This window comes from Oncorhynchus mykiss, chromosome 8 (assembly GCF_013265735.2).
Source record: "Oncorhynchus mykiss isolate Arlee chromosome 8, USDA_OmykA_1.1, whole genome shotgun sequence".
In the NCBI taxonomy this organism is placed as follows: Eukaryota; Metazoa; Chordata; class Actinopteri; order Salmoniformes; family Salmonidae; genus Oncorhynchus; species Oncorhynchus mykiss.
The window spans coordinates 30,449,559-30,729,828 of NC_048572.1; the positions used below are offsets into that span (position 1 = coordinate 30,449,559).

The 280,270-nt window shown below is 43.2% G+C and overlaps 1 protein-coding gene and 1 long non-coding RNA gene across 2 annotated transcripts; one reads left to right on the forward strand and one right to left on the reverse strand.

The window, feature by feature from the left end:
• Nucleotides 1-79,730: 79,730 nt before the first annotated feature.
• On the reverse strand, nucleotides 79,731-237,920 carry LOC110529771 (alpha-(1,6)-fucosyltransferase). The gene is made up of 10 exons (XM_036985273.1): nucleotides 237,311-237,920; nucleotides 138,151-138,761; nucleotides 128,524-128,645; nucleotides 126,849-127,011; nucleotides 110,667-110,781; nucleotides 105,012-105,249; nucleotides 97,483-97,729; nucleotides 94,053-94,229; nucleotides 90,650-90,800; nucleotides 79,731-81,149 (listed from the first exon to the last, which is right to left on the reverse strand). Exons 2-10 carry the CDS (start codon nucleotides 138,351-138,353, stop codon nucleotides 80,808-80,810), a joined length of 1,758 nt encoding a protein of 585 aa, XP_036841168.1. The 5' UTR covers nucleotides 138,354-138,761; nucleotides 237,311-237,920; the 3' UTR covers nucleotides 79,731-80,807.
• On the forward strand, nucleotides 206,063-215,900 carry LOC118965506. The gene is made up of 3 exons (XR_005052853.1): nucleotides 206,063-206,327; nucleotides 215,299-215,364; nucleotides 215,555-215,900. It is a non-coding gene; the product is annotated as an uncharacterized LOC118965506 (long non-coding RNA).
• Nucleotides 237,921-280,270: the final 42,350 nt, after the last annotated feature.

Consider the following 280,270-nt stretch of genomic DNA (forward strand, 5'->3'; position numbering starts at 1 on the left):
AATGACACACATAGACAACACAAGTTTAAAACACATGCAAGACATACATAATAATGTACAAATATGACATGTAACATCGATAAAACAAAAATAATAAAGTAAGTAACAATGAAAACAATGTAATAGATAAATAATAACCATGACAGCCTGATTAAAATATAAATTAAGAATGATTCCATTTGGCCTCTTGAGTGGCGCAGTGGTCTAAGGCACTGCATCGCAGTGCTAGCTGTGCCAGTAGAGATTCTGGCTTCGAGTCCAGGCTCTGTCGCAGCCGGCCGAGACTGGGAGACCCATGGGGTGGTGCACAATTGGCCCAGCATCGTCCGGGTTAGGGGAGGGTTTGGTTGGCCGGCAGGGATGTCCTTATCCCATCGTGCACTAGCGACTCCTGTGGCGGGCCAGGCGCAGTGCACTCTGACACGGTCGCCAGGTGTACAGTGTTTCCTCCGACACATTGGTGCGGCTGGCTTCTGGGTTAAGTGGGCATTGTGTCAAGAAGCAGTGCGGCTTGGTTGTGTTTCGGAGGACGGATGGCTCTCATCCTCCGCCTCTCCCAAGTCCATATGGGAGTTGCAGCAATGAGACAAGACTGGGGTAAAAAAAAGGGGTAAAATAAGAAATAAAAGGATTCCATTTATAATGTCATGTGCTACCCAAATCTGCCTCAAGATGCGCACAGAGTGAGCACGGTACCAGCCCCCTATCGCCACACAATTGAGCCCTAAGAGGTGGCACCCGAAGCAGGAGAACTCTGGTGGAGACGCCAGCTCTTTGAAGCGGTGGAACTGGTGCAATCAGAATAGGAGAGCAGATTTTACCAGGAAGGGCCAGGGATGTCAGCAAGACTGACACAGCAAAAGAAGCACATCTTGGATGTACAGTCCCTTGACTTCCCTCACTTCCCCATTCGAGTTCTCTTCGGGCCTGGAAACTCGAGCCCGATTCCGACCTAAGTCTGGTGAGCTGTGAACATTTGGATCAGTTATAGGTCTACTGTATATAGTTTACAAGGTCAGGCAAGGCACATTAGCAGGGCAGTCATAAGCTATGGTTACACCTTCCATTAATGTGGTTGTCTTCATCCGATCAAGACGATCCGATCCTTATCTGATAGAGATTTGTTGCATCTATGCATGGCAATGATATGTGTCTCTTATCTGCCCACTTCATCCATATTGTGATCAAGATTCCCTGGTCCCTCCCTGTATGCAAACTAATCCAACCTGCCCTTATGACACAATCTGTATAAATCAACACTTTTATAATCAATAGTTTTATGCTCTCATCATTAGAGTCTACTTTTGCTATCCAACTATGTAAGTCTGGGCGTAAGCCATACAAATAGATATTCGGAGAATCTCTCCCATCCCTAAAAATGTTACCACACAAACGAGCTGAGTATCTAGATGTGTGTACAAAATGCAATTATTGCACAGTATAAATAAAGATAACACGTATGAAGCCTTAATGCACACTGTAAAAACAGAAATCCTCTAGGCACACACTGTTTGAATCAACATTGTTTCTCATATCTGAAATTGCAACAGAAATAGACAAATTCACCACCCACCCACCGTTCGTTCTGGCTAGATCTAAAGGTAGGCTACAGTGTGAAAATTAGGCCTACACATTATACCTGCCACACACTGCAATCACTTGTCATGCACTGCAATCTTCTGCTGCGACTCCCTCATAGCCTGTCCCATGCATCCCCAATTAAACTGTGCTTCAGTTTAAATGCTGCTATTACAGTGCCTTCTGTAGCCTACATTGTTTTCAAAGGTTCTTTGGTTTTGCTCTGGCATTGGATGTGGGAACAGGATAACCCTTTTTCTCTCACTCGGGATGATATGTCTTCATAAATATCTTCATGCCCATTCTATATGCTCATTTTATACAGAGATGGACACGGTTTTGGAGTGTGGCATCCGACTACAGCGCCAGTAGGCTGGTTTTTAATGAAGATTATGATTTTAATTAAAATGGCCCGGAGTAATTTATTTTGAGAGGGTGGGACAACCGTGACATTGGCCAAACGTATAGGCTTTAGTTGACCGGATTCATTTACACTTTAAGGATATCTGTTCACGATGTGTACAAGAAGCAGGTGCAGTTGGTGAGTTTAAAATAATTGAACATGGCGAGATACAAAACAAGAGAAGCACCTGGACAAGAAAACAGAAACCAATACTGCCTGATGAGTTAGGCTACAGAGTTCTAGATAAGGGCGAAGTAATCAAGGTAGTGATGAAGTCCAGGTGAAGCATAAGGAGTGTGCGTAATGATGCTTGCCAGTTGTGCGTAATGATGGGTTGCCAGGACTGGTGGTTAGTAAACGGGCAATGTTGAGCACCTGAGCGGGAGAGCGTGAGTAGCCTTGACAGCCACTAGTGTCTGCAGCTGCTGTAGCTGAGAGAGTCGTAGCAGACACGCACAGTTCTTTTTTTCATACGACAGGACGGCAACCCCAAAGTCCAATTCACAGAATTTGAGGGCCAGCCGGGTATAAGACTGGGATTCGGACTGAGAATTAGAACTCTAGCTCGCAATAGTCTCCCACTTTTATTTTCTATTAGGTTACAATTCTAAACTTTGTTAAAAGGGATTGGGACCAATAACAAGGAACTCTCTAGCCCTAGTCTATGGGTGAAGTGAAAGTAGGTCAGGGTTAATGTTAGGGATAGGGTTAAAACAGAACAAATACACAATTAAAATGAGTGCCTAGCACTGTGATTGAACCCTCGATCCTCTGAGCAGTAGCGCTCCTAGTGCCATAGAGTAGCTTGCAGTTTAAGCTCTTCTTCTATCCCCATCAATAACGCCCTAGCGAGTTGCGAGCCTAGTAGATGGTAATAGAAGCTTGTACTGCCAATAGTTGACGGTATTGAAATGACATGCATGCATAAGGCATCTCCCGATGTCCTGGGGGCCTGGACAAAATGTTTAACACGGCAGTGGATCTGGTGTGACCTGGCTGGTGATACACTGCAGTTCTCCCTTTAACTTGTAGCCTAGTGGTTAGTGCGTTGGGCCAGTAACCGAAAGATTCCTAGATCAAATCCCTGAGCTCACAAGGTAAAAATCTGTTGCTCTACCCCTGAACAAGGCAGTTAACCCACTGTTCCTAGGCTGTCATTGAAAATAAGAATTTGTTCTTACCTGACTTGCCTAGTTATATAAAGGTTAAAATAAAATAAATAAAATTCTTTGGATTGAGTGGCAACAAGTGCTTGAGTGTGCAGCCAACTGTACAATGTGTTCCGTTTGTTGTTTTACTCCCTGTTGTTCTATTCTGTCCATTGTCCATTTTCTGCATGCCAAATGCCACCCTATTCCCTCTATAGCGCACCAATTAGCTAGTGCATTTACATTGGGAGTAGGGTTTCATTTGGGAGGCTTATTGTATCCATCATAGTGGATACTGGTGGTGCAGTCATGGACTGTACAGATCGCTCTTCTCACAAAATATGTGATAATCATCAAATGAGAATTGGATGAAGTTGCATTTGAAATTACAGCGGTTTTCTTTATCATGTAGTGCAACACATAATGAAATAATAAAGAAGGAGAAAAACCGAGGAATGACTACGTGGGTGAGGGAGATGGCAGAGAGAAAGTGAGCGAGGAAGGGAGGGAAAGGGAGAGAGAGAGAAAGAGAAAGTGAGAGCGAGAAGGAAAGAGAAATGGAAATAGAAACAGCGAGGGAGGGAGGGAGGGAGCAAGTGAGAGAACGAGTGTGCGAGCAGCAATTAGGTGGAGATAAAAGGCATGGCAGCAAGGGTGAGACAACCTCCAATTATTGCAATTAATCCAATTTACAAAAAAAGAATTTAGCACACAAAAAAAACGAAACAAGCAGATCCACCAATCCATTTTCCTGACAACAACAAGTGTTTGGGTGTCGTGAGTGGGCAGCGGGCAGCAGCGGGTGGCAGGGGGGGTCTCAGGGGGGTAGCATCGGGCGTGGGCCCCCTGCCAGGCAGAGCTAGAAAACAGCAAGCTGGCATTTGTGCTGGCTGAGGGGAACACGCGCCCTGTCAGCAGCCACATTAACGCTAATTCAACACAACGTATTGATATTTTTTCATGGAGGTAATGATGTTAATAGCTGGGTTTTAATGCCTGTGTGTGCATGGGGAGGCTCAGGGAATATTAATTGAGGCTGCTGGGTGGGGTGGCGGTTTGTGTGTGTGTGTGTGTGTGTGTGAGAGGGAGTGTAAGCGTGTGTCAGCACAGACTAAATTGGTCCTGAATTATTGTCTGTGTGCGTGTCGGTGTGTGTGTGTGATATTGTGCTTGTGTGCTCATATATTTCGGCATATTCAGAACATCATGTATCAACGATGGCTAGATTCAATACCATATTCCTACTAGCACTCAGAACTCCATTGTTAGATAGATGCTACCTTACTAATCCCCGAGAGGGAATTAATTTGTCACGGCAGCAACCAACCATAGAGCTTACCTTCACCACATGTGCATGATCACAAAAGACAAAAGAAACATCAGTGGCTATCACAGGTTGCTGGCACCTTAATTGGGGAGGACGGGCTCGTGTTAATGACTAGAGCGGAATAGGTGGAATGGTATCAAATACATCAAACACATGGTTTCCAGGTTGCCATTCCATTTGCGCCGTTGCAGACATTATTATGAGCCGGTCTCCCATCAGCAGCCTCCTGTGGTGCCTTTAGTCAAAAACGCGAGAAGAAAACCAACAGCTAAAAAGCTAGAGGGAGAGGGGGATAGAGGGTGAGATAGAGGAAATGTAAGAATGAAGGACAAGGTCTGTGCTGTAGTTCACAGGGGATAGAGGTGATGTACTGGCCTTGAGAGGAGCTTAGAGGGCCTAGAGACAGGTGTGTGGAAAAAGAAAAGTGAAGAGAGAGAGAGCGAGCGAGAGAGAGATGGGGAGCGAGAGTGGGACAGAGAGAGCGAGTGCGAGAGGGAGAGAGAGAGTGAGACAGAGGGAGAGAGATTGAGACAGAGAGAGAGAGAGATGGGGAGCTAGAGTGAGACAGAGAGAGAGAGAGAGAGCGAGGGAGAGAGAGAGAGAGAGTGAGACAGAGAGAGAGAGAGATGGGGAGCGAGAGAGAGAGAGAGAGAGAGAGATGGGGAGTGACAGAGAGACAGACAGAGATAGATAGAGAAATAGAAAGAGAGAGAGAGTGAGAGCTGCTAAGCACCTGGCTAACCACTTAATTAATACCTACCAGAAAATAAACAACTTTTCTTTACCCTCACCACATCATCTTCTTACATGCTGACCAAACCGCCTCCACCCGTGCGTCTGGTGCGCAATCGTATACATCCGGTTTGGTTAGCATGTTGTTCCAGGTGTAGCTCAATGACTGTTGCCGCTTGATGCAACAGAACAAGTGTTTTTGCGAATTGAAGCAGCAAATCCCACGGGTGTGGTTGACGCACTATGACAAACGCCTGAACACAGTGGAAGAGATTTTTTTAAATGCTGTCACAAATAATACTAGACAGAGAGATGGGTAGGGGGAGAGAGAGATAGAGAGAAGTGTGTGTGTGTGTGTGTGTGTGTGTGTGTGTGTGTGTGTGTGTGTGTGTGTGTGTGTGTGTGTGTGTGTGTGTGTGTGTGTGTGTGTGTGCAAATGACAGCAGAATAGGCAATGGGCTGCAAAGAGAACAGTCTTGTTGATCCCAACCCTATGAGCGTGTGTGAAAGTTGCACCCAGAAAGTATCAATCTCCCAGCTTATTGTACACACATCAGCTACATCAGCAGCACTTGAGGAAATGGGGTGACAGTGAACGTTATTACAACACCATCACATTTCATGAGCAGGATCAGAAGAGATACTGCTCAGGGCCCATATGTATTATCAGGACTCATACTATGAGACACTTTACGAATACGGCCCTGATATGCAACTTGGAATTTAATTTGAGTTGCTAAAATGTGTTGTTCAGATTACAGTTAAGATTGGGAGTGATTTGAATTGATGCACGTGTTTTCAAGGTGGCTAGAGGCTGTTGTTATTAAGTATAATCATCAAGTCTTGTAGCTAACAGTAAATACCTAGCTCTATAACATTTCTCCAGCAGGGTTAAACTTGCACTGTACTCACAGTGAATAAGAAATGACATGCTTAACTTGCTTGCTGGCATTTATCACAAAGCTAATGGGCCATGTCTGAATTATAGATGAGTGTTGATCAAGAAGAAAGGGGAAAAATAGGTTACCTATGAGGCTGATTAGCACCCAGTGTGTGTGTGTGTGTGTGTGTGTGTGAGAGAGAGAGAGAGAGAGAGAGAGAGAGTGTGTGTTAGTTTGTGTGTTAGGACAGACTAAATTAGTTCTGAATTATTGTGTGTGTGTGTGTGTGTGTGTGTGTGTGTGTGTGTGTGTGTGTGTGTGTGTGTGTGTGTGTGTGTGTGTGTGTGTGTGTGTGTGTTAGAGAGAGAGAGAGAGAGAGAGAGTGTGTGTGTTAGTTTGTGTGTTAGGACAGACTAAATTAGTTCTGAATTATTGTGTGTGTGTGTGTGTGTGTGTGTGTGTGTTTCTCAAGCGCAGTGGCATGCAATACTATGATAATATTCCAATATTCTGGCTTTGATCTGTAATTTATACGGAATGTATGAACACTGACAAAGATATTGACCTGCCTTCATCCATTTGTGCACAGGTGCATGCACAAACACAAACACCCATCACCCGGATACTAGATGGGGTGAATCAGAGTGATGTGTGTGACCTTGGCCTGATTGTTTGCTGGTTTATTTGGTTAGTTTCCAAATTATTTGTGGGTCTGTGTGATCTGTGGGAAAGCGCAGTTCAGTTTCCACCTCATTTTGTGGGCAGTGGGCACAAAGCCTGTCTTCTCTCAAGAGCCAGGTCTGTCTATGGCGGCCTCTCTCGATAGCAATGCTTTGCTCACTTAGTCTGTTCATAGTCAAGGCCTTTCCTAATTTTGTGTCAGTCAGAGTGGTCAGGTATTCTGCCACTAAATACTCTCTGTTTAGGGCCAAATAGCATTCAAATTGTGTGTGTTTTTGGTTAGTTCTTTCCAATTTGTCATAAAATAGTATTTTTATCCTGTCATAATTTGGTTGGGTCTCTTTTTGCCTCTCTGCCGCTTTCTCTCTCAGTGGTGCATTTCTCCTCACAAATCCTCATTAGCAAAAGGCAGCCAGCCGACCAGGGCAAAAGTGAAGTTCTAGCAGCAGTGATGCAGAAGAAAGGCAATAGTGGGTCAGCAATGGCCATTAAAAGCTGTAATTTTGCATCAAAGGGGGTTCGGCCCAGCAGGTAGACAGCAGCAGGGCCAGTAGCTTTAGTTAGCATCGTAGCCTATTACCATCGTAGTATATTAGCATCCACAAGACCAGCAGGTGGGCAGCTAGCAGGGTGCTAGATGTAGCTTGGCAGCATCCACAGGCCTCCCCACCGATCAGCTGCATAAACCCAGCTAACGGGTGACACAATGATGGGTTAGAGTAGAGCGGGCCACCGCTGGTAAATGTAGAGGAAGGGAGGGATGGAGGGCGCAATGGGGGAGAGAATGAGGAGAGGAGGGTCATGAAGGATAAATAGGCAGGGGGAAAGAACGGTGGGAGAGAGAATGAGGATACATCAGGACCTGGGAGGGGGGTGATGTCTTGACCCTCACACTACACCTCTGCCTGGGGTGTGAGGCTGAATGTATTAGGGCACACACACACCTTACCCCCCCCCCCCCCCCCCCCCCCACACACACACAGATGGGCTATGGCATTCACCTTCCCGATGTCCTTGGCACATAAGCCCCACAGATTCTCATCATCCTTATCCCCCTTCTCTGTAAATCTACTCTTACTCTCCTATATGGTTATTTCCTTTCAATTCAATTCAATTTCAAGGTGCTTCATTGGCATGACATAACACAAGGTTTGCCTTACAGACTTGGGGGAGCGTCTGTCTCTCTTTTTCTCTATCTCTCGTAAAACTATGTTTCTCTCTATTTACAGCTCTCTCTTTCTAGCTCTCACTCTCTCTCTCTCTCTCTCTCTCTGTCTCAGTTGTTCTTTCTCTACCACTCTACCACTCTCTCCCTCTCTCCGTTTTGCACTCCATACCTGTACCACCAGACACATACTGTAAGAGTAAACGACCCCTGAGTAATAATATTCTTTCATATTGGCAGAATAATATTGATTTAGAGCTTTTCAACACTTTCTGGGCCTGTCGTAAGACTGAGCTGGAGCATGCTAAGCATGAACGATGGATAGCTCCTAAAACTATACACAGACAGTCTATGTAAGGGTCCCTGAGAAGGACTGTTGAAACTTTGAATTTATAGACTGTCTGCTCCAGTGACAATTTTTCCCTGGGCACAGTTGCTTGCACGTGTATTCATAATCATAAAATCACTGTAATATGATGTATTTATTTTCCTATTCATCATCATTAACTGCAATAGACTCATTCCCTGTTTTTTTATCTGCAGCGTATGAACTCCACGCTATAACAGAGAGAGAGAGAGATGTCCGGGCAATGGCATGATGGTGAGTAATCACAATTGGATGAGCACAAATCAATTTTCTTCATTAAAATCAAACAGGAGAGAGACACTCAATTACATGATTACCACATGGAACTACAATAACAGCTAATGAGAAAAAGGAGCAAAGCAGCTGGTAGACGAGATGAGAGGTGGACACAGTTGAAGTTGGACGTTTACATACACTTAGGTTGGAGTCATTAAAACTCGTTTTTCAACCACTCCACAAATGTCTTGCTAATTAACAAACTACATGACACAAGTGATTATTCCAACAATTGTTTACAGATTGTTTCACTTTCACAATTCCAGTGGGTTTACATACACTTAGTTGACTGTGCCTTCGAAAAGCTTGGACAATTCCAGAAAATTATGGCTTTAGAAGCTTCTGATAGGCTAATTGACATAATTTGAGTCAATTGGAGGTGTACCTGTGGATGTACTTCAAGGCCTACCTTCAAACTCAGCGCCTCTTTGCTTGACATCATGGGAAAATCAAAAGAAATCAGCCAAGACCTCAGAAAACAAATTGTAGACCTCCACAAGCCTGGTTCATCATTGGGAGCAATTTCCAAACACCACTTTATTTTAAGAATGTGAAATGATAGAATAATAGTAGAGATAATGATTTCTTTCAGCTTTTGTTTCTTTCATCACATTCCCAGTGGGTCAGAAGTTTACATACATACATTCAATTAGTATTTGGTAGCATTGCTATAACGTGCGTACTATTGCTTGTATAGATGAACGTGGTACCTTCAGGCATTTGGAAATTGCTCCTCTCTCTCTCAAATTTTTTTCTGAGGTCTTAGCTGATTCCTTTGATTTTCCCTATGATATCAAGCAAAGAGGCACTGAGTTAGAAGGTAGGCCTTGAAATACATCCACAGATACACCTTCAATTGACTCAAATTATTTCAATTAGCTTCTAAAGCCATGCCATCATTTTCTGGAATTTTCCAAGCTGTTTAAAGGCACAGTCAACTTAGTGTATGTAAACTTCTGACCCACTGGAATTGTGATACAGTGAGTGAAATAATCTGTCTGCAAACAATTGTTGGGAAAATTACTTGTGTCATGCACAAAGTGAATGTCCTAACAGCCAAAAACTATAGTTTGTTTACAAGAAATTTGTGGAGTGATTCAAAAATGTGTTTTAATGACTCCAACCTAAGTGTTTTAATGACTCCAACCTAAGTGTTTTAATGACTCCAACCTAAGTGTTTTAATGACTCCAACCTAAGTGTTTTAATGACTCCAACCTAAGTGTTTTAATGGCTCCAACCTAAGTGTTTTAATGACTCCAACCTAAGTGTGGTTTCCATGTGTTTGATACCATTCAATTCACTCCATTCCATTTATGCGCTTTATCGTTACTTGTAAGTAAAAAATAGTCAGTTAGTGGTTTTACTATTTGATGGTTTTGTGAAGTTGTTGTGACAGTTTGGTGCATGTGCGGCAAGCCGCATTGCTTATCTAGAGGGGAAAAAAGGGAGGAATTCACTGACTTTTTGGTTTCCATTTTGTATGTATTTTGTAGCTCCTGTCACTTTTATTTAATATCTCTATGGCTCAATTTCATCATGCACAGTGCATTCGGGAAAGTATTCAGACCCCTTGACTTTTTCCACATTTTGTTACGTTACAGCCTTGTTCTAAAATGGACAAAAAAAATGTCTCTCAATCCATCTACTCATCAATCCCCATAATAGCAAAGGAAAATCAGGTTTTTAGAAAATTTTGCAAGTTTATAAAAATAATAAACCTGAAATATCACATTTATATAAGTATTCAAACCCTTTACTTAGTACTTTATTGAAGCTGGACAGTTGTTTTCAGGTCTCTCCAGAGATGTTCGATCAGGTTCAAGTCTGGGCTCTGGCTGGGCCACTCAAGGACATTCAGAGACTTGTCCCGAAGCCACTCTTGCATTGTCTTGGCTGTGCGCTTAAGGTTGTTGTCATGTTGGAAGATGAATCTTCACCCCAGTCTGGGGTCCTGAGCGTTCTGGAGCAGGTTTTCATCAAGGATCTCGCTGTACTATGCTCTGTTCATCTGTCCCTCGATCCTGACTAGTCTCCCAGTACCTGCCCGCTGAAAAACATCCCCACAGCAGGATGGTCCCACCACCATGCCTCACCTTAGGGATGGTGCCTGGTTTCCTCCAGATGCTTGGCATTCACGCCAAAGAGTTCAATCTTGGTTTCATCAGACCAGAGAATCTTGTTTCTCATGGTCTGAGAGTCCTTTAGGTGCCTTTTGGAAAACTCCAAGCAGGCTGTCATGTGCCTTTTACTGAAGAGTGGCTTCCGTCTGGCCACTCTACCATAAAGGCCTGATTGGTGGTGCTGCAAAGATGGTTGTCCTTCTGGAACGTTCTCCCATCTCCACAGAGGAACTCTGGAGCTCTGTCAGAGTGACCATCGGGTTCTTGGTCACCTCCCAGACCAAGGCCTTTCTCTCCCGATTGCTCAGTTTGGCAGGGTTGCCTGCTAATTTACCACAGGTGGACTCCTAACAAGTTGTAGAAACATCTCAAGGATGATCAATGGAAACCGGATGCACCTGAGCTCAATTTTGAGTCTCATAGCAAAGGGTCTGAATACTTATGTAAATAAGGTCTTTCTGTTTTTATAATTTTTTAACATATTCAAAAATGTCTAAACACCTGTTTTTGCTTTATTATTATGGGGTATTGTGTGTAGATTGATGAGAAAAATGAATAATTTCATCAATTTTAGAATGAGGCTGTAACGTAACAAAATCTGTAAAAAGTCAAGCGGTCTGAATACTTCCCAAATGCACTATATATGTGAGTGGCTTTTTTTGCATGAAATTATTATTTTTGATGCCAAAAGGGAAATACAAAATAAATATTTTGAAAATATGGTTAATAGATTCTGAAAGAATCAGTCCACGAACCGGTCATCTTATTTCCAGTCGCATCAATTCTCCTGTTTTACAGGATACTATTATCTGTTGACGTGGTCCTATGCCGGGACCTGCTACACGTACGATTGACAATGTTAAACTTCATCTTGAGAGGCCCTATCTGGCTAAATGGGGTGTCTGTTCAAAAGAGCTTCTGAGTAGCCATACTTACATTCTAAATAGTACGCATTTTGGTTTTGCGAAAATGTAACGTTTTATAGTATGTTCAATTTCCCAAATGTTGTGTGGTTTAAATGCCAGGATATCGTACTAATTTCGGCTTTCATCTAGAATTTGCTGCATACCCACGCTGATAATTAGATAAAAAAAACTAATGGCGGAAAACGACATTAGGTGACATTCTCAGTACGGTTGAGCCTAGTATCTTGATATTTGTTGCTTGCTGCAATCGTTTTTTATAAACAGAACATTCTAAATAGTATGTGGTACGATTAGTACACAGTATGTTGTTTTAGTAAGTTGTAGCCAAGACAGATTTCAGACTCTTCCAATCTCTGTGCTGACCTTGGGCCTTCCATTCAGCAGCCCCACTGTCTGTGACAGAGGTGACAGGGTCAGAGAGAAGGGGATACAGGGAGAAAGATGATGGTTTCTTTAGTCTACTTGGCACTGGGGTCTCACGTCTCAAACACCTACAACGTCATTGCACAAAACACTACCATTACTGTCAAGCCGCCTACGAGTACAATTTGATGCATGCATTTGATAAATCCAACGTATGCACCACACAGAACGCACTGCAATGCAGTGCTGCAAGGCAAACGCAGTGTTCCATTGGAAATGAATGAATTTCCATGTGTATCAAAACGCAATGACGCCTTAGGTGTGATTGAGGCATCAGGCACTTGCTGGTGAGAATGGACTCGAGTACTGTAGGCTATCATTAAGTTATTGGTTGGTATTTGTCATTCTACTGTCAGATCCAGGGTAATCACAGGCCACAGGGTACAGAGAGAAACGCACGAGCACACACAAACAATATATCTTATAGCAATAACTTTCCAGCAATGTCCTTGAAATTTATGGCACGCAACACCTAGTATGATATAAATCTAGCTTTGATCTAATCTTAAAGCTCAGTTCAAAGTTAACAACCTGCTATCCCCCATCAACTGCTCACCAATCAGAGCAATGGAAAGGGCTATATGAAGCTCGAAACCCCCACTAGTAAACTGTTTTACTGACCAATGCAAATCAAATCAAAGTTTATTGGTCGCTTACACAGATTTGCAGGTGTTATCCAAGTGCACCGAAATGCTTGTGTTTCTAGCTTCAATAACAGTGCAGTAATATTTAGCTAAAGGCTTGTGTTTCTAGCTCCAACAGTGCAGCTATGCCTAACAATAAAAACAAAAACAACAACACACACATAATCCCCCCAAATAATTACAACAAATTAAGAAATTAAGACCGAATATAAAAATACACTAAATGACCAAAGGTATGTGGATGAACATCTCATTCCAAAATCATGGGCAATAATATGGAGTTGGTCCCCCCTTTCCTGCTATATCAGCCTCCACTCTTCTGAGAAGGCTTTCCAGTAGATGTTGGAACATTGCTGTGGGGACTTGCTTCCATTCAGCCACGAACGCATTGGTGAGGTCGGGCACTGATGTTGGGCGATTAATTTGCCGTTCCAATTCATCCCAAAGGCGTTCGATGGGGTTGAGGTCAGGGCTCAATGCAGGCCGTTCAAGTTCTTCCACACTGACAAACCATTTCTGCATGGACCTTGCTTTGTGCACAGGGGAATTGTCATGCTGAAACAGGAAAGGGCCTTCCCCATACTGATACCACAATGTTGGAAGCACAGAATTATCGAGAATTTTAAGGGTTGTCCACCTACTTTTGTATATACTGTATAATGTATGTACACTTATAATGGTTTGTAAAGACAACATGGACAGTATATGATAGAAAAGGTGTGTAAGGCTGTAGTTGTATAGAATGAGCCATGACTAAAATACCGTATACAGTATACATATAAAGTGGGTAAAACAGTATGTAAACATTATTAAAGTGACCAGTAATCAATGACAACTGCATGTACATAAGGCTGCAGTCTCTAAGGTGCAGGGTAGAGTACCAGGTGGTAGCCGGCTAGAACAGTGACTAAGGTTCAGGGCGGGGTACAGTCTGATGGCCTAGAGATAGAAGCTGTTTCTCAGTCTCTCGGTCCCAGCTTTGATGCACCTGTATTGTCTCCGCCTTCTATATAGTAGCGTGGTGAACAGGACGTGGCCTTGATGATCTTCTTGGCCTTCCTGTGACACAGGGTGCTGTAGATGTCCTGGAGGGCAGGAAGTGTGTCACTGGTGATGCGTTGGGCTGACCGTACCACCCTCTGGAGAGCCCTGCGGTTGCGGATGGTGCAATTGCAATACCAGGCGACAATACAGCCCAACAGGATGCGCTCAAAGGTCCATATGTTCTTGAGGGTCTTAGGGGCCGAGACACATTTCTTCAGCCTCCTAAGTGGCGCTGTTGCGCTTTCTAACCATTTCTAACCAACACCACCCATGACTGCATCATTTGACTGCAGGAAAGGCTAATATGGTCATATTAATTTGATTGGTTAATCAGACATGGTATTCCTTCCTTCCTCTAATTCTGGGTACATTTGACTTTTCTTTAAGTAGTGTACAGGACAGAAATAAGTCAAGTGACATAGTCTACATATCAACAGAACACATCAGTGAGTGGAATCAAGTCTCGTCTCTCCAGGGACTTGGACGGCTTTCAGAGGCGCTGCTGCCACATCATTGGTACTTCCTACAACTTGTGCTCCTGCGCGATCACACAAGTGCTCTGCACAAATGTCTAACACGTGCACAGCAACAGTATGCTCTCACGAGTTCAAGGCAACAAGCCGCACTACCAGACACCGAAGATCAGTCTTGGCAAGAGCTCTCAAACTAGGCAAATGACATTCTACATCACTAAAGGCATTTGATAGGCTTATCTATTGATTTGTTGTGTACAACTTTTGATGATATATTTAGGCAGATTATATATTTTTTACCTGTTTTTGCATGACATCACATTTCATGTGTGTTTCTGCATATGTACCAATATCTTCAAATCAACCTAAACCTACCAAGGGCCCAACTGGACATTCAATGACAGTGTATGCACTGGGTTATAGAAGCAGCACATTTAACTTTGTTTGTAGCTAAAATGGGGATAGATGAATATGAAAAGAAGAAGAAATAGGTATGTCTGTGACTGCAACTAGTCCTTTTCTCGGTGGTTGTCCTTTAAGATGGGATCACTTCCATTTTCCTGAGGTTGAGCAGAGAGAGCGAGAGAAAGCGGCCATGGTCATGGGTTGTCTTTTCATTTTACCACGGCAATAGCATATGAACTATTCCATCTTTACTGTCTGCTGTAGAATGAATGGTCTGACATGTCTGATGTGTATGTTGTTGTTTTGTTCCCTGTATAGAAGAAGATGGCTCTGGTATTGAGCTTCAGGTCCTGGAGAAATGACCCCTTGTTCCTCACTCATTCTCCCTGAGCTGGACCAAGACGTTGATTTGTCTGTAGCTTTACTGTTTGAGTAAGAGAGGATTATAAATGTTTTACAGTGTTTTACAATGTTGATAATAGTGCCTAGGGCACTGGAAGATGTATTGATTCATGAGTATTCTCATCTTTTAGCAGAATCTTCTAGCATCTTATTACACACCTTTTTGTTTTGTTCCTGCATGCAGTAGGGGGGCAGACATCAATTAGTGTGAATGAGGTGTGAATGACACTGTCTGTTTTTCTTCGCTGTCCATTGTGAATGAAGTCAGCATTGATCATTTTTCTGGTTTTGTTTATCATAATTTTTGGGGGTGTTTTGTTTATCATAATTTTCTTTTGGCCTAATCAGATTTTAAAATTAGCACAATGATTTTCTAAACATTTTATAGAATTTCTGAAACTGTTTTTAAACCTATTAATCCAAATATAATATGACTCATTGTCAGTCACAGGTGTGTTTTTTCTCTCTTTTTTACTGTCAACCTACACTTCCACAATGTATGGTAAAGCATGATCCCTATTTTATTTCTTACAACCTAGTCTGCAGCACTTCTTAGTTTATACCATGCAAAGGCCTTTAGCCTACAACCGTCCTTCGTAATTATGTCACAGACTCCTACCTCTATCACCTTTACCTGCGGCTGAGTATCTCGTCGGGTGTGGTGGCATGTGCCTGTAATCCAAGTCACCGGGAGGCTGAGGTTGGTGGATCAAGTGAGCTGAGGAGCTCTGGGCTGCAGCACACTATGTCGAACAGGTGTCCACGCTAAATTCGGTATCAATATGGTGTTCCTGGGGACCCCGGGACCACCAGGTTGTCTAAGGAGGGGTGAACCAGCCCAGGTCGGAAACGAAGCAGGTCAAATCCCCCGTGCTGTCCAGTAGTGGGATAATACCTGTGAGTAGATGCTGCAGTGCAGCCTTGGCAAAACATAGAGACCTAACCTTTTTCTTTTTTTAAAACCTATTTTTATCTGCTACACGAATTGCCGCTTCGAAATGTTTATCAGACCATGAAAAGTCTACACTGTTTTGCAGCTTTCCAATAACAGTTACCGTTATACCTTCTGCTAATCGAGAATTATACTGACTACTACTGACGAAATGTGTGAATACCGGTAACAAAATGCAGCACGGACCGTTGAGGGAGGAGTAAGTGCTAGCCGATGCTTAGCATGAAACTGAGGCCAGCTCTCCCATCACCATCGACAGACAGACAGTTCGGATAGGTTCATTTACCTGTGTGAAATGAGCCACAATAATGATTAGCGACATCAGTGGAATTAGCGATTCACCATCAAATTAAAAGTCCCTCATTGAAGGTGATGCAAACGAATACAAATGATTTCAAATTCCTTATATTAAGCAAAACAGAGAGCACTATTTTCATTTGTTTATTATTCCCTTCCAGCTAGCCAGCTGCACACTCTAACAATCAGACATATCTAACTAATCATTTGTGTTTAGTGAGTCCGCCAGATCAGACGCAGTAGAGATGACCACAGAAGTTCTCTTGATAAGTGTGTGAATTGGACCATTTTCCTGTCCAGCTTAGCCTTCAAAATGTACTGAGAACTTTTTGGTGTCAGGGAAAATGTATGGAGTAAAAAGTACAGTATTTTCTTTAGTAATGTAGTGAAGAAAAAGTAAAAGTTGCGAAAACTACAAATAGTAAATAAAGTACAGATATCCCCAAAAACGACTTAATTAGTACTTTAAAAGATTTTATTTCAGTACTTTGCACCACTGCCCATTAAGAGTTTATAGTTCATTTGTAGTGATGTTGCCTTAACCTCTCTAGGGTACGTGGGACTGTAGCGTCCTACCAGGCTAACAATTCAAAAATACTCAATTAAAATATTTAACATTCTTGAAAATACATGTGTTATACAGCAAAATAAAGCTTAACTTCTTGTTAATCTAGCCACTGAGTCAGATTTCAAAAAGGATTTACAGCAAAAGCAAACCATGCAATTATCTGAGGACAGCACCCCGCTACAAAACCATGAAAATCATATTTCAACCAGGCAGGTGTGAAACAACAGTCAGAAATAGCGATATAAAAAATGCCGTACCTTTGATGATCTTCTGTTGGCACTCCAAAAGGTCCCAGTTACATCACAAATGGTCCTTTTGTTAGATAATGTCCTTCTTTATATCCATAAAAATCCAGTTTAGCCTGTTATGGCTAGACATTCGACAACATCCAGTGAAATTGCAGAGCGCGAAATTCAAAATAAATTATTAGAAATATTTCACTTTTATAAAATTACAAGTGCAATACACCAAAATAAAGCTTAACTTCTTGTTAATCCAGCCACCATGTCAGATTTCAAAAAGGCTTTACGGCGAAAGCAAACCATGCGATTATCTGAGGACAGCACCCCACCATACAAACACATGAAAATCATATTTCTACCAAGCAGGTGCGACACAAAAGTCAGAAATAACAATATAATTCATGCCTTACCTTTGAAGATCTTCTTCTGTTGTAACTCCAATATGTCCCAGAAACATCACAAATGGTCCTTTTTATATCCCCAAAATGTCAATTTATTTGGCGCGTTTGATTCAGAAAAACACCGGTTCCAACTCTCCTAGCATGACTACAAATGATCTAATAAGTTACCTGTAAACTCTCTTCAAACATTTCAAACAACTTTCCTAATCCATCCTTAGGTATCCTAAAATGTAAATAATTGATACAATTTAAGACGGAATATACTGTGTTCAATAGCAGATAAAATCAACGTGGTACGCGTGACCTGGAGTGTGCACCAAACAAAAGAGTACACATGGCTTGACACTCATTCTGAACAGCAGTACTTCTTAATTTCTCAAAGGAAAAATATCAACCAATTTCTAAAAACTGTTGACATCTAGTGGAAGCCATAGGATCTGCAAACAGGTGCCTCATAAATCTAGTTCCCCATTGAAAACAATAGAAAACACAGTGAACTCAACAAACAAAAAATTCCTGGATGGGTTGTCCTCGTGGTTTCGCCTGCCAAATAAGTTCTGTTATATTCACATACATTATCTTAACAGTTTTAGAAACTGTAGAGTGTTTTCTATCCACATCTACCGATTATATGCATATCCTAGCTTCTGGACCTGAGTAGCAGATAGTTTACTTTGGGCACGCTTTTCATCCGGATGTGAAAATACCGCCCCCTATCCCAAAGAGGTTTTAACAACCTTTTACTACAGTGAGCTAAATCAGGGTTACACAAAATGTATCTTGATAGTCTAACCATGCGGTCTGTGTGGATGGACCATTTCAGGTTGTCAGTGATGTGCACGCCAAGGAACTTGACGTTTTGACCCTCTCCACCGTGGCTCCGTTGATGTGGATGGGGGCATGCTCTCTCTGCTGTCTGCTGTTGTCCACGATCAGCTACTTAATTTTGTTGACGTTGAGGAAGAGGTTATTTTCCTGGCATTACTCTGCCAGGGCTTTCACCTCCTCCCTCTAGGCTATCTCATCGTTGTTGGTAATCAGGTCTACCACTGCAAACTCAGCAAACTTGATGACTGAGTTGGAAACATGCTTGGCCACACAGTCATGGGTGAAAAGGGAGTACAGGAGGGGGCTGAGCGCGCACCCCTGTGGGGTCCCCGTGTTGAGGATCAGTGTGGCAGAGGTGTTGTTGCCTACCTTCACCACTTGGGGTCGACCCAGTTGCACATAGAGAGGTTTAAACCCAGGGCCCTGAGCATAGTGATGAGCTTGGAGGGCACTATGGTGTTGGAGAATGAGCTGTAGTTGATGAACAGCATTCTTACATAGGTATTTCTCTTGTCCAGATGGGATAGGGCAGTGTGCAGTGCAATGGCGATTGTGTCGTCTATGGATCTGTTGGGGTGATATGTGAATCGTAATGGGTTATGTGAATCGTAATGGGTTATGTGAATCGTAATGGGTTATGTGAATCGTAATGAATCGTATGGCCCAGTACATCACTGGGGCTAAGCTGCCTGCCATTCAGGACCTCTACACCAGGCGGTGTCAGAGGAAGGCCCTAAAAAGACCTCAGTCATAGACTACTACCGCATGGCAAGCGGTACCGGAGTGCCAAGTCTAGGACAAAAAGGTTTCTCAACAGTTTTTACCTCCAAGCCCTGAACAGGTAATCAAATGGCTACCCGGACTATTTGCATTGTGTGCCCCCCAACCCCTATTTTACGCTGCTGCTGCTCTCTGTTTGTCATATATGCAGTCACTGTATCTATACATTCATGTACATGCTACCTCAAATGGCCCGACCAACCATTGCCCCCGCACATTGGCTAACCGGGCTATCTGCATTTTGTCCCGCCACCCACCACCCGCTATCCCCGCTTTTACGCTACTGCTACTCTCTGTTCATCATATATGCATAGTCACTTTAACCATACCTACATGTACATACTACTTCTACCTCAGCCTGACTAACAAGTGTCTGTATGTAGCCTCGCTACTGTTATAGCCTTGCTACTGTATATATTCTCGCTACTGTTATTTTTCACTGTCTTTTTACTCTTGTTTTTATTTCTTTACTTACCTATTGTTCACCTAATACCTTTTTTGCACCATTGGTTAGTAAGTAGGTAAGCATTTCACTGTAAGGTCTACCTACACCTGTTGAATCCGGTGCACGTGACAAATAAACTTTAATTTGATTTCTCACGTTGGCCACGGAGAATGAGAGCAAAGCGTCAAGGGCCAGCATCGGCTACTCAATGTTGTTTTCCTCGAAGCGGCGAACAAGGTGTTTAGCTCGTCCAGCAGCGAGGCATCGGTGTCCGTGATGTGGCTGGCTTTCCCTTGATAATCCATGATTGTCTGGAGTCCCTGCCACATACGTCTCGTATCTAAGCCATTGAATTGCGACTCCACTTTGTCCCTGTACTGTCATTTTGCCTCTTTGTTTGCCTTGCGCAGATTGTTGCTGGTCTGTTTGTAAACGTATATGTATCACCTTGCCATGATTTAAATGTGATGGTTTTGTGTGAATACTGCCATCTATCTATGGTGATTGGTTTGGATAAGTTCTAATAAGACCTGTACTATTTCCAAGTCTGCGTAATCAAAACAATCTTGAAGCATAGATTCCGATTGGTTAGACCAATGTTGAACAATCCTTACCATGGAAGCTTCCTGTATAAGTTTCTGCCCACAGGTGGGGAGGAGCAGAATGGAAGCGTGATCTGATTTGCCGAAGGGAGGGCAGGGGAGGGCCTTTTAGCCGTCCCGGAAGGAAGAGTAGCAATGATCCAGGGTCCGTGTTGCGTGTGTAGCACAGGAGATGTGTTGATAGAATTTTAGTAGTGTTTTGACAGATTTCCTTTATTAAAGTCCCAAGCTAAATAAATACATGTATTTTTCCAGGAGAGTTCTTTCTTCCTGTCGTCACGAAGGACAGAGAACCTCACTGGCTGAATGGATGTAAACAATACATCCGGAGAGAGCCATGATTCCAGAGTATATTACAGTCCCTGATGTCTCCCAGGAAGTAGTCACAAACCTTTATCTGGTCTCAAGGTTAGACTGATGGGCTGACAAAGGGATGTTAGTCATAACACACTGGGGGAAAAAACTGGTTAAATCAACATTGTTTCCACGATATTTCAACCTCAAAAGTTGATGTGATGGTGTTGAATCAATGTGGAAAACGTATTGGATTTGCAAAAAGTCATCAACATAAGAGCATTTTTTTTTTTACCCAACTTTTAAGCAAAAGCCAATGACATGTTGAAAGGTTTTGTTGAATTCAAGTGAGTTGACTACTCAACCAAATGTAAATCAAAACTAGACATTGAACTGACATCTGTGCCCAGTCAGGAGGCTTTTATTTCTGTGTGTATGTGTATATGTGTGTACGTGTATGTTTGTGTGTGTGTGTATGTCTGCGTGCACGTGTCTTTCCGTGCATGTATGTGCATGAGTACGTGCACACTATAGATTTATTTTAAAAATGTACTATACAGTAGATGACTACAATTATCTTGACATTATGATTGGATGGAAGTGCTTCTGCAGATTTTCTGACCAAGACTAATTTGTTAGAAAGTGTCACCCAGATCTGCACAGATGATTCAAACTCAAAGGTAAATAGTTTTTTTCTTGTCAAATTTAATCAAGATGACAAAAGAACAAAACAAAAACCTTCACTTGGATTTGGGAAATGGTTGACTTGCGAACCCAGTCAGCTTGACAGTTGTTAAAAATACCGGACTTTTACTTCAATGTTACCTAGGCTTTCAACATTCTAGACAAACCGACCTTGGAAGCACAACACTGTACAGATACACACCATGCAATTCAGTTCGACAGTTTTAATCATTTCTGAGTTTTATTTCAACGTTACCTCTGCTTTTGCCTCAACGATTCCAGATGACCCTGCTCTCAGGCTGTCACACCCTGATCTGTTTCACCTGTCTTGTGCTTGTCTCCTATTCCTCCCCATTATCCCCTGTGTATTTATACCTGCGTTTTCTGCTTGTCTGTTGCCAGTTCGTCTTTTTTTATTGTCAGGCCTTAACAGCGTGTTTCCCGTTTCTTAAGTTCTTGTTTTCTAGTCTTCCCGGTTCTGAACTTTCTGCCTGCCCCGACTCTGACCCTGAGCCTGCCTGCCATTCCCTGCCTTGGATTACGAATGTCTGCCTGCCCTCCATCTGCCCTTTATTCTAACCGAACCATCCGCCTCCTGTGTCTGCATCTTAGGGATATCCTGAGACAGACGCAACCGTATACACTTACACAGGGACAGACTGCGACCAGAAATCGGCCCACAAAACTCTAACACACTGGACCATTTCCCCCTCGAGGCCCCTGCACAACATGCAACCCTACAGAAAATGTTCAGCATAGTTATAACCCCACTCCCCTTCGAAGCCATTGAACCATCGCCACTCAACTGTATAGTTAGACCCCCACTGTGTTCCAACAAATTTGCAACCCACTAAACCTCTTAAACTAATCAACAGGGAAAGGGATATGAACTGCATCAATCAATCAATCAATCAATCAAATGTATTTATTTTTAACATAAGCCGATGTCGCAAAGTGCTGTACAGAAACCCAGCCTAAAACCCAAAACAGCAAGCAATGCAGATGTAGAAGCACGACTTAGCATGGGGCTAAGGGGACAGGAGAGTACGACCTGTAAGCGGGACTGAGGGGAATATTTAGTGTAATGATCCAATGTGTGTCTAATGAAGAGACCCGATGACTAAGGGGTCATGTTCCAGTTAATTCATTGGATCATTAATGAGTTTGTGTGTGTGTGTGTGTGTGTGTGTGTGTGTGTGTGTGTATGTGTGTGTGTGTGTGTGTGTGTGTGTGTGTGTGTGTGTGTGTGTGTGTGTACATGTGTGTGTGTGTGTGTGGGGTCTGTTTTTGCCTCAGAAGAGTCCCTTCTATCGCTCTTTGTTCTTTCCTCTCATTTCCCTCACTGCCCTCCCTCTTTCCCTCCATCGCTCTTACGCTCTTTCCATTCAGCCCTCCGTCGTTCCCTCCATCGCTCTTATGCTCTTTCCATTCAGCCCTCCGTCGTTCCCTCCATCGCTCTTACGCTCTTTCCATTCAGCCCTCCCTCGTTCCCTCCATCGCTCTTACGCTCTTTCCGTTCAGCCCTCCCTCTTGTTCTCCAGCTCCATATCTCCCTCCTTTCTCCTCTCACTCCATCTCTCCATCTCCGATACAGACACGCATTCAGAGGTAGTGTTTTTTCAATTAAAAACATGTTCGTCTGAGTGTAGGACTGTTGATCCGAACGATAATGTTACCACAAATCATAGTGTGAGCAGAATATGTTTTTCATACGTTTTTCTTTAATTTAATCTTCTTTTTAAAACAGAGATTTGTTTATTATTGAGACTGGAAAATTATTTGCATATCATATACTAATATAATAATAATTTGGTGGGTGGTTATATCGGTCTTACTTCCCACATGTAGAAGAGTGATTTATTATGCATTTGTGAATTGGAATTTTATGCATATCCCAACTCTCCCTGAGACATGGGGTCACGGCAAGGGTCTGCCACTCGTGGGAATTGGGCTATATGGATAGGGCTAAATTGAAATGATTCTTACAGAAGCACTATAAAATGCATTACCAGGTAGCAATTAACAGCGAGAACAGTTAGGAGATTATGGGAAAATGATTAGACCAAACTTGAGGACACCGGACACAAGACTGAATCATAACATTATGATTGGCAGATATGACTTTTATGACTTTAAGAAGATTCTTCAACTATAGGGTGGATTGTGAATCCATTTTAAATCTCATTCTGGGGCAGGGTGGGCATCATGTGAACGCTGACTAGCTAAATTCTAAAATGAGTTTTTACAGTGTGAGGATTTAACAAGGCGATACAGAGAAACTGATTTGCGATGTTGGTGCACGTAGAAAGGAGTCATGAGGAGCATTCAGGTGCGTGTTAAGCAGAACATTTTCTTCACAATAGACAAACATAGGTTCTGTTCAAGCTATGACGCCATGTCAAACATAGTGATCATAAACGTTGACATGGTATATGACATGAGTCTTATGATATGGAAATGTGAAGTGAACGTTTGGACTCATGGTTGTTTGGCTTGATTGTATGACATCAAAAGTGTTATTTATTATAATCCTCAACTTTTCATCTTCTCAGTCCTCTTAATTTACAGCTTTTCCTTCACTCAGACAACAAAAAATGTACGAAAGTTGCCCAATTAGCGGGAGGCAATGGGGGTAATTCCTTGTCGCGGGCTGAGCTCAAGTTCAGAACGGCTATCAGTCAAAACCCAAACACAGCTTTGTAGCGTAGACCCTGAGATCTGACATCATTTATAGCGTAGTAGTAGTAGTAGTAGTAGTAGTAGTGGTAGTAGTAGCAGTAGTAGTAGTAGTAGTAGTTGTCACGTTCTGACCTTAGTTCTTTTGTTATATCTTTGTTTTAGTATGGTCAGGGCGTGAGTTGGGTGGGTAGTCTATGTTCTTTTTTCTATGATTTGGTATTTCTGTGTTTGGCCTGGTATGGTTTTCAATCAGAGGCAGCTGTCAATCGTTGTCCCTGATTGAGAACCATACTTAGGCAGCCTGTTTTCACCCTTGAGTTGTGGGTGATTATTTTCTGTTCAGTGTTTTTTCAGCAACAGACATGACTTTTCGTTTGTCGTTTTATTTGTTTTGTTCAGTGTTCAATTACTTTATTAAATATATGAACACTTACCACGCTGCGCATTGGTCCTCCTCTTCTTCCACCTACGACGATCGTTACAGAATCACCCACCAAGAAAGGACCAAGCAACGTGGTGACGAGAGGCAGCGATACCTGGAGAACTGGACTTGGGAGGAGATATTAGACGGCAAGGGACCCTGGGCACAGTCTGGGGAATATCGCCGCCCCAAGGCAGAGCTGGAGGTAGCGAAAGCCGAGAGGCGGCATTGTAAGGAGCTAGCACGACAGCGTAACAGGGACAAGAGACAGCCCCAAAAATGTATTGGGGGTGGCACACGGGGAGTGTGGCGAAGTCAGGTAGGAGACCTGAGCCAACTCCCCGTGCTTACCGTGGAGAGAGGTGGACCGGGCAGGCACCTTGTTATGCTGTGAGGCGCACGGTGTCCCCAGTGCGCAGGCATAGCCCGGTGCGTTACATCGCAGCGCCTCGTATCAGCCAGGCTAGAGTGGGCATCGAGCCAGGTGCCATGAAGTCGGCTCAGCGCATCTGGTCTCCAGTGCGTCTCCTTGGGCCGGAGTACATGGCACCAGGCCTATGCACGGTGTCCCCGGGTTCGCCAGTACAACCCAGTGCGGTCTGTTCCACCTCGCCGCACTGGCCTGGCGACGGGGAGTATCCAGCCAGGTAGGGTTGTGCAGGTTCGGTGCTTGAGACCTCCAGTGCGCCTCCACGGTCCGGTCTATCCGGTGCCTCCTCCACACAGCAGGCCTCTGGTGGAAGCCCCACGCACCAGGCTGTCTCTCCGTCTCCTTCCTCCAGGTGTTCCCTCCTGTCCTGAGCTGCCAGAGTCTCCCTCCTGTCCTGAGCTGCCAGAGTCTCCCTCCTGTCCTGAGCTGCCAGAGTCTCCCTCCTGTCCTGAGCTGCCAGAGTCTCCCTCCTGTCCTGAGCTGCCAGAGTCTCCCTCCTGTCCTGAGCTGCCAGAGTCTCCCGTCCATTCGGGGCCCGCTGCTAGGGTCCCCAGTCCGAGGTCGGTGGCGAGGGTCTCCGCTCTAAAGGCGCCACTGAGGCGGGGAAAGAAGCGGGCAAAGACTATGGTGGAGTGGGGTCCACGTCCCACGCCAGAGCCGCCACCGCGGACAGACGCCCACCCAGACCCTCCCCTATAGGTTCAGGTTTTGGGGGGCGGGGGGGGGGGGGGGGGCGGGGGGGTACTGTCACGTTCTGACCTTAGTTATTTTGTTATGTCTTTGTTTTAGTATGGTCAGGGCGTGAGTTGGGTGGGTAGTCTATGTTCTTTTTTCTATGATTTGGTATTTCTGTTTGGCCTGGCATGGTTTTCAATCAGAGGCAGCTGTCAATCGTTGTCCCTGATTGAGAACCATTCTTAGGCAGCCTGTTTTCACCCTTGAGTTGTGGGTGATTATTTTCTGTTCAGTGTTTTTTCAGCAACATACAGGACTGTTCGTTTGTCGTTTTATTTGTTTTGTTCAGTGTTCAATTACTTTATTAAAAATATGAACACTTACCACGCTGCGCATTGGTCCTCTTCTTCCACCTACGACGATCGTTACATTAGTAGTAGTAGTAGCTTTTATTGGTTTCTCACAGACACAGACTGAATTTTACACAAATGTACAATCATAACTTAAATCATATACAATTATCCAATAGTAAAATCCTAAACTTGCAAATCACTTAATATAGTACAATGTTAAAATATGCAATATATACAAGACCACAACGATAAGGTTCGGGGTGGAGGTTTAAAAAAATACATATTTAGAGGTGTTAGGAAGGCATTTCTAAGGCCCCTGGGCTATATGGTGTCTGCGTTGATTAGTTTTAGTGTGGAATGGGAGAGTTTTGATAGCAGCCTGTTCGTGTCATGGGACTGTTCTGTTAATGGCTGTTACGTGTTGCCCATCCAGTAATCTGCTGTCTGGTTGGGGGAAGCCAGTCTTCAAACTAGGTGCTCTGCAGAGATTGAGCAAATGTCAGGCAGATCCACTCCCATCTGCTCTCCAAGGACATTATTCTGAGGGTTTCCCGGGATCTGGTGTACAACCCACCCAGAGTTTATCTGAACACGCTCCAGCTGAGTGGTCAGGGTTTGAGGGAGGCCAGGGTGCCAGGCAGGGACAGTATACTCCAGAAGTTATCTTATGTAGCCAATGGATAGTACTGTAGGTCTGCTGTGGTTACCAAGAAGTGCTTAATGCACTTGAGGAGGTCATGGTGTCAACCTGGCAGTTGCAGTAAGACCCTGCAACCGTTGATGAAATGATGGGTTTAGAGAATGTAACATGCATCAGTACACATTCATTTCCACTGGTAGCATGTTACAGTAGAGCCACTACATTCAAATTTAGGTGCTTATCAGTGCTCAAATCTGTCATTTTCAACCCACATACAGGTACCTTGCTCAAGGACACATTTCCAGACTTTTCACCTTGTCGGTTTTTGGATTCGAACAGGCGATCTTTCAGTTACCGGCCCAACACTCTAATTGCGAGGCTAATTGCTGTGCATGCTGTAGGCCTATCTTTCTTAACCTTCTCTTTGCTGCCTGTGTGATGTGTGCTCTGAAACGTGAAGCTCACACAAGCTTTTCTTTCTTTTCACAAGGTTTTCTAGCCAGCAGCATACCACCCTGAATACCACTTGCTTCTGAAGCTCAGCAGGGTTGGTCCGGGTCAGTTCCTGGATGGGAGACCAGATGCTGCTGGAAGTGGTGTTGGAGGGCCAGTAGGAGGCACTCTTTCCTCTGGTCTATAAATTGGGGACACTGCCCTGTGTAGGGTGCCGTCTTTCGGATGGGATGTTATAAAATGGGTGTCCTGACTCTCTAAGGTCATTAAAAAGATCCCATGGAACTTATTGTAAGAGTATCGGTGTTAACCCTGGTGTCCTGGCTAAATTCCCAATCTGGCCCTCAAACCATCACGGTCACCTAATAATCCCCAGTTTACAATTGGCTCATTCACCCCCCACCTCTCCCCTGTATCTATTCCCCAGGTTGTTGCTGCAAATGAGAAAGTGTTCTCAGTCAACTTACCTGGTAAAACAACGGATAAAATACAATTTATTTCTCTAAAGAAATAGACCATTTGCAAGAGGAAAGCTACACATTTTCCCGGTGTGAAAGAGTGCTAAAGGGGATTAGAAAGAGCCTCAAAGTTCACCTTTTTGTCAACCCCAGTAAAGACGCGCACACACAGACACGCACACACACACACGCACACACACACAGGAGATTGTATTAACAGTGTGTGGGGTGATACCCTGTGGGGAGGTCGCTCTGATAGAGGGGGTTACGTTCCTCCCTGAGGGCCGTGAGGAGCGATTCTCAGACACAGTAACAAATCACTACTCCAATACACCTGCCAGGATGTGATTAAACTCTCAGAGTCCCCCCCCCCCACACACCTTCCTGGAATTTGGCAGAGAGCAGGAACTGTGAGTGGAAGAGTCAAAGGCCCAAAGAAAGGTTATGACACAGTGTGAAGTCTACCCTAGGGTTTATTGGGCCACGGTAACATCAACCTCTAGAGAGACACTATTATCAGCATGAACAACCCCAGACTGTCCTTGTGCTATTTACTGTTGTCTCTAACCTTCTGTGCCCTACAGAAAATAGAATAGAAGAAGCCTACAGTACTTACAGTATTAATGTGCACCAAGGAATTATATTTCGCAGAATCATCATTGTCCATAGTATCTGTTGCCTACAGTTATGGCAAATGTCTCCATTGTGTTGGTATATACACTGAGTTTACAAAAAAATAGGAACACCTTCCTAATATTGAGTTGCACCCCCTTTTGCCCTCAGAACAGCCTCAATTCTTCGGGCATGGACTCTACAAGGTGTCAAAAGCGTTCCACAGGGATGTTGGTCCATGTTGACCCCAATGCTTGTTGGCTGGAGTCCAGTTGGCTGGATGTCCTTAGGGCGATGGACCATTCTTGAAGCACATGGGAAAATGTTGAGCATGAAAAACCCAGGAGGGTTGGAATTCTTGACTCACTCAAAATTCAAAAGGTACTCGCACATCTGAGCTGTCTTTGTTGCAGGTGCACGGTGACAATTTTAATAAGATGAGAAATAAGAAGAAACCCGCACACTGCTCTTGATAGTATCACTGCTCTTTAAAAAGCTTTATCGGCCTCAAGGCCTCGGTCTGAGTTTTCTAAATTAGCACCCTTTAGGTAGACATAGCCCCACCCACATCTGTTCCATGCATCGAATGGGGTTGGAGTCAAGGGAAAACAAATAAGTGCTACCAAAATAAACACAGAAATATTCAAATAAAGTGTGTACATAAAACCTATTAAACACGTCTGTAAAACCACAATGAGGACATAGACCTACCAAGGAAGTTTTCATAAATCATTGGGTACAGCGCAAGACAAATGTCAGAGTCATCTGAAATAGGGGGCATAATTCATATTCTCATTTACAACATAACATACAGAGGCATTTCATCATTAAGACCTTTAGGAAATAATGTCTGGAGGGTGAAAATCCATTATTTATATCACCTCCCCTGTCTGATATCTTAAGTTTCTCTATGCCACAAAATCTAAAAGGTAGAAATGTCATGTTTTAGGTCATTAAAATGTACTGCGACTGGATAATTCCTGTCCTTTCTCCCGATTGAACTTTTATGTTGACTGATTCTCTGTTTGAGAGAATGAGAGGTTTTACCTACATAACGCAGCCCACATGGACATTTAATAATGTAAATAACGTGGGTGGTGGAGCACGTAATAATGTCATTGATTTGGAACCGTTTTCCTGTATGTGGGTGGCAGAAATATTCACACTTCATCATATTGTTGCACTGTGCGCAACCTCTGCATTTATAGCTACCATTCGGAAGAGGGCGTAAAAGAGCCTGGCTGATTTTCTTTTGTGGCTGGCAGTTGGCATGGACACATTTATGGGGTAAATTGTGACCTCTCCTATAAACAATAAGTGGTGGATTCCTAAATTGAGCTGGCAAAGCTGGGTCCGATGTACTTGATACACTCACACCGGTACGCCTGGGCCTGGCACTAACTACCATCTCCCCTTCAAAGGCACTTAAATATTTTGTCTTGCTCATTCACCCTCTGAATGGCACATATACACAAACCATGTCTCAATTGTTTCAAGGTTTAAAAAACCTTCTTTAATTGAAGTGGATTTAACAAGTGACGTCAAGAATGGATCATAGCTTTCACCTGGTCAGTCTACATCATGGAAAGAGCAGGTGTCCTTAATGTTTTGTACACTCAGTGTACACTTGTGTCACACCCTGATCTGTTTCACCTGTCTTGTGCTTGTCTCCACCCCCCACCAGGTGTCTCCTATTTTTTCCCACTATCCCCTGTGTATTTATACCTGCGTTTTCTGTTTGTCTGTTGCCAGTTCGTCTTGTTTTGTCAGGTCTTACCAGCGTGTTTCCCGGGTTCGCCCGTGCTCTAGTTTTCCAGTCTTCCTGGTTCAGACCTTTCTGTTTGCCCTGACCCTGCCTGCCGTTCTGTTCCTTTTTGACTCTGCCTTGGAGTATGAACCTCTGCCTGCCCTCGACCTGCCGTTTTGCCTGCACCTTGGTTATAATAAATATTCTGAGAACCAAACCATTCGCCTCCTGTATCTGCATCTGGGTTATATTGGGCTCCCGAGTGGCGCATCAGTCTGAGACGCTGCATCTCAGAGCAAGGGGCGTCACTATAGTCCCTGGTTCAAATCCAAGCTGTATCACATCCGGCTGTGAATGGGAGTCCCATAGGGCAGTGCACAATTGGCCTAGCGTTGCTGGTGTAGGCTGTCATTGTAAATAAGAATTTGTTCTTAACTGACTTTCCTAGTCAGTCCTAAATAAATAAAATAAAAACATCCTTCGTTGTGATATTATGTGTGGTACTCAATGGGCTGAGAACACTATGGCAACTAAACACTCAATTGCAAGAAACGAATCAAAAAGCAATCAGCAGTGGCTTGCCGGTGACTGATCTAGCGTGGCTTGGCCATTCATTATGTAAATGTTACCAACCTGGTTTTAAGGCCCTAATTTCTTTACAAATTACCCCTTCAATTGGCCGTAAAAACAACAAGATTAATATTGGACAGTTGCCATGGAAACAGGTCATGTAAAATCCATTTTAGAGTGTGTGTGTGTGTGTGTGTGTGTGTGTGTGTGTGTGTGTCGAGTTCCTTGCTACAATCAACAGGTCTGTAGAGCTGAATCTGAGTTTTAGTTCCAAATGGAGCAGTAAATTAGATTTGTAAATAGTGTGACATCAGACAATATGTCATGGTTGTCTGGCAACGTCATGTTGTGTGTTTATAGTGCTAGATTGGGTATTGAAGCGGAAGTATTACACAGGGTATGATATTGCTGCTGCAGTTGATACTGCTGCTGCAGTTGGGAAGTAGGTGGTGCTGGAAATTTGCCATAACATATCATACCCTGCAAAAATGTAAATCTCCCCTGTTATTGTAATGGTGAGAGGTTAGCATGTCTTGGGGGTATGATATTTGTGCTTCTAACTTTCTCACTCATCATTATTCCCGATGAATTCAGGATTATACATAATCATGGTAGCTTCCACATTAATGTAGAAGTGTTTAGAGACATATTGTATTCTTATTAACAATAAAGTGACTCTGAAATGACACAATACATGATTCATCATTCATTTCTATTGGGGCATACAATAATCTGAAACACAACCAAAATGAGTCGTTGTATATTCAAATCCAAAGTGCTGGAGTACAGAGCCAAAAGAACAACAAATGAGTTTCTGTCCCGATCATTTTGGAGCTCACTGTAAATCTTCTTTCTAATGATGTCAACTTTATTTCTAAACTGCTAATATTGCTCAAATTACACTAATTCAAATCAAACCAAATGTTATTAGTCACATGCGCCGAATACAAGAGGTGTAGGAAGACCTTACAGTGAAATGCTTACTTACAAGCCCTAACCAACAAAAAGTATGAATAAGAATAAGAAATGAAAGAAACAAGTAATTAAAGAGCAGCAGTAAAATAACAATAGCGAGACTATATACAGGGGGTACCGGGACAGAGTCCATGTGCGGGGGCATCGGTTTGTCGAGGTAATTGAGGTAATATGTACATGTAGGTAGAGTTATTAAAGTGACTATGCATAGAGGATAACAGAGAGTAGCAGAGGTGTAAAAGAGGGGTGGGGAGGAGGGGTGGGCAATGATTAGATGTTCAGGAGTCTTATGGCTTTGGGGTAGAAGCTGTTTAGAAGCCTCTTGGACCTAGACTTGGATCTCTGGTACCGCTTGTCGTGTGGTAGCAGAGAGAACAGTCTATGACTAGGGTGGCTGGAGTCTTTGACAATTTTTAGGGCCTTCCTCTGACACCGCCTGGTATAGAGGTCCTGGATGGCAGGAAGCTTGGCCCCAGTGATGCACTAGGCTGTACCCTCTGTAGGGCCTTACAGTCGAAGGCCGAGCAGTTGCCATAGCAGGCAGTGATGCAACCAGTCAGGTAGGATGCTCTCGATGGTGCAACTGTAGAATCTTTTGAGGATCTGAGGACCCATGCCAAATATTTTCATTCTCCTGAGGGGAATAGGTTTTGTTGTGCCCTCTTCAAGACTGTCTTAGTGTGCTTGGACCATGTTAGTTTGTTGATGATGTGGACACCAAGGCACTTGAAGCTCTCAACCTGCTTCACTACAGCCTCGTCAATGAGAATGGGGGCTTGCCCGGTCCTCCTTTCCTGTAGTCCACAATCATCTCCTTTGTCTTGATCACATTGAGCGAGAGGTTACTGTCCTGGCACCACATGACCAGGTCTCTGATTTCTCCTATAGGCTGTCCCGTCATTGTCGTTGAGCAGGCCTACCACTGTTGTGTTATCATAAAACTTAATGATGATGTTGGAGTCGTGCCTGGCCATGCAGTCATGAGTGAACAGGGAGTACAGGAGGGGACTGAGCACGCATCCCTGGGGAGCTCCAGTGTTGAGGATCAGATTGGCAGATGTGTTGCTACCTACCCTCATCACCTGGGGGCGGCCCGTCAGGAAGTCCAGGATCCAGTTGCAGAGGGAGGTGTTTAGTCCCAGGGTCCTTAGCTTATTGATTAGCTTTTTCGGACACTATGGTGTTGAACACTGAGCTGTAGTCAATGAACAATATTCTCACATAGGTATTCCTTTTGTCTAGGTGGGAAAGGGCAGTGTGAAGTGCAATAGAGATGGCATCATCTGTTGGGCTTGGAGCTAATTGGAGCTAATTACACTTATTGGAGTAGGTAACATAAGCTTGGGAAAAGCCAGAAAGTGCTGCCGGCTGCTGGTAAGCTTTTTTGACTTGGACATAAAAAAAATATTTTTACTTGGCCATTCATTCCCCTGAAAATATTTCTGCTAACATATGATGTGGTCCCTGGGCAAGAAAAGGTGGAAGACCCTTGGCCTACATCAATAAAATCATAAAAAATATCAGAGCCGCAATTTGGTCAGCAATCCAGAACAGCTTGTTGTTTTGAGTCCATAGAAATATAATATTATCCATAGAAAGGCCTTGGAACCTCTAACCCTGGCAATTTCACTGGTAAGTTCATACACTTGCAATGGCTGCCAGTCCTGACTTGAATGGGCATGTGCGTTCTATGAATTCTATTTCTATGGTCAGTGAACATTAGCCATAATCGGCCTTTCGCAAATTTCTGAATACAATCGAGAAAAGCGTGATTTGGAAATGAAATGACTACTGAGAAGACTAATCTGTCTGTAGAAGCAACCAAAATGTTTCTCAAAATTCTAAATTTGAGCAAACAGCACTGTTTTTCAAAGTAGCTGATCTTGAGATAGGCTATTAGCACAAGAGCATTGGCCATCACCGGTGAGTAGCCTAGATGTAACAGTATTGCTTCCGTCCCTCTCCTCGGCCCTACCTGGGCTCAAACCAGGGACCCTCTGCACACATCAACAACAGCCACCCTCGAAGCATCGTTACCCATCACTCCACAAAAGCCACGGCCTTTGCAAAGCAAGGGAAACAACTACTTCAAGTTCTCAGAGCGAGTGACGTCACCGATTGAAACGCTATTAGCGCGCACCCCGCTAACTAGCTAGCCATTTCACACCGGTTACATAGACACATATTCATGCTATCTTTATCATTGGGTGAGTCAGTGCCACTGAAAATAAATATTTCCTCCTAATATTGTACAATCTATGTGTTTCCTCTCTTTTCATTGGCCTGTGCTGTTGGTTGCATTCACATTGAGTTTCTGTAAGGATCTGGTTGCAGCTGGTGCAGAGGAGTCAGGCGCAGGACAGCAGAGATGAGTAACACAAGGAACTTTACTCAAAATATCAAAATACATGAAGTAACACCAGGCCCACAAACATCAGACCGAACTGACAATAAACAAACACGCACAAAAACCATGGGGAAAACAAGGGGTAAATAATGAACATGTAATTGGGGAATTGAAACCAGGTATGTAAAACAAAGACAAAACAAATGGAAAATGAAAAGTGGATCGGCGATGGCTAGAAGGCCGGTGACGTCGACTGCCGAACGCCGCCCGAATAAGGAGAGGGACCGACTTCGGCAGAAGTCGTGACAGGTTCTGTTAATTGATCTCAGTTTTGTCCGAGTAGCTACTCATTTCGGTACTAAAAACGATTCAGCTAAAACGTCTCCAGTCACGTAAATTACATAGATTTGCATGAAATGCGTTTAGGAAAGGCCATTTTTTCCAGACCCTGCCCCCAAAAACGCACATATGTGCCAATCCTTCAAACACCTCTGGTCAACTATATGTCAGTCTCCAAGATGACGATCAACCACACGGAGCGGAGGAGATGGCATTTGGTTCACTAATAATTGAATGTGGGATTCCTAGAAAAAAACTATGCATAGGCCCTTAGATTAGTGCATAGGCCCATTTCTCCCAGACACTATACTACTCCAGTATGCAGGTAGGAAATAGTGGGGATGGGTTTGCACTATAAAGCGGGTCTTATTTTGTTCTGTATTTCAGACACAGATCTGCCTGTAAACTGACAATGGTGTGGAGGACATTGTTTGCTGTCAACCATTTGATAAGTTATTGCTAAAGTGTGAATAAAAAGCCCCCATAAATTGGGAGATGAAAAGGTTGGGCACCATCAGAGGTTCGATGCGTTCGGAAATGGAACTCTGTCCATGCACTGTGGTGCGTTTCATGGTGAGTAATGAAGATTGGGGATTCCTAACGTAGAAATGACCCAAAGATGAAAGATCACTTTTCCCTTCTCTCTTTCTGCTCTCTTTCATCACATCTGGGGATTATTGATTCATGAATGTAAATGATAGCAGAGGGACGTGTCCTTGAGGGTAGTCTCCTCAGAATCTTAGTCAGTTTTATCTGTATGTAGGCTAAAGTGTTATAAGGGAGGGTGGCTGTGAGTTGTGGAATGAACTCTTCTGAAGCATATCTATCTTATCTCTGTTTTTTCCTCTCTGGCCTTATATTGTTTTTGAGAAAAGGCGCTGTGCCTGGAATCAGGGTTCTTCAGCTGGCCCTGAAAGAGAACCCTTTTTAGGTCAAACAACAAAAATGCTTTACACCATGAAGAACCATCAAAGAAACATTTAATGCTGGGCTAGCACAAAAACCTGCACACCCAGCAGTTTTCTAATAACAGGATTAAAGAACACAAAAGCCTGAATCCTAACCATAGTTTTGGCAGTCAATGCATGATTTACGCAATCATCAAATTATGTAAGTGTGTGCAACTCAAGTTAGGATACCACTCTCCCACTCTGTTTTGTAACTACAAAGGCCCACTCTGCACGGTCGCAGTCTCAGCGGGCCTCTCCTCTTCTCCGCTGTTATCATCCAGGCAAGGACCCACCACTGGGAACACACACGAACACACACACCAGGTATTTCTTTAAGTATGTGTGTGCCCGTGTGTGTCCCTGTGTACGTGTATAAGTGTGTACCTGTGTGCATACTGTAAGTGTGTATGAGTTTATAGTATTTAAGTATTTTATTAGTATCCCCAGTTCTGCTAAAGCAGCAGCTACTTTTCCTGGAGTCCTGATAAAATGTGAAAGATGACATAATAAGGAACATTAATAGACAGGTACATCACAAGGACAAGAGTATATACATTTTAAATAAGTATACACACTTTCACACATTTATTCCTTTATAATCATGTGATTCATAGAACACACAGAAACGACAATGGAAATGCAATAACATGGAGTTGCATTGCAAATACTCTGACACTTTTTGCTAAATTCCCCTGATGTGAATGTAGCTACCTTGTTTCCCTTATTTTTATAGTTACAGACCATATCCTGGGGAAATTATAGACTTTTAACAGTGACCACCCACAATGGGTTTCATTAGGTAAAATGCAACATTCATGAACATGAAATAACCAGGCCTTGAATCTTGAGCCTTCTTACAGTATGTCACCCATAACAGGTTAACTGAGATATAGTGTAACGTGTTACAGTCTACCACCCATTAGGGGTTAGCTGAGCTATAGTGTAACTGGTTGCAGTCTAACACCCTTAAAGGGTTATCTGAGGTTTTACGCTAGGCTTTGGACCTGCTCTTATAATGAACAAGGTCCTGTTAATCAAATGGAGTTGTTACGCTCCTGCTCATATAAACTGCACCAGAATCAGATGGGAGTTTCACGTAAGGCAAATGGCTCTCGCCTTGGCTTTCACCTCAGCCACCTTGATCAGTGTTTTAAGAGATGTGAAATTAGCAACCTTGATTCATGTGTAGTTTCCCCACTCTAAAGTTTCAACTTAATGGTTTGCACCTCAACAACTTCCTACATTTCTAACTTCATTCCCCGACACCACATTCACACCCAGCAGCGTCCACCAGTCACACACAAACACACCAGTGGCGGTCAGTGCCGTTTAAGATGAGGGAGGACACATTTGTTTTAATGAGCACGGCTTTATTTCTATTACATCATATTGGATGACTGTCATTCATATCCCATTCCCCCAGTTCAATGTAACAGCAATAGATGTAGGCTGCTACATGATACTTAAAATTTCCCAATACCCATCATGAGGTTGATGCAAACTAGCCTATGAATGAAAGTTTACAAAATAGGTGCACACAGGTTGAGAGACAAATTTGACGTGACAGACAGTGACACATGGACAGACAGTAATATTCAATACCACCTTGCACACTCTTGCCTGCATTTAACCTCTAGCGTCGAGCAATCCCGTATCCGGGAGTGTAATCATAGCCTCAAGCTCATTACCATAACGCAACGTTTCCTATTCATGAAAATCGCAAATGAAATGAAATAAATATATTCAAACACAAGCTTAGCCTTTTGTTAACAACAGTGTCATCTCAGATTTTCAAAATATGCTTTTCAATCAAAGCTACACAAGCATTTGTGTAAGAGTATTGATAGCCTAGCATAGCATTAAGCCTAGCATTCATCAGGCAACATTTTCACAAAAACAAGAAAAGCATTCAAATAAAATAATTTACCTTTGAAGAACTTCGGATGTTTTCAATGACAAGACTCTTAGTTAGCAAATATTCATTTTTTCCAAAAATATTATTTGTGTAGACGAAATAGCTCCGTTTTGTTCATCATGTTTGGCTAAGAAAAACACTGGAAAATGCAGTCACTTACAACGCCAAACTTTTTTCCAAATTAGCTCCATAATATCGACAGAAACATGGAAAACGTTGTTTAGAATCAATCCTCAAGGTGTTTTTCACATATCTATTCGATAATCTATCAGTGGTGGCAGTTGCCTTCTCATCAGAAGAAAACGGAAAAATACTGCAGCTGGAGATTACCCAATAATTGCGACGGAGGACACCAAGCGACCACCTGGTAGATGTAGTCTCTTATGGTCAATCTTCCAATGATATGCCTACAAATACGTCACAATGCTGCAGACACGTTGGGGAAAACGTGGAAAACGTAAGCTGACTCCTAGCTCCTTCACAGCCATATAAGGAGTCATTGCCATGAGGCATTTTCAAAAAAGGCGGCACTTCCTGATTGGATTTTTATCTGGGTTTTTTCTGTAACATCAGTTCTGTGGCACTCACTGACAATATCTTTGCAGTTTTGGAAACGTCAGAGTGTTTTCTTTCCAAAGCTGTCAGTTATATGCATAGTCGAGCATCTTTTTGTGACAAAATATCTTGATTAAAACGGCAACGTTTTTCATCCAAAAATTAAAAGAGCGCCCCCTATATCCAAGAAGTTAACTGATATAGGGTGTAATCATTAGTCTATCAGTTGCAAACAAGAGTTAATATTGGACAAATTCAGGGATGTTTATCCCCATTTTGTTCCTGTTGCTTCCGTTTAAGAATTGTTTTTCAACAGAATCAGCGGAATGAATACACCCCTGATCACAGGTAAACACAGTTCACTTTCATAGCAGCCACGTTGTATTCCTTCTTGCATCTATGTGGTCTCCTCCTCTCACCTCTTCCCTTCGCTTGTGGACTTCAATGCACAACACATCAGCTGTATTTGACCAGGCAAAAAACCTTTCCAAGTCAAACCACTACACACAGCCTACATTGTTGTCACCATATTAGCAAAAAGTAACATCATAGTCATTATAGCTAATAGGACTAACGCATTAGTAAACCTGCTACAATCATGTAGTAACGTTACAGTGTACAGTCAGTAAGCAGTTACACCAGCGGGCCCCAGGTGGCAATAAATTTGTAAAACCAAAAGCTTACATTGACTTGGAACATTTCCAGTGTTGTGTTGGATAGTCATCGCCAGCTAGCTAACATAGCATCCCTCTGTTTGAGCATGTTGTTTCAGTAGGCTAAACTAGCTAGCTGCATTTTCTAAGTTTCTGAAACTGAAAGGGAAAAAAATTAATAAAAAATCTCAGTCTCTATTTCTCTCTTGCTTCTTCATTTTGGAAGAAATGAATTTTTTCATAATTGTTCAACTATTGTCTTTCTCTCTCTTTGAGTCATCTACTCACCACATTGTGCAGTATGCACTGCAGTGCTGGGTAGCTGTATCTTATGTTTTCACTACTAGATTCATTCTCTGATACTTTGATTGGGTGGACAACATGTCAGTTCATGCTGCAAGAGGTCTGATAGGTTGAAGGATGTCCTCTGGGAGTTGTCATAATTACTGTGTAAGGCTATGAAAGGGGGTGTGAAACATGAGCCTCCTAGTGAAGGAGTCAATATATCCAGACGAGGACGGAAGCTAGCTTTCCTCCGGCTACACCATGGTGCTACCCTACAGAGTGCTGTTGAGGCTACTGTAGATCTTCATTGCAAAATAATGTGATTTAACTTCTTCAGATTAGGGTCTATTTTTCTCAATTTCTGCCTGAATGACATGCCCAAAGTAAACTGCCTGTTGCTCAGGCTCTGAAGCCAGGATATGCATATAATTGGTACCATTGCTCTGACGTTTGGTACCATTGCTCTGACATTTGTAGAAATGTTAAAATGATGGAGGAGACTATAACACAATAGATATGGTAGGAGAAAATCCAGCCCATGCTATTCCAATGGAAGGTATAGGGAAAAATGTAATCTAGCTCCCAGTATGCAATTCCTATGGCTTCCACTGGGTGTCAGTAGTCTTTGTTCAAGGTTTCAGGCTTGTTTCTTCGAAAACGATGAAGAATAATGAGTTTTGATACAGGGACACAGACTTGCTAAAATCATTTTCCTATTGAGCATACTTCTTTCCGTATTAAATATTTTAAATATAAATATTACATTTTAGGGTATCTGAGGATTAAATAGAAACGTATTTTGACTTGTTTTAACAAAGTTTAGCAGTAGCTTTTTGCATACCTTTCTCTGCATGTTGAACGAGTGGATTACTCAAATCGATGGCGCCAACTAAACTGACTTTATGGGATATAAAGAAGGATTGTATTGACACTACATGTTGTAGCTGGGACCCTTTGGATGACAAATCAGAGGAAGATTTTAACTATTTGTGAGACAATGAAATGTGATATTAGCCTTGTAAATCAGATCATAGTTTTCCATGTGTGCTTAGGGTCATTGTCCTGTTGTAATGTGAACCTTCACCCCAGTCTGAGGTCCTGAGCGCTCTGGATCAGGTTTTCATCAAGGATCTCTCTGTACTTGCTCCGTTAATCTTTCCCTTGATCCTGACTTGTGTCCCAGTCCCTGCCGCTGAAAAAACATCCCCACAGCATGATGCTGCCACCACCATGCTTTACCGTAGGGATGGTGCCAGGTTTCCTCCAGACATGACACTTGGCCTTCAGGCCAAAGAGTTCAATCTTAGTTTCATCAGACCAGATAATCTTGTTTCTCATGTTCTGAGAGTCCTTTAGGTTCCTTTCGGCAAACTCCATGTGGGCTGTCACGTGCCTTTTACTGAGGAGTGGCTTCCGCCTGGCCACTCCAGCATAAAGGCCTGATTGGTGGAGTGCTGTAGAGATGGGTGTCCTTCTGAAAGGTTCTCCCATTTCCACAGTGGAACTATGGAGCTCTGTTGGAGTTACCATCGGGTTCTTGGTCACCTCTCTTCCCCCCCGATTGCTCAATTTGTCTGGGCGGAGTCTTGGTGGTTCCAAACTTTTTCCATTTAAGAATGATGGAAGCCACTGTGTTTTCAGGGACCTCCAATGTTTCAGACATTTTTCGTACCCTTCCCCAGATCTGTGCCTCGACACAATCATGTCTCGGAGCTCTAAGGACAATTCCTTTGACCTCATGTACACATTGTTACTCTGACATGCACTGTCAACTGTGGGACCTTATATAGACACGTTTGTTCCTTTCCGAATCATGTCCAATCAACAGGTAAATCAAGTTGTATGAACATCTCAAGGATGTTCAATGGAGACAGGATGCAGCTGAACTCAATTTCGAGTCTCATGTAAAAACATTGCAATAATTTAGATTGATGATGGAAAAAAACAATTTCATACATTTTAGAATAAGGCTGTAACGTAACAAAATGTGGAAAAATTCAAGGGTCCTGAATACTTTCCCGAATGAACTGTATATGCCTTACTCTAAGCAGGCCCTGCTATTCTAATGCCAAGGGCACAACTTATCTTTAGCTTTAACCCAAACACCAGATGTACTCGGGAAGGAGATGATACAAGCTGAGGCGTTGTCTATACGTGCGTGTGTGCCACCAATCCACCTCAACCCCAGCCCCAGCCCTATCTCTCCCATCCCATCCATCAGGGTTTTTACAGCCGGCCCCTCTCCCCCCACTCCATCGTAACCACCAGGCACAGATTATAGGATCACTGTAATGTGAAATTGCCTCTAGAATTGGCAGATTCCGTTGGAATACTATCCCTGATTTATGTGCCATAAATCTGCATCATTATTCCAAGCCACTCTTAATCCACCTGCCACCTGGGAGGAGGGGAGGGACAAGTGCCGGAGACGACGTTCCGAAACAGCGGGAGACGAGAACTCCAGCGGTATTCTGGCAGTATTCCGAGGAGTGGGGGATGAGGGGATGTACAATAGAGAGAGAGAGGAAGTGAGAGAGAGAAAAAGGAGAGAGAATAGCAGATGAGGGATTGATTGCATGTTGTCCTGGGCCGCAGCTCCAGTTATGACAGTGTTTATGATGTCCCTTGATGATGTCCTAATATTTCAAGAGCCGGGGAGAGCGGACCTGTCACAGGATAGATGGAAGGCAGTGTACCTGTGTGTTTACCTGGGAGATAGTGGTGGTGGTGGTGGACTGCACTGAAGATGACAGCATCTCAGGTAGAGTTAACATCTGCCTGTAACAGCTCACTTCCAGTCTACTGGAGCTGTCTGCTCCTATTCCCATCTAACAGGCAGGAAGAGAGGGGGAAGGCTTACCATATAAGGTGAGAGAGTTTAGATAATGCCCAAGGCTTACAGGAGATGAAAAGGTTCAGTACACATGGGCTACATCCCAAATGGCACCCTATTTCCTATATAGTGCACTTTTTTTGACCTAGGGGCCTTGGTCTAAAGTAGTGCACTACATAGGGAATAGGGTGTCATGTCAGATTGAGACGGAGGGGAGGTTTGCTTAGTGGAGAGAGGTAGTGGTGATGGCCAGCTATTTAATTTGGAACTACAAATGGCACTAGTTGTCATGACAACAGTTGAGAGGGGGGTACCGGTCATAGATAGAACCCTAGACAGGCTGATGTCATAGAGCCACAGTTTTATATCTATGGTACCGGTCAGATCAAATGTAACACTACCCAGATGACCCTTGCTAGTGTCTGTAGGTCTTGAGTTAGTCCTGTGTCCCGGTAAAACCGTTATTCTCTTCCATCAATCCAACAATCCATCCTTTCGTCTAACATTGTATTTCTGTGATTACATTTAGTGTGCCCTGCCCAAAGTCCAACAATCATCCTACATTGATTGATGTATCCATACACTTTGTGATCCCAAACCACCAATAGAGAATCTACTCACTATGCCTCAGTCAGCCAGTCAATCAGTCTGTGGGATCCAACCTGCAGCTCTCAGTTGAAGTCAGCACTTCTCCTCCATCAGATCAAATGATTGAATTCCCACTTGTCAGCATAATACACTGCTCTTCTTCCACACTCAGCAGATCGTGAGAGAGAGAGATAGAGAGAGCGAGGGCACCCTAAGAGTGTCCAAACATACGAGCAACATTTGACATGCCATTGCATCATATGCTTATGATCTGTCATAGATGCGGATTATGCTGCCCTTCTCCTCCAATGAGTTTTGAGAAGGAAGCACGGAGAGAGGAGGCAAGGAATCAAGGACATATAATTGAGATTCACCCCCTGCTCCTAGCTGCCCCCCCCCCCCCTCCAATCCTTTGAGCTTTGTGCTCAGAATGTCCCCTGGGGCTCTGAGAGGGAACAGCTTTTTGATTCTTATTTTGTCTGGGTGTAAATTATTCACAGTGCATCCTCTCCATTTATCTCTGATGGCGACTGGATATTCACTGGGTGTCTATTGTGTGTGTGTGTGTGTGTGTGTGTGTGTGTGTGTGTGTGTGTGTCCAGATAGGATCTGTCTCCGCTCCATCTCAGAGGAGCCTTCGGCTGGCCCTCTCTGGAATGTTGATCATGACACTGTGGTGTGTCGGCTGAGGTCTGAAGCTAGAGCCACATCAGACATACAAAGGGTGGACTAGGACCTCTTATGGGATGGTTAGACTGACTAGGAGTTCCAGCTTGCAGTCTGGAGTCTATACCTCCTGCAGATGCCCATGAGTGAGAATTGGGGAGAAACTCTGATGGTTGCATGTAAAAGAACCATCAATGCTAGTTTACCAGAGGTTTGTCCCTCTGAAACATACTGTAGGGAAAGGGAGGAGAAGGAACATACGGAAGGGTTTAGGTTGCATCATTTTACTGCACATAGAGTACAGTTGACACATTGGAAGAACACTCCCCTTTCCAGGCCCTTGTCCAGGTGTAGACAGCCAGTCAGTCAGAGGAGGGAACCAGAGTGAGGAAGACTACCATTATGCTGCAAATGTCACTTGTCACCGTCCATCTTCATCACCTTAGTCAAAAAATCCTATAGGAGTCCAACAGGACTGGTTCCAAAACCTGATAGGATTCTTCGATTGGATTATTGTATTGGAATCCTATAGGATCTTCTAGAACAAAATCCTATAGGATATAATCCCAAAGGAGTTCAATAGGACTGGTTCTAAAATCTGATAGGATTTGTCTATTGGATTATTGTATTGGAATCCTATAGGATCTTCTAGAACAAAATCCTATAGGATATAATCCCAAAGGAGTCCAATAGGACTGGTTCCAAAACCTGATAGGATTTTTCTATTGGTCACATTGCAAATTAACTTGGAGCCTTGAATCACTCCCATAGTGAGATTGGTTTTCATTTAGTCAGTGATTTACAATGACGGCCTACCCCGGACCAATTGTGCATGGCCCTATGGGACTCCCAATCACAGCCGGATGTGATATAGCCTGGAACTGAACCAGGGACTGTAGTGGCACCTCTTGCACTGAGATGCCTTAGACCACTGCGCCACTCAGGAGCACTTTGGTGTGTTGAAGAGGTTGAGAACCTCAGGGAATCATCACTGGCGTGAGTCGGCAACAATATGGAGATTTGCTCCGGGGACATGGGAGAGAGGCTGTTCCTCCGTTTACTGGTCGTTAATCTGGATTGCAGTTTTACATAAATGTTCATTTTTCTATGTGATATTTAGTTGTGAGATTGTCCAATAAACCTATATTTATCAAACTGTTATACCCATACACGTGGTCTGAAATAACAATGAATAGAATGGTATAAATAAATTGGCTTGATAGGTTATAATAAGTAGGCAGGGCGAATTAACGGGCTGCTGCAGAGTCACTATGGGAACGATTTCTAGAGCGGTCAGTTAAATGTTGCATAAGAGGAAGAAAAGAATACTCTGTAAATGGTTAAACTAGTGAGAAATATATGTGTACACAATCGGCTTAAATTAAAATTGACATATTTGATTTTATATTGCGCTCATTTCCTGTAAGTGGACAGTATACGTTACTACATTAAACCTGCACATACTTTTTACCTCAGGTTAGTGATGTTAGTATACAAGTTTATAGTGATCACAATGACACAAAATCGATTGCTTTAAAACAGATCAATATTCTTGGTTTTGTATCGTTGATTTCGTCCTTTGGCGGTCTTAAGGACTTAGAATTCTACTTTCATTTTCAAACTTAAATGGAAAGGAACATTTCGGGGTGCTCGCTGTATAAAAGTCGCTGACCTCACACCTATACATGCAAACTATCAATCAAGTAACAGCCAACCCTTGTCACTTTTGATATCCTATGGCGTGTCGTGACTCGTTGAAGTCAAATAACAAAGCAACTGATTTGTTTCCTTCCCCTTTACGGCAGACTCCCTAAACTTCCATCCAACGTTTTAGAATTTAGATGACTGCCTTCAGCAAATTATTCTCAGAGTCAGTTTGGCTTTTCAGTGTTAGTTTAAACAGTGTATACACCCCAAACGTTTGCCCCTGCTCTATTGATTTTAAATTGATATCGATATGAGTGATTAACAAAAGTGTTGCGTTTACCTTTCAGTATTGGCAACCCACTTGAAACAAAATGCATTAATCCAAAATGTGGCTGGCTGTCTTCTACAAGTTGTCCTTCAGGTTACTGGCCCAACGCTCTAACCACTAGGCTACCTGTCACATGACTATTGTGATAGAATAATGCTATATCATCCACGTCTGGTAAGTATCAGAAACTTGTTCTCAGGATAACTCTGAGCTATCTGTATGGATGTATTATCTCTGTGGTTACTTTTATTTGTACAGGGTGAACTTTGAATAATTATATCATGCAAATACTTTTTTATAGTCTTCTCAGGAATTCTGTCTTATTTACTTTGGTCTCATCCCCCACACAAGCCTTTAAATAATGACACCCAACCCTGTGGAGATTGGGCCTAGGAGTGTTTAATTTACTGTAAACTTGGTATTGTTTGATTGGTCACTAGTGGTCACTTTTGGTTCTGGGTTGAAAGGTTACACCTTCAGATATTATAAATGGAATTAAATGCCTCCTGTATCCAGTCCATGGAGGAAGGATGTATGATCAAGTATAATTTCCTTGGCTTGTAAGCCTATTAGGCATCTCTGTAACGGTCGTCGGTGGAAGAAGGTGAGGACCAAAGCGCAGCGTGGTACTTGTTCATATTATTTATTTAAACTGAACAAGATCAAACAAAGAAACCAAAAAAACCACAACCGAAAAAGCTCCGTCAGGTGCAACCCACACTAAACAGAAAGTATAATCACCCACAACTCAAGGGTGAAAACAGGCTGCCTAAGTATGGTTCTCAATCAGGGACAACGATTGACAGCTGCCTCTGATTGAGAACCATACCAGGCCAAACACAGAAATACCAAATCATAGAAAAAGGAACATAGACTGCCCACCCAACACACGCCCTGACCATAATAAAACAAAGACATCACAAAGGAACTAAGGTCAGAACGTGACAATCTCTTTGTTCATGATTAGAATAATGCTTTGTAATGCTTGTAACTTAAGCTTTATGTCTTGTATATGAATCCATTCATTTTACATAGTACTTAAATGATACTTGTATTCTCAGGCATTTCTTCATTGCTCATTGCTGTAACTCAACTATGGTCTCTTGTATATTGCTAATTATCTTTATGGAGCCAGATAAAGATTTTAATAGGCTAATTGTCTTATGAGTCGAATGTGAGGTATTTATAATATCATATATACTGTATATACACATATCATATTTACTGGTTTTTGAGTTGCTTTCGTTTCAACAGTGCATATAACCTGATATCCCCCCAATCAATATGATTAATTTATTGCCACTTGTCAAAACAACAAGGTTTTAGGAATATAAATGGAACTTTCAACAATCATTTCCAATAGTATTGTACTTCATTAGGTAAAATCTGCTTGAATGAGTCCAAAAATGTGATGTGATCGATTGATGATCTACTAGAAATCATGAAAACGGAATTGACCTGCCTATAATAAGGCACATATACTGTATTTAGCAACAACAAACAAGAAAAAAACATTTATCATCTGCTATAAATATTATAACAATACATTGACTCAAAAACGGCATACACATGGCTACAACATAGTTAGCCAGTCAGATGAAAGGCAACATGTGGCTAACATAAAAATGAGTGCATTAAATGCTGTACAGTTATGAAAATATGACTGAAACATTGACAACTTCATCAGGAAACATAAGGAAACAAATACTGTGGTCACAGTTGTTGCATTTCGGCACAGTGAGGGATAACAATTAGAATAATAATGTTAGAAAACCAGAGGCATCATTCCAAACACGTAAAAGACACACCCTCTCCCATCAGCCCTCTCCCCCTGTATTTAGATGTTTTTACCCACATTTTCTCCCCAACCTCGTGATATCCAATTGGTAGTTACAGTCTTGTCCCATCGCTGCAACCCTCTTACGTACTCGGGAGAGTCGAAGGTTGACAGGCATGGGAAACACGACACTGCCAAGCCGCAATGCTTCTTAACACACTGCTCGCTTAACACCGGAAGACAGCAGCACCAATGTGTTGGAGGAAACCGGTCACCGAAGTCAGTGTGAATGCGCCCGGCCCACCACAAGGAGTTGCTAGAGTGCGATGGGACAAGGACATCCCAGCCGGACCATTCCCTCTCCTAACCCGGACGACGCTGGGCCAATTGTGCGCCGCCTCATGGGTCGCGTATGATGATTTGACAATTGCATGGGGCGAGGAAAGAATGAATGAATTTTAAATATACCTCCCTCGCATGGATATTTGTCACTTGTTCCTCCCATTGTTGTGTTTTCAATCATCATGGAACCACCAGTAGCTGTTGTGTGTGCTTTATATAAGCTACAGTCAATTATGATTGCATTTCATATCTTGGCTAGAACACTACGCATCCGCAGACATCGAATGCTAGCCCTCCGACGATGTCAGGTAAATCGGAAATGATGTCAGGAAAAGTTGTGTGCACTAGCTAACGTTTTCAAAAGCGAACCAAACAAAAACATCATTACTCTTACATACGAGTTTGTGCCACCATGTGCATTAGTAACACAATTTCTAACTTGACTTCTCCATATTGATGTTGGTTGTAAGTTTTGGTTGACTTTTGTTAGCGGATGTACAATCATCATGATTGGGGCGTTCAGGCCCCGGAGTGAACAGAATTGTACACTCGCAAACTCAATCACAAACAAGGGCTGAGAGGCTTACGTTGCCAACTTCCCTTGCCTGGCTAATTGTTTGGACCGACGATAAAGATGGCCGCGGGGATTCCCCCAAGGGCATGAGGCGAGGGTAAGTGGAGGAGGGTGTGTCTTTTATGTGTTCGAAATGCAGCCAGAGATTCTCTGCACAGCCACAGGTGGCAAGCTGAACTTGGGAGTTAGGTTAATTAACATTGTCAGCTTGCGCTAGCTGTGAAGTCATCACTCACTCTTAAAGGGACAGGCCTTCTTACAGGTGAATGAAACAGAATTGAATGTAGAGCTGTTTTTTCCGATCAACAAGAATGCTGTAATTAATGTTGTTGTATTTTACTGGAACTAATGACAACAAACTAAAATTGAATGGAATAAATTAAGAAAAAAGTTCTAAAAGGATTCTGATTGGGGATATATCAAAACCTATAGGATCCAATCGGATTACATTTGATTTACAATCAGAAAAAAAGTAGTCCAATAGGATTCTGATAGAGGTGATGCAAAATCCTATAGGATTGTGAGAATCATGTAGGGCCCAAATAGGATTACTTTTGAATCACAATAGGAAAAATGTAGTCCAATAGAATTCAAATTGGATTCTGATACAGGTAACACAAAATTATATTGGAAAATCACTAATCCAATAGGATTGTTTTGACTAGGGCATTAAACAATCTTACAGTACAGTCTTTACAGTACAGCATCCTCTTTCCTTTTCTGGAGCTACCATGTCACTCTGGCTACCTGCATCCAAACCTGGGTCATGTTCATTAGGGCACACCTTTGTAACGGTAAACGAAAATGAACGTTTGTCATTGGACACGTTCAGACAGTATCTCCCTGTCTCAGTTAGTTTTTCTTCCAAATTGTACCTACTGAAAACAACCTTGGTAGTGGAAGTCTTGGAAATGTATTATCCCTTCTCATAATGACCTCTGCTTGGATGGGCTTTGCTTGGGTGTTATATTAAGTCAATCTGCAAACATGGTTGATATGAATAGGCTGAATTGGATCAACCTCGCCATGGAATAGTGGAATAAGGGAATATGAATCCCTGGGGTGTCGTTGATGAATGTCGTGACAAGACATCCCAATAAATACTTCCCATAATTAGTAACTATTTTCATTATAGGCAGCCAGGACAAGAGGTTTACCGTGTGGTGCGTGTGTGTGTGAGCATATACACAGAGAGCGGAGAAAGAGCATCGATCCCACTACTTGGGTAACGACATGCACTCTGAAATAAGAGCTAACATCTCAATGCTGGTTAGGCCAAGAATAGATAACTAAAGGGGGAAACAGTTGGTAAAATGCTGCTTTCAGCAAAAGACATTCTGCAAGTTTTACTTGTTCAGCACAATGAGAGGATAACAAAAGGAGAGGTCGTCCAAAACATAAACCAAAATAGATACCTCCTGATTCTCTGATGCTCTCTCTCTCTCTGACACACACACACGCACGCACGCACGCACGCACGCACACACACACACACACACACACACACACACACACACACACACACACGTTTGAGAAACATGGATGAACACACACACTACCTCACACACACACACTACCTTGCCCCAGCCCCTCACATACACCCACATACTACCCCCTCACACACACACACACACACACACACACACTACCACCTCCACCCTCCCTCCTTCACTCCATTCCTCACACACACGCACGCTCGCGCGCACGCACACACACACATACACACGCACTACACCTACACACTCTCACAAACACTACCCTCTGCCCCACCCCCCTTTCCAGCTGCAGGCAAGAGTCAGGACAAGGCCATAATGATAGGGAGGCTGCAGCTGCAAGCAGTCATCTAGCAGCATGTCTAATCCAAGCCTCTGAGTGTACCATTTCACTTAAACATGCACAAGCACCTGCCATTAATTAGAATGCCCATTTATACACACTGCAGTCACACAAGGTGCTTCTTCAAAAGAATGAAATGCATTTATTTTTTTGGGAAGAAAAATGAATATATGTGACCTGTTCTAAGAAGCTAGGCATATGTCGCACGTCTCTACTTCACAGGAGAGGCATTAGGATCGGAACCTTTTTTTTTTTTTAATTGCCTAAAATGACATACCCAAATCTAACTGCCTGTAGCTCAGGATCTGAAACAAGGACATGCATATTCTTAATACCATTTTATTTACCTTTATACCATTTGAAAGGAAACACTTTGAAGTTTGTGGACATTTGAAATGAATGTAGGGCAATATACACATTAGATCTGGTAAAAGATAATACAAAGGAAAAAACGTGTTTCTTTTTTTCATCATCTTTTAATTGCAAGAGAAAGACCATAATGTACTGTTCCAGGTCAGGCGCAATTTCGATTTGGCCACTAGATGGCAGCAGTGTATGTGCAACATTTCAGACTGATTCAATTAAGGTTTAAATTTCTGTTCAAAATGCTGTATCAAGACTGCCCAAATGTGCCTAATTGGTTTATTAATACATTTTAAAGTTCTTAACTTTGCACTCTCCTCAGACAATAGCATGGTATTCTTTCACTGTAATAGCTACTGTAAATTGGACAGTGCAGTTAGATGAACAAGAAATTAAGCTTTCTGCCCATATAAGATATGTCAATGTCCCGGGAAATGTTCTTGTTACTTACAACCTCATGCTAATCACAGCCTACCTTACAGCCTACTACTAATCATAGCCTACCTTGGCACAACCGTCCCGCCGGGGGGACCCTGATACCGTAGTAAGAAGGTGTGAACGACACTGAACGGGTGTCAACAAAGAAGAGCTCTCCAGTAGGTGTACCAACACATTCACGAGCCATTTTCTCATAAGTGGGGTTACAAGTTCATCAACTTTCAAAGCAGAATTACTTTCCCATTGTGCCTCAACTGCAACTGAGTCTCTACATTTATCCAATGTAAAAACACTATTTCAAAGAGGCTGTAAGATACAAAAAAAGTTTTAAAAGAAAGTGAAGTTTGAGACTTGCTTAATATCAAAGACTAACAATTTTGCAAAAGTGTAAATAGCTAAGAGCGGTTTTGTTTCATCTTGGATTTCCAGAAACAAAATGAAATTGGGTGATTAGTGAATATGGTGTAGAAGATTTAAACGGGTTAATTTTGAGGAACAGTATGGATTACTATGAAACTTTTTGCGGAAAATTGACCACCTGTACAAAAAATCAGTTGAGATGTAACCGATGTACATTTTATACTCAGTATAGGAAACCTTGCCTTTAATGATGTGTTCATAACAAGTGGGAAACTGGGAAAATACTACTTGTAAACTGGGAGCAACGAGTTTTGTGCATTCACAGGCTTTAAACTAGTTGAGAACGCTTATTAGCTAATGGAAAACAAGCAATGTCTACCTCAACCTGAAAGTACAGCTATCATGCTCGTGAACAGTATGTTATAAAAACATATTAATAGATTATTTTTAATAAATAATGTTTTGTTTTATCTAACTGCCGAAAATGCAGTGTGACGTCAGAGTTCAGCATGTGGGAGAAGTCAGAGCAAGTTACCCACTAGTAATTACCAGTTGGAGAGGAATTCAAGTGGATTTATCCTAGTCATGTGATGTATTTACAAGACGTTATGAACGCAGCGTAAGGCTGCAGGACCACGTTCATTTGCCAAATGTTGGTGAACGCTGCAGATAGAAATTCTATGAATAATACCAACCTGATTCCTTGGTCTTTACATCGGAGATGCATGTTTGTTCTGCATTACGTATTTATACCTGAATGTTCCAAACGTTGGGTCCTACTGAACGCACCGCAGGTATGGGTGTGGTTGGAGGCAAGTCCTACCCAAAGGTGCCATCTTGAATTCAGTATTTAGGATATATGTTTTGTCTAAGTAAAGGTGGTACATTGACCTCAGTGGTTGAGTTTTAGGAATACATCCGGCCTAATGTGACTAAATTGACTAGAAGAGGGAGGGAGAGCAGGCCAATATAACCAACCTTGCATAAACAGGTGTAACAACCTTGCATACCATATTTGCAAATAAAATTTGGAATTTATTACCCCTTTTTCTCCTCAGTTTTGTGATATCCAATTTGTAGTTACAATCTGGTCTCATCGCTGCAACTCACGGACAAACTAGGGAGAGGCGACGGTCGAGAGCCATGCGTTCTCCAATGTGTTGGAGGAAACACCGTACACCTGTCAATCACGTCAGTGTGCACTGCACCCGGCCCACCACAAGAGTTGCTAGTGTGAGATGGGACAAGGACATCTCTACCAGCCAAACCCTCCCCTAACCCGGACGACACTGGGTCAATTGTACGCCGCCCAATGACTCTCCCGGTCACGGCCGGCAGCGACAGGGCCTGGACTCGAACCCAGAATCTCTAGTGGCACAGCTAGCACTACGATCCAGTGCCTTAGATCACTGCACAACTCAGGAGGCATATAGTTTGGATTTTGTACTAAAAGTTTCACCTGACTGGTACAGTGAGGGAAAAAAGTATTTGATCCCCTGCTGATTTTGCACGTTTGCCCACTGACAAAGAAATGATCAGTCTATCATTTTAATGGTAGGTTTATTTGAACAGTGAGAGACAGAACAACAACAAAATCCAGAAAAACGCATGTCAAAATGTTTTTTTAAATGATTTCCATTTTAATGAGGGAAATATGTATTTGACCCCTCTGCAAAACATGACTTAGTACTTGTTGGCAAACCCCTTGTCTGCAATCACAGAGGTCAGCCGTTTCTTGTAGTTGGCCACCAGGTTTGCACACATCTCAATAGGGATTTTGTCCCACTCCTCTTTGCAGATCATCTCCAAGTCCTTAAGGTTTTGAGGCTGACGTTTGGCAACTCGAACCTTCAGCTCCCTCCACAGATTTTCTATGGGATTAAGGTCTAAAACTAGGCCACTCCCGGACCTTAATGTGCTTCTTGTTGAGCCACTCCTTTGTTGCCTTGGCCGTGTGTTTTGGGTCATTGTCATGCTGGAATACCCACCCAACCCATTTTCAATGCCCTGGCTGAGAGAAGGAGGTTCTCACCCAAGATTTGACAGTACATGGCCTCGTCCATCCTCCCTTTGATGCGGTGAAGTTGTCCTGTCCCCTTAGCAGAAAAACACTCCCAAGGCATAATGTGTCTACCTCCATGTTTGACGGTGACAAAGACAAAATAAAGAAACAACGAAACGTGATGTAAATGAAGTGTTCAAAGGCAACAACTCAAAAACAAGATCCCACAAAACACAGTGGGGAAATGGCTGCCTAAATATGATCCCCAATCAGAGACAACGATAAACAGCTGCCTCTGATTGGGAACCATACCAGGCCAACATAGAACTAAACATCCTAGATAGGAACACCCCCCCCCCCCAGTCACACCCTGACCTAACCAAAATAGAGAATAAAAAGGCTCTCTATGGTTAGGGCATGACAAGGATGATCACCATGGATGGCACAGTTAGGAAGAACAAGCCTGAGCTCCCCCCGCACAGCAGCTTCTGCAGCGCTTGTGAAAGCTGTTCAGGGGGCTGAATCTTGTCCTGGTCCACCTGAGGCTGCAGCTGGGGCTGGCAAGAGGAGGAGATGCAAATTCTGACCCCCAAAGAAGGACTGTAAAACAAATACTATGTGCTGCACATGTGAGAAATGTATCTGCAAAGTCCACGCACACACACAATTCCATAATGTTCTACATGTGCTAACTATAGTTGATTGATTTATGTTCTTCACATTTTCGTTTTGTATCTATTATCCTATTTTATTCTTATTTATTGTTGTTGTTTATACATCCTGTGGGTGATGGCAATGGTTAAAAAAATGGGAGATGACTAGTATTTTGTAGATTAATTCCTCATTGTACAGTATATAAGAATATGTCACTATGTTGCCACAAAAGTTCATAACTGTTATTGTTTCCCTTCAATAAAAGGGTTTCAAAACGACTTTCTGCATATTTCTGCTACTTTCTTAGGCTATACATGTGCTATCTCTTGCAAAAAAAATATGTTTACACCTATGCAGTACTTTTAGCAATAATAATAATAATAAACCTCTACTTTAGTAATGAAAACAATTATGACAGGTGTGTTGTAATAAAAATGAGTGGTGTCCACTGATTAAATGAGGTCTTTCTGCATTGTGAAGAGGGAAAACTCAGATATTCACAAAGTTTGTGATGAATGACAGGTTGTTTCTTCATGCAAAATAGATTTGGGGTTTAAAATTCAATTAAACTGCTTAATTTTAGGGGTTTAGTGAAGGCGGGTCATTTTTTACCTTTAGGACAAGGGGAGTGTACAGAGTGTTAAGACAACAGTACACAATGGTTAAGAGGTTTTAAGCATCCTAAATATTCCAGATTCAGTTTGAAAAACAGTCAACTTGAAGGCAAAAAAGGGAAGCGTGATGTAAGACGCGAAACTGATATTCCAACTGATTAATAACTTTTGAAGCCAACGACTTCCTGTTGCGCCACAGAGTTTTGATAAAAAAGTGGGAAAAACAAATGATAATCACACACTGCTATTTATTGCTGACCAGCAGATGTAACTAATATGCGTTGTGAACAGATAATGAAGCTAAGAGTAATAACCTTTATTCGGCAGTGTGGAATATGGGAGACAAGAGGCCTAAAATCATTTTTATTAGCTAACAATAACAATGGGCCTGCAACCTAATTCAATATGGCACCTATACCTGCAGCCTTAAAGGCAAACAGCTTAAAAGACAATTATCGTAACAGTAGAGCATGTTAACATATTCTTGGCCAAGTACATGCATTATATTCAGAAAGTATTCAGACCCCTTGACATTTTCCACATTTTGTAAGGTTACAGCCTTATTCAAAAACAATTGACATTTTTTAAATGTATTACAAATAAAAGACGTAAATATTATATTCACATACAGTAAGTATTCTGACCCTTTACTCAGTACTCTGTTGTAGCACCTTTGGCTGCGATTACAGTCTCAAGTCTTCTTCGGTATGACGCTACAAGCTTGGCACACCTGTATTTCTCCCATTCTTCTCTGAAAATGCTCTCAAGCTCTGTCAGGTTAGATGAGGAGCGTCGCTGCACAGCTAATTTCAGGTCTATCCAGAGATGTTCAATCGGGTTCAAGTTTGGGCTCTGAATGGGCCACTCAAGGACATTCAGGGACATTTAGAACCACTCCTGTGTTGTCTTGGCTGTGTGCTTAGGGTCGTTGTCATGTTGGAAGGTGAATCTTCGCCCCCCAGTCTGAGGTCCTGAGCGCTGTCGAGCAGTTTTCATCAAGGATCTCTCAGTACTTTGCTCCGTTCATCTTTCCCTCGATCCTGACTAGTCTCCCAGTCCCTGCCACTGAAAAACATTTCCACATCATGATAATGCCACCACCATGGGGTGGTGGCATTACTGGTGGCAGTATTTTTTTGTGAAGAATCAACAACAAGTGGGACACAATCATGAAGTGGAACGACATTTATTGGATATTTCAAACTTTTTTAACAAATCAAAAACTGAAAAATTGGGCGTGCAAAATTATTCAGCCCCTTTACTTTCAGTGCAGCAAACTCTCTCCAGAAGTTCAGTGAGGATCTCTGAATGATCCAATGTTGACCTAAATGACTAATGATGATAAATACAATCCACCTGTGTGTAATCAAGTCTCTGTATAAATGCACCTGCACTGTGATAGTCTCAGAGGTCTGTTAAAAGCGCAGAGAGCATCATGAAGAACAAGGAACACACCAGGCAGGTCCGAGATACTGTTGTGAAGAAGTTTAAAGCCGGATTTGGATACAAAAAGATTTCCCAAGCTTTAAACATCCCAAGGAGCACTGTGCAAGCGATAATATTGAAATGGAAGGAGTATCAGACCACTGCAAATCTACCAAGACCTGGCCGTCCCTCTAAACTTTCAGCTCATACAAGGAGAAGACTGATCAGAGATGCAGCCAAGAGGCCCATGATCACTCTGGATGAACTGCAGAGATCTACAGCTGAGGTGGGAGACTCTGTCCATAGGACAAAAATCAGTCGTATATTGCACAAATCTGGCTTTTATGGAAGAGTGGCAAGAAGAAAGCCATTTCTTAAAGATATCCATGTGGAAGAAGGTGCTCTGGTCAGATGAAACCAAAATTGAACTTTTTGGCAACAATGCAAAACATTATGTTTGGCGTAAAAGCAACACAGCTGAACACACCATCCCCACTGTCAAACATGGTGGTGGCAGCATCATTGTTTGGGCCTGCTTTTCTTCAGCAGGGACAGGGAAGATGGTTAAAATTGATGGAAAGATGGATGGAGCCAAATACAGGACCATTCTGGAAGAAAACCTGATGGAGTCTGCAAAAGACCTGAGACTGGGACGGAGATTTGTCTTCCAACAAGACAATGATCCAAAACATAAAGCAAAATCTACAATGGAATGGTTCAAAAATAAACATATCCAGGTGTTAGAATGGCCAAGTCAAAGTCCAGACCTGAATCCAATCGAGAATCTGTGGAAAGAACTGAAAACTGCTGTTCACAAATGCTCTCCATCCAACCTCACTGAGCTCAAGCTGTTTTGCAAGGAGGAATGGGAAAAAATGTCAGTCTCTCGATGTGCAAAACTGATAGAGACATACCCCAAGCGACTTACAGCTGTAATCGCAGCAAAAGGTGGCGCTACAAAGTATTAACTTAAGGGGGCTGAATCATTTTGCACGCCCAATTTTTCAGTTTTTGATTTGTTAAAAAAGTTTGAAATATCCAATAAATGTCGTTCCACTTCATGATTGTGTCCCACTTGTTGTTGATTCTTCACAAAAAAATACAGTTTTATATCTTTATGTTTGAAGCCTGAAATGTGGCAAAAGGTCGCAAAGTTCAAGGGGGCCGAATACTTTCGCAAGGCACTGTAGGTAGCCTGGGTTTCCCTGTGTGTTTGTGGGGTATTGTTCCTGTCTCCGTGTTTGCACCAGATAGGGCTGTTTAGGTTTTCTCACGTTTATTATTTTTGTTAGTCTATTCATGTATAGTTTTGCTTTATTAAAGAACCATGAATAGAAACCACGCTGCATTTTGGTCCGCCTCTCCTTCACCTCAAGAAAACCGTTACAGTGTAACCTTATATAGACGGGTGTTTGCCTTTCCAAATCATGTCCAATCAACTTGGACTCCAGTCAAGTTATAGAAACATCTCAAGGAAGATCAATGGAAACAGGATGCACCTGAGCTCAATTTCAAGTCTCATAGCAAATAAATGCATGTTCATAATTTTGCAATAATTTAGATTGATGAGGGGAAAAAAATGATTGAATCAATTTTAGAATACGGCTGTAACGTAATAAAATGTGGAAAAAGTAATGGGGTCTGAATACTTTCTGAATGCACTGTATTTACATGAACACATTATTTTCATAGTTTAAATATGTCATTCCTTTTAGGGCAAACATTTCAATAAATTTTCACGATATGCTTTAATTCTTACATCTTGCTTTTCAACTCTATCGCAGTGGACAGAAACTCCAGCATTCCAATTCTTCACTAACCAGGTTTCCATCCAACCATTTTTTGTGGCGAGAAAGTGTACACGTCACAACAACAACAAAAAAGTCAGGCCTGATGCAAACGTCCAATTTAACGATAAACCTTCCAAACGTCCAATTTAACGATAAACCTTCCAAACGTCCAATTTAACGATAAACCTTCCAAACGTCAAATTTAACGATCAACCTTCCAAACGTCAAATTTAACGATCAACCTTCCAAACGTCAAATTTAACGATCAACCTTCCAAACGTCAAATTTAACGATCAACCTTCCAAACGTCAAATTTAACGATCAACCTTCCAAACGTCAAATTTAACGATCAACCTTCCAAACGTCAAATTTAACGATCAACCTTCCAAACGTCAAATTTAACGATCAACCTTCCAAACGTCAAATTTAACGATCAACCTTCCAAACGTCAAATTTAACGATAAACCTTCCAAACGTCAAATTTAACGATCAACCTTCCAAACGTCAAATTTAACGATAAACTTTCCAAACGTCAATAAAACGAAATACGTTAGAAAAGGTGGGATCTTTTTTTGTCCGTAAAATGTATTATGTGATACAGTATAATAACCATCATATCCAAGTAAACATGATGTGCGATGACTTGTTGTGTGGTCCTCCCACTACGACTCGGGAAAGCATGCAGTTTGTTAGGCTCCAGATAAAATAAGTTATGAGGAACTTCACAGGGTCTTGAAAGTGCATGGTGATGAGCTTGATCCTCCTTTCCAATAAATATCGAGGGTCTAATTCTGATAATTTGAGGATTGGGGGCTTGGCTGCCAATTGACAAACCCCCAAAAAAGATAGCTATTTTATCCATAATATCGTCATGTAGGCTATGCCCTCACTGTATCTGTGAGCTGTTGGCTAGAACAAACATACCAAGACCCTAGTGGACACATTTTCTATGTAACACAAAATTCTTATTGACAAAACCGTCAGTAGATAGATGGCTTATGCAGATTTTTGAATATTCACGTGAAAATACGGCACCAATTGGATGGAGCTACTGACACAAAATAAGAAATGCCTCCGCTGTAGTGGATGGGGGTTCAGGGGAGTGCCTGACTACCTGACTGCATGTCACTTAAAGAAAAGAAACCTAATAGTGTTTGTATATATGGAGTAATATACACTGATGAGAAACAAGAACGGCAAAAATCCTCCCTCTCTCTTCTGATTTATTCCCAGTAGAAGAAACAGCAGCAGCTGTGCTACGTCGGCCACTATCCTCCTATCTTGTCCCCTAGACAAAGGCAACACACACTGTTATGCGAGGCACAAGGCCTATAGTCTGTCAACAGATGAGGGAGACTGAGGAGAGAGAGAAAGAGAGAGACTAGAGAGAGAGAGAGAGAGAGAGAGAGAGAGAGAGAGAGAGAGAGATAGACTCATTAACCTCGTAGCAACACAGTTAATTACACAGGCACACTTCACTTGTGCTTGGTCATCAGAATCAAAGGGACAGGGGCCAGGGAGGAAGACAGAGAGGTAGAGGGGGGATATGGGATTAGAGAGCGAGAGGAGAGAAGGGGAGAAAGGTGTGTGAGCGAGAGAAGCGACACAGTGATGGAGAAAGAGAGAGAAGACCGCAGCTAGACCACAGACCTGTGTCAGAGGAGGAGAGGAGTCCCCTTTTTCTCTCCCAGAGTGCGTCTAGACACCAGACACCTTGCTGTCCCTCTAGCAGGCCACCAGCTCATCACGGTCCTATTCTCCTGTCACACAATGACATCCTAATTACAGACCAGGGACCAAACAAAAGACTTGAAAATGATCCACTCTCACTCTGACACGCCACCACCAAAGAGAAATCACAAATCGGCACGTTGGTTCGGCCATTACAGAACAACCACTTAAAAACTGCACCACATCACAATTTCACGCTCTTTCTTTTTCTTTCTAGGGAGCCTGGCAGCTAGCAATCTGTTAGGCTAAGATACTAGGGCTTTTATCAGGCTTTTATCAGAGTTCTGACTGTAGATTTGATATGTCCTGTTTCGTTTCATATGCATCTGCAATCAGACCTGGGTTCAAATAGTATTCAAAATAATTGTTTACATTTTAGGTGAGGTTGATTGAGCTTGCCTGGCGTGATGTAACTTATAGAATAGTGGCAAAATGGCAACACGCAATCAGCCAGGCAGAATGAATCCTCTTTTCATGCCTGCTGGAGGTTCACGCAGTTGCTCAGGAATTAAGATGTAATCACGACATCGTATAGACACGGTGGTGTGGTGAGGACCAGCGTGGCGGTGGAATCTCTGGAAGCCATGCTGCGATCTTAATCACTCTCCGCTATTACCACCACCCGTGGAATTCGTCATGTAGAAAGAAAACAAGACTTCAGGAGAAATTACATGTTGTTCTTTTGTGGAATGGTCGCATCGTCAAGGTTGTCATGGTGCCATGAGATTGCCTAGGCAGAGAGCTCTGTAAATATTGTACAAATTTCATTTTCAATTATGTGTTTTTAGTCGCATTTTCTTTTCTTTTTTTTATGTGTGGGTTTTGCTGCTCTGGGGTTTGATCACTTACATCTTGTGGTCATGATTCTCAGATTTTCAGATTTGGGATAAAAAGTATATATTTTTGGCTTGTAGCTAGCTTGTTGGCAGCCCTGGCCTTTTTGTTTCATCTGTCGGGAATATCTACAACAAGGACTGCATGCTTTGTCCAGAGATGGCAAAGGAGGCTCGGGGACTGTTCTTAACCAATGTCTGTCAGACTGTCTTCGTTTCCTCCTGATTGCACCATCAATACCCCCTCCACTGAAGCTACACTGCATTTCCAATCCAAACTACACTCTTAGAAAAAAAGGGTTCAAAGAAGGGTTCTTCAGCTGTCCCCATAGCAGAACCCTCTTGGGATCTAAATTGAACTCTTTTGGGATTCATGTAGAACCATCTGTGGAAATGAACCAAACGGGTTCTACCTGGAACCAAAAAGGGTACATCAAGTTGTTCTCATATGGGGACAGCCGAAGAACCCTTTAGGTTCTAGAGGGCACCTTTTTTTAAGACCTCAACTCCCGGCCTTCCCATCATCCGAAGCCAAATAGAGATATTACAACTTCCTTATATCAATTTCAATTTGTTATTTGTTCGCTTTTTATGCGCTTTGAGATTATTTTCTTTAATAATTAATGAAAAGGACTATACAAGATATCCAGTTGAAGTCGGAAGTTTACATACACTTAAGCCAAATACATTTAAACTCAGTTTTTCACAATTTTTTACATTTAATCCTAGTAAAAATTCCCTTTCCTAGGTCAGTTAGGATCACCACTTTATTTTAAGAATGTGAAATGTCAGAATTATAGTAGAGAGAATGATTTATTTCAGCTTTTATTTCTTTCATCACATTCCCAGTGGGTCAGAAGTTTACACACACTCAATTAGTATTTGGTAGCATTGCCTTTAAATTGTTTAACTTGGGTCAAACGTTTCAGGTTCACAATTGTTGGAAAGAATTACTTGTGTCATGCACAAAGTAGATGTCCTAACCGACTTACCAAAACTATAGTTTGTTAACAAGACATTTGTGGAGTGGTTGAAAAACGAGTTGTAATGACTCCAACCTAAGTGTATGTAAACTTCCAACTTCAACTGTATGTATTATTATTATTATCTAAACCCATTGTGCTACCATTGAGTGATGAATGATGAATGGCGTAGAATTAATACTTTAGAAATTATTATGCAAATCATTGTCAATGACTGTAGTACAATTTATTTATTTTAGATTTTTTTTAATCAATATATATATATATATTGTTCAATACAAACCTTCCAGCTATGTCCTGTCCTGGGCCATGTTCATAAGGGCACATTGTAGCAAACCAAAATGAGCATTTATTGTTGAACAAGTTAAATTCCAATCCGTTCCGGACCTTTTTCCTCTGTTTGGTGCCTACTGAACTCCAAGTAGCAGACAGTGTATAATATAAGTATGCAGGGAGAGTTGAGTTGTGTGCCTTCACAGCCTCCCCACTTTCTCTCCTTCCTCCCTTCCTCGTCTCTTTATCAAACTCTGACTGGGAAGACAGATGGCTTTGAATGGGGCAGCCTAATGTAAAAGTGTGTGGAGAATGGCGGAGTGGGGAAGATAAACGGCGGGCAGCCATTTCTCTCTGGCTGTGGTGGGATGCAGGGCCACTAAATCACCTGTTATCTCCTGCAGGCTGCAGCCACACACTAATGGTCATCACCACAGGAAGGTGGAACCCCGGGAGGAGGGACAGGGGGAGAAGAGAGAGGAGGGACACCTTTAAACGCCAGACACATAATACTCAGAGCTATTGGGTTAACATGGAAACTCCATGGTTTCACTGTAGTCACATTAGATGAAAATATACTGTACTCACCACAATGGCTATAAAGATATCTACAGTATATGCTGAATGTGACATCATAATTGGAACCGGAAGGACACAATATGTCCTTCATGAGCCCATAAATAACAGTGAAATCATTATCACCATCATAAAATTACAGAGCCCTCCTTCTGAATCTACATCATTATTGACTCTGTGACATCACAACGCTCTGTTTCTACAACCGCAACCACAGCTTTATAAGCATTAACTCTGTGACATCACACTGTTCTGCTTTATTTTAATTTTATTTCACCTTTATTTAACCAGGTAGGCAAGTTGAGAACAAGCTCTCATTTACAATTGCGACCTGGCCAAGATAAAGCAAAGCAGTTCGACACATTCAACAACACAAAGCTACACATGGAGTAAAACAAACATACAGTCAACAATACAGTATAAAAATAAGTCTATATACGATGTGAGCAAATGAGGTGAGATAAGGCAGGTAAAGGCAAAAAAAAGGGCCATGGTGGCAAAGAAAATACAATATAGCAAGTAAAACACTGGAATTGTAGATTTGCAGTGGAAGAATGTGCAAAGTAGAAATATAAATAATGGGGTGCAAAGGAGTAAAATAAATAAATAAATACAGTAGGGGAAGAGGTAGTTGTTTGGGCTAAATTATAGATGGGCTATGTCCCGATTCAGTAGTCTGTGAGCTGCTCTGACAGCTGGTGCTGAAAGCTAGTGAGGGAGATAAGTGTTTCCAGTTTCAGAGATGTTTGTAATTCGTTCCAGTCATTGGCAGCAGAGAGCTGGAAGGAGAGGCGGCCAAAGGAAGAATTGGTTTTGGGGGTGACCAGAGAGATATACCTGCTGGAGCGCTTGCTACAGGTGGGTGCTGCTATGGTGACCAGTGAGCTGAGATAAGGGGGAACTTTACCTAGTAGGGTCTTGTAGATGACCTGGAGCCAGTGGGTTTGGCGACGAGTATGAAGCGAGGGCCAGCCAACGAGAGAGTACAGGTCGCAGTGGTGGGCAGTATATGGTACTTTGGTGACAAAACAGATGGCACTGTGATAGACTGCATTAAATTTATTGAGTAGGGTATTGGAGGCTATTTTGTAAATGACATCGCCAAAGTCGAGGATCGGTATAATGGTCAGTTTTATGAGGGTTTGTTTGACAGCATGAGTGAAGGATGCTTTGTTGCGAAATAGGAAGCCAATTCTAGATTTAACTTTGGATTGGAGATGTTTGATGTGAGTCTGGAAGGAGAGTTTACAGTCTAACCATACACCTAGGTATTTGTTGTTGTCCACATATTCTAGGTCAGAACCGTCCAGAGTAGTGATGCTGGACGGGCGGGCAGGTGCAGGCAGCGATCGGTTGAAGAGCATGCATTTAGTTTTACTAGCATTTAAGAGCAGTTGGAGGCCACGGAAGGAGAGTTGTATGGCATTGAAGCTCGTCTGGAGGGTTGTTAACACAGTGTCCTAAGAAGGGCCAGAATTATACAGAATGGTGTCGTCTGCGTAAAGGTGGATCAGAGACTCACCAGCAGCAAGAGCGACATCATTGATGTATACAGAGAAGAGAGTCGGCCCAAGAATTGAACCCTGTGGCACCCCCATAGAGGGCCCTCTGATTTGACACACTGAACTCTATCAGAGAAGTAGTTGCTGAACCATGACTGTAATCACCTGAATTATGTGACATCACAATGCTCAGTCTATGACTGCGAGCACATGAACTCTGTGACATCACAACAGACTGTTGCTATGACTACAAGCACATGAACTCTGTGACATCACCATGCCCTGTTTCTATGACCGCAAGCACATAAACTCTGACATCACAATTCTCGTTTTCTATGACCGCAAGTACATAAACTTTGTGACATCACAATGATATTTCTGACAGCAAGAACATAAACTCTGTGACATCACACTGCTCTGTTCCTATGACCACAACCACATACACTCTGTGACATCACAATGTGCTGTTTGTCTGACCACAAGTACAGAAACTCTGTGACAGCACAATGCTGTTTCTGACAACAAGAACATCACACTTGTCTCTACGACCGCAACTATCACTAAATCTATCAGAGCATTTTTAACAGGCGAACCAATCAAATACTTTTAAGAGCCATCAGCAGCCCAGATCTATTTTACTATTCTCTTTCTTCCTGGAACATTTGGAAAAGCCTGTTGCACATTTGTCTCTCATCTCCTTCACTGCTTCAGAGCTCAAATAAGTCATTGATTTATCTGATCTGCAAACGAGAATCACTTTGTTGTGTGTGCCAAACAAAATTCCTTTTGCTTCACTAAGTGGTGATGTACCTTACACAGGCTCAATTTGGCCAGATGCTGCGGGGGGGGGGGGGGGGGGGGGGGTTAAGGAATAACCAAAATAGGAAACATATTTTAAAGACTGGAGAAGGAGATGAAGAGGAATAAGAGCATTAAGAGACGGTAATACATTTTGGAGCTCATCTTCTGAGTGTGCAATCCGTGGACAATTAGGGTGACCCCAAACAAGCTCAGTTTCAGACAAAGAACACCGACAACACCCAATCCATTTGCCCTGGGGTCGTTCCATATGATTTCAATCACTTTCTAACTGCACCCCTTTTGATTTGAACAAAACCTTTCAGATATATTTGCCCATGTGGGAAGTGGTCAGAAAGTGCTTATACAGAAACCCAGCCTAAAATCTCAAAGAACAAGCCATGCAGATGTACATGTTGAAGCACAGTGGCTAGGAAAAACTCCCTAGAATGGCAGGAACCTAGTGAGGAACCAGGCTCTGAGGGATGGCTAGTCCTCTTCTGGCTGTGCCTGTGGAGATTATAAGAGTACAAGGCCATAAGAGTACAAGGCCATTAAATAGGGGAATAATTCAAATATAATGGGAACCAGGTGTGTACAATACAGACAAAACAAATGGAAAAAGAAATGTAGATCGGTGGAGGCTAGAAAGCCGGTGACGTCAACCGCCGAACGCCGCCCGAACAAGGAGAGGCACCAACTTCGGCGGAAGTCGTGACAATTGGGAAGGTAATCAGGGAATTGAAGCATCTTAAAGCATCTCACCAGAGGGGAGCCTCTGCAAGCCATTAAAGTATGATAAATATGGTTGCCATTTTCTAACATATGTATCACAGGAAGCCCTAAGAGAATACCTAATATTTTCAAGCTTTAGGAAAAAATTACATCGTTGAACCATTGAGAAGTAGACGGAAAACCCATCAGGCCCTGGAGCTTTGCTGCTCTACATTGACTTGATAGACTGAATAACTTCTTCAAGGCTGAGAGGAGAATCAAGGTAATCAGCAGTTTCAGTCTCAGCTGTGGGAGTCTCCAGTTCACCCCAAAATGTAGTCATATAGGCAGTATCTGATGGAAATTCAGATGTATACAGGGAGAAAGAGAAAGATTTGAAGGTGTCATTGATCCCCGTAGGATCAGAAATCAAGCTGTGAGAGGAATCTTAAACTAAGGGAATCACACGGGTAGCAGCACTGGGTTTTAATTGGTTTGTGAGCAGACGACTTGCCCTGTCGCCATGTTCCTAGCAGGTACCACGTGAATGCAATAGTAACCGTTCTGCATCTGCAGTGGACAAGAGATTGAATTCAGATTGTAAGTTCAAGCATTGCTTATACAGCTCTGGAGACAGCGTCAGGGCATATTGGTGGTCTAAGTCAAGGAGGCTTTAGAATACTCTCTTCAGAATACTCTCTTTAGAATACTTTCTTTAGAATACTCTCTTTAGAATACTCTCTTTAGAATACTCTCTTTAGAATACTCTCTTGACTAGGGATTCTGAAATCTCCAGTGATCTGTACACCCATTCTGAACCATAAAACCTGAGAAGGACTTTGACATAGCAGAGGGAGACATAGTTCTGGGGTTGGAGCGGTCTAAAGCCGGGCTAATAACACAATTCAAATCCCTGCCAAATATCAAAAGATGCGTATTCAGAGAATGGATTTTCCCCAGCAACCCATTGGCAAATTAAACATCATCAAAATTGGGAGCATATACATTGACCAATACTACAGGTGTGTGCCAAATCGTGCCAGTTATGATCAAATATCTCCCATTACTGTCTGAAATAACATTAGTAGTAGAGAAATGCATTATTTTACTAACCAAAATTGCTACCCCTCTGGCTTTGGAGTTAAAGTCTGAATGGAAAACCTGACTGAACCTGAGTGACCTTTAATGCGTAAATGGGTCTCTTGTAAAAATACCACATCTGCTTTTAGCTTTTTCAAATTGGAGAAGATCCTAGACCTCTTGACAAGATTATTAATTGTTTTAGTATTCTAAGATAAAAACTTTATAGGATTAGGCCTACCTATTCCAATATTACTATTATTAGCGTTGTTAGCCATCTAAAATACCGAAAGGAAAAAGGTGTGAAAACAGACCATGCATTTGCAAAGATAACAGAGAAAAATGATGAAAAAAGAGAATATTAAAAATATATTTAAAATTTAAAATAGGACCTCCCCTCCCCTCCCACCCACCCAAACCCAAAGTCTCCTTCCCCAGCTAATGGAGACAGTAGGTTGACGTTTTTGCAGCCTCGGGGCATATAAACAGAAAACCTTCCTATCCTAACGAGGAGAGGCTCCATAGCACGAGTAGTGAAATAGATTTGAAAAGGCATTCACAAAATGGTAAAGTATGTCAAAAGATAACCAAAACAAAGACAGAAAACCAGATAACAGTGAAACGTAATTGTCCTGACTCAGGGAGTATTCAATCAGTGCAACACGTACTATGTGTCTTAAGGAGGTCCAAATAAGTGTCCTGCGGTATGTTACCCTGTTACAAAACAAAAAAGGGGTCGAGTGTCTGTACATGTACGAATGAATGATCAATGGGGCGTAAAAAAGTGGTGAAAAGCCCTTCAGTAAGTATCTAGATTAAAAAACATCTCTGCCCCACCTCTAGGGGATGCACTCAATGTCACGGTAGTTGTGAAAACGGACGATAAACACTGTAGGCTTGGAGTTGTCGTCTCCGCCCGCCAATGCGGTGAGCTCTGTCTAGCTTCGGGGGTGATGGAACGATGGCCGGACCCAGCACCTCCGAGAAGAAGTCTGACATGAACTTAACTGAGTCCCCTCCTTCAAGTTTCTCTGGTAGACCAACAAACCGAGGATTGCAACGGCGAGAACGAGATTCCAGGTCATCAGTCTTGTCAATCAGCTTTTGGTTTTTGGTGCTCAGACGGGCGACTGTTTTCTCAAGGGCTACTAGGCGGTCACTGCAGTCACACAGGTCATGTTCAAAGCCGTCAAGTCTGCGGCCTTGTTCATCCGCAGAAGCTCGGACACCATCCAGGAAGGCGGAGAAGGGAGCCAGAGCAGCATCGATGGCCGTTTGAGCTGAGTGGCAATGGTAGCTGTCATTTCAGAGACCAGAATCGTACGGAGGTTCTGAAGATCGGTGGGGAGTGTGACCACATGAGGCTCTGTAACGGTTGGACTGGAGTCGAAGCCATTACCATTCACATTTCCCCTCGAGGTTAAAATGTTAATTACAGGTCTTCTGTTCCTCCGATCGTGTGACATTTGAATCAAAAAGGTAACTTACGAACTCATCAATCAAATCTGATATGTAAGAAAGTGGAATGCAAAGTAAAAATGTGGCAAAATTAACTCATGCGTAGGAGCCCTGTCCACGAGCTTCTTCTCCATTCACATGCTAAACCGGACGCACCTCCAACCATCTTTGCGGTACCATTTGAAAGTTGAAATGTCTACTTTATTCACGTTAGTACATTTATCAGCCAAAACATGACATACACCCTGTATTCAAGAAGAGTGTGCTGTGTCTCAAGCGATGGCAGGCAAAACACAAACAAAACAAAAATCAGAGTTGCGTTTTTAGATAATTGACGAGCTTAAAAAATATAATTTGTGTTGTGAAAAACTTTCTTTTTTATGAGTCGTAAACGGTTTGAAAACCTTGTTTTGTAAGCTTTCAAATTATATCAAATTCAACCGTTTATCTTAATGAGTAATGAAGACAAGGACGTGGGGTATGCAAAATGGTTAACTTTGAGCACCTCTATCTCCTGAATGTTTACCAAAAAGTAACTTTCTGACCACTTTTACCATGGGCAAACTTGTATGGAAGGTTTGATTCAAATCAAAATGGGTGCAGTCAGAAAGTGATTGATTCCATAGTTGTTGTGGAATTATTAGATTACTTGTTAGATATTACTGCACTGTCGGATCTAGAAGCACAAGCATTTCGCTACACTCGCATTAACATCTGCTAACCATGTGTATGTGACCAATACCATTTGATTTAATTTGATCACATTGAATGATCCCCTGTGAAAAAAACTCTCTGTGTGTTTATCTCCCAAACCCCTCAGTCATCATCTGATACCTGTGATGGTCCGGCAAGTGTAAAGCATTTTCACATCATTCCCAAGAGTTACAAATAACCAACAACCTATGAACAAGATGTTCTGAAAAAAGCCCGATAACTATTACAAATTGTAATGCAATCCTGTCATTGGCAGAATTATCGTTTTTCAGGTGCACAGGTTGCCTGAGCTTGGCCCTGCCTGCCTTTGCAACACACACAGCTCCTTTTGCCCTGATACACCCTCAGGGCACTTCTAAATTGTAACAAAACCTGTTGGCAATTTTTGCTTTGATAACATCCCAAACTCTATTTTGCCATATGCGCTTTATTCACCTTGCGGTCCGCAAATGTGAGAAGAGTTACTTTTTTCCTATTTGCTGAGTATTACAAGTAGGCTACAGCAATAAGTCTGGCATTGTTAGAAAACTCAGATTCTCCCCTTTTCAATGTAATCACACAATCATGTTACTTACCCCCCCTCCTACGATTATAATGGGGAGAAAATCTGAGCTGTGGTTTAACCTATAGACAAGGCTTTGTAGTAGCTTATGGTTAATCATGGCTATTTCTGCCACAATAGCAATGTTGCCAGCTAAGGTATAAGAGGCCTTGCTGGACAAGGCTCAATGTGCTCATGGAAGTGAGGGAATCAGACAGTGGCTCCGGCGAAGGAGCAGTAGACCATCTGTACCATCTATGATCCTGTGCACCTCGTGTTTTCTGCAAAATAAAATGGATGAACTCCGACTGGAAACCAGAGCATGCTACGAATAATGTGAGTCCTGCATCATGCCATTTACTGAGACTTGGTTACATCAAGACATCAACCGATTCTCCTATTGAAATAGAGGGGTTTACTCATGTCCGCTTGGATAGGAGTGATGCGTCAAGGAAGAGCAGAGGGGGCAGTATCTGTGTGTGCATCAACAACAAATGGTGTAAACAATATACAATCCAGACGTTCAACAGCTATGTTTGAGTCTAAGGCGGTTTTACCTACCCGGGGAATTCAGAAGCATTCTTCTACATACCCCCTAGTTCCACGGCTGCAAGGGCCACTGCCAAAGTAGCTGACTATGTCAACCAACAACCACAACGTACCCCAAAAGCCCCTATTTTTATTTTGGAAACTTTTTGTGTATCATTGCAAACTGACAATGGCACTACCTGGGTATGAACAGTCTGTTAAATGTGACACTAAAAATAACAGAATTCTTGACAAAGGGCCAACCACCTCTTTTTGTGTCTTATGTAGCAACATTTCCAATTGGGCTTTTTATATTGTAGAGACTCAGAGCAACACAATGGTATATCATACACTGCAGTTGAAGAACAATGGGAAAGTAATTCTGCTTTGAAAGTTGATAAACTTGTAATCCCAATTTTGCATGATGCTGTAGTATGAATCCACAGGTAGCTAAAGCTAACCTAGGAGGTTCAATCTTAGTTAGCTAACATTAGGCTATAACTAGCAATGCATATGGCTTTCTGAGATACAAATAATATTACTACACAGATCATACACGCATCGTTAGCTAGCGAGCCAGCAAGCTAACGTTTGCTAGCTACAGTAGTTAAAGTATGCTTTAACTTGCAATGAAAACGACTTTCTGACTGAATTAGAAATGTACTGTATAATATCTGAAAATGTAGCTAGGCTCTTCCCTATGTGCATGGATGAACGCTTCACAGCAGACTGGAACCCCTTTAACTCTGTTTTGTCTGTAGAGTGTACAGCTTGTTTGGCCCGCGTTGTGTCAAGTCACTCGGGTTCACTCTGACTGTGTGCGGAAAGTAGTCGATCACAACTTTTTCACACTTTGCCTACTAAATTAAGGGCAGCAATGTTGTTGAGAGCAGTATCAACACTTTTGCAGTTCTCTATGGCTAATGTTATATACTGTACTTTTAAAAAGCCGCAGTAGCCAGGATTATCGACACATACTGAACAGCTCACGTTATCGACAGAAGCATGATGCATGGCAGACCAGTTCGAACTCATCTCTTGGCATGTCCAGCCCATTCATTATCTCAGCCAATCAGGGCTAGCGGGAAGGTTCCTATCTTTTTCCATGGCTAAACCAACGAGGCTCATAATTTAACAGTTTAATTCTTATTTACAGATGGCGTATGCGTTTTGTTATTAAGGCACATGAAAGTTCACATGTTCCAGAAGGTATTTCTGCCCATAAAATACATTTTGATTGAAAAAAGATTACATTCAAATGCCTCTCCGGTGAAGTAGTGACTTGGGACAGAAATGTTTTGGAAATGTTAAAAATGTATGCTCAGCTAGAGCTAAACCACCTGTCTAACTCCAATCACAACACCGTCCAGCTCACTCCCACCTACAGTACAGCTCTCAAGAGCTAAAAACCCCTCGTGAAATCTTTTAATGTGTGGACTGAAGACAGCAGATAATCACTTAAGGGATGTTTTTTTTGTGTGTACAGATTGGGATATTTTTCACGAGTTAGACATGCGCAAGTCAACACAGGCTGCCACAGACTACATCCATTTTTGTGTTGACTCTGTCATACCCCAAATTACATTAAAGGCATACCCAAACAACAAACCATACATCACAGAGGAGGGAACGGACTGGGTCAAGAGGCAAGCAAGAGGCAAGAACCTCTGAAATGTGTGCAAAAGGAGCTCAACCAAAAGCTCAGGGAGACAAGGAAAGACCACAAGGAGACAAGGAAAGACCACAAGGAATCAATGAAAAAAAAAGAGTTCCTTACAGTGAATGAAAAAAACCAATGAAAGTTGATGAGAACAATAACCATTATGAACCTTGCCTAAAGAATCCTTGCGCGCACCAGATGAATTGACCAATGCCAATTAATTAAGTGTTTTCTATGAAATATTTGATGTACATGACTTCTCTGTTGAGTGTGATAATGACTGACTCCATTGTTATTGATGACATTGTTCTTAGGTCGGAAATCAACCCTGTGGCTGTCACTAGTCTTCAAGCACACCTGTATGAATAAGGCAACTCTTCTTTTCTTCGAGGGACTTACTCCTGCTTTATGCCCTGTCTTTCAGAGGTCTGTAGACTCCCATATTGTCCACATCTTTGTGGCCATAAGGCCATTAGCACTCCAGTCCCCAAAAAGCCTTGTCCAAAAGAAAATGATGACTACACACCTGTTGCTCTGACCCCCATCGCAATTAAGTGTTTTGAAAAGATCATGGTGTGTTAGATCCTTATCAAGGGAAAAGTCGTGGGACGGATGATGCAATCAACACCATAGTGCATCTCATTGTTCAGCATCTGGAAAACCCCATGGCCTATGCTGGACAGTTATTTATTGATTTCAGTTCAGCGTTTAGCACAATAAAACCACTTGTCCTACTCAGCCAGTTAAATCAGATGGTGTTAACCACTACACCATTAGATGGTACCACTTATTCCTGACTAGCCATACTCGACCGGTTAGAGTTAACAGTACCCTCAGGAATGCACTAGCAGTAATCCTGATAACTATATTGTCAAGTTTTCTGATGATACTGTCATTCTTTGTCTATTGTATAAAGATGCAGATACTACTGTGTACAAGTCAGAGATTCAAAGGTCAGAGATTTGTTAAGTGATATGATGAGCACTCTCTCATCCTTAATGTAAAGAAAATAGAGGAGATGGTGTTTGACCCCAAATCTGTCGGCGACCACATGCCTGTGGTTGTCCACAATGCCAACATAGCACAAGTTAGTTCGGATAAGTACCTGGGTGTACATATGTACAATGTGCTAAGCTGGAAGGTCCAACTAGAGTGTGTCTGCTGCAGAGTCCAACCAATGCCTCTATTTCCTATGTAGACGGTTTTTGGAATTGTACCAGATAATAATGCTTCTGTTCTACCACGTGGTCGTAGAGAGTATCTTGAGATATGGCATCACAGTATGGTTTGGCAATTCATCAGTCCAACTGACATCTCAAATTGCCCGCCTGATACAAACTGCAATGAACGTCATGGGTGTGAAGGTCATGGGTGTGAAGGTCATGGGTGTGAGGCAACATCCCTCCCTGCAGACTATTGTTTGAACAGACTGTTACCAGACAAGCGCAGAAAATTATTCCAGATCCCTCCCATGCACTTCACTCTGAATATCAGCTCCTCCCCTCAGGCAGATGCTATAGGGTCCATCCTCCCCACAGGCAGACTCTATAGGGTTCATCCTCCCCACAGGCAGACTCTATAGGGTCCATCCTCCCCACAGGCCGACTCTATAGGGTCCATCCTCCCCACAGGCAGACTCTATAGGGTCCATCCTCCCCACAGGCAGACTCTATAGGGTCCATCCTCCCCACAGGCAGACTCTATAGGGTCCACCCTCCCCACAGGCAGACTCTATAGGGTTCATCCTCCCCACAGGCAGACTCTATAGGGTCCATCCTCCCCACAGGCCGACTCTATAGGGTCCATCCTCCCCGCAGGCAGACTCTATAGGGTCCATCCTCCCCACAGGCAGACTCTATAGGGTCCATCCTCCCCACAGGCTGACTCTATAGGGTCCATCCTCCCCACAGGCAGACTCTATAGGGTCCATCCTCCCCACAGGCTGACTCTATAGGGTCCATCCTCCCCACAGGCAGACTCTATAGGGTCCTTAAGTGTAAACTGAACAGGTGTAAGCACTCCTTCATTCCCATGTCCATCAAATACCTAAACAGAAATAAGTAAAGCTCAGCTGTGTTAGAACGCCACTGACAGAATAAGGGAATGTGCAAAGTATTATGTACAGTTGAAGTCAGAAGTTAACATACACTTAGGTTGGAGTCATTAAAACTCGTTTTTCAACCACTCCACAAATTTCTTGTTAACAAACTATAGTTTTGGCAAGTCTGTTAGGACATCTACTTTGTACAAGTCATTTTTACAACAATTGTTTATACACAGATTATTTCACTTATAATTGACTTTATCACAATTCCAGTGGGTCAGAATTTTACATACACCAAGTTGACTGTGCCTTTAAACTGCTTGGAAAATTCCAGAAAATGAGTCAATTGGAGGTGTACCTGTGGATGTATTTCAAGGCCTACTTTCAAACTCAGTGCCTCTTTGCTTGACATCAAAAGAAATCTGCCAAGTCCTCAGAAAAAAATTGTAGACCTCCACAAGTCTGGTTCATCCTTGGGGGCAATTTCTAAATGCCTGAAGGTACCACGTTCAACTGTACAAACAACAGTAAGCACGTATAAACACCATGGGACCACACAGACGTCATACCGCTCAGGAAGGAGACGCGCTCAGTCTCCTAGAGATGAATATACTTTGTTGCGAAAAGTGCAAATCAATCCCAGAACAACAGCAAAGGACCTTGTGAAGATGCTGGAGGAAAAAGGTACAAAAGTATCTATATCCACAGTAAAACGAGTCCTATATCGACATAACATGAAAGTCCACTCAGCAAGGAAGAAGCTACTGCTCCAAAACCGCCATTAAAAGCCAGACTGTGGTTTTCAACTCCACGTGGGGACAAAGATTGTACTTTTTGGAGAAATGTCCACTGGACATTTTTAGAACTGTTTGGCCATAATGACCATTGTTATTTTTGGAGGAAAAAGGGGGAGGCTTGCAAGCCAAAGAACACCATCCCAACCGTGAAGCACGGGGGTGGCAGCATCATGTTGTGGGGGTGCTTTGCTGCAGGAGGGACTGGTGCACTTCACGAAATAGATGGCATCATGAGGATGGAAAATTACGTGGATACATTGAAGCAACATCTCAAGACATCAGTCAGGAAGTTAAAGCTTGGTCGCAAATGGGTCTTCCAAATGGACAATGACCCCAAGCATACTTCCAAAGTTGTGGCAAAATGGCTTAAGGACAACAAAGTCAAGGTATTGGAGTGGCCATCACAAAGCCCTGACCTCAATCCCATAGAAAATATGTGGGCAGAACTGAAAAAGTGTGTGTGAGCAAAGAGGCCTACAAACCTGACTCAGTTACACCAGCTCTGTCAGAATTCACCCAATCTATTGTGGAAGGCTACCCGAAATGTTTGACCTAAGTTAAACAATTTAAAAGCCATACTACCAAATACTAACTGAGTGTATGTAAACTTCTGACCCACTGGGAATGTGATGAAAGAAATAAAAGCTGAAATAAATAATTCTCTCTACTATTATTCTGACATTTCACATTCCTAAAATAAAGCGCTGATCCTAACTGACCTAAGACAGGGAATTTTTACTAGGACTAAATGTCAGGAACTGTGAAAAACTGAGTTTAAATGTATTTGGCTAAGGTGTATGTAAACTTCCGACATCAACTGTATGTGGCTATATGAGCAGTGTTTGATAATAAGGGTATGCATTATTTTTTGTGTGTAATGTACAGTGTCTATTTTGTATAGAGCAGTACTGTGTGTCTAAGACAATTTACCCATTGGGACGTTGCAGTTAATTATTTGCTATCCTAAATATTAATTATTTAATAGACAATGCATTGACTAAAACTAGACTAAAATTGTCCAGAGTTTAGACGACTGATAATAACTAAACCTAAGGATTAAATTACTAAAATGTGATTAAGACTACAAGCTATTTTAGTAAAAAGACTAAGAATAAAACTAAATCTAAAATGGCTGCCAAAATGAACTCCGCTTACAAGACATGAATTCTGAAAGTCAACATGCTGCTGTAACTTGTTAATCTTTTCCAGTGACTTACACTTCAATGCCACAGTACCTGTATACTGTACTTAAAGCATGGATTAAGCCCCCAAATACTCCAGAAACCAGGAGAATGACCATGACCATGGCCTACCCTCAGGACACAAGGCAGGACACACCTTCGCTACGCTGCCTATAAAACAGCCCTGTGTTCTCTGTGAGATTTACAATTGTTTAAAAAATTTGGCCATAAGTAGAGAGAGCAGAATTGGCCAGTTAAAAACCTGAAGGCACCCACACTGGGTACCGCAGACCAATTAACAGAATAATTAACTGAACTAACGTCTCTTTTAAATGACTGTTACAGCGTCAAGTGTTTTAATTAAACTCCCCTCGAGTTAACTTGTGCATTTAGAAAGCCCTGGAGGCACCTCTTACTCGGTGAAAGAGATGTTCATTGAATTGCTCTCGGCTAAGAGAGAGGATGTGCGTGTGCTCGTGTCTGCACCGCACACTTTGTGAGTGTGGTTGTCAACCCAGACTAAATTGGCTCTGAATTGTTGTCAGAAGTGTGAATAGCTATAAAAAAATATGATTTTCTCCTTCGTACACTCGAAACTCATCTCCCCACTAGCTCTGCACTTTATCTTGTTGCTGTCCAACGAGGCATGTAGATCACTGATGGAGTTAAAGGAGGGATATGTAACAAAGCTCCCATACACCGCCAGTGCTGTGTACATAAGAAGTCTGCAAAAATAAGACGTATAATTAGAGATCCTAAATGACTAAGACGTTGTAGGAAGTAAAAAACTGGACATGAGAGAACAAGAAGTACTGTGTAAAATAACATGGCGTATACACTCCCAGAGTTGTGGGTTTGATTCCCACTTTGGATAAAAGTGTCTGCTAAATGGCATTTATATTCTTCTCTGTCATCTGGTGCATGGGGGTTTTAGGTGGCTGAATTGTCCATTGGGGTGACTCACTCTGGCAGCTTTACAGTATATCTAGATAAATAATTGGTTTATAGCTGGACAAGGGCTGGAAATTCGGGATTTCAGGGGCAAGGCCATTTGGCCTTCAAGAGGTGCCCAATCTGCCAGGGCACCAAGGCCATTAACCAAAATAGCCAGTTACATTGATTTGAAAACAGAAAGTTTAGAACATGAATGATAAATAGGCTACTAGTTTCAAGGGCATATGAGAAAGTGTTTATGAAATAATCCCCTTAACATTCTGTCAGAACATGGTAAAACATGCGTCATAAAATGACAAAAAACGTTCAGGTTTCAAACAATTACGTTTATAGTTTCTAAATGTTGACTGCCTCCACTCAGATTGCAAGGTGGGTGAGGTTGCAGTGCACTGGCCTTTCCTATCTTGTCTAACAGTGCCTCAAGTATGTCGACAGAATCCAGCCTTCAGCTGTTAATAATGATCCTACTTTAAATTTGTCAAACAAGACTGGTGTTTAGCCTATATACAGTGCTTTGCGAAAGTATTCGGCCCCCTTGAACTTTGCGACCTTTTGCCACATTTCAGGCTTCAAACATAAAGATATAAAACTGTATTTTTTTTGTGAAGAATCAACAACAAGTGGGACATAATCATGAAGTGGAACGACATTTATTGGATATTTCAAACTTTTTTAACAAATCAAAAACTGAAAAATTGGGCGTGCAAAATTATTTAGCCCCTTTACTTTCAGTGCAGCAAACTCTCTCCAGAAGTTCAGTGAGGATCTCTGAATGATCCAATGTTGACCTAAATGACTAATGATGATAAATACAATCCACCTGTGTGTAATCAAGTCTCCGTATAAATGCACCTGCACTGTGATAGTCTCATAGGTCTGTCAAAAGCGCAGAGAGCATCATGAAGAACAAGGAACACACCAGGCAGGTCTGAGATACTGTTGTGAAGAAGTTTAAAGCCGGATTTGGATACAAACAGATTTCCCAAGCTTTAAACATCCCAAGGAGCACTGTGCAAGCGATAATATTGAAATGGTTCCAAAAAAATGTTATTAAATATTTTATATTTGAGATTCTTTAAAGTAACCACCCTTTGCCTTGACAGCTTTGCATACTCTTGGCATTCTCTCAACTAGCTTCACCTGGAATGCTTTTCCAACAGTCTTGAAAGAGTATCCACATATGCTGAGCACTTGTTGGCTGCGTTCCAACTCATACCAAACCATCTCAATTGGGTTGAGGTCGGGTGATTGTCGAGGACAGGTCATCTGATGCAGCACTCCATCACTCTCCTTCTTGGTAACATAGCCCTTACACATCCTTTTCCTGTTGAAAACAAATGATAGTCCCACTAAGCGCAAACCAGATGGGATGGCAGAATGCTGTGGTAGCCATGCTGTGGTAGCCATGCTGGTTAAATGTGCCTTGAATTCAAAATAAATCCATCACACCACCTCCTCCAGGCTTCATGGTGGTAACCACACATGCGGAGATCATCCGATCACCTAAAAAGACGTGAGGGTTGAAACCAAAAATCTAAAATTTTGACAGATTTCCAATGGCCTAATGTCCAATGTGCGTGTTTCTTGGCCCAAGCACGTCTCTTCTTATTTATGGTGTACTTAAGTAGTGGTTTCTTTGCAGAAAGTCAACCATGAAGGCCTCATTCACATGGTGGTCTCCTCTGAACAGTTGATGTTGCAATTTCTGAGGCTGGTAACTCTAATGAACTTATCCTCTGCAGCAGAGGTAAATCTGGGTCTTCCTTTCCTGTGGCGGTCCTCATGAGAGCCAGTTTCATCATAGCCCTTAATAGTTTTTACGACTGCACTTGAAGAAACATTCAAAGTTCTTGACATTTTCCGGATTGACTGACCTTAATGATGGACTGTCATTTCTCTTTGGTCATTTGAGCTGTTCTTGCCATAATATGGACTTGTTCTTTTACCAAATAGGGCGTATGTATACAAACCCTACCTTGTCACAACACAACTGATTGGCTCAAACACATTAAGAAGGAAAGAAAGTCCACAAATGAACTTTTAACAAGGCACACCTGTTAATTGAAATGCATTCCAGGTGACAACCTCATGAAAGTGGTTGAGAAAAGGCCAAGTGTGTGCAAAGCTTTCATCAAGGCAAAGGGTGGCTACTTTGAAGTATCTCAAATATAAAATATACATTTTGCTTTGTTTCACACTTTTTGGCTTACTACTTGACTCCATGTGTTACCATATAGTTTGATGTCTTCACTATCATTCTACAATGCAGAAAACAGTCAAAATAAAGAAAACAAACCCTGTTAAAGTAGGTGTGCCCAAACTTTTGACTGGCACTGTATATGTAATTCAAAGTCTCACTAAAGTTTGGCTACATTTTCAGGTGCCTCATGTCAGCATCGGTCTGGACATGACAGGCTGTATCCAATGCTCATAGGCTATCACCTACACTTCGACATGTAGCCTAATTAGTTATGTACAGTTACAACGCATACACTTATGTTGACACGAGGCACCTGAACATGTAGCCAAACTTTAATGTCTGCAGGCTGGATTCTGTCGACATACTTGAGGCACTGTTAGACAAGATAGGAAAAGCCAGTGCACTGCAACCTCACCCACCTTGCAATCTGAGTGGAGGCAGGCAACATTTAGAAACTATAAATGTAAAATGTTTAAAACCTGTTTTATAACGCATGTTTTACCATGTTTTTGACAGAATGTCAAGGGGATTGTTTTATAAACACTTCCTCATATGCCCATTTAGCTCATGTTCTCAGCTTTCTTTCGTTGTCCAGTCATGTTAACAACACATGCTCGTTAATGTGTCTTACTACATTTCGGAAGGCTATTTTCCATCTCTGTCATATGAAAGAGCTCTCATTTGCAGTGCACTTCCGTTAAAATGGCATTTTAGAACATTTGAGAGTATAGCCTTCTCGCCTTGTGCGCATTGCTGCATTTATGTGAAGAAATAGCCTAATAGTTCATCAATATTTTAAGCTGATCATTCTGTTCTGTTACATCAGCCTCATTGCTTGTACATTTTCATTTGTATTTGTATGTAGGCTATAATGGTTATTTTCATTTGGGATCGGTCACGTCCCACAACTATCCCAGAGTATGTTTGAAATATTCATTTCTCTTACAGAAGGACAAGTTGAGCAATAGAAAAGGTTGACTTTTGTACTATTGGGGATAGTAGATTGACATAGGGCTAGTACTTTTGTTGTTCGTTAGGCCTACTCATCATGTTGGCAGTTCTAATGTCTTCAACAAGCGCCTCAGAATTTGATGCTGTTGCATCCCTGATGTGTCTGTCTTCTCTTGTAGCCTGCTTCGGAGATGCGATGCCTGTGAGAAGGACCCGATCACGTGACAGGTATTGGCTAATAAGAATTTAGATATCTGAGAGTGATTTGAGTGAGAGGCGTTTAAGAGCACAGTGATTGGCAGCCGGGAAAATTAACAGGTGTGCTTTTTTTAAAGTTAATTTGTGGAATTTCTTTCCTTATTAACGTGTTTGAGCCAATCAGTTGTGTTGTGACAAGGTAAGGGTGGTATACAGAAGATAGCCCTATTTGGTAAAAGTCAATATTATGGCAAGAACAGCTCAAATAACCAAAGAGAAATGACAGGTCAGTCAATCCGAAACATTTCTAGCATTTTGAAACTTTCTTCAAGTGCAGTCGCAAAAACCATCAAGCGCTATGATGAAACTGTCTCTCATGATGACTGCCACAGGAAAGGAAGACCCAGATGTACCTCTGCTGCAGAGGATAAGTTCATTAGAGTTACCAGCCTCAGAAATTGCAGACCAAATAAATGCTTCAGAGAGTTCAATTTAGATATCTGAGAGAGCGATATGAGTGAGAGACGCTTAGGAGAACGGTGATTGGCAGCCGTGAGAAGGGAATTATTACATTCAGCCCAAGGGCACAATTGCCACTTTGGCAGCAAAGCATGTATCTTTTTTAGTGGGCATTACGGCCACACAGGGGTCATCGACAGCCTTGGCCGTCAGTGACGCCGGACCCAGAGCCATATATTTAGAGAGTTTGGACAACTTCTAGAACAGACGCCATTTTATTGCTTTTATTCTCAACATTTTGGTGATGTAACATTAAGATAGCACCTCCGACAGTTCCCTATGAAATGACCCACTGTAAAACAAGCAAAACAGAGCAGTGAATTTAATATACATTTTTATTGATTAGCATTCAGGATCATGTGTATCCAAGTATTTTCTGTGTTCATATATATATATATATATATATATATATATATATATATATATATATATATATATATATATATATATACTATTGTAGTGTCAACAAATGGACATCTTCATTGGTTTAGAAAACGCTCAGAATAAACAGCACAACACGGAAGCGTCAGTTATCACTAAGCAATGGCTACGGAGGAGAATGTAGAGCTCTCGTAACGTTCAGACAGAAACTGCATTGTCCCAACTCTCTAAATATTTGGCTCTGGCTGGACCCTTCCTTCTAAAGGAAGAGGGATGACACTTTCCTTGAAGGGTTAAGGCATACATAACCCTCATGTCACGAACACATACTGGATGAAGTCCTCTGATGGCTGTCAAACCATCAAATGTTTGCCATCTTGATGAGGTCAGGTGACTGGTCAGCTGATGATGATAGGTCACCTGACTAGGAGGCTCTCTTGATTCGGGACAAAGACATTCCTTGTAGGTTCACATTGAACAATTAATATCAACCTTTGTGGGAGTAGCAGTATCATCCATAACAACCTTCGTAACACATTTATTCAACATCATTCATAAGGAGTTTTGGGGGGGGGGGGGGGGGGGGGGGGGGGGGGGGTTTGAGGGTAGAGGTGGAATCATTTGGGATTCCTTTTAATGGAGATGGAGCGGGACAACACAAGTGCCACTTGGTTTGTCAAGTTTACTCGATCAGTGTTTGTTTTCAAAGAAAATGCCCCCAGAACATAAGCTATGACAAAGTTCTTTATGACAGTCGATTACAAACCTCTTATGACATAGCATTATCAATTTCAACATAGGCATCTATTCCCCCCCCCCCCCCTCATATTTCCAACAGTAATGTTAGTAAAAAAAATAATACAACAAACAAACAGATGGACTTAGACGGACGTAGAGATGTCAAAAGGACATTAGCTCAGTGGAGTGCTTTGTTTGGTGAGCCTAAAGAGTGCTCCTGTGTGCACTGTAGTTCACCGTAGATCATTACAGGTCATCATAGTTCAAAGGTAATCATAGGTCACCATAGAGTATTATTGTTCAACATAGATTAACATTGTTCACCATCATCAATCTTCACTTATTGGTCACCATAGTTCACGGCTCAAGTTCCTGCTAAGGGTCCAACTGTCACCACCAGTCTCATTGAGCACAACACAACTATTCAGTAAGGACATAAGGACGCCGCTCACTGCTGACAGGCACCATGTCATTCCCCCTAAACAGACACACGCACGTTAAAATCAAATCACTTGTTAAAAAGACATTAAGGTGGTATAAAAGGAATTGCACATGAAAGACTAGATGTTGGACAGTGCTATTGGAGCAAAAGGAGAGTGGAGGAACGCAGTGAGTGAATATGGCAAGGGGAAGATACAAGATACAGTACATTTAATGAACACAGGAGAGAAGAAATAAGGCAAGAATAGAATTAAAACCACCAAAATAATTGAATAAAAATGAAAACATGTTTTTTTCTTCCAGTTTATAATTGTTTCTCAGCCCTTGATCCAAGGCTCGACCCAATTGGCTAGTTCCATTCCCAGTCCACGTTGTCGGCTACGGGCGTTTAATTGTTTTCCGGTTCATTTGAAATCAATGTTTGATTGATACTTTTCATCATAATCTGTGTGCACGGGGACGATGTAGTGGCAGCTGCAAGATTCCATAATTTACAGACCCACACACACACAACACACAGACTCTCAGTGCAGCCTAAACACGACCACCCCCCCCCCCCCTTTCCCCCTGTTCTATCACTGAATCAGAGTCTCTTTCTCTATTTTTATTTTCATCTTTCCCTTTCTTCTTCACTTATGTTGGGAGTTTGAGAGCAGCTTGTCTGCCTCGGGGTACGTGGGATACTTCACGGTCTCGATCTTCTCCTTGACTTTGTAGGACGGGTAGAGGCCGGTGCGGCCCATTTTACGGTTGACCCCTTTCGAGTAGCCATCCCAGTGGTTCCCCGCCACGCCGATGACGTCACCGGGCTCCAGGGGTATGTCTTCGGGGCTGCGGGGTTGGTGGGGGTAGATGGCGATCTGGTTGTGGGCGTTCTGACCACCGAAGTAGTAGATGTCGTCTAGCGAGTGGAAGAAGGAGGAGGCGTCCGGGTGCAGCGTTTGCATCATCTCGTAGGCCACGCGGCACACCTGGAACCAGAAAGAAGAGATACAGGAAACAGGAGGTATAAACAGGAAGTTGAGCTACAGAAAACAATACGTAGAGATACAGGAAGTACAGATGCAGTTCCTTCAGAAAGTATTCACACCCCTTCACTTTTTTTTCAAATGTTTGTTGTGTTATCAAATAACATTTTATTGGTCACATGCACATGGTTAGCAGATGTTAATGCAAGTGTAGAGCTTGTGCTTCTAGTTCCGACAGTGCAGTAATATCAAACAAGTAATCTAACAAATTCACAATGACTACCTTATACACACCAATGTCATGGAATGGAATAATAATATGTACATATATATACAGTGCCTTGCGAAGGTATTCGGCCCCCTTGAACTTTGCGACCTTTTGCCACATTTCAGGCTTCAAACACAAAGATATAAAACTGTATTTTTTTGTGAATCAACAACAAGTGGGACACAATCATGAAGTGGAATGACATTTATTGGATATTTCAAACTTTTTTAACAAATCAAAAACTGAAAAATTGGGCCCCTTTACTTTCAGTGCAGCAAACTCTCTCCAGAAGTTCAGTGAGGATCTCTGAATGATCCAATGTTGACCTAAATGACTAATGATGATAAATAAAATCCACCTGTGTGTAATCAAGTCTCCGTATAAATGCACCTGCACTGTGATAGTCTCAGAGGTCTGTTAAAAGCGCAGAGAGCATCATGAAGAACAAGGAACACACCAGGCAGGTCTGAGATACTGTTGTGAAGAAGTTTAAAGCCGGATTTGGATACAAAAAGATTTCCCAAGCTTTAAACATCCCAAGGAGCACTGTGCAAGCGATAATATTGAAATGGAAGGAGTATCAGACCACTGCAAATCTACCAAGACCTGGCCGTCCCTCTAAACTTTCAGCTCATACAAGGAGAAGACTGATCAGAGATGCAGCCAAGAGGCCCATGATCACTCTGGATGAACTGCAGAGATCTACAGCTGAGGTGGGAGACTCTGTCCATAGGACAACAATCAGTCGTATATTGCACAAATCTGGCCTTTATGGAAGAGTGGCAAGAAGAAAGCAATTTCTTAAAGATATCCATAAAAAGTGTTGTTTAAAGTTTGCCACAAGCCACCTGGGAGACACAGCAAACATGTGGAAGAAGGTGCTCTGGTCAGATGAAACCAAAATTGAACTTTTTGGCAACAATGCAAAACGTTATGTTTGGCGTAAAAGCAACACAGCTCATCACCCTGAATACATCATCCCCACTGTCAAACATGGTGGTGGCAGCATCATGGTTTGGGCCTGCTTTTCTTCAGCAGGGACAGGGAAGATGGTTAAAATTGATGGGAAGATGGATGGAGCCAAATACAGGACCATTCTGGAAGAAAACCTGATGGAGTCTGCAAAAGACCTGAGACTGGGACGGAGATTTGTCTTCCAACAAGACAATGATCCAAAACATAAAGCAAAATCTACAATGGAATGGTTCAAAAATAAACATATCCAGGTGTTTGAATGGCCAAGTCAAAGTCCAGACCTGAATCCAATCGAGAATCTGTGGAAAGAACTGAAAACTGCTGTTCACAAATGCTCTCCATCCAACCTCACTGAGCTCAAGCTGTTTTGCAAGGAGGAATGGGAAAAAAATTCATCCTCTCGATTTGAAAAACTGATAGAGACATACCCCAAGCGACTTACAGCTGTAATCGCAGCAAAAGGTGGCGCTACAAAGTATTAACTTAAGGGGGCTGAATAATTTTGCACGCCCAATTTTTCAGTTTTTGATTTGTTAAAAAAGTTTGAAATATCCAATAAATGTTGTTCCACTTCATGATTGTGTCCCACTTGTTGATTCTTCACAAAAAAATACAGTTTTATATCTTTATGTTTGAAGCCTGAAATGTGGCAAAAGGTCGCAAAGTTCAAGGGGGCCGAATACTTTCGCAAGGCACTGTATATGGACGCACGATGGCCGTGCGGCATAGGCAAGATGCAGTAGATGATATAAAATACAGTATATACATATGAGATGAGTAATGTAGAATATGCAAACATTATTAAAGTGGCATTATTTAAAGTGACTAGTGATACCTTTTATTAAATCCATTTATTAAAGTGGCCAGTGATTTGAGTGTTGACGTTGAGTGAGAGGTTATTTTCCTGACACCGCACTCGGAGGACCCTCATCTTCTCCCTGTAGGCCGTCTCGTCGTTGTTGGTAATCAAGCCTACCACTGTAGTGTCGTCTGGAAACTTGATGATTGAGTTGGAGGCGTGCATGGCAACGTGGTCATGGGTGAGCAGGGAGTACAGGAGAGGGCTGAGAACGTACCCTTGTGGGGCCCAGTGTTGATGATCAGCAGGTTGGAGATGTTGCTTCCTACCTTCACCACCTGGGGGCGACCCATCAGAAAGTCCAGGATCCAGTTGCACAGGACGGTGTCGAAACCCAGGGTCTCAAGCTTAATGATGAATTTGGAGGGTACTATGGTGTTGAATGCTGAGCTGTAGTCATTGACAGCATTCTTACATAAGTATTCCTCTTGTCCAGATGGGATAGGGCAGTGTGCAGTCTGATGGCGATTGCATCGTCTGTGGACCTATTGGGGCGGTAAGAAAATTGGAGTGGGTCTAGGGTGTCAGGTAGGGTGGAGGTGATCCTTGACTCAATCTCTCAAAGCACTTCATGATGACAGAAGTGAGTGCTACGGGGTGATAGTCATTTAGTTCAGTTACCTTAGCATTCTTGGGAACAGGAACAATGGTGGCCATCTTGAAGCATTTGGGGACAGCAGACTGGGATAGGGATTGATTGCATATGTCCGTAAACAAACCAGCCAGCATGCTCTGAGGATGCGGCTTGTGATGCCGTCTGGGCCAGCAGCCTTGAGAGGGTTAACATGTTTAAACGTTTGACTCACGTCGGCCCTCGGAGAAGGAGAGCCCACAGTCTTTGGTAGCGGGCTGAGTCGGTGGCACTGTATTGTCCTCAAAGCGCGCAAAGAAGTTGCTTAGTTTGTCTGGGAGCAAGACACCGATGTCCGCGACGGGGCTGGTTTTCTTTTTGTAATCCATAATTGTCTGTAGACCCTGCCACATACGTCTCATGTTTGAGCCGTTGAATTGCGACACTACTTTGTCTCTATACTGACACTTTGCTTCTTCGATTGCCTTGTGGAGGGAATAACTACACTGTTTGAATTTGGTCATGTTTCCAGTCGCCAAGCCAAGCAGTGGTTCGCGCTTTCAGTTTTGCGCGAATGCTTCCATCAATCCACAGTTTCTGGTTATGGAAGGTTTTAATAGTCACCGTGGGTACAACGACTCCTATGCACTTTCTTATAAACTTGCTCACAGAGTCAGCGTATACATCAATGTTATTGTCTGAAGCTAGCCAGAACTTATCCCAGTCCATGTGATCAAAGCAATCTTGAAGTGTGGAATCCAAATTGGTCAGACCAGCGTTGGATAGACCTAAGCACGGGCGCGTCCTGTTTTAGTTTTTGCCTATAGGAAGGGTGCAACAAGATGGAGGGCCTTGTATGCATTGCAGAAGTAGTAGCAGTGTTCCAGTTCCAGTGTTTTGCTTGAGCATGTACTACAATGTGGTACTACAGGTACTACAACGTGCTGGTAGAATTTAGGGGTCCTTGTTCTCAAATTAGCTTTACTAAAATCCCCAGCTACAATAAATGTATCCTCAGCATATATGGTTTCCAGTTTACAGTCCAGTGAAGTTCTTTCAGGACCGTAGAGGTATCTGCTTGGGGGGGGGGGGGGGGGGGGGTCAGGTCAGGTGAAAAAAATGACTTAAGTTCCTGCATGTTGTTATGATTACACTATGAGTCGTACACCCCTGCCCTTCTTCTTACCAGAGAGATGTTTCTGTCGGCGCGACGCATGAAGAAACCCGGTGGCTATACTGACTCTGACAACATATCCCGAGTGAGCAATGTTTCCGTGAAACAGAGCGTGTTACAATCTCTGATGTCTCTCTGGAAGGCAACTCGTGCCCTAATTTTGTCCACCTGGTTGTCTAGACACTGGACATTGGCGAGTAATAACCTCGGAAGTGCTGGATGGTTGCTTGCCTTCTAAGTCTGACCAGGAGGCTGCTCCGTCTGTCTCTCCTGCAACAACGACTTTGTTTTGGGTCGGCCTCTTGGGATTAGATCCAATGTCCAGGGTGGAGGTCTGAACAAAGGATCCGCTTCGGGAAAGTCGTATTGACCCGCTCTTATACCCAATAGTTCTTCCCGGCTGTATGTAATAACATTTAAGATTTTCTGGGCTAACAATGTAAGAAATAATACATAAAAGACAAATTACTGCATAGTTTCCTCAGGACTTGAAGCGAGGCAACCATCTATATCGGCCCCAGCCTACACACAATACCCCATCATGTCAAAGTGGAAAAATGAAAAGTTGAAATGTCTTGAGTCAATAAGTATTCAACCCCTTTGCCATGGCAAGCCTAAAGAAGTTCAGGAGTAAACATTTGCTTAACAAGTCACATAAGAAGTTGCATGGACTCACTCTGTATGCAATAATAGTGTTTAACATGATTCATGGACGACTACCTCATCTCTTTACCACACACATAAAATGATCTTAATGGTCCCTCAGTCGAGCAGTGAATTTCAAACACAAATTCAACCCAAAAGAAACAGTGTTTTTCCAATGCCTCGCAAAAAAAGGCCACCTACACCCAGTAACTACAAAGACACATGCATCCTTCTCAACTCAGTTGACGGAGAGGAAGACATCCCAAAAATCGGTCTTCTCAAAAAATCGTCTGTAGCGTCCGAATGGTTTGGCCTACAAACCCTATGGAAATATGAGACTCTCACGAACACAATAGTGTCCTCCGTTTTGCTCTACGACCCCCACAAGTGTCTTGGGACTTGTCTGAAATCGATACAGCCGATATGCCAACTTCTGTCTGTAGCGTCCGAACACTAATTTGACCCTTCTGTGAAAAGGTGAGACTATCACGAACACATACGTGTTGGTTGTTTTGATCAAGGACGCCCACAGGGCTCACAAGATTCGTCTGAAGGTCCCCTGTTACCGGTTGAAAAACAATGAATGGAAGTATATATGGAGACCGTTTAGTGACAAAAATAAGGGGTTAAATACATGTCAAAGAAATAATAATTCTAAATCAAATAGCAAAATGACCTTGTTAAAACAATTCCATATAAACTCAAAACGCAAAAAACAGAAACATACCTTTTTCAGGACCCTGTATTTCAAAGATAATTCGTAAAAATGCAAATAACTTCACAGATCTTCATTGTAAAGGGTTTATACACTGTTTGCCATGCTTGTTCAAAGAACCATAAACAATTAATGAACATGCACCTGTAGAACGGTCTTTAAGACACTAACAGCTTACAGACGGTAGGCAATTAAGGTCACAGTTATGAAAGCTTAAGACACTAAAGAGGCCTTTCTACTGACTCTGAAAAACACCAAAAGAAAGATGCCCAGGGTCCCTGCTCATCTGCATGAACATGCCTTAGGCATGCTGCAAGGAGGCATGAGGACTGCAGATGTGGCCAGGGCAATAAATTGCAATGTCCGTACTATGAGACACCTAAGACAGCGCTACAGGGAGACAGGTCGGACAGCTGATCGTCCTCGTAGTGGCAGACCACGTGTAACAACACCTGCACAGGATCGGTATATCTGAACATCACACCTGCAGGACAGGTACAGGATGGCAACAACAACTGCCCGAGTTACACCAGGAATGCATAATCCCTCCATCAGTGCTCAGACTGTCCGCAATAGGCTGACAGAGGCTGGACTGAGGGGTTGTAGGACTGCTGTAGGGCAGGTCCTCACCAGACATCACCGGCAACAACGTTGCCTATGGGCACAAACCCACGGTCGCTGGACCAGACAGGACTGGCAAAAGGTGCTCTTCACTGATGAGTCGCAGTCAATCTCAATGCTGTGCGTTACAGGGAAGACATCCTCCTCCCTCATGTGGTACCCTTCCTGCAGGCTCATCCTGACATGACCCTCCAGCATGACAACGCAACCAGCCATACTGCTCATTCTGTGCGTTATTTCCTGCAAGACAGGAATGTCAGTGTTCTGCCATACTGCCCAGATCTCAATCCCATTGAGCACGCCTGGGACCTTTTGGATCGGAGGGTGAGGGCTAGGGCCATTCCCCCCCAGTAATGTCCGGGAACTTGCCGGCGCCTTGGTGGAAGAGTGGGGTAACATCTCACAGCAAGAACTGGCAAATCTGGTGCAGTCCATGAGGAGGAGATGCACTGCAGGTCTTAATGCAGCTGGTGGCCACACCAGATACTGACTGTTACTTTTGATTTTGACCCCCTTTGTTCAGGGACACATTATTCCATTTATGTTAGTCACATGTCTGTGAAAATTGTTCAGTTTATGTCTCAGTTGTTGAATCTTATTAGTTTGCTGAAAATAAACACAGTTGACAGTGAGAGAACGTTTCAATTTTTGCTGAGTTTAGCTTAGTAGAACCAATACAACACATTAAGGAGTACCACTCTCCATATTTCCAAGTATAGTGGTAGCTGCATCATGTTATGGTTATGCTTGTACTAGTTAAGGACTGGGGAGTTTGGAGCTAAGCACAGGCAATATCCTAGAGGAAAAGTCTGCTTTCTTTCAGACACTGGGAGCAGGACAAGTTGCTTCGTTTTGACTTAATTCTACTTGAATATCTATGGCAAGACCTGAAAATGATTGTCTAGCAATGATCAACATACAATTTGACAGGGCTTGAAGAATTGTGAGAATAATAATGGGAAAATATTGCACAATCCAGGTGTGGAAAGCTCTTAGAGACTTACCTAGAAAGACTCACAGCTATAATTGCTGCCAAAGGTCCTACAAAGGTTTAAATTTGTTTGATTTAATCAATTTTGAAATCAGGCTGTGACACAACCAAATATGGAATACTTTCTGAAGGCACTGTGTAGGAAACAGAAGGTATATACAGGAAACAGGACATGTGACCAGGAAGCGTGAAGAATCATGGCAGCTTGCATGTTAGATTACAGTGCATTCAGAGAGTATTTGTCTTTTTCCACATTTTGTGACGTTACGGCCTTATTCTAAAACGGGTTAAATCAAACATTCCTCATCTATCTACACACAATCGCCCATAATGACAATGCAAAAACAGGTTTTCAGAAATGTTTGCAAATGTGTTAAAGCAACAAAAAAAAATACATAACTATTCAGACCCTTTGCTATGAGACTCGAAATTGAGCTCAGGAGCATCCTGTTTCCATTGGTCATCCTTGAGATGTTTTCTAGAACTTTATTGGAGTCCACCTGTGGTAAAATCAATTGATTGGACATGATTTGGAAAGGCACACAACTGTCTATTTAAGGTTCCACAGTTGGCAGTATATGTCAGAGCAAAAACAAAGCCATGAGGTCGAATTAATTGTCCGTAGAGCTCTGAGATAGGATTGTGTCGAGGCACAGATCTGGGGAAGAGTAGCAAAACATTTCTGCAGCATTGAAGGTCCCCAAGAACATAGTGGCCTCCATCATTCTTAAATGGAAGAACGAGAAACAAGATTCTCTGGTCTGATGAAACCAAAATTAAACTCTTTGGCCTGAATGCCAAGTGTCACGTCTGGAGGAAAACTGGCACCATTCCTATGGTGAAGCATGGTGGTGGCAGCATCACGCTGTGGGGATGTTTTTCAGTGGCAAGGACTAGGAGACTAGTCAGGATGGAGGGAAAGATGAACGGAGAAAAGTCCAGAGATCCTTGATGAAGACCTGCTCCAGAGCGCTCAGGATCTCAGACTGGTGCGAAGGTTCACCTTCCAACCGAATAACGACCCCAAGCACACAGCCAAGACAAGTAAACACAATTTTCTAAATGTCCTTGAGTGGCCCAGCCAGAGCCCGGACTTGAAACCGATCGAACATCCCTGGAGAGACCTGAAAACAGCTGTGCAGTGACGATCCCCATCCAATCTGACAGAGCCTGAGAGGATCTGCAGAGAAGAATAATATCGACGTTTATTTGTCACGTGCGCCGAATACAACAGGTGTAGACCTTGCAGTGAAATGCTTACTAACAGGCTCTAACCAACCGTGCAAAAAAGGTATTAGGTGAACAATAGGTAAGTAAAGAAATAAAAACAACAGTAAAAAGACAATGAACTATAACAGTAGCGAGGCTACATACAGGCACCGGTTAGTTGGGCTGATTGAGTTAGTATGTACATGTAGATATGGTTAAAGTGACTATGCATATATGATGAACAGAGAGTATCAGTAGCGTAACATAGGGGTTGGCGGGTGGCGGGACACAATGCAGATAGCCAATGTGCAAATACAGCTGTGCCAAGCTTGTAGCGTCATACCCAAGAAGACTCAAGGCTGTAATCGCTGCCAAAGGTGCTTCAACAAAGTACTGAGTAAAGGGTCTGAATACTTATATAAATGTAATATTTCAGTTTTGTATTTTTTATAAATTTGCTAATATTTCTTAAAACCTGCATTTCCTTTGTCATTGTAAGGTTTTGTTTGTAGATTTATGAGGGATAAAAACTATTTAATCAATTTTATAATAAGGCTGTAACGTAACAAAATGTTAATAGCCAAGGGGTCTGAATACTTTTCGAATTATACATTATGTGGATTTGACTATTTAGATTTGTTCAGATGAAAAGTTACCTGGTCCCAGATCTATTTGTTGCCCTGCCATCTCCTATGGTCATTGTTTAACATGACAATGACAATAGTAGTAGGCTATTCAGGTTTGTAACCGTATAGATCAGTGAATTATATACCTTATATTCCCTTAAAGGCTGTTGTGTTGGCTATGGCAGGGGTTCTCAAACCTTTTGGGACTGAGGACCTCTTTTGTGAAAGCAAATTCATCAGGGACCCCCTCATAATCATAAAAATAGCATACAAGGAGTTTTAGCTGTGACTTCAGTGCATGGCTGTAAGAATCAAGTCCCGGGCCCTGGGATGAAACATTTTAAAGGCTCGCCTCATTGCATTGGAGAGAAGGAATTCAGTTTAAGCTAATTTCCTGCGATTTTACTCATTCTACCATGAGGCAGAGAGAAAACGTTGCAGTTTTAAAGCTTAAATTACAGTGCGTTTATGTAAAAAAAACACATAATTTTGAGGTATTGAGTTGAAAAATGTATAATTGGCGGAGTACTGAGGATACCAATCTCCCTGGGAGCCTCCCAGGCTCATGTTGCTCATGATTAAGAATATAAATTGTACATTAATAATATTACATTGTATTGCATTACACCCTCTAAACATATTCCACAGATCCCTTGGCCATAATTTGTTTAATCTGATACTGTTAGTAATATTCATAAAAATAATATATATCTGTGTGTGTGTATATATATATATATATATATATATATATATATATATATTTATTTTTTGTTGTTTTAGCCAAGGACACCCTGTAGTACTTTCGCAGACACCCCACTTTTGAGAACCCCTGGGATGTGGTACACCTACCTGTGAGGAGAAGGTGCAGACCAGGAAGTCGGTCTGGGACAGGAAGTGTATGTCTAGGATGACTCCTCTCAGAGAGTTCTCGGTGTAGCGGTTGTGAAGGCCGGCTGACCACGAGATGGAGTTATCACTGATGAACTCATAGTCAGCGTACCTGTAGGACACACATACTATTACCCACATGGGCTTCTACATACAAACAGAAACACAATGGCCGTGTCTGAATACCCAAACTTGCGTTCTAAATAGTAGGCATTTTGTCTATGCAAAAACATGATGTTTTATGTGAAATTTTGAAAAGGAAGTATGCTTTGATGTCATACTCATGTAGACGTTTCATCTAGTAGAATTCGCTGCAAACTATTGAGGAGGAGAGTCATCTTTTCAGACCCAAGTGTGTTGGACAACAACTGATCACCAAAAAGGTTGATCGTTTTTGCCTACTGCAATACATTTTTTATAAAACAGTATGTTTTATCTAGTACAATTAGTATACAGTATGCAGTTCTAGTAAGTAGTAGGCAAGAAAGATTTCGGAAACGGCCAATCATACACACACAGTTGTGGCCAGTGATCAGCCACAGTGTTTTGGTGTTTGTTCCCTTTTGGATCGCAACAAAATGTGGATTTCATCCAGAACGGCTAATGAATATTAGGGACACAATACCGGCCGGTATTTGTCCTGAAATTCTGTCATCATCCAACGATATACTACTGAAGACTACCCCGATGTTGAGTCAGACTTTAATTAAACCGAGGTTATGGGACTGTGGGACAGAGACATATGGGGAGGAGAAGCTGGGACTCAAGCCTTTCAGAAGGTGAGGACTCCATGCCCCTTGTCCGTCATCTCCCTCTCCAATGTGCGTTCACTCGCCAACAAATCCGACGAGCTACAACTTCTGATGATGAGAAAAAAAGGACTTCTCTCTCTCACCTCTGCTTTCTTTTTTTTATGGTTAAATGCCTCTATTCCCGACACCGCCGTGGATCTAGCCGGCTTCCAGCTGAACTGGGCTGATCCCGGAGCAGTCCAGTAAATTCAAAGGATGTGTGTGTTTCCCTATTCTGTCTAAAGCATGCTCTCCAGAGTCTACATCACGCCGAGCACCTGTGTGCACACACATCACAACTGCTGCAGGCTGATCAGATCACAGAGGTGGAAAGGAAATATCCGGATTCTACTTTGACCATCATGGGGGATTTTAACCACACCAGCCTACAACAGGAACTTCCCAGCTACAAACAAATGGTGAAATGTTCAACAAGCCAATAAAAAATTCTGGACAATGTTTACGGCACTATTAAAGGGGCATACCACACTGTCCCCCACGCTCCTCTGGGCAACTCAGACCATGTGATGCTACACCTCATCCCCGCATACAGACAGAAACTAAAAACTGCTAAACCTGTCAAACATACAGTGCAGAAATGGACTGAAGAGGCCATTGGGCAGTTAAAGGACTGCCTAGACACCACGGATTGGAACATATTCATGGACAACAATGCCAACACACACGAGTACACAGACACATCCTACATCAGTGTATGTGAGGAGAATTGCATACCATGAAATACCTTTCTATCACACAGCAACGATAAGCACTGGTGAGCTTAGGGCTCTCCTTTCTTCCAAAGAGGAAGACCACACGAGCAAGACCAGGGACCTCTATAGAGAGGCCAAGAAAAATATACACTCAGGAATTAGGGCAGCAAAACAGCAGTACAAAGACAGGCTAGAGCAACAGTTCTCCAGCCACGACTGTCTGTCTGGAGTGGACTGAAAACCATTACCAACTTCAAACCTAAAGCTCCCCGACGCCAGACGACCCCTCACTGCCCAACAAACTAAACCAGTTTACTACAGATTTGACTCATAAAGGCCCCTCAATCACCAGGACAATACACCCTTCAGCCTACCCCTCCTTGCCACTTCACTCATGACCAAAACTTCCCGCCACCTGAAACGTTTCTTCCCCCAGGCTGTGGCCCTCACCAAACGGTCATCTGGCCCATAGAGACTAAATGACTATGCTGTGGCCCTCACCAAACGGTCATCTGGCCCATAGAGACTAAAGGACTATGCTGTGGCCCTCACCAAACGGTCATCTGGCCCATAGAGACTAAAGGACTATGCTGTGGACCTCACCAAACAGTAATCTGGCCCATAGAGACTAACGGACTATGCTGTGGCCCTCACCAACCTGTCATCTGGTCCATAGAGACTAACGGACTATGCTGTGGACCTCACCAAACAGTAATCTGGCCCATAGAGACTAACGGACTATGCTGTGGCCCTCACCAACCTGTCATCTGGTCCATAGAGACTAACGGACTATGCTGTGGACCTCACCAAACAGTCATCTGGCCCATAGAGACTAACGGACTATGCTGTGGCCCTCACCAAATGGTCATCTGGCCCATAGAGACTAAAGGACTATGCTGTGGCTCTCACCAAACGGTCATCTGGCCCATAGAGACTAAAGGACTATGCTGTGGCTCTCACCAAACGGTCATCTGGCCCATAGAGACTAACGGACTATGCTGTGGCCCTCACCAAACGGGCATCTGGCCCATAGAGACTAAAGGACTATGCTGTGGCCCTCACCAACCTGTCATCTGGCCCATAGAGACTAACGAACTATGCTGTGGCCCTCACCAACCTGTCATCTGGCCCATAGAGACTAAAGGACTATGCTGTGGCCCTCACCAACCTGTCATCTGGCCCATAGAGACTAAAGGACTATGCTGTGGACCTCACCAAACGGTCATCTGGCCCATAGAGACTAAAGGACTATGCCGTGGACCTCACCAAACGGTCATCTGGCCCATAGAGACTAACGGACTAAGCTGTGGCCCTCACCAAACGGGCATCTGGCCCATAGAGACTAACGGACTAAGCTGTGGCCCTCACCAAACGGTCATCTGGCCCATAGAGACTAACGGACTATGCTGTGGCCCTCACCAAACGGGCATCTGGCCCATAGAGACTAAAGGACTATGCTGTGGCCCTCACCAACCTGTCATCTGGCCCATAGAGACTAAAAGACTATGCTGTGGCCCTCACCAACCTGTCATCTGGCCCATAGAGACTAAAGGACTATGCTGTGGCCCTCACCAAACGGTCATCTGGCCCATAGAGGTTAAAGGACTATGCTGTGGCCCTCACCAAAAGGTCATCTGGCCCATAGAGACTAACGGACTTGATTCTTGATGGATTCTGACATACAAACACGAATGCTACACCCCCTCCCTGTCCCTGTTGGTTGGCCCTGCTTGCTCTTTGTGTGGTGAGTTCATTTCACTGCTCATCTGAGCTGGATTCCTTATAGGAGCTGAGGCGGCACGGCACACCACACACCACACACACACACACTTCATTATAAGGGTATTGGTTGTCACTCACTTCGTCTTAGCCTCTTGCAGTAGTGAGGGGTCATCTGTTGCCAGGTAGACTCGTTTCTTGTCCACGTGGATGCGTCTGGCCATGTGTTGGAACTGTTCCTCCACGTGCACCATGTACTCCTCTATAGGGTGGAACGCAGCCTCCGTCCCCACCTTATCTGTCCGTCGAACATGGACCCTACAGGGACAGAGACAGGGGTGGAGGGAGGGAGGGAGCGAGCGAGAGAGAGAGAGCAATACTTTCAGTCAATACGCTCACTATCAGCTACTTCATTCTGTACTTAATTTGGCAGAATCTTTGTGCCCTTGCCAGTCTTGCCCATAATCAGAGCGAGAGAGAGAGAGAAAGAGAGAGAGATACCCAGTGGCACAATGTAGGAGTAATGACAGAAAACTAAAGTCAGAAAGGAAGGGGGTTTGAATGGGAGATAGAAGCGAACGGACGAATAATAGACCAGCGCTGCAAGTGTTTGTGAAACTGAGTGCTTTCTTTGTTTAATCGCTCATAACACAACAACGCCAGCATCTATGGTTTGGAGGGAGAGAATAAAGGTAGACAAAGGGAATAAGAGAGAGAGAGAAAGAGAGGAGAGCAAAAAGAGCGAGAGAGAGAAAGAGCGAGAGAGAGACAGAGAGAGAGAGCGACAGAGAGACAGAGAGAGAGAGGGAGCGAATGAATGAGAAATCGAAAGAACGAGATAATAAACACAGTGTGTCTAATTACCAGAACTGGCCTGAGATCAGTCAGCCCAGTCCTCGGGATGCTCACTGAAGCAACAAACACCTTTATTTACCCTAACACACTCCTGGATCAGAGAGAATAGAGGGAACGAGAGATTAAAGGAGAGAGAGGGATGGATAGGAGTAGAGTGGGGGAGGGATTCTCCACAGGTGCACGTAAGGCTGAAAGTGAACCTCTTTGTTTCTCTACATCTATTTAACTCTCTGTTCATATCTTCATATTCACTCCCCTGCACTCTCACTCTCTCCTTCCATCTCTCTCTATCTGATCTGAAGAGACTTTTGATTATAAGTGGGACTCTTGACTACGAGCCTCTCCATTCTCTGCTTCTCTCTTCCATGGTCTCAGTCGGTCCTTCTCCCGCTCTCTCTCTCCTTTCATCTCTCCTCCTGTTTTGTTCCTCCTCTCGTTCTCTCCTCTTTCCCTCCCTTCATCCCGCCGCCCGTTCCTTGGCAGACGATGCGGCCGTGCCTGGGCGCTTAGTGCCAGACGGCGTGCGAGTAATCAATCTACCCATCCCTCCCTCCTTCTCCACTCCCCCTCCTCTCTGGCTGTCTCCACTGCTTGTGAGAAGCTGCGCTGGGGCTGAGGTTGTGCTGACGACTGCTTTTAGATGCTTTAGTCTGGTGTGTTGCAGGCCTACTGAGGGTAGAGGCTCTGCTGCGATGACATTGCTTTTCACAGGAGCAGGGGGATGCAGGGAGACGACTGGCTCCCACGTCGTCTCGTGTCCTCGGAGATACCTCATACAGTCCCTCCCCTCCGAAGCCCCTCTCGCATTCCTCCTCTAGCCCCTTTCACTCATCCCCTCACTCAATGACTCTCCCCACTTTCATGCTCTCCCACCCACACCCCATCTTCCTCTTCCCAAACCCCAATCCTACCCAACTGCTCCCCTACCCCCCCCCCCCCCCCCCCCCTTATCTCCCCCAAGTACTAAGGCACTTTATTATATTATCAGATGGAAGCAGAAAGAGAAAAGGAGCAGAGGAAACTTTCTTTCCATCTAGCACTTTATTTCAATAGGCTCCCCAGTGACAGAGGGGGGAGAATGGAGGGAGCAAGTGAGGAGAGGAGAGAGGAGAAGACAAAGCAATAGAGTTAGGAGAGACAATGATGGGAAATAGGGAAAGCGATACGGGGGAAATAGAGAAAAAGGTGAGCGAAATAAATGAGATAAAGACAAAAAAGAGGAGCAGGTGAAAGAAAGGATAGAGGTGCAGACAACATGAGAGAGAAAGTTCGATTGGGAAAGAAAGGAGGGTGATTCATAGAGTCAAAAGAGGACAGGGAGGACAGGGAGGGTTGAGAGAAAAAGGTAGCAGCAGAAGAAACTGAGAAAGAAGTAGGCCTAATAGAGGTAAAGGTGAAGAGACAGACAGACAGACAGACAGACAGACAGACAGACAGACAGACAGACAGACAAACAGACAGACAACTTTAACAGACAGAAACATACACAAATAGATAGAGAAATAGGACACTTCAAACCAATGCGCCGAAAACAGTGAAATGCTGTAACAACTTAGAAATAAAAGTAACAACTTAAAGAGCAGCAGTACAATAACAATAGCGGGGCTATATACAAGGGATACCAGTACAGAGTCAATGTGTGGACTATATACAGGGGATACCAGTACAGAGTCAATGTGTGGACTATATACAGGGGATACCAGTACAGAGTCAATGTGGAGACTATATACAGGGGATACCAGTACAGAGTCAATGTGTGGACTATATACAGGGGATACCAGTACAGAGTCAATGTGTGGACTATATACAGGGGATACCAGTACAGAGTCAATGTGTGGACTATATACAGGGGATACCAGTACAGAGTCCATGTGGAGACTATATACAGGGGATACCAGTACAGAGTCAATGTGTGGACTATATACAGGGGATACCAGTACAGAGTCAATGTGTGGACTATATACAGGGGATACCAGTACAGAGTCAATGTGTGGACTATATACAGGGGATACCAGTACAGAGTCAATGTGTGGACTATATACAGGGGATACCAGTACAGAGTCAATGTGTGGACTATATACAGGGGATACCAGTACAGAGTCAATGTGTGGACTATATACAGGGGATACCAGTACAGAGTCAATGTGTGGACTATATACAGGGGATACCAGTACAGAGTCAATGTGTGGACTATATACAGGGGATACCAGTACAGAGTCAATGTGTGGACTATATACAGGGGATACCAGTACAGAGTCAATGTGTGGACTATATACAAGGGATACCAGTACAGAGTCAATGTGTGGACTATATACAGGGGATACCAGTACAGAGTCAATGTGTGGACTATATACAGGGGATACCAGTACAGAGTCAATGTGTGGACTATATACAGGGGATACCAGTACAGAGTCAATGTGGAGACTATATACAGGGGATACCAGTACAGAGTCAATGTGTGGACTATATACAGGGGATACCAGTACAGAGTCAATGTGGGGACTATATACAGGGGATACTAGTACAGAGTCAATGTGTGGGGGCATCGGTCAGTCGAGGTAATATGTACATGTAGGTAGAGTTATTAAAGTGACTCTTCGAGCTACCCTTTAATGGGGTGTTTGAAAGCCAGCTTGACCCAGGTTGGGTGTTGTGTGTGTGTGCGTGCGTGCACATGTGTGTTAATATGCATGCATAGGTGCATGCATCCACCTACCCTATGATGGGGTGCTTGAAACCCAGCTTGGCTGTGGTGTCTGCAATCTCCTTCTCCAGCCAGGCCTGTGGACGCACCAGGTACTTAACGAACTGAGACACCCACCACACAGACGGGTCACCATGGAGACGGTGTAGACGCTGGGCTAGGTCTTCCGGGATGGACAGGGGCAGGTACGGGGGGCGGGGGTGTAGGCTATCCACGATGGGTAACTCCACCACCTGGATGTCCTTGTCATGGGCCTCACCTACAGAGACAGAGGGGGAAAGAGTTACAGGGGAGCTGCACAGCCACACTGGTTACGCCCTGGGTTAATTGACGTGAGTTAGGAGCGACTCACGCTCTGCAAAAGTTATGCATCTCACACTCACATCTGGTGTAGCAGGCCAGTTCGGCAGCATCTGTAACAGAGCGGATTTTGTCCATCCCTCACTAGAAGCGAACTAGCAACCTTCTGCTGCACAACAACACTTTGCACCAAGCAGCGTTACCTGTCACCCCACAAACGCTATGGGAGAGCAGCTACTTCTAGGTATCAGAGCAGGTGATGTCGTCTGATGGACGCTAGTCTATCGCACACATAGCTAACTAGCTAGCTATTCCACATTGGCTACACTCACCTTTATTTGACCCAACTGGCCTCCTCTTGGGTCCTATCCTTGGTTTATACAAATCTAAAAACAGATAGGTGAGAGTTGATATCCAAATAACTTTCTGCCGTACTACGTTTTCTACTCATCCAATGATGTCAGATCAGAGCAGATGAGAGGAGGGAGCCATTCTATACTATTAAAAGAGTTGTATAACTAAACCAAGATAGACCACAGCCCGTTGCTTCAAGTAGGAACAAATTAGTCTCAGTGGGCAGAACAAGCAAGGCGGTGGGCAGAGCCAAGCACGAGCTAGTGAGATCCTATTGGCTCGTTCCAGCATGCATTTGCATATTTCCATTAGGGAACGCCTACTCTGTGAAGTGCGTGTGTGCAATAATTCAATTATCTTTTGCACTTCTAAACAATGCAATTTGTTACAACTTTGGCCAAGGGTAAAGTCCCCTCTGTTTATAACATATTCTAGTTTATGGAACGGAACATTTTATTGAGATCAAATGTTTAATTGATGAGAAAATGTGCAGAATGTTGACCAAAATCCATTGCGTTCCATCATCTCCCACTGCCAGCCACTGAGCTTTCTCTCACTACCATATTTGGAAACGCCAAGCGGAGGCTTCACATTTATAGATTCCGGTGAAATATTTGTCTCATTGTTCTATCTGTGACGCAGACTTAAATCCTCGTTCCTTTACAATCATTGGATTAGTGTAAACCTTGGCTAGACAGTTTCTTCCCTCTGTACATCTAACAGCTACAGTGAACAAGTGCACACTGTGGAGAAAAGGGTATGGAATGAACCGCAGCCAAAAAGATAGAGAGAGTGAAGGAAGTTAAAGACAGGAGAAAGTCATGGAAGGATAGAGAAGTTAGAGAAGACAGGAGAAAGTCATGGAAGGTTAGAGAAGTTAGAGAAGACAGGAGAAAGTCATGGAAGGTTAGAGAAGACAGGAGAAAGTCATGGAAGGTTAGAGAAGACAGGAGAAAGTCATGGAAGGATAGAGAAGTTAGAGAAGACAGGAGAAAGTCATGCCCTTTCAAAACAACAATCCCAATTCTCTCTCGCTTTATCCCCACTGCATTCAGAGTGACAGTTGCCCTTTGGCTGTCCTTCTTTAAAGGGATAATCCACCCTAAAATTGAAATGTGACATGCTACGTCATCATGATAAGGTTCTCATCACTGGAGATAGGGGATAACAAACGATCACATTTCATGACTCTTTTAAAACAATTACTTGCACTCGGGAATGCCAAATCAGCCAATAGACTGTATGGGCAAACTTGTCTAAAACACATCAGTCTGTCTATATAGTCACGAGAAAGTATATATTTTGTTCAAATGTCTTCAAAGTGGACAGTGCACCATCAAATGAATTTCCTTTTTCCTTCAACTGCCATGATGCAAAGCAGTTTTCTCCTCTCGTCTCCCTGCACGCAGGCTCACAGGGCACATGCACGTTTGCATAGCAACCTGACTCGCACTGCTTTGAGCTAGAAATGCGATCTCTACTAGGTTGAACATGGTAAATGTTTAACACCTAAATTAATAGTGCAGTTTGTTTCAGGGATTTTACAACTAGCTAACTACTTCACATACTGATATTGGCTTTGGTATTATTGTGTTACATACATTTTCTAGCTAGTTACCTAGCTAGCCTATCTAGAGAAAGCATTGCATTGTGGGTTCTACTCTGCAGATCTCCACAAGTTTTTTTACATGTTGCTTCCTAACTACAAAATGCAAATGAAATTCCCATAGTATATTGTTCTCACATATTAGTATTATTTAACAATGTAAATCACAGGAATTTGTCATTTTAAGTGGAATATTCCTTTAAAAGCCAAGGTGAGCCAATCTACTTTCATGGTACTGGGGGTGGAACACTGGCACCAGCTGCACCCAGAGGGCGGCACATAGACGGGCATGGGACTGGCAGGGACTCTGGGCACAGTGGGCAGAGAGGAGGGTTGAGCTGGGCTGATTAGGAAGGTCATCCTCTCTGGGTTCCTGATAGCCTTTCCACCTGGGAGAGTGGGTGTTAAGCCTCAAAACACAAAGGAGTGGCCAGGACACACACACAAGCGCGCGCACAAACACATGTGGACACACACACACACTTTTGGTCTAATCTCATCTCGCCAGGAGGGATATGTCTGGCAGACAACCTCCATTCACACGTACATCGGGTCTGAAAACCAGAGGACATTTTTTAAAACATGTTTTTTTTTTACAGTTTCAAAAATAAGCTTAGACGACAACTACTGATCTCTGTGAAGTTGCAACTACGGTGACCTGTTCCATTACAGAAAGCCTAATAAAACTGCACACAGCTTTCATAACCCATTGTCAAACAAATGGCATAATTACTCATTCAAATGGCCTTTCAAAGAAAGTGTAACTGGAATAAAATAAAAAATTAATAACAAGGGAACACAAAAACCAGGGTGTCGGTGCAAGGGCATGTGTACTCCATGTAGCGTGAGCTGAATATAAATTGGCAAGAGCATTAAATATTTAACAGAAAAAATATTTCCAAGCTTTCTCTTTGCTTATATATCATCATTGGCAGGTTTTGCGAGAGGGAGAGAGGGGACTAGCCATATTTTTTAGGCCTGCAATTCTTGGCACAACTGCACAGTTAAGCGCTCCTTCCCCCTCCCATAGCTTCCTAATTAGGACACAAAGAGTCTACATTTTTACTCAACCTCCGCAATCTGCATGAATAAATTCATGCAGCAACAATTTAAGACATTTATTTCACTATTTGAGGCAGGAATGGAGAAGAAATTTAACCCATAACGCATTGTTCTGTTGACCGCGATGTCAGTATCTTTGTTGATTGGCTCCTATGCTCTCACATACACTTCCCTACAACACACACAGAAACTTAAGCACACACATGAACACGGACGCGATTACAGTATTCACTTCTACACAAGCACGTTCACACAAATACAGGCACACATCGACACACGCACACACACACACTCCCATGCACACACAAACACAAGAAAACGCACGCACGCACACACACACACACACACACACACACCCACAATAACCTTCCCAGACACACACAATACCACCCTAGACACACACACACACACAATAACCTCCCCCCCAGACAGACACACACAATAACCTCCCCCCCAGACACACACACACACACACAACCATGTACTCTCGCACCATGTGTATACAGTGGGGCAAAAAAGTATTTAGTCAGCCACCAATTGTGCAAGTTCTCCCACTTAAAAAGATGAGAGAGGCCTGTAATTTTTATCACAGGTACACTTCAACTATGACAGACCAAATTAGGGAAAAAAATCCAGAAAATCTGATTGTAGGATTTTTAATGAATTTATTTGCAAATTATGGTGGAAAATAAGTATTTGGTCACCTACAAACAAGCAAGATGTTTGGCTCTCACAGACCTGTAACTTCTTCTTTAAGAGGCTCCTCTGTCCTCCACTCGTTACCTGTATTAATTAATATTAATCCCAGAACCACACGGGGGGACCTAGTGAATGACCTGCAGAGAGCTGGGACCAAAATAACAAAGCCTACCATCAGTAACACACTACGCCGCTAGGGACTCAAATCCTGCAGTGCCAGTACATGTCCAGGCCCGTCTGAAGTTTGCTAGAGAGCATTTGGATGCATTTGGAAGAAGATTGGGAGAATGTCATATGGTCAGATGAAACCAAAATATAACTTTTTGGTAAAAACTCAACTCGTCGTGTTTGGAGGACAAAGAATGCTGAGTTGCATCCAAAGAACACCATACCTACTGTGAAGCATGGGGGTGGAAACATCATGCTTTGGGGCTGTTTTTCTGCAAAGGGACCAGGACGACTGATCCATGTAAAGGAAAGAATGAATGGGGCCATGTATCGAGAGATTTTGAGTGAAAACCTGGAGCAAGGGCATTGAAGATGAAACGTGGCTGGGTCTTTCAGCATGACAATGATCCCAAACACACCGCCCGGGCAACAAAGGAGTGGCTTCGTAAGAAGCATTTCAAGGTCCTGGAGTGGCCTAGCCAGTCTCCAGATCTCAACCCCATAGAAAATCTTTGGAGGGAGTTGAAAGTCCGTGTTGCCCAGCAACAGCCCCAAAACATCACTGCTCTAGAGGAGATCTGCATGGAGGAATGGGCCAAAATACCAGCAACAGTGTGTGAAAACATTGTGAAGACTTACAGAAAACATTTGACCTCTGTCATTGTCAACAAAGGGCATATAACAAAGTATTGAGATTAACTTTTGTTATTGACCAAATACTTATTTTCCACCATAATTTGCAAAGAAATTCCTTAAAAATCCTACAAAGTAATTTTCTGGAATTTTCTTTCTTTTTTTGTCTGTCATAGGTAAAGTGTACCTATGATTAACATTACAGGCCTCTCTCATCTTTTTAAGTGGGAGAACTTGCACAATTGGTGGCTGACTAAATACCTTTTTGCCCCACTGTAAGTGCTTCAGCTCCTATAAGGAATCCTGCTCAGATGAGCAATGAACCAGTGAAATGAACTCACCACACAATGAGAAAGCAGGACGAATCAATAAGGACCATTAGAGCATGCAAGATGCAAAAACCCAACAGGAAAATCAAGAGAAAGAGAAAACTATATCAGGAAAAGCAAGAGAAAAAGAAAGCCCAAGGGAGAGGAGGGGGAGACAGAGAACAAGGAAGCTGGAGAGGAAGTGTGAGAGAGAGGCAGAGAGGAAAAAATGTAGCGAGCATAAAGAGTGTTCAGAAAGTATGTTTCCACATTTGTTGTGTTACAAAGTTATCTACACAAAATACTCTGTAAAGTCAAAGTGGAAGACCAATTGTAAAAAAAAATATTCAACCCCCTTGAGACAATACAGTTTAAGTGGGAAGTTTACATACACCTTAGCCAAATACATTTAAACTCAGTTTTTCACAATTCCTGACAATTCATTCTAGTAAAAATTCTCTGTCTTAGGTCAGTTAGGATCAACACTATTTTAAGAATGTGAAATGTCAGAATAATAGTAGAGAAATATTTATTTCAGCTTTTATTTCTTTCATCACGTTCCCAGTGGGTCAGAGGTTTACATACACTCAATTAGTATTTGGTAGCATTGCCTTTAAATTGTTTAAAGTGTCGTTCGTTGTCTCTGATTGAGAATCATACTTAGGTAGCCTTTTTCCACCTGTGTTTTGTGGGTGAATATTTCCTGTTTAGTGTTTTTTTCATTCACCTTACTGTTCGTTTGTCGATTATTGTTTTTTTCAGTATTCAGTTATTTTATAAAAAATATAAACACTTACCACGCTGCGCTTTGGTCCTCACCTTCTTCCACCACAGACGATCGTTACAGTATGTAAACCTCTGACCCATTGGAATTGTGATATAGTGAATCATAAGTTAAATAATCTGTCTGTAAACAATTGCTGTAAAAATGACTTGTGTCATGCACAAAGTAGATGTCCTAACCAACTTGCCAAAACTATAGTTTGTTAACAAGACATTTGTGGAGTGGTTGAAAAACAAGTTTTAATGACTCCAACCTAAGTGTATGTAAACCTCCGACCTCAACTGTACATGTTAAAATCACTTTTGCCAGCTATTACAGCTCGGAATCTTGCTGGGTACATGTCTAAGAGCTTTCCACACCTGGATTGTGCAACATTTGCCCATTATTATTTTAAATAATTATTCAAGCTCTGTCAAATTGGTTGTTGATCATTGCTAGACAACCATTTTCAAGTCTTGCCATAGATTGTTGAACCGATTTAGGTCAAAACTGCAACTTGGCCACTCAGGAACATTCACTGTCTTCTTGCTAAGCAACTCCAGTGTAGATTTGCCCTTGTGTTTTAGGTTATTGTCCTGCTGAAAGGTGAACACATCTTCCAGTGTCTGGTGGAAAGCATACTGAACCAGATTTTCCTCTAGGATTTTGCCTGTGTTTAGCTCCATTCTGTTTATTTTTTATCCTGAAAAACTCCTCAATCCTTAACGACTACAAGCATAGACATAAGATGATGCAGCCACCACTATGCTTAAAAATATGCAGAGTGGTACTAAGTAATGTGCAGCGGTGGAAAAAGTGTCCAATTGTCATACTTGAGTAAAAAATAGACATACCTTAATAGATAATGACTCAAGTAAAAGTGAAAGTCATCCAGTAAAATACTACTTGAGTAAAAGTCTAAAAGTATTTGGTTTTAAATATACTTAAGTATCAAAAGTAAAAGTAAAAGTATGAATAATAGAAAATTCCTTATATTAAGCAAAGCAGATGCCACAATTTTCTTGTTTTTTAAAAATGTATGAATAGCCAGAGGCACACTTCAACACTCAGACATCATTTACAAACAAAGCATTTGTGTTTAGTGAGTCCGCCAGATCAGATGCAGCAGGGATGACCAGGGATGTTCTCTGTCCTGCTAAGCATTTAAAATGTAACGAGTACTTTTGTGTGTCAGGGAAAATGTATTGAATAAAAAGTACATTATTTTACTTAAGGAATGTAGAGAAGTAAAAGTAGTCAAAAATCTAAATAGTAACGAAGTACAGAGTAGTACCACTGGTAATGTGTTGTATTGCATTTTCCCCAAACATAACACTTTGTGTTCAGGACAAACTGTTAATTTTTTTCAGTGTTACTTTATTGCCTTGTTGCAAACAGGATGTGTCAATTATGTTAGTATTGCAGGCGTCACTGCAGTCCCTGGTTTGAATCCAGGCTGCATCACATCCGGCTGTGATTGGGAGTCCCATAGGGCGGCGCACAATTGGCCCAGCGTCTTCCGGGTTTGGCTGGGATAGGCTCGTCATTGTACCATAATGCAGATACCTCAATGGTTCAACCGTAGCTATAGAACCGGGCCAAACTATAAATACCTGGCTGCTCACCCGACAGCGCGCACCCTGCCTACCTGACCAGTGCCCTGTAGACACCCCAGTGCGGTCGGTACAGGAGTTGCTGACGGGGTGGAAGACGGTCTCCCAGCCACCCGTGGCGTAGCGCCAGTTGTGGGACTCCAGGATGAGGGTGCGCTGGGTGCCGTATGCGATCATGAAGCAGTAGACCACGTGGTGCAGCTGACAGCCATAGCCACAGCCCTTGTTGATGTTACACACCAGCTTACGTGCCTTGCTGCAGTCCTGGGGGTTCTGATGAGGGGGGAGGGAGAGGTAGAGAGAGGGAGGATGAGAGAGAGAGACAGATCGAGACGGAGCGGAGAGAGTGGGAGTGAAGAAAACGACAGAGGGGGATGGGGGAGAGAGACATATGGGTGTAAGAACATACATTTGACCACTTGACCTCTGGGGGGCCCAAAATGGCTTTCTGAGCATTGTTCTCTAATTTATGATAACACAATTTGCCTATATCTCTCGCTCTCTTTCACTCTCTTCCCCTCTCTGTCTCTCATGACAAAGAGATCTCCCGAAATATGAGCCAGAGAAAAAAAGCATTCTCTCAAAATGGCACCTGTAAATCACGACGTGAGACCATTCCACCGTGTTCAACTACACCTCATCAGACGAGCGGTGGCAAAATGATGCCATGCGGCGCTGCGTCGTGCCCCACAGTGACAGAAGAGGAAGCGAAATATCCCACTCCCTCATTATTTCTGTTTCAATGGAAATCAATAAACTAAGTAGACCAGACCCAGCTGCTATCGCATTGGTGTCTATGGGAGAGCCACCCCCTTAAGTAGACAGGAACTAAAAAATGTTTTCAATCCAATCAAATCAAATTTTATTGGTCACATACACATGGTTAGCAGATGCTATTGCGAGTGTAGCGAAATGCTTGTGCTTATAGTTGCGACAGGGCAGCAATATCTAGCAAGTAATCTAACAAGTCTACAACAACTACCCAATACACACAAATCTAAGGTAAAGGAAAGGAATAAGAATATATACATAGAAATATATGGATGAGCAATGACAGAGCATATGCAAGATGCAAAAGATGGTATAAAATACAGTATATACATATGAGATGAGTAATGCGAGATATGTAAACATTATTAAAGTGGTATTATTAAAGTGAAGAGTGATTCATTTGTTAAAGTGGCCAATGATTTCAAGTCTGTATGTAGGCAGCAGCCTCACTGTGTTAGTGATGGCTGTTTGACATCCTGTTTGAGTTTCTGAGATAGAAGCTATTTTCCAGTCTCTCGCCCACAGCTTTGATGCATCTGTGCTGACCTCGCCTTCTGGGTGGCAGCGAGGTGAACAGGCAGTGGCTCAGGTGGTTGTTGGCCTTGATGATCTTTTTGGCTTTCCTTTGATATCGGGTGCTGTAGGTATCCTGGAGGGCAGGTAGTTTTCCCCCAGTGATGTGTTGTACCGACCGCACCACCCTCTGGAGACCCCTGCGGTTATGGTTGGAGCAGTTGCAGTACCAGGCGGTGATGCAGCCGACAGGATGCTCTCAATTGTGCATCTGTAAAAGTTTGTGAGGGTTTTAGGTGACAAGCCAAATTTCTTCAGCCTCCTGAGGTTGAAGAGGCCCTATTGCACTTTCTTCACCACACTGTCTGTGTGGGTGGACCATTTCAGTTTGTCTGTGATGTGTAAGCTGAGGAACATAAAACTTTCCACCCAACGATGTGGTTAGGGGGGTACTCCCTCTGCTGTTTCCTGAAGTCCACGATCATCTCCTTTGTTTCGTTGACGTTGAGTGAGAGGTTGTTTTCCTGACATCACACTCTGAGCACCCTCACCTCCTCCCTATAGGCTGTCTCGTCGTTGTTGGTAATCAAGCCTACTGCTGTTGTGTAGTCTGCAAACCTCTGCAGACCCTGCCATATTCGTCTCGTGTCTGAGCCGTTGAATTGTGATTCCACTTTGTCTCTATCCTGACATTTTGCTTGTTTGATTGCCTTGCGGAGGGAATAACTACACTGTTTGTATTCGGCCATATTCCTAGTCAACTTACCATGATTAAATGCGGTGGTTCACGCTTTCAGTTTTGCGTGAATACCGCCATCTATCCACGGTTTCTGGTTAGGGTAGGTTTTAATAGTCACAGCGGGTACAACATCTCCTATGCACTTCTTTATAAACTCACTCACCGAATAAGTGTATAAATCTATATTATACTCTGAGGCTACCCGGAACATGCCCCAGTCCATGTGATCAATCAATCTTGAAGTGTGGATTCCGATTGGTCAGACCAGCGTTGAATAGTCCCTGTCACGATTACATCCTGTTTGAGTTTGGTGTCGTGGTCAGATTTGACCGAAGGAAGGTTGGGAGAGGAGGGCTTTGTATGCATTGCGGAAGTTAGAGTAGCAGTGATCCAGAGTAAATGGCCTGAGTGAACTTAATTTATCTACCATCTTTGGTTCCCCATCTTCTTCTCTTCACTCCGCACCAACTTGTGCCAACATCTTTCTAAATAGCAATTTACTCTGCATTGCGAGTGTTTTACTCATTAGGCTGTCACAGCTGAAACTGGTTGGCGGTGATCATGGCGGCAAGGCGTCTGGCAAGTGCTAACGTTATCACACCGCTTGTCTGTTTAAAAACTAGAGGAGAGCTAATGTTCCTTCATGTTCCAAATGTATTACCGCCGACGTTCAATAATAACCTGAACAACACAAGCAGATGTCAACGAAGCAACAAACAAGCCACTGGGAAGATTTCCTTTGAGGAATCTGTGTGTGTGTGTGTGTGTGTGTATTTGAGGTAAATATCGCTCCTCTTCTCCATATTGGCCCCATAGGTATCACACTTACAGTTGAATCGAGTACAGGCTTTACTGAATAAATAACAAAGACGTAATGTAATATGAGATTTAATTAAATTGTTTGGTGTGCGGCCTTGTCTCAGATGATGTGATGGCAGGTAGCCCTATGCGAGGCTTTTGGCATTGAAACACCTCCGCTGGGGTAAAGGAGTTCCAATGACGGGCCTTAAGGTTATTATAGCTGTTGGTTGTGGGGAGGAGGGTGGTTGTCGAAACTGTTGCTGAAAAATAGCAAGTGAGAGAACATGGGTAAGTGATAATTGCAGGAGTGAGCCCATAGGTTAAACAGCAAGTGTGAGGAATGTGCATTATTGTGCCATGCTTATATGCTATAAGGTAAATAGGCGAATGAGATTCCGCAGATGGCTAATAGGGAAGAGGAGAAGAGGCAAGACTGTGTTGATGATACACTACATGACCAAAAGTATGTGGACACCTGCTCATCAAACATCTCATTCCAAAATCATGGTCATTAATATGAAGTTGGTCCCCCCTTCGCTGCTATGACAGCCTCCACTCTTCTGGGACGGCTTTCCACTAGATGTTGGACCATTGCTGTGGGGACTTGCTTCCTTTCGGCCCCAAGAGCATTTGTGAGGTCGGGCACTGATGTTGGGCAAATGGGCCTGGCACACAGTCAGCGTACCAATTCATCCCAAAGGTGTCCAATGGGGTTGAGGTCAGGGTTTTGAACAGGCCAATCAAGTTCTTCCACAGCGATCTCGACAAACCATTTATATTTGGATATTGCTTTGTGTACGGGGGCATTGTCATGCTGAAACAGGAACGGGCCTTCCCCAAACTGTTGCCACAAAGTTGGATGCACAGAATCGTCTAGAATGCCATTGTATGCTGTAGAAGATGTCCCTTCACTGGAACTAAGGGGCCTGAACAATGAAAAACAGCCCCAGACCATTATTCTTCTTCCACCAAACTTTACAGCTGGCACTATGCATTGGGGTGTTCTCCTGGCATCCGCCAAACCAGATTCATCAGTTGGACTGCCAGATGGTGAAGCGTGATTCATCACTACAGAGAATGCATGTACACTGCTCCAGAATCCAATTGCTGCAAGCTTTACACCACTTCAGTCACCACTTGGCATTGCGCATGGTGATCTTAAGCCTGTGTCCAGCTGCTCGGCCATGGAAGCCCATTTCATGAAGCACCTGTTTGAACATTTCTTGTGCTGACGTTGCTTCCAGATGCAGTTTGGAACTCGGTAGTGAGTGTTGCGACCGAGAACAGATTTTTACACGTTATGCGCTTCAGCCCTTGGCGGTCCCGTTCTTGTTTGGCCTACCACTTTGTGGCTGAGCCGTTGTTGCTCCTAGACGTTTCCACTTCACAATAACAGCACTAATTTGAAGGGGTGTCCACATACTTTTGTATATATAGTGTACATGTGTACTCAATCCGACTATGCCAGTAGAAATGGAAATGAAGTGGATTATGTTATGCTTAATGGATGAATATAAACAAGCATCCAGACCAGCCTTCCTCATTGAACGTTTGTGTGCTCATTGAACGGTGTTGTTGTTGCGAGTCTCAACAACAACCACTTGAAAGGCAGTTTTACACCAGCGAGCCCATCTCTTTTGGAGTATGGCGTTAAATCAGAACGACAAACAACCATAAGCGCACAAACTCTGAACTACTTTGGTTGTTTAAAAATGACAGATTCATGCGATTCAGATGTGCTAGGAGACAAAGTTCAATGGTAATTATGGAGAGCGTGAAATACCAAGGCTGACCCTTACTGCTATAGGTTAAGTAGCCCTTCAAAAACTGCATTTTCTAGTTAAAATACAGTAGACTGAAAATGTGCATGTGAGTGCGTGAGAAAGAGAGAGAGAGAGAGAGGGTGACTCATTAAATATGACCTATAATCAGCTGGTTCAGAGCTGATGATGTGCTATGGAAGAACAAGTGAAAGTGGAAGGCTGAAAATGGAGGAGGTACTGTGTGTTTGTGTCTGTGACAAGGTGGTACTGTGTGACACTGAACAAAGGGACACCAAGTAAAGGCCACTGTGTTCTCATTGAAGAGTGCGCAGTGAGACAGACAGACAGACATACAGACAGGTTGATGGAGTCAGCCGGGCCAGGGCCGAAGGGCGCAGGGGCTGAGGTTGGTGGTGTGGGGGAAGGGTGGTGTGTGTGTGTGTGTGTGTGTGTGTGTGTGTGTGTGTGTGTGTGTGTGTGTGTGTGTGCAGGAGTGTGTATATGTGCTCATGCACATCCGTGTGTGTCTGTGTGTGTTTGTAGACCTGGGATTGATGTTACTGACAGAAGTGTAAGAGGTAGACGGGTCCCTGGCTCCCTAAGTGTGTGTGTGTGTTTGTGTGTCTGCCAGCCTGTGAGGACTGTGTGTGGTTGATGAATTAGTGATGGCGGCCACTGGAGCTGTGTGATCCCTCAGCAGTGGTGACAGCAGCTGTTAGCTATGGCGTCTCCTCCCAGCCACACTCACTCTGGCTCTCTTCATCAAACACCAAGGCTCATTAATGCTGCAGGGCCCAACGCCGCACAGCCCCACCCCAGGCCTGCTGCATGCAAACTGGGGAAGGGAGGAGGGCTGAGGGGAGACTCCTGGGTCACTGGGGGTGGAGGGTATATGAGGGGATAACAGAAAGTGGATAGTGTCGGAGGATGGTGGGTGTGTGTGTGTGTGACAGGATAGATGATATACAGGGATTAGACAGCAGTCAGACCCTTAGACACGATGTGTTTCATCTATGGTGATTCTGACAGGTTTGGCTTGTGTTAGGTAGAGAAGAGCAGGTGTGAGAAAGAGTGTTTGTGTGTGCGTGTGTGTGTGTGTGTACCTGTAGGTAGGTGATCCTGCTCTGCACCAGGTTAGACAGGTCCCTGGCCTCCTTCACTCTCCAGTCTCCCACTCCATCAGCCTGGCTGAGGTAGTACAGGTCTGTCATGATAGACCTGCACGCACACACACACGCGCGCACATGCACACACACACACACACACACACAAATGCACACATACCGAAAAAGAAACCCATAAGTCCAGTGTGCTACATAGCACAGAGACACATATACAGCAGTTTCCCATCTCTAAAAACCAGCATGGCTCAATTAATTTCAGTGACCCAAATCAGTCACATCCTCAGTGTGGGAAACCTCCTGAGCACAAGTACCCATGCACACTTACACACACACTTACACACACAGACACTTGTGCATGTACACACATGCACACGCGTCCTCTGGCAAGACATAATCATTACTCATGCTTCCATTTTTAATCTTAAACCACAACATGTGTGTTTGATATGAAGCCATGTCAAACTCCTTTACCCAGAACCCACCAGGGACATATCACAGTCTCCCTGTGAGATAACTACAACTCTCCGCTAGTCACTGAGTTAACATGCATTGTAAATAAAATAAAATATATACTAATCTAGTTGTTTCAACTAATCATTACTAAGTAACTGGTTACACGTGTTATCAAATAAAATAAAATATCGCCCAAACTTAGCTACAAATTGAGAAAACTTTGGCAAAAGTCCATTTCAAATGATGTGTTTGCTCAACTTGTCTCATATGTTCACTCAACTAAACATGATTATTTGGGCATCTTAACTAAAAAAGTCTGTGCAACTGGTTACACACAGTACTTTTAACATACATATTTGACGCATGTTGACATACATAATTACATTGTCCACAGTAATTATTATTCAACAGGTCCTCACCTAGGATTTGAATGTACAACATCTTGGTTCATGGCATTCCAATCTTCCTGCTATGGTACCATGCCTCTGCCAGTTATCAGTCACCTTGATTATTCTCTCAATATTGATTTGATTTGAGGTTTTTCCTGTTGTCTACTGTTGGTGGGGCATATTATTCTGTTTTATTGTTACTCCTTAATCACTATGATAAATACAATAGTTTTTCCTGAATTAAAAAATATATATATATATTTCACCTTTATTTAACCAAGTAAGCTAGTTGAGAACAAGTACTCATTTACAACTGCGACCTGGCCAAGATGAAGCAAAGCAGTGCGACACAAACAACAACACAGAGTTACTCATGGAATAAACAAGCGTACAGTCAATAACACAATAGAAAAAAAAAGACCGTCTGTATACAGTGTGTGCAAATGGGATGAGGAGGTAAGGCAATAAATAGGCCATAGTAGCGAAGTAATTACAATTTAGCAGATTAACGAGTGATAGATGAGCAGATGATGATGTGCAAGTAGTGATACTGGTGTGCAAAAGAGCAGAAAAGTTAATAAAAACAACATGGGGATGAGGTAGGTAGATTGGGTGGGCTATTTACAGATGGACTATGTACAGCTGCAGCGATCGGTTAGCTGCTCAGATAGCTGATGTTTAAAGTTAGAGAGGGAGATGTAAGACTACAGCTTCAAGGATTTTTGCAATTCGTTCCAGTCACTGGCAGCAAAGGAGGTACTGGCTTTGGGGATGACCAGTGCAATATAACTGCTGGAGTGCGTGCTACGGGTGGGTGTTGCTATGGTGACCAGTGGGCTGAGATAAGGCGGGGCTTTACCTAGCAAAGACTTATAGATGACCTGGAGCCAGTGGGTTTGGTGACGGATATGTAGTGAGGGCCAGCTAACGAGAGCAAACAGGTTGCAGTGGTGGGTAGTATATGGGGCTTTGGTGATAAAACGGATGGCACTGTGATAGACTACATCCAGTTTGCTGAGTGTTGGGGGCTATTTTGTAAATGACATCGCCGAAGTCAAGGATCGGTATGATTGTTAGTTTTACGAGGGTATGTTTAGCAGCATGAGTGAAGGATGCTTTGTTGCGAAATAGGAAGCCAATTCTGGATTTAATTTTGGATTGGAGATGCCTATGTGAGTTTGGAAGGAGAGTTTACAGTCTAACGAGACACCTAGATTTTTGTAGTTGTCCACATATTTTAAGTCAGAACCGTCCAGAGTAGTGATGCTAGTCAGGCGGGCGGGTGCGGGCAGCAATCGGTTGAAGAGCATGCACTTAGTTTTACTAGCATTTAAAAGCAGTTGGAGGCCACGGAAGGAGTGTTCTATGGCGTTGAAGCTCATTCGGAGGTTTGTTAGCACAGTGTCCAAGAAGGGCCAGATGTATACAGAATCTTCTACATTTGCACTCACTGTACACAGATTTTTCTATTATTTTGTGTTATTGACTGTATGTTTGTTTATGTGTAACTCTGTTGTTGTTTCTGTCACACTGCTTTGCTTTATCTTGGCAAGGTCGCAGTTGTAAATGAGAACTTGTTCTTAACTGGCCTACCTGGTTAAATAAAGGTGAAATAAAAAATATAAATAAAAAAGAGGTTGGTGATGGTGAATAACCTACTTACCAGTATTTCTTTATTAATGTCTAAGAAGGTTAAAGATTGACCATACTGCCACACTGAAAAAACAAGATGGTGGAGAAGAGGATGAAAGGCTTACCTTTAGAGCTACACATTGCAGGTTCAAACCAAACATGTACAGATTGTCGACATATGAAGTGTAAAAATATGGTTTGGTTTGTATGACTAAATGTTACGTTTATATTCCAATCTGGTTTCTTAAAAAAATGTGTGTGTGTGGGGGGGGGGGGGGGTCTAAGCTGACAACGCAATGAATAACATATTCATAAATGGCAAAAAAAAAGACAGTCAAAAAATAAATCATAAGGAATATGGTTTTGAAGTGTCTGTCCTACATCTAGGAGATAAAAGAAAGCTCAGGGGGAAAAAGTATAATATAGTACCAGTCAAAAGTTTGGACTCCTACTCATTCCAGGGTTTTTCTTTATTTTACTATTTTCTACATAGAAAGACATCAAAACTATGAAATATGGAATCATGTAGTAACCAAAAAAGTGTTAAAGAAATCTAAATATATTTCAGATTGAGATTATTCAATGTAGCCACCCTTTGCCATGATGACAGCTTTGCACACTCTTGGCATTCTCTCAACCAGCTTCATGAGGTAGTCACCTGGAATGCATTTCAATTAACAGGCGTGCCTTAAGTTAATTTGTAGAATTTCTTTCCTTCTGAATGCATTTGAGCCAATCAGTTGTGATGTGACAAGGTAAGGGTGGTATACAGAAGATAGCTCGATTTGTTAAGTCGATATTATTGCAAGAACAGCTCAAATAACCAAAGAGATATGACAGGTCAGTCAATCTGGAAAATTTCAAGAATTTTGAATGTTTCTTCAAGGGCAGTAGCAAAAACCATCAAGCGCAATGATGAAACTGGCTCTCATGAGGACCGCCACAGGAAAGGAAAACGAGATTTACCTCTGCTGCAGAGGATAAGTTCATTAGAGTTTACCAGCCTCAGAAATGTAAAGAACAGCTCAAATAAGCTGTCACACCCTGACCATAGAGAGCCCTTGGTTCTCTATGGTGTAGTAGGTCAGGGTGTGACTAGGGGGTGTTCTAGTATGTCTATTTCTATATTGGTGCTAATATGATTCCCAATTAGAATCAGCTGTTTATCGTTGCCTCTGATTGGGGATCATATTTAGGTAGCCATTTCCCCACCTGTGTTTTGTGGGATATTGTTTTGTGTTTGTGCATCACTACTTTCACATTTCGTTGTTGGTTTATTGTTTTTTGTTCAAAGTTTCGCCATAATAAAGATGTGGAACTATACTCACTCTGCGCCTTGGTCCACTCATTACGATGATCGTGACATAAGCAAAGAGAAAATACATAAACTTTTCAGAGGGGACTGTGTGAATCAGGCCTTCATGGTCAAATTTCAGCAAAGAAACCACTACTAAAGGATACCAATAAGAAGAAGAAACACGGGCAATGGACATTAGACCGGTGGAAATTTGTCCTTTGGTCTGGTGTCGTTGTGAGACGCTGTGTGGGTAAACGGATGATCTCCGCATGAGTATTTCCCACCGTGAAGCATGGAGGAGGAGGTGTTATGGTGTGGGGGTGCTTTGTTGGTGACACTGTCTGTGATTGATTTAGAATTCAAGGCGACCATCAGAGTCCCTGGGTTCGCGCCCAGGCTCTGTCGTAACTGGCCGCGACCGGGAGGTCCGTGGGGCGATGCACAATTGGCCTAGCGTCGCCCGGGATAGGGAGGGTTTGGTCGGTAGGGGTGTCCTTGTCTCATCGCGCACCAGCGACTCCTGTGGCGGGCTGGACGCAGTGTGCGCTAACCAAGGTGGCCAGGTGCACTGTGTTTCCTCCGACGCATTGGTGCGGCTGGCTTCCAGGTTGGATGCGCGCTGTGTTAAGAAGCAGTGCGGCTTGGTTGGGTTGTGTATCGGAGGACGCATGACTTTCAACCTTCGTCTCTCCCGAGCAAGTACGGGAGTTGTAGCGATGAGACAAGATAGTAGCTACTACAACAATTGGATACCACGAAATTGGGGAGAAAAAGGGGTAAAATTCAAAAATAAATAAATAATAATAATAATAATAAAACATTTAAAAAAATAATTCAAGGCGCACTGCAGTGATATGCCATCCCATCTGGTTTGGGCTTAGTGGGACTGTCATTTGTTTTTTCATCAGGATAATGACCCAACACACCTCCAGGATGTGTAAGGAATATTTTACCATGAAGGAGAGTGATGGAGTGCTGCATCAGACGACCTGGCCTCCACAAACCCCCAACCTCAACCCAATTGAGATGGTTTGTGATGAGTCGGATCACAGAATGAAGGAAAAGCAGCCAACAAGTGCTCAGCACGTGGGAACTCCTTCAACACGGTTGGAAAAGCAATCCAGGTGAAGCTGGTTGAGAGAATGCCAAGAGTGTGCAAAGCTGTCAAGGCAAAGGGTGGCTATTTGAAAAATCTCAAATATATATTATACTCAAATTGTCACGCCCTGGCCATAGAGAGGCTTTTTATTCTCTATTTTGGTTAGGCCAGTGTGTAACTAGGGTGGGCATTCTATGTCCTTTTTTCTATGTTTTGTATTTCTATGCCTTGGCCTGGTATGGTTCTGAATCAGGGACAGCTGTCTATCATTGTCTCTGATTGAGAACCATACTTAGGTACCCTTTTCCCCCACCTGTTTTGTGGGAAGTTAACTTTGTCTTTGTTCAGGGCACATAGCCCAAAGCTTCACGGTTTGGTTTGTTCTTCATTTGTCGGCGTAATTTTTAAATAAAGTTAAAATGTACGCTTACCATGCTGCACCTTGGTCCACTCCTTCAGCCAGCCGTGACACAAATAAAATAGATTCTGATTTGTTTAACACTTTTTTGGTTATTACATGATCCCATATGTGTTATTTCATAGTTTTGATGTCTTCGTTAGTATTCTACAATGTAGAAAATAGTAAAAATAAAGAAACTCTTGAATGAGTAGGTGTTCTAAAACTTTTGACCGGTAGCGTACGTCAACGTTCAAAGGCAAGCATTTCAAAATCTTTCCAACATCGTGGATGGTTCCTACGACAGTGGATACTTTATTAATGGTAAAAATGAATTCATGATTTTTAACTCTGTCGTGATTGTATGATTTGTCGAACATCGAATGGATATCTGTCAAGCTAGTAATCTGGTTGACTGGCAAGTGCCAGGCAGGGCTAACGTTAGCTATTTAGCTAGGCACCAGGTAAGTTAGCTGGCTAGAGCTAATATTAGCTAGCTAAAGTCAGCTGAAGCTCTTGTTTCGAAACACCCCTGTCTAAAAGAGGCATAATCTGAAACTGGTTGGAATCGATGGAAGAACAGCATCAAATTCAATATGGATAAATACAGAATCAAGACGAGGAGAGGAGGATGTCAGGTCTCCGTAAACACAGGAAAAAGAAGGAGAAGCAATCCAGAGAATGAACTACCGCACTCAAACATGAAGAGACCTAGGTAAGTGGGCTGAAGTGAACTTCCTGCCAAACCTCCACCTTGGAAAGGACTCAGGGAGTCGTAAATCGCTGAGACAGGTAATGGAAGTTCAGAAGACGAACGGAAGATCGATAGGAAGATGCAGAACACATTCGCCCTGCGGTGCCAGGGTAGAGTCACCGACACTCAAATTGTAAAGGAGTTCCTTGATCACTGGACTGCTCTGAGCATGGAGCCACAGGTAAAATTGCAATGCTGTATTAATATATTAGTTCTACTGAATTAAATTGTGATACAGTATTCCAAACCTGTGATAAATTCTAAATTATGTCTATTCCAAGTGTAGGTGTATGCAGAGTTCTAGCGAATTACAAACCAGAACCTGTCAAACATCTTCTATGCTGAGATTGACCGTCACACCCCTCGGTTAATGACCTTGTACAGACAGATGGCATCGAAGACTGGAAGGACTGCTGACACTTTGGTTGACATTCTGAGGTGTCATGATCTACAGGTAGACGGAGGACTCCACATTATACTGAATTCAGATCTTGGTCTAATGCAATTATCAACTACTTATTAAACCTTGAGGGGAGATGTCCCAGACACAGATTAAGCCTAGTCCTGGACTAAAATTATTTCTATGGAGATTCTCCATTGAGCTTGCTTTTTAGTCCAGGACTAGGCTTGATAAGAATTTAAAAAGGCACCTGATAGTTTGCCCTTTTGGGACTATTCCACTGGTTCCATTGTACCTTGTTCCTAATTAAACCGACCTCAGTGAAATATTTAAAATCTTTCTCTGGTACCAGGTTAGATTAGTAAGCCGATGTCATAAAATGTACATTCATGTATCCCTTTAGGAACACATGATGCCCACACAAGGTGTACAACAGTTCTCTGTGCTCTTCCTGTGTTGCTGCGCTAGTAAGCAAAACATGCTAGGTAGGTTTTCTGTCATTCCAGTAATTTTGTATTATTGTGCCCATTCCCAATCAACCCACTCCAGCTCCTGAGGTGATCTCAGATGATTAGATGGGTGAGTATGGTCAATCTAGCCAACCATAAGTCAGTGTAGATTTATTGCTATATAACATATCTGTCTAGTATTCTCATCTGGATTCAGACGAACCAGAGGTTGGTGACTCACCGGTAGCCCTGCTGACAATCGTTGTTGATAACACAGAAAATCCAGTCCACTACAATCCGGTCAAGATCTGTCGTCCTGGAGACTGAAGTTGTGGTGATTGACCTCCCCAGACTGCCGGATGCTTTCCTGGGTAATGTTTGGTCTGATTTATGCTCTACATCTCAGTTATCCGAAAGAACTGTCCAACACGTTCAAGTTCATTCAGAAAATCCTGCTTTAAATCACAACTATTGTTGACATTGTGGCATTTTTTTTAACGAAAGGAACCACAAAAGACACTTTCTCTTACCCCCTAATCATCATTACAGTAGCACCTCTACCAGGGTTGGGGTCAATTCCATTTCAATTCAGGAAGTAAACTGAAATTCCAGTTCTAATTTCATTTTATAGGAGGCAATGAGAAAAATTGGAATTGATAGTGAAATGTTAGCTTACTTCCTGAATTGAAAAGGAATTGACCCCAACCATGGTGGAAGTGCTACTGTAAAGTGTTCTCTTGAACAGTTAACCTTTGCAGTGTGTAGGCTAATAATTGTAGGTCATGGTGCTTCTTAGATCTGCCGTTTTCCTTAACTTATTATTTCCTTGCTCAAATGCGTTGAGATAATTAGCATGTTGTCTACCGTTATTAACATGGCACTTGAATATGTCTACAGCTGTTAGTTTTTTTTCAAGCATGTTGTCCACTGCTTGTAACACGCAGCACTTGAATAGGCCTAGCACTGCCAATTATTTTTTTCGGGCTTACATATGGAGCAATGTCTCAGTGGAGGTCAGGGTCGGGTCAATTCCATTTTAAATTCAGTCAATCCAGGTAGTGATCTGAAATTCAAATGTTTTCCTCAAAGGAGGCAATGAGGAAAATATTAGAATTTCAGTTTACTTACCAAATCGACTGATTTGAAAATGACTGACCAAAACCTGACCTCCACTGAGACATTCCCACATTGACCCCAATCTGTAATTGGGGTCAATTTAATAGTGGAACCTTGCACCATGTTCTCTAACATGTAAACCTTTTCCTGTAGTCTCTTTAAATGTACTCTGATTGTTATTGTTACTGCAGCAATAAATCCATATTATTCCTGGTTTAAAAGCATTCATTTGTACGTGTTTTTTTTTTAACATTGCAATTATTTTGTTTGAGTCAGTGCTGCTAAAGAAAACCTACGCAATCAGTTGCCAAAGTTTTTGATTAGATGCACAACTACCTTTTGATTGAAGTTCTAGTTTTTAATTTGCATATTAGTTGTTGCAACTTACAATAATTGATTACAGGTTAATGGCTAGGAAGTAAGCATTTCACAAAAATATTAAGTTCATACATGAAGTTTGTAGAACAACTACTTGAAAGTGGTGTTACATTTACTTAAACATGATGAGTTTAATTGATATATATTTTAAGTTACTGTAGATCATAGTAATAAAGTTCATTCTAATTACTTTAATTAAGCTATCTGTAATCAAAAATGTATATTAATTAACAGAAATTGAGTACTGTGTATTTTTTAAAACTAAAAGTCAGTTAAGAACAAATTCTTATTTTCAATGACAGTCTAGGAACAGTGGGTTAACTGACTTGTTCAGGGGCAGAATGACAGATTTTTACCTTGTCAGCTCAGGGATTCGATCTTGCAACATTTTGGTTACTAGTCCAACGCTCTAACCACTAGGCTACCTGCCGCCCCAATCAATAATTTTAAGTTTCATAATAACAACAAAAACTAAGCACAAATGCCACAAATGTATTGAGTTCTGCTAACTTATTCGGTTTTACAGTGTACTTGTACCGGCCGTTGGTGGAAGAAGGTGAGGACCAAAGTGCAGTGTGGTACGTGTTCGTCATGTTTATTCCAAACTGAACACTAAAATGCAAAACAGCAAAGAGACAACCGAAACAGCTCCGTCAGGTGCAATACACACTAAACAGAAATGAACTACCCACAAAAACCCAGTGGGAAAAAGCTACCAAAGTATGGTTCTCAAAAGTATGGTTCTCAATCAGAGACAACGAGACAGCTGCCTCTGATTGAGAACCACACCCGGCCAAACAACAAAGAAATCCAAAAACATAGAAAAAGGAACATAGAATGTCCACCCTAGTTACACCCTGGCCTAACCAAAATAGAGAATAAAAGCCTCTCTATGGCCAGGGCGTGACAGTACTTGGCCTTCATTGGTATTTAATTGTAGCTTATGTACCTATTTGTGAGAAGTGTAACATCATAATCATATTATTTTAGTCAAACTTTTTATGGTTATTTCTCACATTGATTGATCAGCCATGAACTAAAATGTTGCTATTGTCTACCCTTGAATCTTAAAATGAGGATAATGCTTTTAGGGCCTGATGCCTCTTAAACTTTAAGTGTTTTTCCCAAAGACTTGCCATTATTTTGCTACAATTACCTCCACGTATCATCATGAAAAGAACTGGAAGCAGTTTGATATTCAGAGTTTTTTACATTTCATTTTGTTTTCAATTCAATAGAGTTGAATTCATCCCTGATGTTGAATTAGCCTTTTCTTACTTCCACAAAGCATTCCAGGATGTATGCAACAAGCACGCCCCTTTCAAACAATACCGAATTAAGGGCAGACAACTCTGGTTCTCAGATGAACTAGCTGAAATCATAAGGAAACGGAATGGTGTGTGGGCTAAAGCAAGGAGGTCTGATTAGGTTGAAGATTGGATGGCTTTTAAACGCCTTTGGAATCAGGGTGTGACTACGACCCGAGAGTTGAAAGCAGACTGCTGGTAGGTGGTAACTGAGAACCTGTTTTAATCAGCATTTTCTTGATGCAGGTGGATTATTTGATAGGGTTAAAGGTCTAAATGAGTCCCCTGCGAAATGACCTGATACCCCCGTCCACTCCTTCTCCAGGTTCTCCTTCTCTGTCTCAGAGGTGCGTAGAGGGGCGAAAGCAATTGATGTCAAACAAATCCCCTGGCCCCGATGGTCTAGACCCCCGCCTATTATTATGTGCAGGCATAATTGCTCCCCCTTTAACATGCACATTTAACCTCACTATAAAATGTAATGAAATACCCAAGTTGTGGGAATCAGCATTTTACCTTCTTCTTTTGAAATGAGGTGACCACAGTCTACTGAATAACTATAAGCCCATATCTAAATAGTATGTTTTGGCAAAAGTATTGGAGTTCCTAGTCAATAAGCAGCTTAAGGCCTACTTCCAGGAAAACAATATTTTGGGTGGTATGCAATCAGGTTTCAGGACAAGCCACAACAGCACTGTTACAGTAATATTGAACGGTTTTGGATGATATTTACTGTGCTCTGGATAAGAAGTTGCATTGTGTATCAGATTTGTTCATAGATTTGTCAAAGGAATGGGACACTGTGGACCATACTGTATTGGTGCAGAGACTGAAGTGTATTGGGATTACTGGTCATGCTCTAGAGTGGTTTGTGAAATACCTGTCAAATAGAACCCATTGTGTTAAGGCAGATGGTTGTAAATCCGACATCATAGAGCTGCACTCAGGTGTGCCTCAAGGATCCATTTTAGGTCCCCTGTTGTTTATTATCTAGATCAACAACATTGGGAGACATGTTGAGACAGCTGACGTTTAATGCGAATGACACTGTCTCTATTCAAGTTGCAGCAGTTTGATTTTGGCTTTTGAAAGATCTAACATCAAAAATAATCTGTGCAAATTGAAGCTTGTTCTGAATTCCTCTTAAACAAAACACATCCTAATTTCCAATACTAAACACTCTGAAAACCATGTCATTACTACCTTGGAAGGGAATTCCATATAGCGAGTCAAGAAGTACAAATATCTGGGCGTTTGGGTGGATGAGAAGCAGAGCTTCACTACTCATCTTGAGAACCTGGTAAAGAAGATCAGGTTGAGAATAGGTTTTATTACTGGTATAAGGCTCAGCCAGAAAGAGCTGCTACGGTGTACATTCCTCTCTGTCTTGGACTACAGTGATGTCATTTATATGCAGACCTCAAGCACTACCATGAATGCACTTGATTCTGTGTTTCACGCAGCTCTTAGGTTTATTACCAACCAAAAGCTTTTGACACACCACTGTGATCTCGATAGTGCTGTTGGCTGGTCTTCATTGACTCTACAGTACATAGATCATAGTATACCAATCTTGAAGCCTAAGGCCATTTTGGGAAAACTGCCACTTTATCTCCGTTATTCTTTGATAAGGTCAGAACATATATATCAGTTATGGTCTCACTCCTACTTACTTTTAACGGTTCCTATAATCAGAACGGATCACGGCAAAAAGGCGCTTTAGCTACTCAGCTCCGTGGTCTTGGAATTCTCTCCAGGCCAGCTTGAAACGCCATGGTCTTGTTCCCTTGGAGGAGTTCAGTTGGTTGACTCAAATATTACTGAGGAATGTGATTGTCATTAGGATTTGATAGATTTTTTTTTTTTTTTTATCTATGACGCTTGTTTGTTTCTGTGACTGAAATGTATATGCTATAGAATGCTAAATGTGTCTGATCAGATATTAGCAAACTAATAGATGAGTTGCCACCTCCACTTATTTGCATCGCCAGAGATCAGATAACCAAATATACAGATGGAGATTCAGTGAAACACAATCACATTGATTGATTATCAGACAAGTCAAGGGCTTTTAGTCGGGATGTTGCCCCTATAGGCTAAAAAAAGCAAAATAATCAACTTGCTATACTAGGCTAGCGTAGGCTACATAGCTAGCTAACATGACAGCAAAGTTTTCTGATGACACTGTTACAAGAGCAAACTAAACAGAAAAATTCAAATCATGAACACTCACCTCAATTAGGCTAACATTTTGCCAGCCTAATAGTAACCAAATATTCAAACTGGGATTCGGACATTGGTTGATTTATCAAGACGAGTCCCAACACTTGTCTCAAAACAGCGCGTTAACGCAGTCGCAATCAGAACGGTGCCAACATTATAGTTGATAATACTTTAAAGCTATTGCTTTAAAATATTTAAAATGGTTGGATGACTTTGGGAGTTTCAGTAAGCAACAATTTGATATATGCCTTCAATTGCATTAGCCTACTTTATTCCAATATTTTTATCATTTAGTGATATTCATTCCCATAATTATTGATTGACCCATCCAGTCGTGGTTAAGAAAAGGTGCATGCGTAGTGGTGGGCTTTGCGAAGTGACATGCTTCGCAAATTTTAGAACTGCCACGAGGAGGGAAACAGCCTAGTAACAGGTGCTGCCTAGGAACCATCATTATGAAGCATCAAATGTCATGAACACACGCTGTTTACGCCGAATTTAGCTATGGCTAGTCTTATTTTTTAACGGTGCAACGTGTAAATTCTGATCCCAAAATCTTATGTAGATACGCCCAACTTTAAGAGCAACTTTTTAAATCCCAACTGGAGCAACCGGTCGCAAGTGAACGTAACGTTTGGATTTGCCCACAATGTTCCTACCAGACTATTCCCACAACCTTTAAAGAACAGATTAAATGTGTTCTAGGAGCATTCTTGCAACAACAAGTGAAAGTTTTTGCATCATAAAATAAACATTGTAGAATCATCTGCACAACTGGAAGCTTTGGTGTTTTGGGAACATACATTTAGTTTTTTTGCAACCTAAAATAAACATTGTAGAATCATCCACACAACTGGACAGTTTTTGTGTTTTGAGAAGAGATTTTTTCCCCCACAATGTGATGCTCCAACAAAATGTTTTCTGGGGAACGTTCTTGTAACATCAGTTGAATGGGCCAGGTGAAAAGGGTCCATATCGGGAATATATTTACATGACACATTTTTTTATACAGTGCAAATGCACCTGCACTGTGATAGTCTCAGAGGTCCGTTAAAAGCGCAGAGAGCATCATGAAGAACAAGGAACACACCAGGCAGGTCCGAGATACTGTTGTGAAGAAGTTTAAAGCCGGATTTGGATACAAAAAGATTTCCCAAGCTTTAAACATCCCAAGGAGCACTGTGCAAGCGATAATATTGAAATGGAAGGAGTATCAGACCACTGCAAATCTACCAAGACCTGGCCGTCCCTCTAAACTTTCAGCTCATACAAGGAGAAGACTGATCAGAGATGCAGCCAAGAGGCCCATGATCACTCTGGATGAACTGCAGAGATCTACAGCTGAGGTGGGAGACTCTGTCCATAGGACAACAATCAGTCGTATATTGCACAAATCTGGCCTTTATGGAAGAGTGGCAAGAAGAAAGCCATTTCTTAAAGATATCCATAAAAAGTGTCGTTTAAAGTTTGCCACAAGCCACCTGGGAGACACACCAAACATGTGGAAGAAGGTGCTCTGGTCAGATTAAACCAAAATTGAACTTTTTGGCAACAATGCAAAACGTTATGTTTGGCGTAAAAGCAACACAGCTGAACACACCATCCCCACTGTCAAACATGGTGGTGGCAGCATCATGGTTTGGGCCTGCTTTTCTTCAGCAGGGACAGGGAAGATGGTTAAAATTGATGGGAAGATGGATGGAGCCAAATACAGGACCATTCTGGAAGGAAACCTGATGGAGTCTGCAAAAGACCTGAGACTGGGACGGAGATTTGTCTTCCAACAAGACAATGATCCAAAACATAAAGCAAAATCTACAATGGAATGGTTCAAAAATAAACATATCCAGGTGTTAGAATGGCAAAGTTAAAGTCCAGACCTGAATCCAATCGAGAATCTGTGGAAAGAACTGAAAACTGCTGTTCACAAATGCTCTCCATCCAACCTCACTGAGCTCGAGCTGTTTTGCAAGGAGGAATGGGAAAAAATGTCAATCTCTCGATGTGCAAAACTGATAGAGACATACCCCAAGCGACTTACAGCTGTAATCGCAGCAAAAGGTGGCGCTACAAAGTATTAACTTAAGGGGGCTGAATAATTTTGCACGCCCAATTTTTCAGTTTTTGATTTGTTAAAAAAAGTTTGAAATATCCAATAAATGTCGTTCCACTTCATGATTGTGTCCCACTTGTTGTTGATTCTTCACAAAAAAATACAGTTTTATATCTTTATGTTTGAAGCCTGAAATGTGGCAAAAGGTCGCAAAGTTCAAGGGGGCCGAATACTTTCGCAAGGCACTGTAGATATACAGAAAATTTCCAATGCATATTTTGAGTTTGTAGATAAGTACCATAGTACAAATTCTGATTCCAAAAGTGTCTTTTAGACATAGACTCGGTATTTCAAACATTAGGAACACCCCCCCCCCCCCCCTTTTTTTTATTGCCCTCTATCAGTCTCAATTCGTCAATGCATTGACTCTACAAGGTGTTGAAAGCGTTCCACGGGGATGCTGGCCCATGTTGACTCCGATGATTTCCCATAGTTGTGTAAAGTTGGCTGGATGTCCTTTGAGTGGTGTGACCATACTTGATACACACAGGAAACTGTTAAGCAAAAAACAAATTAGCAGCTTTACAGTTCATGACACAAACCGGTGCTTCTAGCACCCATTACTATGCCCCATTCTAAGGTACTTAAATATTTTTTCTTGCCTATTCACCCTCTGAATGGTACACATACTCAATTGTCTCAAGACTTAAAAATCCTTCTTTAACCGGTCTCCTCCCCTTCATCTACACTGGTTGAAGTGGATTTAGCAAGTGACATCACTAAGGGATCATAGCTAACACCTGGATTCACCTGATCAGTCTGTCATGGAAAGAGCAGGTGTTCTTAATGTTTTGTATACTCAATGTATATGATATTGGGATTACTCCGAATTATCCAAATTATTTTAGGTGAATGTTTTTTGCATCCTAAAATAAAGAATCATTCACACAACTGGACAGTTTTGGTGTTTTGGGAACATATCTTTTGTGATGTCCCAACAATGTTCCCACCAGACTGTTCCCACAACCTAATGAAACATTCTGGGAACCTTTAAAGAACAGACGCAATGTGTTCTGGGAACATTCGTGGGGAATGTCAGGGGAATCTTTTTTGTACCCTAAAATAAATATCGTAGAATCATCCGCACACAACTGTTTTGGGAACATCTCTTTGTCCCCACAATGTGACGTCCACACAATGTTCTCACCAGACTGTTCTCACAACATTCTGGGAACCTTTAAAGAACAGATTAAAAAGTGCACTGTGTATAAATCGCTTCGCCATTTCCTGTGTAACTTGTTCCTAACCTTTTTTTTGTTATGATGCCCAAATAATAATTTCTAGTTGAATGAACATATGAGACAATTTGTAGAAACACATTTTAAGTTTTCTCATGTTGGAGCTATACTTGGGCCAACTAAACATTTTAAATTGAAGTAACACTTTGACCGAAGAGTTGAGTAAACAAAACAAAAAGACTGTGGAACCAGTTACTTAATAATATTCAGTTGAAAGATGTTTTTTTACAGTGTGGGAGAATAGACAGACAGACCCTGTGGGCTTTGGGAGACGAGAGGGGAGCTTCTTTTGTTGGTTGTATACATGCGCGTGTCTGTGTGTGTATGTATGTGTGTCTTTCTGTATGCATGCTCCGTCTCCTTTTCTGTGTGGCTTGTGGGGGCTTCCTCTGCCCGGCGCTTGCTGCAGATGCAGACTTTTGAAGCTGCAGGCTGGAGACAGGGGTTGACGGGCGGCTGAGCTGAGCAGCCCTGAGTACTGATTACTCGCTCCAATTGGTGGACAATTATTGCCCCATTTACAAGTAATAAATCAACAAGGAGGCAGAGAAAGGGAGGGAGGGAGGGAGGAGGGGAGAGAGGGCTGGGGGACACTGCAGTCTTACAGGGCCCATCAACTATGTGAACGTGTGTCTCATGTCTCAACCGCTCCCTGCTCTCGGTTAGCTCAAGGCCAACACAAAGGAAGAGAGAGCGGCTGGAAGAGAGGAGTGGAAAGGAAAAGTGTGTGTGCGTGTTCCTGTTGTTTCTGTGTGTGTGGCGGGATGGGGGGGGGGGGCAGCCTGTGAAAGGCTTTTAAGAGGTCAAATCAATTCAAATGTTATTGCAGTGTGTGTGGATGCGTGCATGTTTGTGTTTATGTACTGTATGTGTGTGTGTGTGTGTGTGTGTGTATCTGTCTGTGTGTGTCTCTGACCTCTGCTGGTGTCCCAGGTCTTGTAGCAGGGTGTCAGCCTGTCTGGGCCTTCCCCCGGCCTCCACATGGCCAAGGCTCTTCACCTCACTGCGGACAAAGTACCAGAGCTCCCTCACACCGTTCTCTACCCTCCGCCTCAGCTCCTCCTGGGTGGGGCCTGGACCTGAGGGGTGGTGGGGATTGTGGAGGGAAGAGGGGAAGGAGGGAGGGAGCGAGGGGGGATAGAACAACTATTATGAACATAAAGCACAGGTGGAATTGTCATTGAACACATGGTAGCTTCAGGAACATTCTGGATCGTCTGCTTTCTCAATCCCTGCCTCTCAACCTCCCTCCCAAGGGGTTGCTTTGATCAGAGCAGTATTAGCACATCTGTTTTGTCCGTACAGGATGGAACACCACACTTATACATATTTTACAGACACAATCTATTTTACAATAGTTATATTTTGTTTGTTTTTAGTCCTTCCTCTATTTCTGATGTCCATCCAGTTTGATTTCTATTTGTAACTATGCTATTTCACAAAAGTTCTGAATATATATACATTTTACAGATCCGGTATGTTTTACATTAGTTATTTTGTTATTAGTCCTACCCTTCAGCTCCATTCAACCCCTCCCATCTATCTCTTTATTAACACCATCCATTTTGGATTTCTATTTGCCATATATTTTTCAACTGTGGTGTGATGCTTCACAAAAGTACTCAACCTTTCTATTCTCATAGCTTCTACAGATTGTACTTTTTTTGTTGCTAAAATAACAATTATATTATTGATTTATCGACTATGGCTTTTCAAATCACCCACTATTGCTATCTGCAGCGTTAGTTCTAGGCAAATGTTGCAATTTTTCAGACATTCCTGAACCCGTGACCAAAAACGAGCTACATACAGACAATACCAAAATAAATGATCTAATGACTCTGCCTTCTCACAGCAAAATCTGCAAAGCTGGGAAGATTGTATCCCCCATATATATATATCATTCTATTGGTTGCAATAATTTTGTATAGTAATTGAAAAGTGTTTCCACATATGTTGCCAAAGCAAACATATGGACACATATAGAATCAATGATGACGCAGATAGATCATAATAGGAAAAATAATAATACTCAGTGAGTAGTAACATTTAACAGGACACTACAGTAAGAAATGAATGAGGACAATAATGAAATAGTGAGAAAGACACAGGTAGAAATGTTATTGCTCTGGTTGGTCGTTCCACTGGCTGTTCCTACGGGGTGGGGCAGGAAGCTACATATTTTGAGGCTGATATCGCACAAAGGGTTTTTTCTCACAGATATTGGATTTTCTCCTTTTGCTTCAAAATTGTTGTATTGCTCTCTCTCTCACACTAATTCTATTCCATTCCCACGTTTACCCACTCACCTAGCAACTACCCTATCCTCCTGACGCTCACTTTTTAGACACACACAGATGCAAGCTTAAAAAAAGCACACACACACACACACACTCACACACACACATTTTTCCTGTCAGCTGAGTTTAGCTGCTAGCACAGCATTGGATTAGCCTGATCTATCTGACTTCATACCAACTGATCCTATAGGTACAGTTCCACCTGGTCACCCCTTCCTATCTGGGATTCTCCCACAGCTTTCCTCTTCTCTCCCCCGACATATCCTTCCCAGGTCCTGCTGTTCTGCTCACCATCTCCGGTCAGTCTCTGGAAGCTGTGGATCTTCTGCTTGGCTCTGGTCAGCTGGTCCTCCAGCGAGCGTAGTCTCCCCACAGCCAGGGCCCCTCCCTCTTCTACTTTGCCCTCAGGTATCCTGCAACAAGAGACGAGGGGTGAGAGAGAGCAATGGGTATGGGAGTGTGTGGATGTGCATGTGTTTGTTTTTCATCATCTTTCTCAGCTGGGTTAGTATATGAGTTACAGCTCTTATGCAGTGTGTGTGTGTGTGTGTGTGTGTGTGTGTGTGTGTGTGTGTGTGTGTGTGTGTGTGTGTGTGTGTAGCTCTTTGTGGCTGTGTTGATTAAATGTGAGGATGCATCAAAGAGTGTTCAATAGCACAGTATTTTAGTGAGCTTAGCAAATTTGCAGCTGAAAATCTTGCAAAGCTTAATTGCTAATTACAATTTAAATTACGCTCAGGCCGCCTTTCAGCCCATTTAAAATGTAGCCTACATTGCTCGCTTTTCACTAATGAGTATTTGTAAAGTATAATGCAGTGGTTTTCAACCAGGTTGCAGGGAAACCTTTCCAAATCGTGTACATTTTTTGGAACACACACTTGTAAACGTGACCTGTTGAACGTACAGGGAGTTCTGACTTGGGAGCACCAGTGACGCTCGGATAATAAATGAAATGGCACATGGTTACATCTGTATCGTTGTTTCAAGTCCAGTGAACTCAGGCTGTTGCCACAATTGTATTATATGAGGGGCGCGCATCATGAGCAATGTAATTTGTTTCATTTTACTTCACCTGTGAGAACCATTAGCATAGGCAAGTCTGATTATAATTAATTAGCTGTACCACATCGTAAGACACAGGAACAAACGGAGCATGGATCTTTACAGATCCACTGCAGATAACCGCTTATCTGTAGTCCAAACCATTCAACCATTATTTTACTTTCTTAAAGGGGTACACACAAATGAATCATCATGAGTAAGGAACTAATAGTTAAATTAAAATGTAATCCATAAAACATGGTTCAGATGAGATGGAGGTCATTACCATTAAATAAATGAATAGGGATATTTTAGGCGAGCTGTAGAATTTTCAAGCTGTACCACAGTTCAATGCTACAATGCTGTATACAGTGTGCTATAGTGACTGGAAATGTCTCACTTGATACCATTTCCTGAGCATCTCAATTACTTCATGAAAAGGTTGTCCTCTTTTTCATAACACACAGATTACACATAGCCACGAACGTGCGCGCAAGCTCACACACACACACACACAATCTTCAATCATGATGGCAAATTAAAATGCCTTAACGCTATCTAATACATTAATACCTATATGAAAATATTAATAGAAACAGCTCCAAGTGTGTCCAGACACATCCAGTCATTCGTGAACCGAGACAGAGGCTTTGTTAATGAGTCATCAGGCACGCAAACTCAATTTGCTCCCTGAGTGGGGAACATCAGAAGCTGTCAGGCAGAAGGAGGAGACTTTTATAGTAACATGGGTCTATAACCTTATATCGTCATTATAAAACATGCACACACACATCAGAGAACTAAGCTAACAGCAGTGCGGGAGTAAAGAAACGAAGAAATGAAAAAAGGACTGATGAATAACCACTTGAAGTTCACATTTGGGCAGCAGTGGATAAGGGACAAGGTTAACCTTTCAAAAATCCCCTGTGATATTAGTTCATATTACTGTGAAATGGTCTTCCAACTCTCCCCGAGTCGCAGAAACTTGAGAAAGGGCTGTTTCACTTGCCTGAGTCTGACAAAGCTCTTACGAAGGAAGACCCATTACGTGTGTTCTCCTCCTTCAAGGTCAGGGGTCAGCTCAGAAGTGTGCAACGTTCCAGATTGTTCAGTTAGAAGAAGTGTATTCATTACATTTCTATGGGTAACATTATGAACGTTTAACCTCACTGTAAGAAGACAATGAGAGGGACTCCCAGAGGCCACCGCCTTACTGACCAGCTCACACGATCACGTAGGAACAAGGGCTGGGGGCTTGTTTAGGACGATGCAACTTGCAGAATGTTCAGATAGAAATTCATGTAGACTATGATATAACATTATTCTCTGTCCTGTAGAATGTATCATCATTTAATTTAAAGAGATAATCAGAGGATTAGAGCTCTATATGTTACATTTCTATCTGCACCATTCTGAACGCTCTACATTACCGAAAATACCCCATGAGGATCCTGGAATGAAGAGCCAAACAGGTTTGTAGTTCCACAGTGTAGCACCTCCGACTAGAGACACAAATCTTTACAGCTATGTGATGCTAACAAAGGCTAACAAGCATAACGTGTCTACTGCTAGCTCAGATGATAACAGAGAGACGTCAAATAGTAGACACCTGCAGCCACAGACAACAGACGTAAACATGTCAACACAGAGACAAAGACACAACATGAATGCAAACACAGCAACAACACCAAAGACGACCTACCACTGACAGAATACACATGAAATGAACAAAAAGTGCTCAAAGGATCCCTGACATGAATATGTGCTATACTTTTGCCCCTAAGGAAAAACAGAGCTGAGGCTAGGCAGGGTAACTTGGAGGGTAAAATATGTAAAACGGCACAATCCAATCGTGCATTGTCTTCTATGCATGTTTTAAAGGCAATGTTCCTTAAAATCGCTGAGGACACATTCACGGTGAACACTATGTTCACTCAATCGGAAATGACTAATTAAATGTAAATTACGCTATAACCCGGATCTTCCGCGTTCTGATTGAATCTAGGCCTTCGTTTAATGAAACGGGAGAGAGATAGCGGACGGGAAAATTCCAACTGGGAGGGGGAGGGAGGAATGAAGAACACTGTTCAGTCTGAGTGAAAGAAGGACAGGCTGAGAATGAGGGAGCAGGGAGCCCCGCGGCAACGGCCACTGAGGCGGAAAGCAGGTGAGATTCCGCACGCACAGCCCCCGTTCCCTCGGAAACGCTGCCCGCTGCCTCCTCATTGGCTCACCTCCGCCTGGTAACCATGGAGTTAGGAGTCACATTAAGATCGGAGCTGGATACAGCAGTTTAAACGGGGGGCGAATAATGTGTGCGAGGCATAATGGTACTGCATACATATTTCCGTATTCCATTCACCTCCTCTATTCCGAGACTTCGTAGGTGACCTTAGAGCTGACCTGGGCAGAGACATACACATGGATAGGAATGTAAAGCACTGCTAGAATCACACAGATGAAAGTGGGGCTATATAAATACAATTTACATCTGGAAAAGACGGGTGCTGTGTGGAGCCGTGGGGGGAGACCATATATATATATATGTGTGAGTGTGAGAGTGAGAGTGAGAGAGAGTGAGAGAGAGAGTGTTAAAGGCTGTGTATTGGAGTCAAAATCCCAGCTGGTGCTTGATACCCTATTACTCCAAACCTCAAATTGACTAGAAGTGAAGTACGAGCTAATCCACGCCCACACGGCCAGACTCCAGCTCTCTCCAAGCTCATCTCTTCCAATCAGGCCAGGCTTACACAGTTGTTGTGCCCACAGACAGCTCACACAATGGGCTAGTGTTGCTGTCAGAGCCCCTGCCTTCCCTGAGACGACCAGGTCAACAGAAGTTCAGTCTGGAGGCAGTGGCAGCGGTAGCAGGCAGTGTCTGCTCAGTGGAACCATACTGGGCTAATGACATTACCCAGTAAATGAGTCCTCTCACCAGAGTCACCACACAAGGAATACAGTCAATGGCACACAGGCAGCGCTCAAGTCATGAGATAAGATCTTACATACAGAGAGACACAAAGACACACACACACAATGAGGCTATAGACACACAATGGGGGACACACATAGACAAGCAGACACACACATGCACAAATAATAGCAAGGCTCAAGCCAAGCCCACCTGAGAAAACACATCTCTTTGCTCTCAGTTGGCTGTGTTTGAGAAGTGGATGATCTATTTGTCAGCTAATTGCCACTTCACCGATTGCTTTCAAAATTGAACAAGAAAGAGTTGATGTTTGATTAGATCAGGGGGGTAACTTGGGTTTAGAAGTGGTCGGGGACATAATACAAAGTACCGGTCAAACGTTTGGACACCAACTCATTCAAGGGTTTTTCTTATTTTTTTTGTATTTTCTACATTGTATAATAATAGTGAATACATCAACACTATGAAATAACACAAATGGAATCATGCATTAACCAAAAAAGTGTTAAACAAATCAAAATATATTTTATATTTGAGACTCTTTAAAGTAGCCACCCTTTGCCTTGATGACAACTTTTCACACTCTTGGCGTTCTCTCAACCAGCTTCATAATGTCACCTGGAATGCATTTCAATTAACAGGTGTGCCTTGTTAAAAGTTAATTTGTGGAATTTCTTTCCTTCTTAATGTGTTTGAGCAAATCAGTTGTGTTGTGACAAGGTAGGGGTGGTATACAGAAGATAGCCAGCCCTATTTGGTAAAAGACCAAGTCCATATTATGGCAAGAACAGCTCATATAAGCAAAGAGAAATGACAGTCCTTCATTACTTTAAGACATGAAGGTCAGTCAATACGGAAAATGTCAAGAACTTTTTAAGTTTCATCAAGTGCAGTTGCAAAAACCATCAAGCGCTATGATGAAACTGGCTCTCATGATGACCGCCACAGGAAAGGAAGATCCAGAGTCACCTCTGGATACGTTCATTAGAGTTAACTGCACCTCAGATTGCGGGCCAAATAAAAGCTTCACAGAGTTCAAGTAACAGACACATCTCAACATCAACTGTTCACAGGAGACTGTGTGAATCAGGCCTTCATGGTTGAATTTCTGCAAAGAAACCAATACTAAATGACACAATACGAAGAAGAAACACGAGCAATGGACATTAGATAGGTGGAAATCTGTCCTTTGGGATTTTTGGTTCCAACCGCTGTGTCTTTGTGAGACGCAGAGTAAGTGAGAGGAGGAGGTATGCAGGTGTGGCGGGTGCTTTGCTGGTGACACTGTCAGTAATTTATTTAGAATTCAAGGCACGCTTAACCAGGATGGTTTCCACAGAATTCTGTTGTGATACACCATCACATGTGGTTTGTGCTTAGTGGGACTATAATTTGTTTTTCAACAGGACAATGTCCCAAAACACACCTCCAGGCTGTGTAAGGGCTATTTGACCAAGATGGAGAGTGATGCACTGCTGCATCACATGAACTGACCTCCACAATCACCTGACCTCAACCCAACTGAGATGGTTGACCAACAGAAGGACAACCATCTCTGCAGCACTCCATCAATCAGACCTTTATGGTAGAGTTGCCAGACGGAAGCCACTCCTCAGTAAAAGGCACATGACAGCCCGCTTGGGGTTTGCCAAAAGGCACTGAATGCCAATTGTTATGTCTGGAGGAAACGTGGCCCCATACTACAGTAAAGCATGGTGGTGGCAACATCATGCTGTGGGGAAGTTTTTCAGTGGCAGGGACTGGGAGACTAGTCAGGATCGAGGGAAAGATGAACGGAGAAAAGTACAGAGAGATCCTTGATGAAGACCTGCTCCAGAGCGCTCAGGACCTCAGACTGGGGCGAAGGTTCACCTTCTAACAGGATAACGACCCTAAGCTGACAGCCAAGACAATGCAGGAGTGGCTTCGGGACTAGTCTCTGAATGTCCTTGAGTGGCCCAACCAGAGCCCGGACTTGAATCAAACATCTCTGGAGAGACCTGAAAATAGCTGTGCAGTGACGCTCCCCATCTAACATGACAGAGCTTGAGAGGATCTAAATTCGCACAAAAATTTATCCTGTTTTAACTTTGCACTTATGGGGTATTGCGTGTAGATTGATGAGGAAAAAAATACATTTTAATCAATTTTAGAATAAGGCTGTACTGTAACAAAAATGTGGAAAAGGGGAAAGAGTCTGTATACTTTCCGAATGCACTGAATGTGCTATAATACAGTCAACATTGTATGGATTACATTTATTTAAAAAAGGGTTTTACTCCATCATGCAGCTGTTACATTTATCAGAACTGTATTTTGGACCTTTATATACACTTTGACGACTGTTGCTACACACACACGCACGCGAACACGCACGCCTGCACATAAAGCGCAGTTATAGATCTGCTGCATGGAGCATGGAGAACACCGAGTAATAGAGTAATCTGTCTCTCAGTCTCATTGGAGGCAGACAGTCAGACTGACAGACTCCAATAAGTCTACATCATTAGGAGGAGACCGTCTAATGGACAGATAATGGTCAATGGACACTGTAGAGAAAAACCAATAAAACCATTCAGCTTTCTTATTGTGTCTGTGTGTGCTCTAGCCTTTTGGGTGCCCTAAGCAAGATTTGATTGGGGGGGACCCCCCCTGCGGTAAAACGTTTTTTGTGGCCACGCTCTAGACGGTGTTTTAGTTGTAAAGTACAGTTCCTGCAATTCTACTCGTTTTGCCATGGGGTGGAGAGAAAACTTTAGCAGTTTTAAAGGGGGGGGGGGGGGGGCCTAAGCAACCGCTTATGTCACTTATTCCTGCACCTGGCCCTGTGTGTGTTCTTGCAACCGGGCCTGTGTGTGTGCCTGCAACCGGCCCTGTTTGTAACGGATTTCCTCCGCTTCGTCTGAAGAGGTGTAGCAGGATCGGACCAATACGCAGCGTGGTTAAGTGTCCATGTTTTAATAGAAAGGACTGAACATGACACAAATACAAAATAACAAAGTGAAATGGAAACAAACAAACAAACACAGACACAGGAAACAATCACCCACAAAATACCCAAAGAATATGGCTGCCTAAATATGGTTCTCAATCAGAGACAACAATAAACACCTGCCTCTAATTGAGAACCAATCTAGGCAACCATAGACCTACATAAACACCTAGATGGAAACAACCCCATAAATCTACAAAAACCCCTAGACAGTACAAACACCCTAGATGAGACGAAAACACACATATCACCCATGTCACACCCTGACCTAACCAAAATAATAAAGAAAATAAAGAATACTAAGGTCAGGGCGTGACACTGTTTGTGTGCTTGAGCATGAAGACTGTACATCTCTCTCCATTCCATTTCGTCCATGTCAGTCCCTCCACTCTCTTTCCCTCCTGTCCATGTTATCATAGCGACCTGCACTCAGTGGCGTATTTCAGTTTCTCGCTATTTTACAAATTTTGCCATGAGGCCTGGAGAAAATGATGCTGTTTAAGAGCTAATTTCCTGCTATAAAAAATAAAATCATGGCTTATAACGTGGGCCCCTTGCGTTGCGGGGGCTGCTGGGGTGTGTGCTACAACAGTGCCTGCACTGCTCTCCTCTCTCTTTAACAATCCTCTTCTTCCACCCATCCCTAAATATCTGCATGGTGCAGACCTCACCTCATCCATCATCCCTCCCTTTCTCCATCCGCATGCCTGGGGAACGATCAGGCCCTCATCGCTCTGGCCACCTGTTTTTTTTACACACGCACACACGCGCACACACATTCTCTCTCTCTTTCTCTCTCGCCATATCACTTGCGCGTGTAATCATCTCTGTGTGAGACACACCAGGTGATTGACAGCTGTGGAGAGGGCGGCACCAGCGGCAGATCGCCACACCGACCCTGTGTTCACCCCTCATTAGTGCTGCTGGGTGATTGGTGGGTGGGCTATCGGCCTGTCTCTCAAATCAGTGAGAGAGAGGCTGAGTGGGAGTTAATGTAGTGGAGGTGTGAGATACTGAGTTAATGGCTGCACCTCAGGGTGACTACATTGCAATACATGCTCACATGTCGTGTGCCGCGTTATCAACTCCACAGTCCGACACCAGATTTCTATATCATGTGATGGGTTAGCTGATATATTAAACGCAACAAGTTCAACACCTATCCAGGCATTGTAGTCAACCTGAAACTAGTCACAGCCATAATTCACTCAGTCAGTCAGTGAGTTGGTGACATACGCTGAGTGTACAAAACATTAACAACACTTGCTCTTTCCATGACATAGCATTCACCTGGATTCACCTGGTCAGTCTATGATCCCTTAATGATGCCAAATGCTAAATCCACTGTTGTGGAAATTCTTACACGGGGACACTCGAAGTCAATCTTAAATTAATCATTGTCTATTTGTCAGCATGTTGGAAAGGTTCCAACTATCTCAATGCCCCATAGTACACACGTTAATCAGAAGCTCTGCCGTGGCAGTCCCAGCAATTTGTCTTATATACGGCTATACACAGGCAAGTTATATTTGCATGATTTAGCATAATTAATTCATCATTACGCTTTTGTTTCGTTCATGTGACTGACCAATATCTCACGAGGCTTCTTCTCTCTAAGCTGAGACCTTGATACTGAGATATCCTTAGTTCGTTCTCAAAACAAGGTCTGGGCGTACTGCCAAATTGCAGCTACTGATAGTGATGATTTGTACAGTGAGTCACTTGAATGAACACCGAAATTGGTTTATAGAACAGCACATGAATAGAACACGGAAATGAGTTAGAAGAAAAGCACAAACATTAAAATTATATTACACTTCAATCAGTGTAGATGAAGGGGTTAAAGAATACGTTTTAAGCCTTGAGACATGTTTTGTGTATGTGTGCCTCTCAGAGGGTGCAAGACAAAAAATGTAAGTGCCTTTGAACAGGGTATGGTGGTAGGTGCCAGGCGCACCGGTTTGTGTGTGTCAAGAACTGCAACGCTGCTGGGTTTTTCACGCCAGTGTGTATCAAGAATGGTCCACCACCCAAAGGACATCCAGCCAACTTGACACACCTGTGGGAAGCATTGGAGTCAACATGGGCCAGCATCCCATGTAGAGTCCATGCCCTGACAAACTGAGGCTGTTCTGAGGGAGAAACTCAATATTAGGAAGGTGTTCTTAATGTTTTGTACAGTCAGTGTATATAGTAAGTTAGTCAAACAGTGAGTATGTCAGTTCGTGACAACTAGGTGGTAAGAGCCACACCACTCAGGCCGGCTGTCACAAACACGCACACGCACACACACAAAGGCCCTGGTCCATGTCTGTGCCAGCAGTTAGGTGGTGGAGAAGGGCAGGGTCTCTCTTATTACGCAGATAAGACACATCTCCACAGCGGTCTCCTGGCTTGGGCCTGCTTCAGTTCAGACCGCTACACACACATACATACCAATCTACCCAGCCTCATAGCTCTGGCATGTCATCTCTGATAATTAGCTATATAGATTAGTGGGACTTTAGCAAGACATTACCTTTATGACGCTGGGTGGTAACACTGGTCCTGACCTGCTCTAACAGAGTAGACTGACTGGTTCCAGACCGCTGGCTCTATCTGTTCAATAACAACAAACACAAGGAATGCACTGTCTCTGACTGAGACCCATCTGGACAGTGCCTGTTTGAAGGCTGGTCTTGTTTTGGTGCCATGAATCCTACCTTTGCTTTCAAGCCAATCCTGAATAATTACAAAAGCAAGGGATTTAATCGGAGACCAGCTGTCTGAAGTGTGTGTGCTTCAAAGCAATTGAGGATATCACAGGAGGGAACTGAATGCTGCACCTACAGCTGGACTTATGATTAATGCAGGCCCTCACACACACACACACACACACACACACAAACGCGCACAAACCAGGCACAGACTAACCCCCCTCTACACACACACACCCCCCCCTCCGGGTAGTTACCTGAGGGACTCTGCCATGCGTCTCAGGTCCTCGTTCTGCTGCTTGAGGCGCTCCAGTTTGGCCAGGATCTTAGATAGCTCGCGGCTGGACCTCTCAGGGTGTTCGCTGTCTCTCACCAGATGGCCCCCGATGTAGAAGAGCAGCGTGCCCCACGCCAGCAACACCAGGGTGATCCAGCGCCACGAGCCCGCCCAGGGCCGCATTGTAGTTCAGCCTGGCCACCCACACACACCGTCGCGCCCCGTCACAATACCCACCAGGGCATCCTCTCTGGCACCGCTGGGCAGGGGGAGGGAGGTAGTAAGAGAGACGAGGGGTTTTGTGGAAGGCGTGAAAGGGGATACAATTGGGTGTTTCTTTGGTGAGTATTCCAACCAGTCCCCTCTTCTTGTGCTAGAGCATGTTTTTCTCCTCAGAGGGTTAACTGACTGACTAAGGCTCCTGGCTGTTGTTCCTGTCCTGTCCTGCAGGGGTCTCCACCTCCTGTTTTTTCGTGCTCCTTGGTGACTGTGTGTTTATCGTTCCACTCCTTGCCCCTTGCTGGTTGCACCTGGTTTGTACACGTCACCTTTTCCTCCGGTCCTGATTACTTCATGTGTTTGGCCTGGCTCCTATGGGGACAGAAAGAGAAAGAGAGGTTGTCAGACGGACAGAAAGACGAAGGGACGGACGAAGGGACGCTCAGACACACACCCAAACCCACACACATAGACACTCAGAGAGAGATGGTCAAACATACAGACAGACAGAGAGACATATGCCTGGGAGAAGAGCGGAGCATCAGACATGCCACAGACAGTCCCAGAGAAGCACAGACACAGCTCAAAGGAACAAGGTTTGCTGGGTGTAACAGGCTCAGCAGCCCAGGCTCAGCAGCAGCCCCTCAGGATTGATCAGCATGACACCGCAATTTACATTTCCAGCGTGATGAGAAACACAATGCACTGTGATGAGGAGGCAGAGAGACAGGGATCTATCTCTCTCTCTCTCTCTCTCTCTCTCTCTCTCTCTCTCTCTCTCTCTCTCTCTCTCTCTCTCTCTCTCTCTCTCTCTCTCTCTCTCTCTCTCTCTCTCTCTCTCTCTCTCTCTCTCTCTCTCTCTCTCTCTCTCTCTCTCTCTCTCTCTCTCTCTCTCTCTCTCTCTCTCTCTCTCTCTCTCTCTCTCTCTCTCTCTCTCTCTCTCTCTCTCTCTCTCTCTCTCTCTCTCTCTCTCTCTCTCTCTCTCTCTCCCTCGGCTAAGGCTAATGACTTCCCATGGTGATGGCTAAATCCCCGGCCGTTCCCTTGGTTTTCCCCTGTACACTCTCGCTGCCATTGTCTTTGTGACGATGTGCGAACACTGTCAAGGTGATGTGACGAGCCCAATGGAGCATGTGGAAAAAAATCCCTGTATCATCACTTCACCTCCCCCACATCACAGAGAGATGGACGGACGGACGTGCGCTGCCGGGTTTATGACAATACACCCCTTTTCTATCAGCTCCAAAACCCAACAAAGCACTGGACCTACAGATGCTGTGTATGGACCGTGCTTTGAGACATGACAAGGAATGTCATGTGTGCGTGCCTATCTGTATGTGTGGTCTCACTAGGATGTGTGTGTGATCATTATCACCTGGGACTAGCGTGGTAACACATAAGTAGGTTAGCTGCACTGCCAGTGTACGTCAGCATGTGAATTATGGAGCATGCTGCGTAGTTGGTATGTAGGACATAAGTGGTGCCATGTAAGCCCTTCATGTTTCACTGACAACACTCCTGAACACAACTGCGGTCATGCACACACATTCTCTCTCCTTGTCTACTTCTCAAAACACATTGGAGGCGAAGGTCAAACGGGAAGGACCTCTGGCTTTCTCATCCAATGGGTTTTGAGAAGTAGGCGAGCATAGAGGAGAGACGACGCAAGGAGAACACAATTGAGATCTTCCCACACACAACAAGTCGTAATGGCCGACCAGTCCTTCTGGCCGGCTATTGAGAGCCAAAATGATATCGTGCCACTGTGCTCCGTGGCGGCTCTGCACTGTTGTTGTGACTAACACGAGCTGACATGAGGACAGGTTGACGTACTGTATGCAGGGCTAGGATAATGCTGAGCTGTGTTTTTATTATGGGAAATAAGCAGTGCGAGGATTAGCTGCTGCCAGCCAATGCATTTGCTTGGTGGAGGGGGACTGTGAATCACTCGTCATCATGTTATAGGGAGACAGGTTGTCTGGCTGGAGTAGTAATGAAGATTGTGTTAAGTGGGCTTGGACCGGGTCAGGGTGAGCACCACAGTAGCACTGGTCCCAGATTTGTTTGGCTGTATGGCCATGTCATATATCCACTTTGACATACAGTACAAACAGATCTGGAACCAGGCTAGTGTTTCTCCTGACACAGCCTTTAAAAATATCTGTTGGTGCTTTGGCAAGACATTAATCTCCCGTGGGCAGATTTTGCTTGTAGAAGAATCTGCTGGGACTGATTGGGATGCGTGAGATAACGAGCAGCATTTAGTTACGGTTTTTGGGGTTTTCGTCACAGGTTGTTTGGCCGTATCAGGATTGGGGTGAAGGCGGTGCTTCAACTGCTATGCCTCGAATGCTTAGCGCTGTGCCCACACAGATTAGAAAGGGAGGGTGGGGGGGGTGGGGGAGGAGGGGGGGGGGGTGGGGTTGTGAGGGTGTAGAACTCTCAATTTCTAACATGTGTGAACACAGATGTTAATTTTTTCGGGCTGACCAAATTATGTGAGATTTTACTTCTGGGTGAGCAGAGATTAGCAAAACAATGACTATGGCCCCTTGCTACCCCAGACAATAAAACAATAAATAGAGAGGGAACACACTACCCTCAGTGCCAGAGTTCACCATAGCACAGACCAATATTTGCTATTTGCTAATATTTCTCGACAACACATACAAAATAAGCAGGGGAAGCTTGTGGCACACTCTGTATCAGCAGGTTACAATGACTTTAGTACAATAGAATAGTTGGAAACTATAAGTGAAACTGAAATGGAAGGCTGCCTTCTATGCTGTCTGATTCAATGGTTCAATGCAGACATCGTTGTTGTGAATATGAGGTGAAAGGAGAGGTGACACTCTTCAAACGCTTGCGTTTCACAGGAATGAAAATGTGAGATCCACACATCAACCCTGAGATTCCCGTATAGATTTAGGCTAAGTGATACAGTGCCTTGTGAAAGTATTCGGCCCCCTTGAACTTTGCGACCTTTTGCCACATTTCAGGCTTCAAACATAAAGATATAAAACTGTATTTTTTTGTGAAGAATCAACAAGTGGGACACAATCATGAAGTGGAACGACATTTATTGGATATTTCAAACTTTTTTAACAAATCAAAAACTGAAAAATTGGCAGTGCAAAATTATTCAGCCCCCTTAAGTTAATACTTTGTAGCGCCACCTTTTGCTGCGATTACAGCTGTAAGTCGCTTGGGATATGTCTCTATCAGTTTTGCACATCGAGAGACTGAATTTTTTTCCCATTCCTCCTTGCAAAACAGCTCGAGCTCAATGAGGTTGGATGGAGAGCATTTGTGAACAGCAGTTTTCAGTTCTTTCCACAGATTCTCGATTGGATTCAGGTCTGGACTTTGACTTTGCCATTCTAACACCTGGATATGTTTATTTTTGAACCATTCCATTGTAGATTTTGCTTTATGTTTTGGATCATTGTCTTGTTGGAAGACAAATCTCCGTCCCAGTCTCAGGTCTTTTGCAGACTCCATCAGGTTTTCTTCCAGAATGGTCCTGTATTTGGCTCCATCCATCTTCCCATCAATTTTAACCATCTTCCCTGTCCCTGCTGAAGAAAAGCAGGCCCAAACCATGATGCTGCCACCACCATGTTTGACAGTGGGGATGGTGTGTTCAGGGTGATGAGCTGTGTTGCTTTTACGCCGTGTTGCTTTTACGCCAAACATAACGTTTTGCATTGTTGCCAAAAAGTTCAATTTTGGTTTCATCTGACCAGAGCACCTTTTTCCACATGTTTGGTGTGTCTCCCAGGTGGCTTGTGGCAAACTTTAAACAGCACTTTTTATGGATATCTTTAAGAAATGGCTTTCTTCTTGCCACTCTTCCATAAAGAACAGATTTGTGCAATATACGACTGATTGTTGTCCTATGGACAGAGTCTCCCACCTCAGCTGTAGATCTCTGCAGTTCATCCAGAGTGATCATGGGCCTCTTGGCTGCATCTCTGATCAGTCTTCTCCTTGTATGAGCTGAAAGTTTAGAGGGACGGCCAGGTCTTGGTAGATTTGCAGTGGTCTGATACTCCTTCCATTTCAATATTATCGCTTGCACAGTGCTCCTTGGGATGTTTAAAGCTTGGTAAATCTTTTTGTATCCAAATCCGGCTTTAAACTTCTTCACAACAGTATCTCGGACCTGCCTGGTGTGTTCCCTGTTCTTCATGATGCTCTCTGCGCTTTTAACGGACCTCTGAGACTATCACAGTGCAGGTGCATTTATACGGAGACTTGATTACACACAGGTGGATTGTATTTATCATCATTAGTCATTTAGGTCAACATTGGATCATTCCGAGATCCTCACTGAACTTCTGGAGAGAGTTTGCTGCACTGAAAGTAAAGGGGCTGAATAATTTTGCACGCCCAATTTTTCAGTTTTTGATTTGTTAAAAAGTTTGAAATATCCAATAAATGTCGTTCCACTTCATGATTGTGTCCCACTTGTTGTTGGTTGGTTCAAGGGGGCCGAATACTTTCGCAAGGCACTGTACCTTATGGAATGGTATCAAGAATATGCATATCCTTGCTTCAGGACCTGAGATACAGGCAGTTAGATTTGGGTAGGTCATTTTAGGCGATGCAGATCCTTAAGAGTTAATCTATGGGTATTTCTCAAAATGCGTACTACCATGCTCCGAGGCCTCTAATTGAAGCAAGGGAGGGTTGGAGCATGGAATGCTTTTCCAACAGTCTTGAAGGAGTTCTCACATATGCTGAGCACTGCTTTTCCTTCACTCTGCGGTTCAACTCATCCCAAACCATCTCAATTGGGTTGAGGTCAGGTGATTGTGAAGGCCAGGTCATCTGATGCAGCACTCTGTCACTCGCCATCTTGTTCAAATAGCCCTTACACATCCTGGAGGTGTGTTTTGGTTCATTGTCCTGTTGAAAAAAAATGATAGTCCCTCTAAGTGCAAACCAGATGGAATGGCATATCGCTGAAGAATGCTATGATAGCCATGCTGGTTAAGTGTGCCTTGAATTCTAAATAAATCACTAACAGTGTCACCAGCAAAGCACCTCTACACCATCACACCTCCTCCTACATGCTTCACAGTGAGAACCACACATGCAGAGATCATCTGTTCACCTATTCTGCGTCTCACAAAGACACGGCGGTTGGAACCAAAAATCTCAAATTTGGACACATCAGACTTCCACCAGTCTAATGCCAATTCCTTGAGTCTATTCTTCTAATTTGTTTCCTTTAGTAGGGGTTTCTTTGCAGCAATTCGACCATGAAGGCCTGATTCACACAGTCTCCTCTAAACAGGTAATGTCTGTTACTTGAATTCTGTGAAGCATTTATTTGGGGCTGTAATTTGAGGTGCAGTTAATTGCCAATTTCTGAGGCTGGTAACTCTAATGAACTTATCCTCTGCAGACGAGGTAACCATGGGTCTTCCTTTCCTGTGGCGGTCTCATAATATGAGGCCATAATATGGACTTTTGTATACCAACCTTACCTTGTCACAACACAACTGATTGTCTCAAATTGTCTCAAATTGTCTCAAATTGTCTCAAATTGTCTCAAATTGTCTCAAATGAATTAATGCATTTCACAAATTAACTTTTAACAAGGCACACCTGTTAATTGAAATGCATTCCAGGTGAATACCTCATGAAGCTGGTTGAGAGAACACCACAAGTGTGCAGAGCTGTCATCAAGGCAAAGGGTGGCTACTTTGAAGAATTTCAAATCTAAAATATATTTTGATTTGTTTAATACTTTTTTTGTTTACTACATGATTCCATGTGTTATTTCATAGTTTTGATGTCTTCACTATTATTCTACAATGTAGAAAATAGTAACAATAAAGAAAAACCCTGGAATGAGTAGGTGTCCAGACATTTGACTGGTATTGTATATATATATATACTGTACACTGTATATATATACATTTTTGTCATTTAGCAGACTTGTCTTATCCAGAGCGACTTAGTGCATTCATCTTAAGATAGCTGCAGTGCCGTAAGGTGGCGATTACTTTTTCACACAGTAGCATTAGGTGTTGCATAACTTTGTTTATGAAATCAATTAAATAAGTATGTCATTGTCGTGTTCGTTGCTCAATGAGGTTCCCTTTATCTAACATTAGGTTATGTTAAAGATCTGAAAACATTCAGTATCAAAAATATGCAAAAGTAGAGAAAATGTGATAGGGAGCACATGCTTTTTCACAGCACTGTAAGTCGACAACCACATATCACAGGAACAGTAAGTCCACTTTTCCTTAATACGGCAGCTATTAGCAAACTAAGAGCTAGAGGAAGGGGGGTGTTTGAGGCGAGGAGGGGGATTATTTAAGAGGTAGGGTTTCAGCTGCTTTCGGAAGATGGGCATGGACTGAGCTTGGACTGGGCTGAGCGGGAGCTGTCCTCAAGAGACTAGAGGTGACAGAACGGAGTGCTCGGGTTGGGGTGTAGGGGGATTTGAGGATAGCCTGAAGGTAGGGAGGGGGCAGTTCCTCTTGCTGCTCCGTAGCCAAGCACCATGGATGCGAGTGGATGCGAGCTTTGACTGGAAGCCAGTGGAATGTGCAGAGGAGCGGGGTGACATGGAGAACTTGGGAAGGTTGAAAACCAGGGGGGCTGCAGCATTCAGGGGTTTGATGGCACAAGCGGGGAGCCCAGCTAATAGCGAGATGCAGAAGTCAAAAAAATGATAATGTCAGGTCTAAACCAGGAAATCGAAAATCCTGCCTCAGCACTAGAGTCATCTGAAGTGGAAGGTCCACGAGGCGGTTCTGCTGACAGCGGTGACATTTTCAGACAAGTTAGTCGTTTAGTGGTTGTTTCTGACCACAATTTCCCCCTCTCCTCTTCCCCTCAAAGAAAGAGCAACCTGATGTAAAGTGAAGCGCCAGCCACTCCAGCCTAAATTAAATATGTGACGACTCTCTTTTACATTTGCACTAGAGGGAATATGGGTGAATAGAAGGGAATAAAAGATGCGTAGCGCTATTTGTAAGTGGGTAGACTCAAGCCACCGCCATCTCGCCAATCTTCTTACCGACTAGGCTTGGGCGGTATACCGTATATACCGTATATTGGGGTATATAGAAATTAAAACTAGTAACTTTTATCTTTTTCAATACATTTTAATATTTGTGGCTACTTTTTAAGTAAATACCTGAGGTCAACTTGTGCAATACATTCGGAGATAACGCAGATTTGCATGATTCATTTCACCTGTCACATTATTTTACATTGTGAAGCTTACTGTGGTTCCCCAGAACAGTTGAGCCAGTCACGTGTTTGTTTGTAGATAGCACAACGGGAGAAAGGTGGAGCGGCTGAGTCCAGATGTGTATTGACTGGGGTCGCGTTCATATTGAAATCCAGCAGTGTCTTTTCTTGCTTCAGTAGAGGGATCAGGGACGTGCAACTATAGTTTTCCACAGTAGATACATTAGTGCAACACATTCGGCAAAAAATGGCTTGATTTTCATCAGATGACAACGGAAGTGCAACGCTATTTGGCTAGCAGCCAAACAATTATAGGAGTTTACAATGAAAAATCAAGGTATTTTTTTGCAAAAAAAAGATCCTTGGCCATCAAATGTCTTATGTTTATCATATAAAGGATGTAGCTTAAAGTTAATCTTGCAATAACTGAAAAGCATGCAGCTACACTGTGAGAAGTAGCCTACAGGAGAAAAGTATCAGTCAACTGAAAAACATTAATTAGGCCCTAATCTATGGATTTCACATGACTGGAAATACAGACATGCACCTGTTGGTCACAGACACCTCAAAAAAAGGTAGGGGCATGGATCAGAAAATGAGTTAGTATCTGGTGTGACCACCATTTGCCTCATGCAGTGCGACATCTCCTTCACATTGCGTTGATCAGGCTGTTGATTGTGGCCTGTGGAAATGTTGTCCCATTCCCCTTCAATAGCTGTGGAAGTTGCTGGATAATGGCGGGAACTGAAACACGCTGTCATAAACGTTAATACAGAGCATCCCAAACATGCTCAATGGGTGACATGTCTGGTGAGTATACAGGCCATGGAAGAACTGGAACATTTTCAGTTTCCAGGAATTGTGTACAGATTCTTGTGATATGGGGCTGCGCATTATCATGCTGAAACATGAGGTGATGGTGACGGATGAATGGCATGACAATGGGCCTCAGGATCTCGTCACGTTATCACTGTTCATTAAAATTGCCATTAATAAAATGCAACTGTGTTCGTTGTCCGTAGATTATGCCTGCCCATACCTTAACCGCACTGCCACCATGAGGCACTCTGGTCACCAAGTTGACATCATCATTCCGCTCGCCCACACAATGCCATACACGTGGTTTGCGGTTGTGAGGCCAGTGGGACATACTGCCAAATTATCTAAAATGACGTTGGAGGTGGCAAATGGTAGAGAAATGAACATTCAATTTTCTGGCAACAGCTCTAGTGGACATTCCTGCTTCAGCATGCCAATTGCACACTCCCCCAGAACTTGAGACATCTGTAGCATTGTGTGACAAAACTACACATTTTAGAGTGGCCTTTTATTTTCCCCAGCACAAGGTGCACCTGTGTAATGATCATGCTGTTTAATCAGATTCTTGATATGCCACACCTGTCAGGTGGATCGATTATCTTGGCAAAGGAGAAATGGTCACTAACAGAGGTGTAAACAAATTTGTGGAAAAAATTGGAGAGAAATAAGATTTTTGTGCATATAGAACATTTCTGGGATCTTTTATTTCAGCTCATAAAACATGGGACCAAAACTATGTATAACTTTATTAGCTGGATTGCCTATCTTTGCAATTAATTTATGTCTGTTTGTGCTCGTCTGCATATTTAGCTAGCAGCCTCCATGGAATTTCACTCTTACTTGTGTTTATTTTGTTAGCATTAAGCTAGTAATACTATAAATCACGGAATGAGAGAAAGACGGCATGATGATATGAAAATCTGGATACTGCCCAACCTTATACTGACGCCTCGCGCCTAACTCTCAGTACAGCCAGGACTGGGAGATGTCGTCATGATGCTATCACACAAACACATGCATGCATGCAAACACACAAGCATGCACGCACACACGCAACCATGCGCGCACACACACACACACACGCACACGCACACGCACCTGCACACCAGTACAGGACCTTTATTATTTTCTTATTTTAAATGTATGCAGTTCTGTTCTTCAGCTGTTATTGTCTATTAATAGTCTGTATTATTTTATTGTTTTATGTGATGGAGATCCTAATGATCCTAATGAAATAACAAAATAACAAATAACACACACGAACACAGACTGTCTGTAAGACCAACCAGGGTTAGCAGAATGTAGAGCTAGAAGAGCTAGACGTGAAGCCCTAGGAAAGGTCATCTATCTTTCACAAGGCCATATTAAACCCAATCTATTGAATAAAGCATGAAGCGGTAGAATACGTTTCTTACACATCTAGTGCCATTCAGACACGTGAAAGACAGTAATGGAATTCCGTTTGTACAGTGTGTGTACTCTGTGTGTGTGGTTACATGAGTTTGTGCATATTAGCGTGTGCTCCTGGTATTACCTCTAGGTAGCTCGGGACGACAGGTGCACCCACGTGCTAAGAACAAGATGGAGGGGGTGATGGGTGCACTGGCTGACTACTGGAATACAGTTATGTAAAGCGGAACAAGACACACACCTGGGGTTGAATACAGCAAATAGGAGCAGCAAAAAAACAGGTTTGCAGCCGTCTCAGTTAGGATGCTACATGACTCAACAATAGGAGTAGACTACAGTTGTCTCAGTTAGGATGCTACATGACTCATCATTAGGAGTAGACTACAGCCGTCTCAGTTAGGATGCTACATGTCTCATCATTAGGAGTAGACTACAGCCGTCTCAGTTAGGATGCTACATGACTCATCATTAGGAGTAGACTACAGCCGTCTCAGTAAGGATGCTACATGACTCAACAATAGGAGTAGACTACAGCCGTCTCAGTAAGGATTCTACATGACTCATCAATAGGAGTAGACTACAGCCGTCTCAGTAAGGATGCTACATGACTCATCAATAGGAGTAGACTACAGCCGTCTCAGTAAGGATGCTACATGACTCATCAATAGGAGTAGACTACAGCTGTCTCAGTAAGGATGCTACATGACTCATCATTAGGAGTAGACTACAGCCGTCTCAGTAAGGATGCTACATGACTCATCATTAGGAGTAGACTACAGCCGCCTCAGTTAGGATGCTACATGACTCATCATTAGGAGTAGACTACAGCCGTCTCAGTTGGGATGCTACATGACTCAACAATAGGAGTAGACTACAGCGTCTCAGTAAGGATGCTACATGACTCATCATTAGGAGTAAACTACAGCTGTCTCAGTTAGGATTCTACTTGACTCATCATTAGGAGTAGACTACAGCTGTCTCAGTAAGGATGCTACATGACTCATCATTAGGAGTATACTACAGCCGTCTCAGTAAGGATGCTACATGACTCATCATTAGGAGTAGACTACAGCCGTCTCAGTTAGGATGCTACATTACTCATCAATAGGAGTAGACTACAGCCGTCTCAGTAAGGATGCTACATGACTCATCATTAGGAGTAGACTACAGCCGTCTCAGTTAGGATGCTACATTACTCATCATTAGGAGTAGACTACAGCCGTCTCAGTTAGGATGCTACATGACTCAACAATGGGAGTAGACTACAGCCGCCTCAGTTGGGATGCTACATGACTCATCATTAGGAGTAGACTACAGTCGTCTCAGTTAGGATGCTACATGACTCATCATTAGGAGTAGACTACAGCCGTCTCAGTTAGGATGCTACATGACTCATCATTAGGAGTAGACTACAGCCATCTAAGTTAAGATGCTACATGACTCATCATTAGGAGTATACTACAGCCGTCTCAGTAAGGATGCTACATGACTCATCATTAGGAGTAGACTACAGTCGTCTCAGTTGGGATGCTACATGACTCATCATTAGGAGTAGACTACAGCCGTCTCAGTTGGGATGCTACATGACTCATCATTAGGAGTAGACTACAGTCGTCTCAGTTGGGATGCTACATGACTCAACAATAGGAGTAGACTACAGCCGTCTCAGTTAGGATACTACATGACTCATCATTAGGAGTAGACTACAGCCGTCTCAGTAAGGATGCTACATGACTCAGGAAACAGCAGAGGGAACACCCCCCTATCCACATCAATGGAACAGTAGTGGAGAGGGTAGCAAGTTTTAAGTTCCTCGGCATACACATCACAGACAAACTGAATTGGTCCACTCACACAGACAGCATCGTGAAGAAGGCGCAGCAGCGCCTCTTCAACCTCAGGAGGCTGAAGAAATTCGGCTTGTCACCAAAAGCACTCACAAACTTCTACAGATGCACAATCGAGAGCATCCTGGCGGGCTGTATCACCGCCTGGTATGGCAACTGCACCGCCCTCAACCGTAAGGCTCTCCAGAGGGTAGTGAGGTCTGCACAACGCATCACCGGGGGCAAACTACCTGCCCTCCAGGACACCTACACCACCCGATGTCACAGGAAGGCCATAAAGATCATCAAGGACATCAACCACCCGAGCCACTGCCTGTTCACCCCGCTATCATCCAGAAGGCGAGGTCAGTACAGGTGCATCAAAGCTGGGACCGAGAAACTGAAAAACAGCTTCTATCTCAAGGCCATCAGACTGTTAAACAGCCACCACTAACACTGAGTGGCTGCTGCCAACACACTGACACTGACTCAACTCCAGCCACTTTAATAATGGGAATTGATGGGAAATGATGTAAATATATCACTAGCCACTTTAAACAATGCTACCTTATATAAATGTTACTTACCCTACATTATTCATCTCATATGCATACGTATATACTGTACTCTATATCATCGACGGTATCCTTATGTAATACATGTATCACTAGCCACTTTATACTATACTATGCCACTTTGTTTACATACTCATCTCATTTGTACATACTGTACCCGATACCATCTACTGTATCTTGCCTATACTGCTCTGTACCATCACTCATTCATATATCCTTATGTACATATTCTTTATCCCCTTACACTGTGTACAAGACAGTAGTTTTGGAATTGTTAGTTAGATTACTTGTTATTACTGCATTGTCGGAACTAGAAGCACAAGCATTTCGCTACACTCGCATTAACATCTGCTAACCATGTGTATGTGACAAATAAAATTTGATTTGATTTGATTTGACTCATCATTAGGAGTATACTACAGCCGTCTCAGTTGGGATGCTACATGACTCATCAATAGGAGTAGACTACAGCCGTCTCAGTAAGGATGCTACATGACTCATCATTAGGAGTAGACTACAGCCGTCTCAGTAAGGATGCTACATGACTCAACAATAGGAGTAGACTACAGCGTCTCAGTAAGGATGCTACATGACTCATCATTAGGAGTAAACTACAGCTGTCTCAGTTAGGATTCTACTTGACTCATCATTAGGAGTAGACTACAGCTGTCTCAGTAAGGATGCTACATGACTCATCATTAGGAGTATACTACAGCCGTCTCAGTAAGGATGCTACATGACTCATCATTAGGAGTAGACTACAGCCGTCTCAGTTGGGATGCTACATGACTCATCATTAGGAGTAGACTACAGTCGTCTCAGTTGGGATGCTACATGACTCAACAATAGGAGTAGACTACAGCCGTCTCAGTTAGGATACTACATGACTCATCATTAGGAGTAGACTACAGCCGTCTCAGTAAGGATGCTACATGACTCATCATTAGGAGTATACTACAGCCGTCTCAGTTCGGATGCTACATGACTCATCAATAGGAGTAGACTACAGCCGTCTCAGTAAGGATGCTACATGACTCATCATTAGGAGTAGACTACAGCCGTCTCAGTAAGGATGCTACATGACTCATCATTAGGAGTAGACTACAGCCGTCTCAGTTAGGATGCTACATGACTCATCATTAGGAGTAGACTACAGCCGTCTCAGTTAGGATGCTACATGACTCATCATTAGGAGTAGACTACAGCCGTCTCAGTTAGGATGCTACATGACTCATCATTAGGAGTATACTACAGCCGTCTCAGTTGGGATGCTACATGACTCATCATTAGGAGTATACTACAGCCGTCTCAGTTAGGATGCTACATGACTCATCATTAGGAGTAGACTACAGCCGTCTCAGTAAGGATGCTACATGACTCATCATTAGGAGTATACTACAGCCGTCTCAGTTGGGATGCTACATGACTCATCAATAGGAGTAGACTACAGCCGTCTCAGTAAGGATGCTACATGACTCATCATTAGGAGTAGACTACAGCCGTCTCAGTAAGGATGCTACATGACTCATCATTAGGAGTAGACTACAGTCGTCTCAGTTAGGATGCTACATGACTCATCATTAGGAGTAGACTACAGCTGTCTCAGTAAGGATGCTACATGACTCATCATTAGGAGTAGACTACAGCCGTCTCAGTAAGGATGCTACATGACTCATCATTAGGAGTAGACTACAGCCGTCTCAGTAAGGATGCTACATGACTCATCATTAGGAGTAGACTACAGCCGCCTCAGTTAGGATGCTACATGACTCATCATTAGGAGTAGACTACAGCCGTCTCAGTAAGGATGCTACATGACTCATCATTAGGAGTAGACTACAGCCGCCTCAGTTAGGATGCTACATGACTCATCATTAGGAGTAGACTACAGCCGTCTCAGTAAGGATGCTACATGACTCATCATTAGGAGTAGACTACAGCCGCCTCAGTTAGGATGCTACATGACTCATCATTAGGAGTAGACTACAGCCGTCTCAGTTAGGATGCTACATGACTCATCATTAGGAGTAGACTACAGCTGTCTCAGTAAGGATGCTACATGACTCATCATTAGGAGTAGACTACAGCCGTCTCAGTAAGGATGCTACATGACTCATCATTAGGAGTAGACTACAGCCGCCTCAGTTAGGATGCTACATGACTCATCATTAGGAGTAGACTACAGCGTCTCAGTAAGGATGCTACATGACTCATCATTAGGAGTAGACTACAGCCGTCTCAGTAAGGATGCTACATGACTCATCATTAGGAGTAGACTACAGCCGTCTCAGTAAGGATGCTACATGACTCATCATTAGGAGTAGACTACAGCCGTCTCATTAAGGATGCTACATTTGACATGTTTTTTTGGCAAAAGTGCAGAACCGGCTGCTTTTTGGTGCTTAACAGCGGTGTGTGTCTTGCTGTTTGTGTGTGTGTGCATGCCTATGCATCTGCATGCGTCTCGGTGATGTGTGTGTTTAGGAGTCACCGGGGCTGGGTAGGGCTAGGTAGCGCTGTGTTGGGCATGGGTGGCTGCACAGACAGAAGCCGGCTGCATATTTCATGAGCTGCTGTTTGCTTGACAACATTTCCAGGCTGACTGCACAGGAGTCCATTAACTTAAATGGCACAGAGCGCACCGAGAGATCTCCATATGGAAACCAGAGAGGGATAGACAGACAGAGGGATTGAAGGAAAGAGGTGGGAGAAAAGGATGGAAAAGTGAAGGAGGGAGATAGAGAGAGAGAAAGAGAAAAATAAAGAGACTGAGAGACCATAGAGACAGTAACAGATGCTGTTAGGTTTACCAGTAGGAGGCTCTTGAGGTAATGACATAATGCCATTACAGCGTCATTATGAGTAGTGTAGTCGTTAGGTCTGCAGGACTATGGACAATGTGTAGGGCCCTGCTTTTTGTTGCGGAAATGGATGCACTGTGCTTTACACCGGTATTTCAGCATTATCCACTATTGTTACTACAAGTAGAAAATCCTCAAAAACGTTCTGTAATTGACACATGAGGTCTCCAATCAATCAATCCGTGTCTCGTTGTGTGTGTTGGACGACGGGATCGCCTGAGCCAAGAGGAGTTGTAGCTCTGTGAATTTGAGCCGCACAAAACCTGTAGATCAGTAATTCCAGCTAGGTCACCCATGATACAAGTCATTATTTGATGTCCTTCCATGTCTAAGGACATTGGGAGATGACATGCAAACTGTCCCCTATGGGCAACAGTGAGGACTTTTACCTTCAAATAGGTTTCAGTTTTGCTAGGGTAGGGTTTCACAAACTCGGTTTTTGGGACCCCAAGGTTTGCACGTTTTTTTCCCCACCCTAGCAGAGCTGACTCAAATAACCAACTAATCATCAACCTTTGAATCATCTGTGTAGTGTTTAGGCAAAAACCTAAACGTGCACCCCTTAGGGCATTTTGGATGGGCCTTTGATTCTAAGTGCTGCAAGTTCAAATCCAGTGATAGAAGGCTTTTTTTGAGATTTTTGTTTTAAAGCCTTTCCCAATCCTTTACACTTACCTTAATCATTCAGAGTGTATGCCTAACCTTAAGATTTTAGAGCTGATGCCTAAACTTAACCCTAACATAAAACATATTTTGTTAATGCCTAAATGTAAACTTAAATTAAACTTTAAAAAAAAAGATGTTTGCAACAACTTCGAAATTTGACATTTGAGGAACATGGAGGAATGTCTAATTCTGACGAGACTGTGAGAGCTAGTTGGTAATTCTACACCTCACTTTGCTTAGTTACCCAAGCTAATGCCTAGGCTTTAGCTCAGCGGGTTAACAAAGTGTGAGTGTGAGAGTAAGTTTGCATGTGTGTGTATGTGTGCGGGTGTCCGTGTGCATGTGTGTGTGTGTGTGTGTCATAACTTGAGTTACTCCTGGAGCGCCATGTAGGTACTGTTTCCCCTCATTACAACTTTGGGATTAACTTTGGAGGAAGCGGTAGCAGTCCAAAGTGCACACGACACACGACACACACACACACACACACACACACGCGCACACACACACACACACACACACACAATGCAGCTAGGCCAGGCACTCGGTATCAGAGCTAAGCACACTGCCTCTCCCTCAAGGTTATCTCGGCTGAGAATTTGCTGACAGGGTCCAGACAGACACACACACAAACACACACATACACACAATATACAAACAGTTGGACATACACACGCTCTTCCAAGCCCAGAGGTAAAGAGCCGAGAAAGAAAGAGAGAGGGAAGAGGGAGTTTGTTTGTGCGGACTGTTATACAAACAAGTCTTTAATTTGGACGAAGGGACACATGATTAGCAGTAAAACGCTCCCATCATTCCCCTGTTTCATTACTTTTTATGTCCAAATAAAAACGTACGGGGGCGGTAGGCTCGAGGCCAATATGCCTCCCTGACGAGTGAAGGTGGATCTGAGGGGCTCAGACGTGGTCAAGGACATGCTTGTCAAACCACACAGCCAGGGAGAGCCAGAGAAAGGCTGGTTCAAGGTAACACTCTGAGAAGGGAGTGGGGAGTGAGGGAGTGCAGCAAGGGTTGGGGGTGTTATGTTTGAGAGAGCGAGAGCGAGAAAGACAAAGACAAAGAGAGAGAGAACAATGCCACTTAGACAGACATGCATCACAATACGACAAGGAGGGAAACCGCATTTTCAAGAGTGCGTGTGTGCGTGTGCTAGTGTGTTTGTGTCCCAGGCTTGTCAATATACTTTCACTAAATGTGCATACAGCATCCTGTTGATAGTTCTCCAAATTCGTACATGCCCGTTTCAGACATGGAACCTTGACTGTAATTGCTTTTGAAAAACAGTATTAAAAAACTCAGTCTACTTCTCCCGCCTGAATTAGCCGCAGCTCAGCTTCCGACACACACACACACACACACACACTGTCTGTTCCAGTCTCTGTTTCTCATGAGGCCCCAGTGACAGCTGACCTTTGGCGGGCCAGGGGCTGAGGGGTACGAGGGGGAGATGGGCACAGTGGGGGGCAGCAGAGCGGATCGCAACCCTCCACTGACAGCGCCCACCTCTGTTCAGTCACTTCAACGGCCTAATGACAGACAGAGAGAAAACAGAGAACCAATCAGCCAGCCATAGAGGAGAGTGAGGATGAAGGGGGTGAGGGGGGGTGAAGAGAGATAGTGAGAGAGAGATAGTGAGAGAGAGAGAGAGAGAGAGAGAGAGAGAGAGAGAGAGAGAGAGAGAAAGACACAGAGAGAGACAGTGGCAAAGAGGGAGACAGAGAAAGAGAGGGAGGGAGAGAAAGAGAGGGAGGGAGAGAAAGAGAGAGAGAGAGAGAGAGAGAGGAGAGAGACAGAGGCAGAAAGAGAGAGAGAGAGGCAGAAAGAAAAATGTTCAGAGAGAGATACAAAGAGACTTTAGCTGGGGCTGTTTAGGGGGGGTACAGCTGTCGAGAGGAGACAGTGGAGAAAAACATCCCTGCCTCTAATTGTAACCTCCCAATAACAGCATGATTGAAGAGGGTGGAGGAAGAAAGGACAGACAAAGTGAGAGAAAGAAAAGGAGTGATAGAGACAGGACAAAATAGATTAAAGACGGTATAACAAAAGTAGTGCTAGAGTGTGCAATATGATGAGCGAGAGAGAGAGTGAGAGTGCTCCCTAGGGGTGTTTGGGTCCTGAGTCTGACTAACACACAGGGTTGGAGGGAGTTCTATAAACAGCAATAACCTAAAGCTGTGGCCCATTCATCCCTCGCTCCCTCTCTCTGCTACATTACTTCTCTTAGTGCTGCCCCAACCTGCCTGTGTGTGCATACTGGTGCACCCCTCCCACTTTTCTCCTTCCTTTTCTCTCACCCATTCTCTCACCCCTCCTCTCACTCTTCTCCTTTTCTGTAACCCCTCCTTTCACCCATCTCGCCCTTCTCTTCTCCTTTCTGCCTCGTCACCCTCTGCTGTCATCTCCCTCTCCTGTCTCCCACCTCTTCGACCTTCATGGTATGTCAAAATATCTTCACACAGTCTCCTCTGTATATTCCTAATTTCTCTCGACGCTCCACGACAGCACTCCACATGCCTATTGGCATCAAATCAAATCAAATGTTATTAGTCACATGAGCCGAATACAACAGGTGTTGCTGCCCCCCACTGTAGACCTTACAGTGAAATGCTTACTTACGAGCCACTAACCAACAATTCAGTTTTAAAAAATGCAGATAGAGAGAACAGTCTATGCAGAGAGCAGAGAGAACAGTCTATGACTAGGGTGAATGGAGTCTTTGACAATTTTTAGGGCCTTCCTCTGACACCGCCAGGTATAGAGGTCCTGGATGGCAGGAAGCTTGGCCCCAGTGATGTACTGGACTGCTCGCACAACACTCTGTAGTGCCTTGCTGTCGGAGGCCGAGCAGTTGCCATACCAGGCAGTGATGCAACCATGCTCTCGATGGTGCAGCTGTCAAACCTTTTGAGGATCTGAGAACCCATGCCAAATCTTTTCAGTTTCCTGAAGGGGAATAGGTTTTGTGATGCCCTCTTCATGACTGTCTTGGTGTGATTGGACCGTGTTAGTTTGTTAGTGATGTGGACACCAAAGAACTTGAAGCTCTCAACCTGCTCCACTACAGCCCCATGGATGAGAATGGGGGCGTGCTCGGTCCTCTTTTTCCTGTAGTCCACAATCATCTCCTTTGTCTTGATCACGTTGAGGGAGATGTTGTTGTCCTGGCACCACACGGCCAGGTCTCTGACGTCTTCCCTATAGGCTGTCTCATCGTTGTCGGTGATCAGGCCTACCACTGTTGTGTCATCAGCAAACTTAATGATGGTGCCTGGCCATGCAGTCATGAGTGAACAGGGAGTACAGGAGGGGACTGAGCATGCACCCCTGAGGGTACCCTGTGTTGAGGATCAGCGTGGCGGATGTGTTGTTACCTACCCTTACCACCTGGGGACGGCCCGTCATGAAGTCCAGGATCCAGTTGCAGAGGGAGGTGTTTAGTCCAAGGGTCCTTAGATTAGTGATGAGCTTTGAGGGCACTATGGTGTTGAACACTAAGCTGTAGTCAATGAATAGCATTCTCACATAGGTGTTCCTTTTGTCCAGGTGGGAAAGGGCAGTGTGGAGTGCAATGAGATTGAATCATCTGTGGATCTGTTGGGGTGGTATGCAAATTGGAGTGGGTCTGGGGTTTCTGGGATGATGGTGTTGATGTGAGCCATGACCAGCCTTTCAAAGCACCTCATGGCTACAGATGTGAATGCTACGAGTCGGTAGTCATTTAGGCAGGTTACCTTAGTGTTCTTGGGCACAAGGTCTACAGTACACGTCCTGGTAATCCGTCTGACCCTGCGGCCTTGTCAATGCTGACCTGTTTAAAGGTCTTACTCACATCGGCTGTGGAGAGCGTGATCACACAGTCTTCCGGAACAGCTGGGGCTCTCATGCATGTTTCAGTGTTCTCGAAGCGAGCATAGAAATAGTTTAGCTGGTAGGCTCGTGGTAGGCTTCATCTGGTAGGCTCGTGTCACTGGGCAGCTTTCGGCTGTGCTTCCCTTTGTAGTCAGTAAGGGTTTGAAAGCCCTGCCACATCCGATGAGCATCAGAGCTGGTGTAGTACAATTCGATCTTAGTCCTGTATTGATGCTTTGCCTGTTTAATGGTAAGTCGGATGGCATAGCGGGATTTCTTATAAGCTTCCAGGTTAGAGTCCCGCTCCTTGAAAGCGGCAGCAAAAGGCCTTTAGCTCAGTGCGGATGCTGCCTGTAATCCATGGCTCCTGGTTGGGGTATGTACGTACAGTCACTGTGGGGACAACATCATCGATGCACTTATTGATGAAGCCAATGACTGACGTGGTGTACTTCTCAATGCCATCGGAGGAATCCCGGAACATATTCCAGTCTGTGCTAGCAAAACGGTCCTGCAGCTTAGCATTGGCTTCCTCTGATCACTTTTTTATTGATCTAGTCACTGGTGCTTCCCGCTTGAATTTTTGGTTGTAAGCAGGAATCAGGAGGATAGAATTATGGTCAGATTTGCCAAATGGAGGGCGATGGGGAGCATTGTATGCGTATCTGTGTGTAGAGTATAGGTGGCCCAGAGTTATTTTTCCTCTGGTTTATATAGAGGGTCAGTCCCACGGCCTGTCACGCTGCGTTCCCTGGGTCGACACTCGACACACTTTCGCTTGACTTCCTCTGCTCTCCTTCTGTTTGTGTGAGTGAGTGCGTAGATGTATGCGACTGTGTGCCTGTTTGTCTTGTCAACTTCCATCCGAGGAGACAAGACTGGCTTTACCAGTCCTCTTAGCCTATTGTATGTGAGAAAGAACTTCTAAGATTGTCCATAAAACTGAAAATGAAAACACATAACTACCCACATCTCCTCTGCACGTGTTCACACCTAGACAATATCGTAGCCTTGTAGCTGTTCCAGCCGGTTACAGCCCAACTCTAAGTCTAAACGTCCTACTCTGCCCCCCCCCCCTCCTCCTCCAGGACAATAAAGAAGAAACAAGGCTCACAAAAATTCCCAAAATAGCCTTGCCTCGTCTCCCTGGGAACAGACTTTCCCCAAATGTGATTACAGTCAAAACAATGAGTTCCAGCTCCACTCAGTCCCCTGGCCCCTATTAGCACGCCCTTTAAATACAGGCTCAACATCTACAGCCAGTCCCAAATGGCACCCCATACCATACAGTCATTTGATGGGTCCTTATAGCCATTTCATACATGTACAAGTGTGTATTAATACACATGTGAGGTGAAATGTGTTTTTTTGCATATCCAACTCTCTCTGAGACACCCTCGGAGAGTGGGGTCACAGCCAGGGATCAGCCATTATGAACGGCAACCATGAAACAATTAGGTTTAAGTGCCTTGCTTAAGGGCAAATCGACAGATTTTTCACCTTGTCGGCTCTGGGATTCAAACGTAAACTATATATGGAACAGGATGCCAGTTAGGACGCACCACTAGCCTCTCTCCCCGGTGTCGCCACAGAATGGATCTGATGCGCAAATCAGATTTACTAAGCGTGAAAAATGAGAAAACTCAACCGCTGTGCAACTCCTGCCCCAAACAGGAGAGGGCCAAGTCTCTCACTCTCTCTCTCTCTCTCTCTCTCTCGTGTTTTTGTGTTTTGTTTCAGGATTCTGTCTTGGTCTGATATTTTATTTTCTATGGTGGAGGGTTAATGCACTATTTGTTTTAGCAGTGTCCACAGGTTTTTTCAAAGTCAGGGGGGTAGGAAGGTGTGGTGTGCGCGGTGGCTGTGGCTTCAGGTGTGTTCCTGAGAATGGAGTTAAGGTGGAGGAGGTTCTGCCATGCCAGAGATGATCAATGTCATGCCAGAGATGGTGGGGTAGCTGAGACTGGGCCTAGTCATGCTATGGATGGTGGTGTATATGAGGCTGGCCTAGTCAGGCTAGAGATGGTGGTGAAGATGAGGCTGGGTCTAGTCATGCTATGGATGGTGGTGTAGATGAGGCTGGGTCTGGTCAGGTTATGCTAGTGAATGAAGAGAGTATTGTGGGAAGTGTAAGAGACTGGGGGGAGGAGGAAGGTGTCAAGAGGAAAAGAAAAAAGGGGGAGAAGAAAGGAGGAGAAAGGGGAGAGGCTGGTGTGGTTAAAGGCACCAATGAATCTTTGCCTGGTGCTGGGGGGGAGGCCCTGACCAGAGTGGAAGGGCAGGTGGTCAGGATGGGAGATGGAAATGAGGAGCAAAGTGAGTCCGAGGAAGAGGATGATGAGAAGGCCTTTTTTTCAGACTCCTTTGCAATGGATCCGGAGCTGACAGCCAGTTAAGCAGACGGGTCAAAGTACACGTTGAGGGAACTGACAAAGTTCCTGAATGAGACCAAGGGGAAAAAATCTTGAGGCTTTTTTACTGATCCGAGAAAGTTTGTAAAATCAGTACAACATTCTATGAAAAAGGAGGAGTATGGTTTCCTCTTACCCAGGAAACGGTTTAGGTTGAGGAAGTGGGTCAGAACCGTGCGTAAGGGTCGTCCTTCAGACACTATTTAGATGTATAGTTTCTTTCTGGCACTGGGGATTTTTGAGCTTTGCTATTGGTCTCTTTCTTTGCTGGCTTTCCTCCCACTTCTTATGGAGACTCTTCGGGTAGGATCGCTCAATATAAATGGTGCCAGAGATGTGGGAAAGAGGAGTGTGTTGGATGAATATGTAAAACAAAAAAAACTACAGGTGTTGTTTCTGCAGGAGACGCATAGTGATGTGGTGAAGGAAGTCGACTGGGAGCTCTGGTGGATGGGACAATGGTGATGGGACAAATTTTAGTGCAGGGGTGGCAGTCCTTTTTGTACCAGGTTTGTCTGTAATATTTTGAGAGGGGGTGTGTAGGGGTAGGCTGCTTGTTGTAAAAGCAGAAATACACACCATGGTTTTGTCTTTATAAATGTGTATGCGCCTAACACAGGGAGAGAGAGGGGGGTTCTATTTGGGTGTCTTAGACAGGAACTCACAGGAGGAGACGCTGGTGGTCGGCGGGGACTGGAACTGTACAATGGATTTGACGAAAGACAGAAATGGGGAAGAGCCTCATTCAGTGTCAGTGGGAGTGTTAAGGGATATTAATCAGTTCGACCTAGTGGATGTTTGGAGAATTAAAAACTGATCATTTTTACTTTCTCCCGGTGGGGTTTTTGGATTATCACATGTGCATGGCTCGGCTGTCTATTTCACCAGGGCCTTGGTAGGCATCCGATTGGAAGTTTAATGTAAAAGCTCTTTCAAGATGCTACTTTTTGCTCATGTTTCCAGACTTTTTGGGAAAAATGGGGGCAGCGAAGAGAGGAGTATGAGTCTCTGAGTCAATGGTGGGATGTGAGGAAAGTCCAAGTTCGGCTTTTCTGTCAACAGTATACAGCTCTCTCATCCTCAGAGGCTGGGAGAGTATTGGGGATAATTCAAGCGCAGTATTAGTGAGATGACGGTAGAGATGGTGGGACAAGGAAGTGTAGGCCTCCAGGCTAATTCAGCTGAATTATGTAGGGACCTGGGCAGTTTTTTCCAGGTTAAAGCAAAGGGAGCACTTGTAAGAGCTAGGTTTTACATGCTTAAGGAGATGGATGCTCCCAGCTCCTTCTTCTTTGGTTTGGAAAGACAGAGCGGTGAAGCCAAGGGTTTGCATTGTCTACGGCTGTCTGATGGGCAGGTGACCTCTGTGGTGGGTGAGATGCGGGAGCAGACTGTGGAGTTTTATACTGAGTTGCATAGGGCAGAAATGTGTGATCCTATGTGTGCTCAGGTCTTGTTCGCAGAACTCCCTAAGCACTCTCTGGCACAGAGGGATGAAATGGACATTCCTCTGTTATCCCATGAACTAGCAGAGGCCATAACCCAGATGTCCCCCGGTCGTGCACTGGGGGTCGATGGACTCCCAGTGGAGTTCTATAAAAAATTATGGGGAATAATTGGACTGGACTTCTTTTGTGTGTTGCGTGAATGCGTCGGGGTAGGAGAGTTGCCGATGAACTGCCATCGGGCGGCTCTGACTCTCCTGCTCAAAAAAGTGGACTTGTGTGAACTTAAGAACTGGAGGCCTGTGGCAATGCTCTACAATATATTTCCCAATGTCCTGTCTAATAGACTGTCCCATCTGGACTCGATCAAGAGAAGGCTTTCGATAGAGTGGGCCATGAGTATCTGTTTAATGTGATGTCTGGTTTTGGGTTTGGGTAAAGGTTTTGACTTTTGTGAAGATGTTGCATGCTGGGGTGTCATGTATGGTCAAGTTGAGAGGGGGGCTCAGTAGGTCAGTCTGGGTGAGATGGGGCATTAGACAAGGATGCCCTCTATAGGGGCAATTATATACACTAGCCATTGAGGTGGTTCCTGTCTGGAGTGTCAAATAGAGGGAACATGCTGATAATCAACAACCTGGTGGCATCTTCCCTGTGGCATAAACTGGCTGTCCTCAACCCCCCGCCGGTCTGCTCGTAGACCTGCAACGTAAGCTTGTGATTTTTACTCCGCAGTGCTGAGGGCCTGGCAGCTGCTAACGAGAAGGGGGTGTGGAGCTTGGGCTGTGAGTGTGGGAGGAGCCTATCTTCCACAACCCAGCCATCCCTTTGAGATTGCAGGGTGGCCGACTGAACCAAAGGCAACTGATGGTTTACAAAGGCTGGGTGACCTACGACTACTGGGAGAGGAGGGATGAAAAACAACGGACGTCCTGGCACAACAAACAGGAATAACGTCTCTTAGGCTACTGGAGAGATTCCTGGAGGAGGTCCAGGAAGCACTGTCTGAGCCGGTAAGTGGGGTGTTTGAGTGGCAAAAGGAGAAGGGGCCACCAATGTTTCCACTATTGCAGGTGACGGCAGAGACTGGGGACTGGGAAGGGGGTCTGGAGGACTTGTTAGATTTTAACACTCTGAGCCTGGGGGAGTTTGAGTGGGTGGGAGGTAAAGCCCTCTACAACCTCTGCATTAAAGTGAGGAAAATTAGGAGCCTAACAGGAGTGAAGGCACATCAGTGGCAGGGGGTATGTGGGGCGGAGAGTATGGTGGGTTTTAGATGGAACCCCCAGGAACCCCTACAAACCCCCAGTACCAAAGAGGTCAGGCGACCTCCAGTGGAGGGTTCTACATTGAGCCCTGGCCACTAACAGCTGGTTGGCACAGGTTGAGTCTGGGAGGGGTGCCATTTCTGTGTTATGAGAGAAACTGTGATTCATGTGTTTTCTGTGTGCGCCAGGTTAAGGCCATTAATGTCTCTGTTGGAATGTCTGTGTGAGAGGTTGGGGGTGGTTTTTACTGTTAGGATGTTTATAATGGGGTACAGGTATCCAAATAAGGAAAAGGCCAAATGTGTTTTGTTGAGGCAAAGTTGGCTATTTGGATAACAAGGAGGAACAGGGTCAAAGGTGGGGTAATGGCAGACCCTTTATGATTATTCAATGGGATGGTCTCTGCGTGCCTTAGGGTCAAATTTGTGTTCTATGAAATTATAAAAAGTGTGGAGTTGTTTCAGGAGATATGGCATGTTGGGGGGGCTGTCTGTATAGCTGGGGAAGATGTTGTGGATATACGGTTGTAGAAGTGGTGAGGTTTTTTGGTTATTGTGATGTGTGGTGTGTTTTTGTATCGTGTGGTAGAGGGAAAGGTGAGTATGGTACATATTTTGGTGTTTTAATTTTAAACGGGGGGGGGGGGGGGGGGTGGTGGTGGAAAGGTTTTAATGAAATGAGAATGTTTCATTAAAGAAAGACAAAAAGTCTCTCTCTCACACACACACACACACACACACACACACACACACACACACACGGCAGTACCAGTAGAGTCAACAACACCACAAAGATACAGGTGTGCCAGTCAATCTTCCTCTAGAGAGCAACTTCGGGAGACGGGCAAACACACAGGGCTGAGGCAGCAAACAAAGTAGCTAAACTTGTTGTCAGCCTCTTATCTATATACAAAAGCAACACTAATTTCTACTGGTGAAATTATGCATAACATAAGCACTTCTAGGGGGAAAAAATGCTTTTTTGCTTAGCTTTTGCTTTCTAAGAACAGATGAGAAAAAAGAAGAAACCCGCACACTGCTTTTGATAGTATCACTGCTCTATAATAAGCTTTACATATCGGCCTCAAGGCCTCCGTCAGAGCTTTGTGAGTGTTTTTAATTTGCACCCTTATGTAGACATGGCTACACCCACATCCGTTCAATGCATCAAATAGGGTTGGAGTATAAGAAAAAAAAAAGCATATGTTACCAAATATAAATATATCAACGTGCATTTCATAGTATTCATAGTATTCTAATAATTATAATAAAGTGTGTACATAAAACACATTTTCTAACAACAAACAAGGTTAGATCATAAGCACAATCAACAAAGCCCTGCTATTGTGTTGCAACGTAGTTAGCGTAACAGTTTGTACCATTCAACAGAACCCAGATGGGACGTCTTCAACACAATCAAAGGAAGTATCTCTTCTCAGACATGGGTTTAAGAAGGAGGAATGGAAGGCGTCGATGAATGACTTTTAACTGAACGTGGGCACACGTGACATGGAGAGTGAGGTAAAGGAAGAGGGCCAGGTAGCTCAGTATCTGCTGTTGCTGCAGATGTTGTTTGTTTGCATGGCGGTGAACTTTTCTCTCAATCCACCAGTAGGGACATAGGATGGAAACGGTACTGGTAGGCAAGCAGGGACCTCTGTTCTGTGGACCTCAGGCTGAGAAACCAGATATCCCATAATACTACCGTCCCCCAAATCCCCTCACACACACACCCTCCTTACCCCCCACCGTTTCTCCGCCGTCCATGCAGCGTTCTGGGCACGGTTACAAGCTTCATGTTGTGATATTGCCCTGTAATGGAGGTGGCTGGCGTGACTGGTTACCCTCTCTTGAATTATTGATCGCTAGCGTGTGTGTTGTACACGCAATAAGCAGGGGCGATCATTCCCCACTGTCACTCTCAACACGCAGATGTGTGTGTGGGGGGGAGACCAGTAACACAAGCCCGAGGTAAACACATGGCTGATAACTAATAAAGGAAACAGTCATACAATTCAAGAGCCGGTCAATTCATTGGAGCAGTCATCTACAGATAATATATACATATATTTTGTTTTACATGCATACAGTACAGTATATGTCACTTAACAGACCCTTTTATCCAGTCATGCATGCATTCTTTACATTACATTATGCTGTTTGTGATCCAAGTTAATCTTTAATTTGACCCTGCAATTATGTGAGAGATCTTCCTCATTACTCAGCATCTTAAGACTACACGTGACTGAATTCAGAGCGTGGACATGGACAGGAAAGTTCTCACATCTAAGAAGACATCAGACTTAAAAGAGTCATAACAAACCTACAAGGCAGGCAGGCATACAAAGTACGCATTGATGTTTGCACCATCCACGTGTCTGTGCCTGCTGGCGGTGCTGTCTGTCTGTCTGTCTGTCTGTCTGTCTGTCTGTCTGTCTCGCTCACCATCCACGTGTCTGTGCCTGCTGGCGGTGCTGTCTGTCTGTCTGTCTGTCTGTCTGGCTCGCTCACCATCCACTGCGCTCCAACTCGTATGTCTGTCAACTCTACTTTTACCTCGTTTCGGGGACAACACTGTTTAGGTGTCTGTCCATCTGCTGAAAGAGTAGGAAGGGAACGAACACCCTGACTTCCTCCCCATAGCCCCACCGTTACGCCTGGCTAACGAGCTGCAAGCAGCAGACGTCTGTCGGGAGCCCAGTTTTCTTCTCCTATAACCATCACAGAAGAAGACCTACAGGCAACTGATGCTCCGGCACGGATCTAATGGAGCCATTTAATTATAAATCCCATAGACCCATCTAGCAAGGAAATGAATGAGGAAGTGGGTTACAGGTCCTTTCAACAAGGCGATAGGTAGGAATATGATTATGTATAGAGGGTTTATCATGTTTCACTACCCACTGGGCACCACACAATATTTCAATATGGATAATTGGGTAATATTTGGTTGAGACATTGATCAGTGAGATTACAACATATACTCACCCACTCTAAAAGACAGCTACAAGTTAGTTGAATTTCCAAATTTGTTAGCACTATGCTTTCAACCAACTAAAAGCACAGCAAAGTTGAAATGGGAATACAATGTCAGATATTTGGGATTTATACAACAGATTAATGTGTTGTCACTATACTTCATCTAATAGCAGAATGAAGCTGGATTGCAGTTGAGATTACATTAAAAGTACACAGTGCAGGTGATCAATGCTGTTCAAGATTCTGCACAGATTATTACAGCAATTGGGAAGATCTCCACAGACCTGTGACTACCTCTCTGCATGCTATCTTGAACAGGCACGCTTTATATGACTACATAAAAATAAATGTATAGTTACAGTAACCTCAAAATGTGCCCATGGATGTATAACTCATTTTAAGGTTGAATGTTACATTAGTTTGTAAAATAGCCTTAAAGCTAGAATCCTTAGTTGCTACAGTACACCCATTTTTGGATTTAACTTAATATAGCTATGGATTCTTGAAGAATTGGGGAAGAAATAAATGCCTCAAGGGCTTAGTTCAACTGTCAAACCTTATTAGAACCCAACATATGAGCTTGTTTTACTCAAATGTTTGTAAACAATCTAAACAAACACTGTATAGCCTCATAACATGATTAAAACTATAATTGTTATATCATGGATGGTCAGTCCTTGCATCCATAGCTATGTCTATTACATTTCTCCATGCTCATTCCTCAGCTTTTTACCAAAACAGAGGTGGGGTATTTTCTTTGTTATTGTTTCAATTAATGACTCTAGCTTTAACTTTTGGCTATTTACTGTATTACAAAAGTAATATTGCGTTTAGTTCGGTTGACAACGCAACCAGATATCAACATTTTCCAACGGGCGGGTCTAATTCTGGATGTTGATTGGTTAAAACCGCATTCCAGCCAGTGTCTACTCCACAATTTACCACCAGGTAATGCTATGATGTTGAAATGCTATTTACTCTGTTCCATCTCACTGCGCAATCCACTGTGTCATCAGCCCAGCCAGGCAATTTAGGAACTTGAGCTCCATTATAAAAAGCATCTAGACATTATCTACCAATTTGTTTAGACTAGCATTTAGTTTTCAACAGCGGAGATTTGTATAAACCTTGCTGTCCGTCTTTCCAACACTTGCAACATTGTTTCAATATTGAAATTCGATCTTGAGCATAGTAATGAGCGTGTCAAGAGTTGGGACGAGACAGACAGGCAGACAGCTTTTCTCAGCCAGTCAAAATCATGAATCAGCTGGCATCATTTTTATGGATACATACAAAGAAATGTCAATAGAAAGCAGGTCAAATGAAACGAAATGCAGCTAGTTTGCACTCTTTCCAGCCTACATGTGTTTGCTAGCTTCTCTGAACAACAGTATCCTGATGAGAAAGCACATTTTTCTATGCCAGGAGAAATCGGGCATCATTAGCTCATTGTTATGGATGTATCCCAAAAAGTGTCACCAGAAAACAGCTTAAAGAAACACAAATGCAGCTACTTTTCTGTTATCCTAGCTTCACTGTTTGATGTGACTGTAGGTTAGCCGTAGTTGGCTAGATAGCAAGCAAGGGATAATAACGTTGCCAGCCAGTACGGCAAGGGAACATTCAGAACGAAAGACTGGGTCGCATCCATATATACAGAACAAAAAGACTTAATGACTGAGTCGCATTTCTGGCAACCAAACTAATAGAACGAATGACCAGCCGGCATTGGTAGCAACCATAGATGTGTGTCGGGACAATATCTTGTGAAAATACGTCAAATATGTTTTTTTATATCTCGGTAACCCGTTCAATAAAAGTGGTATTGCCCTCGAAGCCGATGTTTGGAGGACATTTTGGCACGGGTTGCCAATACAGTTGAAGTTGGAAGTTTACATACACCTTAGCCAAATACATTTAAACTCAGTTTTTCACAATTCTTGACATTTAATCCTAGTCAGAATTACCAGTCGTAGGTCAGTTAAGATAACCACTTTATTTTAAGAATGTGAAATGTCAGAAAAATAGTGGAGAATGATTCATTTCAGCTTTTATTTCTTTCATCACATTCCCAGTGGGTCAGAAGTTTACATACACTCAATTAGTATTTGGTAGCATTGCCTTTAAATTGATTTACTTGGGTCAAGCGCTTCGGCTAGCCTTCCACAAGCTTCCCACAATAAGTTGGGTGAATTTTGGCCCATTCCTCCTGACAGAGCTGGTGTAACTGAGTCAGGTTTTCCTCCCTCATGATGCCATCTATTTTGTGAAGTGCACCAGTCCCTCCTGCAGCAAAGCACCCCCCACAACATGATGCTGCCACCCCTGTACTTCACGGTTGGGATGGTATTCTTTGGCTTGAAAGCCTCCCCCTTTTTCCTGCAAACATAACGATGGTCATTATGGCCAAACAGTTATATTTTTGTTTCATCAGACCAGATGATATTTCTTCAAAAAGTATGATTTTTGTCCCCATGTGCAGTTGCAAACCATAGTCTGGCTTTTTTATGGCGGTTTTGGAGCAGTGGCTTCTTCCTTGTTGAGCGGCCTTTCAGGTTATGTCGACATAGGACTCGTTTTACTGTGGATATAGATAATTTTGTACCTGTTTCCTCCAGCATCTTCACGGGGTACTTTGCTGTTGTTCTGGAATTGATTTGCACTTTTCGCACCAAAGTACGCGTTCATCTCTAGGGGACAGAACGCGTCTCCTTCCTGAGCGGTATGATGGCTGCGTGGTTCCATGGTGTTTATATTTGCGTACTATTGTTTGTACAGATGAGCGTGGTACCTTCAGACGTTTGAAAATTGCTCCGAAGGATGAACCAGACTTGTTTAGATCTACAATTTTTTTCTGAGGTCTTGGCTGATTTCTTTTGATTTTCCCATGATGTCAAGCAGAGAGGCACTGAGTTTGAAGGTTTGCCTTGAAATACATCCACAGGAACACCTCCAATTGACTCAAATGATGTCAGTTAGCCTATCAGAAGCTTCTAAAGCCATGACCACATTTTCTGGAATTTTCCAAGCTTTTAAAGGCACAGTCAACTTAGTGTATGTGAACTTCTGACCCACTGGAATTGTAATAAAGTGAATTATAAGTGAAATGATCTGTCTGTAAATAATTGTTGGAAAAATTACTTGTGTCGTGCACAAAGTAGATGTCCTAACCGACTTGCCAAAACTAGATTTTGTTAACAAGAAATTTGTGGAGTGGTTGAAAAATGAGTTTTACTGACTCCAACCTAAGTGTACGTAAACTTCTGACTTCAACTGTATATCCTAACAACAACCGCGCCATTATATCCACCAAAAACCGGCTGCACAGGGCATTATCACTTAAATAAAGGAAATGTATCTACAGCTTGGATATTACCTTCTGAGGCACTGACCTCGTTTGGCTTTAATTCCAGTTTGTCTACAATTTATAATTTGTATGTTGGAATCACATTTCCATCTCAATAAAAATGTAAGAATAGGACTAAACCAGATCAAATTTAATTAACTTTAAATACAATTGTTTTTGATTGAGATGGAGAGGTGAATCCAACATATTAATTGTTAACAATTCAATATCACTAAATATCATTACAATCGGAGCTTGAAACCCTAGCACTATTGTGCTGTCTATTTTTATTTGAATCTGTGTTGAATTGAAACAATAGCTGTTGATGATGTTTTAAATAGTATATACACTGAGTACACAAACATTAGAAACACCTGTTCTATCCATAGCACAGTCTGACCAGGTCACTGGATGTTGGTGGCAACTTAATTGGGGAGGACGGGCTTGTGGTAATGGCTGGAGCGTAATTGGTGGAATGGTATCAAATACATGGTTTCCATGTGTTTGATGCCATTTAATTTGCTCTGTCCTCCCATCAGCAGCCTCCACTGGACCAGGTGAAAGCAATGATCCCTTATTGATGTCACCTGTTAAATCCACTTTCAGAACTGCAACTTTGCTGGATTTTTCACGATCAACAATTTCTCGTGACAGTGCATTTGGAAAGTATTCATACCCCTTGATGGGGAGCGTCACTGCACAGCTATTTTCAGGCTCTGTCTAGGCCACTCAAGGACATTGAGGCCTGTCCTGAAGCCACTCCTGCATTGTCTTGGCTGTGTGCATAGGGTCATTTTTCTGTTGAAAGGTGAACCTTTGCCTCAGTCTGAGATCCTGAGGGCACTGGAGCAGGTTTTCATCAAGGATCTCGCTGTACTTTTCTCCGTTCATCTGTCCCTCAATCCTGACTAGTCTCCCAGTCCCTGGCGCTGAAAAACATCCCCACAGCATGATGCTGCCACCACCATGCTTCACCTTAGGGATGGTGCCAAGTTTCCTCCAGATGTAACGCTTGGCATTCAGGCCAAAGAGTTCAATCTTGGTATCATCAAACCAGAGAATCTTGTTTCTCATGGTCATAGTCCTTTAGGTGCCTTTTGGCAAACTCCAAGCAGGCTGTCATGTGCATTTTACTGAGGAGTGGCTTCCGTCTGGACACTCTACCATAAAGTCCTGATTGGTGGAGTGCTGCAGAGATGGTTGTCCTTCTGGATGGGACCTCTGGAGCTCTGTCAGAGTGACCATCAGATTCTTGGTCACGTCCCTGACCAAGGCCCTTATCCCCACGATCGCTCAGTTTGGCCAGGCAGCCAGCTCTAGGAAGAGTGTTGGTGGTTAAAAACTTATTCCATTTAAGAATGATGGAGGCCACTGTGTTCTTGAGGGACCTTCAATGCTGCAGATATTTTTTGGTACCCTTCCCCAGATCTGTGCCTCGACACATTCCTGTCTCGGAGTTCTATAGACAATTCCTTCAACCTCATGGCTTGGTTTTTGATCTGAAATTAACTGTGAACTGTGGGATCTTATATAGACAGGTGTGTGTCTTTCCAAATCTTGTCCAATCAATTGAATTTACCACAGGTGGACTCCAATCAAGTTTTTGAAACATCTAAAGGATGATTCATGGAAACAGGATGCACCTGAGCTCAATTTTGAGTCTCATAGAAAAGGGTTTGAATACTTATGTAAATAAGGTTTCAGTTTTTTCTTGTTTTAAATGAGCAAAAAAATTAAACAGTTTTTGCTTTGTCATTATGGGTAATTGTGTGTAGATTGATGAGAAAAATGCATATTTAATCAATGTTAGAATAATGTTGTAACATAACAAAATGTGGAAAATCTGAATACTTTCTGAATGAACTGTATATCAAGAATCATCCACAACTCAGAGGTCATCCAGCCAACATGACACAACTGTTGGAAGCATTGGAATCAGTATGGGCCAGCATCCCTGTGGAAAGCTATCGACACCTTGTCGAGTCCATGCCTTGACTAATTGAGGTTGTTCTGAGGGCAAAAGCGGGTACAACTCAATATTAGGAAGGTGTTCATAATGTTTTGTAAACTCAGTGCAGGCCTAAATAGCATCATTGAGGATATTTGAGTGAGAAAGTATGGTCACATTTCATTTTCTCTGTTTAATAACCTACCCTTTGAAATGACTTCAATAGCAACCGTTCATCTACTTGGTATTTATGTGGAGATCTCTCAACAATCATTCTCACGATAGCACATTGGTAATAGTCAGTGAAAAATATTATAGCTAAGCAGGGCGTGGCTTGGTTAGAACCCTGAGTTGGAAACCAAAGGTTAGCTGTGGATAGATCAATTCTCCAGTACAAGGTGATGCCCAGCATATAGTTTTTTTCTGATAGTGGAAAATCTGACACATACATTATATGCATATATCTGCACCACAGTATTGCTCTTTCTCTCTGCTGTCTCCACTGAGCTGATGGGTCCTCATGCTAGCTGTCACTCAAATGGCAAGGGGCTGAACCTCATTGGCTGGAATTTCTAAGGGGCTGGCCCACGTCGTCCAAGCTTGGAGTACTCAAAGTGGCGTATACAGCTTCCAGAAAACAGTCACTTTAAAGCTAGGCATTTTGTGGCTGACTGAGGTTAACCAGTAATTCTGCTCCTAGATGATGCATGTATGAACTACACATTGACACAACCCAGCCTGAAGCGTGATGTTTCAAAAAACGTTCTTAGTCACCAAAGTACTGGAGCATGTCTTTAAAGGTGGAAATACAGCATATTTTATACATGGCTGGTCTAGGTTGACATTTGTTTCCTATGATGACATACTCCTGTGGCAGAAAATGACAGCTGATTACTTTTTTCAAATCCAATGTATTTTCCACTTAGATTCTACATCACAATACAGAAATTACATTGAAACAACATTGATTCAACCAGGGGGTATGTGGCGTATTATTTGTATGTCTATGTTGAGTGATGTCAAATGAACCTGTATCTGTGTCGGTGCCAAGGACATCCGATGAATACCTCTGAGAGAGGGAGAAGAAAATTTGTGATTTGATTTGGTGGTTTCACCGGCCCCTGGGACATGAGAAGAGAGAGTCATCATGGACCCTCAAGATGAGCATGTACCATGACACACACACAGACCACACACCACACACCCACATTATACCTGCACACATACACAAAAGCACACACACACCCATCCAGCAGGCAGACACATCCGTACACACACACAGACGCCCATTCCCACACACACACGCTAATGGCCCCCACTAGCTGAGTCGTAGCTATAGTACATAGGTGATTGTGGAGCACTGAGGCCAGTAATTGTAATGTCTGCATGTTGTGTGTGAGGAGCAGGGCAGGTCTGTCCCTACAGCTCTAAACTGGCTGACTCCTCCCCTTAGACTAGGGAAGGTGACGCCGTCTCCAAGGTGACGCCGTACAGCGGAGGAATACTCGTGGTAGTAGTGGGGTGTGTGTGTGTGTGTGTGTGTGTGTGTATGTAACCGTCTATGATTTTCTGGCAGCTGGTGAGTGAGCGTAGTTACATCATTAAATTGTGGTACGGTACATTTTACTTCATAGTCGCAATCCATACACACATCACAACAAAAAGAATCATGCTACATTAGCACCTTCTTCGGTGGTTTATCTACTTCCGTTTCTGATACCACGTGGCAAAGCTACGCACACCTTGGAAAAGTCCAACGAACGCGAAGCACTGCAACCTACAGTAGTCCGTCAGATGAGACACAGCGGTGCGGATTGTCTCTCATTCACATATAGCAGTGGTGTGGTGTGTACGAGTACGAGGCTTTAGTCGGTTCTGTGGAATGTAAACCAGCCACTGACTGCATCGCTGGTCTTCCTCAGACATTCATCCCCACCTGGGCTCCATCACCCTCTATCCCTCCACCCCTGCCTCCATCTATCCCTCCGTGCCTCCTTCCCTCCCCGATTCGTGTCTACACAGGTACACAGGTGCTACTGCCTCTGTGGGCTACAGGGAGCTGCCACCGCCTGCGAGCTTAGCGCCCACCTTTACCTCAGTTGCCAAGGTGATGTGCTCTACCCGTGTCTCTATTTTCAGATAGAGCAGGCAGAGGAGTTTAGACTAGCTGAACAAACGCTACCAGTAACAAACCATGCATTATCATTTCAACCATATCTTATACGTGTGCTCCTGCAATCTATGATAGTGGCCTAGGCTTTGAGAGCTTCAATACAGAGCATATACAGTTGAACTCGGAGGTTTATATACACTTAGGTTGGAGTCATTAAAACTAATTTTTCAACCAATCCACACATTTCTTGTTAACAAACTATACTTTTGGCAAGTCGGTTAGGACATCTACTTTGTGCATGACACAAGTAATTTTTCCAACAATTGTTTACAGACAGAGTATTTCAATCATAATTCACTGTATCATAATTATTTTTAGAGAAATGTCCTCTGGTCTGATGAAACAAAAATATAACTGTTTGGCCATAATGACCATTGTTATATTCGGAGGAAAAAGGGGGAGGCTTGCAAGCCGAAGAACACCATCCCAACTGTGAAGCACGGGGGTGGCAGCATCATGTTGTGGGGGTGCTTTGCTGCAGGAGGAATTGGTGCACTTCACAAAATAGATGGCATCATGAGGTTGGAAAGTATGTGGATATATTGAAGCAACGTCTCAAGACATCAGTCATGAAGTTAAAGATTGGTCACAAATGGGTCTCCCAAATGGACAATGACCCCAAGCATACTTCCAAAGTTGTGGCAATATGGCTTAAGGACAACAAAGTCAAGGTATTGGAGTGGACATCACAAAGCCCTTAACTCAATCCTACAGAAAATGTGTCGGCAGAACTGAAAAAGCGTGTGCGAGCAAGGAGACCTACAAACCTGACTCAGTTACACCAGTTCTGTCAGGAGGAATGGGCCAAAGTTCACCCAACTTATTGTGGGAAGCTTGTGGAAGGCTACCAAAACGTTTGACCCAAGTTAAACAATTTAAAGGCAATGCTACCAAATACTAATTGAGAATATGTAAACTTCTGACCCATGGGGATATGATGAAAGAAATAAAAGCTGAAATAAATCACTCTCTCTACTATTATTCTGAAATGTCACAGTCTTAAAATGGTCATCCTAACTGACCCAAGACAGGGAATTTTTACTAGGATTAAATGTCAGGAATTGTGAAAAACTGAGTTGAAATGTATTTGGCTAAGGTGAATGTAAACTTCCGACTTCAACTGTACATACAGTAGCTAACTTTACATACAGGTAACTGCGTGATACACAGAATAATCAAAGCAGGTGCTTCCACACAGGTGGGGTCCCTGAGTTAACTAAGCAATTAACATCCCACCATGCTTAGGGTCTAAAAATGTCTAAAAATGCTGGGCAGGCCATTATTTCGGCATTATTTTGGCATTATTTTGGCTACCATAGCTATGCCCCCATAGGATGACAATGCCCCCATCCACAGGGCACGAGTGGTCACTGAATGGTTTGATGATCTCAACCCCATTGAAGACTTATGGGAGATTGTGGAGCGGCGCCTGAGACAGCGTTTTCCACCATCAACAAAACACCAAATGATGGAATTTCTCGTGGAAGAATGGTGTCAGATCCCTCCGATAGAGTTCCAGACACTTGTTGAATCTATGCCAAGACTCATTGAAGCTGTTCTGGGTCGTGGCGGCCCAATGCCCTATAAAGAGACTTTATGTTGGTGTTTCCTTTATTTTGGCAGTTACCTGTAGCTAACTAACATAATCTGGTCAAGGAAATTAACTATTAACATGATATTTTTATTTATTTTACCTTTATTTAACTAGGCACGTCAGTTAAGAACGTTCTTATTTTCAATGACGGCCTAGGAACAGTCGGTTAACTGCCTTGTTCAGGGGCAGAACGACAGATTTTTACCTTGTCAGCTCGGGGATTCAAAAGATGATGATGACGAAGATGAGGATGACAGCGATCATAAGGATGAGAAAGATGAGGAAGTGGATGGCTGCAAACTTTCTACTTTTAAACTCGGACAAAACAGAGATGCTTGTTCTAGGTCCCAAGAAACAAAGAGATCTTCTGTTGAATCTGACAATTAATCTTAATGGTTGTACAGTCGTCTCAAATAAAACTGTGAAGGACCTCGGCGTTACTCTGGACCCTGATCTCTCTTTTGAAGAACATATCAAGACCATTTCAAGGACAGCTTTTTTCCATCTACGTAACATTGCAAAAATCAGACACTTTCTGTCCAATAATGATGCAGAAAAATTAATCCATGCTTTTGTCACTTCTAGGTTAGACTACTGCAATGCTCTACTTTCCGGCTACCCGGATAAAGCACTAAATAAACTTCAGTTAGTGCTAAATACGGCTGCTAGAATCCTGACTAGAACCCAAAAATGTGATCATATTACTCCAGTGCTAGCCTCCCTTCACGGGCTTCCTGTCAAAGCAAGGGCTGATTTCAAGGTTTTACTGCTAACCTACAAAGCAGGTTAGCCGTACATACCTACATACCTGCCGTACATACCTACACGTACGCTACGGTCACAAGACGCAGGCCTCCTAATTGTCCCTAGAATTTCTAAGCAAACAGCTGGAGGCAGGGCTTTCTCCTATCGAGCTCAATTTTTATGGAACGGTCTGCCTACCCATGTCAGAGACGCAAACTCGGTCTCAACCTTTAAGTATTTACTGAAGACTCATCTCTTCAGTGGGTCATATGATTGAGTGTAGTCTGGCCCAGGAGTGGGAAGGTGAACGGAAAAGCTCTGGAGCAACGAACCGCCCTTGCTGTCTCTGCCTGGCCGGTTCCCCTCTTTCCACTGGGATTCTCTGCCTCTAACCCTATTACAGGGGCTGAGTCACTGGCTTACTGGGGCTCTCTCATACCGTCCCTGGGAGGGGTGCATCACCTGAGTGGGTTGAGTCACTGATGTGATCATCCTGTCTGGGTTGGCGCCCCCCCCCCCCCCCCTCCTCCCTCCCTTGGGTTGTGCCGTGGCGGAGATCTTTGTGGGCTATACTCAGCCTTGTCTCAGGATGGTAAGTTGGTGGTTGAAGATATCCCTCTAGTGGTGTGGGGGCTGTGCTTTGGAAAAGTGGGTGGGGTTATATCCTTCCTGTTTGGCCCTGTCCGGGGGTGTCCTCAGATGGGGCCACAGTGTCTCCTGACCCCTCCTGTCTCAGCCTCCAGTATTTATGCTGCAGTAGTTTATGTGTCGGAGGGCTAGGGTCAGTTTGATATATCTGGAGTACCTCTCCTGTCCTATTCGGTGTCCTGTGTGAATTTAAGTGTGCTCTCTCTAATTCTCTCTTTCTTTCTCTCTCTCGGAGGACCTGAGCCCTAGGACCATGCCTCAGGACTACCTGACATGACTCCTTGCTGTCCCCAGTCCACCTGGCCGTGCTGCTGCTCCAGTTTCAACTCTTCTGCCTTATTATTATTGGACCATGCTGGTCATTTATGAACATTTGAACATCTTGGCCATGTTCTGTTATAATCTCCACCCGGCACAGCCAGAAGAGGACTGGCCACCCCACATAGCCTGGTTCCTATCTAGGTTTCTTCCTAGGTTTTGGCCTTTCTAGGGAGTTTTTCCTAGCCACCGTGCTTCTACACCTGCATTGCTTGCTGTTTGGGGTTTTAGGCTGGGTTTCTGTACAGCACTTTGAGATATCAGCTGATGTACGAAGGGCTATTTAAATACATTTGATTTGATTTGATGATCATCATGAATTATTCTATTTGTGCAAAACATCTCCCAATAGACTGGTGGGTTGTTAAGGAACAAAACATCTCCCAATAGACTGGTGGTTTGTTAAGGAACAAAACATCTCCCAATAGACTGGTAGTTTGTTAAGGAACAAAACAGCTGCGTGCGCAACTTTGAGGCAAAACAACTGTCAACTCCAAATGTTTATTGAAAACATGAATACATTTGCACAATAAGCACCTGTTGTCTCTCAAATACATTGTTACAGTTGTTGGTTAGTTAGCTAAGGAGTTTTAGTCATATTAGCATAGACACCTCAAAACAAGACATGGTATCAAGAACAAAATACAACTAGCTGAAATTTGCCAGCTACGATTCCCCACATGGTAGCTTCTTGTCATTGTTGCTAACTTACTGATTCTTTACAATCATAACAACACACGGCCTTCTGCCCCACTGATAGGGCTCTGGTCAAAAGCAGTGCACTAAGTAGGGAATACGGTGCAATTTGTGAAGCTGTCCCCGTTCGTCCCCAAATGAGAGCCATCCCTCCAACACTCAGGATTGGGCCTCTAACTGCAGCCACGAAGCAAAAGCTATTACAGAAAACATGACCTAAACTGATTTGAGTCGGAAAATACCATTAGCTCAGTGCGCAAATATTATAAATATCAGAAACACCAATCTGAACGCAGAGGAAACGGAGTTGGGAAAGCAGACCTCAGCGTCACCAGGGTTTTAGGATGGAGGCCATAGGATAGAGGGGTAGACTAGGACAGGGATAGGACAGGGACGGTAGAGGAGATAGGATAGTGAATAAGGTTGCGGCTCTCTGTTTTTAGCGGAGCTCGCTTTCATTGTGTTATATACAAAGCACCGTTGAAGGCTCAAAGAATCGTACAAGGCTACTTACTTTACTTTCTCGTAAAGAAAAATGACAAATGAACAGAACTTATTTAAGCAGGGATGTTATGGAGAGAAATAGATCATATTCCTGGGCCACGCTCAGACTGCGGGATGACATTGTGAACTGCCTTTATGTTCCTCATGGAGTGGTACAAATGGTCATAGTGGTGAAGTGGTATAAGTGCCTGAGCATTCCACACTGTAGTGGGTAATATTTGTATGTAAAGTACGTTACATGCGACTCGTAATAAGACTATGCAATTGATATAAGAAAGTAATTCAAAATGTAGATCTGACTCCATAAAGATGATTTGGCCTTGTGCAAGAGGGACTATGGTCGAGTTACAGGAGTAGACCACAGAGAAAGGGCTGAGAATTGTCTATCAAAGGCAAATTAATTAAATTTATCGACACTGAAAATCAGTAGATTCCATCATACAAGGCAAAACCATAAGTTACAAGACATTACTCATTAACCTAAGCATTGATAATCTAGTCATGATCAGAGAGGGAGAGCGAGAGAGAAGTCATGACCTAAATAACCATGGGAAGGAGAGAGAGAGAGAGACAGTGTGTGTACCTCACCAGAGCAGGAACAAAAGAGAAATAGCAATGGATCTGACTCTTTTATAAGCATCTGACCATCTGTTTGTCCAACAGAGTGCTGTCAAAGTAAAGGTCCAATCAGATATCAGGCCGCAAATCAAATCAAATGTTATTGGTCACACTGTCACAGTCGTCCTCCTCTTCATCTGAAGAGGAGAGGCGAAATGGATCAGAGGACCAATATGCGGCGTGGTAAGTATCCATGGTAAATCTTTAATAAAGAAAGTACTGACACTGCATACAAAACAATAAACAAATAACGACCGTGAAGCTACAAATTAGACCTGTGCTGACACAAGCCACTAACATAGACAATCACCCACAAACAAACAGTGCAACCCAGGCTACCTAAGTATGATTCTCAATCAGAGACAACTAATGACACCTGCCTCTGATTGAGAACCATACTAGGCCGAAACATAGAAATGCCCCAAAACATAGAAAAACAAACATAGACTGCCCACCCAACTCACGCCCTGACCATACTAAATAAATACAAAACAAAGGAAATAAAGGTCAGAACGTTACACACACACACACACACATGGTTAGCAGATGTTAATGCGAGTGTAGTGAAATGCTTGTGCTTCTAGTTCCGACAGTGCAGTAATATCTAACAAGTAATCTAACAATACCGACAACTCGACCTAATGCACACAAATCTAAAGGGATGGAATAAGAATATGTACATATAAATATGTGGATGAGCGATGGCCGAGCGGCATAGGCAAGATGCAATAGATGGTATAAGATACAGTTTATACATATGAGATGAGTAATGTACAGGATTTTATCACAACATCACCTCTGCTTCACAGAGATGTGAAAGTATGGGGGATGGTGAGAGCAACCCAAATAATTCAGCATTCCTGAGAAACACAAAAGAATCCTTGTATACAGTTGATAACAGTCAGATAGGGAGCTGGGCCGTCACTACAACACAGACTCTCAAAATAAACTCTTACAACGCTCAACGGTGTGAATTGAACACCAACACATTCTGTTGATCAAACCTTAAATGCCTGGGTCTGAACACTGGAATAAATCCATCTTGGAAGCTAAAGGGTTGCAGTTGGCATGACTGGTAGTTCCTAAACAAAATCTTGAGCACGGGCCATTATTTCACAACAAAGTGACCAGTGTACTGTATACCGGGGGAAATTGCCATTTGTCCATACACATCTATTTCAGTCCAGTCATTTCCTATGAAAAAAAAGTAAAAGTAGTCGGTTTGAGGATCATTTCAGCCACTATTTATTGTTGAACGCAGCGGGTTTTATCTGGCTAATATCCTATACAAATGGGCTGCAATCAAGGTAAATTAAATACATTTTCTAAGTGGAGGCCTATAGTAGCCACAGTATGAAACTGAGTCGCCTTGCATTCTTCTGTGCAAATGTTTTCACCATGGCCTGTAGGTCCAGGTTGCAGGTCTGACTGTTACCTATACTGAATATTGACAAACCAGACAGCCCTTTCTGAGAAACTGTGCAATATATGTCCATTGCACTGCACATAATTTAAACTAAGGGCTATATTGAATCCGCATCCCGGAAGATCAGCTTTAGAGATTCAATTTCAATCTAAGGTAATGCTCCTGCTTCAGCGGAGACTGCATTCACGGTAAACGCTGCATATGTAGGTTCAATCTGAAATTCCCTATAGGCTACATTTCTGTTGCAGAATCTGTAACGCTTCAGCTTTACAGACTGAATAGAGCCCTTAGTCTTGCCAAGATATACAAGCGATAAGAGACTGGATATATTGCAACCAGACAACCCAAACGCCAGTATGAACAAACTCGTAAACCGCTTTCTTTTGTTTTAACCCTCAAGAACTGTTGTCCGCTAAACACGATAAATCTGTTTTCATCTGCCAATTTATTGGCTGTCCAGTATCCAGATGACCTGTCCCCAGAGCTTCCTATACAGTTAATCTCTGTCCGTAATGTGTTGAGGCCGGCAATTAGGCAGAATGAGAGAGGCTCAATTAGAGATGTTGCAGAACTGCTGTATCTGAAGCAGCACTCCCTTCTGCCCAGTTTCCCTGATGTTGCTATGGAAATCAAATGTTTTTACCATCCCTGTAACCAAAGACTGTGGCTTCTGCGCACTGATTGTTTTCTAAACCAAAGTGCATAAAGAACTACAAAGAAGCATGAGGCTCTCGTCTGATTTGCTCTTTTGAACACCTGATTAAGCTCTACTCATTGCACTGGCACCATTGTAGCCTTAACCACAGCATTTGTTCACCAATATCCCCCTACTTACTTACAATCAGTTAAATGACTTATTTTTCAAGGCCTGAAACAATTTGATCAGTCACATTCTTGAAGCCCAAGACACAAACACTTAGCTTCCTAGTACATATGGAAATTAAAAAGGTTTATAAATGCCTTTTTGTAGGGTTACTGTTAAAATGATTTATTACATTTAAAAAAATAGACATAGATAACAGGAGCATGGGCTTACAGAGCTCGTCGGCCCATACCGCCTTGAGGGGACTGCGAGGGTGTCTGCTACGCCAGTGGCCCCCACCTTCCTCTCGCCCTCCACCCACTTTACTTGAAGGTTCCTGGCGAATGCCAACAACTGTTGCCTAGCGACTAAATATTAACCCTGCAAACATCACCCATCCACTCCATTATAAAAACTATTCTGAGAGAAAATAACGCAAATCGACAGTGTTTACTGCAAGTTTAAAAACAAAAATCATCATCTCATCGGAGCTAAACTAATGCAACACTCTCTCCAAACATTAAATATATAACAATCACTTGCACACTGACGTTATATGAAAGCAACAGCTGAATGGCTAGCGGCAAGTGATGGGCGAGATGGATGAGTAGAAAGGCATGAATTATTGGTGTTTTGTCCCTTGTTGATTGCCATACGTGTCTGTTGTAAATGCTACGGCGCATTGATTGTAAATGAAGGTTTTTAGTCACATGAATACAAATAGGATAGGATGGAATGGTATATGTACTCTTTTTACACTGATCTGTATGAGCCTGTTGAATGTTGGGAACATCCATGAAAGACTCAAGCCAAGTAGAATGTTGTTTACGTGGACTAACAAGATGCAAGAGGCCTGCACAGCTGGTGTCAGTAGTTCAACATCATTCCAATCAGTCATCCTATCAGCAGCCAGCCATGGGAAAACCCCCTCATCATCCACCAATCATCCACTCGGACAGAAACCTGTAGCCTCCTCCTCGGCCAATCAAAAGACACCCACTAATATCTGAGGTGACGGATCATCACTTTGGGCGCCCGTGGAAACGGCCGAGCCACTCGACTACATGCCCACTCCAATTTCTCCAGCTGTCACAAAGTGAACCAGCCTAGCCCACCCCAACACAGTCAGTCGCGCAACACTTACACTTATGCAAATATTTATCCAAATTCAGCCTCGGCTTAACAGTCTTGAACAGTTTGGGATACAAAATGGTAATTACTCCCGAACCCGGGCTGGAATAATGAACTCGTTAGCATGCTCAGCCTCCTGGAATTCATTACCGACCGCTCTGTACAGATCACTCTTCTGGAGGAAGGAAAGCAAATATGATCTGTTTTCATGCCCGAACCAATGATCCCGGACCAATGTGCCCGCGAAGAGAGAGAGAGAGAGAGAAAGAGAGAGAGAGAAGGGAGCTTTAAATCAAGGGAGCGTGTTAATTTTGACACATCCAAAAAGCACTCAAAAACACGAGTGGGCACACATGCGTGCACACGCGCAGGCACGCATGCATAGTTCAACACACACATGGACGCACACACAAACACACATGCTCACACGAGCTCATCTAACGAGACAGAGTGGTCTCGCCAACGCGACTCCCACTGTCTCATCTGATAGCACCCAGAGCCTTGGGAGAGAGGGATGAGAAGTGAAAGAAGGAGGGGGGAGAAAGAGGAGGGGAAAGCGGCTAGTATGCTCCAGCTAGGCGCTTGCAAGATGTTTGTGTGTGATATTCACAGGAAAACAACAAATAAAATGCACATCCGCTAAGTCCGTTCATTAGTTGTTGTCATGAATCATAAAACAAACACTGCTGTTCTAGCAGCTGGACATTGGCTGTGTGTGTGTGTGTGTGTGTGTGTGTGTGTGTGTGTGTGTGTGTGTGTGTGTGTGTGTGTGTGTGTGTGTGTGTGTGTGTGTGTGTGTGTGTGTGTGTGCAGAGCCTCTCTGAGGAGGTAAAAAGGCTGAGACCAAATCCGTAAGGCTTTATTTGAAGGCTACCTACATAAGGATTTTTATAAGCAGTAACTAAGCGCTAATTTCAACAACGACACAGTTGCTGACATATAATTCTTATGTCCTACAGATGAATGTGTTATGTATGGGTTATGAATGGGTTATGAAGTCCTGATGTAGTTATCCTTCAGACAAAGTGTTACCTAAAAAATCTCTTCTGTTGTTCACACATCGCCTGTTCCTAATAAACGGAACCCGATAGCAAAGTCTACCGCTATTATTCTCTGCTCACAAGTCTGTGTCTATCTGTCTGTCCATTCAAGGACATACAATCTGTTTTGTCCTGCTAATCCAAGATGAATGCTGACAGACCACTACCTTCGTCCATCCTAAATGGCACCATATTTCCTATAGAATGCACTACTTTTGACCAGGGTCAATAACGCTATTATCAAAAAAAAGCACTATATAGGGCACAGGGAGTCAATTGGGACGTAGCCATTGAGTACACCACGTACACAATTGACCCACAGTGTATTACACACTGCTCATTGCATTTCAGCCGGGTATTTGGAAGGCAGCAAGTGAATGACAGTGCAACCACCATAGGACAGTAACAAACACATAGGGTGCGTCCCAAATGACACCATATTCCCTATGTAGTGCTCTTCTTTTGACCAGGGCCCATAACGCTCTGGTCAAAAGTAATGCACTACATAGGGAATAGGACATATCCACAGTCTTCTCATGACACTCAGCCAGTGCTCAACACAGTATGCCAACACAAAACACCATAAATTAGAATTGACACTTATGACATGTTATATTTCACTAGTGGGGTTAACTACACAGTAATGGGAAACATAAGAACGTATTGTATAGCGTATAAGAGCCCTCCCGAAAAATAAAAAATTATTTGCGTTTAAGTGCCACTATACACAGCTAGATGGAAAGTCAACCACGTGTTTTAAATGCTGGAATTGTTTCAAAATTGGTTTTGATCACCTGGATTGGGATATATTCAGGCTCAGACACAAGACGTACAATCACGGATCATGAAGGGGAAGCGCCTTGCTCCCGGACAAGCTAAACACCTTCTTCGCCCGCTTCAAGCAAAAAACAGTGCCACTGACGTGAGTAAGACATTTAAGCCTGTTAACTCTCGCAAGGCTGCCGGTCCCAGACGGCATCCCTATCTGTGTCCTGAGAGCATGTGCAGACCAGCTGGCTGGAGTGTTTACGGACATATTCAATCTCTCTCTATTCCAGACTGTTGTCCCCACTTGCTGCAAGATGTCCGCTATTGTTCCTGTACCCAAGAAATTGAAGGTAACTGGACTGCAGTGGAGAAGGTGAAAAGCTTCAAGTTCCTCAGTGTGCACATCACTGACAACCTGAAATGGTCCATCCACACAGACAGTGTGGGGAAGATGGTGCAACAGCGCCTCTTTCGCCTCAGGAGGGTGAAGAAATTTGTCTTGGCCTCTAAGACCCAAACAAACTTCTACAGATGCACCATTGAGAGCATCCTGTCAGGCTGAGTCAATTGGGAAATAGAAACAGATTCCATCTCCAGGCCATCAGACCCTGCCCTGAACTTTAGATCTGTCACTAGCTGGCTTCCACCCAATACTCTACCCTGCACCTTAGAGACTGCTGCCCTATGTACACAGTCATTGAACACCAGTCACTTTAATAAAGTTTACATACTGTTTTACCCACTTCAAATGTATATACTGTATTCTAGTCAAGGCTCATACTATATAAGTACTGCTGTACACACCTTTTCTATTCATATACTGTCCATAATGTCTATACACAACATCAAATACATATATACACTGCTCAAAAAAAGGGAACACTAAAATAACCCAACCCATGAAATATTCCTATTTACTTTTTTCTTTACATAGTTGAATGTGCTGACAACAAAATCACACAAAAATTTTAAATGGAAATCAAATGTATCAACCCATGGAGGTCTGGATTTGGAGTCACACTCAAAATTAAAGTGGAAAACCACACTACAGGCTGATCCAACTTTGATGTAATGTCCTTAAAACAAGTCAAAATGAGGCTCAGTAGTGTATGTGGCCTCCATGCGCCTGTATGACCTCCCTACAATGCCTGGGCATGCTCCTGATGAGGTGGCGGATGGTCTCCTGAGGGATCTCCTCCCAGACCTGGACTAAAGCATCTGCCAACTCCTGGACAGTTTGTGGTGCAACGTTGGTGGATGGAGCGAGACATAATGTCCCAGATGTGCTCAATTGGATTCAGGTCTGGGGAACGGACGGGCCAGTCCATAGCATCAATGCCTTCCTCTTGCAGGAACTGCTGACACACTCCAGCCACATGAGGTCTAGCATTGTCTTGCATTAGGAGGAACCCAGGGCCAACCGCACCAGCATATGGTCTCACAAGGGGTCTGAGGATCTCATCTCGGTACCTAATGGCAGTCAGTTTACCACTGGCGAGCACATGGAGGGCTGTGCAGCCCCCCAAAGAAATGCCACAGCACACCATGAATGACCCACCGCCAAACCGGTCATGCTGGAGGATGTTGCAGGCAGCAGAACGTTCTCCACGGCGTCTCCAGACTCTGTCACGTCTGTCACGTGCTCAGTGTGAACCTGCTTTCATCTGTGAAGAGCACAGGGCGCCAGTGGCGAATTTGCCAATCTTGGTGTTCTCTGGCAAATGCCAAACGTCCTGCACGGTGTTGGGCTGTAAGCACAAGCCCCACCTGTGGATGTCGGGCCCTCATACCACCCTCATGGAGTCTTTCTGACCATTTGAACTGACACATGCACATTTGTGGCATGCTGGAGGTCATTTTGCAGGTCTCTGGCAGTGCTCCTCCTGCTCCTCCTTGCACAAAGGCGGAGGTAGCGGTCCTGCTGCTGGGTTGTTGCCCTCCTACGGCCTCCTCCACGTCTCCTGATGTACTGGCCTGTCTCCTGGTAGCGCCTCCATGCTCTGGACACTACGCTGACAGACACAGCAAACCTTCTTGCCACAGCTCGCATTGATGTGGCATCCTGGATGAGCTGCACTACCTGAGCCACTTGTGTGGGTTGTAGACTCCGTCTCATGCTACCACTAGAGTGAAAGCACCGCCAGCATTCAAAAGTGACCAAAACATCAGCCAGGAAGCATAGGAACTGAGAAGTGGTCTGTGGTCACCACCTGCAGAACCACTCCTTTATTGGGGGTGTCTTGCTAATTGCCTATAATTTCCACCTGTTGTCTATTCTATTTGCACAACAGCATGTGAAATTTATTGTCAATCAGTGTTGCTTCCTAAGTGGACAGTTTGATTTCACAGAAGTGTGATTGACTTGGAGTTACATCGTGTTGTAACTCCAAAGTGTTCCCTTTATTTTTTTGAGCAGTGTATGTATTTATAGTATTCACACCCCTTTTACACATTAAGTTGAACTTGTACATCAAGCTGCCTCTTGCTACAGAAACAGGAGATAGGCTCCTGCCCTATGAGCTGTTCTGGCTTGCTTGTGCAAGGAAACTTACTTACCTCATCTCTGTACCCCACACATACAACTATCTGTAAGGACCCTCTGTAAGAACCGGTAGCAGAGAACTTCAACCACAAAGACGAGGGAGGTCTAATGGTAGATGGGTAAATAAAAAAACAATTTGGATGTTGTCTCACTACAAAGAAACAGGTGTCTTTTCAACTCAGTTGCTGGAGAGGAAGGACACTGCTCAGAGGTTTCACCATGAGGCCAATGGTGACTTTAAAACAGTAACAGAGTTAAAAGGATCCACCCCTTTATTTCAGTTTTCGCCCAAAATAACATACCCAAATTGAACTCCCTGTAGCGCAGGATTTGAAGCTAGGATATGCATATTCTTGATACAATTTGAAAGGAAACTCTTTGACGTTTGTGGAAATGTGAAATGAATGTAGGAGAATATAACACATTAGATCTGGTAAAAGAAAATACAAAGAAAAAAAATAACACTTAAAATAAACAAAATTGTACCATCATCTTTGAAATGCAAGAGAAAGGCCATAGTGTATTTTTCCAGCCCAGGCACAATTTAGATTTTGGCCACTAGATGGCAGCAGTGAATGATCCAATGAAACATTCTATTTCTGTTCAAAATGTTGTATCAAGACTGCCCAAATGTGCCTAATTGGTTTATTAATAACTTTTCAATTTCAAAACTGTGCACTCTCCTCAAACAATAGCATGGTATTCTTTCACTGTAATATCTACTGTAAATTGGACAGTGCAGTTAGATTAACAAGAATTTAAGCCAATATCAGATATGTCTATGTATTGGCAAAAGGTCTTGTTACTTACAACCTCATGCAAATCCATTAGCCTACTTTAGCTCAACCGCCCCAATGTGGACCCACAGTGTCACGAATCCGGTTTCCTGAGTCTGTTTATTAGCCATGAACAGTATGTTGTGCCAGAGTATCAGCCTCAAGTTGGATATAATTTGTTTTGTTGTTTTTTTACGTATTGCTTGCCTTAAACTTACCTCTGTTTGTTTTGTCTTCAGTTACTTCAGCTTCCCCATTGGATCCACCTATTTACTCTCATCAACTCACCACCGCTGCCCGCTACGCCACCTGGATATATCTAACCATTCACTTTCACTTGTAAATAAATACTCACCTTCTTCCTACTCTCCTTGTCCTGGTCTGCTTCTGGGTTCGATTTTGAATAAACGTGACACACAGATCCTGAAGAAGTTTTAACAATAGTAAAATCCTGTTTGCAACAAGGCACTAAAGTAAAACTGCGAAAAATGTGGCAAAGAAAGAAATACACTTTTTGTCCTGAATACAAAGTGTAATGTTTGGGGCAAATCCAATACAACACATTACTGAGTACCACTCTACACATTTTCAAGCATAGTGGCAGCTGCATCATGTTATGGGTATGCTTGTAATCTTTAAGGACTGGGGAGTTCTTCAGGTAAAAAATAAATGGAATGGATCTAAGCACAGGCAAAATCCTAGAGGAAAACCTGGTTCAATATGTTTTCCACCAGACACTGGGAAATTACTTCACCTTTCAGCAGAACAATAACCTAAAACACAAGGCCAAATCTGACACTGGAGTTGCTTACCAGTTAAAATTAATGTTCGTGAGTGGCAGGGTTACAGTTTTGACTTAAAGATCCATGGCAAGACCTGAAAATCGTTGTCTAGCAAGGATCAACAACCAATTTTGACAGAGCTTGAAGAATTTTGATAAGTATATTGGCAAATGTTGCACAATCCAGGTGTGGAAAGCTCTTAGAGACTTACCCAGAAAGACTCAAAGCTTTAGTCACTGTCCAAGGTGCTTCTACAAAGTATTGACTCAGGGGTGCGAATATAAGATATTTCTGTATTTACTTTTCACAAAATTTGTAAAGATTTCTAAAAACATGTTTCCACTTTGTCATTATGGGGAATTGTAACACAACAAAATGTGGAATAAGTCAAGGGGTGTGAATACTTTCTGAAGGCACTGTATATTTTATATATATATATATATATATATATATATATATATATATATATATATATATATATATATATATATATTCTGGACGCTTACATTAATTGTTCTAATATTTACATATTTCTTAATTCCTTTCTTTTTATTTTGGGATTTGTGTGTATTGTTTTGCATTGTTAGGTATTACTGCATCATTGGAGCTAGGAACATAAGCATTTCACTACACAAATATGTGTATGCGACCAATACATTTTGATTTGATTTGAGCTGAGGCATTGCTCAGCTGCAGGCAATCCGTAAACTGTCCAGACCTGGATAACACTACATTTCTCTCCTGTTGCTCTCTCGCCTCTCTCTCGCTCTCCCTCCCTCCCTCTTTCTCATCCTCTCCTCCGCTCCACTCTAAGCACCCATCAATACAGCGGCTGAGGCTATCAGCGCCCACGCTCCACTCGGCCCTGCCTCTGACTGGAGCTATGGCCTGTGTGAATGTATTTGTGTGTGTGTGTGTGTGTGTGTGTGTGTGTGCGTGCGTGTCTGCGTGTGGCCACATGCGCGTCCGCGAGCCACCCCTAATTGGACTAATGAACACTGCCAGTCACAGTTGCACTCCTCTGAAGGGCTCCATTCTGTCACTCGTGGCGACTGATCAGCCGGCTCGGCTCTACAGTGCAATGCGGACCAATCCTCCCCTCCTGGCTCTGCTAGTGGGTAAGCTACTGGCTCCTTGATGGATGTGTCCATTCCCTGACCACTCAGTATCCATCTCTCTCCCTGCACCCAGATCCTAGCCTGGTATGCTACACCCAGACAGTACCATGCACATCTCAATGGATGGAGGAGCCACACTGAACAAAACATCCAAGCCATCCAACTCCTGCAGCAACTGAATGAAACCAGCGACCTCATCCTAATGAATACTCAAAAGGAGTTCACTTTTGTCCTTATTCATGTTTTATTTAATGAGTCCTGGGTTGTTGGGTGATTTGCATGTTATTGCGTGCTACAAAGACATTCTGTACTAGCCTATATTCATGGTCACATGGACAGAATTAGCTGTTGCAAAAGCAGCAGCTACTCTTCCTGAAACATGACACAATACAGAACATTAATAGACAAGAACAGCTCAAGAACAGAATTGCATCAAATATTTTTTAAAGGCACATGTAGCCTACATATCAATACGTACACACAAACTATCTAGATCAAATAGGGGAGCGGCGTTATGCCGTGAGGTGTTAATTTGTTTATTTTTCTAAAATCAGGTTTGCTGTTCATTTGAGCAACATGAGATGGAGGGAAGTTCCATGCAATAATGGCTCTATATAATACTGTACACTTCCTTGAATTTAAACAGGATTTGGGGACGTGAAAAGACCCCTGGTGGCATGTCTGGTGGGGTAAGTGTGTGTGTCAGCGCTGTGTAAGTTATGAAAACAATTTCAGATTTTCAACACATCAATGTTTCTGATGAAAAGAAGAAGTGATGCAGTCACTCTCTCCTCAACTCTTAGTCAAGAGAGACTGGCATGCATATTATTTATATTAGCCCTCTGATTAAAATGAAGAGCAAGACGTGTTGTTCTTTTCTGGGCCAGCTGCAGCTTAACTAGGTCTTTCCTTGCAGCACTCAACCACACGACTGGACAATAATCAAGATTAGACAAATCTAGAGTCTGCAGGACTTGCTTTTTGGAGTGTGGTGTCAAAAAAGCAGAGCATCTCTTTATTACGGACAGACCTCTCCCATGACTGTTTACAATCTAAGGTAATACCAAGTAATTTAGTCTCCTCAACTTGCTCAACAGCCACAACATTCATTACCAGATGCAGCTGAGGTCTAGAACTTAGGGAATGATTTGTGCCAAATACAATGCTCTTAGTATTAGAGATGTTCAGAACCAGTTTATTACTGGCCACCTCTTCCAAAACAGACTGCAACACTTTGTTAAGGGTTTCAGTGACTTCATTAGCTGTGGTTGCTGATGCGTTTATGGTTTAATCATCAGCATACATGGACACATATGCTTTGTTTAATGACAGTGGCAGGTCATTGGTAAAAATAGAAAAGGGTAGAGGGCAAAGAAAGCTGCCCTGTGGTACACCACACATTACATGTTTGACATTAGAGAAGCTTCCTTTAAAGAAAATCATTTGAGTTCTATTAGACAGATTGCTCTGAATCCATTATATGGCAGAGGATGAAAAGCCATAACACATACAGTTGAAGTCGGAAGTTTACATACACCTTAGCCAAATACATTTTAAACTCTGTTTCTCACAATTCCTGACATTTAATCCTAGTAGAAATGACCCGTCTTAGGTCAGTTAGGATCACCACTTTATTTTAAGAATGTGAAATGTCAGAATAATAGTAGAGAGAATGATTTATTTCAGCTTTTCTTGCTTTCATCACATTCCCAGTGGGACAGAAATGTACATACACTCAATTAGTATTTGGTAGCATTGCCTTTAAATTGTTTAACTTGGGTCAAACATTTCGGGGAGCCTTCCACAAGCTTCCCACAATAAGTTGGGTGAATTGTGGCCCATTCCTCCTGACAGAGCTAGTGTAACTGAGTCAGGTTTGTAGGCCTCCTTGCTCACACAGGCTTTTTCAGTTCAGCCCATACATTTTCTATAGGATTGAGGTAAGGGCTTTGTGATGGCCACTCCAATACATTGACTTTGTTGTCTTTAAGTATGCTTGGGGTCATTGTCCATTTGGAAGACCCATTTGCGACCAAGCTTTAACTTCCTGACTGATGTCTTGATATGTTGATTCAAAATATCAACATAATTTTCCATCCTCACAATGCCATCTATTTTGTGAAGTGGAACAGTCCCTCCTGCAGCAAAGCACCCCCACAACATGCTGCCACCCCCGTGCTTCACAGTTTGATGGTGATTACCATCTTGCAAGCCTCCCCTTTAACCTCCAATCATAACGATGGTCATTATGGCCAAACAGTTCTATTTTTGTTTCATCAGACCAGAGGACATTTCTCCAAAAAGTACAATCTTTGTCCCCATGTGCAGTTCCAAACCGGCTTTTTTATGGCGGTTTTGGAGCAGTGGCTTCTTCCTTGCTGAGCGGCCTTTCAGGTTATGTCGATATAGGACTCGTTTTACTGTGGATATAGATACTTTTGTACCTGTTTCCTCCAGCATCTTCACAAGGTCCTTTGCTGTTGTTCTGGGATTCATTCGCACTTTTTGCACCAAAGTACGTTAATCTCTAGGAGACAGAACACCTCTCCTTCCTGAGCGGTATGATGGCTGCGTGGTCCCATGGTGTTTAAACTTGCGTACTATTGTTTGTACAGATGAGCGTGGTACCTTCAGACATTTGGAAATTGCTCAGAAGGATTAACCAGACTTCTGGAGGTCTACAGTTATTTTTCTGAGGTCTTGGCTGAAATACATCCACAGGTACACCTCCAATTGACTCAAATGATGTCAATTAGCCTATCAGAAGCTTCTAAAGCCATGACATAATTTTCCAAGCTGTTTAAAGGCACAGTCATCTTCTGACCCACTGTATTTGTGATACAGTGAATTATAAGTGAAATAATATGTCTGTAAACAATTGTTGGAAAATGTACTTGTGTCATGCACAAAACTATAGTTTATTAAGAAGAAATGTGTGGAGTGGTTGAAAAATACGTTTTAATGACTCCAACCTAAGTGTATGTAAACTTACAACTTCAACTGTGTGATTTTTCAAAAAAGGCTTCCTGAAATCTAACAGTACAGTCCCACAATCTTCTTATTATCAATTTCTTTCAACCAAACATCAGTCATTTGTGTCAGAGCAGTACCTGTTGAGTGCCCTTCTCTTCAAGCATGCTGAATGTATGTTGTCATTGTTTTACAGAGAAATAGCATGGTATTTGGTCAAACACAATGTTTTCCAACAGTTTCCTATGAGCTGGCAGCAAGCTCATAGGTCTGCTGTTAGAACCAGTAAAGGCCGCTTTACAACTCTTGAGTAGCGGAATGACTTTGGCTTCCCTCCAGGCCTGAGGAAAAATACTTTCCTCTAGGCTCAGATTAAAGATATTACAGATAGGAGTAGCTATAGAGTCAGCTACCATTATCAGTAGTTTTCCATCTAAGTTGTCAATGCCAGGTTTGTCATTACTGATCGATAACAATTTTTCCACCTCTCCCACACTAACTTCAAACTTGCAATGCTTTTCTTTCATCATTATAATAATTATTTTGCACTGTTCGTTGTTGGCATTTCCTGCCTAAGTTTGCCCGCTTTAACAATGGAGTAATCATTAAAATAACAACATCAAATGGTTTTGTGATTAATAAATCTTCTGATTTGATGAAAGATGGAGTTGAATTAGTCTTTCTGCCCATAATTGAATTTAAAGTACTCCGACATTTTTTTTTGTCATCATTCTTTATGTCATTGATCTTGGCTTCGTAATACAGTCTTCTTTTTTTGGTTGATTTTATTCCGTTTTTTTTCCCTCATCAATCCATGGTGCCTTAACAGTTCTAACAGTCCTTTTCTTGAGATGTACATGTTTATTAACAATTGGAAGAAGCAATTTCCCAAATTCATCAAGTGCAGCACCTGTATGGTTCCTATTAATCAAATCAAACCAACAAATATTTTTAACATCATCCACATAAATGTTTTGTATTGATCTCTTATTCACTATTTTAGGTTCAGCTTTTGGAACTTTGGCTTTTCTGCATATAACCACTATATTGTGATCACTGCATCCAATGCATACGGATACAGTTTTAGAACAAAGTTCTACAGCATTAGTAAAAATGGGATTGATACATGCGGATGATCTTGTCCCTGTAGTGTTTGTACACACCCTGGTAGGTTGACTAGTAACTTGAACCAAATTACAGACACTGATTACAGTGAGATGCTTCCTCTTGAGTGGACAGCCCGATGAAAACCAGTCAATATTCAGGTCCCCAAGAAAGTAGGGCTCCGTGTTTACATATGGCTCTGAATACACAGCAACACCTCCCCCATGAGGATTTCTGTCTCTTCCATAGATGTTATACCCTTGTATTTCTACTGCTGTATGATCAAATGACTTATCTAAGTGATTCTCAGAAATGGCTGATATATTACTGTTATCTGATGTTAGCAAGTTATTGATTTCTAAGGCTACATATATTAATATGGCCTATTTTCAGACCTTTCCTGGGTAGCTTATCAGAGATAGACATAATATGGAAAAGAGCAAACAAAGCAAGTGAAAAAAAGATACATTCAGCAGTCCATTAATCACTTGTTGTGTGTAAGTGTGTGTGTGTGTACTGAGGGGTTAAAGCTACGAACCCAATTGCTTGGCTCTTTCATCACTACCAGGCTTTTGGGAGGGAGCGTGGACAATGAGCCTGTCATAGCATATGCAAGCAATGTCCCCACGTGCTCTGGCAGCTTTCATGTCTGGGATAAGTTCTTTCCTCTTCTGGCGCACGTTGAGGACTATCGAGCTAGCCAGTGTAGATGAAGGGGAGGAGACAGGTTAAATAAGGATTCCTGAGCCTTGAGACAATTGAGACATGGATTGTGTGTGTGTGACATTGAGGGTGAATAGGCAAGACAAAGTGCCTTTGAATGGGGTATGGTAGTAGTACAACACATTGTAGAGTCCTTGCCCTGACGAATTGAGGCAACTAAATATTAGGAAGGTGTTCCTAATGTTTGGTATACTCAGCGTAAATTGTGATTTGATTTGACGTAAGCCTTTATAACGACTTCAGTGTGCATGCGTGCATGTATGAGTGTGTGTGTAGCAAAGCATCCGTGGGAAACGCTCCAACAGAATAGTGCTGATGAGGTGTCTTTAACTCAAAAGAGGCCAGGAATTTCAAGTGAGGCAACCACCACTGTACACAAGGTCTAAAACTGTCGACTAAAATAGTTGTTTGAGAAGAACATCCAAAAACAATGAGTCAAAATGTATATTGTCCCTCGCATATAGAAACAACACATTAGAATGTGTTTTATGTACGTCCATAGTCCAATGATTATCCCTGGGGTTAAGAACTGTGTCCCAACGTGTCCCTCTTTGATGATGTCAGTGCTTTAATTTAAGGAGTGAGGGACAGGGGGGGGGGACACAGGTACAGACACAGACACAGACACACACACACACACACACACACACATATAGACACACACACACATAGACAAACACACACAGTGATTTTAAGGAGTGAGGGACAGAGACAGGTCAGCTGGTCAGAGGCCCTTACCGCTATATATTGTGCTGTGGACTTTGGCAATGTCTCAAATATCAACCTTAGACCTATTTAGTGCACTGCATTTTACCAGAGAATTCTGAGCCCTGGTCAAAAGTAATGAACTGAAGGGAATAGGGTGCCATTTGGAATGCAGGCCAAAGGCCCTTAGCGCTGTGCTGTATTATACTCTGCTGTGGCTATGTGTCAGCTCGGCTAGCACTGTGATGGGGCTGGACAGACACACTGAGCAAAACGTGACAAGTCAGGGAGCAGCAGATGACTCGAAGAAGGAAGGAGGGATGGAGGGTGGGTGTACATGGTGGACAAAGAGAGAGGGGGGAGCGGGGGAGCGGGCGAGAAAGAGAGGGGAATATGGAGAGAGGAGAGAGAGAGAGAAATATGAGGAAGGAGAGAACCGGAGAGGGTGGAAGAGAAGAGACAGAGATCCCCTCTTTCCCTCGCCTTTTCTATCAGCGAGAGTGAGTGAGTGAGTGAGTGAGAGCGAGAGCGAGAGAGCGAGACAATGGGAAGGGCAAGAGGGGAGCAGAAAAGGATAGAAAGAGAGAGGGAGATTATACAGCACTGGCGAACAAGCAAATGATGGAATGAATGGCAGCTATTAATAGAGAGAGAATGGAGTGAATGGACACAAAAGTGAATACACTTAAAAAATGTCTTGTTGTTTACCTGTAAGTTACTGTAAAAGAAAGGAACAGTATGTTACAGTACATTATTTTTTGGTATATTATTACTATTTTACAGTATACTGTTGTACAGGAATCTTTCAACTGGGATTTCTGAAAAACCTGGGAATTTTGGAAAAGTTAACAGTATTTTGCAACCCTACCTGCAAGTCAAGCTCCTCACGCCATGTGACCTAGAATCATGAAATTCCGTACTTAAGTTCCTTACCTAACAAGGAACACATTTGCCTCTAGGACCCATAAGGTCGGCCATGATGGAGTTTCCACCATTTAACCTTTTTGAATAAAACTCAAAACGCTACTCCTCTGCCACCGAATAACCGATACGCATTTGATGTATAGCATTGATGGAATAAGGTCGCTCAACACAATATGTTCCAAAAATATGGCGGCTACTGAACAATAAACATTCACGTGGGCGTGATCTGCCACATAAATGGATATAAATCAGAAATTGATTGCTATCTGGCAAGTATCTTCACTTACATTTTCAATCTCTCGCTGACCCAGTCTGAAATACCTACAGTTTAAGTTGGAAGTTTACATACCCCTTAGCCAAATACATTTCAACTCCGTTTTTCACAATTCCTGACATTTAGTCCTTGTAAAAGATTCCCTGTCCAAGGTCAGTTAGGATCACCACTTTATTTTAAGAATGTGAAATGTCAGAATAATAGTAGAGAGAATGTTTTAATTCAGCTTTTATTTCTTTCATCACATCCTAGTGGGTCAGAAGTTTACATACACTTAATTAGTATTCAGTAGCATTGCCTTTAAATTGTTTAACTTGGGTCAAACGTTTCGGGTAGCCTTCTACAAGCTTCCTACAATAAGTTGGGTAAATTGTGGTCCATTCCTCCTGAAAGAGCCGGTGTAACTGTGTCAGGTTTGTAGGCCTCCTTGCTCGCACACGCTTTTTCAGTTCTGCCCACAAATTTTCTATAGGATTGAAGTCAGGGCTTTGTGATGGCCACTCCAGTGACCTTGACTTTGTTGTCCTTAAACCATTTTGCCACAACTTTGGAAGTATGCTTGGGGTCATTGTCCATTTGGAAGACCTATTTGCGACCAAGCTTTAACTTCCTGACTGATGTCTTGAGATGTTGCTTCAATATATCCACATCATTTTCCTCACTCATGATGCCATCTATTTGTAAAGTGCACCAGTCCCTCTTGCAGCAATGAAAAAAAGAAATATGCCTAAACCTCCACAAGTCTGGTTCATCCTTGTGAGCAATTTCCAAATGCCTGAAGGTACCACGTTCATCTGTACAAACAATAATACGCAAGCATAACACCATGGGACCAAGCAGCCATCATACCGCTCAGGAAGGAGATGCGTTCTGTCTCCTAGAGATGATCGTGATTTGGTGCGACAAGTGCAAATCCATCCCAGAACAGCAAAGGACCTCATGAAGATGCTGGAGGAAACAGGTACAAAAGTATCTATATTCACAGTAAAACGAAAGGCCGCTCAGCAAGGAAGAAGCCACTGCTCCAAACCGCCATAAAAAAGCCAGACTATGGTTTGCAACTGCACATGGGGACAAAGATCGTACTTTTTGGAGAAATTTCCTCTGGTCTGATGAAACAAAAATAGAACTGTTTGGCCATAATGACCATCGTTATGTTTGGAGGAAAAAGGGGGAGGCTTGCAAGCCGAAGAACACCATCCCAACCGTGAAGCATGGGGGTGGCAGCATCATGTTGTGGGGGTGCTTTGCCGCAGGAGGGACTGGTCCACTTCACAAAATAGATGACATCATGAGGCTGGAAAATTGTGTGGATATATTGAAGCAACATATCAAGACATCAGTCAGGAAGTTGAAGCTTGGTCGCAAAAGGGTCTTCCAAATGGACAATGACCCCAAGCATACTTACAAAGTTGTGGCAAAATGGCTTAAGGGTAACAAAGTCATGGTATTGGAGTGGCCATCACAAAGCCCTGACCTCAATTCTATAGATAATGTGTGGGCTGAACTGAAAAAGCGTGTGCAAGCAAGGAGGCCTACAAACCTGACTCAGTTACACTAGCTCTGTCAAGAGGAATGGGCCAAAATTCACCCAATTGTGTGAAGCTTGTGGAAGGCTACCTGAAATGTTTGACCCAAGTTACACAATTTAAAGGCAAAGCTACCAAATACTAATTGAGTGTACGTACATTTCTGACCCACTGGGAATGTGATGAAAGAAAGGAAAGCTGAAATAAACCATTCTCCCTACTATTATTTTGACATTTCACATTCTTAAAATAAAGTGGTGATCCTAACTGACCTAAAACAGGGAATTTTTACTAGGATTAAATGTCAGGAATTGTGAAAAACTGAGTTTAAATGTATTTGGCTAAGGTGTATGTATTCTTCCGACTTCAACTGTATAATTATCTTTTATTTTTAGCCTAATTCAGATAATGCAAGTCATAACAACAAGATGCCCTGCATGCCCAGCGCTCTCCTCACCCGCAACATTTCAGTCGCATGACGTACCCTACACTGCCTGTTCGGGCGGTGCTCGGTGGTCGTCGTCGCCGGTCTACTAGCCGCCACCGATCCCTTCTTCCTTTTCTGTTAGTTTAGTCTTATTAGTTGAACCTGTTCCTTGATTTTTGTCTATTTAAGCCTGTTTTACCTGCTTAGGTTTGTGCGGGAATATTTTTGTTCTCTGTCGGTTGTGGGTGTGTTCTCATTGTTGTTTTCTCCGCACTGTTTGTCCTGTGTTTGGGCTGGTCAATGTTATGCGCCCTGTAATTTGGCATGACCGTTTTGTGCCGGAGAATAAATATTAGAAATCACCGAACCATCTGGTCTCTGCGCTTGACCCACCACTCTTAGCAACCTGTGACACCCTTGTTTGCTACATTCCTCGTAAACAACAGGTATCGACTAACAGTGAAATGCTTACAGTCTTTACCGTAGATACTGTCTGCTGTGAATTATTACTATCTTTCATACGAATCCTAACCCTTTGACCCATTCCATACATCTGTTGTTTGTAATGAACATTCAGGAGGATGTACTTTGCTATAAAATGCTGTGACTCAAATCCGCTCGTTGGTCTCTCAACGAGTCAACTACGGGTGGGTCGTCGACCAGCTTCATTATTGCAATAATTAATTGATGTTATTAATACATTTTAAATAAAGTAATATCCTGATTGGTGATTGACCTTGTCTCTCCTCATTATTGATTAGACTTTCCCCGACAGCGTGTGTGCATACGTGGGAGCGAGAGAGAGAGAGAAAGAGAGAGAGAGAGATGGGCATTTTCTTCCTCACTGGTTAACCACCAGTCACACGTGTGTGTGTATGGGAGTGTGTGTGTGCGTGCGTGCGTGTGTGTGTCTGCATCTGTTCAGATCTCACAGCTGATTTAGTCAACTCAAGCGAGAACATGCTAGAGAATGAGAGAGAGAGTGAGAATGAGAATGAAAGGGGGCCAGTATATGTGACTCTTTTCAGGAAACTCGGCATATAACTTCACCGGAGAGGCATTTGAAAGTAAACTTTTTATTTTTGTTATCAAAATCCGTATTTTTGGAAGAAATGCCTTCTGGAACATGTGAACTTTCATGTGCCTTACTAACAAACTTGTATGACATCTGTAAATATGAATACGATTGTTAAATTCTGAGCCTAGTTGGTTTAGCCACAGAAAAATACTATAATTTGTGTCTGGAAGTAGCATTAGCCAGTTAGCTTTGTGCTTGACTGCGGTTGTTAGGTTAGAACACGCAAATCAACAGTACTCTCCGGTCAGAGCGGCCAGAGTGCGCTCCGAATAGTCAGAAAGCAAATATATCTGAATTTACTAATGGACAATCTGACAACACTGAGTTTACAAACGCTCAGAAAACACTCTGGCACTCCAGTTTAAATTTATGAACTCGCCCATAGTATAAACCAGCCTTTAGTCTTGAAATCTTTGATTGTTCAATACATGTGAATCCTTAAAGAGCTGTGTGGGGCTAAAGTGAAAATGTTGAATGGGTGTAGACAAAGAAGAGCTCTCCGGTAGTTGTACCAAAACATTAAAGGGGAATTTTCTCAAAAGTGATTTTACAAGTCTATCAACATTCAAAGCGGAATTACTTTCCCATTGTTCTTCAACTGTAACGTATGATGTATCGTTTTCTAGTAGAGTCTCTACATTTATCCAATGTAAAAAACACAATTTCAAATGTTGCTACATAAGACCGAGTCGAGCTGGTCGGTCACATGTGATAAAGAAGGAGGGTGAAAAGAGGCCAGAGAACTTGAGACGGCATGTTCTGTCCCATTGCATGCCTGTGAGGAGTCTCCGACTCAGTATTACATCAGGGTATCAGTCTTTCACCTTAGCTCAACAGTCCAAAGCCTGGGCGTATGGGGCTAAGCCTGGGGTTAGGTTGGGTTACAGCAGGTCCCACAGCCTGGGCGTATGGGGCTAAGTCTGGGGTCAGGTTGGGTTACAGCAGGGCTCACAGCCTGGGCGTATGGGGCTAAGTCTGGGGTCAGGTTGGGTTACAGCAGGTTTCACAGCCTGGGCTGTATGGGGCTAAGCCTGGGGTCAGGTTGGGTTACAGCAGGTCTCACAGCCTGGGCGTATGGGGCTAAGTCTGGGGTCAGGTTGGGTTACAGCAGGTCTCACAGCCTGGGCGTATGGGGCTAAGTCTGGGGACAGGTTGGGTTACAGCAGGTCTCACAGCCTAGGCTGTATGGGGCTAAGCCTGGGGTCAGGTTGGGTTACAGCAGGTTTCACAGCCTGGGCTGTATGGGGCTAAGCCTGGGGTCAGGTTGGGTTACAGCAGGTTTCACAGCCTGGGCTGTATGGGGCTAAGCCTGGGGTCAGGTTGGGTTACAGCAGGTCTCACAGCCTGGGCATATGGGGCTAAGTCTGGGGTCAGGTTGGGTTACAGCAGGTCTCACAGCCTAGGCTGTATGGGGCTAAGCCTGGGGTCAGGTTGGGTTACAGCAGGTCTCACAGCCTGGGCTGTATGGGGCTAAGCCTGGGGTCAGGTTGAGTTACAGCAGGTATCACAGCCTAGGCTGTATGGGGCTAAGCCTGGGGTCAGGTTGGGTTACAGCAGGTTTCACAGCCTGGGCTGTATGGGGCTAAGCCTGGGGTCAGGTTGGGTTACAGCAGGTCTCATAGCCTGGGCGTATGGCCCTGTCCTACATCTGGAGATCACAGGTCGGAGACTCAGCCATGCTTCCAAAACAAACACACACACACACACAGACATGGACATGGACATGGACAGCACCTTAGGTGTATCTGGGCTAGCTACATTACCCCAGTGCAGCCAAGGGAAAACACAGCACACCTCCAGCTTGGCCACACACTCAGTCAATGGTAGTCAACACAGCAGTGAAATGATCTACCTCTGATACGAAACAATGCATCTCTCCACTTCTGCAGGGGAAAAACTCCATCTATGACAGAGTTTGATAAACTGGGGGTCAGGGACATGGTCAACACACCATTACGTTATTATGAGAACTTTGATCCATTGCAAGGAATGCTGTGAGTCTGGGGCGGAGAGCTGGGCTGGGTGTCCAGTGGAGAAGAGGAAGAGACACATAGGCAAGAACACAAACACAAACACGGCAGGAACCGTAAAACGAGCGGAGATTTGACACATCACAAATCGGTTTTGAGGCCAGAATAACAAACAACACCCCCCAAACAGCAAAGGGAGGAGGAAAGGAAGAGAGAAAAAGGAAAAGTCTAAACATCTCTCTCTCTCTCTCTTTCTCAAGACATTGTGCTCTCTCTCTCTCTCTCTCTCTCTCTCTCAAAACATACAATTCTCAGGGAGAAGTACATTTTTAATCCCCCAAAAATTCATTTTTTTTCCATCATTGTCTTTTGATGAATGAAAACATGTTCTTGATCAGAAATTACTACTCTGCTTTGCTCTTTGCAATTTTGTTTTTTGTTCTTCCTCCTCCTTGTACCCCTATTTTTACAGTACTGTACCCTGCATCTCACAAACTTGTCCTTCAAATCAAATCAAATCAAATGTTATTTGTCACATACACATGGTTAGCAGATGTTAATGCGAGTGTAGCGAAATGCTTGTGCTTCTAGTTCCAACAATGCAGTAATAACAAGTAATCTAACTAACAATTCCAAAACTACTGTCTTGTACACAGTGTAAGGGGATAAAGAATATGTACATAAGGATATATGAATGAGTGATGGTACAGAGCAGCATAGGCAAGATACAGTAGATGGTATCGAGTACAGTATGTACAAATGAGATGAGTATGTAAACAAAGTGGCATAGTATAAAGTGGCTAGTGATACATGTATTACATAAGGATACCGTCGATGATATAGAGTACAGTATATACGTATGCATATGAGATGAATAATGTAGGGTAAGTAACATTTATATAAGGTAGCATTGTTTAAAGTGGCTAGTGATATATTTACATCATTTCCCATCAATTCCCATTATTAAAGTGGCTGGAGTTGAGTCAGTGTCAGTGTGTTGGCAGCAGCCACTCAGTGTTAGTGGTGGCTGTTTAACAGTCTGATGGCCTTGAGATAGAAGCTGTTTTTCAGTCTCTCGGTCCCAGCTTTGATGCACCTGTACTGACCTCGCCTTCTGGATGATAGCGGGGTGAACAGGCAGTGGCTCGGGTGGTTGATGTCCTTGATGATCTTTATGGCCTTCCTGTGACATCGGGTGGTGTAGGTGTCCTGGAGGGCAGGTAGTTTGCCCCCGGTGATGCGTTGTGCGGACCTCACTGCCCTTTGGAGAGCCTTACGGTTGAGGGCGGTGCAGTTGCCATACCAGGCGGTGATACAGCCCGCCAGGATGCTCTCGATTGTGCATCTGTAGAAGTTTGTGAGTGCTTTTGGTGACAAGCCAAATTTCTTCAGCCTCCTGAGGTTGAAGAGGCGCTGCTGCGCCTTCTTCACGATGCTGTCTGTGTGAGTGGACCAATTCAGTTTGTCTGTGATGTGTATGCCGAGGAACTTAAAACTTGCTACCCTCTCCACTACTGTTCCATCGATGTGGATAGGAGGGTGTTCCCTCTGCTGTTTCCTGAAGTCCACAATCACCTCCTTAGTTTTGTTGACGTTGAGTGTGAGGTTATTTTCCTGACACCACACTCCGAGGGCCCTCACCTCCTCCCTGTAGGCCGTCTCGTCGTTGTTGGTAATCAAGCCTACCACTGTTGTGTCGTCCGCAAACTTGATGATTGAGTTGGAGGCGTGCGTGGCCACGCAGTCGTGGGTGAACAGGGAGTACAGGAGAGGGCTCAGAACGCACCCTTGTGGGGCCCCAGTGTTGAGGATCAGCGGGGAGGAGATGTTGTTGCCTACCCTCACCACCTGGGGGCGGCCCGTCAGGAAGTCCAGTACCCAGTTGCACAGGGCGGGGTCCCCAAGACCCAAGCTTGGAGGGTACTATGGTGTTGAATGCCGAGCTGTAGTCGATGAACAGCATTCTCACATAGGTATTCCTCTTGTCCAGATGGGTTAGGGCAGTGTGCAGTGTGGTTGAGATTGCATCGTCTGTGGACCTATTTGGGCGGTAAGCAAATTGGAGTGGGTCTAGGGTGTCAGGTAGGGTGGAGGTGATATGGTCCTTGACTAGTCTCTCAAAGCACTTCATGATGACGGATGTGAGTGCTACGGGGCGGTAGTCGTTTAGCTCAGTTACCTTAGCTTTCTTGGGAACAGGAACAATGGTGGCCCTCTTGAAGCATGTGGGAACAGCAGACTGGTATAGGGATTGATTGAATATGTCCGTAAACACACCGGCCAGCTGGTCTGCGCATGCTCTGAGGGCGCGGCTGGGGATGCCGTCTGGGCCTGCAGCCTTGCGAGGGTTAACACGTTTAAATGTCTTACTCACCTCGGCTGCAGTGAAGGAAAGACCGCATGTTTTCGTTGCAGGCCGTGTCAGTGGCACTGTATTGTCCTCAAAGCGGGCAAAAAAGTTATTTAGTCTGCCTGGGAGCAAGACATCCTGGTCCGTGACTGGGCTGGATTTCTTCCTGTAGTCCGTGATTGACTGTAGACCCTGCCACATGCCTCTTGTGTCTGAGCCGTTGAATTGAGATTCTACTTTGTCTCTGTACTGGCGCTTAGCTTGTTTGATAGCCTTGCGGAGGGAATAGCTGCACTGTTTGTATTCGGTCATGTTACCAGACACCTTGCCCTGATTAAAAGCAGTGGTTCGCGCTTTCAGTTTCACACGAATGCTGCCGTCAATCCACGGTTTCTGGTTAGGGAATGTTTTAATCGTTGCTATGGGAACGACATCTTCAACGCACGTTCTAATGAACTCGCACACCGAATCAGCATATTCGTCAATGTTGTTATCTGACGCAATACGAAACATCTCCCAGTCCACGTGATGGAAGCAGTCTTGGAGTGTGGAGTCAGCTTGGTCGGACCAGCGTTGGACAGACCTCAGCGTGGGAGCCTCTTGTTTTAGTTTCTGTCTGTAGGCAGGGATCAACAAAATGGTGTCGTGGTCAGCTTTTCCGAAAGGGGGGCGGGGCAGGGCCTTATATGCGTCGCGGAAGTTAGAGTAACAATGATCCAAGGTCTTTCCTCCCCTGGTTGCGCAATCGATATGCTGATAAAATTTGGGGAGACTTGTTTTCAGATTAGCCTTGTTAAAATCCCCAGCTACAATGAATGCAGCCTCCGGATAAATCGTTTCCAGTTTGCAGAGAGTTAAATAAAGTTCGTTCAGAGCCATCGATGTGTCTGCTTGGGGGGGGGATATATACGGCTGTGATTATAATCGAAGAGAATTCTCTTGGTAGATAATGCGGTCTACATTTGATTGTGAGGAATTCTAAATCAGGTGAACAGAAGGATTTGAGTTCCTGTATGTTTCTTTCATCACACCATGTCACGTTGGCCATGAGGCATACGCCCCCGCCCCTCTTCTTACCAGAAAGATGTTTGTTTCTGTCAGCGCGATGTGTGGAGAAACCCGTTGGCTGCACCGCTTCGGATAGAGTCTCTCCAGTGAGCCATGTTTCAGTGAAGCAAAGGACGTTACAGTCTCTGATGTCCCTCTGGAATGCTACCCTTGCTCGGATTTCATCAACCTTGTTGTCAAGAGACTGGACATTGGCAAGAAGAATGCTAGGGAGTGGTGCGCGATGTGCCCGTCTCCGGAGTCTGACCAGAAGACAGCCTCGTTTCCCTCTCTTTCGGAGTCGTTTTTTTGGGTCGCTGCATAGGATCCACTCCGTTGTCCTGTTTGTAAGGCAGAACACAGGGTCCGCGTCGCGAAAAACATATTCTTGGTCGTACTGATGGTGAGTTGACGTTGCTCTTATATTCAGTAGTTCTTCTCGACTGTATGCAATGAAACCTAAGATGACCTGGGGTACTAATGTAAGAAATAACACGTAAAAAAACAAAAAACTGCATAGTTTCCTAGGAACGCGAAGCGAGGCGGCTATCTCTGTCGGCGCCGGAAGTACTTCCTTTGTCTCTGTGATACTGTAATTCTTGTTCTTTGTTGATATGAACCTGCAACCAGTCAAAATCTATTGAGCAGTCAGTAGTACTGTTAATAAATGGAAAGCACAATGTTCAGGGCCATACAATTTGTCCATTGTACAGTATACAGCCTACAATGCACTGTACTACAGTATCCATTCTCAGACTTTCTCCTTCCCACCTTCAACAACCTGTTTGCTCTCTGAACTGGCTTATATTGGTTGTGTCGCATCATTTGAAACAGGTTAAATCAATTTTGAGTGGTTGTGTTCAATCAATGACATATGTTCTCTATTTGTATTTGATTGTTGCCACTTGTGTTTACCAGTATGGATGACATGTGCATTAGAGTGCCGAATGTGTTTTGAGAATGAGAATGTGTTTAGAGTTTTGCTGAAAAGTCTAAGTGAGATCTGCAAATTGTGTTTTACCATGTGAAATGGTTTAAGGTATTGACAACAGACTGCATAATTAGCTAAATGAGTCCAGGCAACTGAGAACTTTGTTCAGCTAATGGGTTTTAGTGTTTTAGCAATTGAGAAAAACGGTAATTATCAGCCTACTAATCAATCATCTGATAGTCAACAGAGTGGGAGTGCTGATCTATGATCAGTTTAGCCTTTACAGTCATCATGAAAATGATTATACGGATTGGAGGGGACTGATCCCAGAACAACACCTCTACCCGACACACTTGGAGAGTTGTAGAGAGCTGAAGAGTGTATATAATAGAAATGCCTCCTTGTCCATGTAATCTTATGTATTATGGTTTAAAGGGCAAAACTCATCCTCACACGCCACCTCTAACATGTACACATGCAGATGTGTGTGTGTGTGTGTGTGTGTGTGTGAGACCTAACTGACTCTGTTAGTCTCTCGCAGGCACTCCATGTCAACGGTCGGGCTGTTCTTTTGAGGAGGCCTGAAATTAATTTTCCATGCTCCGACACTTGTTTGCTTAAGAGGCTGTTAGAATTCTTTCAGTAGCCCTGACTGCAGCAATCCTCCATGCAAATAACACTCACGCACACGAGAACACACAAACACACTCAGACACACAGTTGCATTGTCACGCTGTTGCACACACACAGCTGACATTTCCTCTCCACACATTTTCTTCAGATTACTTCACATATTAGTTAAGCACTGCCAAGACCCCTTTCATTATTCTCCCTAATCTCCTCTGCTTACAGGGTCAGCTCCTGCCCCCGCACCTCCCTACCCCTCCTCCTCCTCCCACTGCCTCGCTCCTCTCCGCCAGCTTAGCCGTGATGACATGTCGTCTCTGCCTCTTCTTCTTCCACCCCCGTCCCCCCCCCGTCCCACCGGGCTGCCGGTTGCAATAAGCGCCCACTGAGAGGCAGCATGCAGTGACCCACCTACCCATTTGCCTGGTGGACAGCGCTAATCACTAGTTAGCCGAGCAGCAGGCAGACACTCTGGGGTTGGGTGGACACTTGCTAGGGGTGCCTGACATGCTAAGGGCTAAGGCTGGGGCTTACCTTAGGGGGAGTGAACTGAACAGTGGAACATCAACACTAGGCCCTCGTGCGGGCCGTATGGGCCCCCCCCCCCCCAGGCGAAATCAGCCTCTCAGACGGGCGATAGCATTAGCTCCCTGCCCACGCCTGCTAATACCAGTTAAGACAAGCCCACCAGGCGAGCCGATCCACAGAGGAGCCGGGTCCAGTGTTACTGGAATTAAAGCTAAAGCCTGCGCTCTGTTGTTATGGTAATCCTCACACAAGACAACACAACCACGATCTGCAGGGGCAGCAATGTTGCCACGGTGATAAACATCACTCGAAACATCGGTGGAGAGAGCCTCAATTAAGGTGTGGATGGATGGATGGGATTCCAGTGTGAGAGCAACAAAGAGGAGGAGGATGACGTTTCTACTTTTATGTTGGCGTTCAAATGGGAAATGTTGTAAGTAGTATTCTGACTGAGAGGAAGGTTCCGGTTTCAAATGGAGAGAGTAGGCTTACATTTGGGCTTGCACCACACTCATTGTATTCACCGGTTATGATGATACAACTCACGTAATAAGAGCAGGTACTTAGCTTGTCGAAACCTCTCACAAGTGGACGCTTGAATCTATCTTGTTCTATAAATATGACAGTTCAGGAAGGCGTACAGGATTACACATTTTGAGTAAACATCCTTTTTAGGGGGAAGGGGATCACAACATTGGGTTAATCCAACATAATCCTCAATTTAGACAAGAAATCAAAGCCCAGGGAGTAAAACACCTCCCTAAATGTTTTGGTTGTCCTTGTGGTAGGCTTCTTCTTCGGTGACGTATTGGACACTGTGCTGTTGCTTTCATCACAGAGATCAAAGCAAAGAAAACCCATTTAATAGAAAATTGAAGAGGCCTGTATTCATGTAGCTGGCTGTTGGCTGTCACACTGGTTTGTTGTTGCTGCTTCTTTCTCGGCATGACGTTGCACAAAGATCCGTCTTCTAGCTCTACGGCTGTTTCACTCCATGAACAGGCAACACAACAGCACGGAGGAACCAACAGGGACAGACCTCCCCTCAGACACACACACTACAGCCAGCCTCCATCCTTCAACTCTGTCACGTTCATCCTGTGGCTTTTTTGTTGTTGTTGTTCTCTTGTTCTCTCTCCACATCCATCTCTCGCCATCTCTAATCTCTTTGTTCATCTCCATCGCCTGCGCTCACTCTCTGTCTCTTGGTCCGTCTCTCTTTGTGTCTCTCTCTCTATGAACAATATCAATAAGCATACAGTAGAGGACATGTGCCGGTTGATTGGTATGTCAGACACAGTCCCTCATCTTATGGCAGATGTAGTGCGCTGCCAACCCTCAACAGGACGGGTAGCCTACTCCCATCAGAGGTCTTTGAAACCTCGAGTAAGGGTTTCAAATCTGGGGGAAATTCACTCTCTAATTGTTTTATATTTTTTACATTTTGTCAGGAAAAGTCAGCTCTGTCTCAGGTTCTGCTGTTGTGCAGTGTTTGCACAGCCTTTGCTCTACAGTGAGCCAGGTTTTCCTGTGTCTACCCTTCTCAATGGCAAGGCTGTGCTCACTGAGCCTGTACTTCGTCAAGGTTTTTCTAAGGTTTTGATCAGAAACCATGGTCAAATAGTCAGCCATGGTGTACTGTCGATTTAGGGCCAGATAGCACTGCATTTTGCTTTGTGTTGTTGTTTGTGTTTACCAATAAGCAATCTAGTTTTGATTTGACTGTGTTGTCATTTGGTTTATTCTGATTTATTGGATGTTCTGGTCCTGAGGCTTCAGTGAGTTAGTAGAACAAGTTTGTGAACTGAGTCCCCAGGACCAGATGGATGAGGGGACTATTTTATTTGCTCAGCGCTTGGCATTGCAGGGCTTGGTAAAGATATGAGAGGGGGTCACTGTATTTTAGATGTTTCCAAAACTTAATTGCTATTTTTTGAGTTTTTATTATTAGTGGATGTTGGCCTAATTCTGCCCTGCATGCATTGTTTGTAGTTTTCCTCAGGACATGTAGGAGAATCTTACAGAACTCTGCATGCAGGGTTTCAATGGGGTGTTTGTCCCATTTGATGAAATCTTGTTTGGCAAGTGGACCCCACACCTCGCTGCCATTAAGTGCAATTGGTTCAATGACACATTCAATTAGTTTAAGCCACATTTTAATTGGTATTTCAATTTCAATTTGTTTTTTAATGGCGTAGAATTCCCTGCGTGCTTTCTCTCTGTTCATTCACTGCCCCATTAAGGTGTCCAGTTGAGCTTATTTTTAAACCTAAGTCATTGTAGTGTGTGCAGTTCTCTATATATTTTGTACCAATTGAGAACTTTGGCCTAATTCCCTGAGATCTGGATCTTCTTTGGAAAATATATTTTTTTGTATTTTCAGGATTCCTGCCAGGACCCAGGTCTGACAGTACTGCTCTAGCAGGTCCAGGTTCTGCTGTAGGCCATCTGCTGTGGGTGACGGCAGGCATAGGTCATCTGCAAAGAGTAGGCATTTACCCTCTGAATTGTGGAGACTAACACCAGGGGCTGAGGATTTTTCTAGAATAGTGGCCAATTCGTTGATGTAAATATTGAAGAGTGCAGGGCTCAGATTGCAACCCTGGCGCAACCCTTTTTGTAAGTCGATAAAGCAAGTGTATATTTGATCAGTCGTGCGATGTTTTAGTATAAATCCAATTTGGCTTTTACTCAAGACATTGTTTTCTCTCTCTCTCTCTCTCTCTCTCTCTCTCTCTCTCTCTCTCTCTCTCTCTCTCTCTCTCTCTCTCTCTCTCTCTCTCTCTCTCTCTCTCTCTCTCTCTCTCTCTCTCTCTCTCTCTCTCTCTCTCTCTCTCTCTCTCTCTCTCTCTCTCTCTCTCTCTCTCTCTCTCTCTCTCTCTCTCTCTCTCTCTCTCTCTCTCTCTCTCTCTCTCTCTCTCTCTCTCTCTCTCTCTCTCTCCTTCCACTCAAGGTCTGACAGGGCTCTCTCAGTGGCTGTAATGGCCCTGGCACTGTCATGTCGTCTCATCCAGTCCCATTAGGGCCTCTTACTTCCTGACTGGCATGTTCTTAACTACCCCTCTCATTGGCACAGAGGACTACTGACTGAGCCTGAGGAGATGAACCTGCCTATGGCAGCCCCAGTTGCCCTTCTTGATCTGGACACTGCCCGGACACAGGGGGCAGCATGTCATTATGAAGAGTGGTGCTCAGGACAAGCCGTACTGCGTGCCACCCTCCTTCCATCCCTGCATTATATCTGGGTTTGATATAAGCCTAGAGGGCTTGGTGGTGGCGGTGGGTGTGGAGGAGGCAGGCAGACAGAGTAGGTCTCATGCTGGGTAGTGCCAGGGGCGAGCCGTAGGTGGATGCCAGTCCTGCCACTCTGACAACCAAGAGTGGCTGCTGCTGTTGCTGCTGCTGTTGCTGCTGGAGGCAGTCGAGAGAAGTTATGGATACGCAGAGTTGTGTTAAAGATCAGATGTGACTAGGAGGTTATTGGAGGGTAGTATGGAATAATCTGATTAGCCCGTGGCCATGCCTGTGAGGGGAGAGGATGTTTAGGGAGCAGTAAGTTGAGGCTGCCTTAGCCTCAGTTGACTCAAGGGGTTGAAATGCTTTGACCTATCCCTGCCCTTCTGCTCCCAGATACGGCTGGCAGAACTGGAGATATGTCTGAAAAATATAAAATCACTACCTTTATCCCCAGCCAATCAGGTCACTCCAGCAGCAGTGGTCTGCAGTGCCTCTGGCTTTGTCCTTATCAGTCCTTCAGGATTGAGGAGATGCTACTGGTCAGAGTTGGAGATGGCAGTGCAGGACCTTGGGCAGTTAAATGCAACTGCTGTTTTGCTCCATGCTGAAGACAGGTGACACTTCCCCCTATGGCAGGGCCAACACCAGGGGAAATCCTATCAGGCCAATCCCAATGGCTCCTTCCAAATCCTCTCTGCTAAGCACCCCATGTCACTAACTATCACTCACACACACTTAACGCACAGACAGTAAACACACACATTTACAAACACACCCAGAAAGTAAATGCAATGAAATCATATTCACACACACTTTACCCCAAACACACACAAAGCCCTTACCCCCTAGGATGCATGGCTGATTGGCTGGCACCATAGTGACCTAAGTTACCCTGCCAGAAAGTGATAAAGGCTCTCTTTCATCAGAGTCAAGCTCTATCCCCTGGGGACCATAACTGAACCCTGGATGACCCACTATGGGGTCAGCAGCCAATAGGATGCCTTTTACTGTGCCCTGTATCTGGTACCACCATGGCTGTGTCCTAATGGCAGCCTACTCCGTTTTAAAGTGCGCTTATTTTGACCAAAGCCCTATTGGACCTGGTCCAAAGTAGTGCACCATGTAAGGGAATAGGGTGCCACGTGGTACTCACCCCTTGTCAACGGATGCCCATTACCGTCTCCTAGATCAGGTAGCACTGTGGTCGTGGAGATCTTTCATGAGTAAAGACTAGCCTGCAGCCCAGATGGTAACCTGTTCCCGATACAGTGCACTACTATGGGCCCTGGTGAAAAGTGAAGCGCTACGTACAATAGGGCATAGGGTGCCATTTGGGACACAGCCTCGAGGCGGAATGGGCTCATGAGAATATGAGTTGCTGAGAAAGTAACCAGACTTCACATAGATCTGAAAATCACCCCGCACAGAGAGAAAGGCCTGTCGTACACACTCAGCCCTAAAAAGTGTGAAACGTGCTCATTCTGTCAGCTTAGCTCATACTATCATGTCGGTGTGTTTCAGAGAGAGAGAGAGAGAGAGACTCAGTGGTCTACAGTGCATTTGTCTAACATAGGTTGTATCCCAAAATGGAACACTATGCCCCATATTAGTGTACTACTTTTGACCAGAAGTGTTTATACTTTTCTGTGTGTGTGTGTTGTGGGGAATGTGTGTGTGTTGTGTGTGTTTCGGGAGTGGATTTGGGCCATTGTCACGACAGGATCATAAGGGCATCTGGGTGTGTGCCTTTATTGGGCTGGGCTCCTGCACCACAGCTGTCCCATTTACCACTTTTCTTTCCACCTCCTCATCCCTTCATCCCCATACTCTCCTTCACTACTATCACACTATCCATCCATATTTGGCCTTGGGTGGGGGAGTGAGGGATGGAGGGATGGAGCGATGGGCAGGGTTGTTTTAGGGGGGTTTAAGTGTTATTGTCCACCACTCGGTTTAAGGGGTTATTGAGTGTGTTTAAATGGTGCTAAGAAGCCTGTGTTGTTCGTGCATACTCAGCTAGCCTGCCCTGCAGTGACCACCTTACTGGCAGGGTAAGTTTATGACAAACTAAAAAAGACCTACAAAAGGATGTCATGTACTTTGTTATCAGTTCCTTGTGCAACAAGCATCACCCGGGACGACAGGGTACACCATGGTCCCTCTCCCTTAAAACACTTACACACAAACAGTCACGAGCATGCACTCGCACACACACACGCATGCACGTGCACTGACATGAGGCTATTTAACCAAGGATAGAGTTAAGTGCATTCTGGTGAAAGGGGGAAGAAAAGGGAGCAAGTGAATAAATCAGTTAGATGAGGGCATAGGGTCTATTTCTGGACGTTCTCCTTAGAGCGGACCATGTCGCAACCCACTTCCTAGTAGCTGTAACGGTGGCATGCCTGACGGGCCAACACACACACACACACACACACACACACACACACACACACACACACGCAAAGACAAAAACGCACACACATGCATCACTGCAGGCAAACACACACACACACACACACACAAAAGCACAAAGACACACAAAGGCGCATGCATTCACACACACATGCACGCACACACAAACACATATATACACAGTTCTAGCTGAGTACACAGGCACACACACACACTGACACACACTGATTCTCCACATCCCTAACTAACAACTCAACGACAGCAACCCTGCAGGGACAAACAGAGCCAGAACAGCAGGCACTTGGGGAAGGAAGGGGTTCAGGATCACTGGTCACCACGGCGACAGGGACAACAAACAAAGGGACAAGGACAGGACACACTCAAAGCTTAGACCCAATCCCTATAGGCAGCAGCAGTTAAGGCTGATCAAGAGTAAACTTCTTATCCAAGCAGACACCGCGTCTCCTCGTCTTACTGCAGCGTTTCCCAAACTCGGTCCTCGGGACCCCAACGGTTGCACATTTTGGTTTTTGCTCTAGCACTACACAGCTGCTACATATTATCACCACTTGATGATTAGTTGATTACTTTAATCAGCTGTGTCGTGCTAGAGCAAAAACCAAAACGTGCAAACCTTGGGGTCCCGAGGACCGAGTTTGGGAAATCCTGCCTTAGCGCCTGGCTGCTTCTCTATTGTGCTGGTTCTTTTTCAAATATCTATTTTTCCCTCGTCTCCCACTCTTTTCAGAAATTCACCTGTTTAAGACAAACATTCAGACTGGCAGATAGGCGGACAGGCCTGTTGGGGCTCTTTTTCTTTCAGCTGCTGGAGAATGGTACATATCATATTACCATATTAGCAATGGATCAGACTTAGTTCTGGAGTTTCGCCAGTCCCTCGCAACGTTTCACCATGGAAACCTCCCCCAGACTAGCCATGTGATTGGCTTGTGCACTCAACAGTCATGCAGACCGTCTGTCTTACAATACGCACAATATTTCCAGCATAAATATGGGAGGAGGACGGAAGCATTAAAAAGAGTGATGGCAGAATTTAAGGAAGTCAAAGAGAGCTGATTTCTCTCTCGTCTTCATAGTGATTCTGCCCTGTAGTGGTAATAACAGAGACTTTCCCATTACAGCCTGAGAGAAACCACACACACACACACACACACACACACACACACACACACACACACACACACACACACACACACACACACACACACACACACACACACACACACACACACACACACACACACACACACACACACACACACACTTACTCACACGGCACACGGCACACGCAGATTCAAAACACACACACACCAAGCAATCCATCTGGGAGCTAGTCAGCTAGGCTTTAACCCGTCTGTCTGAAAGCTGTTGGGAGTTCATAAGAATATTCCACCACAAATCAAACGTCAGAGGGGGATGATAATGCCTCATTCCTCATCTCTCTTTTCCAGCATTTTCAAAAGCCTGGGACAGAAGATAGAGGGACAGATAGAGAACTGACATCAACTGCTAGTCGTAACATAAAAAATGCCAGCGAAATGCCACTACCGGACATGTTCTCTGACCCTCTCTGTATCAGAGAGGGTCCTCGAGTACCCCCAACAGAACACATTTTCATTGTATCCCTGGACAAGCACACCTCATTCAACTCATTGAGGGCCTGATGATTAGTTGACAAGTTGATTCAGGTGTGCTTGTCCAGGGATACAATGAAAATGTGTTCTGTTGGGGGTACTGGAGGACCAGGGTTGGGAAACACTGCACTAGCGCACACCCTGTCAAACACGCACACTTAAATTTGCACGTGCACACATAGGTGAGCACGAAGGCACACACACATGCACACACACAAAAGAGGATGACATTTTGACTTTCCTTTTCTCAGAGCAGAAAGAGCAGCAAAGACTGCTTTCTATAACCTGGCTCTATTGACTGTATAAATGTAATTGGAAAGCTGGGAAATAAAGAATAAAACAAAACAAAGCTACCAGCGGAAGGCTGCATTGTTACTGTAGATACAAGCAATACTCTCTCATAGCCCTCTCGCCTTCACAGGGCCTTTATATGTGCCATATGAGGAATGTAAACTGGGAATTCTCCTTCAAACAGTGTTTGTTTGCTGCTTTTTCTCGATTCAGCTCTCATCTCATCCCTCCAGTGTTGTTTAAGAAAGGGATCTAGGTTAGGATGGCTGGGCAAACAATGGTATGTAAAACGGATGTATACTTAGCCTATATCAAGGTGATATACATTGAGTCCAACACGGCATAGTCGGCACTGTGATGCTTGAAATTAACAGTTTCTTTGTGTGCAAAGAACAAGGTACCAGTGAAGACAGACTCGGAAATGTTTGAACTAGAAATCTTCTTGGCTGGTGCATTGTGTGTCAGAAAGCAATGTTAAACAGAGGGAGTTAAACCAACTGGGAGCCTCGAAGCTCACCATGGTTATTTGATCCAATATGTGTGACTGTTGAATACACAAACAAAGAAACGAAATGTTCCAAAGCCCGTTTTAGCTCATGCCACACCATCTAACCTCAGTGGCAGAGCAGTGCTGATATCTTTAATGAAGTGATTAGTATCAAAATGAAGACAGACAGACGGTGGAATGAAGCTATGGATGAGAGGACTATGGTCTGAATTCAAAACTGAGGGAAGAGAGAGAGAGGAGGGAGCGGGTTCCAGGCATAATAGGCCTCATGTTATTACCAAATGATATAGATAGATCAGCAATGTATAACTGACAATGGCAGGGGCACAACTTTCACTGGGGACGGGGGGACATGACACCCCTACATTCTAAAATAGCATTTTTTGTCCCCGACCAGTTTTATCAATGCACTGTGATGCACAGAGCCGGTGTGCTTTAGGACCATGCGGACGCCTCAGAGAGGTAGTCCGTTTTCCGGTTACAGCCAGCAGAATTTAGGACCGCATGCACACCACAGAGCATGTGGACAGGCTGTGTGAAGGCAAAGCTTCTGAAAGGATGGTGTATAGGACCAGCACTGGAGAGATGATCAGAGGCAGCTGCAGTCTGTGTTGCACATTTTCTCCGAGTTGTAAAAGCAAGCAGAGCAGAAATGGGCTACTCTTTAGTTGACTGATCTAGCTGGCAAGGTAACTGCTGTTTGACTGTCAAAAATGATTTATTCCCAGTGCTGAGCTAGTAGTGTAACTGACATGTTATGTTAGCTAATGTTTCATCCCTTCTCGACTGAAGTGAATGAACTAGCTACTAGAAGTTAGTTTGCTAGCTAGTAGCTACCACAGCCAGTTCAGCTCTAGCTTGCATCTAGCAATCTGTCAGATAGCAATATCTAACAGCTGTTTTGTGTATGGACATGTTTTATAGCCTTTGTTTTGTCCAATTTCAACAGAAGTACATTTGATGATATACCATTGTACCATTAGCTATAGCTAGCCAAACATTGTCTAACATTAGCTTGCTAGGTAGATTACTTTTTATTTATAATTTTTGACTGAACCACACTAGACCTGAATCAAACTATGAAACCAGCTGCCAAACGATTGAAGACCAATATTCTGAATTGTTTTCAGGGCAATGTGAGTTTTTATTAGTCAGTATAGCAATGTAACGTTATTGATCTGTCAGTTTCCCTAGCTAATGCCCTACTTTTCACACTGACATGGTATGCACAGCTCTACAGGCTTCACTGTCGTGGTGCACAGTCAGTACACAACACTATGCTCATCATGTCTTAGCAGGATCAGATGGTGACAGGTGTTCCAGCAGGATCATACAGCCAGGAAAGACCAGTCTACGGAGCTCAGGTGAATTTTGCAATATATTATAACAATCAGTGAATTGGTACAATGTTCAATCTTGAGTTGGTGGGTAGGCTACAGTCTGGGATCTGGGAATAATAGTCATTTCAATAATTGAACCATTGATTGTATCCATGGATAATATCATGTATAAATCTACACCAAGGTAATTTTTTGTCATGCCTCATCTGCACAGGACAGATGGTGACAGGGGTCTCATCGGGTTCAGGCAGCCAGGGTAGACCAGTCTGTGACAGCGCAGAGGTGAACTACTGCCGATGGAACACTTTATTCTCTCTGTGCAGCAAACACTGGACAAGAAAGAAGCTTCAAATCACGGACAATATTTTAAGGCAGTCTGACGAACCTCTGAAGTTGATTTCCAAACTGTATCAAGGGTTGATAGAGGCTTTTCCCGATGAGACAAAACATGAAAAATAAAAATGTGAGGAAGACCTGGGAGACACTATTGATGATGATGAAGGGAAACATATATGTTAGAATGTCGAGTCATGTTCATATAATAAACATAAATTACTGCAGTTTAAGACCATCCATTGAACGTACTATATGCCAGTGAACCTGAATATCATGCACTCAGAAATTGTATCTTTCTGCTGGAGTTGTGAAACACAAAAGGGGACATATTTGCATGGTCTTGTGAAGGCCAGCTGAATTCTGGCAAAGACTATGTTCATTTATCTCAGCATGTCTACGGAGTCTCCCTTCTCCCTGTTTTTGTTTGCTTGGAAATACTGCAGACTGTTCTCAGAAGAAACTGTTTAACCAAGCATTTACGGTGGCTAAGAAATGGAGTGCTATTAATTGGAAAGTTGGTTATCCTCCCACAATGGATGGAATCAATGTCCAGTTATGTATCACTAGATATGATTTATTACAAGATTATGGGTATACTGTACAACTTTCATAAGGTCTGGATGCCTTGCAGGGAATACTGTACGACAAAAGGAGTCTGTATTGAAAACATGCCCACGTCAGAGGAGATAGCTATTTAGGCAACCCCTAGCTGCTGGGCTGCTCAGTCCTGGCCTTGGGGGTCTACCGTACTGTTGGTTGTCACTCTGGCCTTGGCGTAACACACCTGAAACCAATAATTCATATTTCACTAAGATCCTAAGGCTGAGTGGGGTGTGATGGGTTGGGGCGCTGCACGGCCTTCGACCCCTAGGTGAAGGATGGGGTGACCCTGCTATGTGGTGTGCAAGTAAAAAGAGCTCTGCAGTACTATTAGGCCTATGATATGAAATTCACTGAACAAAAATGTAGTTCATTCTTATCATTCACTTAAACATATTTAATAATGATATCTTACCTAGCTTGATGACTGTGGGCATTTTTGCTTACTTGTTGTTGTTCTAAATAGAGATGGCTAGAAGGGCCATGGGACTAATTAGATTGTGTATAAATTATCTTTAGATGCCCCAGAAAATGGGAGGACCCCAAGACTGCACCAAGTTATGTTTCCCCCACTTCTAAAACCAAAGTTGCGCCCCTGGATGATGGTGTTATCAAACCTACCCAGTTGGCCTGTAAATCGAAGAGCCATTGTTTAACCTGGCTGCGGAGAACCAATGAGTGCAATTGTCGTTTTTCCCTTGAAATGTCTGAATATCCAAGCCCAATAATAGACCTAGCTTAAGTCTCTCTCAAGGCAGGCCGCCATTTGCGGATACCGCCAGCGTGCCAGCGATAACGGACTGATAGGAACTATAATGACGGTATCTGTCAACACAATATATAACTGTTTACTTATTCATGGATGGATTACGGCTACTTACTCAACCAATTCGCTTCCATTTGCGAGGCATCACTGTACTAGATAAGCGTTAATGATGCATTAGCTGTCCAGAAGCGGCGAGTTACACTGTCCTCTCCTCAGAGGACCGTTTCATCATCTTAACAGCCTAGTGTTGCTACAAAGTTTATTGCTAGAAATAGTCAAGTTAACAAAGGATTCAAGTAGGCATATGCTGCACAAAAAGTTATGGGCAGCATCCCTCTTAATTCAGGCTGGTCTCCTAGTCTGGACATAGTAAATAAATATCCGGGACACTCAAATGTGTGTAATATGTTACGTTTAGTATAGTAACATAACACAGTTAAAGGGCAATTCTGCCACTTTTCAACCTCATATCCAGCATCAAACCAGTATCTATATACATGAAAACAGCATTGTGGTTAAAAAGACAAGAAGAACGTGTTTCTCTGTGACATCACAGAGTACGATTAAAAGTTTTAAAAAATGATTTTCAAAACCTGAAAGGAGTTTCTAGCCCAAAGGGTGGGTATGTTCTTGTTCCCATGTCACCGTGAATCTCATAGTGTTTGAAAATCACTTAATTTTTATGTTTTACCTTTTGATGATGTCATTGGGTAGAACTTTTTTTTACCTTGGCAGTTTTCACATATGTTGACACTGATATTGTGCTAGAGATAATGAAAATGAAGTTAAAAAGTGGTGTAGTTGCCCTTTAAGGCAAAAACGAAAGGAGGGTGGTTAGTTGGTTGGGTGGGCGTATAATACGAACGTCTACTAACCAAAAGGTTGAGTGTTCGAATCTCATCAAGGACAACTTTAGCAACTTTGCAACTACAGTATATATACAAAAGTATGTTGAAAGCAATTCAAATTAGTGCATTCAGCTATTTCCGCCACAACCGTCTCTGGAAGGTGTGGAAAATAGAGCACACAGCCATGAAATGTCCATAGACAAACATTGGCAGAAGAATGGCCTTACTGAAAAGCTCAGTGACTTTCAACGTGGCACCGTCATAGGATGCCACCTTTCCAACATGTCAGTTTGTCAAATTTCTGCCCTGCTAGAGCTGCCCCGGTCAACGGTAAGTGCTGTTATTGTGAAGTGGAAACGTCTAGGAGCAACAGCGGCTCAGCTGCAAAGTGATAGACCACACAAGCTCACAGAACGTGACCACCGAATGCTGAAGCGCGTAGCATGTAAATATCGTCTGTCCTCGGTTGCAACACTCACTACCTAGTTCCAAACTGTCTCTGGAAGAATCGTCAGCACAATAACTGTTCGTTGGGAACTTCATGAAATGGTTTTCCATGGCCGAGCAGCCGCACACAATAATCACCTTGCGAAATGTCACGGGTCGGCTGGAGTGGTGTAATTCTCACTGCCAAAAGGACTTTGGAGCAGTGGAAACGTGTTCTCTGGAGTGATGAATCACGCTTCACCATCTGGCAGTCCGGTGGCCGAATCTGGGTTTGGCGGATGCCAGGAGAACACTACCTGCCCCAATGCATAGTGCCAATTGTAAAGTTTGGTGGAGGAGGAATAATGGTCTGGAGAAGTTTTTCATGGTCTGGGCTAGGCCCCTTAGTTCCAGTGAAGGGTCATCTTAACGCTACAGTATACAATGACATTCAAGACTATTCTGTGTTTCCAACATTGTGGCAACAGTTTGGGGAAAGCCTTTTCCTGTTTCAGCATGATAATGCCCCCGTCCACAAAGTGAGATCCAAACAGAAATGGTTTGTAGATATCAATGTGGAAGAACTTGACTGGCCTGCACAGAGCGCTGATCACAACCCCGTCAAACACTTTTGGGATGAATGCCGACTGTGAGCCAGTGTCCGACCTCACTAATGCTCTTGTGGCTGAATGGAAGCAAGTCCCCACAGCAATGTTCCAACATCTAGTGGAAATCCTTCTCAGAAAAGTGGAGACTGTTTTAGCATCAAAGGGGGCACCAACTCCATATTAATGCCCATGATTTTGGACTGAGATGTCCATATATTTTGTTCATGTAGTGTACTTACAACTTTTTAGCTACTTTTCAATTACTTGGCATGTTAGCTAACCCTTCCCCTAACCATTTAACCTAACTCCTAACATTAACCCGAACATCCTACACTGTAAAAAATTATTCTGGGTTGATTTGAAATTGATAAAAAACTTTTTTTTACATACACTCAAAATTTGTACTATTTTCTACATTGTAGAATAATAGTGAAAACATCAAAACTATGAAATAACACATAGTGAATCATGTAGTAACCAAAAAGGGTATTATATATTTGACATTCTTCAAATTGCCACCCTTTGCCTTGATGACAGCTTTGCACACTCTTGGCACTCTCTCAGCTTCATGAGGTACCCACCTGGAATGCATTTCAATGAACAGGTGTGCCTTCTTAAAAGATCATTTGTGGAATTTATTTCCTTATTAATGCTTTTGAGCCAATCAGTTGTGTTGTGACAAGGAAGATAGCCCTATTTGGTAAAATACCAAGTCCATAATATGGCAGGAAAAGCTCATATTAATAAGCAAAGAGAAATGGCAATCCATCATTACTTTAAGAAATGAAGGTCAGTCAATACGGAACATTTCAAGAACTTTGAAAGTTTCTTCAAGTGCAGTCGGAAAAACCATCAAGCGCTATGATGAAACTGGCTCTCATGAGGACCGCCACAAGAGTTACCTCTGCTACAGAGGATAAGTTCATTAGAGTTACCAGCCTCAGAAATTTCTTCACAGAGTTCATGTAACAGACACATCTCAACATCAACTGTTCAGAGGGGACTGTGTGAATCAGGCCTTCATGATCGAATTGCTGCAAAGAAACCACTACTAAAGGACACCAATAACAAGAGACTTGCTTGGGCCAAGAAACACGAGCAATGGACATTAGACAGGTTGTCACGACTTCTGCCGAAGTCGATGCCCCTCCTTGTTCGGGTGGTGGTCGGCGGTCGACGTCACCGGTCTTCTAGCGATCATTGATCCATTTTTCATTTTCCATTGGTTTTGTCTTGTCTTCCTACACACCTGGTTTCAATCCCATTCATTACCTGTTATGTATTTAACTCTCTGTTTCCCCTCATGTCTCTGTCAGAGATTGTTTGTTGTTCAGATTTCGTGTTGTTTGTCTTGGTGCGCGACAGGTCCTCGTACCCACTTTGTTTTATATTATTAATAGATTTGGAGTGATGTTTTGTTTAAAGTCATTAAATAACTCCATTCCACTAAGTTTGATTCTCCTGCGCCTGACTTCCCTGCCACCTATACACACGACTGACACAGGTGGACATTTTACCTTTGGTCTGGAGTCCGAATTTGAGGTTTTTGGTTCCAACCGCCGTGTCTTTGTGAAACGCGGTGTGGGTGAACGGATGATATACGCATTTGTATTTCCCACCGTAACAAATGGAAGAGGAGGTGTTATGGTGATGACATGACTGTGATTTATTTAGAATTCAAGACACTTAACCAGCATGGCTACCACACCATTCGGCAGCGATATGGCCATCCCATCTGGTTTGGGCTTAGTGGGACTGTCATTTGTTTTTCAACATGACAATGACCCAACACAGCTGCAGACTGTGTAGAGCTATTTTACCAAGAAGAAGACTGATGGAGTGCTGCATCAGATGATCTGGACTCCACAATCCCCTGACCTCAACCAAATTGAGATATTTTGGGATGAGTCGGACTTTAGAGTGAAGGAAAAGCAGCCAACAAGTGCTCAGCATATGTGGGAACTCTTTCAAGACTGTTGGAAAAGCATTCCAGGTGGCCTCCCGGGTGGCGCAGCTGTGCCACCAGAGACTCTGGGTTTGCGCCCAGGCTCTGTCGTAACAGGCCGCGACCGGGAGGTCCGTGGGGTGACGCACAATTGGCCTAGCGTCATCCGGGTTAGGGAGGGCTTGGCCGGTAGGGATATCCTTGTCTCATCGCGCACCAGCGACTCCTGTGGCGGGCCGGGCGCAGTGCGCGCTAACCAAGGTTGCCAGGTGCACGGTGTTTCCTCCGACACATTGGTGCGGCTGGCTTCCGGGTTGGATGCGCGCTGTGTTAAGAAGCAGTGCGGCTTGTTTGGGTTGTGTATCGGAGGACGCATGACTTTCAACCTTCGTCTCTCCCGAGCCCATACGGGAGTTGTAGCGATGAGACATGATAGTAGCTACTAAAACAATTGGATACCACGAAATTGGGGAGAAAATGGGGTAAAATAAAATAAATAAAACATTTAAACTACTTTATTCCTTATGTGTTATAACATAGTTTTGATGTCTTCACTTTTATTCTACAATGTAGAAAATAGTCCAAATTAAGAAAAACGCTTGAATGAGTAGGTGTTCTAAAACTTTTGGCCGTTAGTGTATACTTAATACAAATGAATGAAAGTTGTTTCAATTATTTATATTTTATTTAAAACTTGTTGGGGATAGGGGGCAGTATTTTCACTTTGGATGAATTGCGTGCCCATAGTGAACTGCATCCTACTCTGTCCTATATTGCTAATATATGCATATTATTATTACTATTGGATAGAAAACACTCTGAAGTTTCTTAAAATGTTTGAATTATGTCTGTGAGTATAACAGAACTCATAGGGCAGGCAATCTTCCAAACAGGAAGTGAAATTCTGAATGCGGGTCTAATTTTAAGTCATCGCCTCTTCACTTACAAACAAGATATGGATCTGTTAGCACTTCCTACGCCTTCCACTAGATGTCCTCATTCAGTAGAATGTGGAATGGAGCCTCTGATGTGAACTTTGAACGAATGGGAGGGGAATGAGTCACTGTCCTGGCAGAATGCAATTTCCTTGTTGCGCATTTGTCTGTTGATATCACCATCGTTCCATTTGGCTGCAGATGAAAACGTATGCTCCGGTTGGAACGTTATTGCATAGATATGAAAATAACATCCTGAAGATTGATTCTCTACTTAGTTTCACCAGTTTATTCGACCTGGAATATATATTTTTGAAGTTTTCGTCCGAGTTCGCCTGGACCAGCGTCAGCTTTTGGGCACGTGAGCTGAAAGTGGTAGCAAATGCAGCTAATTGGACACTAGTAATGGACATTATGGAACGAAACAACGATTTATTGTGGAACTAGGACTCCTTGCACTGCCTTCTGATGAAGATATTCAAAGGTAAGTGAATATTTATAGTGTTTTTGTAGCTTCTGTTGACGCCAAAATGGCGGCTATTTCTTTGGGTTCTGAGCTCCGTTCTCAGATTATTCTTTTTCAGTAAAGTTTTTTTGAAATCTTACACAGCGATTGCATAGAGGATACGTTTATCTTTAATTCTGTGAATAACACTTGCATCTTTTATCAATGTTTATTGTGAGTATTTCTGCAAAATCACCAGATGTTTTGGAATCAAAACATTACTGCAAGTAACGCGCCAATGTAAACTGAGATTTTTTATATATATATATATATATATATATATGCACATTATCGAACAAAACACAATACATGTATAACATGATATCCTATGAGCGTCATCTGATGGAGATAATCAAAGGTTTGTGATTCATTTTATCTATATTTATGCTATTGTGACTGTGAAAAAATCACTGTGTGCGTTTTTGAATTTGGTGGTCATCTAACATAAATATATGTTGTGTTTTCGCTGTAAAACATTTTAAAAATCGGACACGATGGGTAGATTAACAAGATGTTTATCTTTGATTTGCTGTATTGGACTTGTTAACGTGTGAAAGTTAAATATTTCTAAATAATATTTTTTTCAGCTGAATGGGAGGGGGTGTTCCCTTTAGGGAACTCCTCGTGCCCCATAGCCCCAACAGGTTTTTAATTTCACAATTTTAAAATTAAAAAAATCTAACTTAATATGTTGCTCAAAATGTAAGTATATTTTGTGAGGATAACCAAAGATAGAGAACATTTTGTGATTAAACTCTTTGGTTTTAATTACCTTGCACTTGCTGAAATGCATTTCGCACCCACCACTACTCCAACAAGCTGAAGTCTGTTTTTTTCACCTGCCATACCGCAACACCATCATTGTTGGATTTGACATCAAGTAAGGTAAGAGCTGTTTTTACCATGATAAAGTATTGGATATCAGTTGATGACTCAAATGTTTTTGGCTTGTATGTGGAATAAAATCTGCTAGCCTGTCCTGTAACATTAAATCCAATGCTAGCTAACAAGTAATGTTATCCCTGAATATGGCTAGCTTCCATACATAGAGAAATAGCTAAAAGCTAGCTAGCTAACCTCGTTGCTTTTGTCATTTTAAATTCAAAGCGGATCGAGCTGGCCAATTGCCTCTAGAATTTAGAAATGGCTAAGATTAGCTATGTAGCTTGTTTTAACTCTGATTTGCAAGTTAGCTAGATAGATTTTGGGGGCTTCTAACCCAAAACATGCCTGACTGTTCTTATAATCGTGTATTGTGTAATGCAAAAATAAATTACGGTTCCGGCTATGGTGGTAATGTTAATTAAAGTCATGTCTGAGTACTGCTGTAGCTCTGTGTACATAACTAGCTAATGTTAGCTAGCAAGCTAGTAATAACATGTGGAATTCCCTAATTAGCTAGCTAGTTAGCTACTAGGAAATCCCACATGTTGCTAGCTAGCTATGTAGACGGAGCTACAGCAGTAGGACACACACATTACTAACTAGCTAGCTAATGACCACAACATTATTTTAATAGCATGTCAATATGTTTTCAGCAATTAGATTGACTCCTTGCTAGTAGTGATGAGTAATTCATTGGAATTTCAGGTTGGTTACAATTATGACATTGAAATATTAAGTCTATCCTGGGTGTTCAAACCTCTAGTTCAAAGGGGCACATGCACAAAGTGAGAATCACAGGGCATTTACGCTGCTGCTGTATGCAGAGTAAAGTGAAAAGGGATCGACGTGCCAATGTGAGGAAATGTCACGTTTGTTGTATGGATGAGACCAAGGCGCAGCGTGATTTGAATACATCTTCTATTTATTAACGAAGAACACTTAAACTTACAAAACAACAAAGACGAACGTGAAGCTATATGATAAGTACAGACACAGGTAACTAACACATACAATAACCCACGAATTACCCAAAGAATATTGCTGCCTAAATATGGTTTCCAATCAGAGACAATGATAAACAGCTGCCTCTGACTGTGTACCAATCTAGGCAACCATAGACATACAAAACACCTAGATAGTAACAACCCCATAAACATACAAAACCCTTAGATAGTACAAAAACACATACATCACCCATGTCACACCCTGACCTAACCAAAATAATAAACAAAACAAAGAAGGGACCCGACCCGTCATGGTAGGTTCCGGACCTGTGACCCGTCGTGGTAGGTTCCGGACATGCGACCCGTCGTGGGAGGTTCCGGACAGCGACCCGTCGTAGTAGGTTCAGGACTGCGACCCATCGTGGGAGGTTCCGGATCTGCGACCCGTCGTGGGAGGTTCCGGACTTGCGACCCGTCGTGGGAGGTTCCGGACCTGCGACCTGTCGTGGGAGGTTCCGGACCTGCGACCCGTCGTGGGAGGTTCCGGACCTGCAACCCGTCGTGGGAGGTTCCGGACCTGCGACCCGTCGTGGTAGGTTCCGGACCTGCGACCCGTCGTGGGAGGTTCCGGACCAGCGACCCGTCGTGGGAGGTTCTGGACCAGCGACCCGTCGTGGGAGGTTCCGGACCTGCGACCCGTCGTGGGAGGTTCCGGACCTGCGGCCCGTCGTGGGAGGTTCCGGACCTGCGACCCGTCGTGGGAGGTTCCGGACCTGCGACCCGTCGTGGGAGGTTCCGGTCTGCGGCCCGTCGTGGGAGGTTCCGGTCTGTAGACTGTCGCAGGACGCTCTGGACTGGGTACTGTCGCCGGACGCTCTGGGACTGGGTACTGTCGCCGGACGCTCTGGACTGGCGAGGCGCACTGTAGGCCTGGTGCGTGGTGCCGGCACTGCTGGTACCGGGCTGGGGACACGCACCTCAGGGCGAGTGTGAGGAGCAGGAACAGGGAGTACTGGACCCTGGAGACGCACTGGAGGCCTGGTGCGTGATACCGGAACTGGTGGTACCGGGCTGGGGACACACACCTCAGGGCGAGTGCGGGGAGGAGGGACAGGGCGAACAGGGCTCTGGAGACGCACAGGAAGCCTGGTGGTACTGGGCTGGGGATACGCACCTCAGGGCGAGTGCGGGGAGCAGGCACAGGACGTACTGGGCTGTGGAGGCGTACTGGAGGTCTGGAGGTCTTGAGTCTTGAGCTGACACAACCCGTCCTGGCTGGATGTTTATACTTACCCTGCAAATGCAGGGCGCTGGCACAGGATGCACAGGGCTGTGCAGACTCACAGTACGCAGAGCCGGCGCAGGATATCCTGGTCCATACTCGAGACCAGGAGGGCTGAGCCGGCACCCTCCTTCCTGGCTGGATGCCCATTCTAGCCCGGCCAATGTGAGGAGCTGGAATAGAGCGCACCGGGCTAGAAATGCGCACTGGAGACACTGTGCGTTCCACTGCATAACATGGTGCCTGAACACTTAAGAACACTTAAACAAACTTACAAAACAAACGTGAAGCTGTATATGATAAGTGCAGACACAGGCAACTAACACATATACAACAACCCACAAATTACCCAAAGAATATGGCTGCCTAAATATGGTTCCCAATCAGAGACAACGATAAACAGCTGCCTCTGATTGGGTCTCAATCTAGGCAACCATAGACTTACAAAACACCTAGATAGTAACAACCCCATAAACATACAAAAGACAGTACAAAAACACATACATCACCCACATCACACCCTGAGCTAACCAAAATAATAAACAAAACAAAGAATACTAAGGTCAGGGCGTGACAAATGTTCATATTTCAATAGCATGACATTTGATATTCATCTCTTAACAGGTGCACATGGAAACCGAATCCCATAAGTCTCTGACAGTTTAACCTAAACGGTATGTATCACACTATATGCTTGATAAAAGTGAGGACGACATACATTAGGGCTACATTTTAGCTATGTGGTTTAGGTGTGTTGTTACTGGTGTAGGCTAATTGCCAAACATCTCGTCAATGAGAATACTGCATCTCAGAATACTGCTAATATGTTTTTTTGCTTAGGCGTCTGCTCATGAAATGGCAGTGTAAGGTCTGCAAATCTGTGTCTCCCATAAAGGGGGATCTCCTGAAGCATTATAGTCTCCAACGTGGAACATTTGTTCGTCGGCATTCCCTACCATGTCAACATCACAGTTGCCCTAGCTCTTCGCACACATCTATCTAGATGCCATGGAAATGAGGAAACTCTGGGGCCAGGAGTAGTCCCTTCTCTTACCTGTCAAGTTTGCAGCACCCATTATCCTACAGAGAAGGTGTGAATTCAACATGTCAGTCGTCATCTGAAGAATCATGAAACTGTAGTATGTGTGTGTTTGATGGATGTGTGATTTCAGAACAAATATGTACGGGAACATTACACACACAAGTTAACATTGTGACCATCCGGCAGATGCATAATACACAATTGTCCCAAAAAAAGTCATATACAATGTCTCAGTGAAATGCATAGATGACTTAGTGGAAGAGCTGCCGTTTTATATTGTGTTTTTTGTTATTTTCATGGTGCACAAGACGCCTGTCTGATTCGTGCCTGTCTGTGTGGAATAATCCATTGCGGAGACCACGAGGATGGCACAGTTCATCACTCCTAAAACATGTCAAGTGAAATTATATATGGTTATATTATGTAAAATAATGGTGCAACACTAAAAACATTTCATATTATTTTACAACAAATGCACTTTCTCCCGCGCTGAATATGGTCGCTGTCCGTGGTTCTGAAGCATTATCTTCAGTGCACCGTAGAATTAGCGCTTTCCCTGTGTTGCTATGTGCATAATAGCAAAATTAACCATCCTATTGGGATTGATAACAATGCGGAGGCAGCAGCAGCAGAGTTGAGGAAGCCCTTGCTTAGCCTAATTGTCTAAGAAAGTAGGTCTATAATCAATAGCCTAACTGTTAAATGTGCATGGGTTTATAAATCATCCATATATATCTACATAAATAAGACAGATCTTGCTTCTGTTGCCTGGTTGAGTGTTTTTTAATAGGCTACTTATTCCATGAGAACCAAGGCTTATGCAATGGCAAAATGTTGGTGAAAGCAATTTCACAGATATGGCTGTTTTTAATCTTTACTGTTCTTTAATAAAGGCTTTACAATTGTTTTCCTTTAGAACAGACTGGTATTACTTACAGTGGCAAGAAAAAGTATGTGAACCTTTTGGAATTACCTGGATTTCTGCATAAATTGGTCATCGAATTTGATCTGATCACGTCAATAGACAAACATAGTGTGCTTAAACTAATAACACACAAATTATTGTATTTTTCTTGTCTATATGGAATACATAATTTAAACATTCACAGAGTAGGTTGGGGAAAGTATTTGAACCCCAAGGCTAATGATTTCTCCAAAAGCTAATAGGAGTCAGGGGTCAGCTAACCTTGAGTCCAATCAATGAGACAAGATTGGAGATGTTGGTTAGAGCTGCCTTGCCCTATACAATCCATCACAAAATTTGAGTTTGCTATTCACAAGAAGCATTGCCTGATGTGAACCATGCCTCGAACAAAAGAGATCTCAGAAGACCTAATATTAAGAAATGTTGACTTGCATAAAGCTGGAAAGGGTTACAAAAGTATCTCAAAAAGCCTTGATGTTCATCAGTCCATGGTAAGACAAATTGTCTATAAATGGAGAAAGTTCAGCACTGTTGCAACTCTCCTTAGGAGTGTCCGTCCTGCAAAGATGACTGCAAGAGCACAGCGCAGAATGCTCAATGAGGTTATGAAGAATCCTAGAGCGTCAGCTAAAGACTTACGGAAATCTCTGGAACATGCTAACATCTCTGTTGACGAGGCTACAATACGTAAAACACTAAACAAGAATGGTGTTCATGGGAGGACACCACGGAGGAAGCCACTGCTGTCCAAAAAAAACATTGCTGCACGTCTGAAGTTTGCAAAAGTGCACCTGGATGTTCCACAGCGCTACTGGCAAAATATTCAGTGGACAGATGAAACTACAGTTGAGTTGTTTGGAAGGAAGACCATGTGTAGAGAAAAAAAAGGCACAACACACCAAGATCAACCTCATCCCAACTGTAAAGTATGGTGGAGGGAGCATCACGGTTTGGGGCTGCTTTGCTGCCTCAGGTCCTGGACAGCTTGCTAACATCGATGGAAAAATTATCAAGACATTTTGCAGGAGAATATTAGGCTGTCTGACTGCCAATTGAAGCTCAACAGAAGTTGGGTGATGCAACAGGACAGCGACGCAAAACACAGAGGTAAATCGACAACAGAGTGGCTTCAACAGAAGAAAATGCACATTCTGGAGTGGCCCAGTCAGTCCTGACCTCAACCCAATTTGAGATGCTGTGGCATGACCTCAAGAGAGCAGTTCACACCAGACATACTGTATATATATATATATATTGTTGAACTGAAACAGTTTTATAAAGAGGAATGGTCCAAAATTTCTCCTGACTGTTGTTCAGGTCTGATCCGCAACTACAGAAAATGTTGGTTGAGGTTAATTCTGCCAGAGAAGGGTCAACCCAGTTATTAAATCCAAGGTTTCTCATACTTTTTCCAACCTGCACTGTGAATGTTTACACGGTGTGCTCAATAAAGACATGAAAACGTAGAATTGTTTGTGTGTTATTAGTTTAAGCAGACTGTTTGTCTATTGTTGTGACACATTCTATGAGCAATTTCTGCAGGAATCCAGGGTAATTCCAAAGGGTTCACATACTTTTTCTTGCCACTGTATGTAGTGTTGTTTACACTCTTCCAAACAGCCAGAAACATAATATTGTAATTTAACAGCACCTGTTTGTCACAGATAATACAGCCGCTCTCGCTCCTACACCCTCATTTTTATTATTATTATTATTACTATTATTATTATTATTATGATCATCATTGTAATAACTCATGTCACTGTCTTTAGTCGGCTTAATATAGCAGCCTTGTATAACCAACATCGAGCTGCAGGCCTAAGAGCGCATCCTGTTTAGTCTTAATACCATAACTTACTTAGGCCTATCTTTCAATATATAGGCTACTGTATCAATCACTCAATCATTCATTAGTTCATGCCATCACCCAGCATACGAGTCATTCATGCTTTTAAATGCAATCAAGCATTTTAGTTTTAAAATGAAATAAATGGAGTTTTGAATAATTCGCCTAAACAAAAAACAAAATGCATTTCGTGAATGCAACTGTTTTTAATCTGCTGTAGTACAAGCTTAATATATTTATTTTTTCTCTCTTTAGAACAGACTTTCTGGTACACGTTTCTTGTTTACACTGTTCCAAATGGTCAGTAAAAATAACAATATTGTAATCTAACAGCAGCAGTTTGGCACACATATTACTCAGGCAACGCTTGCTCCTATACCCTCCTTTTTCTTCATCTCCAGTATTTTCCACAACTAAGTAAAATGTCTTCCACAGATCTGACTTCCCCTTTCCCTACTGAGGAACCAGTAAACATTTGTTTGAGTTTCTTTTAAACGTCGTCCGCATCTATTTTGCTGTCAGACGTCACTGTGTTTGGAGTTTGTTATAACTCATTTATTCATGTGATTATGATAGGCTATAGGTCAGGCCCTATTGGTCACATGCATGCAATGCAAACACGTTTCACATAAATAGAGCAAGGGTTGAGGGAATAGGGAATGATTTTCCTAAACAAATTAGGGATTTCAGTAGCATAACTTTTCAGTCAGAAACAAGTAAGAAACTAAATGGCTGTAATTATGTGGCAGCTTCAGCAAGGACAGCACAATAAACACTTGCTGTGCTGTGGTGCCTATTCACTGCAGTAGGGAGGAGAGCAAGACAACATGCGCCAGTCACACAGGGACTCACTGTAATTTTTTTTAACAGTGTAAACATTGGGTACTTCTTAAGTCATTTGTGTCTTAATTATTTAACCAGTGTGCTTAAAGCATCAGACAAGCTCAGTGCATATGTAGTTGATTGTATTCAAACACATAGGGTGTCTGTCTATACTGTATATGGAAAAATATGTTTAAAACACAAGAACAGCATGACTCTCGGTCTACCAAGATTTTTTGGGGTCGGGGACAGCCCTACTGGCAATACAGATTTGCATCCATTGGTCACATCCATTGGTCATACCTTAAAAAAAGGTAGGGTGTGAATCAGAAAACCAGTCAGTATCTGGTGTGACCACCATTTGCTACATGCAGCGTGACATCTCCTTGGCATAGAGTTGATTTTGCTGTTGATTGTGGCCTGTGAAATGTTGTGCCACTCCTCTTCAATGTCTGTGCAAAGTTTTTGGATATTGGTGGGAACTGGAACATGCTGCCATATACGTCAATCCAGAGCATCCCAAACATGCTCAATGGGTGACATGTTTGGTGAGTATGCAGGCCATGGAGGAACTGGGACATTTTCAGCTTGCAGGAATTGTGTACAGATCCTTGCGGTATGGGGCCATGCATTACTGTGCTGAAACATGAGGTGATGGCGGAAGATGAATAGAACGACAATGGGCCTCAGTATCTCGTCACGGTATCTCTGTGCATTAACCCTCCGGCTGTGTTCCGGTCGAATTGGACCGATTTACAAGTTCTCTCTTTGAACAATGTAGTTTATTTAATCTGATTATCATAAGGTTCCATGACTTTGTCCACACACGGCATCGGAACACACAAAATACATTTGGATGATATTCATAACATTTTGGGTGTTTTATTTAACTTTTGTATGCCTGTGGTGTTCCCAGTCAAATATGACTGGTCATTAGAAATGAACGGGTGAGACAAGGATTAGTGTATAAAATTGAGTTCAGGCACATGCCCATTCATCAGATGGACACACTTCCTCTCCCAGACCCCCACACATGTTTTTTTTGAGCACACACACACCTCACTCCCCTTCTTGGCTTCCGTGGCAAACCCTACGGGAACCTCTCCCCAATAGAATCTTCCCCCACGGGAATCATACCTGTTGGCATTCTCACAAACAATCGCAACATTGTTTCAATAATATCTAGAAATGTTCTCACAGCTCTGGATATAAATCTTTTTTGAGGCTTTGCTCATAATTAATTCTGTGGCAGCACAATGACCAAACGATATACTGTATGTGAGGCTCTTGATCTTATCTTTGATCTTGACACTGGTGAGGAGAGAGTCCTTGTTAAACTTTGACACAAAGTAGTCTGTGATAAATAGCACAATATGTTTCATCTGAGTATTTGTTATAGTATTTGTTATAGTTATTATGGATTTATAAACAGCTATAATGGGGGGGGGGGGGGGGGGTCATTTTGGACCGGGAACAAAGACTTAATTAACATGAAACGAACACAACAGGAGGGTTAAAATTGGCATAGATAAAATGAAATTGTGTTCATTGTCCGTAGCTTATGCCTGCACATACCATAACCCCACCGCCAACATGGGGCACTCTGTTCACAACGCTAACATCAGCAAACCGCTCATCCACACGATGCCATACACGCTGTCTGCCATCTGCCCGGTACAGTTCAAACCAGGATTAATCAATGAAGAGCACACTTCTCCAGTGTGCCAGTAGCCATTGAAGTGACCATTTGCCCATTGAAGTTGGTTACGACGTCGAACTGCAATCAGGTCAAGACCCTGGTGAGGACGACGAGCACGCAGATGACCTTCCCTGAGATGGTTTCTGACAGTTACTGCAGAAAGTCTTTGGTTGTGCAAACCCACAGTTTCGTCAGCTGTTTGGGTGACTGGTCTAAGACGATCCATTAGGTGAAGAAGCTGGATGTAGAAGTCCTGGGCTGGATTGGTTACACGTGGTCTGCGGTTGTGAGGCCGGAAGAATGTACTGCCAAATTGTCTAAAACAATGTTTATGGTAGAGAAATTAACACTCAATTCTCTGGCAACAGCTCTGGTGGATATTCCTATAGTGACAATGGCAATTGCACGCTACCTCAAAACTTGAGACATCTGTGGCATTGTGTTGTGTGACAACTGCACATTTTAGATTGGCCTTTTATTGTTCGCAGCACAAGGTGCACCTGTGTAATGAGCATGCTGTTTAATCAGCTTCTTGATATTTACACACCTGTCAAGTGGACGGACCATCTTGGCAAAGGAGAAATGCTCAATAACAGGGATGTAAACAAATTTGTGCAATTTTTTCAGAAATAAGCTTTTTGTGCATATGGAAAGTTTTTGGGATCTTTTATTTCATTGGACGGACACTTACATGTTGCGTTTATGTTTTTGTTCAGTGTAGTACTGCAAAGTATGAGTCAAGTTATGATGGTAAATATTTCAAGCAAAATGACTTTCATGCTGGACAAGAATAAAGAATCTCTCTAGTCCTCTTTGTTGATGATTTTGAGGTGTTTAACCCACTTGGAACTTCAAGACGAAAACCCCCAAAATAACAGGAGTGTATTAGGTATTGGCAAATGTACCATCCAATTGCAATCTGCACTAACATAAATAATCAGTGCATTCGAAAGGTATTCAGACCCCTTGACTTTTTCCACACTTTGTTACATTACAGCCTTATTCTAAAATTGATCAAATATTTTTTCCCCTCATCAATCTACACACAATACCCCATAATGACAAAGCAACAAAAAAATGTAAGACATTTTTGCAAATGTATTAAAAACAAAAACTGGTACATCACATTTACATAAGTATTCAAAACCTTTTACTCAGGACTTTGTTGAAGCATCTTTAGAAGCAATTACAGCCTCGAGTCTTCTTGGGTATGTTGCTACAGTACAAGCATGGCACAGCTGTATTTTCTCCCATTCTTCTCTGCAGATACTCTCAAGCTCTGTCAGGTTGGATGGGGAGCGTCGCTGTATAGTTTTTTAAGGTCTCTCCAGAGATGTTTGATTCCGGGCTCTTTGATTCCGGGCTCTTACTTACTGATTTTATTGGAAATTTTGTTGCAGTGTCATGTACACGTTTGAAGTGGTGTTTAAATACAAAACAAAATGAACAACTTTCATAACAGTTACTTACCAATACAAAAAGACTAGCCTGCTGGCTTTACTGAATCGATAGGAACATTAGCCCCAGCTATTTAGGAGGGATATCACACCTGGCACAAATGATTGTCTAGTTGTGTTTTTCCTGCTGAGGGGTGCCCTATACCTGCACCCTGAGGGGAGTGGTTCAAAGTCCAGGTACAGGGGGTGGCTTGGGTCTAAAATGATTTTGTGAGCCTTGCGGAGGGCCCTGACCTTAAAGATCTCATCCAGGCTGTCTGTTTGACTCCAAGTACCTTGCTTGCTGTGGTGATAATCCTTCTCAGCATTTTTCTCTGGCTGACAGTGGCATTGCCAAACCAACAAACAATACAAGAAGTTAAAATACTCTCAATGAAAGATTTGTAAAACAAAGTCAGTATAGTACAGTCTACATTAAAGGATTCCAGCTTTTTGAGAAAGTACAGTCTATGTTGGCTCTTTTTGTAGATCAGGTCTGGATGGGCCACTTGTCCCAAAGCCACTCCAAATGGTCTTGGCTGTCTGCTTAGGGTCGTTGTCCAATTGGAAGGTGAACCTTCATCCCAGTCTGAATTGCAAAGAACAAGCCATATCTCAGACTGGCCAATAAAAATAAAAGATTAAGATGGGCAAAAGAACACAGACACTGGACAGAGGAGCTCTGCCTAGAAAGCCAGCATCCCGGAGTTGCTTCTTCACTGTTGACGTTGAGACGTGTGTTTTGCGGTGTTTTGCGGGTACTATTTAATGAAGCTGCCAGTTGAGGACTTGTGAGCGGTCTGTTTCTCAAACTAGACAATCTAATGTACTTGTCCTCTTGCTCAGTTGTGCACTGTGGCCTCCCACTCCTCTATTCTGATTAGAGACAGTTTGCGCTGTTCTGTGAAGGGAGTAGTACACAGCTTTGTATGAGATCTTCAGTTTCTTGGCAATTTCTCACATGGAATAACCTTCATTTCTCAGAACAAGAATAGACTCACGACTCTCAGAAGAAATGTCTTTGTTTCTGGCCATTTTGAGCCTGTAATCAAACCCACAAATGCTGATGCTCCAGATACTCAACTAGTCTAAGGAAATCCAGTTTTATTGCTTCTTTCATCAGGACAACAGTTTTCAGCTGTGCTAACATTACTGCAAAAGGGTTTTCTCATGATCAATTAGCCTTTTAAAATTATAAACTTTGATTACCTAACACAATGTGCCATTGGAACACAGGAGTGATGGTTGCTGATAATGGGCCTCCGTACACCTATGTAGATATTCAATTAAAAATCAGCTGTTTCCAGCTACAATAGTCATTTCCAACAATAACAATGTCTACACTGTATTTCTGATCAATTTGATGTTATTTTAAATGGACAAAAAAAAATGCTTTTCTTTCAAAAACAACAACATTTCTAAGCGACCACAAACTTTTGAACGGTAGTGTATGTATATGATTTTTGTGAACATTCTGCTCTTGATTCATAACTTAAGAAAATGCAACCGTGTATTCTGGTAACAAACTCGCCATTTCTGAATCATGCGTCATGCAAGTTCAATTCTAACATTTGATCGCCAACATTGAGAGCTGTGTAGCCTGACAGATGACAGCAAGAACATGACAAAGACAACATAGTCATGTTGATTTAGTGATTTGAAAGGATGCTGAAGGGACCTCACACTACAACCTTTTGAAAGTCTGCGCGATCACGAAGGGTAGAGCATGCTTCTGGTAGTACAAGTACTGATCCACCTGGGTAATGTTGCAAAGGCCTGTTCCGCGCTTGTAGGGATTAAGTACGCACTCAACCTCTGCTACCCCAAAGAACTCAGGTACACCTTCAAGGCGTTCCAGAAGCTTTTCTTGGAGCTGGATAGTTCTAAGCTCTCCCCAAAAGTGCAAGCCTTGAAGAATAAGCTACTGGCTTAAGGTCAATAGAGTTCAGCCTCTATTTGACCAACCTGGCATAGGCAATTTAATGATTTTATATCATTACAGAGTCGGAGGTCAAGTCTAAAGTAATGCTTTTCAGTATTTTGTGGCTTTTATAAAAGGTTCACAGAGCTTATTTTTCCACATCCAGTATGCAGAAAAGTGAATGGCAGTAGGCACATATACTGTATAGTCTCATTCAGGGACGGAATACCACATTTGGGGTTCCCCGGGCAGCTAACTTCATGTATATCAACACATTTTGCCATGGTGCAGAGAGCAAAATGTGCAGTTTTTTAATGCTATTCTACACATTTTGTCATTAGGTTAAAATAAACTGCTGCTGTTTTAAAGCTAATTTCCTGCACTTCTACACTTTATGGGGCAAATGTACTGTCAAATGTGCTGTTTTAAAGCTCATCTCATGCTTTTATTCACATTTTGTCATGGGGCTGAGATAATTGTGTAGTTTAAAACAAATATCCTGCTATTCTACCCATTTTGCCATGAGGTTGAGAGAAAATGTTATTTTAAAGCACCTTTCCTGCAATTCTACAAATGTTTCTGTAATATGCTTTCTGGAACCTGACCTCTCTAGGCCCGGGGCCCGGGGCACGTGCCCTGTGTGCCAGTTTGGGAATCCATCCCTGTCTTTTTTGCATATTTACTATTTGTATTTGTAAAACGTGTCAAGTATCTTAACTAATACATTTTTATTTGTTTGACAAGGTGGTACTTTTCATAAATATCAGGTGTTGAATCTACTTTTAAAAAATCAGGCAACAAATTTACACACAATATTATTGAGTAAATGTAATATCCTATGTTTTCAGTAAAATAATTGAATAAGTTATTTGAATTTACACTACTAAAGTAAATCCAAGAAATTACATATTACATATTAGTTGATGATGTAAGACAAATATTATGAGTAAACCCAATACATTTTTACAGCAAAAAAAACTGTTGGGTTTGCTAAATATTTGTGGACAACAATGGCAAAAACAGTATAGGAATTATTATTAGATATTTATTGTTTTAATCTAAACAAAAGGGCAAATGGGCATATGCTCTTATCACAGGTATAGCCCTATCTGTATGTGTGCCTGGAATGAACCCAAACTCAAGTTGGGAAACAACAGAAATACGAAATCTAAACCATGAGCACTTACAGCAAGAATGTGGGTGATAAAGCTGGGTGGGAATGAATTGAGTCAGAATCCCGCGCGCGATTTAGCCTTTCTAGGTCTGTGTTCCGGTATCTGAATGAGAACAAAATATTAATTATGGACGGTTCGTCATGCTCGTGTCGCATCACATGCAGACATATCCAAGCTTAGCATGGTCGAAATATCACCCATTACCGTGGCTCAGTAGGCTAGCCTAACCACTGTCATCACCCAATAACCCGAAGAACCCATACCCTGTCTGTCTAGCTGTGCGTGCTGCGTGCACATGGAAGATGTGCAGCCAATGTCCTTTCGGATGTTATTTATTCTGACTGCGCTGCAGCATCAGCAACACTCTTCCGACAACAGGCTTTGTCCATTCAGCATAACATGGTCAGATAAGACCATGTCATGTGTCAATTTGATTTCCCTCACGTTTTCATGGGTGAGGTCAGACCCCGATGTGAGAGAGCACTTCACTTTCTAGTTATCGCACTAAACCAGTGTTTTCAACCAGTGTTTTCATCCATGTGCAGCTCATAACAATAACATCACAACAGTGCCAATATAAGCAGTGAATGTGCAACACATCAGCAGCAGGTCTCGGAATATTACAATTCTCACATAGGTCTGAAATGTCTCGCAGTGTATTGCTTGCATGTCAGATACACCCTGTCCTGTTCATCAAATCAATGCATTTGTTCCATGATACATTGTAGCCTAAAGTGGCAATATGGTTTGGAGATTTTTTTGAACAGAGATCGTTTGGAAACAGCTCTGTCCATTGGCTATTCGGAGCAGGACACAACACAGCACACCGGGTCAGAGCGGTGATATTACAGGGATAAGTCATTCCAAACATGACCGCTATTATTTCACCACGATCACAACAGCAGCAGCGACGCAGTCAACATGCCAGGCAAGGATGGAATGGAAACATATGGACCGAGCTCGGAGCTCACCTCACTGCGTGTTCGCTATGCACAGAGACAACGAGCAGAGAAAAATAACGTACCTTCACTTGACACACCAGGCTTCCGGGAGATCCGAGAGGGAAGGCCTGACGAAGTTGAAGTCTGACGCAGCGGCGATGTTTTGGTCCAAAATTCGGTTGGAAAAAGCTGCGGCGGAAACAGGAACTGGGGACGGCTGTTATCGGAATAGTCACTGCTGCCTGTGGCTCCGGTTGAGGAGACTCGAATTGACTCTAAACTGCAGTGCGCATGCCAGTGTCAGATTGCTGTACTGCAGCCGCGTTGATAGACGGCCCTGTGGCACTGATTATTGGGTTTACGTCTCCTCCGCGGCTCCTCACCCCGCAGTTTGACAATCTACTACCTAGTGCCACCGCATCGGTGTCAGAGAGAAAGAGGGGTCTGGCAGTCACATAGCCTACATACTGTAAGCACTCTGATTCTGCTACTGCGATTCCAATGGAAAGAGCGAGGAAGCGGCAACTTCACTTTTGGTCACTGCGCACCAAACGCATGGGCTCTTCCGCGGCATGGCAGGCCGTAATGTCAATTTACCCACCTTGCATTTCATGACTTTGTACAACTCATCGTTTTAAGAGCCACACATTTATGTGCTGTAAAATTAAATAACGCAGGCAAAAGCTTATCAATTTACAGTCCAGACTACCCAGCTGGCCAGTGTAGCTGCAAATTATGTTCCCTTCACACATCTATAAACCACGACCATATAACCCGGAAGTATTCATACTCAGTCATCTCCGACCCTCTAATCGCCATCACAATTGTGGGGTCAGCTCAATCAATTAGTCTACGTTTTATTGACATTAACCTATCAGCTCACTAATCAGATATATGTGCGTCGAATCAGCAAATGTTCAGAGTAACTTCAGTAACGCTATGATGAATGAGGGTTTTTGATAATACAAACTTACAACAACTTTGCCAGTTGAATTTTGTTTCAACATTAATACAAATGGAATCAAGCCAAAAGCACTGATAGGCTACAGTAACCATGCATATACCCTTCATTGCGCAGTGCTATTCCTCAGGCTCCGGGTGAAGTTTCCCGTACATATCTGGAATCCGCTTCCCCTCCCCATATAACCTTAACCATTATTGGGAAAGATCAGTTTTTAGTGGCAACTTCACCCTTCTCCACTCCCCAGTGCTAAATATCCAGTCACCTTCTGTAGGCTACCTCAGAGCATTAGACCTATTAAGACGAAATGGAATCAAACAAGCCCTGTTGTCTGTGGCATTACTCAATACATTCCATTTAGGATGACATGCTGTGGCTGAACGTTTTGCTGGGCGTAAAAATGTAAAATCACACAAGTGACATTGTGGAAATCTGAATGTTAAATCAGCTCTCATCTATAAAGGCTTAGGGACATCTCTTCTACTGTGTTCAATGGTCAGCATTGGCACTGGCTTTACTTAGGCTACACAGTCCTGCCACCCAGTGTTCTGAAGGCAATAATACATAATCTGATTGCAAGGCGTCATTTGAGATAGATAGCCTACACGTATTACCCAAACAAGTTACGTGCTTACTTTGTCTCAAGTGTCATAAGTGTAAAATGTCTGGTGGCGCTTATGTAAGTAAGGTAAAAGCGGCGTTTCAGCACCACTGAAGCGGCCAGCGATAACTGTCATTCCGAAGTTCAGCACCACAGGGCAGTGGACAGCGATCGTCTCATACGCAGCATCTCTCTAGGGGAGTAAAACCAAGTTCAAACAGCGCTCTGTCGCTGCACCGAACAGAGGATATAGTGCTCTCTGAAACAGTGAGACTAGTCGGAATTTTGACCGTAGTTCGGCAGCCTCTGCCGCTCTTTCCGCGCGGTGCGTTTGAAGCACGCCTCTGTTTCATGCAGCGCGCCCGAGCAGTTCTTCCACTTCCACTGCATGTTAATATATGTTAATTGCATGCAAATACAGGTTGCTTCTCTACCACACCCACAACAAAGGCACAATCATGACCTCGGATTTGCATGTGGAGGTCTTCTGTGAGAGGTCACTGACATACGAGAATACGTCCCCAAAACCATCGAGGAAGTCTGCTGCAGTGTTGAGAGCGGTTTTATGTAACTAATTGGTACGCCAACCAAAGCTCTTAACCGTGCCAGCGCGCTCTTCATAGCTATTCAATTCCGCATCTGAACTGTGCATAAGACGCCTGGAAGCTTAATAGAGGATGGCTCCACTTAAATATTTTTTTCTATTCTGTGAAGACATATGGACTTCAAACCAACATTTATAATTGTACATAATAGGGAATCATTTGCAACTAAACGAAAGTAGATCTCTTCATTGTATGATAGGTTAATTACATCGTATTGCTGATACTAAATACCTAACCAGGTCTTTTCTATTCCTTATTTAGTCTTGTCTTTACTTTTTATATTAATTTGATTTCCTTTTCAAGTTTCCTGTATCAAAGCAATCTTTAGTGACTTGATAATGTAATATTGCTACTTCGGTCATATTTGTAATGGAATGGTGTGTCTACATGGCTTGAATTAACTTCAAAAAAAAAAAAAAATAACATGTTATTTGTCACATGCGCTGATTAGAAAAAGTGTAGACCTTACAGTGAAATGCTTACTAACAACCTCTTAACCAACAATGCAGTTTAAAGAAAATACAAAAAAGTAAGAGATAAGAATAACAAATAATTAAAGAGCAGCAGTAAATAACAATAGCGGGGCTATATACAAGGGGGTACTGGTACAGAGTCAATATGCTGGGGCACCGGTGTCGAGGTAATTGAGGTAATATGTACTTGTAGGTAGAGTTATTAACCTCCAAACGAGCTTCAATGCCATACAACACTCCTTCCGTGGCCTTCAACTGCTCTTAAATGCTAGTAAAACTAAATGCATGCTCTTCAACCGATCGCTGCCCGCTCCCGCCCGCCCGACGAGCATCACTACGGTGGACGGTTCTGACTTAGAATATGTGGACAACGATAAATACATAGGTTGCTGGCTAGACTGTAAACTCTCCTTCTAGACTCATATTAAGCATCTCCAATCCAAAATTAAATCTAGAATCGGCTTTCTATTTCGCAACAAAGCCTCATTCACTCATGCTGCCAAACATACCCTGTAAAACAGACTATCCTACCGATCCTTGACTTTGGCGATGTCATTTACAAATAGCCTCCAACACTCTACTCAGCAAATTGGATGCAGTCTATCACAGTGACATCAGTTTTGTCACCAAAGTCACATGTACTACCCACCACTACGACCTGTATGCTCTCGTTGGCTGGCCCTCTCTTCATAGTCGTCGCCAAACCCACTGGCACCAGGTCATCGAAATGTCTTTACTAGGTAAAGCTCCGCCTTATCTCAGCTCACTGGTTACCATAGCAACACCCACCCGTAGCACGTGCTTCAGCAGGTATATTTCACTGGTCATCCCCAAAGCCAACACCCCCTTTGGCTGCCTTTCCTACCAGTTCTCTTCTGCTAATGACTAGAACGAATTGAAAAAATCACGGAAGTTGGAGACTTATCTCCCTCACTAACTTTAAGCATCAGCTGTCAGAGCAGTTCACCAATCACTGCAGCTTTACACAGCCCATCGGCCTATCCAACCATCTACCTACCTCATCCCATATTTGTTTTTGTTTTTCTGCTCTTTTGCACACCAGTATTTCTACTTGCACATCCTCATCTGCACATTTATAAACTCCTGTGTTCATTGCTAAATTGTTATTACTTTGCCACTAAGGCCTATTTATTGCCTTACCTCATCCCCACACACTGTATACAAAGATTTTTCCATTGTGTTATTGACTGTATGTTTGTTTATCCCATGTATAACTCTGTTGTTGTTGTTTTTGTCGCAGTGCTTTGCTTTATCTTGGCCAGGTCACAGTTGTAAATGAGAACTTGTTCTCAACTGTCCTACCTGGTTAAATTAAGTTGGAAAAAAACATTTAAAAAAGTGACTAAGCATAGATAATAACAGAGAGTAGCAGCAGTGTAAAATAGGGAGGGGGGGGGGGGGGGGGCAACGCAAGTAGTCTGGGTAGCCAGTTGATTAGCTGTTCAGGAGCTTTATGGCTTAGCTGTTTAGAAGCTTCTTGGACCTAGACTTGACGCTCCAGTACCGCTTGCCGTGCGGTAGCCGAAATAACAGTCAATGACTAGGGTGGCTGGAGTATTTGACCATTTTTAGGGCCTTCCTCTGACATTGCCTGGTATAGAGGTCCTGGATGGCAGGAAGCTTGGCCCTGGTAATGTACTGGGCCGTTCGTGCTACGCTCTGTAGTGCCTTGCGGTCGAAGGCCGAGAAGTTGCCATACCAGGCAGTAATACAACCCCCCCCCCCCCCTCCCTATTTTACACTGCTGCTACTCTCTGTTATTATCTATGCTCTCGATGGTGCATCTGTAAAACCTTTTGAGGATTTGAGGACCCATGCCAGCGGCCCATGGGCTTTTAAAAAATATTTTTTTGCGCAATTTCCCTAGTATACTAATCAATAATGAGTTTTTGGCAGATCAGCCGGCCCAGTCATTCAAACACATTCTAAGTCAAACACAGAATGAGGAGAGAGACCTGCTTTGACTCTGTCATCAGTTATCCAAGATCACGGATTGTAAAACACAAAAAGGGTGCCTATAAATGTAGAAAGAGCATATTCTACATTGTCACTTCACTCAAAATGCCCTAAGAATTATTTGGTCAAATAGTAAAGTGCGTTATCCTCATGATTCCTGTAATGAAAAAATGTGCCCCACCCCTGTGCATGTGCCTGTGCCTGTGCCTGTGCCCTCACTGGGGCCTGCTGCCGTGATGAGCGACCCATTCTCTCCCCCATCAGCTTAAGAGAAAAATGCTGTCTGAACATTTCGAAATTCAATTGTGGGAAAAACGCTTTTGGAAGCTTCGTCCCCTTTCTCCCTATCGAAGAGAGGAGGGTCTCAGCTTTCTGTAGGTATCATTTATTTCTCAACTCTTAATATTTAGCTCAGTATAATTTATTTTTCAATTATCAATATTCAGCTCAATATCAACTATTTTACAATCAAGATATTTAATATGGCTTTGAGATATGGAACTGCGAACGTGCGCGAAATGTGCACCGACCATTGTGAGGGTACAGACTTATAGGTCTCATGGGTAGTAGTCTACAACTGCAACGTTTTTTAAGTCATAATATTTACTATTAGATGAATACATGGCTACTAGTAGTGTGTATTATATTTATAGTTAGTTATCAAGTTAATGTGGTTTTTGTTTCCACTTCCTGTAACGGTTGTCTTCGTCGTCTGACGACGAGTATGAAATATCGGACCAATGCGCAGCGTCGTACGTGTTCATGATATTTTATTTACTGCACACTGAAATACGAAATAACAACGTGAATACACGAAAAAAACGAAACAGTCCTGTAAAGGTGCAGAAAACACTAAACAAAAAATAATCACCCACAACTAAAATGGGAAAAATAGGCTACCTAATTATGATTCTCAATCAGAGACAACAAACAACACCTGCCTCTGATTGAGAACCATACCAGGCCAAACACATAAACACAACATAGAAAAAAGAACATAGACTACCCAAAAACAGAAATGCAGCACGTACAGTGTTGGTCCCATGTTTCATGGGCTGAAATAAAAGATCCAAGGAATGTATTTGTCAAAAAAACGAAATGTTTACATTCCTGTTAGTGAGAATGTATCCTTTGCTAAGATAATCCATCCACCTGACAGATGTGGCATATCAAGAAGCTGATTAAACAGCATGATAATTACACAACTGCACCTTGTGCTGGGGACAATAAAAGAACACTCTAAAATGTGCAGTTTTGTCACACAACACAATCCCACAGATGTCTCAAGTTTTGAGAGAGTGTGCAATTGGCATACTGACTGCAGGAATGTACAGAAGAGCTGTTGCCAGAGAACTGAATGTTCATTTCTCTACATTTCTCTGAATGTTCATTTATTTTAAATAATTTGGCAGTACATCCAACCAACCTCACAACCGCAGACAATGTGTATGGCATTGTGTAGGCGAACGGTTTGCTTGATGTCGACGTTGTGAACAGAGTGCCCCATGGTGACAGTGGGGTTATGGTATGGGCAGGCATAAGCTACGGACAAAGACATTTGCATTTTATTGATGGCAATTTGAATGCACAGAGATTCCGTGAAGAGTTCCTAAGGCCCATTGTCTTGCCATCACATCCGCTGCAATCACCTCATGTTTCAGCATGATAATGCACAGCCCCATGTCGCAAAGATGAATCTGAAAATATCCCAGTTCTTCCATAGCCTGCATTCTCACCAGACATTTCACCCATTGAGCATGTTTGGGATGCTCTGAATCGGTGTGTATGACAGCGTGTTCCAGTACCCGCCTATATCAAGCAACTTCACACAGCCATTGAAATGGAGTAGAACAACATTTGACAGGCCAAAATCAACAGCCTAATTAACTCTATGGGAAAGAGATGTGTCACGCTGCATGAGACAAATGGTGGTCACACCAGATATTGACTGGTTTTCTGATCCAGGGTCCTACTTAAAAATAAAAAAAGTATATGTGACCAACAGATGCATGTCTGTATTCCCAGTCATGTATAACCCATACATTAGGGCCAAATGAATTTAGTTCAATTGACTGATTTACTTATATGAACTGTAACTTTGAAATTGTTGCATGTTCTCGGGGGGAATTCTTGTCCCATTCCGCCCTGTTCACAGACCACGATGCATTGGGGTTTATTATACTGTAATTTACTGCTCTCTGTTTCCACCAGATGTCAGTGCTGCTCCTTTTACAGAACTACTGGAGTTGGTTGAGACTCTCTGCTCCTTCTGCAGTCTTTCCACTATCCTGTCCTTTATCCTCCCTCTGTTCATCATCATCATCATCATCTCCGTCTTCATCGTCATCATCATCACCATCATCAGCACCCTCACCATCGTCATCACCACTCAACAGTGAAGAGCCTGCGAAGGCACTACGAATTAAACGTTATTATTACTTCATTTGTAGAGTGCCTTGATATTATTATTGTTATAATTATTCTTGTCATTGTCATTTTAATTATCATTGTTACTATTACTCTTTATCATCACCACCCTCATCCGCATCCTCGTTGTCATCATGCTAAAAGATGTCTGCCATAATTGTTAGTAATATTAGAAAGTAAATATGGTAAATGCAGTGGCACTATTGCTGCTGTCTAGCAGTGAAAGAGAGAGGAGGACAGAGGCACTGTAGTGCGATAGTGTAACTGTGTAGCGATGCTGTATCTTTATGGGTTAAAGTCTTTGTGAACTGCATGTGCTCTTTACCTCTTGACTGTGGACGTATCGGATCTGATTTTTGTATCTGATTTAGATTCTGATCTGATTTTCTGTATCTGATTTTGGCTTGATGGGAAAATAAAGCTAGGTAACCATAAAACTCATCAGTGGCGGCATACTATGAACATGGACTCTGGAAAGGCCAAACGTTCAACAGCATGTCAAGACATGGACTCAAGGTCGAGCGCCAGGTCATGGGTGCTTTAGAAATGCCCCAGGTACTCTAGTGGTCAGACTCATGCAGGACAATACAAAGTGAGGCAGTTCTGCACACTAACATTCCACAGTTGCATACAGTGTATACGCATGAACACTCACGCACATACAGTTCATATACACACACACACACCATTTCATACACCCCAGAGCATGTCAACTAAACATTTAAATTGAATTTGTACCTTGAGACGGCCACTAATCCAATGCCATTACAAAGTGTGCTGAAGCTGAGATGGCTGACTTCGTATTATAATTTGTGAGATAGTGGATTATCTACAAGACCTTCAGGAGCTGGGAGGGAAAGGTGTGTGTTAGTGGTGTGCTGGATGAAGGTGTGTGTGTGTGTGTGTGTGTGTGTGTGCAACGCATGTCTGTGTGTGTGTACCATGGCATGTATGCTTGTGCGCCTGCACACACTTGTGTATTCCTGTGTGTGTGTGCATATGAGCTGTAGGTGTGTGGGTCCCCGGAACTCGTGCACAGATGGGGGGGGGTCGTTTTGTAGGAGGGAAACACATTATTTTCTGCTTTTTCTCAAATCCTCTACACGTTGGCTAGGAGTGCAGAGGAGAGAGGGACAGCCGCCAAAGTTAGAGCTGAATGGCTCCATGTGTAGCTTGTTCCTGCTGCCTCCCATGCGCTAACTACGGTGTGACAGCAGCACATCCAGAGTGACAGAAAGGCATGTGCATAACACTTGCCATGTCTGCATCCCAAATGGAACACTATGTCCCTACAGATAGGGCCCCGGTCAAAAGTACTGCGCTATCTACGGAATAGGGTGCCATTTTTTGACACAAGCGGGGTTCAGTCTGTTTACCCAGAGGATGATGGGGAGATGTCTCCAGCTGATAACTAGGTATAATATGTGACATAGGGCAGGGTGGATATGACATGCCAATCCATTGACATGCACAGAGAGAGAGAGGAGAAGAGACAAAGAGTTGATCGTGACAGAGAATCCTCGTCAAAGGTTCAATGTGGTCAAGGCTGGGATGAGGTCAACTCCATAAATATATGTACATGTGTGGAAGGGTTGTGCACGAAAGCACACGCACGCGCATGTACGCAATAATGCAGGGAGGATGTGCTTGAGTTGCATCATAAACACACACACACTGCTGAGTCATCCTACGGTAGTTTGGTCATTTATCTAGCCGTAGAGTGTTTGAAACGGTGTGTGTGTGTGTGTGTGCAAGTGTGTATATGCGCATATGCATTTAATGTAAGCTAAGCATATTCCCTATGCATATCCTATGTTAGATGAAGCCATAACAAAGATGTCGATTTTCAGGCAGGCATCATCTCGCCAGCCTCTTTTGGCAAGTCCTTCTCCTCCCCACTGACTGAGGACCACTCAATAAGCTGAGGTGAAGATCTAGAGCAAAATATTGAGCCGTGGCTTGGCCCCTAACAAGATGAATTCACTTCATAATGACTGTCTATAATTTACGTCTGAGAGGATGTGGGATCAATTTCTCAGTAGCATAGCATGGACTCACCCTACACCCACTCTTCAGTGAGCCAGATAATAAAAAAGCACCTCTGTCTATGGCACTGAACACTCTATGGTTCCAATGACACCCGTTGCACCAGCCCTATTCTTCCCAGACTTGGGTTCAAAAAGTGTTTGTTTCCTTTCAAACAGTTTAAGCGTTATATTGAGCATGACTTGAGTGTCGGATGGGAGGAATTTGCTCTTTTGGGACTACTTTATTGGTTCAACTGTGCCAGAAAACAAATACCGTTTGAACCCATGGTCTGACCCTTTGCCATAGGCCGACAGTAAGAGGGCACTGTTGCCAAGCTTAGGAGATTTTGCCTGCTGAGAGGAAGTGTGGGGATTCACCGTTCACCCATGTGAAATAGTACTACAACCTTCTCGTTTCAGTGCAGCTGAACTTTCTTCCCTTCTCAGTAGTCAAAGTGGGAAAATCAGGATGCAAACTCCTTCATGAATCTGTTGAAACACTGATTGCACCCGGAAGAGACACTTCGGGGATCATAGTCAGTATACATCCCGAGAGGAGATGTTTTTTCACACAGCATTGCATATTCCACTGCCGGTAAACAGGAGGCATACGTATGGATGGGCTGCTACAGGCCTTTAGGCTAGGTTAAACTAGTCTGGCACATCGGGATAAGCAGAGTCGAAGGAATATCATGGTCGGAAGCACTTCCTGGTTCTTTGCACGCAACTTTTATGTTAATATTGAGGCTCAGAGGAGCAAGGAGGGACGCAACAGCGGGGGACTACTGTCATTACCACAGGGTTGGGGAGCAGGGTAGTTTGTGTGTGTGTGTATTGTGTGTAGTATCACCCAAGAGACACGTATCTGCAATGACTTTACTCCATACTGTTTATGCAGCCGTTTGTACTATGTAGGACTACCCACTCAACCGTATAGATTGCAGTTGCCTCCAATATGCAAGAATAGCTGTACATATGATACAGTATGATATCGTGAATTATTCCGTATGATCTACTGCTTACTATATTAGAATATATTCATAAGACGTTGTGGAGATTGTGGAAAAGCCCAGAGAGAATCAGAAGGCTAGCTGGTGTGTTGCTCAACCCAGCTGAGCTCCAGTTCAGAAATCTTAACCATGGCAAATGAGCTCTCTCACACTGGGCTGACCATGCTAAGGTTTAGCTCTGCCAGACCCCTCTGCTGGGCCCGCATCCCTGTCCGCCGCTCCACTGGCCTCTGGTTTCCTCCAACACTGAAAGCCCATTATCCATTTTCCAAAGCAGCCCCGAGCCTGCTGGCTTTATTGGAGTTTCAAAAGTGTAGCCTTAAAATGTTCTCTGACTCTTATCTCTAGCTTTCTTTCATTCTCTTTTTAAAAAAAATCTTTCATTCTCGCTCTCCCTTTCTTTCTCTTAATCCCTCGTCATAGCCCTAAGGCTCACATCCGCGCTTCTGTCTGGACTGCCTTCCCATAAACCCTTGGATACGTTGAACCGACTCTCTAAGCACCCTGTCTGCCACAAGACACCAGATATAGCCATCTTTCTACAGTAAACTCACATACCCCCCCGTTAAGAAAATCAGCTTGTCCATTTTGTCACACTTGTTGTGTATTTCCCCTCGTGTATAGGATCTAGCTTATATGAGCCAAACAAAACACAAAGCCTAAGATCTCCACACTGGCTATAAAACGTGGCCCCTGGAAGCTCAGGTTAGCTGTGTTGTGACAGTATACTTCTGGGAGCCGAGTGTAGGGAGAGGTTGAGGTCACTGACTGATTATGCATCTCCAAAGTAATTATATTAGACAATTAGAGAAACCATAATACATTGAGGAGGAGGTTCAGTTCAAGGTACAGCTTTCTTGCCTTTTGAATAACTGTCTTTTTGTGTGTGTTGTGGAACAGAGCGCTGCTCATTAACGCCTCTGTGGCCTTATGCTACGAAGAAGACAAGGTGGCTGGTTGTTTTCTCCAAGATCACAAGCTACAACAATTATCTCCAAGTTGGTGTTTGACGTAATGAATTGGTTCTGGTCACTGAGCTGCCACGGAAAGCAAACAGTTTCTACCATGAAAATGAGGCTTTTCACTCCCTGCAGAGTTTGCTAACTTCATAATCCAATATCATTAGTGGAGAATATGTCCAAATGCTAAAAAGAGACATAACATTGTCTTGCCTAGGGAAATATGCACATCTTCGGGGGCTAAGTTAGTCAAAAACAGCAAATAACCTGACATCCTGGTTTCTTTGAGATGCCATATGAAAACAATGCCTTATACCTTAGGCCCTATACTCACTACAAGAGAATGCCTAGAGATTTCACAAAAATACCCTCAGCTAGACCTTCTTCTGTAACGTAAACTTGCGAACTGGTCACATCTCGACCACTACCTAAGGAGGTCGCAGCTGAGCCTTCCTGGAGACGTACCCCCCTCCGAACCGTCTGATGTGAGGGATGGATAGAAATGTACAGAATGATTACCTGGAGGAAAATGGGGGACGGTCATGCTTTTTCAGTCAAGGGGAGTGTTTAGTTTAAAAAATATATAGTCCAGGGGAGAGTCATGCAATTTGTAATTGATGAAATGTCAACATTTCTCAGTGTTTTAGAATTAGTTGCTTATTAGGCTATACAGTGCCTTGCGAAAGTATTCGGCCCCCTTGAACTTTGCGACCTTTTGCCACATTTCAGGCTTCAAACATAAAGATATAAAACTGTATTTTTTTGTGAAGAATCAACAACAAGTGGGACACAATCATGAAGTGGAACGACATTTATTGGATATTTCAAACTTTTTTAACAAATCAAAAACTGAAAAATTGGGCGTGCAAAATGATTCAGCCCCCTTAAGTTAATACTTTATAGTGCCTCCTTTTGCTGCGATTACAGCTGTAAGTCGCTTGGGGTATGTCTCTATCAGTTTTGCACATCGAGAGACTGAATTTTTTTCCCATTCCTCCTTGCAAAACAGCTCGAGCTCAGTGAGGTTGGATGGGGAGCATTTGTGAACAGCAGTTTTCAGTTCTTTCCACATATTGCGAGTTCAAACCCCCGAGCTGACAAGGTACAAATCTGTCGTTCTGCCCCTGAACAGGCAGTTAACCCACTGTTCCCAGGCCGTCATTGAAAATAAGAATTTGTTCTTAACTGACTTGCCTGGTTAAATAAAGGTAAAATAAAAAATAAATAAAAAATATTCTCGATTGGATTCAGGTCTGGACTTTGACTTGGCCATTCTAACACCTGGATCTGTTTATTTTTGAACCATTCCATTGTAGATTTTGCTTTATGTTTTGGATCATTGTCTTGTTGGAAGACAAATCTCCGTCCCAGTCTCAGGTCTTTTGCAGACTCCATCAGGTTTTCTTCCAGAATGGTCCTGTATTTGGCTCCATCCATCTTCCCATCAATTTTAACCATCTTCCCTGTCCCTGCTGAAGAAAAGCAGGCCCAAACCATGATGCTGCCACCACCATATTTGACAGTGGGGATGGTGTGTTCATGGTGATGAGCTGTGTTGCTTTTACGCCAAACATAACGTTTTGCATTGTTGCCAAAAAGTCAATTTTGGTTTCATCTGACCAGAGCACCTTCTTCCACATGTTTGGTGTGTCTCCCAGGTGGCTTGTGGCAAACTTTAAATGACACTTTTTATGGATATCTTTAAGAAATGGCTTTCTTCTTGCCACTCTTCCATGAAGGCCAGATTTGTGCAATATATGACTGATTGTTGTCCTATGGACAGAGTCTCCCACCTCAGCTGTAGATCTCTGCAGTTCATCCAGAGTGATCATGGGCCTCTTGGCTGCATCTCTGATCAGTCTTCTCCTTGTATGAGCTGAAAGTTTAGAGGGACGGCCAGGTCTTGGTAGATTTGCAGTGGTCTGATACTCCTTCCATTTCAATATTATCGCTTGCACAGTGCTCCTTGGGATGTTTAAAGCTTGGGAAATATTTTTGTATCCAAATCCGGCTTTAAACTTCTTCACAACAGTATCTCGACCTGCCTGGTGTGTTCCTTGTTCTTCATGATGCTCTCTGCGCTTTTAACGGACCTCTGAGACTATCACAGTGCAGGTGCATTTATACGGAGACTTGATTACACACAGGTGGATTGTATTTATCATCATTAGTCATTTAGGTCAACATTGGATCATTCAGAGATCCTCACTGAACTTCTGGAGAGAGTTTGCTGCACTGAAAGTAAAGGGGCTGAATAATTTTGCACGCCCAATTTTTCAGTTTTTGAATTGTTAAAAAAGTTTGAAATATCCAATAAATGTCGTTCCACTTCATGATTGTTTCCCACTTGTTGTTGATTCTTCACAAAAAATACAGTTTTATATCTTTATGTTTGAAGCCTGAAATGTGGCAAAAGTTCTCAAAGTTCAAGGGGGCCGAATACTTTCGCAAGGCACTGTATATCAATGTGTGCACAATGACGCACCTCATCTCTGATTCTCAGATGGGCGCACAATATCAAGTGCCCTTTTAGGCTATAGGCCACGAAGTGCATGCTCGGAGAAGAGCAAAGTTATATTTCTAAGATAGCTGATGGAATAGTGTAAATAAAACTAATGCAATGGATATTCCAACCCTGAGCCCTGGCCTGCTCTGCTTTATCTAACCAATGATTGTGCTGTGTAGGCCTACAGTGGCAGTTCAGGAGGAAAGTCAAAAGCTTCAATTGTTTTATTTTTATTAGCCCTAGTCCAAAAAAAATGCACTGTTTCACATGGACGAGCCTATGAGCTATGTTCTGTTCAGTTTGATAAGGAGAGCACTAAAATGAGAAGGAGGACTGGAGGTCAACTTTGATAGCTTGCTGCTACTTTAATTGATTTGACTAAAAACAATATGTTTCTTGCCCATGATGTATTTAATAGAGTTATTGACCTCACAAGAAGTCAGATTTGAGAAACGTACACTGTGGTGCTGAAACTTAAGCCAGGAGCTGTGGTACAATCAGTCAGAAATAGGCAAATTTGAGTAGCCATATTTTCTTTCAATCATCTTCATTTTAATTAGACTTTAGTAACAAGAGGGCTTTCGGTTGGAGCCTATTTCTTCCTATTAAGAAAAAAAGAAGTAGGCCTACCTGTTTGACAGACAAAATTAGGCAATACAGTGCATTCGGAAAGTATTCAGACCCTTTGACTTTTTCCACATTTGGTTACGTTACAGCCTTTTTCTAAAATTGATTTAATTGTTGTTTTGTCCCTCATCAATCTACATACAATACCCCATAACGTCAAAGCAAAAACTGGTTTTTATACATTTTTGCAAATGTATTAAAAACAAAAAATTGGAAATATCATATTTACATAGAGTTGAAGTGGGAAGTTTACATACACTTAGGTTGGAATCATAAAAACTAGTTTTTCAACCATGTACGGAGCTCGTCCGGTTGGTTCACCAAATAAACGGAGGGAATAGGCGGTTTCGTCAGAGTTTTTATTCGATTTTATTAGGATAACCATTAGATGACGTCAATGGCTACAGCTAGTCTTACTGGGGTTCCGACACATAACGAAAAATACATTACAGACAAAATACTTTACAATTGAAATACATTTAAAAACATTAACATGTGTGTTTGCATCTATCAGTTACACATACTGTACATGTCAGAGAATACACACAAAAAGTAGATCACATGGGGGAGAGGCATTGTGCCGTGAGGTGTTGATTTTTTTTCTTCATTAAACCAGATTTGCTGTTCACTTGTGCTATGTGAGGTGGAAGGGAGTTCCACTCAATCATGACTCTGTATAACACTGTACACTTCCTTGTATTTGTTCTGGACCTGGGTACTGTGAAAAGACCCCTGGTGGCATATCTTGTGGTGTAACAGTGTGTGTCACTGCTATGTATAAGTTGACTACACAAACTATTTGGAATTTAAAACACATGAATGTTTCTTATAAAGACAAGAAGCTATGCAGTCAGTCTTTCCTCAAATCTTAGCCAGAGACTGACATGCATATTATTGATTACAATGAAGAGCAAGAACTGCCGCTCTGTTCTGGGCCAGCTGCAACTTAACAAGGTCCTCCTTTGCAACATTTGACCGGCCATATGACTGGACAATTATCAAGATAAGATAAAACTAGAGCCTGTAGGACTTGCTTTGTGGAGTGTGTTGTCTAAAAAAGCATTTTTGTTGTTGTCATTTTAACCCCATTTTTCTCCCCAATGTTGTGATTGCGAGCTTGTCTCATCGCTGCAACTCCCCAACAGGCTTGTGAGAGGCGAAGGTCAAGTCATGTGTCCTCGGAAATATATCCTGCTTAACTGCGCTTCTTAACACCCATTCGCTTAACCCAGAAGCCAACCATATCGATGTGTCAGAGGAAACACCGTTCAACTGACGACCGAAATCAGCCTGTAGGCGCCCGGCCCTCCACAAAGAGTCGCTAGAGCGCAATGAGCCAAGTAAAGCCCCCCCGGCCCAACCCTCCTCGAACCCGGACGACGCTGGGCCAATTGTGTGCCACCCTATAGGACTCCCAGTCACGGCCGATAATGACACAGCCTAGGATCCAACCCAAGGCTATAGTGATGTCACAACACTGCGATGCAGTGCCTTAGACCACTGCACTACTCGGGAGGCCCAGCATTTCTTTATCACAAACAAGTGTCATATATTTTGTGTCTTTTGCATCATTAAACTGAAGACTGTTGTTTTATCAAAACAATTCTCTGTAATTATTACGTGATTATTCTAATAATGTAAATGTAATTAACTAGGAAGTCGGGGCACCAAGGAAAATATTCAGATTACAAAGTTATAATACAACTTTTCAGATATTTTAATATCTGATCAATTAGTCTTCTAATTAATGAATTATTCTTTGGTCTTATTCCAAACGTTGTAAGTTGTTGGTTATCTGCACAAACCCAGTCTTCCCTATGAATCATCAACACATCAATTGTCTCAATCATTTATTTATGAACTAACTAAATAATCACAGAAATGCATAAACAAACAAAGTAGATATGGTTACAAGGAAATGATAGGGGATGTGCCCTAGTGGGCTAAACCGGTATCGAGGCTTGGTAGACAAAGGAACTGAGAAGGGCGTAAAAGACAAAAGACAATACACAGTTGATGGTACATGACCCTGTCCATCGTCCCTTTGATGCGGTGAAGTTGTCCTGTCCCCTTAGCAGAAAAATACCCCCAAAGCATAATGTTTCCAACTCCATGTTTGACGGTGGGGATGGTGTTCTTGGGGTCATATGCAGCATTCCTCCTCCTCCAAACACGGCGAGTTGAGTTGATGCCAAAGAGCTCCATTTTGGTCTCATCTGACCACAACACTTTCACTAAGTTGTCCTTTGAATAATTCAGATGTTCATTGGCAAACCTCAGACAGGCATGTATATGTGCTTTCTTGAGCAGGGGGACCTTGCGGGCGCTGCAGGATTTCAGTCCTTCACGGCATAGTGTGTTACCAATTGTTTTCTTGGTGACTATGGTCCCAGCTGCCTTGAGATCATTGACAAGATCCTCCTGTGTAGTTCTGGGCTGATTCCTCACCGTTCTCATGATCATCGCAACTCCACGAGGTGAGATCTTGCATGGAGCCCCAGGCAGAGGGAGATTGAAAGTTGTTTTGTGTTTCTTCCATTTGCGAATAATTACACCAACTGTTGTCACCTTCTCACCAAGCTGCTTGGCGATGGTCTTGTAGCCCATTCCAGCCTTGTGTAAGTCTACAATCTTGTCCCTGACATCCTTGGAGAGCTCTTTGGTCTTGGCCATGGTGGAGAGTTTGGAATCTGATTGATTGATTGCTTCTGTGGACAGGTGTCTTTTATACAGGTAACAAACTGAGATTAGGAGCACTCCCTTTAAGAGTGTGCTCCTAATCTCAGCTCATTACCTGTATAAAAGACACCTGGTAGCCAGAAATCTTTCTGATTGAAAGGGGGTCAAATACTTATTTCCCTCATTAAAATGCAAATCAATTTATAACGTTTTTGACATGCGTTTCTGTTTTTTGTTGTTGTTATTCTGTCTCTCACTGTTCAAATAAACCTACCATTAAAAGTAAAAAATCAGCAGGAGATAAAATCGTTTTTTTCCCTCATTGTAGCTGGCTCGAAATCATGAAAAGAATGGTCAATCAGGTTGGCTGATGGAATGTGTCGAGATATCGGAATATCTCCTTGGATCAGATTCTGCACCAAGAGATTTCTAAACGTATTTTTCCCAAGGGGTTCTTTCCACAGATACCCCTCATGAATGACTGCGTTGCAGCTAGCGTTAGGGGAAAACAGTGTGGTAAGTGGAGAAAGTACTGTGGCCTGTGACCATACCTGGTTGGTTTTCCAATCCATCAATGGGAGTAACCGATCCATCAAGTCTGCTCCAAGTAGCAGGGGTACAGTTTCGAGGCTGGTAACATACACAGGGTGAACAAGCGATACGTCCTGGAAGTGTAGTTTCAGCATGACTCTCCATGTGAGAGTGATACCTTGAAGTATAGCGTTGCATTGCTCCACTTTTAACCAATGTTTAGTTGGCTTCAAAACCCTTTTGAGATCATCAAACAATGTTTGAGAGATGAGTGATATTGTCGTGCCCGAATCGATTAGCGCATGACAAGTTAAGCAGTCCTCCAGGACTGTTTCCAGGTATGGGCATTTAGATTTGTGTTTAGTGGACATATTCCCCACAAAGTGGAGTGGTCGTTCGCAATGACGTGATGTGCCATTTCTGTTCAAGGTGGAAGAAGATCGTCTTCAGATTTTGAGTGGGCTTGGTCTTAACGAAGCGTTTGACCTTTTCTTCGCAACCTTTGTATCAGAGTCAAGAGTCAAGCGGGCCCTGGATAGGGTCTCGAAAGAGAGCGGGAGAAATTTTAACTTTAACGTCCTTGCTATGGGTGTTAATTCCTGCGGACCTGGTGTCTGGTAATTCCCCGTCTAGTCCTTGTGACTTATCTTTTACCCTTTTCTCAAATGGTTCTCTCTTCAGTTCTTCCCGTAGTGGAACTTCTGGAGAACATTGGCCTACATTTTTATCGTCCTTCAACCCTTTGTTACCCTTGTGCTCTGGCACTTTTTGTGGGTTGGGTGCAGGAACGTAGAGAAAACAAGTTGATTGTAGAGGTAGTCGTTTTGATGGCAACGTACTTTACAGTTATTTTGACCGTGGAGGTTATTGGAATCATGGTTTTGTGCTAGAAACCGTTGTTGTGTGTCATCTCTCAATGCTACAATACCTGATGATGCACCCTCTAACAGGAGTGAGTGCTCCTGGTCAAACTTCAAACCCGAGTGGTCAGGGCTCTTAGCCCTGTGAACTTTAGCGTTGTGAACTTTTGATGCCTCAAAAGCTGTGCTTGCAAGCTCTCTGTGTTGTAAGATATGCAAGCAAACGTGAGCTGCAGGGCCCAAGTAGGTAGTGAAGGTTGGATACATGTTCGACAGAAACATTTGTTTGAATGGTAACAGCTCTTCCATTCCTGTATCATTGAGTAGGCCAAAGTAAGCTGAACGAAGCCTATGATAGTAAGCTTGTGCGTGTTCGTTTCGAGCTTGTTTGATGGTGTTAGCCAGTGAACTATCGTGTTTGCAAGTCACAGAGCCACTGAATTCAAATTTCAAAGCTGTGGCAAGTTTAGCGTAGTCATTTAGCACGTGTTACTGTTGTAGACGGATGAACCTCGTCGCGTGTCTATTCGACGTTCGCTTCAACAGGTAAACATTTCAGACCTCACAGTTTATACACATCCTACTTAAGACACTCCTCCTCCTTACAATTTATGGCTCCACAGGAAAGAAGGTAACCAGATACTAACCCTGATTACTCCCCTTAAGGGGAACTGACCTCACTCCTCACCTCCTGACCTAAACCCCTCCTTCACCTAATCCACAGATATCCATCTGTCTTCCCTATATCAACACATTGCTCTCCTCTCCTCCATCAAACACATTCCAAAGCCTGCTGTATTTCTTCAGAGAACCATTAACTTCTAACATACCCAGTCTCTTTCATCTCCTATCATTCATTTACTACCTCAATGATCAAAGTTTAGCCGATTCCAACACTAGGAAGTCGGGGCACCAAGGAAAATATTCAGATTACAAAGTTATAATTTTCCTAATACAACTTTTCAGATATTTTAATATCTGATCAATTTGTCTTCTAATTAACAAATTATTCTTTAGCTCACGTTATTCTCATTGCAAATGTTGTAAATTGTTGGTTATCTGCACGAACCCACTTTTCACTATGAATCATCCATACATCATTTGTCTCAATCATTTACTTATTAACTAACTAAATAATCACAGAAATGCATAAACAAACAACAAAGTAGATGTGGTTACAATGAAATGATAGCGGATGTGCTCTAGTGGGCTAAACCGGTATGGCGGCTTAGTAGACAAAGGGACTGAGAAGGGCGCGAAAGACAAAAGACACTACACAGTTGATAATTCTAACAATTGAAATGCTAATTCTTTGCACATGAACGCTTACTCATTCGGGAATAATTGCAATGTATATATTTTTACGCTCAGTGTGTCGTCGTGATCTCTGTTGGAATCGTCCTTTTCTGTTGGAGAGTTCATCCGAGATTCTCTCTGCGTCCCTGGAGTCTTTGGTTAGAATGAATACTTCAGAGTAACATTCAGAAATGTTCTTATAGATAGAAGTTTCGGCGGTTGTCGGTCTTCGGGTTCAGTGGTACAGAATTCCTAGCTGCAGACTAGTAATTAGTATCGAAGATTTGCTCTTATTCTGTCGGTATCGATAGTCTCAGAGTTTAATGAACCTCTTGGTATTAGGGGGCAGTATTTTCATTTTTGGAAAAAAAAGGTTCCCGTTTTAAACAGGATATTTTGTCAGGAAAAGATGCTAGAATATGCATATAATTGACAGCTTTGGATAGAAAACACTCTAACATTTCCTAAACTGTAAAGATATTGTCTGTGAGTATAACAGAACTGATGTTGCAGGCGAAAGCCTGAGAAAAATCCAATCCGGAAGTGCCCCAGGTTTTGAAAGCGCAGCGTTCCAATGACTCCCTATTCAGCTGTGAATGTACCATCAACGAGCTTACACTTTCTATGTATTCCCCAAGGTGTCTACAGCATTGTGACGTAGTTTTACGCATTTCTGTTGAAGAATAGCCGTAGGCAGCCACATTGCGTAAGTGGTCACATGGTGGCTCCGAGAGAGATTCTCGCATAAAATACAGAGGTAGCCATTACTCCAATCGGTCAGAGTGAAAAACGAATTGTCCCGACTGATATCTTATCAAAAAGATATTAGAAAAACACATTGAGGATGAATTCTAAACAATGTTTGCCATGTTTCTGTCGATATTATGGAGCTAATTTGGAATATTTTTTGTGGTGACCACAATTTCCGGGCGATATCTCAGCCAAACGTGAAGAACAAATGGAGCTATTTCGCCTACAAAAATAATCTATTGGGAAAAAATAAACTATGGCTGTCTACCTGGGAGTCTCGTGAGTGAAAACATCCGAAGTTCATCAGAGGTAAACTATTTAATTTGATTGCTTTTCTGATTTCCGTGACAAGTTTGCCTGCTGCTAGCAAGGGATAATGCTATGCTAGGCTATGATAAACTTACACAAATGCTTGTCTAGCATTGGCTGTAAAGCATATTTTGAAAATCTGAGATGACAGGGTGATTAGCAAAAGGCTAAGCTGTGTTCCAATATATTTTACTTGTGATTTTCATGAATAGGAAGATTTTCTAGGAAGATTTATGTCCGTTGCGTTATGCTAATTAGTGTCAGATGATGACAACAGCCCGTTCACGGGCTGGGCGTCACTACAGGTTAACCGGTATGGTTAAGAATTCAGCAACGAGGAATGCATGGTCTCTACTCAAACTAAGGTGGTCTCTATATGGTCTCTACTCATTCCTAAGGTGGGGGTTATTTCCAGAACCGTAGTAGAGGGCTGTTCCATGATGCCAGATCAATGTCTGTGCTCATGGGGCGGGCCTATTACTTAGTTAAACTCCAAAGTGAATTGGAGTTTCCTTCATTAACTTGTTAACTTGCTGCAATCCCCCTATCGGGATAAGTGTCATCAATAACCGCTGAATAGCATAGCGCTACATTCAATAAATATTACTACAAATATTTATATTCATGAAATCACAAGTGCAATATAGGAAAACACAGCTTAGCCTTTTGTTAATCCACCTGTCGTGTCAGATTTTGAAATTATGCTTTACAGCCAAAGCAATCCAAGCGTTTGTGTAAATTCATCGATCGCACGACAACACATTAAGTACACTTAGCATCAGGAAGCTTGGTCACAAAAATCAGAAAGCAATCAAATTAATCATTTACCTTTGATGATCTTCAAATGTTTTCACTCACGAGACTCCCATAAAGGTTATTTTTATATCCAAAATACCTCTGTTTGTTTGTCGCGTTATGTTCAGAAATCCACAGGAAAAAGCGGTCAGACAACGCAGACGAAAATTCCAAATAGTTTCCATAATGTCCACAGAAATATGTCAAACGTTTTTTATAATCAATCCTCAGGTTGTTTTTAAAATATATAATGGATAATATATCAACCGCAAATGTATTTCACAGAAGGAGAGAGAAAATAAATACATATCCAAACTCTGTTGCGCGAGCAAAACTCATGTGACCAATTGATGCGATGTTATCGTTCTGGCTCATTTTTCAAAATAAAAGCCTGAAACTATGTCTGAAGACTGTTGACACCTTGAGGAAGCGATAGGAAAAGGAATCTGGTTCATATCCCTTTAAATCCAGCAAAGGGAGGCTATGGAACAAAGTAGAAAGTAGAAGCCACTTCCTGTTTTGATTTTCCTCAGGGTTTCGCCTGCAATATTAGTTCTGTTATACCCACAGACAATATTTTGACAGTTTTGGAAACTTTAGAATGTTTTCTATCTAATACTAATAATAATATGCATATATTAGCAACTGAGACTGAGGAGCTGGCCGTTTACAATGGGCACCTTTTCATCCAAGCTTCTCAATACTGCCCCTGCAGCCATAAAAAGTTAAACAGTTTAAAATCACATTACATAATTTCACAAATAGTTTCATCTTTACTCATTCATTTTATACAACAATTAGATGCAAGCCTCACAACTGAGACTCTTGTATAAACAGAGTTATGGTAATGTGGCTGTATTGTCTCTCATGAGTTTCACAAACATTAAACAAAATGGACCGGTCGTAGCTGTATTCTTCCCCCACCATGTACAAAACGTGGACATTGTTCAGTGGACATTGTTCAGTTCTCAAGTTCTGTGATGTGGAATAGGTTCCTTTGTTTTCCTGTGAGAGAGAGAGAGAGAGAGAGATGGTGCTCGCTGCACCCAAAGATGGCCACGTACTGACATAGACCTCTCCCCAACTTTACAACTGTTTTTTGACCTTGACAGTTTACAATCTAAGGTCACACCAAGCGTGCATGCATGTCGGCCTCTCTTATGTGGTTTCTACCTTTTCTAAGACTCAGGGCCTGGTCCGGGGTGAGCAGTTGCAGAATCTTCATCCAAATCAATGTTAGTGATCACTGTTCTGATGTTCAGAAGCTATTTACGATCATAGGAAATGGCAGAAACATGTGCAATACAAAAAAAACACATGAAATAACGAGAATTGGTCACGAGCCAGTACAATGGCAGCAATCCAGTGCAGTGCCTACCGGAACTCACCTGCACTGTCTACATTGCCTACTGTTGTCATGTTCTGTTGCATTATTCAACAAGTGTCAATAGCAGGATACCGTCGAATTAAAAAACAGGATTGGCTCTAGATTATACAGTACACATACTTTTTATTGTTTGCGAGATCAGATATAATATCATTATAGCCGAGTGTAAATTATTGGAAATTGTTCCTTTCAGCGCATTTGTTAACATTTCAACTGTATTAAGTGAAATTTCTTTTCAATTCCACAATAAATGAACACCCATCAAAATGAAGTTCTTTCCTCCCTTTCTGTGATACAAGTGTTAAGACGATGTGTTTACTCCCCACGAAGCGTTAGCGTTTTTACAGAGGCAACGGAAAGATAATGTATTCATTAAGCCCAATTCAGCTATAACCGGGGTGTGTTTGCAGGTAATTAAAAACATTTGACACACCTAAAGATGATCAATAAAGTAGTCAAAAGTTCAGCATTTGGTCCCATATTATCAGCACGCAATGACTACATCAAGCTTGTGACTCATCAAGCTATAAAACTTGGGTGCAGTTGCAATTACCCTGACATGCAAATTAGATACTTTACTTCCAGCGATTTCTCATTCACAAAAAGATTGAGTCATTCAAAATGCCTTAACCTTCAGTCTAACATTTTTTTTAAATGGAGCTGTGAGTCGGGAAGCAGGTGAAATGTTTAATAAAACAAAACAATGCCATGTCTACATGCCGATACACAAGAATAATAGCCTTGTAGTCATAGCAGATAATATTCTAATTTTTGGTGTTTTTAATATTCACATGGAAAAGTTAACAAACCTACTCCAAAAGGCTTTCGGAGCCATCATCGACTCAGTGGGTTTTGTCCCACATGTCTCTGGACCTAGTCATACTCTGTACCTAGTTTTGTCCCATGGAATAAACGCTGTGGATCTTAATGTTTTTCCTCATAATCCTGGACTATCGGACGACCATTTTATTACGTTTGCAATCGCAACAAATAATCTGCTCAGACCCCAACCAAAGAGCATCAAAAGTCGTGCTATAAATTCTCAGACATCCCAAAGATTCCTTGATGCCCTTCCAGACTCCCTCTGCCTACCCAAGGATGTCAGAGGACAAAAATCAGTTAACCACCTAAATGAGGAACTCAATTTAACCTTGCGCAAAACCCTAGATGCAGTTGCACCCCTAAAAACTAAAAACATTTGTCATAAGAAACTAGCTCCCTGGTATACAGAAAATACGCGAGCTCTGAAGCAAGCTTCCAGAAAATTGGAACGGAAATGGGGCCACACCAAACTGGAAGTCTTACGACTAGCTTGGAAAGACAGTACCGTGCAGTATTGAAGAGCCCTTACTGCTGCTCGATCATCCTATTTTTCCAACTTAATTGAGGAAAATAAGAACAATCCAAAATTTATTTTTGATACTGTCGCAAAGCGAACTAAAAAGCAGCATTCCCCAAGTGAGGATGGCTTTCACTTCAGCAGTAATACATTTGTGAACTTCAAACTCCTCCAAACCTCAGTTGTCCTGAGTCTGCACAACTCTGCCAGGACCTAGGATCAAGAGAGACACTCAAGTGTTTTAGTACTATATCACTTGACACAGTGATGAAAATAATCATGGCCTCTAAACTTCAAGCTGCATACTGGACCCTATCCCAACTAAACAACTGAAAGAGCTGCTTCCTGTGCTTGGCCGTCCTATGTTGAACATAATAAACGGCTCTCTATCCACCAGATGTGTACCAAACTCACTAAAAGTGCCAGTAATAAAGCCTCTCTTGAAAAAGGCAAACCCAGAAAATATAAAAACCTATCGGCCTATGTCGAATCTTCCATTCCTCTCAAATATTTTAGAAAAAGTTGTTGAGCAGCAACTCACTGCCTTCCTGAAGACAAACAACGTATACGAAATGCTTCAGTCTGGTTTTAGACCCTATCAAAGTACTGAGACTGCAATAGCGAAGGTGGTAAAGGACCTTTTCATGGCGTCAGACTGAGGCTCTGCATCTGTCCTCGTGCTCCTAGGCCTTAGTGCTGCTTTTGATATCATCGATCACCACATTCTTTTGGAGAGATTGGAAACCCAAATTGGTCTACACGGGCAAGTTCTGGCCTGGTTTAGATCTTATCTGTTGGAAAGATATCAGTTTGTCTCTGTGAATGGTTTGTCCTCTGACAAATCAACTGTAAATGTTGGTGTTCCTCAAGGTTCCGTTTTAGGACCACTATTGTTTTCACTCTATATATTTTACCTCTAGGGGATGTCATTCGAAAACATGTTAACTTTCATTGCTATGCGGATGACACACAGCTGTACATTTCAATGAAACATGGTGAAGCCCCAAAATTGCCCTCGCAAGAAGCCTGTGTTTCAGACATAAGGAAGTGGATGGCTGCCAACTTTTTACTTTTAAACTCAGACAAAACAGAGATGCTTGTTTTTTGTCCCAAGAAACAAAGAGATCTTCTGTTGAATCTGACAATCAATCGTCTCAAAAAAAACTTTAAAAGGACCTCGACGTTACTCTGGACCCTAATCTCTCTTTTGACGAACATATCAAGACTGTTTCAAGGACAGCTTTTTCCATCTACGTAACATTGCAAAAATCAGAAACTTTCTGCCCAAAAATTATGCAGAAAAATTAATCCTTGCTTTTGTTACTTCTAGGTTAGATTACTGCAATCCTTTACTTGTTAAGGCTTTCTTCCGATGAAGGAGAGGCGGACCAAAATGCAGCGTGGTTATTTCGATACATGTTTAATAAAATATAAACACGAACAATACAAAACAATAAACGTAACGTGAAAACCTAAACAGCCTTATCTGGTGCAAACAAACACAGAGACAGGAACAATCACCCATGAAACACTCAAAGAATATGGCTACCTAAATATGGTTCCCAATCAGAGGCAGGTAAACACCTGCCTCTGATTGAGAACCAATCCAGGCAACCATAGACTTTTCTAGACAACCCCACTAACCACAATCCCATACCCTAGAAAAAACCCCTAGACAAAACACACCACATAAATAACCCATGTCACACCCTGGCCTGACCAAAATAATAAAGAAAACACAAAATACTAAGACCAGGGCGTGACAGAACCCCCCCCCCCCCCCCCAAGGTGCGGACTCCCGGCCGCACACCTAAACCCATAGGGGAGGGTCCGGGTGGGCGTCTGTCCACGGTGGCGGCTCCGGCGCGGGACATGGACCCCACTCCAACAAAGTCTTAGTCCGCTTACATTGCGGTCCTTAGATTGGCGACCCTCGCCGCCGACCTTGGCCTAGTAACCCTAACCAAGGGCCCCACTGGACTGAGGGGCAGCTCCGGACTGAGGGACAGCTCCGGACTGAGGGACAGCTCCGGACTGAGGGACAGCTCGGGACTGAGGGACAGCTCGGGACTGAGGGGTAGCTCGGGACTGAGGGATAGCTCGGGACTGAGGGGAAGCTCGGGACTGAGGGGAAGCTCGGACAGGTTGATGGCTCTGGCAGATCCTGAGACAGCAGGAGCGGGAGAGATACTCTTAAATGATCGGCTATGAAAAGCCAACTGACATTTACTCCTGAGGTGCTGACTTGTTGCACCCTCGACAACTACTGTGATTATTATTACTTGACCATGCTGGTCATTTATGAACATTTGAACATCTTGGCCATGTTCTGTTATAATCTCTACCCGGCACAGCCAGAAAAGGACTGGCAAACCCTCATTGCCAGGTTCTTCTCTAGCTTTCTTCCTAGGTTTTGGCCTTTCTAGGGAGTTTTTCCTAGCCACCGTGCTTCTACACCTGCATTGCTTGCTGTTTGGGATTTAGACTGGGTTACTGTACAGCACTTTGAGACATCAGCTGATGTAAGAAGGGCTATATAATTTATTTATTTTTTATTTGAATAATACCAACTAGTGGGTAAACATAAGAGAGTGACATATGAAGGGGAGGAAAGGATGAAGGTAATGACATCCATGCACCGACAGTACTTCCGGTGCCGACAGAGATGGCCGCCTCGCTTCGCGTTCCTAGGAAACAATGCAGTATTGTGTTTTTTACATGTTATTTCTTACATTGGTACCCCAGGTAATCTTAGGTTTCACTACATACAGTCGGGAGGAACTACTGCATATAAGAGCAACGTCAACTCACCATCATTACGACCAGGAATATGACTTTCCCGAAGCGGATCCTGTGTTCTGTCTTCCACCCAGGACAATGGATCGGATCCTAGCTGGCGACCCAAAACAGCGACGTCGTAAAAGAGGCAAAAGAAGGGGTCTTCTGGTCAGGCTCCGGAGACAGGCACATCGCGCACCCCTCCCTAGCATAGTACTCGCCAATGTCCAGTCTCTTGCCAACAAGGTTGACGAAATCCGAGCAAGGGTAGCATTCCAGAGAGACATCAGGGACTGTAACGTTCTTTGCTTCATGGAAAATTGGCGACTGTGCAGCCAGCTGGTTTCTTCACGCATCGCGCCGACAGAAACAACCATCTTTCTGGTAAGAAGAGGGGCGGGGGAGTATTCCTTATGATTATCGAGACGTGGTGTGATCATAACAACATACAGGAACTCAAGTCCTTCTGTTCACCTGACTCAGAATTCCTCACAATTAAATGTCGACCTCACTATCTTCCAAGGGAATTTTCTTCGATTATATTCCCCCCCCAAGCAGACACATCGATGGCCCTGGACGTACTTTATTTGACTCAATACAAACTGGAAACCACATATCCTGAGGCTGCATTCATTGTAGCTGGGGATTTTAACAAGGCTAATCTGAAAACAAGACTCCCTAAATTGTATCAGCATATCGATTGCGCAAACAGGGCTGGTAAAACCCTAGATCATTGTTATTCTAACTTCCGCAACGCATATAAGGCCCTCCCCCGCCCTCCTTTCGGAAAAGCTGACCACAACTCCATTTTGTTGCTCCCAGCCTACAGACAGAAACTAAAACAAGAAGCTCCCGCGTTCAGGTCTGTTCAACGCTGGTCCGACCAATCTGATTCCACGCTTCAAGACTGCTTCGATCACGTGGATTGGGATATGTTCCGCATTGCGTCCAACAACAACATTGACGAATACGCTGATTCGGTGAGCGAGTTCATTAGAAAGTGCATTGACGATGGCGTACCCATAACAACAATTAAAACATTCCCAAACCAGAAACCGTGGATTGATGGCAGCATTCGCGTGAAACTGAAAGCGCAAACCCCTGCTTTTAACCAGGGCAATGTGACCGGAAACATGACCGAATACAAACAGGGGTTCGCGTTTTCAGTTTCACGCGAATGCTGCCATCAATCCACGGTTTCTGGTTTGGGAATGTAACAAGCTAAGTGTCAGTATAGAGACAAAGTAGAGTCACAATCCAACGGCTCAAACACAAGAGGTATGTGGCAGGGTCTACAGTCAATCACGGATTACAAAAAGAAAACCAGCCCCGTTGCGGACCAGGATGTCTTGCTCCCCGACAGGCTAAATAACTTTTTTGCTCGCTTTGAGGACAATGCAGTGCCACTGACACGGCCCGCAACCAAAACCTGCGGACTCTCCTTCACTGCAACCGAGTAAAACATTTAAACGTGTTAACCCTCACAAGGCTACAGGCCCGACGGCATCCCCAGCCGCGTCCTCAGAGCATGCGCAGACAAGCTGGCTGGTGTGTTTACGGACATATTCCATCAATCCTTATCCCAGTCTGCTGTTCCCCCTATGTGAGAATGTTGTTCATTGACTACAGCTCAGCATTTAACACCATAGTACCCTCCAAACTCGTCACCAAGCTCGAGGCCCTGGGTCTCGACCCCGCCCTATGCAACTTGGTACTGGACTTCCTGACGGGCCGCCCCCAGGTGGTGAGGGTAGGTAACAACATCTCCACCCCGCTGATCCTCAACACTGGGGCCCCACAAGGGTGCGTTCTGAGCCCTCTCCTGTACTCCCTGTTCACCACGACTGCGTGGCCATGCATGCCTCCAACTCAATCATCAAGTTTGCGGACGACACTACAGTGGTAGGCTTGATTACCAACAACGACGAGACGGCCTACAGGGAGGAGGTGAGGGCCCTCGGAGTGTGTTGTCAGGAAAATAACCTCACACTCAATGTCAACAAAACAAAGGAGATGATTGTGGACTTCAGGAAACAGCAGAGGGAGCACCCCCCTATCCACATCGACTGGACGGTAGTAAGTTTTAAGTTTCTCAGTGTACACATCACGGACAAACTGAATTGGTCCACCCACACAGACAGCGTTGTGAAGAAGGCGCAGCAGCGCCTGTTCAACCTCAGGAGGCTGAAGAAATTCGGCTTGTCGCCAAAAGCACTCACAAACTTCTACAGATGCACAATCGAGAGCATCCTGTCGGGCTGTATCACCGCCTGGTGCGGCAACTGCTCCGCCCATAACCGTAAGGCTCTCCAGAGGGTAGTGAGGTCTGCACAACGCATCACCGGGGGCAAACTACCTGCCCTCCAGGACACCTACACCACCCGATGTCACAGGAAGGCCATAAAGATCATTAAGGACAACAACCACCCGAGCCACTGCCTGTCCACCCTGCTATCATCCAGAAGATGAGGTCAGTACAGGTGCATCAAAGCAGGGACCGAGAGACTGAAAAACAGCTTCTATCTCAAGGCCATCAGACTGTTAAACAGCCACCACTAACATTGAGTGGCTGCTGCCAACACACTGACTCAACTCCAGCCACTTTAATAATGGAAATTGATGGAAATTGATGGAAAAAATATATCACTAGCCACTTTAAACAATGCTACTTAATATAATGTTTACATACCCTACATTACTCATCTCATATGTATATGTATATACTGTACTCTATATCATCTACCGCATCTTTATGTAATACATGTATCACTAGCCACTTTAAACTATGCCACTTTGTTTACATACCCTACATTACTCATCTCATATGTATATATTGTACTCGATACCATCTACTGCATCTTGCCTATGCCGTTCTGTACCATCACTCATTCATATATCTTTATGTACACATTCTTTATCCCTTTACACTTGTGTGTATAAGGTAGTAGTTTTGGAATTGTTAGGTTAGATTACTCGTTGGTTATTACTGCATTGTCGGAACTAGAAGCACAAGCATTTCGCTACACTCGCATTAACATCTGCTAACCATGTGTATGTGATAAATTAAATTTGATTTGATTTGATGTGTGAATCATAATGATTAACAGGTGCGCTTTGTCATGAGTGCCAGGTGTGCGTAAGGATGAATCCCAGGACCGGTGGTTAGTATTCCGGCGAAGTCGTACACCGGAGGGGAGGAGTAGGAGAAGACGTGAACGTACCCACCCTCTGACGCACGGCCCTAGCCGCAGGATGATGCCGACCCCGAGGACAAGGACAAGGAGTGGGTTGGTCGGCGAATGTGGAAATCATGGCTGTTGGGGTCCAGAATGTCCGCCACCGGAACCCAACACCGCTCCTCTGGGCCATACCCCTCCCAGTCCACCAGATACTGGAGCCGACCTCCACAATGTCAGGAGTCCAGTAGGGATCTGACAGCGTACGCCGGACCTCCCCTCGATGTCCAAGGGGGTGGAGGTGTGTCGTGGGGGACAGTATCAGCTAGGGGACCAGGAACCACCAGCCTGAGAATGGAGGCATGAAGATGGTGAGATATGATAGTGATAGATGTAACCTGTAAGTCACCTTGTTGACAGGGCAGGTGGAGTGGGAGGTTCCTGGTAGAGATCCAGGATGGAACACAGAGGTCTCACTGCGGTAGCAGTGAGTCTCACGTGTGCATTCCTTTTGATGGACGGCGTGCTGGAGTCTCACATGCACGTTTCTCCACACCTCCTCCAGGCTCCGGAACCACTCATCTAACACAGAAGCCGAGGTCTGGAGCCGGCTGGAAACCCAAAACACACTGGAAGGGGGTCAACCCTGTGGTAGGAGTGATGTCGGGAGTACTCTGCCCAGGGAAGGAATCGTGTCCACTCACCCTGACGGTCCTGACAGTGACTCCTCAGGAACCTCCCCAGCTCATCCTCTCCACCTGTCCGTTGGACTGAGGCCGGTACCCGGAGGTGAGGCTGACCGTGACCCCGAGCTTCTCCAAGAAGGCCCTCCATACTCTAGATGTAAATTGGGGGCCACAGTCGGAGACAATGTCCTCTGGAAGGCCATAATGCCAGAAGACATGCTGGAAGAGTGCCTCGGCGACCTAGAGAGCAGTGGGGAAACCCAGAAGAGGGATTAACTGACCCAAACTGACTACAAACAGTACTCTGATGAAGAAGCATAAAAAAATCTAGTTGCCATTTTTTTTATTCTAATCACGTCACTATGCAACAAGGTTACTAAGAGAATACAAATCTGTGTGAATAATAAAATAACACCCCAAAAGAAAACAATGCTGTATCTAGGTAGTTGGTTTTATCTGATATTGATGAGATACTGAAAGACAAGCTACCTGTATGAAATCAACAACTTTTTTTACGATGAGGCATAGAGGAAGGATAAGCCCCAAAACAGATTTCAAGCTCAGAACAACCTACAGATGCTATGGTGCCTGCGTCAATAAGCCCAAACACAGCCCAAACACACACACGTGCACACACCACTGACACACACACGCATGCATGTGCACATACACTCACACACACACACACACACACACGTCTCTGACTCATAGCGTAGGAGAGCAGCACGCAATCTACAACTAAAGACTTGTGTAACATTCACTCACATACAGGTTTATAACAATACTACTCCTGATAAACGCAATAGCTGGAGGCTGTCGTAAATACACACACTAAACCAGAGCATGAAGATATACAGAGCAAATAAAAAGGATGTAGTGTATTTGGAACTGAGAGTGAACTGCAATGTACTAAACAGTTTCAACACTAGTCGACATGTACAAATTCCACTTATTGTACATCCATATCTGCTCTAGTCTTAGATTCATTTGATTTTTTTTTCCTTTGAGGAAATACTAGTTGTATGCCTCTTTTTTCCTCATTAATCACCCTTCATTATTGCTGGGTTTGGACTGTTTTTGAACTGTGTAGCCATTGTTTTTGAACTGTGTAGCTATTGTTAATGAACAGTGTATTTATTGTTGACTGTGCAGCCATTGTTTTTGAACTGTGTATCTATTGTTAATGAAGAGTGTATTTATTGTTGACTGTGCAGCCATTGTTTTTTAACGGTGTATCTATTGTTAATGAACAGTGTATTTATTGTTGACTGTGCAGCCATTGTTTTTTAACTGTGTATCCGTTGTTTTTGAACTGTGTATCCATTGTTTTTTTAACTGTGTATTTATTGTTTTTTTTTAACTGTGTATCTATTTATTTTTTTAACTGTGTATCCGTTGTTTTTTAACTGTGTATCCGTTGTTTTTGAACTGTGTATCCATTGTTTTTTAACGGTGTATCTATTGTTTTTTTGAACTGTGTATCCGTTGTTTTTTGAACTGTGTATCCGTTGTTTTTGAACTGTGTATCCATTGTTTTTTAACGGTGTATCTATTGTTTTTTTTTAACTGTGTATCCATTGTTTTTGAACTGTGTATCCATTGTTTTTTAACGGTGTATCTATTGTTTTTTTTTAACTGTGTATCCATTGTTTTTGAACTGTGTATCCATTGTTTTTTAACGGTGTATCTATTGTTTTTTTTTAACTGTGTATCCATTGTTTTTGAACTGTGTATCCATTGTTTTTTGAACTGTGTATCTATTGTTTTTTTTTTAACTGTGTTTCCAAGCAAGGCTAACAGTGCAGCCAGTGAATTGGCCTTGTTATGAAGATTATATATGTGTACTAATCATTGTCTGTGTTGCATTGTGTATTGTTCATACTCACCCGTTTCCCTCCCTGGTGCAAGTACATAGTTTGAAGGGTGTGTTGTTGTGTGTGTTCATTACCGTTCCTTTGTTACAGTGAGGCGTGTTGTGCCAAGTATACTGAGGGGGCCTTGCTGCGTGTTCATCACTAGTGTTTTGTCAGCACTTCTGGGTCTGATGTCATTGGCGGTGAGGTGAAATCATGGTCAATGAAGTTTAGCCCTTCCACGGGGAGCAACTCTGCCATCTCATCAGGCTCATCTGCCTGCAATAGCATGAGGGACACAGTGTATAAAACAGGAAAACGTTAGCCGTTTTTGGCTAATTACCCACAATGCTAGTTATATTTCCCAGAGAGGATATGGAAATTGGTGTACCGAGGAGAAGGGTAGTACACAGTGGAGAGAGAGAAAGGAGAGAGGGTGAATGGAGGAGGGAGAGAGAGAGTGAGAAAAAGAGAGAGAGAGAGAGGAGGAAGGTAGGAGAGAGAAACAGAGAGATGGAGAATAACTGTGGGGAATGGTGAAGGGGAAATATATTCACATATAAGAATAAACAAAGCAGAGAGTGGGCTTGATGAGCCATTGAAATGAGAGTTGGGAGCGACCGCTGGATACAGATGTGTGTGTGTGTGTGTGTGTGTGTGTGTGTGTCTATCAGTGTTGAAATAGTCCAGTTGAGGGGCTACTATGTAAACACAGAGATGAGGAGATGAGAGGCTGAGCTGGTGATGGGTAGGTCCTACTCTTGAGCAGAGAGCAGTAGACATCACCACCAGAGAGGATTTACAGACCTGGGCCCGGTTTTTAACGATACCGATGGAACAGGAATATGAGTGTTTTAACGATGCATCTTTTCTACAAAGGCCCAAGGTCGCTAAGTGTGTTGTTGGAGCACGTGTCGACACTGATAGGATTGAAAGAAAGGGAACGCTGCTCTCGGATGAGCTTTCTCCATTCAAATCTTTTCTTGACATTATAATTATTTGACAATGCTGATGATGGATTCAGATCCTAGAGAGATACTGTATTATCACCTACGGCTGCAAATATTGAGGCGGCTTGTTATAGCGCTTACCCAATGAAAATGCACTAAATCACAGATTTGGCACATCATTGCGCACGTTAGGCTACACATCATGAAATATATTGAGACGATACAGACAGTAACCTACAAGTAGCAAAACAGAACTCGAGGGATTGAACAAGAAATGTATTTCAATATGACTGTCTATAGTCCACTGTTTATATTTTAACGCAGTCATCATGGTTTTCATTTGAAGCATATTGATATGATATATGATTATTATGAATAATTGTAGATGGTAATGAGTATTTGTTTGTATAATGCATCATTTAAAATAAAGCGGGAGCTAATTCATCGTTCAACCATCATCCACAATATTGCAACCATTCATTTTGTCTCCTGATTTAATGCGAACGCAACATGGAAAATGTCAGTGATTATTAAATACCTACAGTCAAATCGTTCCCTAAGTTGTAGACCTCAGCTGAATCGGGTAATGAATGGTGTGGCTGTTGTTAGATTGTAAACTGTCATGGTCAAAACATATATAAATTCAATGGTTGCAAAGATGGGTCGAGGTCTGTCTGTGATAAAGAGATTCTCTGCTGTTTTTGACACCACACTCCACAAGCGCCCTGCGGGCTCTTGTCTTATCTTATCTTAATTATTATACAGTCACATGGTCAAGTGCTGCAAAGAAAGACCTAGTTAAGCTGAAGCTGGACCAGAACAGAGTGGCACATTTTGCTCTTCATTGTAATCAGAGGGCTCATATCAATACTATGCATGCCAGTCTCTCTTGACTAAGAATTGTAAGTACAAGTATTTATCTTCAACTCGCAATCTGTGGATTCTATTCGATTAGATAGATTGAAATTGTACGTTAAACATCACAGGATAGTTGAAAGATACGTGTTGTGTAGAAATCCGAAGTGGGTGGCCAGCAGAGATAGATGGGATGGGCTGAGGGAAGCTGAGGGTTGGGATGTGGAATTGGAGACAAGTGGGAGTGGAGTTGCTGTGTGGGAGATAGAATGATGGTCAAAGATAAAAGTTTTAAAACAATTATAATAATGTAAAGTCAAAATAAAACATAATAAAAAGTCAATTTGAATGAAACTGAGGGGCAGTGTTTTTACATCTAATGCCGGTTTGCCTGAGGCTGATAACGTGCAGGTGTTTGTACACACTGTACACACACACACTCTCATTCAAATAAACACATACAAGAACACACACATGCATGTAATAGTGCCAGACATGCACACAAACATGTACAGTTGGCATTGCTGTTATGATTTCAGTTGTCCTTGATGTCCTTTGTTTTCTTTTTTCATTTTTGCATTTTTGTTTGCTGTTTTCTTCTGTCTTTTCTTTTTTTATCTTTAGTTAATTCTCTTGGTTGTTGGTGCATTGGGGGGGTTCTTGGGGGTGGGGAATGGAATTAATTGTATTTTAATTTTAAAAATGTATTCGTGGGGGGGACTGTGGGAGGGGTCTCGAATGGTTGAGGGACAGCTATTGGGGAACTGTGGGTGGATCTTGAAGGGTTCGGGTTCACTTTTTTGGCCTGGTGGTAGATTGGTCAACATGCCCTTGAGCAGGGCATTGACCCTGGATGCTTCTGTGTGTCACTCTGAATGGGAATCTGTAGTTGTTGAGCCGCTTCACTGCAAGTATATTGTATGTTTTGGATATTCAATTAATAATAATAAAAAAAAAAATATATATATATATATATATATATCGATATCATACCAGTCATCAATTAATAATTCTCTCATATCAGTCTCATTCAGGAACGTCGTTGACTTCGTAAATCTGCACGAATCCTGACCTAAGTGATGAATAATCGATACACAAATTGGATGAATTATTTATTTTCTGAACTAATTAAATAATCACACAGCAATACATAAACACACACACATGGTATAGGTTATTGATTACTAACACAATGCAATGAAAACAGTCTCTAGTGGACTAACAGAAGAATGACCATTTGGTTACACATTGGAAAAGGGGGTGGGGAAAGATAAAGGAGAGGGAGAGACAAAGAGAGTTGATTATCATACATACATTTGGAAACTACGTTCACCATAAATATGAAAATGTAGCACCCTAACAGCCGCTCATTTGGATTAGAAATGCAACATACACACTACCTTTCAAAAGTTTGGGGTCACTAAGAAATGTCCTTGTTTTTGAAAGAAAAGCACATTTTTTGTCCATTAAAATAACATAAAATTGATCAGAAATACAGTGTAGACATTGTTAATGTTGTAAATGACTGTTGGAGCTGGAAACGGCATCTTTTTTAATGGAATATCTAGGCGTACAGAGGCCTATTATCAGCAACCATCACTCCTGTGTTCCAATGGCACACTGTTAGCTAATCCAAGTTTATAATTTTAAAAGAATAATTGATCATTAGAAAACCCTTTTGCAATTATGTTAGCACAGCTGAAAACTGTTTTTCTGATTAAAGAAGAAATAAAACTGGCTGTCTTTAGACTAGTTGAGTATCTGGAGCATCAGCATTTGTGGGTTCGATTACAGGCTCAAAATGGCCAGAAACAAAGACATTTCTTCTGAGAGTCGTGAGTCTATTCTTGTTCTGAGAAATGGAGGCTATTCCATGCAAGAAATTGTCAAGAAACTGAAGTTCTCGTACAACGCTGTGTACTACTCCCTTCACACAACAGTGCACTCTGTCTCTAACCAGAATAGAAAGAGGATTGGGAGGCCCTGGTGCACAGATGTGCAAGAGAACAAGTACATTAGAGTGTCCAGTTTGAGAAACAGACGCCTCACAAGTCCTCAACTGGCAGCTTCATTAAATAGTACCTGCAAAACACCTGTCTCAACATCAACAGTGAATAAAGAGGTGACTCCGGGATGCTGGCTTTCTAGGCAGTGTTGCAAAGAAAAAGCCTTATCTCAGACTGGACAACAAAAAGAAAAGATTAAGATGGGCAAAAGAACACAGACACTGGACAGAGGAACTCTGCCTATAAGGCCAGCATCCCGGAGTCGCCTCTGTTGACGTTGAGACTGGTGTTTTGCGGTTACTATTTAATGAAGCTGCCAGTTGAAGACTTGTGAGGCATCTGTTTCTCAATCTAGACACTCTAATGTCCTTGTCCTCTTGCCAAGTTGTGCACCGGGGCCTCCCACAACTCTTTCTATTCTGGTTAAAGCCAGTTCAGAACAAATACAAGGAAGTGTACAGTATTATACAAAGCCACGATTGCATGGAACTCCCTTTCATCTCATATATCGCAAGTGAACAGTAAACCTGGTTTCAAAAAACAAATAAAGCAACACCTCAGCGCAACACCTCTCCCCCATGTGACCTACTTTTTTGTGTGTATGTACTGACATGTACTGTATAGATGTGCGCGCACACACACAGACACACACTCCCCTCAGGAGTCTTGATGTTTATGCTGAGATAGCGTGGCAACAGCAGATCTTGCTCAGCACTCGCTCTTCATATTAGTCGTGCTGGTGCAGCAAATAGACAGGGAACATCCACATTTTCCAACATGGAGGCCAGTATAACAGGCAGCCTAGATTGATTCCTCAGCCTGGCTGTTTGTTTTCTCTTGCCTGTCTGGCTGGCTGGCTGGCTGTATGTCTGGCTGGCTGCCTGTGTGTCTGGCTGCCTGCCCAGCCAGGTCACTCGAGATCCAAGGCGACATTCAACATTCTACCAGGTCCCCAGGATGTCAGGAGATGCCTTCAAAACCGGCCACTGAGGCATGGTGAGCGCTATTACTATCAAGTAGGCTTGCGGCAGTCTGCCTAGCTGCCTGTCTGTTGGTCTGTCTGTCTTTCTGCCTGGCTGCCTCCTGATCTGTTGTTTGGTTGTGTCCTGCCCAGGAATGAGTCCTGAATTGGGCTGCCTGTGTAAACGCAGCCTAGAAGTCAGCCTTGGAGTTTCGTCAGCAACACCTGACAAAGGAGGGCACTCCGAGCGAGTTGCTATGGTTAGGGATTCACCCTAAATTTCCCAGTCACACTTTTGTCAAGACTTCACTTAATCTAGCAGGCTCTTCCCCTGACCACACAGCACATTCGGAAAGTATTCAGACCACTTTACTTTTTCCATGTTTTGTTACTTTTTCCGCAAATTGTTTTTTTCCCCATCATCAATCTACACACACTACCCTATAATAAGAATGCAAAAACAGGTTTAAAAAAAACTTAAATATTATATTTACATAAGTATTCAGACCTTTTACTCAGTACTTTGTTGAAGCAATTTTGGCAATGATTACAGCCTCAAGTCTTCTTGGGTATGACTACAAACTTGGCACACCTGTATTTGGGGAGTTTCTCCCATTCGTCTCTGCAGATCCTCTCAAGCTCTGTCAGGTTGGATGGGGAGTGTTTCTGCAAAGCTATTTGCACGTCTCTCTGGAGGAGTTAGATCGGGTTCAAGTCCGGGATCTGGCTGGGCCACTCAAGGACATTCAGATACTTGTCCCGAAGCCACTCCTGCGTTGTCTTGGCTGTCTGCTTAGGGTTGTTGTCCTGTTGGAAGGTGAACCTTCGCCCCAGTCTGATGTCATGAGTGCTCTGGAGCAGGTTTTCATCAAGGATCTCTCTGTACTTTGCACCATTCATCTCTCCATCAATCCTGACTATTCTCCCAGCCCCTGCTGCTGAAAAATATCCCCACAGCATGATGCTGCCACCACCATGCTTCACCGTAGGGACAGTGCCAGGTTTCCTCCAGACGTGACACTTGGCATTCAGGCCAATGAGTTCAATCTTGGCTTCATCAGACCAGAGAATTGTTGGTATCCTTCCACAGATCTGTGCCTCGACACAATCCTGTCTCGGAGCTCTACGGACAATTCCTTTTACCTCATGGCTTGGTTTTTGCTCTGACATGCGCTGTCAACTGTGGGACCGAAAGGCACACAGGTGTGTGCCTTTCCAAATCATGTCCAATCAATTGAATTTACCACAGGTGGACTCCAATCAAGGTTTTGAAACATGTCAAGGATGATCAATGGAAACAGGATGCACCTGAGCTCAATTTCAAGTCTCTTAGCAAAGGGTTTGAACACTTATGTAAATAAGATATTTCTGAATGAAAAAACAAAAAATTGCTAACATTTAAAGAAATGTTTTGCTTTGTCATTGCAGGGTATTGTGTCTAAAGGGATAAGGAAAATACATTTTTAATCAATTTTTTAATAAGGCTGTAACGTAAGAAAATGTGGAAATAGGGAAGGGGTCTGAATACTTTCCGAATGCACTGTATGTCATAGTTGTAGGTCATCTTATAGAAAACACTGAAAACAGAAAAAAGTTTCATTGTATTTCTTTGTGCTAATTCCCTGTCCCTCCTACAGTCCTTTCAAGTCATTTGAAATGCAGTACACTTTTTTCAATCTTTCTCTCTCTCAGTTTGCTCATGTCTGTCACGGTGCTGTGGTACTTTGTGTTGCTCAGCACGATGTTCCCCTATCTCCCCATAATCCTCTCTCTGTGTGAAGCCCAGGACTTGGCTTTCCTACTTCATTGATCCTCCCTCGGTTTCTCCCCCTCTCCTCTACTCTCCTTCCCCATGCATTGCTTATCTCTCTCTCCCTTTCTACCCTTCTCTTTCACTCTTTCTGTTGCTGTTTTATGACTTTCTCTCATCCCCCTCTCCCTCCTAAACTCATTCTCCCTGAAGTAGGATGGATGGATAGCCTAATACTGTATAAGCTATAGGAGGATTGAGCACCACCACCACCCACCTCCTCATGATCCTCTCTGTGTTTACATCTCAATGACCTTCGACCTCATAGCTCCGTATCCCTCCGTCCTCATCTATGCGTCACCACAGTCCTTACGGCGATGCAGGCATCGTCATTCGTTTCCCTGTTCTCGCAGAGCCCCTGGGGGAAAAGTGAAAATACACACAGACAGACACATACACACGCCCCCGACTCCACGCAGGAATAAACATTTGTTATACACCTGCCCGCCCGCGCTGCTGCTCCTAAGTTCATGAATATTCATCAAAGCAGACAACCAGGCCCAGGGAGACAAATTTTCTGGATGGCCACGATTGGCCACTTCATCTTCAGGAATGACACAGTGTTTATTTATTTATTTGTTTTCCTTCCTTGAACCCAGATTAGGAGAGGTCTCCAATGCAGTAGTGTGTATGTGTGTTAGAAGAAAGACTGCAGCAAAGAGAGAGACAGACAGACAGACAGACAGACAGGCAGACAGACAGGCAGACAGACAGAAAGAGAGAGAGAGAGAGAGAGAGAGAGAGGCAGCCGCTGCGCATACATTTATCAGTTGTCCACGGTCGCTGCATCGCTGCATGGTCCCGGAGTACCATCTCCCATAAAACAGCTAGCAATCCCAGGGTGCACCGCTCTGTGTGCTTTGGGCCTGCTGGAGCGCCTGGTTGTGCTGCTGTGCTCTGATTAAGACTGTTTGCTTTCCTCACTGCCTAGTTCTGAACCACACACACAGGCATATGCGAACACGTGAACAAACATACACTCATGTGTGCGCAACACACTCCCAGCACACTGGGGACTCTCCCCATCTCTCCCCTTCCTTAGGAATAGCATGAGGAGGACCTGGGTGAAAACACCCGCAGCAAAAGATTGAGGCTCAGCAGTACATCCCGACATCATCTGAACATAGACAACATGTTTTTAAAACGCAGATGGACATGTCAATTCAACAAGGAGCTGAAACTGCTTTATCACATTATGTTAAAGGGTACGTTTGCTCCTTTAGACCATACGGTTACAGTAAGTTCCTCACCCTGACAGTAGTCCATGTGCTAGAAGAGACTAAAAGTCACGGTTTAGATTTTAGGGGAAGTATGGGATTCAAATAAGAGAAAGTTGTTATCCTGCCACTTTCTTTGGTAAACAGCTAAGACATGGAACAGGAGAAATGTAACCACTCTTAAATGTCACTACTATCTTCAACCAACTCCTCTCTTCGCCGGGTGTTCCTGAAACAAACTATAGGATAAAGTGTGATCCCACATTCCATGGAGCTCAATGGAGCGCTAATGACACCACTTATAGCAATTACAGAGTAGCAAACCGGCAGCGTGAACAATGTGAAGCATCACCCACGCAGTCCTCCCACCAACCAACATCATTAATTCACCACCTTCACTTCGCATTTTAATGGTGCGACACGTTAATTACAGTACCGTTTCAATGTTTGGTGGGAAAGTTCAATATTTTTGTCCATCATTTTCGAAAGAATATTTCTGTGTGAAGCTTGATAGTATATTATTGTGATATTTTGTTATTTCTTGGGCCAACAGAACCTGTACTCCTTGGCCTACCCAATTCGTTACTTTTCTCAGAACCCAGCCCCTTCGTTCCTCCATTTTTGTTTTTACCTGTACCCTGTTTGCCCACCTTTTCCCTCTGTTTCTCTCTCTCCTCTCCTTTCTCTCCCCGTCACCTTAAAGCTCTGCCCATACAATGGAAAGATAAGCAATTAAATGAGTTGTCAGAGAGAGTTCTGACAGCTATTACAAGGTGTGGGGGAATTCATACTGAAGAATGGCTCCCTGTGCTCCCTCTCTGAGACAGAGAGGAGGTGAGGAGGGGGAGGATAAATTGAGAGAGAGAGAGAGAGAGAGAGTGAGAGTGTTTGTGTTTGTGTGTGTGTGTGCGCACACGCATTTGTGTGTGCGTGTGGAGGAGGGGTACAGGGAGGGAGGGAGGGAGGGAGAGATTGAGTGGAAGAGGAGAAAGAGAGAGAGAGAGAGAGCTAGAGGGTGAGAGAGAAGGTGTGGAACTGATCCAAGACCAGCCAGGATGCACTGTCATGCCAGTGCTGAATCTCAGAGAGGAGATAAAGAACCCTAGGGCACACACACACACACACACACACACACACACACACAGTACCCCCCACCCCCCAAACCCATCCCCCCGTCCCGCACACACATCAGTCACATCTGCAGAGCCTACCCATCTGCTCCTCTGGGAGATGAGTGTGCTTGAGCACAGCTATTGTAAGCACACTCACTCCACAAACACTATTTAGGCCTCAGATACAGCCTTTCATTGGCTAATGGCATTCTCCCTTCAATTCACGAAGGTGGATAGATACATCCGGTAGATTCAACCATTCTAGTCTGTCTCTCAGAAGCAAACACATATTCTATTTAACTGTTAACTTTCCTCACATTCTTTAAACCAGAAGCTATTCCCTAACTCAAATTCAACTAAACCAAGGCGAAGAAGTTATCAATCGAAAACAACAAAAAAACATCCTTTAGTAATGACAATACACATTTGTTTGGGGTCATAATATGTCTTAAAACGTACCCAAACACAAATGATGTATTTGTTGTAGTAACGATATACATATATATATATATATATATATATATATATATATATTGAATTATTACACTGTTTACAATGTGGATCTTAGAAAGGTGTTGTTGGTGGAGTAACGGATGTATCCCACCTCAACATTTCTAGGGATAACAGCCACACGTTGAGTTTGTTGACGGTTCATTAATTGCCATGACTCTTATCACTGCCATATTACTGTCCATCTAGTGTGGTTAATAGGCATCAGTATAAGACTTCACAGTGTTCTCCTCCCTCTCATCCCTCCAATGGGATCGGCACTCCACCAAAGGATTAGCAACTAATTGATATTTGTTTTTGTGTCCATTTGGAGCTGTGACAAAGGCTCAGCGCTCCCATTGTCATGTAAATCACGTCGCTTTTTAATTTCAGTAAGCGCTAGGACGTAGCGCCGTGGTTCATCAAGTGTGCTCTCGGGGTGACCACTGTCCACATTGATCAACTCAAGGCTGGTACCTGGAAAGTGTTTCAAATCGCATCACGTGCGCGCACACAAACACACACACACGCACGTGCACACAAACACACACGCACGTGCACACAAACATACACGCACGTACACACGGGAACTGCAAAGACGTAGGACACAGAAAACCACAGCAGACATTACAGAATGAATATGTATGGATGGAGATGAGCTCTGAAACGTATGTTCACACACAAACACATACACACATACCTACACACTGTGTGTGTGTGTGATGATCAGTATGTGTGTGGGTGAATCCCTGTATGTGAATGCAGAAGTGCATATCATAGACATTTCTTTGGAGATGTAACGTCGCAATGACCAACCTTGTCTCTGTACACGGTATTGACTTTGATCACTTCTCTCCCCCTGAAGCCAAATCACATTGCTACAGTTTCCTAGATCCTCCGACAGCCTTGCCTTTCTACTCTCATTGAGAATAGGCCGAATGATAATTCAGTCTTCTTCTGTGAAATCACACTGTTCAAGTACCATACACTGAGGCGTGCCACAGGGCCTGCATGCTCTGATGCGATCCTCC

Coding starts and splice junctions, on each gene's coding strand:
- LOC110529771 (XM_036985273.1), bottom strand. CDS start 138,353: ATGCGGCCCTGGGCGGGCTCGTGGCGCTGGATCACCCTGGTGTTGCTG. Junction 128,646..138,150: donor CGCATGGCAGAGTCCCTCAG/GTAACTACCCGG, acceptor CTCTTGTTGCAG/GATACCTGAGGGCAAAGTAG. Junction 97,730..105,011: donor GTCTACAGGGCACTGGTCAG/GTAGGCAGGGTG, acceptor CTGTCTCTGTAG/GTGAGGCCCATGACAAGGAC.